Source organism: Capricornis sumatraensis, chromosome 5, assembly GCF_032405125.1.
Source record: "Capricornis sumatraensis isolate serow.1 chromosome 5, serow.2, whole genome shotgun sequence".
NCBI classification, from domain to species: Eukaryota; Metazoa; Chordata; class Mammalia; order Artiodactyla; family Bovidae; genus Capricornis; species Capricornis sumatraensis.
In genome coordinates this window covers 55,610,256-55,860,794 of record NC_091073.1, presented here as the reverse complement: position 1 = coordinate 55,860,794, position 250,539 = coordinate 55,610,256, and the positions used below count along the sequence as shown (strand labels likewise).

Genomic DNA, 250,539 nt, shown 5'->3' with positions numbered 1-250,539 from the left:
TGCATTCAAAATTTATTGTGAATTAGAATCAGTAGGATTTGGTGACTGTATATGAGGGACAAAGGGACAGAGGAGTCAAAGATACTGTGACAAGAGCTTTAGAAGAGGAAAACATTTTGAGGGAACAGAGATAAGTTTTGTTTTGCATGAAGTCTGAAATGTCTGAGGAGCATCCACGTCCAGATAAGGTGGAAAATTCCCAGAGAGTCCTGAGCTATCAGTTCAGCTTTACAAACCATCTTCCTAAGAGGTGATAATGAATATATTAAAGGAATGATACTGCCACTCTTGCCAAAAAGTGAGGTGGGTCCGGCTGCTTGCCGCTGAAAAGACATTAAAAAGGCCAGGTTGGTGGAAAGGAAGGTTTACTTTATTCTAGATGCCAGCGACTGGTGGGGGTGGGGGGAGGGCACATCTGTCCAAAGGCTGACTCCCCCCAGCTGGCAACCAGTGGAGCAAGAATCTTTACAGACAGAAGGAGGGGGCTACATGCAGAAATAGCAGTCATCTCTAACAGTCATCTTCAAATTGGTCACAGATGGTCTGACCAGTGTCATCTTGATTGTTTTAGGTACTGTTAATCTTCTGTTCCAGGGTCGGTTTGCTTCATTTCTTTGAGGCCAGTTCTCAGAATTGTGGCTGCTCATGTCCTGGGTACGCTCTGGTCCTCATGTAGTTAACTTCTCCACCTGGGGTTTCAGTATCTATAAGATAGCTTACAGAATATGGCTCAGAATATTATCTATAGCCCTCGAGAAAGAACTTAAGGTCCTTGACTTGGCTTAATGACTATATTATTATTATTTAGTTGCCTTTCACTGTTTTCCTTTGTTTCCACATTTCTCATTTCTCTAATTAAATTTATTCTTTGACTGAAGTTTTCCAAGGACAAAAGATAGTCAGAGGACATGGGGTTGAGGGTGGGGGCAAGGACCCTAGAGTCCTGCTCCATTTTACCATGGAAAATGGATAGGCTGACGAGATCAGTTGGCCAATAATACAGCCTTGTGGAATGACTGTTCTTTTAGAAAGCCACCAAAAAAGGAAGCAATCAAGTGGCCTGAGAAATAATGATCAAAGAAGCAGGAGACTTGGAAGGGATCAATGTCTCAAAAATCTTCCACGGAATTATAACCTAAGATAATAGTAAGAGCAATAATAATGAAACTAAATTCATTTTATAGTACTTCCTATATGCCAGTCAATTTTTCAGAAGAGGAAATGGAGACACAGAAAGTAAAGTCACCTGCTCAAAGTCACCTACCTTGGCAGGGCTTGAATTCAAATGCTGGAAACAGCTCTGAAATTCATGCTTTTAGTCATTACGTTCTAACACTTATGTAGAAGTTTCCTGTGCCCTGACACTTTTCTAAGTACCTTACATCCATGAATTTCACGTACGCCCCACTATAACTTTTTGAGCTAAGTACTATTGTCTCCATTTTACAGGTGAGGAAACTGAAGTACAGAAAGATTAGGTAAACAGTCCAAGATTATACAACCACTAGATGGGTGGTCAGAATTCACAGCAGACTCTCTGGCTCTGGAATGGGGCTCGGGTTTAACTCAGGGAAGTGTGACACCCACAAAAGCACTCATTCCCTAGAGGGATACTTGTTTCTCCCGTGTGTTTCACACTGTCACCCACCTCTAAAGAACTCTGTTGCAAAGCAGATTTCATCTTCCGATTAGTAAACCAGACTCAGAATAAACCTCGATTCATTTTTACAGGTTAATCACAAGCTTCACTTCATTCCTGTCCAGATAAGAAATGGGTCATTTGATTTTGTCTGAAAAGATTTGGGAATTCCCCCAGGGTGACTTCCTGGAGTGGGTCAGAAAGCCACCTACCTTCTTTGTTAATGACCACAGTGTTCTGCTTGGTTCACTGATGACAGGAGGCTGGTAAAACAAAGAGGGCAGGAAACCAGCAGTATCCGAGAAATAAATATTGCTCAAATTTAGGCTCCCCTTAGTTCCTGGGTGGTTTTTTTTTCATTTGTTTTGCTTTGCTTTGTTTTAACTTTTAAGCTTTGATTCAGATGTTAGTGATGATTAACTAATACAGTTTATTTTACCAGTACCTTGGATGATGCTATATTTGTGGGGAACTTGTTTTAAATTTAATGTTATCACATCATTATAATTCTAGCTTATTTTCTATAGTATAATATTGGGCTGGCCAAAAAGTTCCTTTGGCTTTTAAGTAAAAATAAAAGACACATTTTTCATTTTCACCAAGAATTTTATTGAACAACATAGTCATCATTTTGTTCCACTACCTTCTGCCATTTTCCAGGCAACTTCATAATTCCATCTTCCCAAAACTTTCATCTTTTTGAACAAAGAGCTGTGGCAGGTTTCTTTTATGGTATTCCAAGGTATTGAAATTTTTTCCATTAAGAGAATTGTGTAAAAACCGAAATAAACAGATATCCCTAAGTGCAATGTCTGGTGAATACAGCCGATGAATCAGAACTTCCCAGCCAAGCTGTAACTGTTTTTTACCTGGTCATCAAAGAAACATGCAGTCTTGCATTATCTTGATGGAAGATAATGCATTTTCTGTGACTAATTCTGGATACTTTTCATTGAGTGCTGCTTTCAGTTGGTCAAATTGGGAACACTACTTACTAGAATTAATCATTTGGTTCTCCAGAAGGAGCTCATAATAAAGGATTCCTTTCCAGTCCCATCATATACACAACATATCTTTGGATGAAGACTGGCCTAGTAGTGGTTAGATGTCTTTATCTTCATTCAAAACAGTTTTTTAGATTGTATTGTGACAGCTATCATTTCAGCATGCATTAAAAGACTTATCAAAACTGATGAATTTTTACATAGCCATTTTAATATTGAAGATGGAATAAAAAAGTAACATTTTGGCATGTTACACTTTATTATTTCAAGAAAGGAAAAGCACAGCTGAAACACAAAGAAAAATTTATGCAGTGTGTGGAGAAGGTGTTGTGACTGATGGAACGTGTCCAAAGTGGTGTTTTTCCTTTCTTGAAATAATAAAGCATAATATGCTGAAAATGTTGCCTTTTTCTTCCATCTTTGATATTAAAATGGCTATGTAAAAATTCATCAGTTTTTATGTTTTTTTTAAAATGCACACTGATATGACAGCTGTCACAATGCAATCTAAATAAACTGTTTTGAATGAAGTTAAAGGCAACTAAGCACTGCTAGAGCCATCTTATGGAAAAAAGCAAACATTTTGTCCAACCCAATATATATAGTATACTATACTTTGGACTGCAAGGAGATCCAACCAATCCATCCTAAAGTAGATCAGTCCTGGGTGTTCACTGGAAGGACTGATGTTGAAGCTGAAACTCCAATACTTTGGCCACCTTATGTGAAGAGCTGACTCATTTGAAAGGACCCTGATGCTGGGAAAGATTGAGGGCAGAAGGAGAAGGGGACAACAGAGGATGAGATGGTTGGATGGCATCACCAACCATATGGACATGGGTTTGGGTAGACTCCGGCAGTTGGTGATGGACAGGGAGGCCTGGTGTGCTGTGGTTCATGGGGTCACAAAGAGTCAGACACGACGGAGCAACTGAACTGAATGCTTTCTAGACACGGAGGATGTAAGAAAAACAGGCAAGATTCTTGACCTCAGGGTGTTTATAGTCTAGTAAGAAAAAGAAACAAATACATAATTATATATTAGGTAATAATTAATTCTATAAGGAAAATTTAACTAGGTGAAAGGAAGAGACATTAGTGGAAGGAAATGGGAATTTGAAATAGGGATTTCAAAGAAGGACTCTCTGAAGTGTTATTCATAGTGTTATAAGGAGTTACAAGGAGTTGACTTCCCATTTTCAAAGGTCATTCTGGCTAAAAGGAGAAAAGACTATATGTAGGGGAGAAAGAGGAGAATCAGAAGCTCCAATTAAGAATCTGCCACAATAGTCTGGTTTCTCTGTGTATTAGTGTCCTCTGGAGATGATTCTAGCCAGTCCCAGTCTAAACCAATTATATAAAAATCCCTGGGAGTTGATATTTCTCAAGGCTCCTATGGTGATTTTAACATGTAGCCAGGGTTACATAAGGTTGTACAAGAAAGAGGCCAGGCTAGCTCTAGGCTAGCTAGTGCCCCAGGCTAGCTCTAGAGCACTTATCATTGTCCAGTGGGAGAGTATAAAAATCCATAATGATGAGGTTAAACTATTAATACAGGAATGGATTCTTATTTGGACTTGTTTTCTTCCTTAATGAATATGATTAGACCAGAGAACTAAACCAATCCTTAAACAAAGAGTTAAAAATCATCAGGAAATGATGGAAATGGGTATTTGTCAAAAGAAGCATTAACCAATATAATACAAGGAAGTAATGGTTAATGAAAATGTTTGTGTCATGTTTATTTCTTCAAATATTATAATATATTACCTAGGTTTGAAAATGATTATAGAGGATAGGTCAAGAGGAGTTATCTTTGGAGGTGGCTAGATGCCAGAGGCAGGGTATATATGTGTTTTGTGGAGATAGCAGATAAGAACTGCTAATATGACATCCAAGTTTTAAGCCTGAAATATTAGGTAAATGGTGGCTAAATTTACTCCAGTGAAGGAAAATGCATGGAGAAGCAGGGATGTATCTGTATATGTGGAGGTTTATGTGTCAAGGAATATTGAAATCAAGAGTATTGGTTTACTCTTCTTAATGTAAGGAGTGTCAATAAACTCTAAAATAGAATGTTCTGCAGAGTTGGATACACGTTCGCAACCGAATGGTTCCCTGGAATAATTTTCTTTGACTTGATATCTGTTTTTTGTTTGCTTTAACTAAAAAATTTACTTAGCTTATAAAGTAAGTTTTAGAACTCGTAGATTTTTAAATTGCTCTTATATTTTTATTTTTTCTTCCTACATTTTTAGTGTATATCTATAAAGCTACTGTATTTCAGATAGGCATGGTGGAAGAAAGTATCGTAAGAGTAGCTAACCCTTACTCAAAAAGAACATTATATTTGTATACTACTAGGAGACTTAGCAGCAGCAGCAGGAGAAGGCGATGGCGACCCACTCTAGTACTCTTGCCTGGAAAATCCCATGGACAGAGGAGCCTGATAGGCTGCAGTCCATGGGGTCGCAAAGAGTCGGACACGACTGAGTGACTTCACTTTCACTTTTCATTTTCATGCATTGGAGAAAGAAATGGCTACCCACTCCAGTGTTCTTGCCTGGAGAATCCCAGGGACGGGGGAGCCTGGTGGGCTGCTGTCTATGGGGTCACACAGAATCAGACATGACTGAAATGACAGCAGTAGCAGCAGCAGGAAATCGTGAAGCTCATAAGTGCCTGAGTATTTTTATGTTAAAAAATGTTACAAAAAACAGAAGTTCTAAAGCAATGGATGAAAAGGTAGCAAATGGTGAAGTTCCAGAGCATCTTTTCCAAAAATTTTAAGTTAGTAACATATTAATGAACAGCAAGAAGATCTCAACAGATATAATGGGCTCTTGAATCAAAGTAGATAGCAAAAAATGGCCATTTAGACAGATTAATTGCTATAAGATGATTAAATTTATCATGTGTTTAAAATACAGTGAATTTAAAATAATATTTAAATAATATTTTACTCTATGTTGAAATTATAAGACAAGGTACATAAACCACACAAATACATATCACATATTCAGTTCAGTAGCTCAGTCGTGTCCAACTCTTTGCAACCCCATGAACCGCAGCATGCCAGGCCTCCCTGTCCATCACCAACTCCCGGAGTTTACCCAAACTCATTTCCGTTGAGTCGGTGATGCCATCCAACCATCTCATCCTCTCCTCATCCGACCATTGTCCCCTTGTCCTCCCACTTTCAATCTTTCCCAACATCAGGGTCTTTTCAAATGAGTCAGCTCTTCATGTCAGATGGCCAAAATATTGGAGTTTCAGCTTCAACATCAGTCCTTCCAATGAACACCCAGGACTGATTTCCTTTAGGATGGACTGGTTGGATCTCCTTGCAGTCCAAGGGACTCTCAAGAGTCTTCTCCAACACCACAGTTCAAAAGCATCAGTTCTTCGGCACTCAGCTTTCTTTGTAGTCCAACTCTCACATCCATACATGACTACTGGAAAAACCATAGCCTTAATGAATATCAAATTGATGACATACAACAAATGATCAACTGGAAAATAATACAGTTAAAATATATTAAGCATTAATCATGGCGAAGAACTATTCAAAGCATTCCACATGTTTATACATGTGGATACATACTGTGTATTTTAGGAATAGTTTTAGCTTCAAATAACAATATTCAATGTCAGTCAGTTAAAAATTTACAGTTCATTTTTTCATATTAACAGCATTCTGGCAAATGGCATTGAATCAGTGATAAAATTGTTTCTAACAGCATCCCATACCCTTGACCTTGTTTTCATATTTGTAAGATGTCTCTCCCAGCAGTGTGTTTGTGTTGAAGGCAAGAAAAAGGACAGAGAGGGTGGTTTCAGCTACATCTGTCTCCTTTCATCAAGGCAGGCAAAGCTTTCCTAGAAGTTCCAACAGATTTGTGCTTTTGTTTCCTTTGCTCCCACATTGCAGGCAGATTCTTTACTGTCTGAATCACCAGGGAAGACCAGTGGTAAAGAACCCACCTGCCAATGCAGGAGATGCGGGTTTGATCCTTTGGCTGGGAAGATCCCCTGGAATAGGAAATGGCAACGAGCTCCAGTATTCTTGCCTGGAGAATCCCACAGACAGAGGAGCCTGGTAAGGTAGGCTGCAGTCTGTGGGGTCCCAAAGTGTCAGACATGCCTGAGCAACAGATCACATACATACTATATACATTTATATTCTTATGAATATGGGAAGCCCAAGTGGCACAGCAGTAAAGAATCTGCCTGCCAATTCTAGAGACACAAGAGACACAGGTTCAGTCCCTGGGTCGGGAAGATCCCCTGGAGTAGGAAATGGCAACCCACTGCAGTATTCTTTCCTGGAAAATTCCATGGACAGTGGAGCCTGGCAGGTCCACGGGGTGGCAAAGAGTCAGACATGACTGAGCACTATCCACATGCACTTATTCTTTATCCATTTATCTGTTAATAGTCACTTAGGTTGCTTCCATATCTTAGCTATTATAAATAATGCCACTGTGAACACTGGGGCACATGTATATTTTTAATTAATGATTTATTTTCTTCAGATATACCTAGGAGTAGACTTGCCGGATTATATGGTAGTTCTGTTTTCACTGTTTTGAGGAACCTCCATACTGATTTCATAGTGACAGCAACACTTTACATTCCCCCAAGAGTGTACTAGGCTTCCATTTTTCCCACATCCTCACTACCACTTGTTATTTGTAGACTTAAAAATATTTTTTTTTATTTAGTGTTTGTCAGTGCTAGGTCTTTGTTGCTGTGCAAGAGCTTTCTCTGGTTGTGGCGAGCAGGAGCTGCTCCTCATCACAGTACGTGGGCTTCTCACGTGGCTTCCCTTGTATAGCGGAGATTCTAGGTGTATGGGCTTCAGCAGCTGTAGCATGGGGGCTCAACAGATGCGGCACATGGGCTTAGTTGCTCCACGGCATGTGGAATCCTCCCAGACCAGAGGTTCAACCAGTGTCCCCTGCATTGGCAGGCAGACTCTTATCCACTGTGCCACCAGGAAAGTTCTTATTTGTAGACTTTTTGATGATAGCCATTTTGACAGATGTAAAAGTGAGAAAGCGTTAGTCACTCAGTCGGATTCAACTCTTTGTGACCCCATGGACTGTAGCCCACCAGGCTCCTCTGTTCACGTAATTCTACAGGCAAGAACACTGCAATGAGTTGCTATTCCTTTCTCCAGGGAATTTTCCTGACCCAGGGATGGAATCCAGGTCTCCCACATTGCAGGAAGTCTCTTTGCCAACTGAGCCACCAGACAGATGTGAGGTGATATCTAATTATGGCTTTGATTTGCATTTCTCTGATGATTCGTGTTGTGGCTGTTGGCCGTCTGTATATCTTCTTTGGAAAAACTGTCTGTTCAATTCTCCTACCCATTTTTAAATTGGGTTCTTCATTTCATAATATTGAGTTGTGTAAGCTGTTTATATATTTTGGATATTAACATGTCATATCATTTGCAAATATTTTCTCCCATGCAGTAAGTTGGATGGTTTCTTTTGCTGTGCAGAAGCTTTTTAGGTTTGATTAGGTTTCATTTGTTTATTTTTGTTTAAATATCCTTTGCTTTAGGACACAGATCCAAAAACTACTGCTGTAATTTATGTCAAAGAGTATTCTGCATAGGTTGTCTTCTAGGAGTTTTATGGTTTCAGCACTATGTTTCATAAATAACCAGTACTGAGAAGATTATTTCCTTTTAATAGACTTCTTGGTTTTGTATTATCATATTAAATAGCTTTCCTATCAATTTAATTCTAGATGGATTTATACAGCCATTGCCGCCATAGAATACTAATAAAAGTTTTTATGAACTTGAAGAAAATGATTTCTTGCACATATATTTTTTATTTAAAAATTTGATGTTTTTATTTATAAATATACAGTAATTTAAGCTAATTATAACCTGCATGTATTTGGTTTAAAACTATGAAATTGTCACATCAAATAAACCAGTAATATAGATGGAAATTTTTTAGCTTGCAAGAAAATTTTCAGAAACTTGCCTCTCATAATTTGTTATTTGGATAACAAACAGATCTTAAAATGGGCTATTTAAATGGTATTTACTATGTTTTGGAAGAGAGAAGCAGCTTTCTCCTTGCTCTGACCTGACTTTAGGGCCATTGCTTATCTTAAGTTCTTATAGAATCCAGAATGACCAGACCTATCTGAATTTTTAGTATGCAATGAATAGATCTTCAGAAGTTTCATAGATTTATGCTGAATGTTATGAGCAAGATAAATGGAAGGAAAGGAATAACACAAAGAGGGAAACATATTTAAGGTAGAAATGGAATTACCATTGAGCACCTACCTACCTACCTACCTACCTACCTACCTATCTCTATGTGAGAACTTTTTCATGCTATTTTATTTGAGTCTGAAAGTCACCCTGAGAATTACGTGTCAGCCTTGTTTTTCTGCTGGTAAAGAATCTGCCTGCAATGCAGGAGACCTGGGTTTGATCCCTGGGTTGGGAAGATCCCCTGGAGAAGGGAAAGGCTACCCACTGCAGTCTTCTGGCCTGGAGAATTCCATAGACTACAGTCCATGAGGTTGCAAAGAGTCGGGCATGACTGAGCTACTTTCAGTTCACTTTTGCTTGTTTTTCAGTCGAGAAAACTGAAGCTCAGAAAGTTTAATTACCTTGACCAGAATCACTAAGTCTGAACTTGGATTTGAACCCAAGTCTCTTTTCTTCCAGATCTCTCCAAATATTGGTGACACCAAAAGAGGCTTTGGGAAACAAGAGAAGGAATATTTACTATTATGTTGTAAATGTTTTTTAAAGTGTTAATCACTCAGTCATCCTGTCTGACTCTTTGCGACCCCATGGACTGTAGCCCTTCAGGCTGCTCTATCCATGGAAGTCTGCAGGCAAGAATACTGGAGTGGTTTGCCATGCCTTCTCCAGGGGATCTTCCCAATCCAGGGATCAAACCTAACTTTCCCGCATTGCAGGCAGATTCTTTACCATCTGAGTCACCAGAGAAGCCCTTTATTGTAAATGTATTTACTACTTTAAAAATTCATGTTGGACTACAGTCATTTCATCAAATTCTCCAGTTTTAGTTAGCAAAGGTGGCTGTTATTGCTGATTGAAGGTACAAATAAAAGCCCTCTTTCACTCACTTACGTTTTAATGGGAGTAGGCTCAAAAATCAGATTGCAGGATCCAGTCAATAACATGGTGAAGAATGCAAGAGGAAAAGACGCTTGAACCAAAATAGCATAGAGGTGAGGCGATGGTGGCAGAGTCATGAGTTAGGAAGGCTAAGGAGGAAAATGTCCTAGTCGTAGGAAAATCTCAAGGTCACAGACTTGAGAAGGAGTTAGCACTAGGGGAGGAAAAAGGGTGGTGAGTTTAATCCAGTAGGCAAAAGGCTAGTGCAGATAAGAGATGATACTCAACAGCAGAACATGGTGGTGGTGGCTTTTTCTAATCTGGCAGGTATGTCCCCACAAAAGAGAGGATCAGTGACAACCCTGTAAATTGTCTCTCCACTTTGAATCCCCTGCTGCACTTGTTACTCTTTCTTCTTACCTGGTGACCTCCTTTCCTATCACTCGCTTCCTTGCTTATTCCTCTTGTGGTTTTCCTTAGACTCACTAGTCTCTCCTGACTTAACGTTCTTTGCTGTAGCTGTTTCTTCCATCTGAAATGCTCTCCCAAGAGATCTACTAAACTAATACTTTCACTTCCTTTATGTCTTTGCTCAAAATTTAACCCTCTCCCTAAGGCTTATCATGACCAACCTGTATTTCTTAAAATTGAGATATGATTGACATTTAACTTTGTGTTAGTTTTAGATGTATAACATATGGTTATATATATACTAAGAAATGATTACCACAGTAAGTTCAGTTCACATCCCTCAACACACATGCACAATTACATTTGTGTTCTTATGATAGAACTTTTAAGATCTGCTCTCTTAGCAACTTTCAAATATATAACACAGTATTATTAACTGTATCCCATGTTGTCTATTACATGATCACCCTATTTAATACTCCTACTCCTTCACCCTCTGACATGCCTTGCTAAGTCACTTCAGTCGTGTCCGACTCTGTGCGACCCCATAGATGGCAGCCCACCAGGTTCCCCCGTCCCTGGGATTCTCCAGGCAAGAACACTGGAGTGGGTTGCCATTTCCTTCTCCAGTGCATGAAAGTGAAAATTGAAAGTGAAATCACTCAGTCGTGTCCAACTCTTAGTGACCCCATGGACTGCAGCCTACCAGGCTCCTCCATCCATGGGATTTTCCAGGCAAGAGTACTGGAGTGGGTTGCCATTGCCTTCTCAGCTGACATGCCTTATCCTACTCCATATTTGTTGTTCCATACCAGTTACCACCTTCTAACATACTACAGTATGTGTTATTTGCTTACTTATTATGTTTATTCCCTGCTAGACTACAAACTCCAATAGCATGCATCTGTGTTTTATTCCCCATGATGTAGCGTAAAACCCTAGAATGTTGCTCCAGGCAAGCCTAATGTGGTTGATGCCGATCACAGATATTTTCCCTGACCCTGAATCTGTAAGCTAGTCAAACATGTCCTACATCAATAAATATGACAGAGCAGTGGCCCCTTGGGATCTAGTGCTATTCTTTGGTTAACTCTTAACATCACCAACCTTGCTACTGTAGGATCAGAGTCTTGTGCCAGATTCCCCCTCCATCCTGTGCCTCTTATGTCCTGACTAACAAGTTTGGTCAGCTAGGGCATAGGTTCAACCACTTTTCCTTCCTGTTCTATTTCCTTTCTGCTGAATGTTGCAACTTCTGCTGATTATTCTGTGTCTACCAAGCCAGGCAGTTGCTCTCATGAGAATCACATCACTCACCCCACAACTTCAGCTCTTTCACTGACCACTACCACTGAGTCACTGGAGACTTGGTGATTGATTACAGAAACATCTGTGAAAACAGGCAAGAATAGCTTCACTCTATAATGCTCTGTTGGAAGGGCACCCCAAAATATTTTCCAAAATTTGTAGAGCTGACTGAGTATAATATCCATTTGAAAGAAACTGTGCTATTCTTTCAGTCACTCTGGCCTTCTAGCTGTTTAGCATTTTTAAAAGCATTTGTTTATTGAGCACTTTGATCAATACCATCCCGAGTACTATATATACATTTAAAATTTTTTCCATTTTTTTGGGGTGAAATGTCCTGTAGATATCAATTAGGTCTAACTGGTCTATTGTATCATTTAAAGTTTCTGTTTCCTTGTTAATTTTCTGTTTAGTTGCTCTGTCCATAGGTGTGAGTGGGGTATTAAAGTCTCCCACTATTATTGTGTTATTGTTAATTTACCCTTTCATACCTGTTAGCATTTATCTTACATATTGCAGTGTTCCTATGTTGGGTGCATATATATTTATAATTGTCATATCTTCTTCTTGGATTGATCCTTTGATCATTATGTACTGTCCTTCTTTGTCTCTTTTCACAGCCTTTGTTTTAAAGTCTATTTTATCTGATATGAGTATTGCTACTCCTGCTTTCTTTTGGTCTCTATTTGCACAGAAAATCTTTTTCCAGCCCTTCACTTTCAGTCTGTATGTGTCCCCTGTTTTGAGGTGGGTCTCTTGTAGACAACATATATAGGGGTCTTGTTTTTGTATCCATTCAGCCAGTCTTTGTCTTTTGGTTGGGGCATTCAACCCATTTACGTTTAAGGTAATTATTGATAAGTATGATCCCATTGCCATTTACTTCATTGTTTTGGATTCAAGTTTATACATCCTTTTTGTGTTTCCTGTCTAGAGAATATCCTTTAGCATTTGTTGGAGAGCTGGTTTGGTGGTGCTGAATTCTCTCAGCTTTTGCTTGTCTGTAAAGTTTTTGATTTCTCCTTCATATTTGAATGAGATCCTTGCTGGGTACAGTAATCTGGGCTGTAGGTTATTTTCTATCATCACTCTAAGTATGTCTTGCCATTCTCTCCTGGCCTGAAGAGTTTCTATTGAAAGATCAGCTGTTATCCTTATGGGAATCCCCTTGTGTGTTATTTGTTGTTTTTCCCTTGCTGCTTTTAATATTTGTTCTTTGTGTTCGATCTTTGTTAATTTGATTAATATGTGTCTTGGCGTGTTTCACCTTGGGTTTCTGCTGTCTGGGACTCTCTGGGTTTCTTGGACATGGGTGATTATTTCCTTCCCCATTTTAGGGAAGTTTTCAACGATTATCTCCTCAAGTATTTTCTCATGGTCTTTCTTTTTGTCTTCTTCTTCTGGGACTTCTATGCTTTGAATGTTGGGGCGTTTAACATGGTCCTGGAGGTCTCTGAGATTGTCCTCATTTCTTTTAATTCGTTTTTTTTTTCCCCTCTCTGATTCATTTATTTCTACCATTCTATCTTCTAACTCACTAATCCTATCTTCTGCCTCTGTTATTCTACTATTTGTTGCCTCCAGAGTGTTTTTGATCTCATTTATTGCATTATTCATTATATATTGACGCTTTTTTATTTCTTCTAGGTCCTTGTTAAACCTTTCTTGCATCTTCTCAGTCCTTGTCTCCAGACTATTTATCTGTGATGCCATTTTGATTTCAAGATTTTGGATCATTTTGACTATCATTATTCGGAATTCTTTACCAGATAGATTCCCTATCTCTTCCTCTTTTGTTTGGTTTGGTGGGCATTTATCCTGTTCCTTTACCTGCTGGGTATTCCTGTCTCTTCATCTTGTTTATATTGCTGAGTTTGGGGTGTCCTTTCTGTATTCTGGCAGTTTGTGGAGTTCTCTTTATTGTGGAGTTTCCTCACTGTGGGTGGGGTGGTATGGGTAGCTTGTCAAGGTTTCTTGGTTACGGAAGCTTGTGTCGGTGTTCTGGTGGGTGGAGCTGGATTTCTTCTCTCTGGATTGCAATGAAGTGTCCAGTAATGAGTTATGAGATGTCAATGGTTTTGGAGTAACTTTGGGTAGCCTGTATATTGGAGCTCAGGGCTGTGTTCCTGTGTTGCTGGAGAATTTGCATGGTATGTCTTGCTCTGGAACTTGTTGGCCCTTGGGTGGTATTTGGTTTCAGTGTAGGTATGGAGGCGTTTGATGAGCTCCTGTCAATTAATGTTCCCTGGAGTCAAGACACACCGAGGAAACCAGAATTGAAAGAGACACATGTACCCCAATGTTCATCACAGCACTGTTTATAATAGCCAGGACATGGAAGCAACCTAGATGTCCATCAGCAAATGAATGGATAAAAAAGCTGTGATACATATACACAGTGGAGTATTATGCAGCCATTAAAAAGAATACATTTGAATCAGTTCTAATGAGGTGGATGAAACTGGAGCCTATTATACAGAGTGAAGTAAAAGAGGCAAAAATGTATAGAACAGTCTTTTGGACTCTGTAGGAGAGGGAGAAGGTGGGATGATTTGGGAGAGTGGCATTGAAACATGTATAATATCATATATGAAACGAAAAAAAGAAACAGGCTAATTATTGGCAGTATAAAAACTGAAGCCTGTATATTGAATCAAAAAAGTTTTTTTTTTTTTCCCAAACAACCTTGAGAGAGAAGTGTTATTCTCCCCAATTTTATAGATAAAGTACCCAAGGTCAGATAGCCCAAATAGTTTCCAAGCATTGTATGGTGGTGGTTTAGTTGTTAAGTCATGTCTGACTCTTTGCGACCCCATGGACTGTAGCCTGCCAAGCTCCCCTGAGAATCCTCCATGGGATTCTCCAGGCGAGGATACTGGAATGGGTTGCCATTTCCTTCTCTAGGGGACCTTCCCAACCCAGAGCACAAAGCCAAGTCTCCTGCATTACAGGAGGGTTCTCTACTGACTGAGCCATCTGTGGTGGGACTCAAAACCTGACCAGTTGGGCCCTGCAGTAGAGGTTGATGCTGCAGCTGGATCCACTTTACTCTGCTGGCCACCCCATCCTCAGCTAACATGACTGTGGGCTGCTAACTCAGTGAGTCACTCTCTCCTGGAGACTGATTCCTCATGTCCCTCCCAATAGCTCTTGACCAATGACTAGATTATCAGGGTTACAAAGGACTGACCTCTTGCCTCAAGGTGAGGATAATTCTATGGTGCAATTTGTGCTCCAGAGCTTTCCTATGGGGTCTCACTGAATCTCATCTATATCTGAGCCCCTTTCTTGCTTCCCCGATCTAGCCTATCCTTCAGTTTTAAGAGTACATACCAATAAATTCATCTAAGGCCCTTGTAGGAACCTACAACCTCTAATCCCATTTTCTAATCACCTCAATACACTGCCTTTTTTTTTTTTTTTTCGGTACCAGGAGAGTTTAATCAGTTCTCTCTTTCCTTAAATTATCTCCTATAAGGTTCATGTAAGATGTAAGGGATGGGACAATAGATTGAATCCCTGTGATGAATGACTCCTGTAATCAGGTGCTGTTACTCTTGCACTGTGTTCTTTTTACTGAGAGTATTTTAAAGCTGGACATAGCTAAATTTTTGTGTTCTCTCATGTGAGCTGCTAGCCCAAGGATGTCCAGTAGAAATTTGAGAATGTAATACTCTGGCTAAAATTAGGTGTTATATTTTGCATATTTTCTGTTAATGGAATCTACATCACTAAAAGCAAAATTGGAGTATTTTCTGATATCATAAAACTAGGTTTTGTGGAGGAGCATAATTTTTTCTATCCCAAAGTGTTACAAGTTTTTGCCTCTAATTTTTTAGATACCTCTTGAGTACTAGTAGTAATATATAGTTTTTGTGGAGCAGATTACATGCACATCCAGGATTTTAAAATGTATATATAATAATAATATATATTCTATCTGACTAAGAATAGGAAATAATAACAAGATTAAGAAATAAAATAATTTAGCTAGGTGGCACTTATGAAGGAATTCTTTTTTCCTAGTCTATTAATATTAGCTGACTATGGAGTAGGAAATGGCAACCAGCTCCAGGATTCTTTCCTGGAAAATCCCACGGACAGAGGAGCCTGGCAGGCTGGCAAAGAGTCAGGCATGACTGAGTGACTGAACACACGTGAGCTGACTAAGTGTATATCTTATCATTACAAATGACTGCTGTGTAATCGATCCACACAAAGCATTCCAGTGGGGGTCCTTTTTGATTACAAATTGCTTACTTTTACTTCAAGGTCAGGAAAGCTGGTAGAATTTTTAATGAATGGTATAATTGTTGAACATTTAACCAAACACAATCTATTTGCAGATGAACAGTATGATTTACGTAATGGGAAGTCATGCCAGCCAATCAAGTTGAGTTCAGTGGAATGATAAAGACCTATCAGAAAAAAGAGGAACAAACAGATATAACTTATTAACATTAGAAAAAATAACTTTGACAAAGTCTTCATTCTCCTTTCTATGCTCCCCTAGTCCACATACACACGCAGACATAGACACACATGCACCCACCAGAAACTGTTTCTTAAGACATACACTATAGGGTTGCTATAGGGTTGGAAGAAAAGCTTTGCTCTATTTAGAAACTGACTTAGAGACCAGTAATAAAGTGTCAGAACAGTTACTTATTCAAAAAGAAAAGTTTAGTAGTTGACTCTCTGCATAATAAGTGCTGATATTAATTTAAGAATTTTATAGATGAGGTTCTTAAATTAAATGTCTAAGTTCACAATCATATAATAAATGCTTCATAGATGCAGAAAAAAATTAAAGAGATTTTAAAAGTCTGGAATGATGGGAAGGAGGACAGAAAGAAGAGAGCTAAACTTCAGTTGTTGTTCAATCGCCCAGTCATGTCTGACTCTCTGCAGCCCCATGGTATAAGATAATGTCTAAACCTGGCAAGAATCCAAATGATCAGTGTAGGGACATGATCTTAGGGTCACCATGGACCTTTCTTAGAGATTCTGGGAAGTTAAAAATGATGGCTCATTAAAAATTTTTAATTATTTTTTTCTGGTAAAACATAAAATGTACCATTTAAATTATTTTAATGATGTAATTCAGTGGCACTAAGTATAGCATATTGAAAAGCAGAGACATTACTTTGCCAACAAAGGTCTGTCTAGTCAAGGCTATGGTTTTTCCAGTGGTCATGTATGGATATGAGAGTTGAACTGTGAAGAAAGCTGAGTGCTGAAGAATTGATGCTTTTGAACTGTGGTGTTGGAGAAGACTCTTGAGAGTCCCTTGGACTGCAAGGAGATCAAACCAGTCCATTCTAAAGGAGATCAGTCCTGGGATTTCTTTGGAAGGACTGATGCTAAAGCTGAAACTCCAGTACTTTGGCCACCTCATGCAAAGAGTTGACTCATTGGAAAAGACTTTGATGCTGGGAGGGATCAGGAGCAGGAGGAGAAGGGGACGACAGAGGATGAGATGGCTGGATGGCATCACTGACTCGATGAACATGAGTCTGAGTGAACTCCAGGAGTTGGTGATGGACAGGGAGGCCTGGCATGCTGCGATTCATGGGGTTGCAAAGAGTCAGACACGACTGAGCGACTGAACTGAACTGAACTGAAGTACATTCACAATGTTATGCAACCATCCTGATTATCCACTTCCACAAATTTTTATTATCCCGAATAGAAACTCTGTCCATTAAACAGTAACTCCCAATTCTCTGTCACCCAGCCCCTGCTAACCTTTATTCTACAGTACTTTCTGTTTCTAGGAATTTGCCTATTCCAGACACCTCCTGTAAATGGAATCATACGATACTGATCATTTTGTGTCTGATTTATTTCATTTAGCATAATGTTTTCAAGGTTCATCCAAGTTGTAGCATGTATTGGAGTCATTCTTTTAACAATTGAATAATATTCCATTATGTGTCCTTTGGACTATAAAGAAAGCTGAGTGCCCAAGAATTTATGCTTTTGAACTATGGTGTTGGAGAGGACTTTTGAGAGTACCTTGGACTGCAAGGAGATCCAACTAGTCCATCCTAAAAGAAAGCAGTCCTGAGTGTTCATTGGAAGGACTCTTATTGAAGCTGAAACTCCAATACCTGATGTGAAGAGCTGACTCATTGAAGAAGACCCTGATGCTAGGAAAGATTGAAAGCGGGAGGAGAAGGGGATGACAGAGGATGAGATGGTTGGATGGTATCACTGAATCAATGGAGATGAGTTTGGGTAAACTCTAGGAGTCTATGATAGACCGGGAGGCCTGGCATGAGGCAGTCCATGGGGTCGCAAAGAGTCATACACAACTGAGTGACTGAACTCAACTGTGTGTACTTTTTTTCCAAAGGAAAGAGTATGCTATCAGTCATGCACTATGTTGAATTTTATGGGCAATATCTCATTTAATCCTCAAGAACAAACAATGAGGTAGGTAATATTATTATCTCGAGAACACTGGAGCCTAGAAAGTTTAAGTAACATGGTTTAGAATATGATAGAGATGGAATTTGGATTAGGTTCATCTATCTCTAGGGTTCTATCGCTTAAGCAAACAGTAACTGCTACCTCAGTAGTATATTCTCTTTATAATATTTATCTATTTTTGATACTGAACTTCAAGGAATACATAGAACTATTGAATGTTTAGAGAATATGTTGGAGAATGCATTTTAGAATAAACAGACTTGAAGGACATTTACTGCCATGTTAGCAGTTAGCAGAAAATTTTTTTCTTCTGGATAGATGTAGATAGAAAGGGAAAAGGACCGGAGTTAAACTTTGGAGCCTCTTCTTAGGATAAATAGAATTTTATTAGACAAATCTTGGAATATTAGAGGTGTAGATTTTTGCTTAAAAACTCTCCACATGGAAATTTAAAGTGAAGGGAATTACTATACTCATGTAAAAGTGGAGGTCATAGAGACTGAAAATATAAATAGTTGCAAGTATGAATTTGCAAAGATTTGTGGATTCTATTAGGGAAAAAATAACGATATTATACAAGTCCATCCCTAATTTCTTTAAGCTAGTGGTGTTAAGGGCAACTATTCTGTTCTACATTAGATACTATAACCACTTTCTTATTAAAGCCTAATGGATTGGCTTAAAGGTTATCTATTACTGTGTATGTTTCCAGAGAACTATACGTCAGTCTGTACTGAGACACTTCCAGTAACAGGAAGAAAGTACAATCTCTGTTCATTATTGGGCTAGTCAGATGTATGATTTTATGTTGATAACTTTCCATCTTATTTCTTTCATGGCACTATGCAGAGGCAAACCTAAAGTTTTAATCCCTATGATAACCCTTCAAATATTTGAAGACAATGTCGTGTTTCCTACCCTTTCCTTCTCTGCTTAATATGATTAGCAGTTAGGACTTGATAGGCAAAAATACTTGGAGAAGTAAACCTGGCTTTTGCCCAAACAACTCTGGTATATTTCTAATGGGATACAAAAGTACTCAACAAAAAGGGAAAGATTAATAATTGGACTTCATTAAACTTAGGCACTTCATTCATTTGATGATATCATTAAGACAGTGAAAGGTAAACTAACTGAAGGGAAGAAGATATTTGCAGTATGTTATATCAGATGTGGAGAAGGCAATGGCTCCCCACTCCAATACTCTTACCTGGAAAATCCCATGGACGGAGGAGGCTGGTGGGCTGCAGTCCATGGGGTCACAAAGAGTCGAATACAACTGAGTAACTTCCCTTTCAATTTTCACTTTCATGCATTGGAGAAGGAAATGGCAACTCACTTCAGTGCTCTTGCCTGGAGAATCCCAGGGATGGGGGAGCCTGGTGGGCTGCCATCTATGGGGTCACACAGAGTCGGACACAACTGAAGTGACTTAGCAGCAGCAGCAGCAGCATATCAGATGTAGGATTTATATCCAGATATATGAAGAACTCCTAAAAATCAACCGGGAGAGAGAGAACTCATAATCTATTGAAAAAGATGAGCAGATGAGTTGAACAAGTGTTTCTCAAGCAAACGCATTCAGTTGGCCAATAAACATATAAAAATGTACTCAAATTCATACATCAAAACCCATAAGATGCCACTATTCACCAAAATGATTAAAATTAAAGAAGGAAAAAAACCTGGTTATGCCAAGTGTTGTCTTAAATCTGGGAAAACTGAAACTCCCATATGCTGTTGGTAGTGTATAAATTATGATTTGATACTAATTACCAACATCTGCTGGATCATTGAAAAAGCAAAAGAGTTCTGAAAAAAACATCTTTTTCTGCTTTATTGACTATGCCAAAGCCTTTGACTGTGTGGATCACAATAAACTGTGGAAAATTCTGAAAGAGACGGGAATACCAGACCACCTGACCTGCCTCTTGAGAAACCTGTACGCACGTCAGGAAGCGATAGTTAGAACTGGACATGGAACGACAGACTGGGTCCAAATAGGAAAAGGAATGCGTCAAGGCTGTATATTGTCACCCTGCTTCTTTAACTTATATGCAGAGTATATCATGAGAAACGTTGGGCTGGAAGAAGCACAAGTTGGAATCAAGATTGCCAGGAGAAATATCAATAACCTCAGATATGCAGATGATACCACACTTATGGCGGAGAAGGTGATGGCACTCCACTCCAGTACTCTTGCCTGGAAAATCCCATGGACGGAGGAGCCTGGTAGGCTATAGTCCATGGGGTTGCTAAGAGTCGGGCACGACTGAGCGACTTCACTTTCACTTACCATTTTCATGCATTGGAGAAGGAAATGACAACCCACTCCAGTGTTCTTGCCTGGAGAATCCCAGGGACAGGGGAGCCTGGTGGGCTGCCTGCCATCTATGGGGTCTCACAGAGTCGGACACGACTGAAGCGACTTAGCAGCAGCAGCACCACCATACTTATGGCAGAAAGTGAAGAGGAACTAAAAAGCCTCTAGATGAAAGTGAAGGAGGAGAGTGAAAAAGTTGGCTTAAAGCTCAACATTCAGAAAACTAAGATCATGGCATCTGGTCCCATCACTTCATGGAAAATAGATGGGGAAACAGTGGAAACAGTGTCAGACTTTATTTTGGGGGGCTCCAAAATCACTGCAGATGGTGACTGCAGCCATGAAATTAAAAGACACTTACTCCTTGGAAGAAAAGTTATGACCAACCTAGATAGTATATTCAAAAGCAGAGATATTACTTTACCAACAAAGGTCCGTCTAGTTAAGGCTATGGTTTTTCCAGTAGTCATGTATGGATGTGAGAGTTGAACTGTGAAGAAAGCTGAGTGCCTAAGAATTGATGCTTTTGAACTGTGGTGTTGGAGAAGACTCTTGAGAGTCCCTTGGACTGCAAGGAGATCCAACCAGTGCATTCTAAAGGAGATCAACCCTGGGTGTTCATTGGAAGGACTGATGCTGAAGCTGAAACTCCAATTCGGCCACCTCATGTGAAGAGTTGACTCATTGGAAAAGACCCTGATGCTGAGAGGGATTGGGGGCAGGAGGAGAAGGGGACGACAGAGAGTGAGATGGCTCGATGGCATCACCGACTCGATGGACTTGAGTTTGAGTGAACTGCGGGAGATGGTGATGGACAGGGAGGCCTGGCATGCTGTGATTCATGGGGTTGCAGGGAGTCGGACACGACTGAGTGACTGAACTGAACTGAAAATACAGGGCTATCATATTGTACCATTAATGAGTCTGAATTTTCATGATAAGCACAAGAGTAAAGAGATTGGAACTTTCTGTTGCATACTACAAAATTAATTTTGTATTGAGAAAGTTTGAAAATATCAAGAAACTGTCATTTCATGATCCTCCTTCCCCAATAAAAGAGTACTAGCTCTCTCTCTCTAATCTCTTCTTTTTTTTTTTTTTTTTTGGTAAACAATAGCTGGGCAATAAAAAGGAGTCAATCACAAACCCAAATTTGCATTATCATTCTGGGATTTTATGAAATATGTGATGAAATTAATGTAGACCTGGCACACCGCAAGCACTCAATAAAAACACATTAACTTTTGGGGGGAAACTTGCATCACACTGAAGACTTATTTTGACTTCACTAATATCTAAAATGTGCATGTCTCTTTTACAAATGGTACCACTGTGAATTTCATGTTTTTGCAACTTGTGTGCCAATGTAGTAATTTCTGTTTTACTGTGGTGAAATCGGTGTAGTGTCCAGTCTGTTGAGATCTTTATAGATTAGAATTTACTGTTCTTCATTTCAACATAATGGGTATGTTTTTCAGGAAGGATTACAGAAAAGCCCTGCAGAGCATCCTCATTAGCCTCTGTCCTGGCTCACAGTGATTCAGTTGTCAGACCTTTTTGGACATCGTCATTCAAACAGTCATGAGTGCTGCTAATGAAACTCACCCAGTCCATGTTTAGTTTGTCAGTAAGGATATAAAGATATAAATGACATAAAGTATCGCTCATTCTGACATGTTTATATATTTATATTCTTATTTAAATATGGTCATTTATCTGAATTATGTTAAATAGTGAACTATTTCCAAGTCCTATTTTTTTACATTCCAATCTTAGCTCATATATGTGTGGTGAGATAATATGATGGCAAATTAATCTTATGGAAAATTGTATAACTCTATATTTCTTGGGCTTCCCTGGTGGCTCAGTGGTAAAGAATCCACTTGCAAATGCGGAGACATGGGTTTGATCCTTGGGTTGGGAAGATCCCCTGGAGAAGGAAATGGCAACTCACTCCCGTACTCTTGCCTGGGAAATTCCATGGATAGAAGAGCCCGGTGGGCTACAGTCCATGAGGTCGCAAAGAGTTGGACACAACTTAGCGACTAAACAGCAACAACATACATTTTTTTGTTTAAAAATGTATTTTTCAGTATTTTTGTGAGGCTTCTTTACTACAGTTTTCTCTCTTTTTTTTGCCAGCAGAGGGCAGGAGAGGAAGAGAGAAGAAAATAAAGATTTCCTGGTCTTGATTCAAACTATTTAAACACTTTTCTGAAATATTTACAAAGAATGCCATTTGGTTTATTTGATTATTCTATTTTGAAAGTGATTTAAGTATAGCTTTTACTTTTTACAGGTATATTTGGCTTAATGAATTTCAAATGAAATTAGTACTTTGAATTTTTATGCTTATTAATCAGTGATTATATTGAAAAGTATGAATTAATTTGTATTTTGAGGTTATATGTCTAAAATGCTTTTTCTTATTTTGGGTAATAATGATAGTTAGCTCTCTTTTATATTGATTTTCTAATTCAGTTATGGATATGCTTATGTGTCTATTTTACATACGTATCTTAATACAATTATTTGGTCATACTTCAATATGCAGGGTTGTTAAGCATAGTTTGCAGTTTTATTAATCAACTAATGTGTCTTTTAAAACAAAATGGAAGGAAACTCAAGTGCAGTGCAATAGAGCTTTTATTTTTCTTTTTTTCTTGTAGTAGTGTACCTCATGGGAATGTTTGAATATAGGTTTTGTAGGTATATTAAGATGTTTTATCTTGCAGCTTTAGATTTGTTTAACCAATAATAAAGCATCCTTTTCAAAACATTAGATGATACGATAAACTATGTAACTTAACAGCTCAGGACAACTTCCATATAACCTTTGTTAAATCAAAAGTCAAGTGGCAACTTGGATTTTTGCCGTCTCTTCTTGAATAGCACCATTGTTCTGGAAGTACAGGAGCAAGGAGAAACTGAATAAGTTCTGCCATTAAGAAGAGAAGTCTCCATGCTTCCTATTTTAAGTGCTAGGAACTCCTTCTTTCCTCTTCTATGAACCTCATATGTAAGAATCTTTTTTTTTTTTTCCAAAACTGTCAGGTAAAGTTACATATAGTGCTTAGAACACTACAGGCACATAGTGAGTGCTTTGTAAGTGTTAGCTATAATTATAAAGTCATAGATTTACTCTAAATTTAGCCTTGAGGATCATGTATAGTTGAAAAAAATTGATTCTTCAATAAAAAGGAAAACAAGAAACATAGTCTCATTATCAGAAGGGACAATTTTATTCTGCATTTATTCAATGAAAGAAAAACTTTGACTTGAGTGATGCTTATCGTTAACTTTATCGAGCAAATGGGAGCAGTAATGTTTGTCACTTAGTTGTCTTGGACTAAATGCTTCCTGGTGTTGTGAATTGGTATTAAATTTTCTAACTATGTGTAATAAATATATGATAGGATAAGATCTAGTTCTTTTAAAGGAACCAAGCTAGATGAGGAATAAAAGTCTTTTGATGAGAAATCCCCCTGGTCTTAATAAGGAGTGTTTCAAATCACTGAACAAAAGAGAACTTCTGATCACCCTTGAACCTAAGCTTATAGTTTAAATACAGGGAAAATAAACAAGAAAGGGTCTTCAGGACTGAGGGAAAAGGAAATTCTTCTGGTAAGGCAAAGAGCAATGAATCTTTGGCTCAGGGTCGCATGACAACCGCCTCACTGATTTCCCATACTCTCTCTTCCTGCTCCATTAGGCCACTGTGTAAATTATTCCAGTTTTATCTTCCTAAAAGGCAACATGATGTTACTTCCTTGCTTAAAACCCCATACTCACATTCTTTTGCCAATGAGAATCGGAGTGGACTCCTTATCCTGCCATTTGCGACTCTGAACTACATGGCCCCAGTCTGTCATTCTACGTATGCTTCCTCTTCCGCTTTTTACACACCAGCCAAATGGTGCTGTTCTAAACATGTCTCTTCATTCATGTCTTTCTCATTCATCTCTGACTGTCACTACCTCCGTGTTTTCAAAGATCCATCTTCAGTGGCACCTCCTCTTAAAGATATTCTAATTCTTAACTGGAAAGGATCTTTAGTGCCTTTGAATCTCATAGCTTTTGGCATCTCTACAATGGCCCCTAATAGGTAATGTTTGTATTTGATTCTTTTTTTCTACTGACAGTAAGCTTGTTGAGGGTAAGAACTATTAGAGAATAGCACGGTGCCTTGCAGCTCAAAGAACCTGTTAGATATTCAGAGAGGCTAGCGCCATTTGCATTTTTGAGGCACTCAGTATATTAAAAATGGAAGAAATGCCAGGGTTACAAAATTGTGGTGTATTTAAAATGTTACATTTATCCATTGATAAGTGGATCTAACTAAAGCATATACATATCCACAGTAATCCCCAAAGTAATTGCACTGTTCATGAAATTTTTGAAACAATTAATTCACACTATACTTCAGTTGTGGGGAAGGAAATGACAACCCACTCCAGTATTCTTGCCTGGAGAATCCCATGGAAGAGGAGCCTGGCAGGCTACAGTCCATGGGGTCACAAGAGTTGGACACAACTTAGTGACTAAACCACCACCACCATACTTCAGTTGATGTGGTCTAGTAACTGAATGTGAATTTAACCTTGTAGTGACTGTCTTCTTTCAGTCTTGTCAGGTTATCTCTGGGACTCCACAATCTTGAGGCCTGTGCCAGAGGACCCTCTGACTTTCTGTGTGAGGGGCCCTGATAAATATTTACTGAAGTGAGTTAAATTTAATTATATGCCAAAAAGGTGCTGAATATACATATATTGCATTAATTCCTATTTTTTAATTTGATTAGAATATTATTCAGATATAAATTGAAAGCTAATACTAACTGCTAACTTAATGCCTATAATTTAACTTTTAGTTGTTTTATACTTGTTACTAGGCACTAGGAGGGAGAAAAAGTACTCATTCTTACCGATTGAGTGACTCAGTGCATATTTTACTGTGCTTTTAGACACAAAGAGAACTGTGTCTCTGACTCTCTTGATTTAGCATCAAAAATCAACATGATGAGAATTAGCATAATTTATTACTTGAAACTAGGCTAGGGATGGAAAATAATGATTCCAAAAATATTTGGAATTCATTGCCATGTGAGTTAACGTTGATATCAGTAGTAAATCATTCTCTACTATTATTAGACAATATAGCTTAAATTTGCCCAGTTAGAAATATCCCCACTCTGAGGTGCATAAATGTTGATACATGAACCTTTCTCTATAATTCTCCTTCCAATACACTGCATAGAAATCAGGCCTAACTGGGAGCATGGACTCATTATTAGAATTATCATTGTTTTTTGAAGTATATGCATTTAGATATTCTTTTCTAATATATCATTTTCCTAGACTAGTGAGTAGAATGATGTGTTTCAAGCCCTCTTTGTGAAATTAATATGAACCCAACCTTTTCTAGAAAATTATTGTATAATGAAAAAGAAAAGAAATGCCAAGGACCCAGTTGGTTGTGATAATTCAGTAGTAAGAAAGAAAATTTGGTGCTTCAAGCATTAGGTGTCATTTTATTCTACTCCCATGTATTTGATTTATTTGATATATACCCTGGTGGCTCAGCAGTAAAGAATCTACCTGCAATGTAGGACACCTGGGTTTGAAACCTGGGTTGAGAAAAGCTCCTGGAGAAGGAAATGGGTACCCACTTCAGTGTTCTTGCCTGGAGAATTCCATGAACAGAAGAAGCAGACTGGTGGGCTACAGTCCATGGATTTGCAGCAGTTAGATACGACTGAGAGATTAACACTTTCATTTTCATAAATATCAGGGACCAAGGAGTGGTGAAGTTAGAATTAATTAATTTATATTAAATGAAGAGATTCTCATATGTCCTCAAGAATCATTCCTGAGATAGAGAATTAAATACATGAAAACTTGAAAGATAAACTTATTTGTCAAGTTTATTGATTAATTTATTTTAAATATATTAACTTACACTTATTTAAACTTGATTATGCAGTAAAAAGCATTTACAAATCTATAATAACACTAAAGGTTTTTTAATGACTAGAAGTAAATTACAATATGAATATAACCCTTACCTGTACATCTCTCATATTATCATTTTTTAACCTATAAATCTTAAAATTTACCAAAAGTTAAGAGCATTTTGATAACCTACAATTTGTTTTTAAGCATAGAACATGAAGACATTTAAAATAATTACCAATATAACTTAAACTTAGGAAAAATAGTAATATGCATTGTTATCAGTGTAGATTTTATGGGAAAAGAGTACAGATAGCTTTTTAAAGACCAAGGAAAATTATCGGGAGGACAGTTTGCACACATAAAGATATATCTGAAGGATAGCTCTCATAATGACCTAATGACCAGCACTTTCCAGTTGAATAGGAATATATACATGGCCAACGGGTATCTGAAAACACACATTTATTTGTGTGCAAAACTCTCAGTTATGAGGTTGTGAAACACACGGTGTAGTCCCAACTATATCAAAAGATCCAACAAGAATTTAGAATTTGTCTCATAAAAAAAAACCCTGTATTTCTGTTCAATGTTACAAAACAAAACTCAGTTATGTATCCTTATTTACAGACACATACAGACTGTCTTTATTTACAGTCCTTATTTATTCCATAATCACATGGAATTCCAACTTCAAGGGCAACAAAACTTTCATTACTCTACAAACATGTAATTTAATCTTAACCCTTTCTGCCAGCCACAGACTCTGAGCAGCCACAGGTTTGAGCTCTGGCCTAAATTGTTGAATGAAGAGATGTCCCATCAACTGGGCTTCTTCTGAGTGGGGGACGTGTAAGAAGAGAGTATTGCCTCATAATTCTTTCCCTCCTCACCCTTTGCTCTGTAAGTTGGACCTCTTGATACTCAGGGGAACAGCCAACATCTCCCCTTCCAAATGCCAAAAATCCCTATGATGTTAAGAAACTAGTTGAATTTTCCAATACAAATTATTTTGCTGATATTACACAGTACAAACTTATTTTTTTATTTTTTTTTATAATTAATGAAGGTCTTGTATTAAAAAACATATTGGGAATTAATTCAACAATATCCTATTCCCAATGATTTTAGTTCACTGAATGACATTTTACCCTATAACAGTATAGTCAGAGAGTAGTCTTGGGATGAAATCCAGGGCTACCTCTACTAGATAAAAGGCTATAGATACCGTATATTAAGTATTATTTTGAATCATATTTTTCTCGAGAGTAAAATTCTATGATAATAATCATCTCATAAGGATATTGAGAAAATTAAGTAGTGGGGGGTACATTAGGAACTCAATAAAAATTAATTTCCTGCATTTCATTTATCCTGGGTACATTGTAGGTTTAATTCAGATTGGAAAGTGAGACAAGATCAAGTGAGGAATAAAGATGCATGTTTTATGCCTCAATGTCTTAAAATAGTAGTTGTTCCACAAAGAGAAATATTTTATTTTCAAAGCATGCTTTATTACACATTTTCCAAAATACTCTTTTTTTTTGAGTAAAATGTGACAACTCTGTTAATTCACAGCAATCTTACACAAAATTTAAAGCTGAAAGTCAGCAATGTTAACTATAGAAGAATGAGAGAACAGTGCATGTGAAGAGGTGGAATCACACAGATGGGATATAATTATTTCAGTAGTGTGTTTTCTTAGAGAAAATAAACAATAGGACCTTAAAGTTGAATCCAGTATTTTTCTAGAATCCAAATGTTTTTTACACAATACAATGGGAATAGAAATTTATCACCACTCTGTGGCCAAATCACTTTTATTTTCAAGTCACACAAACTTCATAGTTAGTAGTTAATATGACCTTGAAACTTTGGCATGAATGATGACTTCCATTTTCTTAATAATTTATTAATAATAGCAACAGATCACTGAATAATTGCAGGCCAGTTTGATGGCTCTGAGTTGACAAAAGGACATGAAGACTATTTTTCTTGTGAGTTTTTTGGAATCAAGAAATTTATCAGTATTTTTGAAATTAGTTTTTAAGACATATTCATTGACTATTATTTTTTACATGATTTATTTCCTGCTGGGAGTAGAAAGTTTTTTTAGGTCATTGAGTAACCCAATTTCAAGCCAATTTTCCAGACTTGTGTAGCTCATACTGTAAGTCCTAGATCCTATGCTCACCCTTGCAAGAGAAATAATTAATAAAAAATTTGGGGTTGCATGGAAAATGTGCCAAAAATCAATCATTTTTTCATTATTTTTAAAATAAAATTTTATTTTAAAGGAGTTTTAGGTTTATAGAAATATTGTGAAGATACTACGGAGAGGTTCCATACATTACACACTCAGTTTTCCCTACTATTAATATTGTATATTCATAGGGTACATTTGTCATAATTAATGAATCAATATTGATACATTATTAAGTGAAGTCCCTACCTTAGTCAGAATTCTCCAGTTTTGACTGAATGATCTTTTTCACTTTTAAGATCTCATCCTGGTTAATACACTGTATTTAGTCCTGGTGCTTTATTAGGCTTCTCTTGACTGTAACAACTCAGATTTTCCTTATTTTTGGTGACGTTGACAGGCTGGGGTTTGTCTGGTTCCTTTTTTTTTTTTCACAGTAAGGCTAGGGTTATGAGTTTTAGGGAGAAGGCCACAGAGGTGAAGTGCCATCTTCATCATATTATATCAAGTGAAGTGAAATCGCTCAGTCGTGTCCGACTCTTTGCGACCCCATGGACTGTAGCCTATCAGGCTCCTCTGTCCATGGGATTTTCCTATCATCATGACCTGTCATTGTTGATGCTGGCCTTGATCACCTAGCTGAAATAGTAGTTCTCAGGTTCTTTTTCTACGAAGTTACTCTTTTCTGCCCTCAATACTGTACCTTTGGGAAGGAAGTCATCATGCACAGCCCACACTTGAGTGGGGAGTTGAGCTCTGCTTCCTTAAAAGTGAAATATCTGCATAAACTATGTGAAATTTTTCTGTGCAGGAAATTGTCTATTCTCTACCATTAATTTATTCAATCATTTATTTCTGCTGCTATGGACTTGTAGATTTTTGTTTTATACTTGGGTTATGATTCAACTAGGTTATAATTATTTTATTGCTCAAAATTTTCCAGCTTTGACCATTAGTGTGCTCTTTTACCTGACTCTTAGATATTCTTTGAAATACCCCGAATTTTATTTTTGTTTTGTTTTAGCACTTTACTTTCTGGCCCTACAAGATTTTCCAGGCTCATTTTAATGCTTTCTGCCCCAGTCCTAAAAGGAATACTGGTTCCTTTTATTGAGGAATAGCATTTAATACCAAGATCTGGATGTTAGGGTATAAGACTACTATTAAGGTATCATAGTTTCTAGGCTATCTCATTTGACAAAGCAAGAAAATATGTGTATGCTAACTAGTATATGCAAACATCTATGTTGTTGTTGTTGTTCAGTCGCCAAGTTGTGTCTGACTCTTTGCAACCCCATGAACTGCAGCACACTGGGCTTCCCGTCTCCTGGAGCTTGTTCAAACTCATATCCATTGAGTCAGTGATGTTATCCAATCATCTCATCCTCTGTCGCCCCCTTCTCCTCCTGCCCTCAGTCTTTCCCAGCATCAGGGTCTTTTCCAATAAGTTGGCTCTTTCCATGAGGTGCCCAAAGTATTGGAGCTTCAGTTTCAGCATCGGTCCTTCCAGTGAATATTCGGGGTTCATTTCCTTTAGGATTGACTGGTTTGATCTCCTTGCTGTCCAAGGGACTCTCAAGAATCTTTTTCAGTGCCACAGTTTGAAAGCCTCAGTTCTTCAGTGCTCTGCTTTCTTTTTGGTCTAACTCTCACATCCATATATAACTATTGGAAAAACCATAGCTTTGACTATACAGACCTTTGTCAGCAAAGTGATGTCTCTCCTTTTTAATATGCTGTCTAGGTTTGTCATAGCTTTTCTTTCAAGCAGCAAGCGTCTTTTAATTTTGTGGCTGTAGTCACCATTCGCAATGATTTTGGAGCCCAAGAAAATAAAATCTGTCACTGTTCCATTTTTTCCCTATCTATTTGCCATGGACTAAATGCCATGATCTTAGTTTTAAGTCAGCTTTTTTCACTCTCCTCTTTCACCTTCATCAAGAGTCTGTTTAGTTCCTCTTTGCTTTTTGCCAGACATGTCTATAAATCTAAATATAACCATCTATATCTTTATTAAACTAATAATGAGTTAATATTGGTGTCTCTCTTTCTAATCAATTACCACATGGATCACTCTAATCTCTTCCCCTTGCTTATCTGTAGCTTCCCACTCTAACAGTGAGAAACCTGACTTCCACTATCCATTATCTATTTACTTGATTGTTCATTTCCAGTATACACGTATAGTTGTTTCAGAATTATTCATCCCTGTGGAATAAACTTTATCAACTAGAGGAGTGCTTATATAGACTCTTTTACCTTCAGTTTTAGACTCCATTACTTCCAAGTTACTTAGACACCTCACACCTCTCCTCCCCCCATTCCCTTCAGTGAGGTTGTTTCATATATCTGTAACATAGTTAGATTCTTTCGTCATATTCTATGTTCCATCCTAGGAATCTGCTCATTCTGATCACCTAAATGATTCTTTTAATCACTGCAGTATTATAATAAATAGTTTCACTACCTTAAAAATTATTTCTTATGCCTCAGTAATTTAACATTCTTCTCCTCCAAACTCCTGGCAACAAGTGATCTGCATAATATCTCTGTATAGTTGTACCTTATAATTGGAATAAAACAGTGTGACTTTCCACACTGGCTTCTTTCACTAGCACTGAAGTTAAGATTCATCCATGCCTTTTTGTGGCTTAATAGTTCATTCTTTTTAAATTTCTGAGTAGTATTCCATTATTTAGATGTACCACAATTTGTTTATCCACTTGCCAATTGAAATAAACCTTGTTTACTTCAGGTTTTGGCTATTATGAATAAAATGACTACACATATCGCATGCAGATTCTGTGTGAATATGTCTTTAAATCAGTTGGATAAATACCTAGAAATATGATTGCTAGGTTGTCTAGTAAAAGTGTATTTAGCTTTGTAACAAACTGTCAAATTGTATTCCAAGGTGGCTGTACTCTTTTGCACTACCACCAGCAATCCTCATCAAGATATAGTATTGTCAGGTTTTTGGATTTCAGCCACACTAGAAGGTGAGCAGCGGTATTTCCTGGTTGTTTCCATTTGCAATTCCCTAATGACAAATGATGATGAGCATCTTTTCATATGCTTAGTTGCCATCTGTATATCTTTTTTGGTGCAGTGTCCGTTCAGATATTTGGCTTGCTTTTTAAATTGGGTTGTTTTCTTATTGTTGAGTTTTATTTTCCCTTACTTTTGAAGGAAGTAAATAAAAACAAAACCTGGTGAGAAGATGTACATTAAAAGAACTATCCCATGCCCATTACATTCTTTCATGTAAAAAAAAAAAAGGAAAAAAAAAAAAACGTGGAAAGACCACTTCAGCTTTCAGAGAATCACTGATGTAAGGATATGAAATTTGAAACACTCAAACACACTATTTTGAGTTTACCTTATGTCAGGCAATGTTTTACATTTTTTGCTTGTATCGATTCATTTAATTCTCACTACAACCCTGTGTAATAAAAGGTCTTGTTTCCGCCATTTTACAAATGAGGAAATCTCAGATCCCAGTGGAAAAGCTCTGAACCCCTACGCCATGGTCTCTGATAGACAGCAATCTTTAAAGTGAGATGATCTAAAGTTTATTACACAGGAAAATGCAAATATATTTTAAATTTAATTATCAGTGAACATAGAGATTCCAGAAAAAATTCCATTTTTCTTGAATAATCCAGATTGTTACAAGCGTCAGATTTGTTTGGATTTGTGTGAGAACATATTCAGGTGATTAAATCGCTATTCAGTTCACATTTTTTTTTCCCCCAGACCTCTAAGTCTGTTTTTTATCATTCTTTTAATCTTCACTTTCTTGAAAGTGAGCAGGGTACAATGTAACCTCGTTTTGGAACAGACAAATAATTTCCAAGAGTCATTTGCTTTGTTATTCGATAGGTGTTAAGGAAAAGAATTCCTAAAGACAATTAGAATCATGACCAAATTGGGCCTTGAAAAACAGCAGTGCAATCGCAGCTGGCGGCGGGCTCTGAGCTGGCCAGCAGCCTGCAGCGTGGGACTGGGTGTTCCACTAGGCTTGGCTCCCCTCCAGGGAGCTGTCAGTTGCTGGGTTCCCACAGTGCCAAGCACTCGACAGGTGCAGAAAGGTTCAAGGTTTCTGTTCCTCAGTAGTGCTGAGGGCATGCAAGTCATCTGACAGGAAACAGGAGGAGTACCCCTCAGCCCAGGCGCAAGGGGAGTGGAGCTCCTGCTTTGGTTTGGGGAGAGCACTGTGTTGACAGGGCTGTGAGAACTGCTGCTCCTCCAGGGTCTTCCTTTGCCTGGCCTCTGTGAGCAGTGGAGAGTTTGCAGGGTCCTCTGGAGAAACAGGACTGAGACACTTCCATTTTGGAGGCTTCTAGTGTTGGAGTTTTTTGTTTTGGTTCTTTTAAAGAAAAAAAATGTCAAATTAGAGTTTTAGAAATTATATTTTATCTTTCATTTCTACATTTAAAAAATATTGCTTTTAATCTGCAAAAAATTAAATGCTGTATAACTGTGGCACTTGCCTAAGGTACATAACATTTACAGGATTTATTTAAGAATATTAAATTCTAATGAACTAACTAGTGGCAGAGGAAGCTGATTATGGATGAAATGTTTAAAATTACCTGATGGAAATTATTTTTTGGCTGCTCCTGACAGGGCATCTTTGTAACTATATCCTAAAACTGGGAATGAGGGAACAACACAGGCCTGGGGTAGGGGCAAAACAAAGATTGCTGAAGAAGATTTAGGGAATTGCTGTGATTTTGCGGAATCCAGAATAAATGAAAGAGAGACATGGACACTGGTCATTTCCTCTTGGCCCAGGCAACTAATGCTTTGTTTTGTCAGTTTAAGTAACAACCCTTTGAAACCCTTTGAAAGTTGCAGGAGAATTCTACAACTTTTTCCCCTTCCTGGCATAGAGCTGAAATGCTATAGGCTTTCCAAAATCATTTGTGCAGTGGAGTCAGAAAGTCACTCTAGTTTACAGTACGTGTTTCTTCCTTCACCGCCAACTGTCCAAGAAGCCCAGGGTTTATGTCATCCAAAGGGGTCATTTCTGTTTCCAAAGACAGAAAGATGGAGAATATGGAGGACGTGACCAGTATACTGTCACATGCCTCACTCATTTTCTGCTGTAGCAGCCTCAGTCACCACCACATTGTGTTACTAGAGCAAAAGGACCTCCCACAGGGTCTGATGCATCCTGGTACACTGCTGCAATCATCACCCTGTCGGAATAGGTCTCTGCTCAGGTCATGGCAAGTCCCAGAAGAAGATGAAGCTCACTCCTTGGTCTTGGCGGATAGGGCATTACAGTTGGATTTCCAACATTTCTCCAGTAGTTGCCAAGACCTGCCCAGCATCCTATGATGAGCAGGAAAAGACTACCTTCCAGTTTCAGCTGCAAAGTGGCCTGTCTCCCACCCAGAAGAAGATATTGACATTGGACTTTTCCTCTCATAGTGTGTCTGGTTCTCCATTGGGACCATTTGTGCCATATTTGAGCATTTCAACTGGGGTCATCTTGATTCATCAAATAGATTCTAACTATGCTGAATCTCAAATAAAAAAGTAAAAGATTTTGTTCTCTCCTTTCTCTCCATGGATACCGACTTAGTTTATAATCCTACAATGAAGAGACCACTCAACAGATTCTGAAGAAATGAAGATAAAGAAGAAACAGGTTCTTTGTAATAAGCCCCAGTTTTCACCTAAACAGAGAAGCAACTGGATAAATTATAAAAAATAGCTCCCATTAAACAAACAAAATCGTTCTGTATGGTCCAGTTACACATAGAGCACCACGATTAAAAGGTCTGGAACCAAATCACTAGGTTTGTTCAAATTCTAGCTCTATTTCTTGAATTAATTTGGGCATGGCCTTTAACCTTCTGTACCTCAATTTCTTCATATGGGGAATGGAACAACAGTGAAAATAAAATATACCAATTTTATAGGATTTTTCTGAGATGCATCATATTGTTTATGCTACAAGTAAGTATATACAGCATACACTTTTTCTTGTAAAACAGGATCATAAAAAAAAACAGGATCATGGTAAACTTAATTTGTTATTATAAAAATTTCAATTAGCTTTAGGTAAAACTTTGTGACTGTCAGATTTGTTTAGATGAAAATTCTGATACATACTTGTCAATTTGATATGTTTTAGTTAGCATGATATACACTTTATTGCAAAATGCTGGACTGGATGAACCATAAGCTGGAACAAAAATTGCTGGGAGAAATATAAAAAACCTTGGACATGTAGATGATACCACTCTAATGGCAGAAAGCAAAGAGGAACTAAAGAGTCTCTTGATGAGGGTGAAAGAGGAGAGTGAAAAAGCTGGCTTAAAACTCAATATTCAGAAAACTAAGATCATGGCATCTTGTCCCATCGTTTCTTGGCAAATAAAAGGGGAAGAAGTGTTAGCAATGACAGGTTTTATTTTCTTGGGCTCCAAAATCACTGAGGACAGTGCCTGTTGCCAGGGAAATAAAAAGATGCTTGCTCCTTGGAAGGAAAGCTATGACAAACCTAGAGACTGCGTTAACAGGCAGAGACATCACTTTGCCGACAGAGGTCTATATAGTCAAAGCTATGGTTTTTCCAAGAGTTATGTACAAATGTGAGAGTTGTACCATAAAGAAGGCTGAGCACCGAAGAACTTTTATGCTTTTGAATTATGGTGCTGAAGAAGACTCTTGAGAGTCTCTTGGATTGCAAGGAGATCAAACCAGTCAATCTTAAAGGAAATCAACCCTGAATATTCATTGGAAGGACTGATGCTGATGCTGAAGCTCCAATACTTTAGATACCTCATGCAAAGAGCTGATTCATTGGAAAAACCCTGATGCTGGGAAAGACTGAGGGCAGGAGGAGAAGAAGGGAGCAACAGAAGATGAGATGGTTGGATAGCATCATTGACACCATGGACATGATTTTGGATAAACTCTGGGAGATAGCAAAGGACAGGGAAGCCTGGCATACTGCAGTTCATGGGGTCCCAAAAAGGTCAGACACAGCTGAGTAACTGAATAACAACACTTTATTCCCGAAAGGATTTAGATGATTTTCATATACATTACTAAATGTAATTTTTGAGCAATAAGAATTCCAAAGTGTTTTGCATCATTTCATCAGTGCTGCGTCTCCACAGCTTTTGAAGTAAGCAGGTTCCAGTCACTCTAGGAGATACAGGGATGTAGGCTAAGGGATGCAGGCTACAGAGGCCAGTGAGCCAGAGTCACTGAACTAGGTATTGGTTGTCCTTTTGACCATACAGATTAATCACCATAGTTTCACCAATCACATTGAACCTGTGGATCAATAAGTAGCTATCATGGTGTCTTAAACAACAAGATCTCATAGACTCTGTCTATATAGGGTAAATTAAAACGAAACAGAAAGGAAACTCTACACCTGGGAATTCTTCTATTTTAGTTTCCCAGGCTGAACAGCCTCCCTTGAGTAACTTGTGTTGTGTCCTAACTCATGTTGTGTCCTAACTCATGTTGTGTCCCTGAGTAACTCATGTGAACTCATGTTGTGTCCTTGGCTTTAATTATGAATTGATATAAGAGTGAGTGAGTGATAGTTGCTCAGTTGTGTCTGACTCTTTGCAACCCCATGAACTGGAGCCCACCAGGCTCCTCTGTCCATGGAATTCTCCAGGCAAGAATACTGGAGTGGGTTGCCATTTCCTTCTCCAAACTGATATAAGAAATGACCATCAAATAGATAGTTTGGAAAAAATTATAGCTGAAAATAATGACCATGATGTCATTCAGTAATAATTCTGTGAGCCCTTGAATGAGAAACTCTTCCAAGACCGGGGTGGAAGGAGGATTTTTTCCCCCAGGTAAACTTGGATGTTGACTTCTGTCAAATATCAGACTTTAAGAATAAATAACCTTTTAGACTTTGACAGCCAATATATTCTGAACTGCTTTTAGTTCCCAGATACAATAACAAATTCCCACCTACTCTCTCTTCTATTTTTTCTATTTCAAACATTCTCTTGATTTACAGATTTTAAACTATTGTGGGGGAAATAGTTACAAATAAGTAGATAACTTACTGTTCTACTTACTGCACTCTATTCCCTTTCTAAATGGAACTCTTTTATGTAGTACATATATTGGTATAGACTTCATCTGAAGAAAATTTTTCTTAGGGTTCAAATATACTAAACCACAGTTTTAATTCTACAGAGAACATCTGGCTTTCAGGATATCATCAATGAAAATTTAATCTGGTGTTATAAATTCTCTTGTTTCTAAAAAGGCTTCAGCAGGAAAAATGTGAAAGCACCTAAAAAATAACTAAAAAATAATGAGTTTTTATAAATATCAATTTTAGAAAATCCCAGATTCATTGGCTTTCACATTCCTGACAGTTATATTTTGAATATTAATCATAATTGTTCCAGTTCATTAGTGGCATTAATAAGCTCCTGCTTTGTACAGATTGAGGATCCTTAAGGCTTCGATTTGGAGAAGGAAATAGCAAACTACTCCAGTATGTTTACCTGGAGAATTCCATGGACAGAGGAGCCTGGCAGGCTACAGTCCATTGGGTCGCAAAGAGTCGGCCATGACTGAGTGACACACACACACACAAGGCTTCCCTTAAAAGTACGAGGAAGTACTTTTAAGTCACGGAAGAGCCTTCAGGGTGCCAGACTCCAGCTGGATACAGTTATTAAGAATATACCGCTAGTGATGAGCTGAAAATGAGAAGGACTGAAAAACTGAGCTTTCAGATGTCATTTCAGTGCAAAAGGAGTAAGAATGGTTTCACAACATAAAAACAGAGTTCTGCCTCTAAATTAAAATTAGCTTACAATTGGAAGGGTATCTCAATTTCCCACTTTTATCTAATCTGAATATAAGCAAATAACTTCAGAGGGAATAAGAGAACTCAAGAGTTCCTGGGAATTCTGAAAGCCTTTAGGCAATTCTGTTTTTTGTAGCAGTCTATTATGCACTGCTACACTGATTTCTGATTTATCACTACTGATATGTAACAATCAACTGTAAAGTTTATGGACTCCTAATAAGGTTCTAAGCCCTCTATGTCTACTGTATGCATCCCCTTCAATTAATTTCATCCAGCAACTCTCAGTGGGGGTAATTTTGGCCCCCAGAGAGTATTGGGCAATCTCTGGAGACACTTTTGGTTGTCATTACTTGGGGGAAGGGTAGATATTGGCATTTAAGGTGTAGAAGAAGCTAGTGATGCTACTAATCCTCCTCCAATGGATAGGACAGTCCCCCACATCAAAGAGTTATTCAGTCCCAAATGTGCTGAGGTAGAAAGACCATCACTGAAGACATTCAACAACCCTTGGAGGTAGGTATTATTAACCTCATTTTCAGAAAAGGGAACTGAGACACAGAAAGGTTAAGTAACTTACCCAAGGCCACACAGCTAAGAAAGCAGTGGTACCAAGGTTGAAAAACTAGCTCTTTATTGCCTCAAAGTCCAAACTCTTTCCACTATACTCTGTTGCTCTCTCTTCAGGAAATTTTGATGACCACGTGTAGATTCTGAGTTTTAGAGGGTGGAGATCCTTTTTAATTCCATATCCCTGCCTTAGCATTGAGCGCTTGCTTGCTGACAGATCAATGGCAATGATTAATCTCTTGACCATCTTCAGATTTCCCCTTTAGAATGACATTTCAACTATTAGGTCAGTAACCCCTAGAGAAAATTGTTTGATTGTATACAGTATTACTAAATAAGAGATAAGTTGAAAGGAAAACAGAAGACACAATTAGTGTGTCCAAGGAGGTTGTGGGGAAGAAAGGCTATATATGGATATGAACAGAAGTATTGGTTCATGTGCGTTTATAAACATGATTTTCAGACCAAACAGAATGTTAGAAGTGGTAACAAATAAATGATAATCTGGCTTAGTCATGTACCAAGACACCTCTCTCTGGGTCTGAAACATCTTTGTGAGATTCAGTGTGTGTTGGCATCACTTCCTGAGGGGCACAGGAAGAGCCTCAGTTGCTCTTACTCTTCTAGGTTAGATACATTTATAAACAGAGCCAGTCTATGCATGTGAAGCTGACAAGACTTGCCCCTGTCTTGTTTTGCAACTTTGTCCTTCTACTTTTTCAGGTCTTAGTATCCTCACAGTCATGCTCTGCTTATCACTATTAAAGCTTGTTCTCAGGGAAGAATCTGAGGAACACACTCAAATGAAATTGAACATAATGGATAACTGTAGTGCACTTTCACTCTGGTGATATCTAATGATGGAACTTCAGCCATCATGTGATGGCAGAGTGAATAATGTAGAAAAGGAACATGAGATGAAGGGTACCTCATGAACTTTCATATCTTAAGATCATTTAAGGAAGCACATGGCACACTGCTGAACATTAGTAGGTACTAAGTAAATGTTGACTTCCTTTCCTTCTCCTCCTTTTCTTCTTGCTTCTTTTTAATATATCTTGAAAATGATGCTGCACTATTATACCCATGTTCACAGCATTTTTCACAATAGCTAAGACCCATCCATCAAAAAATGAATGGATAAGCCAAATGTGATGTATATGTACAATGCCATATTATTCAGCCTTAAAAAGGAAAGAAATCCTGGACCATGGTACAACATGGAAAAACCTTGAGGACATTATGCTAAGTGAAATAAGCCAGCCACAAAAAGACAAATACTGTATGATTCCACTTATATGAAGTACTTAGAGTCAAAAATCATAAAAATAAGAAAGTATACCGGTGGTTGCTGGGGCTAGGGGGAAGGGAGAATGGGAGTTATTGTGTAACGGGTGTAGAGCTTCAGTTTCATGAGATAAAAAGGGTTACTGTGATGGTGGTGGCTGTTGCACAACAATGTGAATGTGTGACCGAACTGTATGTATACTTAAGAATGGTTCAAGATAGCAAATTTCATGCTGTATGTATTTAACAATAAAGAAATCATACAAATGATCACCTAATCTCTACCGAAGATCAATTCTGCTTGAAATGTCAGGAAATTCTGTGGGGAAAGTATATGTAGTGGTTACATGGTTGGTCTCAGACAGTAGTCGGTTTAGGTTGAAATCTCAGTTTTCTCTGTTACTATTTACTGTGACACTTGCTTGGGAAAATTTCTAAACTTTTTGTACCCCAGTTTCTTCACCTATAATAAATAGATAATGACAAACGTAATATCTCATGAAGGTGTTTTAAGGATTAAAAAAGGCAAAGCATTCTGTGTATTTAGCATGGCACCTTATGTATATGGTAAGTGCTTAACAAATGTAAGCTATTATAACATTAAATACAATTTTGCAAGCTGATATTTGAGCAGCTTGGAGATAAGAGCTTCACTATTTCTTACTACCAATTCTTGACATCTCAAAGACACAGTTAGGAATTCAGTCATGACTTTCAGCCATATTTGAACAATTTCCTGGTACATAAATCTACATTCCCACATTAGATATGTACCTGGATGCAAGCCTTAAAAGTCATCTCAGTTCATTTGTTCATGTCAGCTAACCATGCTAATGTTCTGAACAGTGGTGATGTCTTACTGATGCCAAGAACAAATTTGGGAGGTAAGCTTTTATGATAAATATCTAGGGTCTTCCAATGTACATGTGTGTACACATACTTAAAATGGAATATTATAGTTAGATGTCATTTATTAAAAGTGTGTAAGTCCAGTAGCTACTTGGTTTTCAGCTTTCTGCTTTCTTGTCTCATTCTTAAACAGGTCTAGCAATTATGATTGCATGAAACTAATGTGAGAAGAAAGACTGGTTATACCAATGTAAGTGATAGTAAATAAATACATGAGGGATGATTCGATTAGCAGCAGTATTACCCACTGATAGAAGTGATGGTTTGAAATCAGACATGAGTTTAAATGTTAGCTCTACCATTACAGGCATTTACTTCTCTTTTCTGTTTCCTCTACTGAAAATTGGGGAGAATAACACCTATTTACATGGTTGTGGTAAGATTTCCACGAGATGATGTCTAGCAAACAGTAAGAAATCAAGAAATAGTCGCTAAGTTATTTATTCTTTCTAGAGGAATGAGATTGACAAATATTTGGGGTCTCTGAGGCATAATACTTGGTCAGCTTCTATGATCTTATTTGGAATTTAATTCTTAATCTTTATATTGTCACTTGTTCTTTGAGAACAAAGAGGAACTGACTACCGCTTCATTTCAAAATGTGTGTATTACATTTGATGGGTTACATTAGTAATTATAAAGCAAACAGTAGAGTGGGAGGTGGGGAAGTGGATGAAGTGAGTTCAATCACATACCTGGGAAAAGTCAATAATGAAGGCAGAGCCTGAATTTGTATGCCATACTGAAGAGAGAAAAACACAGGTGCAGGATATGAAGCAGGGATTATGAATTAGAAATTGCTTTCTCCTGGTGTTTATGCAGTTTGCCTATCTCTGGTGTTATTTTATCTACTGTTAAAATTTAGGATAACAGAATTTAAATGTTTATAAAACCACTTTAAGATTTAAAACATGGTGACATGGAAATGCAAAGGGGAGCTATAAAGACCGGATGAACCCATTTATTAATTTAAACACGTGTTCCTGTCTGTTATTAAGAAGTGCACAATTTCATTTGTTCTGTGGGTGACCACAAATCAGCAATAACCAATTCATAAGTAAATGCCCTTGCTTTAGATGTAGAGGCATTAACTGTAATCAGACCAACATTTTCATTTCCTTTTGAATTTTTCAATTTAAACTCGTTGTGCCCTTGCTTTTACACAACAGGATTCAGGAATTAAAGGTTTGGCTCTTTAAAAGCCATCAAACAGGCACACGGTCCACGAAGCAAAAACTCGGGGAAGTTCGTGCGCCCACACCTGGGAAAGCTGAGATGCCCTTCAAGAGTTGAAGATGGCGTTTCCGTGAGTCAGGTCAGAGTTAACGCGCTACCTTCGCTTCAAAGACTGGATTTTTTCAGTGTATTAGTCATGATGTTTTGCTGACCGAGAGTTGGAACTCTGTATGAGGGCGGGTGAGTTTACATTCTGTCCGCTCGTCATCCTCGTAGTTGCTAACACGCACAAAAGACTTCTTAAAAAACGCAAACTGAACTGAAAAAACTTAGGGCAAACAAGGAGCAAATCCTGGGCGGGTAGTGTACAAAGCGGTAATTCCTCTCACCTTACAGGAATTGCCTCCACCTGTAGTAAGTACGTCTCCTAAGGAACCACACTTGGCACTCACCTAAGCCTGAGACTAACAAGCTTGGTTCTTCCCTCTGACTCGCAAAGGAAGCTCTAAGGTGAACACAGCTGCCGCTGTCGCGGAAACGTCCAGCTCTCTGAGGCTGCCTTTTGATAACCGGAGGAACAGATTTTCGTTCCCCTTTTGAAAATGCACCTTGCAAACGCAACACGAACGCGGCTAGGATCTCGGGAAAAGGGAGGTGGCAGATGGCTCGGGGGAGTTGGCCTCGGCGTGCCGCGGGTCCCGCGGAGCCCGGCGCGCAGGAGGCTCCCCGGGGCACTGACTGCTGCTCCTGCCGGTGGCTCCTTCTGTCCTCGCGCGCCCGAGTCTGGACCTGGAGAGCGGCCGCGACGGTGTCCCCCACCTGCGGGCTGGGCTCGGCCGGATGGTAGGGACGCCGACCTGGAAGGAGCGCGCGCGCGAGGGAGGGAGGCGCGGGGAAAGCGAGCGAGGGAAGGGAGGCAAGAAGCAAGGAGCGGTCGGGGTGGAGAAAGCCGCTAGAGCGGATTTGAGGCCCGGCCGGGCAGCGCCCGGCTTTTAACCTGGGCAGTGGAGGCGGGGGAAAGGAGCGAAAAAAAAGGGGAGGTGTGTGCGGTAGGGGTGGGTGGGGGGAGTTGGAAGCAAGTGACATCACAGCAGGTCAGAGAAAAAGGGGCGAGCGGCAGGCAGAGAAGAGTAGGGCTTTTGGCACTAGGAGCTCTTGTCCGGCCTGCCCCGGCAGGGACCTCGGTGCCCCCAGAGACCATGCAGAGGTCGCCTCTGGAAAAGGCCAGCGTCGTCTCCAAACTTTTTTTCAGGTGAGAGGGTGTCCAGGAAAGCACACGTGCCCAGGAAAGAGGAGGACGCGTGTATGGGTTGGGTTTTGGGGAAAGAGGATTAGTTTTTTTTTTTTTTTTAAAAGGTGCCGTATCATTCATTGTTATGGAGGAGAAGGAGGATTTTGGGGAGTAAGACAGAAACATTAGGAAGAGATAATAAACTGAAGCTCATTGTTTTATAGAGTCTTAGCTTAACTCTGAAGTTTTAACTACTGGCAACTGAAAATCATCCTCTCAAGACCCAAATGTGCTACTGTGCACTTGTTTTCCTGGATTTTTCTAGGAAATTTGTGAATTATAAACTTGTTAGTAACAAATACTTAAGTTTGGCCCTTATTTTCCCCCTCTTCATGCTTGGAAACTTAGAAATCTTGGTTCACCTACAGATGCCATGCTTGCATGAGATAGGTGCTCAGTTGAGTGAATTTTAAACGTTTTTATGGGAGAAGTATAAAGTGGGTAGTATGTACTTAAAGTTTTTATTGTTCTGATACTGAATATATCTAACAAGTATTTGCCACAATTCCATTATTCTTTAAGAATGAGAGCAAATCCTTTGAAATACCTTAAAAAAAAAAAAAGCGCCAATTCTACAAGCTACACATTTTAAAAGAGGGGTCAGAATTACCATGGAAATATGAAACCTTGGGAATAGATACTGAAGTTAAACCCACTGACATTTAATCAATTGTCCTTTTAGCCTACTTTGCCTGTGATGAGCCATAAAACACAAGTTCATCTTGCGGACTGCATTTAATGAGAATTTAAAAGTTCAGAGTCTTAGGTAAAGTGTAATTAGATGTAGCATTTCATATTTGAAGTGTTCTTTGGATACTGTACCTACTTTATTCCTGTTATACATGTATGAATGAATGAATAGGTATATTCATATCTCATGGGCTATTACTTAATTCATAAGTAGCCAATGAATCAGCATACTTAGGTATCAGAAAAGCCAAATACATAATAAATATGCCCATATGTGTATGTGGGGAAGGAACTTGGCTTTCACATCTTTCTAATATTTTATTCTCTAAATGGGCAACAAGTGCTGAACTCAGGTGCTAAGGAGAGGGCCTAGGCCATTGAAGGAGAGCTCCTCCCTGTGGATGGGAGAGAAGGTCTTTACTCTTTGGAAATGCCTTTGGGGTTGGTGTTTTCAGCGCCTTTTGTTATGTTACTCCATCTATACAAGTGGGATTATCTGTTCTGTTTTCCTGTAATTTATGAAATCAGAATGTTAATTGGCATACATTGTAGCTATTTTAGTAGAGCACTTGGAAGAATCTAAAAGCCATTCTGTCTAAAAAATGCAGTTTAAAAAAAAGAGTTTTCAGAAGAGTGCATACCTCATGGCTATGTCTAAGTTCTAAGGAACTTTTAGCTCATTGTTGATTTAAGTTAGATCATTGTTGGTCTATCAAAGTATTTTCTGTTTTTAAAACAGATCACCCTATACAGTTTAGTTTTAAAAATGCTCTCAGGTGAATTTGTTAAAAGGTGAATATTATAAAGGCTACTAAATTTGTTAAGAGAATACTCAGTCCTGTTCTTCAAACTACTTTATAATAAGTTGCTCTAAGAATAGGTATATTTGAAAAAGTTTAGGTCCTACTATTTATAGGAACTGACAATCACCTAAAGCACCAGTGATTATAAACTTCCTTCTGGGTGGTTATTCTGGAAGGGTAAGAAACTTGTTTTCTGTGTTGGATTATACAATACTGGAAGGCTTTGGATTCATTTTTTTTTTCATTCAGATCCCCAACCTGCTACTTAGTAGCTCTGTGACCGGAGGCCAAGTCCCTTAACATCTCTGTTTTGTGTTACTTGACCTTGAAAACTTGGAGACTAATAGGACTGATGTCTTAAGTGTGTGAAAGTCCCTTAGTCGTGTCTGACTCTTTGCGATCCAATGAACTGTAGCCTGCCAGGCTCCTCTGTCCATAGAATTCTCTCGAAAAGAATACTGGAGTGGGTAGCTGTTCCCTTCTCCAGGGGATCTTCCCAACCCAGGGATTGAACCCAGGTCTCCTGCATTGCAGGTGGATTCTTAACAATCTGAGTCACCAGGGAAGGTTAATTTATTGAGAAAATGCATGCAAAGTAGTTAGCCTAGTAAGTGTTTACTGCTGTTATTACTCTTATTAACTACCATATTTTTTACATTCTTTACTGTGTACCTTGTTTATATAAATATTCAATTAATCTTTCTTGAAATAAGTTTATGACAATCCACCTGCATATGCAATGAATGGCCTAGATGAGAATTTAGGTAAAATCTCATCTAACATGGCCTTACCAGATACACAGGGAAAAAGTCATATGCTTGTGTAATATGTTGTTAAATGTCTTGGAATTTAACTTTTTGAGTATGATCCAGTCAGTTTCAGAGTCATAAAAGAGTACAGCTGTTATGGGCTGTGTTATAGATTATATTAAGTATCTCTTTTATTGTCTGGATTTTGTTATTGGAAAGACTAATAAAGTTTAGGAAAAATTTAAAATACTTTTCTTAATTTTGCTTGAGTTTTACATCAAGTATGACATTTGAAAGACACCCGAAGGATCATAATGCATAAAATAATAATAATGTTATAATGTCAGTATTATAAACATAATCCAAAAGATAATTTCACTGCAAAAAATTCAAATTATTTGTATCTCAGAGACCAAGTTACATTAATGAAAGCTTTTATGAAATACAAAGGGTTTTTAAACTAGAGGTGATAATACTTGCATAGAATTTATAATTTATATACCAGTGCAATTGATTTACAGATGTTTTCCAAGAGAGATTATGTTTTTCATTTTTGAGCAATTTGTTGTTTACACTTTCTAGCACTATGTTATTCTGTCCCTTCTCCTATGCCCTGATTTTCCCATATTCTTTTTAGATGTTATTGTGTATCAAGCCATGTGTCAGATGACACAGCTTGAATTTTGATCCTGGTTTTTATACCAGAAGTCTAGATCTATACTTGAGGAATATACCTGCAGAATCCATGTATACAATGCCACAAATTACTTACAAGACTGGATTTAGGGGCCCCAATAAATTCCACAGATGAATGTCAAATAAGACCAAAAAGTAAACAATGTTAGACTCAAAAAAGTATAAAGATGTATAATCATAACTTGTTAACAGTCAAGGGCTACTTAAGTTTAGGTATTATTTAAAAAATGTATGGCAAACTTTAAAGACATTTCTTAATGAAGAGAAACATAAGTGCTTTGAGCAACAGAAGATGATTATAATAAATATTTAATCAAAGACCCGTAAAGATAAGTTTTGAAGAGGACCACACCTATTTGCTTATATGAGTTACAGTATATGCTGAAAAAAATCCATCACAATCACCTTATATTTACTTTCTGCAAGGCAAGAGGAAATCTGAAATTATAGCAGAATCATCAGTATTTTTGCAGTTCGTCAGGGGAATTTATAGAAATTTTGCCAAAGGAGACTAGTTGTCCACTCAAACAAGGGCCTGTTCCTGTCTTGTTCAATACACATATAGTATCTCAGGTTTGCCTCTCAGACAAGGCTTAGACTATCCAAATGTAAATAAACAGCTGCATGAAACAGAAGGCCAATATGAGATGCGCAATTCATATTGAGATGGACAGCTGCTAAGGGACACTTAATACCACAAGTTCATTTAGTCAATCAGTGGGCAAGCACCATCCAGTGAAGACAGCCCAGGGTTCCTATACATTCTCTTGACTTTGTCTCTTGTAGGAATACCACTCTGGGGACAGGGGCCCCTCCCTCTTGAACTGTGTTGCCTGAACACTGACAAATGTTGACTCCTTACACCAGTCCTTTAAAATTCCTTTCTATCCATCTGTGTTTTGCTAATCATGTTCTTATGATACAGATTTTTAACTTGGGATATGTGTCAATTTTGATTGATTCAACTCTCAAGAGTTCTTGAAGTACCTCTTTTGCATGACATTCTAAAATTATATATGTTTTATTATATAAAATGTATGTGTATATATATGTATATATATAATTTTCTTTTAGTTCATTTTGCAAGTTTAAAAAATTCATCCTTGGTTATGAAGTGTATTCCAATAGTTTTTATATGTTAGTTCAAATTATTATTTAATTAACTCTCTGGAAAACTCATAACACATAACATACAGTGTAACTAATTTTCTATTCCTCGTTAAAGTGAGAAGTGGAATCAGTTTTCTTAACTGTTTCATCAATATTTTATGTTTGATGTGACGGTCAAAATATCCTCTAGAGACAACTGATACACTGGGGAAATCATGGTTTTTCCCTTTTGTTTCATAGGAAGAAGTAGAACTTAGTGTGATAATATTCAATGAATAAATGTTAAAACTTGTTTAAAAGGCCCTTAAATGATCCTGACTATAAAATGTTGTTATTGTCAGTGTCGCTTCACAGGAACCTGTAATTTCAGTGATAGAGCTACAATATAAATATAGGATTGCAAAACCATCAGGGAAGGGTGTTAACCATTTAGCATGCCGCTGTGTGTTGTTCTGCAAAACTTTGAAAACACCTCTGACTCAGTAGCAATTTTGGCAATTTTGATTCCACTGATTCCAGACGCATCTTTGTAGGGCTCTTCCCTGGAGCAAAATCCCTGCAATGCAATGAGATCAAGAAGGGAAAACAGATTATGAGAGATGTCTGGTTGTTTGGGGACCCAGACAGAAGGCTTACTTTATAAATATGTTAAGTGGGTTATCACGAAGCAAAACATTACTATTTCAGGTGATTCTCATCAGCTCCTAAGATTTTACCTTGTGGCTGTTTGAAAGTAAAAATAGCCTTGCAAAGTGGCTTTGCTATTGAGCCTGAGAGTTTAGGCTTCTTGTAGCAAGAAAACTGTAGAAATTCAATTAACTTGTTTGATGTAAATAATGAATATATTCTTACAGGGTCCTAAACTATCTGTTTTCACTGCTGTATCCAAGTTACAAGACTTGTCTAGTTGCTATTCTTTGTGCAACTCTGTTAGCCTATTACTATCTTTTAACATCAATGAGTGTTTCATATTGTAAAGTCCTGGATGTCAGGGCCTTCTATGACTTGTTTAGTAGAGTATTCAGAACATTTCAAGACTCCTGCATGTAGTGGTTCAGTAAATATTTGTGATGATGATAATTCCATGGTGATCTGTGGAAACTTACAGGTATTCTAGATTGCTGACATTCAACAGTCCTGTAATGGAACATTATTCTGAAAAAGATATCAAAGCAAAGCCAGCAGAACCCTGGACAGATTTTTAAAAATACTTAGACTAATCTATGAAATATTTCTTACCTCCCTCTGTAACCAAGCCTTTGCCTTGTGTGAAGACCTGCTTGCTAATACCTTGCTAATGGGATCAAGAAATAGATTTGAACATTTTTGCTAAGTCCTTGTGGTTAGGATTCTTAGCTCTCAAAGTGGACAACTGGGCTCCGTTATAATTAGAGAATTCTCCCTTATGTTGCTTCAGAGGACTTAGTCAGAGCAATACTTTCTCTGTAGGTTATGATTCAGGTCAGCTTGGAGGATGCCTTATTTCATGAATTCACCACCTTTTGTATTCTCTGCGAGGAAGTATGAATGTTGAGGTGGACAAGGAAGAAATTGGTGCTGTCTTCATGGAATGAGTTCTCTCAAAGCCAGATTTTCTATGGCATATAGCAGCTGTCCCCTGAACGTTCAGTCCAGTCTTAGACTGGTTAAGGAAGCCTTGCTGCAGGAGTGACTAAGTTGACACCTAAAGGAGATCATCCAGATAAAAAGGGTTGGGATGGGTCAGGAAAGATGTGGAAACTGGAGCAGCAGACTCTGTGTAAGACTGACAGCAAGACTGAGCATGCACCTTCAGAGGAGTCAGAGAAGTTCCCTGTAACAGGAGTCTAAGATGTGTGATAGAGGTTTGTGGGGGTTGGGTCTGAAACTGTGGCAAGGGCCAGATCTAAGGGGCTTGGTGAGCTTTGTCTGGGCTTGATCGTATTGGAAGTGAAAAGCTGCAGATTTCAAGCAAGGAAGTGACGTGTCCAGTTCAAAGCTGTTGCAAGTTTGCAAAAGAAATCAATTGGGATAGAGAAAAAGAGATGGATTTGAATGACATTAGGAGGTAAAATCAACAGGTTTGGCAATTGGTTAGATGTGGAAAGTGAAAGAGAAGAATCAAGGATACTGCCTAGATTTGCTGACTTGGTAGCAGTGGGTGATGGTGCTGCTTGCTGAGTGAGGAGATACAGTTGGAGGAGGTGACTCAGAGTGGAGGTGAAGGTCTATGCAGACTCTCAGCTTTCTCTTGAAGATAAAAAAGGAAATGATGCATTTGGCTCAAGGCCAGGTAATGTGATTCTGTGAAAACACTGAAGTGATCTAGAGCTTTAGGTAAGAGATATTCGGATATCTGAGATGATAGTAAGTGTTGTAAATACTTCCTTCACATTGTTTGGTGAAGTCCAGGGTGGTACCTAGGGAAGAAGTTTAAGTGCCCACTTTTTTGGCTTCATTGTGATATGGAGTCACCTGAAAGTGTGTCAGAAACAAGCAGCTGTATGCTAGGGACGGCACCGGTTAAATTCTGCCTAGAGTTCTCCCACTACCTTACCTTACAAACCCACCCACTCATGTATGAAGTGCCCTCACCTCACCCTAACTGTACACCTTTAAATAGTGGTTTTTACGCAGCTGATTTCTGTGATCATAGACATTTAAGAAGGTATAAAAATCTGGGACTTTAGGTATTGTCTGCAGTGATTGAGTAAATAAGAGCACATCTACTATCATGAACTCGTTTTTTTTGGTGTGTTAAAGAAAAACAGTTTTCTGGAATATAATCTGAAAAAAAAAAAAAACTGAAAAAGGTAATACACTGATCATTACCCCAAAAAAGTATTTCAAAATTACAGAAATATATAATGTAGAATGTGAAAGCCCATGGGTAACCCTGTGGCTCCAATATATATTTTAAAGTCTAGTTTGAGGCATAATAACATTATTAAATTTTATTAACCTGAAAAAAAAGATTCTCATACAATAATGTACCATTGTTTTATGTTAAAACTTTGAGCTGTTAAAGCATGTAGTTTTCTTTCTTAGTGTTGTCTACAGAGGTACAGCTGCCTTCTGCCTAACTTCACATCCAGCCCCAACACCTAGTGAAATTTTTAACTGAAGTTCATAACTTCAAAAGGGATCTAAGGGTTTTTCATCTATTACCAGTCAGACCATTCTGTGAAAATTAGGCTTAATAAGCAAAATCCTTGGAGAAGGAAATGGCAACCCACTCCAGTGTTCTTGCCTGGAGAATCCCAGGGATGGCGGAGCCTGGTGGGCTGCCGTCTATGGGGTCACACAGAGTTGGACATGACTGAAGCGACTTAGCAGTAGCAGCAGCAGCAGCAAGCAAAGTCCTAGAGGTGCTGACAGCTGGGTTTCCAGAAGATTCAAGGCTAGACATTGAAGCCCAGTATTGGTTATGGGAGAAACAAGAAAATGAAGCCTCTGCTGACCGGAATTAGCAATCCTTGTTTTAGAGGCAGCATATTGGAGAAACTTCATATTAAGTGTTCTTTGTGTATTTTATTTATTTTAAGCATCTCTATGAATTCTGGAAAATAGAGCAACAACAACAAAGCTGTACTTTTTTCCAGCCAGAATCTATTGTTATACTTTCAATCAGGGATTGGCAAACTTTTTTTGTAAAGGGCCAGATAGCGTATAAATATTTTCAACATTGACCATGGGCTACATGGTCCCTGCCGTTGTGGGAAAGCAGCCATAGACAGGATGCAAACAAATGGTCATGGCTGTGTTCCAACAGAACTTTATGGACCCTGAAATTTGAGTTTCATATAATTTTCACACATAAGATTTTTTTCTTTAAAAAATTCTTTTGCAATAAGCTTCAAATTTTGTAGCTTTAAAATTAGTTTAAAATAAAGATCTAGAAAAAATTTCAAGGCTCATTTGTAATTAACATTAGTGTATTCAATAATTGAGTAATTTAAAAAGTGAAAAATTTAGGCATGCAAAATGGACTTCTCAGAAGAGAGAAATAATAGTTTAACATTAGATATTATTAGATAATTTCTCAGAATAGTTTTGTCATGTAGGAACCTAGTGAGCATTTCTTCTTTACCTCTCTTTTGCTTATGCTTTTTATGATGTATCCTTTAATGTATAGGCTCTACCTTATCCATCTTTTGGTACCCAGCACCTATCTGACTCCCTGTTGAATAGTAGGTTCTTTAAAATATACTTGTTGAATGGGTAAAACTTGACTAATTCAGTTTATTGTGCTTCTAAAATGTAATTTTTGATGGAAATGTAGAAATTGACTTATATATATGAAATTTTTAAAAACTTCCCATTTGGGTTTTCTGAAGATAAAATGTCTAAATTCTTTATTGATTTAGAAAATTACTAAATAAGGATCATCTCACATAAACTTTTCTAAAGTCAACAACTTAATTCCTTGACAGCAAAACTTGTTTGATGTATTTAAAAAATACTTCTTATGAAATGTAAATATAAGATCATTACATTTAGAAATGTGTATTGAATTTAGTCTTTGAACACAGTCTTTGGATCCATTGAGGTGTTAACTTGTAACTTGACAGCCTTTTTGAGCTCTCATATGAGATTTTGCTGATTCAGTAGTTTCTGTTGCTGCCAAGGGCAACAACATAACTCTTGTCTTTCCTGAGTCACAGTCTGTCACTCCAGCCACCCTTAATGCTGAGTACAGTCCGATTCAGATTCTGGGATTAGTAGACATGTATGTTATTGTTAAAAAAGCAAGGAGCCACCAAATCTGCTATTAATGAAACTTTGGTCAAAGTTTAGCTAGTCAGTTGAGAAAGAAGTCTAACTAGAAACAGGATTAAGAAATTCTTAAAAAAAAAAAAAAATTCTGTAGGTAAATACTTATGCTCTTAAAATTAGAACCCTTTCATAAATATCAGTACTTTCCATAGCTTTAGATAAGTGTGTCTCAAATTGCCAGTCACCTGTTCAAAAATATATTAAGATCTACCTATAAATAATACATTTTACATTAAATATGCAGATTCCTAGGTACCACTCCATACCAACTAAATCCAGAATCTTCAGGAGAGGTCAACTATAGTTTCTCCCCGCCCCCATTTCAGGTGATTGTTTGTGTACTAAAAACAGTGTTGTACCAATCTTTGCTATATAGCAAAGTGACTCAGGTATATACATATATACATTCTTTATTTTTGTATTATTTTCCATTACTGTTTATCACAGGATTTGAGTGTAGTTGCCTGTGCCGCACATTAGGACCTTGCTGTTTATCCATTCTAAATGTCGTAGTTTGCATCTCCCAACTCCAAACTCCCAGTTGGTCCCTCTCCTTCCCTTCTCCCTCTTGGCAACCACAAGTCTGCTGTCTGTGTCTGTGAGTCTGTTTCTGTTTTGTAGATAGCTTCATTTGTGTCATAGTTTAGATTCCACATATAAGTGATATGGTGTTTGTCTTTTTCTTTCTGACTTACCTTACTTTCTGACTAACTTATCATACTGATAATCTTTAGTTGCGTCCTAACATTCTTCTTTTGTAACCATAGGGTCCAAGGAGGAGAATTTTGAAAGTTCACAGTTTTTTGGAAGTTAACAAGAGATATTATTCAACTTGGTGCAGAATTCAAAGTCTTCTCTTAAATAGTTCTTAAAATCTTTGAATTTTGCCATTGGCTTACTAAGTACTTTCTTTATGCCAGAGATTATATGTATTATCTCAATGAAATCTTCAAACAGTGTTAAAAATATGTAGTTTACAAAGATGAGAGTGTTTTATAAACGGTAACCTAGCTAGTTACTGCGAAGTCAAGCCATGAGCTTAGATCTCTAGAACTCTGCTTTTAACTAGTTTATTTGTTGTTATTGTTGTTTAGTCACCAAGTCATGTCTGACTCTTTTGTGACCAGTATTTTATACTATCCAAAAATCTCGAATGAAATTGTTAAATTATATCATTCACTTAGTTTTTTTCCTTAATTTTCTTTTCTCTGAAATTTATTTTTATACATACATTATAAATAATATTATTTAAATAAGGCATTAGACTCAGTTCTTGGAAGCATGCCCTCACTGTGTTTTGCAGGGGTCTGTGTGACAAACTACTGGAGGAGGATAGCGATGAAGAGAGGAGGGAAGGGTATTGTTGCAGGTTAATGAGGTTTTAAAAATTCTAAATATCCAGTTGAAGAGTGAAAGATGTGGTCAGCCAAAAGCATGCAGCAGCCAACCATTGTTCCACGGAAACAGCTCAGTTTTATAAAACTGACCCAGACTGTACTTTTTATCTTGATTTGTTCCATGCAAGTACTAATCATCTCACTTCATCTTTTTCATGTTCCAAATCTAGCTTCTTGTCTTCTTCCACTGTGTCAAACACAGGCTTTCTGCTGAGTTTTTGTATCTACTCTTCTTACCTTACCAACTTAACCCCCTCTGCTGAGTTCCAGGTTCAATTACTTCAGTGTTCCTCTCACCACCACCCATTCTCTTTGGTGCCATCACCAATCCCTGGTTGTCCATCATTCCTGTCATCTGTTTCTTGATGTTTACTCTTGCTCTATTTCCTGGGGCTGAAGGAAAAGGCAGAGGCACCTGTCAGATGGTTCTTCAACTTGATATTTGACATTTTGTATATATAAACCTTGGAGTTTTCTAGTCCAGTGGGAAACTTCTTTTTTAGTTTTTTTGTCTAAATACATTTAATCAGTGAATCCACACTTCAGATGAACTCTTCCATGGAGCTGCAATGTATGCAAATAAAAATGACAATAAAAGACAGTAAACCCTCCATAAATACAAAGATATAGTTAACCTCCTGAGCCCAAATGAGGGCTGAAGTGATTATGTAACATTTGTGTGCTCTTTTCTTAGTCATGTATGCTTACTGCTTTTCACATTATACTTCTGAAACTGAGATGCCTCTTGTAACTGCTGTCAAAAGAAACCTGTCAGCCATCAGGCCTAGAAATAACTTGTAGTTATTAACTTAGCAATTCATGGAGGATAGGGCTGGCTCATTGGAAAAGACTCTGATGCTGGGAAAGAATGAAGGCAAAAGGAGAAGGGGCAGCAGAGGATGAGATGATTAGATAGTATCACCGACTTCAGTGGACATGAATTTGAGCAAACTCTGAGAGATGGTGAAGGACAGTGGAGCCTGGTGTGCTGTAGTCCATGGGGTCGCGAAGAGTCAGACACAACTTAATGACTGAACAACAATATCTGTAACCTCAGCTGATTATTTGCATTGCTTGTACCCCACAAGGTTGACTTTGAACTTAAATTTAGTTTCTTGCTTGAAATTTCTTGAGAAAGATTACTCTGTGATCGGATTTTTTTTTAAAATTTATTATTTTTTTAAAATTTTATTTTTACTTTATTTTACTTTACAATACTGTATTGGTTTTGCCATACATTGACATGAATCCACCACGGGTGTACATGCGCTCCCAAACATGAACCCCTCTCCCACCTCCCTCCCCATAACATCTCTCTGGGTCATCCCCGTGCACCAGCCCCAAGCATGCTGTATCCTGCATCGGACATAGACTGGCGATTCAATTCTTACATGATAGTATACATGTTTCAATGCCATTCTCTCAAATCATCCTACCCTCTCCCTCTCCCTGTGATCTTATTTTAAAAGAACAGTTTGTCTGGCATACCAAGGATAGTAATTAAAGCAGAAGTTGCCCAAGCTGAGCACATCACTATACTTCGAGATTATACTGCCTGTGGGCTTTCCAGATAGCTCAGTGGTTAAAGAATCTGCCTGCAGTGCAGGAGATGCAGACAGATGCGAGTTCAGTCCCCGGGTCAGGAAAGTCCCCTTGAGGAGGGCATGGCAACCCCCTCCAGTGTTCCTGCCTGGAGAATTCCATGGGCAGAGGAGCCTGGTGGGCCCCAGTCCATAAGGTCGCAAAGAGTCGGACATGACTGAAGCGACCGAACACACACACATCCTGCTGGTGAAGGTGTTGTGAATGCAATTGTCACTGTAAGTTTATTTATAACTTTAAATAGTCAAGAGTAATTCAAAAGAATATTTTTTATCTGAATGTGAAGAAGGCTTAGAAGAAAACCTTATGATACTGAAGAAAGTGGTATGTAATAGTGTGAATAAGTATATAATATTGAAAAAATTTAAACTGTATATTTAATGTAGGTTTTTTTTTGAAAGGCTATTACTACAATGATGATGAGTCTTGTAATTAATCAATGTCACCTTATTGTTGAGTAAGCATGGTAAAGTATTGTAAAACCAAGATAATATCAAATGCTTTTTGTTATCTTTCCCTTGGTATTGCACAACTCTCTGTTATGCTGAGATGAAGCCTTGTGTGAGCAGGTATGCCAGAGATAGGATGGGCTGTAACTAAGCTTGGCTCACGTGTCTGCTCACTGATGCAGTGTGGATATACCCAGTGACAGATTGTAATATGTTTCAGTTCAGTTCAGTCGCTCAGTCATGTCTGACTCTTTAAGACCCCATGAATCGCAGCACGCCAGGCCTCCCTGTCCATCACCAACTCCCAGAGTTCACTCAGACTCATGTCCATCAAGTCAGTGATGCCATCCACCCATCCCCTTCTCGATCATCCCCTTCTCCTCCTGCCCCCAATCCCTCCCAGCATCAGAGTCTTTTCCAATGAGTCAGCTCTTCGCATGAGGTGGCCAAAGTACTGGAGTTTCAGCTTTAGCATCATTCCTTCCAAAGAAATCCCAGGGCTGATCTCCTTCAGAGTGGACTGGTTGGAACTCCTTGCAGTCCAAGGGACTCTCAAGAGTTTTCTCCAACACCACAGTTCAAAAGCATCAATTCTTCGGTGCTCAGCCTTCTTCACAGTCCAACTCTCACATCATAGATGACCACAGGAAAAACCAGAGCCTTGACTAGATGGACCTTAGTCGGCAAAGCAACGTCTCTCTTTTGACTATGCTATCTAGGTTGGTCATAACTTTTCTTCCAAGGAGTAAGCGTCTTTTAATTTCATGGCTGCAATCACCATCAGCAGTGATTTTGGAGCCCCCAAATATAAAGTCTGACACTGTTTCCACATCTATTTCCCATGAAGTGATGGGACCGGATGCCATGATCTTCGTTTTCTGAATGTTGAGCTGTAATATGTTTAAATAGGTTCAAAGAGATGTCAGGGGAAGCTTTCCTACATAGTGGACACAAAATTGAATTAGCCTTGAACTCTAGGATGATGATTGGGTGGATCCAGTGTGATAAAATTTTCATATAATACATTTGGGAATGTATAATGTTTTCTGTTCTTATTTTTAAAATAATAAAACATAGTTTTAAATATTGATATTTCAAACCCAAAGTTGGTGAACTTCAGGAAGTATCACAGAGAAACACTAGGTGTTAGGGTCCATTGTTTGAAAACCACTGATATAGTTTTCCTCTCATATTGGTTGTCCTCCTTTCACCTATCCTATACTCATAGAAAATGATCTCACATTTATTTTGTCTCTATCTTCACTGTCAACTCTTAGTAGCAGTGTATAAGGGAACAAAGAAGTACTTTGGAATCAAGGAGAACCTGCTGGAATCCTTGCTCTGTGACTTAACCATCTTACCGTCATACTCTTTTAAGCCAGTGTATTAGTTTGCTATGGCTGCTCTAGCAAAGTACCCAAAACTGACTGGATTTGACAACAGAAATGCAGTGTCTCACAGTTGTGAAGGCTAGATGTCTGATACCAAATTGTCAGTGTGTGTGGTTTCCTCTGGGGCTGTGAGAGACTCTTTCATGCTCTCCCCAGCTTCTGGTCATTTGCTGGCACTCTGACTGGTAGGCGCCTCACTTTGCTCCCTGCCTTCATCTTCACGTGGCGTTCTCCCTGTGTGCCTGTCTCTGTGTTCACATTTCCTTTTTATTTCCAGGGACACCAGTCATATAGGGTTAGGGCCCACTCTAAGGAACTCATTTTAACTTGTTCACCTCTGTAAAGATCACAGTATGAAGTACTGGGGGTTAGGATTCAACTCTTAACAGTAACAGTCTTCAGGAACAGAAAGAGACATGGAAGCAATCTGAAGGTGTAAAGTGTAATACATGTAGAGGGTTATATTAATTTATAAAATTTTTCATCTGTGGTGGAACACAAGTAACATAGGAACAGTGCAGAGTATGTCAAGTGATATGATATGAGAACTGTCAAGAAGGGTCAGAATAAAAGGGACTGATTGCTCTTGAGTAGACTGAAGAATGACTTTCCATTTATGAAGTTTTGATACATCTCCACTGAGAATAAATAGAACAAAAGCCAGACCAGACATTAGAATGTTTTGGTAATGAAGAGTGTTAAAAATGAAAACATTTTTAGAGCAGAATTCAGTAATTTTGGCTGGAAGTTTTAAGATTGTTGGCTTTAAGTAATGACTCAGAAAGGGGGCATAACTGTTATTAAAAGAATGGCCGGTAGAAAACTATTGACACCCTCATGTTTGCATTGCTTTTATCATCGACTTGAAACAAATTTTCACTTTTTTTTCATTTTTAATACATTTGACCAGGAGTAATGACTGGGCAACACCAATTTGCAGTCATATCAGTGTCCTAACATGGGCTATAAATATCAGGTTTGAGTAATTAGTTAACACATTAATTCATTCAGCTTTTGTAATCACTGCCTTAGGCACTGGATAAGACAATGAAGATATAAAAATATATATGACATGTACATTAATGTGGTAACATAAATTTAACAATTAAAAAATAATTGAGTGACAGTTATGTGCATACTTTGTAGTAGGTACAGGGTATATAGCAGTAAAAAAAAAAATCTCTTCAAGGTGTTTGCCCTTGGGGAGTTTACAATCTAGTGAGTTTGAAGACATGATAGATTGGCAGACAAGAAAATAGACAGTAACAGCTCAGGTGGAGGAAGTATGGAGGCAAATGGAGCACGTGGGAGGAAAATTAAATGAACTATATATGTGAGCCACTCCTATACACAGTTCACGTGAAATTATTTCAATACATTTGAGATTTTTGGGAAATAGAGGTTGGGTTTTATTTTGAGATAGTTGTTAATTTTTCTTCAGTGTCACCTGTTGTTTGGTTGGTGGTGGAATAAAACAAAAAAAAATACTGTTTCAAATTATGGAAATAGGAGAGTCCTTTAAAAAATTAAGAGCCACCTTATTATCAATGGCTTCATCCACTGGGAGCTCCTGCAGAGTTCAAAAAGAAAAGAATTTGACTTGATGTTTATTTTAAAGTTCTTTTCCCTAAAATGTGTCTGCAAGCAAAAGATTATGACATTTTGAAGTCACAATAATTCTTAAATGCCTATAAAATGATTTTCACTAAACTATCAACATTTGTGTTATGATTTCTATTTTTAAGGACCTGTTTGCAAAGGTGACTGTTTTGAACTGTTAAATTGTTTATTAGGTTCAGTTACTGATACAGTCATCCATTATCCTGCTTTTTGCTGTTGGGGGGAAAAAGTAGTAGGATATTTGGGGGGTCTTTATTTCCTTAGATAAATGAAGGAAAGATAGAAAGATTAAGTGAAGGGGATTTAAGGTAAGGCTCTTGCAGTAAAGTCTTATTTCCATGATAAACCTAGAACTAGTGGCTGTCTCTGTTCTCAGCTTTTGTCTGGCTTCTTTTTTTCTGAGGTTCACGGTTGGGATGAGTGAGGGTTCAGCCACAACTGTTCTCTCCTTACACTTCTTAGGAATTTTACTGTCAGTGCTCCTTTCCTCTAAGTAATATCAAGGCTCTAGCAAATAAAAAATAACATTAGCATTGCTCCACAACCTCAGCAACAGGATCTGAAACTTAAATCCTGAGTCATATAGTGTGTCTACAACACTCCCCACCTCACCAAAGCAGGGAGAAATGAAGATGCTAAATTTATCTTTCAATGTGTAATTTGCGATTAGTTTTTTAGAGGGTGAAATAATAACAGTGGAAGATAATAAAGGGTTAAAATGCCACCAATGACCAAATTTCATATGTAGTTTGAAGACGGGAAATCATCTGCAGCGGGGACGTCTGTATACAATGCCATATGGCTCTTTGAATCCTTCTAAAAGTAACAGGAGGATAACAGTATAGCAGAGCATACAGTTTAAACAAATTAGAGTGAAGAGAAGGTTAAGATAAATGAGAAAAATTCTATAATTTGACCAAGCATTTATCTGGCTAGGGAATTCCAAGTGGAACCTGAGAGACCAGCTTCATCATGATTAGATTAAAAATCATCAGCTTTGTCTTCCTCGTGTTTGAATATTACCCTTGGAGGATTACATCTTAACCACCTTCATCTTAAAACATTTCTGAGGTTGCCACCAAGCTCCATTTCACCATTCCATCTATCAAGTGAAATAAAGAAGTAAACATCCTCAAGCTATGTTGGGTGGAATTATAGTGCATTTAAAATATTTTTGGGAAAAAGGTTGCTTTGAGGTAGTAATTGGCAAGCAGATGTCACAGAGGATTTAATAAGTAGTGATTTTTTTTTTTTGTACACATGGTAAGGGATCATTAAGTAATTTGGAGGTAGAAGGTCGTGAATCTAGCACGTGATTTGCCTATAGCGGCTCATACCAAACAGATCCCTGACTCCACATCCCAGAGCCTCTCAGGATTTCTGTCTCCAAGAGAGGAAAGTCATTTCCATACTGTGAGAAAGACTTTAGCGGAGAAGTATCAAGTTGCCTTGACTCCAGATGTTGAATTAATTCTAGAATGACAAGCGTGCCTCCAAAAGATGTAGGTTTTTAGTTGCTGAAGGATGGAGAAGCCTGTTAGAGAGTGTTTACTTTGGGTCCTAGTGATGGTATCTGAACAAACTAGGTAAACAAAGAAGTTCAGTAAGGGATTCAGAGTTCTAGAAAAAAGGAGGGAATATCAAATAAGTGGGATAATTATTAATATAAAGCAAATACCAGTTAAATCAATATATCATGTGTATGATATATATATATATCTTCAATATATCAATATATCAGTTGGTAAGTCATGTCCTATTCTTTGCCACCCCATGGACTGCAGCATGGCAGGCTTCCCCGTCCTTCACTATTTCCCAGAGTTTGCTCAAGTTCATGTCCATTGAATCGGTGATGCCATCCAATCATCTCATCTTCTATTGCCCCCTTCTTCTGCCCTCAATCTTTCCCGGTATCAGGGTCTTTTCCAGTGAGTTGGCTCTTCGCATCACGTGGCCAAAGTATTGGAGCTTCGGCATCAGTCCTTCCAGTGAATTCAGTATTGATTTCCTTTAGGATTGACTGGTTTGATCTCCTTGTTGTCCAAGGAACTCTCAAGAGTCTTCTCTAGCACCACAATTCGAAAGCATCAATTCTTCAGCACTCAGCCTTCTTTGTGATCTGACTCTCACATCTGTACATGACTACTGGAGAAAACATAGCTTTGACTATACAGAACTTTGTCAGTAAATAGATGTCTCTGCTTTTTAATACTGTTTAGATTTGTCATAGCTTTTCTTCTCAAGAGTAGGTATCTTTTAATTTTGTGTCTGCAGTCACCATCTACAGTGATTTTGGTAGCTTAAGAAAATATGTCACTGCTTCCACATTTTCCCCATCTATTTGCCATGAAGTGATGGGACCAGATGCCATGATCTTCATTTTTTGAATGTTGAATTTTATGTGAAGTGTAGTGAAGTGAAGTATATTTTGTTCCTACCTTAGAAAATGATGTAGAACTCATTTTCCTTCTTTCCCAGTTACTACTGGGGCATGCTTGAAATTGCCTCCCTGCTCTGTTTTCTAGCATAGAATTGTCTAAAACAACAGTAATACTGGTGAAGTTCTGATAGTTGCACAAGTTTCTCTGTAATTTTTACGAATGCCAGCTAGTAATCCAGTGGCATTTCTACCGTAAAATCCGAAGACCAGTCCATTTCCCTTCTTCCTTATTATCTTGGTTTCAAATATATTTCTTTTTGCCAATGGAAATAAAAATTGGAAATCAGAGAGCAATGTTATCACTTGTCTGTCTTGGTTAGTAAAGGGCTCCTGAAAGTGAACTCATAGGAGATGCCGCAATTTTATAGGACAGTTAATCATCCTATCTTCCTAGCCAGTTGTTGTAGCTACAGTCAATTCTGGGTCTTTTATTTTTGGCTTCATGCCAAGATAGAATAAAAAACTAAAATCATGAAACAATACTCTGAGGCTGCTTTTCTGAGCCAATACAGTCTTGGCTATTTTTTTTTGGTAGCATTGCTTATTATCTCTCAGTTGCTTGAGTCCCTGAAATCCAGCACTTGTGAATGAATTAAGTATAGTTGTTACATGTGGTCTTTTTATGCCAATGCTACTCATTCCTCAGTTTCTTCAGTGTACTATCATCATTCTCACTTTTTCTGTATTCATAGTATTATAGTTGCAGCAATTAATTGCTTTGCTTCTGGGACCCAGGCAATAATTTATATGTTTCATGTTGCTTGTTGCCAATCCTTGGATCCATTTATGGGCTTTGCATAGTCTTAATCACTTGTAGCGGCTACCCAGGCACTGACATATGAAATGGTTTAGAATGTCAAAGTCACCATAATAAATTTTTGCATTTTACCAATTTGAGGAGTGAAAATCAAACATTTGGGAAAACTTTCCAAAATCCACACTGACAATTGATTTCTTTATACCAGCTTTGTTTGTCTTAATACCAGCTTTTTTGAGTATAATTCACATGCCAAAAAATTAACTCAAAGTATACAAGTCAATGTTTATTGAAGAGAGGTATAACTATCACTGTAGCTAATTTTAGAATGCAGGGTATGAGGGCTCTCATTTTTCCACATCTTTGTCAGTACTTAACCGTTACCTGTCTTTTAGATTATAGCCATTCTGATGGTTATGAAATAGAATCTCATTTTGGTTTTGACTTGCATTTCTCTAATGGCTAATGAAGTTGAACATCTTTTCACACGCTTTTGGGTGTTCCTATATCTCTTTTGGAGAAATGTCCATTCAGATCCTTTGCCCGTTTATAAATTGGGTTGTCTTTTTATGATTGAGTTATGAGTTCCTTATATATTCTACATACAGATCTCTTATTGGATATATGATCTGCAAAAAATTTCTCCCATTGTTTGGATTATTTTTTCTACTTCCTTGATGGTCTGCTTTGAGGCATAAAACTTTTATAATTTGATGATGTCTAATCTGTTGATTTTTTTTCTGTTGTTGCTTATGCTTTTCATATTATACCTAAGGGTATATTATTTTTATTTTCCTAAAATTAGTCCTAATATGGCAAATTTGGTACAAGTGTAGGCTTTGGTATCACAGTCCTGTTTTGAAATTCTAACTCTGCCCTGGATAAATGATTTAAGCTCCTTCACCCTGTTATTCATCTGTAAAATGAAGATAATACTAGGACTTAACTGTTGAATCATTGTGGGGATCAGATGAAATAATGAATGTGAAATACTTAGAATTTTACAGCACTACAGTAATAGTCTACTAATGTTAGCTATTACTTTTGTTATAGTCCCAATAATAAACTCTAGTGCTCTGAAAATTAAAGCCATGTAGATTCTATGAAGAAGCAATATAATAATGTACAGCTATAATATTTTATGAACAACATTGAATCTGACCCCCATGAAAACCAAGTAGTCATAGTTGTTATTTCTGGCAGGAGCTGCAGATAAGAGATCTCAAGAGTTTTTTCAAGGTCACATGACTGGGAAATAATAGAGTTAAAACTTAAAATTTTCCTCTTAAAATCACTAATTCAGTTTTTACAGAACAGATTTGTAGTAGAAATTAAGTGGAGTTTTTTAGTCTTCATGATAGTTTTACCTCAGACAGTTATATCAGGAAAGAAATGAAAGTAATTTTATGGGAATTAAAATTGATAGTGAAAATTATATGAAAATCATGGAGTTAAGGCATATTTGACTAGAAAGTTTATTTGCATAGATAGCCATAGCGAGTACTAATTATATATGCCGCCTTCTTTAATTAAAAAGAACTTCTTTCTTATTTCAAGTTATACATACTTACCATTAGACATTACTGAATATAGATAAGCAAAAAGAAAGTATTTTTTCTAGATGTTGTCTTAATACGCTTGCATTCCTGATACATTTATATTTAGAAGCATCTTATAAAATGGGCCTATCAATTTTCTATTTAAGTTTAGGTTCATTCGGCATGAAGTTAAATTGATTTGTATCATGGCTTTAAATTCTAGGCCTCTGGAAGATTTTTCAGATTGGTTTGTAGGCTTTTGTTGAGCAGCAAATAATCATCTTTCCAAATCTTCTAAAATTCATTGACTACATTTATTTACTGTTAACTCATCTACAGAAAGAAAAAGAATTTCTACAATTCTATTGGTAAGGTAAGAGCCTCATGAGAAGTTAACTCTCAAACACAAAAATAGCTTGTTTAGCAAGCAAGAAGGCAAACACTTTAATTACCTTGTGGAATCAGAGGACAGAGACTCACTGACTTGACCTGCACCCCAGTGCTGCAGCTGTGAGGTACATTCTTGAAACCTACAAGTTTTATATAGGACTTTTGAGAGCTAGATGCCATTACTTTCTCAAAGTTTATCTTTACTAAAAGTCACTGAGGAAAAACACATCTGACACAAATAACCCTGGATCTAAGTTGGTTAAACAGTTGTGACATTTGAAGTGTTGTTTACATGAATTGAAAACAATATCATTGTAGAGATGAAATGACTTTTGGTCGGAAACCAATTCTTCCCATCATAGCCATTTTTCAAAAAGCTAAAGCAAACTGGCAGAATGTGCTGCAGAAATTTGAGATTTATTGTCACAGTCTGTTCAAATGATTCCCTTTTTTTCCTCTTCCTAAACTTCAGCATTTTCTTTAGTTAGGACTTTCTAACTTATTTGAGAGATTTCAAACCATGGTAAATACACTGGATGAGGAGAAAACCTCTAGTGTATTTAAATTTGTCTATACTAAGCAGTTTACAGTAATTTCTATTAGTTCTTCAAGTATTATTTCATGCAGAAAGGAAAAAGTCTTCATCATTTGAGTTTATCAGTTTGTCAGTATTTGGGAGATGTGTCATGCAACCATGGATTTGAATTTGCTGTTTATTTCACTTGGCTATATAAATCAAAAGTAATGTTACATAATGTAGAGACATGATTGTTTTATACAAACAAAATCATCTTAAACTGAAAAGATCTGATACTTGACCTTCATCTTAAATTATAGCAGATGAAAATGTCAGTTGCCTCTGGTGGATTAATAAAGCCAAATGTCAAATGGGAAGGTGATTATAAGCTTTAATTATGTGGTTTTCAGGGATAGGTTTCTTGAAAAAATCAAGGCTTTAATAGTGTCTATAATTGGAAAATCCTTTTCATCACTCTACATCTGTGCAAAAATCAAATTTTATTCTAAGAAATGAAACTAAATACAGTTTCATTGTGTGTGTGTATATATATTTTTAAATCAAGTGATTGTTTTTTCCCATAATAAAATCTGAAGTCTCTTATTAAATGTGCAATGGGTCTGGGTGCTAGACTTTTATTTTTTATGTTGATCTATGCTCAGAATTCTCCAAGCCAGGCTTCAGCAATACGTACAACTTCCAGATGTACAAGCTGGTTTTAGAAAAGGCAGAGGAACCAGAGATCATATTGCCAGCATCCGCTGGATCATGGAAAAAGCAAGAGAATTCCAGAAAAACTTCTATTTCTGCTTTATTGACTATGCCAAAGCCTTTGACTGTGTGGATCACAGTAAACTGTGGAAAACTCTGAGAGAGATGGGAATACCAGACCACCTGACCTGGCTCTTGAGAAACCTATATGCAGGTCAGGAAGCAACAGTTAGAACTGGATATGGAACAACAGACTGGTTCCAAATAGGAAAAGGAGTACATCAAGGCTGTATATGGTCACCCTGCTTATTTAGCTTATATGCAGAGTACATCATGAGAGATGCTGGACTGGAAGAAGCACAAGCTGGAATCAAGATTGCTGGGAGGAATATCAATAATCTCAGATACGTAGATGACACCACCCTTATGGCAGAAAGTGAAGAGGAACTAAAGAGCCTCTTGATGAAAGTGAAAGTGGAGAGTGAAAAAGTTGGCTTAAAGCTGAGCATTGAGGAAATGAAGATCATGGCATCTGGTCCCATCACTTCATGGGAAATAGATGGGGAAAAAGTGAAGACAGTGTCAGACTTTATTTTTTTGGGCTCCAAAATCACTGCAGATGGTGATTGCAGCCATGAAATTAAGACACTCCTTGAAAGGAAAGTTATGACCAACCTAGATAGCATATTAAAAAGCAGAGATATTACTTTGCCAACAAAGGTCCGTCTAGTCAAGGCTATGGTTTTTCCAGTAGTCATGTATGGATGTGAGAGTTGGACTGTGAAGAGAGCTGAGCACTGAAGAATTGTTGCTTTTGAACTGTGGTGTTGAAGAAGACTCTTGAGAGTCCCTTGGACTGCAAGGAGATCCAACCAGTCCATTCTAAAGGAGATCAGTCCTGGGTGTTCATTGGAAGGACTGATGCTAAAGGTGAAACTCCAATACTTTGGCTGCCTCATGCGAAAAGTTGACTCATTGGAAAAGACTCTGATGCTGGGAGGGATTGGGGGAAGGAGGAAGAGGGGATGACAAAGGATGAGATGGCTGGATGGCATCACCGACTCGATGGACATGAGTTTGAGTGAACTCCGGGAGTTGTGATGGACAGGGAGGCCTGGCGTGCTGCCATTCACGGGGTCGCAAAGAGTCGGACATGACTGAGCAACTGAACTGAAAACTTTAGGATATAAAGAACTGTATACCTTAAGAATCTCTGCTACCCTGTAATTAATGATTAGTGAGTTTCTGTTAGAAATGGTGAAAACTGTGGAAACTGTCACAGTTTCTAAGTTCAATTTATAAATCCATTTTCAATATGCAGTTACAGGTTATGAATAAAAAAGGATAAGATCAGTTAGAGGCGAGGGGAAGGGATGGTGAGAGCAAGTTTGAAGAAGATGAGGAAGAACAGGGTTTATTGCTTTTGGTTATTGCAGATGTACCTGCCTTGCTATTATGAAACACTTGCATGCTCATTCATGTTTTAATGGAAGAAATATTGAAGTAGGTATCCTGAGTTGCCATCCTAAATTCTATCCAAGTATGTTGAACATACTCAAGGTCATTCAAGAGAAACCGTGGCTGGAGTTTTACAGTATCTAATATTTCATTGAGTGTCTAGATATAGATAGCTGGGACTTTTTGTTTGCTTGTTTTTATTTTTATTTCTAGGATTGGTCTGAGGTAGTAGTCAGGGAGACCTCCATGATGGAGCAGAGATTTTGTTCAGTTGTTTTTGGCTTAATCTCACAAAATAAATTCTTTCAGTTAACTGGTGATTGATTACCAGGCAGCCTAAGGTTAATTGATTTTAGGTTTCATAAATAACCTTAAGTTTCTGTTTCAGATTATGAATATAGGTTTACTGTAATGAATCTGTCAGAAACACTAAACTGTATTAATCATTATTAATGGCTAACTCTTAATACTACTGAATATGTTTGATTTGATGGTGCTGGGCTTTGGAGCTCTTTATAATCAAGACTAGAGGTCATGTTATAATATATGTATTAAAATGAGCACAGATAACACAAGGAAGCTTTTTATAAACGTAGCCCTCAAATTGTTTTACATTCAAATTACTTTAAAATGAGCTAGAAACTCATTTATGGAATTGGTGATCAGGTCTTAGATATGGACTAAAAGATGTATGTTTATTAGTTTTTAAAAGAAAAAATTTGTTTTTAAACTTCCTGCAAATGTCTATGGTATTATAGTATTTACATTTAGTGAGATTCTCTTTATTTGTAAATTTAGTTTCATATTTTAACAATTTTAAACATACTGAAAATGAAAGTTTTAGCAATAGAGGGAGTATGTTTTTCTCTTCTAAATTTTCCATTTTTTGCTGTTGTTGTTTAGTCACTCAATCTATCCAACTCTTTTGCGACCTCATGGACTGCAGCCCACCAGGCTCCTCTGTCCCCCGGGGTTTTCCGGGTAAGATTAGACGAGTGGGTTGCCATTTCCTTCTCCACGGGATCTTCCTGACCCAGAGATTGAACCCGTGAGGTCAAGTTGGCCCTTTTCTGGTTGAGCTGATTGTTAAATTTTCAGGAACTTCATGAGCTGGTTGTTAAGCAAAACTAGTATTAAAAATTAATTGAAATAAATTATGTTAAATAAAGATAATAAAACCTCAAAAGTTATTGCTGCCTATTCATTATTATCTATGCTACTGAGGTTGATTGTATCTGAATGGTAATCATACTATATTATGATATGCAACGTGTATCTCTTCCCAACTTGGTGTTCAGTGACTTCACATTTGATGGTTTTAAACTGGTCATGATGGGAGTATTTACAACACAGAAACTGGCTAATGCCTAAGTCACCTTTTGTTTTTCTGAGGAAGGCATGTGTAAAGACATGCTAGCACACCATATCATTGCCTGCAGTTTGCTAGCTTTTGATTTCCCTGCTGCTAGACCCTCCTTCCAGTACTTTGTCCAGAATAACCCACCAAGCTTAATTTTCCTAGACAATAAAAGCTGAACATGGTAAAGGAAGGGATGATGTCAGAAGAATGTGGTAAAATATAGTTTTTGCCATTTACTAACAAACAAATTTAGCATCTTTGAGCCTCCATTCCTTTATGCTTAAGGTAAGGCAGTCATCTCTTTTTGTTCTGCCTACCTATCAAGACTTTCAAATTAAAATGACAATATGCTAGTGTTTGTGAAAGTGCTGTACACACATAATTTTTCTTATTAGTGGTAAAACACTTGCTTCATCTTTTCACTTATTGACTTTAGTTTACAGAATAGAGTTTATATCCTAAAATTGCTGCCCCAGATTTTTCACACTCTCACTGACCCCTGTATCAGCAAATGTGGCTCCAGTGCTTATGTTGGCTACTAGATGGCAAGCGCCAGGTGGTTGTGCCAACACTCTCTCAGACAATGCCCACTGTAGATGCTATATGATCATGAGACTTATTTACTGTGTTCAGACTGTCCTCAATATTTTCGTTCTTGTTCTCTTTGAAAAACTGCCAATGGATCACAATGGGCAATAAAGATGAACCTTGCTATCATCCTTTGTTGAGATTTGAAGGCTCTTGTTAAGATGCAAACATTGCAAGTAAAAAGGAAAAAAACTTGACATATTAAGCCATTGTCTCTTGATAGCTTGGTCAGAAATGTTTGGTAAAACTCCCGAGCCTTTGAGCTGGGTTGTAATTCAGTTGAATTTTAAGGAAGGACAGGTTGTAGATATGCTGGGAACACAGGGAAGGGGTGAAGACCGGGGAAGTGTAAACAAGAGTCTGAACCCGCTGGGTGGGAGTGGTGAAGGTAGGCAAGAGAGCCTTTTGCAGTTTTGCCCTGAAACAATGTCAAAATGTTTGCGTTTGGCATAGCATTTCCTCTTTTTATGCAGAATGGCTTTGCTAGAATACTTTTCTGTCATGAATTTATTTGGCCTCTCAGATACTGCTGAAACACTCTTTTGATTTTTGGTGGGTGACATGCCTTGATATATTACCAAATTCTCAGTGACACCAAACTTTAGAACTCTTTGAAGAAGGATAGTAAGAGTAAAAACATATGCTGAGAATCACTAATTCCCACTTCAGTTCATTTTGTTAATAAATACATGACATTTCACATGAGAAAGGTCTCATTTGCTCAACAACTTTCATTTAGAAGTCTCTTTTTGTACATAATTTCTTTAACAGTTCTCCTGCCTCGCCCTCCTTCCTCTTTGTTTTCCCTTTGATTTGTATTTAGATTTTCTCGCCTCTGTGAAGATTGTTGTTGTTGTTTATTTGCTAGGTTGTGTCTGACTCTTTGCAACCCCGTGGACTGTAGCCCATCAGGCTCCTCTGTCCATTGGGTTCCTCAGACAAGGAGAGTGGAGTGAGTTTCCATTTCCTTCTCCAGGGAATCTGCACCCAGGGATTAAACCCACATCTGCATTGGCAGGCAGATTCTTTACCACTGAGCCACCTGGAAAGCCTCTCTGTGAAGATTATTTTGCCTTATTCACAATAGTTAGAAACAATGTATTTGAAAATAACTTTGGTATCCTGCCTAATCATTTACCAGGCCAGCTTCCATCATAAATTGTTATTTATTAGATATGTAGCAGGCCGAAGTGCGTAACTGTTGTGAGATGAGGAGACAAAACACAAGAAAATTATGATCCCCACCCTCATTCAGGGGTGATGATTAAGTCAACAAATTGACACACACTACTCATTAGCCCTCCAGCTATAGTTAGTTCATTCCACAAACAGCACACTGCTGAGGATTGTGTACTATGATATGTTGGGTGTTGTTTGAGGGTCTGTCTTATCATTCATAGATCATTTTGTAGAGGCTGGACTTCAGCAAACTATAAACTTTTAATATCTGGTTATTTTAGGGAAATTTCTTCCCACCTCTCTCCTTCCCACCCTTCCTTTTATATTTTTATACTTTTAGTATAGAATGTTTAGTAGTTTTCTTTTTTTCCTCTCTGGGAAAGTTTCTACCACAATTCCTAATTCTTTTAGAAAAAGCTATAGTCATGTCAGTTCAGAGGTGTTGATGTTTTATACAGTTGAGTTCTGTGAGATATGAATCTCTGATATTCATAGAAGATGCCTTACTTTATTCACATATTTATGCGCTGCTCTTTTCCACATGCTATAAAATTTGAAACTTTATCTGATTTCAAGTCTACATTGGAGATCAAGTTAACAGTTATATCTGTTTCTCCTCTCTTTATTTCAGCTGGACCAGACCAATTTTGAAGAAAGGATACAGACAGCGCTTGGAATTGTCAGACATATACCATATCTCTTCTTCTGATTCTGCTGACAATCTATCTGAAAAATTGGAAAGGTATGTCCATGGACATTGTTTATTAGTTGAAGAGAGAAATTAGTATTATTAGAGACTAGAGAACTACTATTGGAGGGCCTAATTCTTAAAATGGAGTATTTATAATAGGAACATCCTATTTTCTTGATGAAGTCTTGATCAATTAAGAATTAACCATAGAAGGGATGAAAGAAAACCATTTCCCTGAGAAAATATCTTTTTTTTTTTTTTTAAAATACGTATTTGAATTCTGAGAAGCTATCACTTAAAGAACATTAAGTGGATTTTGTGAAGACTAGAATAATATCTTTATGAAGCAAGTTGTGTATATTTGTCTCTAGAATCTTAAATCATGAACACAGATATGCATACTCGGAAATCTTAGGGTAAAGGCAGTTGGATGTCAAGGATATGTAGAAGTTTCATATTTTTGAGCACATATTGAATGCCAGGTATGGTATCTCCTCTCAGCCTCTCTGGAAGGAAAGTATCATTATCTCTATCTTATAGGAGAGCAAATTGAGGCTCAGAGAGAGAATTTTCCAGCGAATAAATGGCTGAGCTCTGGTTCAAACTCAGGTCCATACTCCCAGCTTCCCCAAAAATAGTGTTTCGCATTGTAAAGAAGTCTTCTTTTTAAAGAGTATTGGTTACAATCCTTTTGATTGCCAGTGATAGGAATCCAATCAAGTAGCTTAAGTAAATAAAAAGAGGAAATGTATTGACTCATGTAGTCCATCTGTGTAAAAGCTTAGGGAGAAAACTGCCGTTAGGGACTCATTGGAACCAGGAACTGGTTTTATTGTCTCAGATCGGCTTCCTCCATGCAGTGGGTCCTCAGAACGCTTTGCTCATGTCTTTACAGACCACTGAGGAAAGAGTCTTTTCTCCAAAAGTGAAAAATCCCAGAAACTTTCGAGTCACATGCTTACTTCTTGGACCAACAACAATCTGTGAATGAGCTGGACAGGGTCTTGTGCCAGCAGTACAGGATCTGATACCAGATGAGGGGGAAAGAGAAGAGGGAGTTGGCAAAAAAGAAAGAGAAGCAACTACTTTTTAACAGCACCAAAATAAACGAGTAGACTTATATTTGTTTACTTTATTTTCATTAAACTCATCGAATTTCTTTTGAAGTTTCAAGGCAGATAAGGTGTTTAGCCTTTATTCTTTCTTGGTTTTATTCAAAGAATTAGGATAGTGGAAGTAGCAGATTCACATTCCCAAGATCAAGCACCAGCTTCTATTATTGAGCACTTAGTGTATGTAAGTGTCATTAAGGCAGTATTACTTTTGTTTTTTGTTTTTGTTTGGTTTGTTCTGGTTATGATAAATAAACAGAATAAAGTCTAGAACAGAGTCTGGTATATATAGCTGTCCCTTGGTAGATCCCCTTTGGATACCAAACTTTATGGATGCTCAAGTCCCTTATATCAAATGTTATATTATTTGCATATAACCTACATATATTCACTTTAAATATTTTAAATATCTCTAGATTACTTATAATGCCTAATACAATGTGAATGTTATGTAATAGTTGCCAGCACACGAAAAATTCAAGTTTTGCTCTTTGGAACTTTCTGAAAATGTTTTTTTGGTGAATATTTTCCTTCCCCAATTGGTTGAATCTAGAGATGTGGAACCTGAAGACATGAAAGGCCAGTTTTAGTAGGTGCTCAATGAATGTTTGTTGAATGAATAAATGATGTTTGAATGTGAAATGGCTGACATTATGCAAAAACCTGTAACACTGCTGCAGGGATAAAATATATAAACATAATACATTGTAGTGGTGTCAGCAAGTTCAAAATAATCTAGTAGATAGTGAATATCTAAGTTCTAAATGGATGCTGAACAAAAGATTAATCACAGTAGGATTAGGCTACTCAAAACCTGTTATACCTGAATTTGTAGTATTATCTGGTCTAACACTTTTTTCTCCTCAGTTTTCATGTCTCCATATCAAATGTAGCCACTTTGTTCCAATTCAACAGCTGTGTGCCAGCATAAGTCCATAAACTCTATTAATATTTTTGTCTTTGACGGGTATTTCTTCTTGCTTCTCTTATTTCTTTTCTAAAAAATAAAAGTTGTTATTTAGAGTTTATTCAAACATTCGGAAGAGTGACATACACTTACGGTACTTTGTACCTTTCAGTTCAGTTCAGTCGTTCAGTCATGTCCGACTCTTTGTGATCCCATGAACCGCAGCACACCAGGCCTCCCTGTCCATCACCAGCTCCCAGAGTTCACTCAAACTCACGTCCATTGAGTCGGTGATACCATCCAGCCATCTCATCCTCTGTTGTCTCCTCCTCCTACCCCCAATCCCTCCCAGCGTCAGGGTCTTTTCCAATGAGTCAGCTCTTCGCATCAGGTGGCCAAAATATTGGAGTTTCAGCTTCAACATCAGTCCTTCCAATGAACACCCAGGACTGATTTCCTTTAGGATAGGCTGGTTGGATCTGGCAATCCAAGGGACCCTCAAGAGTCTTCTCCAACACCACAGTCCAAAAGCATCAATTCTTTGGCGCTCAGCTTTCTTCACAGTCCAACTCTCACATCCATACGTGACCATTGGGAAAACCATAGCCTTGACTAGACAGACCTTTGTTGACAAAGTAATGTCTCTGCTTTTAATATGCTATCTAGGTTGGTCATAACTTTCCTTCCAAGTAGTAAGTGTCTTAATTTCATGGCTGCAATCACCATCTGCAGTTATTTTGGAGCCCCCCAAAATAAAGTCAACTACTGGTTCCACTACACTCTTGGAAAGTGACCCTGCCTCATATTTCAGAAACTGATTTGTGACAAAGGCCCTCAGGCAGTTACCCTGCCGTTGAAGTACATTGGTCCATCTGGCTCAGTTTGTGACCTTGGATTTGAACTCTGTGTGTCCCTCCTGTGTGCAAACCACACATCCATTTCATGATTATAACTCAGCTATGTACTTGCTAAGTATAGAATTTCTTCTCTTGTGATTCAGCTCTTGGTGTTCAGAATGCTTACTGGGTTTATTGTGGTGCCGTGGGCACCACAGCATCTACCTTCACTGCCAGTTCCTTCAGGTTCCAGTAGTACAAGTCCCATCCACTAAAAAAAATTCTCCAGCTTGGTTCCCCCCCTCAGATCACTACCCCATTCTTTTTTTTTCTTTTTTTAAATTTTTTTCATTGTTAATGTTTCTCTGCTTTCCCGGTTTCTCCACTTCTTCTCCTTTCCTTTACATCCCAGCTCCCTGACTATGGTTTTTGTGTTTACCATGTTATTAAAATGATGTTGACCATGTTCACCAGAGGTCTCTTAATATCAAATATAATGACATCTTTCTACCATGACTTCAGGGTTGACCACTTCTTCCCACCTTGAAACCGTTTCTTTGGTTTATGTACCACCTCCCTTCCTGGTTTTCTCATCTGACTCATTATTCCTTTGAAAGAGGCAGATTCCGCCTCCATATTTCACTTCTTACCCTGTTGTGAATCACTGCATGACATGGAAGGGAGGCAAGTAGTGTGTGTGAGTAAAGAGTTAAAGAGTGTGAGCAGATAGATAGATGGCATAGGGTCTAGGTATGATAGATAGTAAGCTTCTCAGGAAAGCCAATGTCCATGTACAATGCCCATGATTGCCAAATCTGCCTTCATCTCTCAGATGTGTGAGCTTCCTTTGGAATAACTTAGAACACCTCTAATAACGGTAGATGGATAGTAATGAGAATTTGTTGTTCAGTTGCATCTGACTCTTTTGCAACCCCATGGATTGTAACGCACCAGGCTTCTCTGTCCATGGGATTTCCCAGGCAAGAATACTGGAGTGAATTGCCATTTCCTTGCCCAGGGGTTATTCCCAACCCAGGGATTGAACTCGAGTCTCCAACTTTGGTGGGCAGGTTCTCTACCATTGAGCTGCTAGAGAAAGCCAGTGATGAGAATAGCTGTTGAAAAAAATGCAGAATCATTATATAGTTCTTTCCTTTGAAACTTCTCATCTCTGTACAATATAAAAGGGAAGATGAAGGGTAACATTGAGGGATATACTTTATCCACTTGGAAAGAAGAAGGTTTTTATTAACAGAAAGTAATGGCAAAACCTTAAATATAAGCAGGTTATGGATATATAGTATTTAAAGAAAAAGCAACATTTATTTAATACCAACCGCTTTTCATACTTTTAAATTTCTGTTCTACCAAAAAATACAGAATTTGATTCTATCCCAATTTTCCAAAGACTTTTATTTGAAAGTGACATTTGATGATATTTGTTCCATACTCCTACGTTTAAAAACAAAGTCCAAATAGTAAGTTTTTCTAATGTTAAATTACAGAAAAATCCACCTGACTTTTAATTTTGTTTTTGGTTTTACAGCTAAATTTTGTACAATCCACTACAGTTACAAATAAAGAATAAGACATGAAGGAAAAAATTAAGTATTTATTTTTCACCTTGTTCCAAGCACAGTTATGTGTATTCATAAGAGTTGTATTTTATTTATCCAACTCTCGCATTCACTGATTTTTTAGAACCCCAGAACATTTCTTTAGCATATATAATGTGAACTTGTCATGAAGTCAATTCCTTGAAAATTGGTGTATGGTGGAGCACTGAATTCAGCCAAATATCTGCCTGAGATAGTGTTGGAAGCTCCCCACAAGGTTTTTGTCTCTCTGGTCACTTGGGTTAATCTCCGTGGATGTACTTGTGTGAATAAAACTATGTTAAGGGAAATAGAGAATTCTAATATTAGCACATGCAACTTACTGGTCCCACTTTTTATTCTTTTGCAGAGAATGGGACAGAGAACTGGCTTCAAAGAAAAATCCCAAACTCATTAATGCCCTTCGACGATGCTTTTTCTGGAGATTTATGTTCTATGGAATCATATTATATTTAGGGGTAAGGCTTTTATTTGTAAACTCACTGTGGGTAAAGTAATTACATTCATTTTTAAGATTGTAAAAGGAATAGGGTAATCTGGTACACAGGAAAAAGGACCAATCTAACTCCAAATACAAAGAAACCACTAAAACTTTAGTGGAGACAAGTAAAAAGTGCTTAAAATGGGTTCAGTAGAATAAATTTCTTAAAAAAGAATCATTTCTGTTATTGCAAATCACATTATCGTACTGGAATATGAGATTGCGGGTGATTTTATTTTCCTGCATTCTACATAAGAAGGTCAGGAGACAGTATCAGGAGAATTAGGTAAAATTCAGCTAATTTCATAGATGAGCATTTGAAATATTTTGAAATCATATCTGCATGCTGAATTGTTTTAAATAGCAAAAATGAAAAGTATGGCAGTGAGGCACTCCTGCAGTATGTTTTCTCTGTCTTCTGTGTCACCTTCATTGTGAAGAGATCTCCATGTGTGAGGACTCCAGGCTTTATGGTGCTCAAGTGCATTCTGTGATGTTCCCTAGCTGCTGTCAAATGTGACTCTATAATCTATTACTTTTTACATCACCAGAGCATCATGTTGTATCCTTGATTGTAACCTGTAGAAGTGATGGCAAGTTGAAAAGTTACTGTACAATATTTACTTTGGGAGGTTAGGTACCAACTGGATGGGTTTGTGTTGTAATTATATTGGTCTTCATGCCTCTGGGAGTGAGGCGTGCAGTAGTGCTCCCCAAGAGGTGCCCAGCAAGTTGCATTGCTTTAAGAACTTGTGCTTAACACATACCAAATAAGTATGTTTCCACATTTGTTTTGACAAGGATGATCACATGTTTTATAGTGCTCTTGATGACCTCCTGGAAGACATTCTTCTGCCTTTTGAAATTATCTGTTTGTCCATCTCTACGGAAATGTGCAGTAGTTTGGGGGTGATGCTATTTTATTTGTAAATATGAATAAGGTAGCTGAGGAATTAATTATCTTTTAAGATATTTTTGAGATGATTTTTCTTAATGAGAGCACCCAGACTTTGGGAAACAGCTTTATCTATTTAAAAACATGTGTTGTTTGCCTTGCTGACTACAAACTCTGCCTTTGAATCAGAGTATTAAAAGTATAGTTCTCTCTGGCCATAACATATAATGGTTATCCTTGGATCAAAGTGACTACTTCAGACAATTGTTATGCCATTACTAAGGCCGTGGTAAAACTCATTTTCTTTATGTTCTTCATCACATGCTGCTTCCATTGATTAACATAAACACGACTGAGTAGAAGCTGGGAGAAAGGCTGACTTATTAAGTCCTTTTTATGCCCTGCCTGACTTGTTTGTTCCTCTAGATTCTACCAGGATAGAAGTTTTATGTGAACAAAAGCACTCATCTAAACGTGGAAATTTAGATGATCCATGAACATATTTATAAACTTTATATTTGGTCTGATATATACAGATCAAAATATAATTTAATATTTATTGAGTATCTTAGCTATTCCAGGTTCAGCATTAAGCCCTTTATAAAGATTATTGTATTTAATTCTCATAGTAATTCTATGAAGCAGTCATTAGTGTCTCTAACATATAGAAAAGAAAATTGAGATGCAGGAAATTAAGTAACTTTTCCAAAGTTATGCATATGGCAGATTTGGTGATAGCCAGGTCTCTTTGATTCCAAAGCCTGTGACCCTTCCATTAGATCAGATTGTAATTGCTCTGTAACTGTATAATGATTGTATGTCAGTACTAAATAGAATGGTGGCTGTAGTAAGCAGTCTTGGGCCTGCTGATCTACTCTGCATCTTCTCAGGAGATACAGGTTAAAAGTTTGAAGGTTGAGGATTCTTCTAGGGTCACCTCAGGGACAAATCTGAAGAAAATTCGATTTTGGTGGCAGGACAGGGGAACCAACTGGAATGTTTTGTGTGAAATCCACCCAAGAGCCAGAAGTGCTAAGGGTCAAAGATATAGAAAATACTAAGTGGTAGAAGAATGAAGTGAATGTGGGAAAGACTAGCTTATTCTTAAATGTCTCAAGCCTAAAAATATCCCAGCAAAAGGAATGTTAAAACCTTTCTAGGTGTATTAATTAACTACCCAGAGGTGGGAGTGAGGAGTGATGGATGCTCCTGAGCTAAGCTGGGCCCAAAGCCCCTGGACTGGAACTTACAGCATGTTTAAAGGGCAAAGTTGATTTCCATCAGCTCAACTTCCTCTGATAACCAGCAGAATATGGGCGAGGAAAAGGACTGATGGGGAAAGCAATTGACATGGGTATGGTGGGAAGGCAGGGAGAGAATATTTATTGGCACAGGTGTGGTAAGGCTGTGGGTTTCTCAGCCTTGTCACAGAGTAAAGGCTTCATGGCCTCACTGTGCAGTTTTAAGCAGTGAAAATGTTGAAAACTGTTAAGTCTTTAAGAATTTATATAGTGGTCATTAAGACAAGTATAGCTTCTCAGGGCATCTGATCTCTCTACTCCATTCTTTTTATCTGTTACAGGAAGAAAAGAAGGAGAGAACATTTCACTATTCCAATAAGACCTCTCTCCTATAAACAACTTATACCAAATGCCTTGGTATTTATTGTATTCTTTCTGGGCATTACTTCTTTCCTGTGTGTGTGTCATTCTGGTAATTTTTGTTTCATTAAATGAGCAGGGATTCTCGAACCTGCTATAACATTACTCTTGGTAAAAGATGTACATACTTTCAAGATGTCTTGTGTATTCTTAGTCCCTCTAAACCAGGATAATTATGGTGTAAAGAAGGTTTGATTGGTTTCAGGACTGACAGAAAAAGTACTATAAAATTTGCTGTTGACTGTGAAAGGTTAAGAAAAAAAAAGGAAATGCCATCACAAAAGAGTTTGTCTCTCTGCAATAGTGATGTAATTTTAAGTCATATTAGCTATGGCCTCTACTCATTAACTATGTACTTGTTTTCTTTTTCTTTTCTGCGTTTGACTCAGCAGCCAGATACAAAATTGCCTTTAACATCTAAGACTCTAAGCATAGAAGGAAAACTGACTGTTGAAAAATTAACTATGGGAGTCAATTAAGGACAGTTAGAGGGAGTCAAGAGAAGGGAGTTCTATAAGCAGATTGCTTAGAGAATATGGTTATCATGATACCTTTATTATGATAAGAAATTCACAAGTGCGTGCTCAAATATATTTTTGACTGCTAGGCAGCTCTGGGCATATCATCAAATTGAGATACACATCAGTAAAACTTGGGTCAAACTACTTTTTTCATTTAAATCTCTTAAGCCCCAGAAGTTTAAGGGGCATAAAGATGTCTTGGGACTTGTGCTGCTAGAGTTCTCAAGTCCCACAGTCTGTGTTGCAAAAGAAGATCTTTGTCGTCATGTTTGGACAAAGACATTAGGTAGGTGTTTGAGTTCAGGCATACTGCTAATGAAGAGAGTGTTTGGGGAAATTCTACACGTGAGTAGTCTCTGGTTTAGGCACTATGACTTATGTTCCTTTTCATTGTTGCTGTTGTTCAGTCACTAAGTCGTGACTCTGACTCTTTGCAACCCCACGGACTGCAGCGCGCCAGGCTTCCCTGTCCTTCACTATATCCCTGAGTTTGCTCAAACTAATGTCCATTGAGTTGGTGATGCTATCTAACCATCTCATCCTCTGCCACCTTCTTATCCTTTTGCTTTCAATCTTTCCTAGCATCAGGGTTTTTTCCACTGAGTCAGCTTTTTGCATCAGGTGGCCAAAGCATTGGAACTTCATCATCAGTCTTTCCAATGAATATTCAGGGTTGATTTCTTTTAGAATTGACTGGTTTGATCTCCTTGCAGTCCAAGGGACTCTTAAAAGTCTTCTCCAGCACCACAGTATGAAAGCATAAGTTCTTTAGTTCTAAACCTTCTTTATGATTCACTTCTTTCATCTTTACATAACTACCATATGGAAAAACCATAGCTTTGACTATACAGACCTTTATTGACAAGGTGATATCTCTGCTTTTTAATACGCTATCTAGGTTTGTCATGCCTTTCCTTCCAAGGAGCAAGTGTCTGATTTTCATGGTTATAGTCACCATCCGAAGTGATTTTGGGGCCCAAGAAACTAAAATCTGTCACTGCTTCCACTTTTTCCCCTTCTATTTGCCATGAAGTGATGGGACCAGATGCCATGATCTTAGGTTTTTGAATGCTGAGTTTCGAGCCAACGTTTTCACTCTTCTCTTTCACTCTCATCACAAGGCTCTTTAGTTCCTCTTCACATTCTGCCATTAGAGTGATATTATCTGCATATCTGAGGTTGATATTTCTCCCAAAAATCTTGACTGCAGCTTGTGAATCATCCAGCCTGGCATTTCACATGATGTACTCTGCATGTAAGTTAAATAAGCAAGATGACATTACAGCCTTGATGTACTTCTTTGCCAGTTTGGAACCAGTCTATTGTTCCATATCCAGTTCTAATTGTTGCTTCTTGACCTGCATATGAGTTTGTAAGTTGCTTCTTGACCTGCATAAAGGTAAAGGTGGTCTAGTACTCCCATCTCTTTAAGAATTTTCCAGAGTTGCTTGTGCTTGTAAGGCTTTAGTATAGTCAATAAAGCAGAAGTAGATATTTTTCTGGAATTCCCTTGCTTTCTCTATGATCCAGGGAATGTTTGCTATTTGATCTCTGGTCGCTCTGCCTTTTCTAAACCCAGCTTGTACATTTGGAAGTTCTTGGTTCCCATACTGCTGTAGCCTGGCTTGAAGAGTTTTGACTATAAGTTTTACTAGCATGTCCCTTTTACCTAAGTTTAGCTGAAAGTGAAAGTCAAAAAGAAAGTGAGGTTGCTCAGTTGTGTCCAACTCTGTGACGCCATGGACTGTAGCCTACCATTGCTCCTCCGTCCATGGGACTTTCCAGGCAAGAGTACTGGAGTGAGTTGCCATTTTCTTCTCCAGAGGATTGAACCTGGGTCTCCCCCATTGTAGGCAGATGCTTTACCATTTGAGCCTAGGGAAGTGGGGAAGTGGGCTTCCCTGGTGGCTCAGATGGTAAAGGTCAGCTACCTCCAGCAAATCTAGATGCCTGTCATGGAGGACTCTTCTCAGCTTCCTCTCCCATCCCCCTCTATCTAACTTCCTCTCTCACCCCACTGGGGTCTTGAATGCTATACTGCCTACACTTACCCTGTATCCTGGATATTCCCATCCTCTACTAGAACCCCCGTTCCTAAGACATGGCTGCACTTTCTTGTGCAGCCCATAGTGTACTATCCAGTTCCTGTGACAAGGTTTGGAAAATCATATGATTTAGATTTCTTTGAAACAGGTAATGTTTAGTTTAGTGTAACCAGTCCGACCCTACATAAAGTGGTTTATTTGGTCTGAGATGGACTCTGGAATAAAATTCCCCCAGTGATTCTGATTGAGGTAGACTGGCGTGAACATTTTCATTGAATGCACCTGACTTTCGTTAGAATCTAAGGTGAGGATATGGGGGGTGGGGGTGGTACTCTTGGAACTTTTTAGTTGAATTTTTTAAATGATGATATCAAAAAATTTTAAACATAGAAATAATTATTAGCTCCCTTAATGACAGAAGGACAATGTTTCTCAAACTTTTATATACATACTAGGCAGCAGCTCCTCCCACCTGGCTAAAATATAGATTCTGACTCAGAAGTTTCTGAGTTGAACCTAAGATTCTGCATCTCTAAAATAAAGGGCTTCCCTGATGGCTCAGACAGTATAGCCATCTGCCTGCAATGCGGGATACCCAGGTTCAGTCCCTGGGTTGGGAAGATTCCCTGGAGAAGGAAATGGCAACTCACTCCAGTACTCTTGCCTGGAAAATTCCATGGGCTGAGGCGCCTGGTAGGCTACAGTCCATGGGTTTGCAAAGAGTCAGACATGACTGAGCGACTTCATTTCACTTCACAAGAAAGTAACACTATAATATAAATCAACTCTATACCAATAAAAATTAAAAAAAGAAAAACAAAAGCTCCCAGGTGAAGATGCTCTTTTCCTAGCACTGTACTTTGAGTAGCAGGGACTTGCAGGGTCATAGAAGAAGAGAAAGGCTAGTTAGAAGTTACAGTTGTGAGAAAAGAACTAAGTGGACTTATCATGGCCAAGGAGTCCCTGAGTGAAAGGGACAGGAATCCCACTGAGGTTAAATGTGGCTAAGGGTTTGTTTCAAAGTCCCAATGTTAACTATTAACTTTCTGTGTCTTACTCTGGTACTCTCTCTCAAGACTCTGCTGGAGAGTAGATGACAGTGCATGGAAAGGGCAAAGGTATGGCTAGGAGGGACTCTCAAGATTGCGTGGAGAGATGATCCAATCTCTTTCTGTTAAAAACAATATTATGTGGGTTGGTTAGGCTTTTACAGTACTATTGAACACAAAGTTGCTGCACAAGCATTTAGCATTGCATGTGCTTTTAAAGGCGAATTTAGGAATCCAACACCATGTCTCATAGGATATTGTCTCTGGGGCAGAATGCATCTGTTCTCACATGTGAATCTTTAGAATAAAGTTGATTTATAAATGAGGAATTGTCCGTGATCATGTATTGTACTTACAGCTTAAACTGCATGTTTACTGTTGTTTAGTTACTAAGTCATGTCCAACTCTTTTGGGACTGGTGGCCCAGTTTCCTCATTCTTGCTGTGAGCTTGGGGCCTCTTTATGTCTTCTAGTTAACCAGTATCCAGTGGTGACTCATGAGTCTGATGTGGTGATCGTGTACAGTTTCTATGATTCCTTTTAACTTTTAAATTATGTGTCTATCATATGGGGCCTAGAAAAATGGTACTTATTTTAAATTGCAGTGATATTACCATAAGTTGATTTGGTAGTTTGATGTTGAACAAATCACAATGCTTGTACTGATGATCAACTTGGGGAAAACCAGGTCATGTTACAACAGTTTTCATTTTGATATAAAGTTATAAATAAGAGCTGAAGCTCTGTTACCAAACTGGTTTGAATCCTAGTTTTAACCACTTGCTAGCTGTCTGACACTGGACAAGTTATTTAGACTGTTTGTCTCAGTTTTTTAAAATTGTAAATGGAGACAATAATAGCTCCTACTTCATAGAACTATTGTGAAAATTAAAGTTAAGCATGTAGAGTAGATCTTGGTACAAGGAAAGGGCTTCATAAGTGTTACCTATTACTGTATCATTAAATATAGTCTATACCAACCTTTACAAATACTCCTATTATTTGCATTTACTTATTTTTCTATACTCTAGAAGCAAGTCTTAGAGTACCAATTTCATATTTCTAGAGCATAGAAAAATACCTAGAATCTAGCTATTACTTCAGAAATTATATTTTAACATATCTTCTAGTATTCCATTTTCTGAATTAAGCCTACTCTTGCTACTATATCAGCAAGTCCAGGAACATGTTCTTATAGAACATGAAGAACAAAGCTTAGATTTCTAGTAAAGACATTGCTAGTAATAGTTATTAAATCAATAAACACTCAAAGGAAAATACCAAAAGCAAAACATTTTCAATTAGGCGTTGAATCTAAAAACATGATTCAGGGTAGACAGATACTATGATGATACTTTTGAATTCTGTTCTTGGTGTGGTGTGCATACATTTTTGCAAAAACTGAATAGTTGGGACAATGGGTAGGTTTTATTTTCTATGTCAAATATGTAAAATTTTGTTTAGCAATTAGTATAAAGTCAAAAATTTCCATCAGACTGTAGTGTATCAAGATAAATAAAAATCTAACACTTTTGTTTACTCTCTCAAATCATAAGCCTTTCCTTTGGTATGTAAGCCAGTACTGTTTGTATTTTATGGTAAAATCTGGGTGTATCCCTGCCTGTGTGTTTACGCTTCCATTTTTTTTTGTATGTGTGTTTTCTTTTTATCACTTACTATCATAAATTATATACAACTTTCTATCTAAAGTTTATTAATTTTGAATGTTTTTATGATTAAGAAAATGATCAGATAATTATTGATAAACTTGATGCTTATCATTCCAACTTTTTCCCATGAGAGTATATATGCTTAATGAAGGGATGTGAATCATTACTTTAAATAATGTATTATAAATTTACCTCTCTTAATGAATTATGAATGCCTTTTCATACCATTAGATACTTTTCTACCAAGTCATTTTAATGCTTAGTGACTCATGTGGCTGTACCATAATTTATCAGTTCCTCATCATTGAATATTTAGATTGCCTCCAATTTTTCACTGTTATAAATAATCTTTCAATGCACATCTCTTTAAAAGCTAAATTTTAGTAGATTTTCCAATTGCCTTCCAGAAAAGATATATTAATTTACTTTCCTTATACTAAAGTGTGAAAATTCAGTCCTAACAATAGGTATTATAATTTTAAAAACATTTCCAAATTGTAAAAGAGTGTATTATCATTTTAATTTGAATTATTTTTGTCTCCTAGTGTGTTTAAACAGTTTTTATGGACAGAGGAGCCTGGCAGGTTATAGGCCATGGGGTCTCAAAGAGTCAGACATGACTGTAATGACTTAACATGCATGCACATGTATTAAGCATTTATATATACATGCTTTTGAGGGGTATACATTGCCTTTTAATGTTCTTTGTTTATTTTTATTTTCTTATTGCTTTTTGAAAGGCTATTTTCCTTAGCCTGTTATTTGTTTCTAGTGAGTTTTGTTAATTTTATATTTTCTTAATGATCAGAAGTTTAGTTTTTAAAAATTTGCTGCCCATACCTGTACTTTTTGTTTTAGGTTTGTTTTCTGTCTTTGGCATTTGACATTTAAAAAATCTTCTCTACCCAAAGTAGTAAGTGCATATTTCTTTTTTTTTTTTAAATTTTCATCTTTTATGTGTAATTATTGAATCCATTTGAACTTATTTGGATGTATGTATGAAATGAAGGTGAAAGTGCTAGTTGCTCAGTTGTGTCTGACTCTTTGTGATCCCATGGACTATAGCCTGCCAGGCTCCGCTGTCCATGGAATCCTTCAGGCAAGAATGCTAGAGTGATAGCCATTCCCTTCTCCAGGGCATCTTCCTGATCCAGGAATTGAACCTGGGACTGCAGCATTGCAGGCAGATTCTTTATTGTCTGAGCCACCAGAGAAGCCCATGTCTGAGATAGAAATCTAATTTAAAAAAAATGAGTATGAGTGTCTCCATCGTTTATTGCACTTTCTGCACTGAAATAAAATGACATTTTATTACATATAAAATTGCTGTCTGTACTTGGACCTTTTCTTGAACATTCCAGACAAATCAGTCTATTTCTTTGTCATTCCGCAAACTATTCAGTTCAGTTCAGTTCAGTCGCTCAGTCGTGTCCGACTCTTTGCGACCCCATAAATCGCAGCAACCCAGGCCTCCCTGTCCACCACCAACTCCCGGAGTTCACTCAGACTCATGTTCATCGAGTCAGTGATGCCATCTAGCCATCTCATCCTCTGTTGTCCCCTTCTCCTCCTGCCCTCAATCCCTCCCAGCATCAGAGTCTTTTCCAATGAGTCAACTCTTCGCATGAGGTGGCCAAAGTACTGGAGTTTCAGCTTTAGCATCATTCCTTCCAAAGAAATCCCAGGGCTGATCTCCTTCAGAATGGACTGGTTGGATCTCCTTGCAGTCTAGAGCTGTATAATATAATTTAATACCCAGTAATGTAGATCTTCTCACACATTATTCTTATTCCCCAAATGTTTTTGGTTAGTCTCTTGTTTTTTTCCAAATAAAATTTTGAATCATTTTATCCATTGATTCAAGTATTTGTTGAATGGATATTCTGTGCTAGGTATGGTGCATGATGTTGGGACTCTCGGAAAAGCTGACAGTCCCTGCTCTTATGGTTCATGCCCAAATATCCACTAGGAATTCTGATGAAGATTGTATTAATCTTATACAATAACTTGAAAGAGAATGTTAGCTTTGTAATATTCATTTTTTCTTTTTAGAAAGTTTACAGCCTCTCCTTTTGTTTAAGACTTTAAAAATATGTCTTAGTAATGTTTTTTAGAATATATTTTAAGATATGTATATATTAATTATTGGTATTTGCAATGTATCATTTATTGTATTGTTACTAGAAATGGGATGCTTACTTAATTATTACTCTTGGTATCTGGGAATCTATTTTCTTATTTTGTATAATTTCTGTTTTTTTATTTCTACATTTCTGGGATTAAGATACATAAAATATCTATAAAGCAAGTTGAGATGATAATGATTTTACTGACTGCACACTATAGAAAACAATGTAACCTTAGAGGTTTTTCAACTGATTCCTCTGGTATTAGAAACTATGCTTTGGATTTGCAATTATAATTTTTAAAGTAATCTTTGGATTAATTAATTTAATATAATTGCAATCATGAACCAAGTTTTCTATTTTCACCTGAACTTTCTTTCTTGGTTTAACTATCCAGCAGACATTTGTATCTCTAGAAACATCTGACGCTGTCCTAGGTATGCAGATAGAACAAAATGGTTAAAGGATTCAGACTCAACTACAGTTCATTTAAGCTGAGGTCTAGAGGATCCCAGGAAAGACCAGATGTATTTCCCAGGAGGTATTTTCAGGCTTCCTAATTTTTTCTTGGGAGGCTAATCTAAATATATTCCCAGCAGGAAGGTAGTCACTTGTGCCGTTCTCTAACTTGACTCCCCTCTGCCCAGATGGTCTTCTGAACTCACACTATTTAGACCTGCATCCCTCTGAGTAGAAAACACACATAGCAATGTCAGGATGTGTGCTAGACAATTGTCCAGGGAATCCTCAGCCTCTGCCATGGGATTCCCTGGACTCAGGTCATATAATCTGAGATATTCGCTCTGGAGGGGATCTTTAAGATAAGCTTGCTCCACCACTTAGTTTATGAGTGAGGAAAGTGTCAAGAGGAGGGAAGTGACTAAGGTGACACAGAGTGTAGGTAACATGCTGGGATACGAACTTGGATTTCATGACTCTCACATCAGTGTTTATTGCCTTGTCATGCTGACTTAAAGATTGGTATCAGGCTTCTTCCATTATCTAAGTGAACTCTTAATTTCATCTTGATTTGTGTCTGATTAAAAATAAAATATTTTATCAAATTTTAAATAAATTTGCATTCTACCTCGTTACATTTAAGCCTCAATTGGCTTGCACTATTTTATATGGTGGCAAATTGGGACTTTTCTTGTGTAATGAAAATAGTCTGGCAACAGGGTTCACACAGCTTTCACAAAGTAAGAGAACAGAGGACTGTGTTTCTCCCAGTCATTACCAGGATGGTTTTTTAAAGGACTGCACACATAGATTAAGCCTAGGTATCAGTTACCATTGTTTTCCCTTCCAAATAATAAAAGCAGGTGATGCCTGTAAGTGCTTTCATTATAAATATTAGAGAACATGCTGCTTAAAACAGAGCATGGAGAACTATAGGAGGAGGGGTCTGGAGTGCTGATTTTGTCCTTGAATGTTGATGGGTTCCATGTTGCAGTGAAGTTTGTTTTGCTGTTGGCAGATGGTCCAATTATTAAAATTTTCTCTACCAAAATTTTTCTGCATTTTTCTTTTCTTTTTTCTGTGAACATGTACCCTTCCAGATTAATGCTACCAATGTCATTGTGGAATAGCCACTGTTCAAAGGATGAATATATTCTCTTTTTGTTTGAGGCAAGGTGACAGCTAATTAATTCAGTCATACAGCCTGCAGAATAGGTATCTGAATCAGATTAACAAAGTCTTATTTAAGTTGCAACTGAATTCCAATTCTGCAAATAGTTCTGTTGTGAGGTGACAGGTTATGGAAAAATATAATGGTGATAACAGTGGCAGGGACTTTAGTTCAGATTACTCAGTAGGAGAAAACTTACGTAAACCCTTATATTTCTAACTAAAAATTCTATGTACAGCTCAATTACTAAAATATTTCTCTTTTCCCTCAGAATATTCTTTTTTAGCATTCCATAGATAAGAGTCACTCCTTAGAAATATGCATTGTGGTTTTTATCAGTAGTTCTATATTTGATAATAGTGTCTACTAGTCCTGGAAAAAGGAGGAAAGTTATTATGCTAATTATGATACAAGCAGCTGGATTCATGAAAAGTTGTCACACATCATAGTCTTCTGGCTAAAGTCTTATAGTGAACAGTAATTTTATCTGGTATGTCTGGTAACGTTCCCAACTTATTCTCTGCTTCATGGCCACACACAGTATATCCAACATGGGTGGCACATATGAGTTCAGTCCTCTTGACTGCAATCAAGAGAGCATTTTAACCAAATGCAAACCTAATATTAATGGAAAAATAAATCAGTATAGATGTGGCATTGACATTTGTCTATGAAAACATAGATATAATATGGAAAAATTCTAGGATAAAATATTGATGTAAAATTAAGTTTGAGGATGAAATAGTGCCACTATAAGCATACTATGAAAATTATATTTGTATTGTGGATATATTTATCCATGTAGTTTCAAATCTAAGGTTCATGTTGACTGTACATTTTCATAGTTTAAGGAATTATTTTGAAATAAATGATCTATTCTAGAGAAAGTTTGAAATGAATCTATAGAACTTAATAGAAACAGCCAGGGCAGCACTTGCACAGATTTAATAGTTTAGGAATGGGAACAGCCCATCTTCCCCAGCATAGGTAATGGGGCAGTTATCCTGATTTATTCACAGGATGTCATGTGAACAGCACTTATAATAAATGAGGTAGATATACAAGTATCATTGGGACTACATGTCAGAAACACAACTGTGTCTAAAAAGTTAAAAGAAAGTTGCAAGCAGCACAATATGATACCATTTACATAAAGCTACAGCCTCAGAAACAATTCTATATATTGTGAAAATGAATATACGTGTAACAAAAGTACAAAGCATGTATAAAATGGTACATGCCAACAAGCAGTAATTTCTGCACTGATTTACTTTTTAGAAAAAAGGTACTCTTCTGTATGCATGTGCGCTCAGTTGCTAAGTCCTGTCTCTTTTGTGACCCCAAGGACTGCAGCCCACCAGGCTCCTCTGTCCATGGGATTTCCCAGGCAAGAATACTGGAGTGGGCTGCATTTCCTTCTCCAGGGGATCTTCTCGACGTCTCTTATGCCTCCTGTGTTGGCAGGTGGCTTCTTTACCACTGAGCCACCTGGGAAGATAAATAGACTCTTCAGTAGATATGGCCAACTATTTACCTGGTTTATCTGGGTAGGTTGTTAGCATGTTTGGTTGTTTATTTTTTTTAGTACCTGTCTGTTTGGTACAATTCAAACTTATATTAAAATGTGGCTATATGAGATGAGAGAACTCTAATAGTCCATGTTTGTGATTAGTTTGGAAACTTTTTTAAAAAGTATGAACCTTTTCTTACATTCAGAACCTTGGTCTACATAGTTAATTTGAAATGTGGTACTGAATACCAAGTATTGAATGAGTAGCTACACAAAGCCTGTAGTCAGTCAATGATGGCACTGTGGCTTATAGCTTGTGGGGGTGACGTGGTTATAGAAAAGCACTTTACCTATTGAGAAGAAGAGGGCTGATGGGGTTGGGCACTGAGGTTTAGAAAAGACAATGTAGAAGACGGGGGTGGGTGGAGCAAATTATGGGCTGAGGGAGAGTAATGCTAGGCAAAATGGGGGGAGGGGCTGTCTGGTTGAAAATATACATTTGAAATGGACTCAATTAGCATAACATTATTTCCAGGCAAGATTTAGCCTCAGATCACCGTTTCTCTAAACCACCATGAAACAGGGATTATGTCTTTCTTTTGAAGGCAATTTAGCAAGATGGTTAAGACTTAGACCGTCTGGATTCAAATCCATGTGTTCAAATCTGTTCTTACATATCCAGGCAAAGTGGTAATGATTTGATGAAGAGTTTGATTCAGTGGTTCAGTTGAGGGTCAGATGAAGTGAATTTGGAAACACAGCTTTGGTCTTCCCTTGTTAAGTCATCCTGTGCTTCCCTGGTGGCTCAGAGGATAAAGCGTCTGCCTGCAATGCGGGAGACCCAGATTGTATCCCTGGGTTGGGAAGATCCCTGGAGAAGGAAATGGCAACCCACTCCAGTATTCTTGCCTGGAGAATCCCATGGACAGAGGAGCCTGGTGGGCTACAGTCCAATGGGGTCGCAAAGAGTCGGACACGACTGAGAGACTTCACTTTCTTTTCTTTCTTGTTAACTCACAGACCTTTGAGCCCTTGATGAATTGTTGGAAACTGGCCTGAGGCTGCAATTTTTTGACACACTTCTTCCTTAAAGTCACCACCTATCCCAGACTGGGAAGGATACAACATTGGACTGTAAATAGCACCAGTGCCTTTTTGTTCCTCCCTCCTGTTGCCAGCTCCCCTTTATGTGGTTGTCTCAAGAAGCTGTTTATTCTGGTGTTCATTCTATCACTCAAAGTGCTTTTGAGAGTTCTATTTTGAAATTACGTCAATCACTTGGTCTATTTGGCTTCAATTTTTTCATCTGCACTGTGAAACTAATAATGCCTACTTTGATTCCTGAAGTTGTCATAAAAATCAAATGAAAAATATTTTATAAATTGTTAAGTGCAATGTAGATGTTACCAATTAATACTCTATTTCAGAAATTTCACCTTTACTTTATGGCTGCTATATACTTTTAGTAAAAAAAAAAAAAGAAAACACCTCATACGTAAATGTTTCCAAATGATTTTTGCTAAAACCTAAATAAAGTCTCATTTCATAGTGTAAAGATATTACAAAGGACATCAAGAGTTTCGCGTATGGCATGGCCTGCTGTGTAAGCCCATTTTAAATCCTCCTGTAAAGATGAAACTGCTTGTGTTGAAATTGTGAGGACATTTTATGAAAGAAAAATAAAATTTCATTTTTCTGTTTTCCATCTTCTGCAGGAAGTCACCAAAGCAGTCCAGCCTCTCTTACTGGGAAGAATCATAGCTTCCTATGACCCAGATAACAAGGTGGAACGCTCCATTGCCATTTACTTAGGCATAGGCCTATGCCTTCTCTTTATCGTGAGGACGCTGCTCCTGCACCCAGCCATTTTTGGTCTCCATCACATTGGAATGCAGATGAGAATAGCTATGTTTAGTTTGATTTATAAGAAGGTAATACTTCCTTGCACAGTCTTTATGCTACTTGTTAGTAGCATCGTGTTTTAAATGCTACACTAGTACAAGTAAGGGATAAATGCTAAAATCAGTTTTGTAGGGCTGTGAAGTAAATGGCAGCAATAATGAATATTTCTAATTTTTCCTTGATACTTCCCTTCAACTAGTAATTATTGAGTAATTCTGTAAACTGTCTGTATTTTAGACTTCAGTTTTGTTTTTTCCATATCATCAGTTTTTGGAATCCATGGCTCCCTGTTGAAATGATTCTTGCTGTGTGCATAAAAGTCATTGATAAAATATCATCTTATGGTAAAATGCTATGTGTCTTTATGTGCAATAACAAGAATATAGTGTGTAATTGTTATTGATAAAGCAAGCAATTGATATTTCTACCTTAACTTGTTATGGGGGCTTCCTCCATAGCTCAGTCAGTTAAGCATCTACCTGCAATGAGGGAGACATGGGTTCAATTCCTGGTTTGGGAAGTTCCCATGAAGAAGGGAATGGCAACCCAATCCAGTATTCTTGCCTGGAGAATCCCATTGACAGAGGAGCCTGGCAGGCTATAGTTCATGGGATCACAAGAGTTGGACATGACTTAGCTCTATTTTTAACTAGTTATGACACAATGATAGTATCCACTGCCTTATTCTGAGTTAGATTTTTGTCATCCTAAGTCTTGGAAATTAAAAATTTTGGAATAACACATACATGGCAACCATAAGGACCTTTTCTACTTTTCCGTATGCATTGTCAAGTCAAAAGCTCAAGTTGCTAAACCATACTTTGGATGGATTCAAATTAAGACTGTCTTACCAGGCCTTCCCTGGTGATCCAGTGGTTAAGATTCTGCACTTCCACTGCGTGGGGCCCGGGTTTGATCCCTGGTTGAGGAACTGAGACCCTGCATGCCATGCATCACAGTGGGAAAAAAAAAGGACTTTCTTACCTTACAAACACATTTTAAGGTCATCTTAGTGACACAATGACATGTGCTTTCACCAACCTGATTTATGTGTGACTCTTTGATTTACCAAGATTAAAGATTTCTTTTTTTTTTAATAGATAGTTGTTGGTTATTTTGGTTATTTTCTTTACCCTTCTTCTCTTTCTTCTTCCCCAAATATAAAAACTTTATATATTTGCCTTATAAGAGCTGTGGGCCTGACATTCCCTCTACAAATAACCCATTAACATTTCCATAATATACATGCAAGGTCAGTGGTGTTGTAAAATCTTGATAGTTATATATTAGTGTTTAAAAAGCCCAAGTGAAAAACCGAGTCCACAGTTTAACCAAATCACCCCAACTGCAATCTCATCAGTTCACAAGTACCAGGAAAGCATGGGTGATAAATCAATAAAAATCTTATCTCGATCCAGAAATTTTATGTAAGTGAATAAATTATTAGGTATCATTTAGAAGATAGAATTTAGACAAGATACATATTAAAGAAAGTTGAATCCAGTTTAAAAGTATTTATAAAAGCAATTATTATAATGATAACTGATGTTCATGACAAACTTCTAAGTGATTTAGGTATATCATTTCATTTGATCCTCCTCAAAACTCTATATGGTCGAAACTATTATTCCTATTTTATAAATAAAATATTTTGATAAACTAAAGGCCTAAAAAGTATTGAACACTGTGCAAGAACTGCTTCAAAATTTCTAAACTGGAAAAGTCACAATCCTTAAAGTCATGTCCAACCCCATTGGCCTGCCAGACTCCACTGTCCATGGAGTTTTCCAGGCAAGAATACTGAAGTGGGTTGCCATTTCCTATCTAGGGGATCTTCCCAACCCAGGGATCAAGCCCACATCTCATGTCTTCTTCATTGGCAGGCAGATTCTTTACAACTGCGCCACCTGGGCTTCCCCCTTGAAGTTAAGGGTTTTCCAATTACTAGAGAACATAAGCACTGAAATAATGTTGCAAGTCAAATTGGGTTACATAGAAAGAGAGACATGAAGCACTGGGGGCTAAAGAGGAAGGGAGGGCAAAGAGTTGTTGAGTTTGTGGATTAGTTCTTATATTATGTTTAGCACAAATACAGCAATATATGTTCCTTCAAACCCAGGATGCATTAATGAAAAGTTGGAAGCTATGTCTGTCCTTTCTGAACATTGTTTATATGTGTTCTTACCTAGTTTGCTTTACCCCTCTAGCCATACCTACTGACCTGCATTGACATCATCATCTAAGAATACAATTGCATCTCCATGCAGCTGTGGTTTGGTCACTAACGTTAACTAGTGCCTTATCTGACCAGTTTCACCCATGTGGCAGGCAGCCACTGATTCTTCCCAGATTATTATAGATTTTGTCATAGAGCATCATCTTCTTTGTTCCAAACTCTGCAACATGATACATTCAAATTAGATTTTAAATAATGAATCTAAATGCAAACTAGGTTGAACTTTGCCTGTGAATTTTGAGAAAGATAACTATATAATGAATAGATATTCACTGAGTATTGTGCATGTACATTCCATGTTAAGCACTATAGAATTCAGGTCGCCTGAGACTGAGTATGTTACTAAATCATGTATCATCTAGCTCAATGGACCCTGCCCCCCACATACTACTGTAACAGCATTTGGAGTTCACTGCTTTATTCTTTCTTCATCTGTGCTTATCTAAACACTATCTATTATTCCACACCATCTTAAATTCTCCCTCAGTGAAATATTTACAGATTTTTATAACCAGATATGTGAACTTGCTCTAACCACCCTGTTATATTCCACTCCCTTTAACTAGTTTATCATATTTAGTTATGTATTTGTTAGGTGTCTTGAGGTAGTAATTTTGTTTAATAACTAATAATAATCCCTGAAACCCTGGATACAGTGATTTGTATCTAAGTGCTCAATACATGTGTGAGAGAGTCAGTTGAAGCAAATGTCAAATGGGTACTCTTCAGTCAAAGCCAATTCTTATTAAATTTTGTAGGTGAAGTGTGCCTGTGATCTCTCATAATAATAATTAGTTTATCTGCTTAATAATCCTGTTTTGTCTATATGGATGTATTTTTCGTTGTAAAATTTAAGAATTTTTTGTTGTTAATGTAATCTTTCAAGCAATTATTAATAATTATTTATAATATACTTGTATTGACTTTAACTGTAATTTTATTCAATAGTCACCATAGAGTACATGAAAAATTTAAGGCCAAGATTTTATTTTTAAAAATTTTATTGAATATATTGGCTTATATTATTATGTTGGTTTCAGGAATACAGCAAAGTGATGCAGATATATATATATATATCTTTTTTCTTCCTGATTCTTTTCCACTATAGGTTATTACAAGATATTGAATATAATTCCCCATGAGACCAAGGTTTTAATCTCAAATTTCACTTGCCTTTAGTTCCATCTGTAATAAAACAAAAACAAAAATAAAAAAACAACAAGCAAACCTCTGCAGTATATAAATGAATATATAAGTACAATATTTTTCCCATTTTGGACTAGAAACAATTGTTAACCCTCTCTAGCTACTGTTAAATAATGTAAGTAGAGGCATGCCATTATAATATTAGTTGTAAAGAGAAACATTTATAAATCTGAGAAGATACTAAATTAAATGAACATAAGATAATTTTATTAGGTTTACTTAAAAAAGGCATGCATAGTTACCCAATTCCTCAGCTGTATTATAACATGCTTATAAATATGTCTACTGTGCAGTAACATCATTTAAGTTCCCATTTCCTTTTAGACTTTGAAGCTATCAAGCCGTGTTCTGGATAAAATAAGTATTGGACAACTTGTTAGTCTCCTTTCGAACAACCTGAACAAATTTGATGAAGTATGTACCTACTGATTCACTCTTTTATGCACCTTTGTTATAAATCATACAACCCCAGAGATTTTCTGGGTCAGATAACTAATGAGTGGTTACATCATAAGCATTCCTAGCTTCCCTATTTCTGAAAACCGAGAAGGCTAAGTTGTGTAGCAGAGTGCCATTTTGGTATCTCACAGAACTAGACAACTCAAGGGCACCTCTGCTGGCTTTTTATTTGGTGTGGTTTTTCAAAATTAAATCCTTATCAGATCTTGTTTCATTTTAATGCTTTAAGTCAGTTATTTACTTTGGCTGAGTATGATACTCTGAAAAATTCTTGTTTAGGGCTGTCTTCTGTCACAATAAAATTCAGGGTCCTTGAGGACAGATTATGTATTTTATACATAATGTATTTGTCTTTGCATTTCTAGTATTTAGCATGCTATCGAACTCTCAGCAGGTGCTAAGCAATTTACTGTGAATTGAGTGTGCATGATGTTTTCTGAGTATTTGGTCGGATAATAGGGGTGTGCAATGGTATAGACTGAAATTCAGCAGAGTCTTGTCTTTCATGTTCTATGTCATGGCTCTTGCTTTAGTCACAGAGGAATAAGTTACTTAAAGAATTCCAGACATGGTACTTAAGATAGCCAATCACCACACATATCCACTGGAAAAAATCACAGTGACTTGCAGTTAGTTTTGGGGGAAATCCTAGTCTCTGTGGAGAATGTTTAAGCACATTGCTGTGTGCTCCATATAATGAATACCTAGATTTTAGTGCATTCAGAACCATGATTGTATGAGCTCACTGTGCTTGATTTCTTTCTTCTATTCTTGATTTTCTCTTTGTTTTGGGGTGGAGGATAACATGTCCATGGTTTTCACTGTGATTTTATTTTTCAGGGACTTGCACTGGCACATTTTGTGTGGATTGCTCCTCTGCAAGTGACACTGCTGATGGGGCTGCTCTGGGACTTGTTGCAGGCCTTCACCTTCTGTGGGCTTGCTTTCCTCGTAGTCCTTGCCCTTCTTCAAGCCGGGTTAGGGAAAATGATGATGAAGTACAGGTAGAAACTCTTTAAATAGTGTGAAACACAGATTGCATTCTTACTAGTTATATGACCTATGTCAAGCTGCTTCTGCCACTGTTTCTGGTTTTTTCATCTTTGAAATGAAATAATCATTTCCCTTACGCTGTCAGGAGGATAAGTCAGAGTGTATGACATACTAGCCCACCAGAACTTCTCTATGTACTGAACCATGATTTTCTTACTAGGTGTCACAAAAAGGCATATTTTCATAATGTTATCAGCGGTCCCCAACCATTTTGGCACCAGAGACTGGTTTCGTGGAAGACAATTTTTCCATGGACTGGGGGAGGGGATGGTTTCAGGATGATTCAAGCACATTACATTTATTGTGTACTTCATTTCTGTTATTATTGTATCAGCTCCACCTCAGATCATCAGACATTAGATCCCGGAGTTTGGGGACCTTGATATAAATAATACTTTCTATATCAATGGTACATTTTTTAGCTTGCCAGTCTATAGAATTTCTTTATAAGTATGTTACCATCCATTTTGCTTTTTTGCACATCAGAGATTTAGGTACAATGGATAAAACAGTTATGTGAATGGGAGGGAAAGCATACATTTTAGGTAAAGTTCATAAGCTTTTTCTACTCTGATTCATGAATCATCACAGCACAGCCTTAGTGGCTTTTTATTACTGAATGATTCAGTGATACCAATCACTGCTTATGAAAGAGGACTTCTGGAGTTTGCCAGCTAGAGTATGATAGAAAGTGTTCAAATTTTGGAGTCAAATAGTTCTTAGTTTGAATCCCACTTTGCACCTTACTAGACATACGACCTGTGTCAAGCTGCTTCAACCTTTGTGTTTCTGGTTTTTTCAGTTTTTAAAATGAAATAATCACCTCCCTCAGAGGATTAGGCATAGTATATGACATGCATCTAATACATGTGTCTGCACATGGGAGGCATTTACTGATTGATACTTACTATTTTTGTTACTGTGTATTTGATAATAAAATAAACATCCATCTGTTTAATAAAAGAAATGTGGCTTTTCTTAAAAGCTTGGGCAGTTCTTAGTGGGCAGTTTGACTTATTTTTACTAAGTATTTGATTTGTGGATGAAATAATTTACAGAGATCAGAGAGCTGGAAAGATCAATGAAAGACTGGTGATAACGTCAGAAATGATTGAAAATATCCAATCGGTTAAGGCATACTGCTGGGAAGAAGCAATGGAAAAAATAATTGAAAACCTAAGACAGTAAGTCATTCCAAAAATGTTAATGTCAGTTAAATTAGTCAATTAAGGTTTAATAAATTTAAAATGAGTATGTCACAGTGGACTTCAGCTCATATTTGAAATTTTTGACAACCAAATAATTGTGTTAAGTTATATCAATATTCATGTGTTAGTGGTGTAATGTCATTTTCATGGGACTGTCATTTTACATAGGTGAGCTATTTTTGCACTACACAGATATCTTACAAAAGAACTGCCTATTTGTGTTTACAGCTGCTTAATAGACTAAACTAATGATCATGATGCTAGAGACTGAAACCTAAAATAGAACTGCTCGAGTAAAAATAATACAACTCTGAACCAAATAAATGATTCGCTAGTATTACAACTTCCTTAATTTATATGTTATGGCTCATGAAAAGCAAACCAAAAAACCCCCTTCTGTTTGTTTAAAATATGTTTGTTCTTCCTTTACTTAAGAGCAATGCCAGGGTAATATCTATAAATTGTGTTCTATAAACCCTCCACTTGAAAAATCAAAAGCCGCCACCTGAAGTAGAATCAGTACTTGGCACCCATTTTGATCTCTGATTTTGTTTTGCCTCAGATAACCTTTCTTTCACTGGTTAGTAAAGATTATAGCCAGCAAAAAATACAGCACAGACTGGGACACTGTTGCTGAGAAAATTTTGGACATGATATAAACCAAGGTATTTCTGTAGCTCTAAGACCATTTTTCTTTAGTCAAGTTCCATGTTCTACAAATTGCAATTTAAAAAAGGGTTCTAGGAGACTCAGTGGGCATAGATCTTCTGTTAAAGGGCAAATAATTTCAGAATGAATTAGCTCATGAGAGTTTCATAGGAAGAAAAGATACTAAAAAGAAGAGTTCCATTTTAGATGATATGAGTGTGATTATCAGGGATTCAGGCTGCGGAGTCCAGTAGACAGTGGTAACTGAGCTGCAGGTGTGTGATTGGAACAACAAAAAAGATGCTGAAATGGTAAGTCCTTTGCCATGTAAATAGAAAGAGTAAAAGACTATTTATTGCCCAAACATGATTGGTCACCTGTTTTTATTATGCCTTTCAAGACGAATCCAGGAAAGGAATTATGTTTTCTTTCCGGAAACATCCATAAAGATCCTGCTTAGTTGGTTGAAATTTTTCTCTTTAACAACTGAGTTAGCTCTCAAGGGTCACTGATGAACTGGGTAAAAGGCTATGCAGTGCTCCCTGAAAATCTACTTCTTTACTGCTCTCTGGTAATAAAGCCACTTTCAGGTTTTTTTTAAATCATAATAAGATAAAATGTTTTTATGACTCAAAGTGTTAGTGTTGTTATTATGGGGAGTAAGGCAATGGCAACCCACTCCAGTACTCTTGCTTGGAAAATCCCATGGGTGGAGGAGCCTGGTAGGCTGCAGTCCATGGGGTCGCGAAGAGTTGGACATGACTAAAGCGACTTAGCAGCAGCTTTCTGGGTGATTCTTCTATCTATACATGTTCTTGAGCCTGTTATTCTTTTCTTGTAGTATCATTCCTTCATTTTCCTCAACTGTTTATAATATACAATGACAGTTTGACAAATTTATTAACATTTTGGTAATCAGTGTTTTCTAGCATTAAGAAAATATAAGCCTAGCCAACAGTATTCTTCTTTCAGTTGAAGATTAGAGAGACACATAAGTTCTAAGTGCAAGTTCCTGTGTTGTCATTTATTGTGGCGACAACTCCACAAGGGAGATGTAACATTTCTCTTCTGTAGATGTGGATTCTGTAGGAACAGAGGGAAGAGCAACTTGCTTAAGATGGCATAGCTATAACCAGCAGAGCTGAGTCACACCCCAGTTAGATTCCAAAATCATAATCTGCCTTTAATGCCAAATAATTAAAATAGGTAAGCTAAACCACATTAGACTGGGAATCACAGTGTAGGTTGGGAGCACTGAACTTCATTTTCTTCATCAGAGTGCTGAGGATTACATTTTTTTTCAGCCTTGAAAAAAAAATTTCATCTGCATTCTACCACTTGAGAATGAGAACTCTTCTGAGTTGTACAAGCATGTGGAACTAGCACCCAAATGCCAGGCACAGCTAGCGCTCCCTCCCACCAGCATGCTCTACTTGTCTGTCTCATCTCTGCTCTTTCCCTCACAAGAGCTGAACAGAAGGATCACAAGTGATTCCAGTTTTGATGATCTTGTGAGAGTGGGATGAAGGTTGAAGGAAGCATTGTCCTCTGTTCTTGCCAGCTCTGCACTCCCTTGCTTTCTGCCTGTTGGTGCATTTAAACCTCTTCTGTTTGTGTTGAAAAAATAGTTCACATTTTCAGTTCAGACTAAAACAAAGTATGATTGCAAATAATTATTCTGAAAGGAGAGAGGGTGGATGCAATATCTATTCTCTTGTAATTTTCCAAGATTTACTGGCAGCAATCTTTTTTAAAAAGCAGATTCTGGAGGACTACTGCAGACTCAGTATCTCTGAATGGTGATCTTGATACACTGCATTTTAAAAAGTTTCTCAGGTGATTTTTACTTGTGCTAAGCCTTGAGAACCACTCCTCTTTGGCTCATATGTTATTTTCAAGGTTCTCCAAAGCCAATCCAGAACTTCTAAAATGCTGACAATCCATTAGGGAATCCCAGAATTGCCTTTTCCTTCTATAAGTCTTTCAATATTATTCTCATATCTGTACTTAAATACTTAAAACACCAATCAATAAAAAATTACTAGTTTCATTAATCTATAAATTAATAATGATGTAAATGAAGATATAAAAGCAATCTAATTATTGAGATTATTTAAAAATAATATTTATAGGTATTTTATGCTGGTATATTCATTGTCATCCACCCCTCTTTTAGAAAAGATAACTGAGGCCGAGAGAGGCTAAATAACTTGCTCAATATCACACAGCTCATCTAGGGTAGAACCAGAATCAGAAAGCAGAGAGAAAGCTTTTGAGAGTGTATGTGCAGATTTTTTATTCCAAGATGCCTGATATTTTGGAAAGTATATAAGCACCCCAAATCTTACTATTTGTTTTTTTTGTTTTTGTTTTTTTTTTTTTTAGAACAGAACTGAAACTTACCCGGAAGGCAGCCTATGTGAGATACCTCAATAGCTCAGCCTTCTTCTTCTCAGGGTTCTTTGTGGTATTTTTATCTGTGCTTCCTTATGCACTGCTCAAAGGAATCATCCTTCGAAAAATATTCACAACCATCTCATTCTGCATCGTTTTGCGCATGGCAGTTACTCGGCAGTTCCCCTGGGCAGTACAAACTTGGTATGATTCTCTTGGAGCAATAAACAAAATACAGGTAGTGTACCAAAATGGGTCTTCTGACTCAATGAATTTAGAACAGTTTAGAACTTTTGTCATGAGCAAACTCTCTAGAGATGAATTCTTGGCCTTGGACCTGTTTGATGCACAGTATTTCCTCTCTTGATGTCTATATGTGGTCCAACGAGCCTTGTAAAGCCTAGTGAAATAAAATGAAAGCCCATGAGATTTTAGAGAAATTGAAGAAAATATTGTTACTGTTTTCTGGAGATTATTATTCAAGTAATCAATCAGTAGTTCTAATGAACTTGGCAAATGTGCAAAATCATGGTGGCAGGTTCATCAGGAAGTTATAAAATTTTCTAGCTAATGCTAGGAATGTTTACCTTAAACTTTTCCAAGTATTTTTCTGAACAGTATGATGGATGAGAATGACATTGTATGCCACAATAATTACCTTAAAATCTCAGCATGCTGACGTAGCTGTTAATTTTGAAGAGAAGTTCTAAAGTCCTTAAGGGAATTAGACTCAATTTATGCCAAGCTAACAGAATCACCACCAGGAACTTGGATGTGGTTATAATTTTTAGAATTAATACACAATTCAAAATGTTTTATTATGCTGTTTTGATATATATTTAAGTATTTAATCCAGAAAATAAATCACTGTGTCATAAGTTTAAAAAAATGAGGGTGAAGGGTGAGCCACTTTAAGGTAGTTCTGCCATTATTTAACACAGGCCAGAGTTTGACTTCCCTGGTACCTCGGTAAAGAATCTGCCTGCAGTGCAGGAGACCCGGGCTTGATCGCAGGGTCAGGAAGACTCCCCTGGTGAAGGAAATGGCAAACTATTCCAGAATTCTTGCCTGGAAAATCCCATGGACAGAGGAGCCTGGCAGGCTACAGTCCATGGGGTCGCAAGAGTGGGACAAGACCTAGCAACTAAACCGCTATCAGAGTCTGTCAATGGTGGACCATGGACCTAATAAAAGGAGGATGCTATAAAGATGAAAATACTAGGTTTCTCTCTCTCAGTGTTGAATTGAGGCAGTCAGTAGTTCAGGTGTGCTTTATAAACTCATTACTAAGGTTAACATGTCATCTAGTACAAGGATGAGTCAGTGGTATGTTAAAAGTTAATGTATAAATAAGTTCTATAAAATGTCACATATTTAAAGAATGCATTTATAATAAATCCTAGTACTTGACAATTAACTTTAGAACACATATAAAATTATTTTTTAGGAAAAATTTCTAATATAATTCATAAAATAGAAAATGTAGCACTTATTAGAGTTTAAAAAGATGTAATAATGTATTAACACTATCCTAGTTCTATAATATGTTTTTGCTTTCTTTTATAAACAGGATTTCTTACAAAAGCAAGAATATAAGACATTGGAATATAACTTGACAACTACAGATGTAGTGATGGAGAATGTAACAGCCTTCTGGGAGGAGGTCAGAATTTTTTGTTTGTTCTAAATATTTAAGCTTTTCTTATTCGTGATTCTGGTTTTCATCTTAATGGGCAATAAACTTAGAATGATGACAGAATTGTTAGAACTGAAAGAGGAATCACTCCACTTATTTTGTAGTTTAAGAGGTAGAGGCCCAGGAATATTAAATATGACAGACAGGCCTCTTCATGTTTTTCCAAGTCATGTAATTTGTTTCATATAATAAATTAGGAAGTAATGCAGTGCTCATAGGTTTTGGAGCCAAATTGAGCTGGAATTGAGTACTGGTTCTACCATTTACTTCTAGTGCAAGTTACTAAATTTTGTGGAACCTCTGGTTCTTCATCTGTAAAGTGGGAATATTAACATATACCTTGCAAGGTTGTTGTGAAGATTGACTGAGATAACTGATGGGAAGTATTCAGCATAGTACCATACACATAATAGTTCCTCAGTAAATGCTGTGCTCTGTGATCTCAAGTTCTAGTCCAACGTGGTTTGCAGATACCAATAAACATAAAGATGTATATGGGATAGACCTATGGATTGTTTTCTACTATTTTCACTTATTTTAATTCACTATTAAAAATTCTCATTTCTCATGGTCAGAAAAAATGTTATTAATGATTTTTCAGCTTCTAAAGGACTAATATTTGATTATAGAGAATACCAGTGGAGTTCCTCTTTCCTTATCACTTTTTTTCTGTTGAGTAAACATAGGCATTATGAAAGCAATGTCCTATTTCCACATATTTCGCAATATCTTAAACTGGTTTTATTTATATAAGTAAGTTGACCCTAAGGGCGTCACTGTAATTCTTTTTTTAAGATAGAGGTAAGAGAATAATTCTTTATCTGCCTAGAAAAATTATGGGGAAGTGTGTGGATTAGATTGATTTTACTTATTTGATTTTAGGAATTTCAAATGCCCTTCTAGACATAAAGAAAAGCAAGAATTTTGGTGATACAGACAATTGTTTTTCTAATCTCCATCTCATTCTCCTTTCATCTAATAAAATAGATACCATGCTTGAGCCCTTACTATGTGCCAGGTACTAGATAAGCACTTCACATGTTTTGTCTTATTTCTTACAACATTCCTATGATGTAATCTTAATATTTCCATTTTGCTGATACGGGAATGGAGGCTTAGGAAGGTTATAGGACCTGGCTTAGCTCATGTACCAGGCAAGGGATGAAGCTAGGTTTTGGACCACATGTCATGGTCTACAACCCTTTCACTGAACCATTGCCTTTCATCTGGCTGTATCCTCATCCTCTAGACTCTCACCGTCACCTAGCAAATTCTGGACACTCCTTGATGATATTTACCCAGGACAGTGGTGCTGGTTAAACCTCTCTCATTGTGTCTAAGACTTCAGCACTCACATGAGAAATCCTTCCAATATTGTCCTCAGAACTTCTATTTACAGTTACTTCTTCAGAAGCTTCCTCTCATGCTCATATGCTGAGCTTGGTGAGTGCCGAGACTTACTCCACTTTGGAAATGTCCTGCTCTGGAATCTCTTTCTCAGTTTAGAATTTCCTAATCCTAGCTCTCTCAGTCTCTCAATCCCACCTTTACTGCCTTCCAATTTCATGAAGATTTCTAGTCTCCTTAGTTCTCCCTTTTGGACTCCTCCTGGTTTAACTTCCATCAGTCACTTCAGTCGTTCCTACAGCAGCACCCTCAATCTCCTTTTCTATTTTTTAGATTTTATTTTATTATTATTATTGCTATTTTTTTTTTTACTTTACAATATTGTATTGGTTTTGCCATACATCAACACGAATCCGCCATAGGTGTAAAGATGTTCTCAATCCTGAACCCCCCTCCCACCTCCATACCATCCCCATACCCATACCATCCCTCTGGGTCATCCCAGTGCACCAGCCCCGAGCATCCTGTATCCTGCATCGAACCTGGACTGGCGATTTGTTTCTTATATGATGTTATATATGTTTCAGTGCCATTCTCCCAAATCATTCCACCCTCTCCCTCTCCCACAGAGTCCAAAAGACTGTTCTATACATGTGTGTCTTTTTTGCTGTCTCGCATACAGGGTTATTGTTACCATCTTTCTAAATTCCATATATATGCATTAGTATACTGTATTGGTGTTTTTCTTTCTGGCTTACTTCACTCTGTATAATCGGTTCCAGTTTTATCCACCTCATTAGAACTGATTCAAATGTATTCTTTTTAATGGCTGAGTAATACTCCATTGTGTATATGTACCACAGCTTTCTTATCCATTCATCTGCTGATGGACATCTAGGTTGCTTCCATGTCCTGGCTATTATAAACAGTGCTGCGATGAACATTGGGGTACATGTGTCTCTTTCAATTCTGGTTTCCTTGGTGTGTATGCCCAGCAGTGGGATTGCTGGGTCATAAGGCAGTTCTATTTCCAGTTTTTTAAGGAATCTCCACACTGTTCTCCATAGTTGCTGTAGCAGAAAAAGAAATAAAAGGAATCCAAATTGGAAAAGAAGAAGTAAAACTCTCACTGTTTGCAGATGACATGATCCTCTACATAGAAAACCCTAAAGAATCCCCTTTTCTTTTCACTGAATCGTTTGCTATAAGGCATTCACTTGACAGCTTTGATGAAGGGAATGCTATCTGGGAAAATAAAATACTCTAGTCAGTTATAAGTTTTATACAGTTACTGTTTCAACTTCAAATGGGCCTGTAAACTTTCTTGGGAAATGTTTTTGTCTTTACTTAATTTTATTTACTATTTCCCTAAAAGCTATTCCAGATTTTTACCAGTTCCCTGAAACTCCCAATCTCTCCCAGGATCTGCTCACCCCCAGCAGATGGCCTTGACTTCTGTAATATAGAGAGAAAATATATAGATGCTATAAAATATAGAGCATCACGTATGAATGTTTACAGCTTCTTTCTTCACGCTTGAGATTATTATTTTCTCCTATCTTGTCTAAGAGAAGGATGTATGCTTCCCCCTGCCCTTAACTGAACTGTTGTTATCTTGCTTCATCTTCTCAGGACATGGGGCCGGCAATTATTCTCTCTCTAGAAGCTCAATTCCTTTTTTTTTCAACTGACTTCTTTTAATATCTGAATATTTTCAAGTTAAAGAAATTTCTTCTCTGACTTTTGCCCCCCCTGAACCCCATCATCCAAGCCTTATCATTCTCCTTCCCTTTGCTATTAAAACTGTTCTTACTTCCTCATCTTTTGACTTTTGCCTTCTGCAATCTGGATTCTGTCTTTACCAATGCATTAAAAACTGTTCTTTTGAAATATTTATTTAACTTAGCTTTAGTGAGCCACTCTTTCCATGTAATCTTATATTCCAGCCATGACTTCTCAGTCTTGGCTGCCTGCCTCTTAAGAGGCGGTCGGCCACAGGGTCCCCACCGCCTCCTGGTATTTCATGGTCTCTGTGGGTGACTCACCCAGGCTCAACTGACGTCTATGTGCTGATGACTCTCAAAGGCAAGTCTTCAGCCCCAGTTCCTTTCCTGAACTTCATACATTATTTCCAAATTCCCTGCAAGGTCCTCAAACACTTCACATTCATCACTTCCCAAGCTTCATAAACCCACTTCTTCCAGTGTCTTCTCTGCTTCATTTGATGATTTCACCATTCACCAGTGACTCAAGAGGCATGTCCCTGATAAATTATATATGACTCCTCCCTCACTTCGCACCTGTGAGTAGGAACAATTTCTATTTATATATCAGGAAGCTGAGCTTTAGGGAATTTAAGTAACTAGAACAAGATTATACAACTGGTTAGGACATAAAGTCAGCCTAGGCGTCTGACTCTAAATGTTTTTTCTACTCACTCTCCTGTGTCTAATGAAAAAAAATGGACTACTGCTTTACTGTATACAAGATACTTTCATCTATATTATTTCACTTAAGATCCTCAACAGTCCAGGAGCCTAAAGCTCAGAATGTCATAATTTATGTGGCTCAGATGGTAAAGCATCTGCCTACAATGCAGGAGACCCAGGTTCAATCCCTGGGTTGGGAAGCTTTCCTGGAGAAGGAAATGGCAACCCACTCCAGTACTCTTGCCTGGAAAATCCCATGGACGTAGAAGCCTGGTAGGCTACAGTCCATGGGGTCGCAAAGAGACACGACTGAGCGACTTCACTTTACATGCAGCTAGTTGAGAAGATGAGACAGATACTGAAATAAAGATAAAGGATACCGTAATCATTTCTCTCACAACTACAGGGAACTTATAAACACAGAAAGTGTTCAGCTATAGTAGGGATCAAATAAATAAGAATAAGATCAATACTGAGATTCCATTTTCACTTATAAAACATGAAAAAATAGAACAAAACAAAATAAATCCCAAATCAGAAATCAACATTGTTGATGATGGTTCCTGGAATCTAGCACTCTCATACCTTGATGGAAGAGAATTTGAAACTGCTTTTCCAAAGACTTGGAATGTTTGCTGTACCTTTGCTCTGGAAATTTCCCTTGTAGAAATTTATACTAAAAAAACCAGAGGTTTGTTCCAAGATTTATAGCAAAGTACACACATCACAGAATTATTAAGTTAAAAAGAAAGTCATATAACATAAAAAATGAGAACTATTAATATTTATAGTTTATCCATTCTCTTCAATACTATCCTGCAACTTCAAATTATATTAAAAAGAGTGTTTAATGGTATGTGAAAATATTTATGATTTATATTGTAAGTCAGAAAAAGAGGATCACAAAGCTCATGTATTATTTTTCCTTAATGCTGTAAAATTATATATGATTTTACATATATGCAAAGGAGTGGAGGGATCTCACTGAAATGTTAAACATGATTTCTTCTCAGTGTTAAGGCTACAGCTGATTTCTCTTTTCTTCTTGCTACTTTTATCTGTTTTCCAAATTTTCTGAAGTAAGTTTTGACTTCTGTAATCAGGAGTTAAAATTAAGGTAAATTAAAGTAAAAGCAACCTTCCATTGGTCCAAGTGTTTATTGGATAAAAGTCCTATTTCTAAGCATGGAACATGAGCCCCTTAACAGTCTGCACTGCCCAGTTTATCGAGGATATCCTTTGTCATCTTACTATATACATTCACCTAGTCACTCACCGCTCCTGAGGTGTATGTTGTCCTTTCAAGGCTAAATCATCATGCATGCAGGTCCTTCTTCCTGGAATGCCTATACTATTTCTTGGTTTTGTGAAATACCACCTATATCCTTCATAGACTAATACTGGGTGAATTAATTGGACAAGCTCCAGACTGAGTAACTTGCTTTATGTAATGTGCTCCTATAGGACTTAGTGTGAGTTTTCCATTGTAGCACTAAACACGTTGCAATATTAATATCTGCCCATTTGTTATCCTCCTATGTAAGACTTTTGAAGTGGTCTTTAATATAGAGGTGATGCTCAATAAATATCTATTAGATAAATAAGTTAATAATAGAATAAAAAATGCCTTTGTCTCATTTGAAGAATTTCCATTGCCTACTTCTTAAAACTTTGCTTTTAGTTATTTGATGACTGAAAGAGATGTTAGCCATCCATCTCATAAGAATTCAAGCAGTAGTCTTAAACCTTAATTGCTTATGTATGCCCTAAAGTTTTGATAGTACTGAAAATCTGTATACCTTTGATACATTTTAAGTTGACTTATGAATTTTCAACATAGGTTTAAGTGGTGGTAAAGAATGTCTATTGTATAGTGTCTTCATATGTTAAATGGATTTTTGTCAAAACTTGGGAGCTGCCATTTCAGTACTTTCAATTTCATGGCAAATAAATGAATTTATAGTCAGGTCTCATTGCTAAGTCAATCAGATAAATATTACTTGCTTTATATCAGGAAAATGTAACTTTAAAATGCAGATAATAATTTGTATTAATTTATTAAATTACTAAAATTAGATAAATAATAAGTTAATTAAAATAACTTGTCCTTCAATTCATCTCTTAAGTCTGATTCTGAGATGACAGGACACATAGATGCCATCACTTTGAAACCTGGTGAAACACGATGTTACCTCCTTCAGTATTTCTGGCTTTGCTTTTATGGGATCCCCTCTCAGGAGAAAATCATTCTCTTATGGTCCCCATGTTCATTTCATGGAGCTTTTTACACTCTGGAAAGGGCAGCCTAGCTAAACTTAGGACTAGTGAGAAGGCTGCCTCTTCTCTGAGGGGAGAAGCAGAAATTAGGAAAGAGAAGTGACAAAGAGCAAGCAAATTCTCAGATGATTAACTTTAGGAAGGAGTACTTCGGGATGTTGAGGTTGTGAAAATGCATTCTCTTAAAACTCTGTGAACTATTACCTTCCTCCTGATCACCTGCAGTGCTATTAACTGTGATTTGAACACTGCTCAGATGGTAAAGAATCTGCCTGCAATGCAGGAGACCTGGGTTTGATCCTTGGGTTGGGAAGATCCCCTGGAGAAGGTAATGACTACCCAGTGCAGTATTCTTGCCTGGTGAATCCCATGGACAGAGGAGCCTGGTGGGCTGCGGTCCATGGTGTCACAAACGGGTTGGACACGACTGAGTGACTAAGCGCATGCACACACTCTAACGCATCCCAGAGGGCAGTCCAGAAGCAGGGAGCTTTCAGAAAAGAACTCCTTCTCCCAGCACTTCTGCAAAAATGGAATTCATTCAAATCAAATGGTAGTATCATCACATTTATGCTTAGTAATACCTACTAAAATACTTTGAGCTTCTTAGAGCAAGGTGCCAGCGTGATAGAGTTAGAAGATTTGGGTTGTAATTCCACTCAGGCCTACTACTTAAATGACTTCAGTTACTTAACTTCTCTGAGTCAAAGTCTACAACTTTCAATGAAAGAGTTTATAAAGTCTACCTCATATATTGTTACTCTGCTGAAGATTGAATGATTACGTGTATGTGTTCAGCCTATGGGAGAGGAGATAGATACCTTTGTATATATAGCTAGATATCTTTAATTAAATTTGATGGTGAGCAACAATCAGCAATTGAAATTATAATTTTGAAATATTTTGGATCATGTGCTCTAGAAATCATGTAACTTGTGTGCTATAAAGTATGGACCATGTGCCATGTACTTTTCAAACTAATAATACATAATGTAAATAGCTATTGAAAATATTGGGCTTCCCTGGTGGCTCAGCTGGTAAAGAACCTGCCTGCCAATGTAGAAGACACAAGGGATGCAGGTTCGATCCCCGGGCAGGAAGATCTCCTGGAGAAGGACATGGCAGCCTGCTGCAGTATTCTTGCCTGGAAAAATTATATGTACAGAGGAGCCTGACAGGCTGGAGTCTACTGGGTTGTAAAGAATCGGACACAACTGCACCTGCACACACACACTGAAAATATCTGAGAAACATACCTTCTTATTTACTGTGTTTTTTTCTTTTTTACAGGGATTTAGTAAATTATTTGAGAAAGCAAAAGAAAATAATAATGATAGAAAAATTTCTAATGGTGATACCAGCCTCTTCTTCAGTAACTTACTTCTCGGTACTCCTGTCCTGAAAGATATCAGTTTCAAGATAGAAAGAGGACAGTTGTTGGCAGTTGCTGGATCTACGGGAGCAGGCAAGGTAGTCTGTTTTATACCTCACCATGAAGATGTTAACCTGACATGCTTTTCTCCTTTCTTCTTCTAGTTTGTAAAAGGAGAATATTTGGATACTGTGTATAATTATTCCACTGATAGCATCCTCTAGCCTTTCATTTCTTTCTGATATCTTCAGTAACTTTTTCTTTTATATATTTATATTTTGGGCATCACTCAGTACAGTGTCATGCACGTACATGGTGAGCATTTAATAACTTTGTTGAACAAGTAAAGCATCCATTTTTGCCAATCTGTGGAAAAGACATTTTCTCAGAGCTGGTCCAGGAAAGTCATGGCTTACATTTCACTTTAGTAACCACATGGGCAAAAGATCCCCATTTTGTTGACACAAAATTTTTTTGGAGAATGGACTCAGGCTTGCGTATGATTTATTATGAGGGAAAATTATTGAGTGGGATAGTTGTTTGATGGCAATACATAGGAGTGTTTATTCTGTGCTGATCAGCCTTCCACCCTACCTCATTTAATTATAAACCATGGATATTTGGAGATACATCTGACAAAAATTAAGAGGTTAAAAAACTAAAGGGTCAAATTTCATTGTCAGGAGAAGACTTTATGTTAGTATTGAATGATTTGAGCTATTGTTCAGATAATGATAAACATTTGTTCTCTTTATCTGGGAAATACATTCAAAGGGCATGAAGGAATAGAATCAGAGATAAACAAGGGTCTCTTGGCTTTGAAATAGACTACTTAAGGATAATAGATATTTGCTTTGGAAGTCTATTGAAAGGAGGTTCTTATTCCCACTTGACTATAATTTTAGCTACAATACTTTCTAGGAAAATTAAAAAAGGTTCAGTTCAGTCGCTCAGTTGTGTCTGACTCTTTGCAACCCCATAAATTGCCTTTGCGACCCCATAAATTGCAGCATGCTAGGCCTCCCTGTCCATCAAAAAAAAGTTTAGTGTCCTATTAAAACTCTTCAGAATACTTTGATGAAAGAAAAGGAAGAAGGAAGGAAGGAGCAGTGCCACTGTTAAGATAAAAATGTAAATATAAACAGAAATGAAATACCCCTGAAAAATAGTTATTTATTAATGTCTACTTAAGGAAGAATCACATTTTAAAGAATTTAGTCTGAGACTTGGGAAACAAAATACTATAGAAAATTTCTAGTCATTGAATTTGGTGTTCATAATTGTAGCAATATACAATTTGCTTTTTTCTCTCTCTGTATGTGTTTTCCCACATGTGAAATAGCCCTTTCAATAAAGCAGCTATAGTGCGTTTTCTTCTTCGAAAAAATGTATTTCTTCTTAAAGTGCTACTTTTCCCTTCTCTTTCTTATATAACTAGATATTTTCACTATTAAAAGAAAATGATACCATAGGATTTGCTAATAAACAGATCACAGATGACTCGACCGAGAATGATTGCTTATGAGAAGATAATAATTGTGTTTCACTGAATTTTTAAAAATTAATTTTATTTGTTTAAAATTACTTCTTTGAAAGGTGTAAACAAACAGCTTTGGAATTACAAATTATGGGACTTAACCAGCAATTAAATTTCAGGCAACTCTGTTAAGAATTGATGAGCAGATCATTGCTGGCTGGAGTTACATCTTCTGAGAAGTAGATATGAAGACAGAGTCAGATGGAGGCAGTTGTTCCTTAGGAATAATTAAACCCCTCTGAGAAATAGAGCTTGGCAACTAAGTCTAGGAGGATGTCCTTTCATTGCAGTAAGAATGGAGCATTTTATACTCTTATTAGATAACAGATCTAGCTAAAATATAAGGTAGAATAATTGCAAATACTCACATTTCAAGATAAATACTGAACCACTCAGTTTGGTAATTTGTGTATTAAAAGCCTTAAAAATAACCAATTAACAATTCTATTTGTATGACTTACCCTAGTATGTTTGCAGAGATTTTTATATAAAGATATTCATCATGTTGTTTCAATAGCCGCAAATTGGGAGAACTCCTAAATATCTAATAATGGGGGATTGATTAGGTAAATTTTGGTATAGTTATATAATGGCATGTTATTCAGTCAGTATACATATGTATGTGTATGCATACTTAGTCATGTCCGACTCTTTTGTGACCCCCATGGACTGTAGCCCACCAGGCTCCTCTGTCCGTGGAATTTTTCAGCAAGACAATTGGAACAGGTTGCCATTTCCTACTTCAGGGGATGTTCCTGACCCAGGGAACAAACCAGGGTCTTATCAGTATTTGGCATTTTATATATATTAATTCAGTTTAACTTTGCATCTCTCAAAAACCAAAATATTGATAAATATTATATATTTATATGTTTATATAGATAAATACTGTTAAATATATATTTAACCTTTGTGTTTGATATAGATCCAACCTTATATAGATCCAAACCTGTATATTGTGCATACATATATATATATATGTTGTGTATACATATATGTATGTGTGTATATATATATACATGTAATATGTGTGTATATATTTATATGTAATCAGATCCATTCCATTGTTGGGGTTTAAAAATCTGCTCTATATGAAAATAATACTTACAGTTTCAATTATACAGAAAAATTATATGTAGAAGTAAGGAATTTGACGATGGACAGGGAAGCCTGGTGTGCTGCAGTCCATGGGGTCTCAAAGAGTCAGACACGACTGAGCACCTGAACTGAAGGAATTTTGGATATTTTCCATATACAATAAGAATTTTAAAATTTACTGAAATAAGGTATCACAAAAGTGCCTATCTCTTCATCCTTCTTTCTTCCTAATATATTTTAGGTGGTATTACTATTTGTTAAAATTAAAATTTTAAATGCATAAAAATTTGAAAAATTTTCTCTCACTTCTCTTTCTCCTCTGCTTATTTTCCACTTTTCACCATTCTTTCTCCCAATTCAGGCAGATACTCTTGTTAGTTTTTTGAATGTATATACTTCTACACATGGTATTTCATTGTTTGGATGGATGTTTGTAATGTAATGAATCACCTATTGATTGACAGTTGGGTTATTGCCAGTATTTTGCTAATATGAAGAATGACACTATGAATAATATTGCATATATGTCATTTAGCACATCTACTAGTGTTTCTGTATATCTGTCAAACTTTCTTTCCTGAAGGCTGCATCAATTTGTGCATGTGTGTTACAGTCCATGTAGATTGTAGGTTTATTTCCCCACAGCATCCCCAGCATATGTTATCTAACATTTGAATTTTTTCCAGTCTTGTTGGGTAAAGTCATATGTCAGTGTTTTTTTAATTTGCATTTCTCTTATTAGGAATAAAGTAAAAACTATCATATGTTTAAAGGTCACCTCTATTTTAATTTTTGGTGAAATATCTGTATAGTTTGTACTGTTTTCTAGTGAGTCATTATTATTTTTCTTTTTTGACTTTAATATCACTCAAGAGGTAAATTATTCATTTGTGTCACATAACTTGCAAACATTTACTTCAGTTTGACGTTTTTTCCTTTTGTTTTCTGTGCCCAAGTCTTTTTTTTTCTTTATAATGTGATTTATTTTTTTTTATTTTATGACTTCTGGATTTTGATTGATATAGAAAAGATTTCTTACACAGTGGTAGTTGTTTTTCTTTTTTTTTGGACATCCTTCAGTGTTTTCTTTAAGAATTCTTACAGTCTTATTTTTGTACTTATTCTCTGACCTATTTGAAATTCATCATGTGTTGGGTGTGGCATACGGCTAGTTTTTTGTCTGCCCTCCACATGGCTGTTCAGTTGTCCCACAACATATACTGAATAATCTATTTTTCTCCACTCATTTTAGGTGCCATCTTTATCAGATACTAGTTCTTTTATGCATTTAGACCTACTTTTGTAGCTTTAATTCTAGTCCATTGATTTGTCTGTTTATGTACCAGTAGTTTACTTTTTAAAGTTATTGAGCCCTTATTTAATAATGTATATTACAGTGTATAATGCTGCAAAGAGTCGGACATGACTAATCAACAAACAATAATGTCATTATATTATTGAGTAAAATGTTTATATATATATGTATATATATATAATGTCATATGATAATAGAAGTTTTGAAGATAAAACAGAAAGAAAGATTGATGATAGGGGTGCAATTTTAAGCAGTGGAGGCCTCATTGAAAGGTAACATTTGAGAAAAGATCTGAAGGAGGCGAGAGGTTAGGTCATATGGTCATCTGGGGAAGAGTCTTCCAGGTAGGGGGTGGAGCAAACCCTTGAAATGGGACCGTCCATCTGGTTCACAGAGCAGCAGGGAGGTCAATGGGGTTGGCTCAGAGTGAGCCATGGAGAGTAGAGCTGTCAGAGAAATAAGGGGGCGAGACCATTACATAAGGGCCCTGCGAGTCTCATAAAGGGCTTTTTTTCTGAGAAGCCATTGGAGGGCTTTAGCAGAAAAGTAACATGATCTGACTTACATTTTGACAGGGCCACTTTGAGAATAGACTGCAGGAAGACAAGGGTGGAGCACGGAGTTAGAAAGCTATTCTATTTATTCTGGCGAGAGATGATATTAGCTTAATTTGGATAGTAATGGAAGTAGCAGTCAGATTCTGCACGTGTTTCCAAGAAAGGTACAACAGAATTAGACTGAACAAGGCATGTGAGAAAACAAATGAGCACTCCATAAATGTCAGTTATTAACTCATCTTTCCCTGACCTCTTCCAGCCCCATCCCAACAACCTGAACTCAGCACCCCATCTCTGTGAGCCTCTAGTGTAGCATTTATCACATTCTGTTATAATTGTCTCTTGTCTCCCTTTGTATCTTTTGTGCATAGCAGCATACCCAAAATAGGAAGTGCTTCATAAATTTTGAATTGAATCAATTAACACAGAATCTTTAAAAATTAGGGTACCTATGCTTAGGATGACAGTTGGTGGCACCTGCATTCTGAGAATGATTTGATCAAATGATTTGACTTAATAACACTGGTTTTATCTCCAGACTTCACTTCTCATGATGATTATGGGAGAATTGGAACCTTCAGAGGGTAAAATTAAGCACAGTGGAAGAATTTCATTCTGCTCTCAGTATTCCTGGATCATGCCTGGAACCATTAAAGATAATATCATCTTTGGTGTTTCCTATGATGAATATAGATATAGGAGTGTCATCAAAGCATGCCAACTAGAAGAGGTAAGTAACTATGTGAAAAACTTCTGGTTATGCATATGGAACCTTCAAACTACCTAAATTATATATTTAATGTTTTAATAAGTCTACATATATTAATCACATTTCCACTATGAGTAAACTACTGTGAGTAATTGATAAAATATATGACCCCTGCTATAAGAAGCCTGCAGAAACATAAAGATACAATTCATTTTTTAATGAATTTAATATACACTTCATTTTTTAAATGGTGGGCTGGTTTGGTTACGTAAAAACTCTAAGAAAGGGCAAGAATTTTGTTCACTTATTAGTGAGACAAATGCCCTCAATGGGCATTTGTATAGGATGCATTTTTTAAAGGTACTTCAGAATTATGTAAGAGAATTTTAATTATTTTAATAACACCATAGCCTAAACAAACAAACATTGACCTGCCAATAGGGAATCTAAGATAAAGTTGTGATTATATCTCATCCTTTGACCTTGGACATGTAACTATATAACCTTTAGTGTCTGTAATCCACTGAAACAGTGGCAAAATTATGATGAATCACTTCATAACAATATTGAGGACTGACTTCATCATCTAGAAATACAGAAAGTATTCCAAATAAAGCCAATATATGGATCTTGTACTATTCAGCATATAAATTGTATGATAAAGGGTTGACACCCTGATGGCTCAGTTGGTAAAGAATCCACCTGCAATTCAGGAGACCCTGGTTTGATTCCTGGGTCAGGAAGATCCCCTGGAGAAGGGATAGGCTACCCACTCCAGTATTCTGGCCTGGAGAATTCCATGATAGTCCATGGGGTCACAAAAGTTGGACAGGACCGAGCAACTTTTACTTTTACTTTTCACCCTGGTAGCTCAGACAGTAAAGAATCTGCCTGCACTGTAGGAGACTTGGGTTTGATCCCTGGGTTGGGAAGATCCCCTGGATCTTAATGGTAGGGAAAGTGTCATTATGATGTTAATGGTAGGGAAAGTATCATCATGAGTTTTATCAGCAGAGAAAATACCACATTATGAGGTTTGTCAGTGGTATTGCCTGAATACTGATCTTGATTCAAAATCACTCCCCTTGATAGATGGCATTTGATACTAGTAGATCTCTTTAAATCAACTTCTATGAAAAAAATTGCACTGGGAATAAAATGAAGCTTAAAATACAGTGTATGGAAAATGGGGGGAGGGGAGGCTGATTGTAGATTAGATAGAAACTACAGTCCTTACAAAAGAGAGCTACATGCTTGAACAAATGACTCTTTATACAGACTCATTCAACAGTAGCTTTTAAAGGCTTCTTTTTCTTATTTTCATGTACTTTGAAAGCATAATGAAAATAAAAGCTATTCTGAAAAATATTTGATTTACCTTGAAGAAAATATTCTTCATTCCTCAAAAGCTCTTCTTCCAAGAATAGTATTTCACAACCTGGAGGTTAGAACACTCATTAAATCTGTTATAAAAAAATTCTGCGTATTTCTAGAGAACATAGGTATTTGTCTATGAGGGGCTAAGCCGTAGGAGTGATACTCAGCGTCCTGCAAGATAAAGCATGAGCTCTGTTTGTTTATTAGTGCAAAGGTGTTGGAAAGTTTCTGGTGCCTTTATTTATTTATTGCTTTTAAATATATCTTTTCTCATAGAAATAGTTTTATAAATGCTGTCCTGATTCCCCCAAGTAAACCTATAAAAGTATATTTAATTTAAATATGGTGAAACTATAGGCTTTTCAGGTATCACTAGTGGTAAGAAGAACCCACCTGCCAATGCAGGAGACATAACAGATGTAGTTTTGATCCCTGGGTCAGGAAGATCCCCTGGAGGAGGGTATGGCAACCCACTCCAGTGATCTTGCCTGGACTGAGGAATCTGGGAGGCTATAGCCCAAACAGAGTCAGACATGACTGAAGTGACTTAGCATGCATGCATGCAGGCATGCATGGCATAGCTCTATTAGTAGTAGTAAATTCAGAGGTATAGGTACCTAATTCATAGAATGAACATTTACTATCTTCTGAATACTGTGCTAGGTTCTGAGAATGCCAGGGTGAATAGGGTGTGGTCTGTTTTCTAAAGAGTGCATAATAAAGTGACCTGTCTTTTAATGAATGGTTGTATAGTATGTGAATTGTATCGTGATAAAACTGTTAAAATAATGAGAGAAACAGGGTAAGAGTAAAATCATTTTATTTTTTTCTGATTCCATGACTAGTCTTAAAATTATTTTTAAAGTGTATAATTCATTGTAGTTTTTATTTTCATATGCTCAAGGTTGTATAACCATCACATTTTCAATTCCTCTAAAAGAAACCTCGGTTAGCAATCAATTTACATTCTCTCATCCCTAACCCCCCTACATAATTGTAAGCAAACTTTTGTCTCTAAAATATTCCTATTCTAGATATTTCACATAAATGTAATCATATAACATAATTTTCTGTGCCTAATTAAGCTTTTAAACTAGAAGAAAGTAGGGAGTATTAATTTTGAAAACATTTATTGAGACATTTTATGAAAATATGAATAGAACAAAATATATATACTTTGGAAGTTCATGGGCCAATAGGAAAAGATATCAATAAAGAATGTAAGGTTACTCAAACAGGGAGAAAAAGAGGCATTTCTAAAGGAGTAAAAAGAGAAATCTGGGTCTGCTAATGATGAAATAACCTTCAGAGGGGGCAGAAGGCCATTCTTTGATGGAATGATTCCCTGTGGAATTCTAATGGTGACAAGAATGGCACTTATGGTGTTGGAGGAATTTTTTTTTATTAAGAACATTGGAGTTGCCAGTAAAATAGAGAGAAGGCTAGGTATATGAGAAGTGAAGATTGATGAGTGATAGTCAATGGATTGTTGAGAAAATTAAATGAGATAAATAGAAAATGCCTAACACAGCATTTGGTGCATATTTGCCACTCAGTGAACTGAAGCTAATTTCTGTTTCCTTGGGAGGTAGAAGATACTGCTAGAGAGCATGACACAAGGCATGTGTCTCGAAGCCAGTTCTTGTTAGTGAGTGCTGTGGAAATAAGGTGGGTTTTGGCATAATTGAATAGAACCATGAATCAGAATCATGAAAAAAGTCATCAGTATGAATTTTGATGTTGACAAAAGTAGTTCTGAGAGAAAACTTTAAAAGTGGTCCTCTATAGTTGGTCTGCATGACCAAAGTAACAGAAGTTGGAGTATTCTCTGGAAGAAAACAGTTGGCATACAATCCTGAAGGTTTGGAGCATTGGCCCATTGGTTCCATGCTCCAGAAATGGCCATGGGATTGGGAGGTGATTCCAGTTTCTCTTTCCCTTTCGGATCTCACAGCATGACTTCTGTGATTACCAGACTCTGTTCACTGTGGTGGAGGCTGGGTAGGTGCAGAATGAAAACTTGATTATTCTTTCACTCAAAGAGCTTATAGGCTGATTGGTGAAAAACATACGCCAAGAGACCATTTCAGTATAATATAGCAAGTGTTGGGATAGAAGCTCTCTCAGCACTACAGAAGCCCAGTTGAGGGCTTTCAGTTCAGGGAGGCTTTCTCTAAAAACAAACACTTTGAAGGATAAGTAGAAGGAATTAAGGAAATGTTAATGGAAAATTGAAAATTTCCATTTCCATTAAGAATAATGGAAAAGATATTCTGGACAGAGAAAACTATGAGCAAAAATACCAGACATGAAACCATTTGGTTAGTGTAGGGAACCACAAGCATTTTGACAGAATGAGGGTGTAACTGGGGGACAGTGAGTAGGGAGGAATGAAACTGGAAGGCCATGTCTTGGGAGCTTGTGTACAAGTCTCAGGAATTTGGTCTTGGAGAGGTTTAATCAGGGGAGTGATGTAATCAGCTTTGCAATTTAGATATATCTCTTTGACTATGAAATGTGAAGCAGAATTAAGGTGGATATGATTCGAACTTTTTTGGGGTAGCAGAAGGAAAAGAGATTTTGAAATCTATCAGGGTGGGTTGCTGATGAATGTTACTTAACCTTGCTATATACTGAGTTTTATCCTCTGCAATATGAAGATATTATTACCTAATTTGTACAGTTTCGTGGATTCTTCTAGCACATAGAAAGCACTAAATAAATCAGTGATTATTATTAATAGTAGTAGTTGTAGTACTGTTTGTTATTCTGACTAGAAGGGGGAAGACTAATAGGAAGCTATATCAATAATCCAGCTAATGTCAACGAGGGACAAGAAGAGATAAAAGTAGCCGAGGAATTGTGAGAAGATAGGGATCTCTTTGCATCCTTACAAACGGCATCAGGAAAAATGAGCCTCTGAGAAAGAGTGAATTTTTTTTTTTCCTCAAGAAATTAAGAGAGAAGAGTAGTTGGTTTAGGATTAAGGATTTCTTCTATAACAGGAACTGGAAAGAAGGACAGGTAGAAATGCCATGGGTTTAGAAAGGAAGGGTGTGGAGATCACTTACATAGAACTGAGATATCTGATCAAGCAGAGGGACCACTGGTCTTGCTAACAGAGTACCAGTGGGGGACACCACTAGATCAGCTTTAGTAACAATGGTGACCACCATTTAATTCATTCTTCATCCTCTTTGCTTTAAAATATCAAATGAAACAGCTTTTTATTCTCGATAGTCCCCGAGTCCCAGCTCCTTACTGTTCTGCTGGCTTTTGCAACTGATTTAGATCTTCCTAGTTGTCTTATGCTAGGCAAAAACATCCAGCATCTCCTAAATTCCTGTACTTTAAGCTGACAAATGCAGTGAGTACTGTGAGTACATTAGTATATGACTGTCTCCTCCTGAATGTTTCCTGTATGTTGTTATCTATCCAACTACATGGTAAATTTCTTGATATTGGTGATTCTAAAAATTTTATTTTGGGATACTACACCAAGCACATTGATAGGCATAAGGATAAGTTCTTATTGGTTGACTGTTTCAGAGATAAGTTTTGAAGTAGGCATGTCAGTTGCAAGAATTTTACTCAGAAAATGTTCTTTTCTGAGCTTCTCAGTCTCAGAGTTTGAGGAGATGATTATACAAGAGCAAGTTGTTGCTGTGAGGGACAAATAAAAATAATTAAAAGTGCTAGACTATCCTCACAGTCAAAATGAAAATTTTTTCCTATTTTCAGTGACTTCAGAGTTTCCAAGTTTTGTTATTGTTAAGCAAGTATTCACACCTTTGAAAAAGGCCAGTGAGAATCTCCAAAATTGAAGGTTTTATATTTTTAAGCAAGGAGGAATTTTGAGCACAGGAACACAAAATACCTACAGAGTCCTTGAGGGTTAGCAGCTGGAATCAGCTAATGACTTCCTCTGTGTACTGTCTGTAGCCCCATCTGCAAATACAAACATACATGATCCAATATGTTTTCACTTTGACTGCCAAAGCTGTTCTGTTTCTTAATGTACCACATCTAGATTTGGAACTGGAGATGAGGCGGAATGTTTTCTTCCTCATTTTTGTGTTTCTTCTCAGCTTTAATACCCACAAAGTACTTGCGTGTGTAATGATGCTTGGTGTCATAGGATTAGGCAGGTATGTGTAAATTTTCTTGGATAGGAAGAAGCACGCACAGCATAGTTCACATAGTTTTCTGATTTCAGTCTGTGGTTGAAAATATTCAGTCAGTGGAGTTGCATGAAGACTTTATCACAGAGAAGGGCATGGAGACAGGGCTATGCTGATAGAAAAGTTGTAACGAGCAGACACGAGTGAGCAAGTTCTGCTCAGATTCTTTACCCTGAGATCTCCTCTTTCAGGAACCTCTCCAAGTCTTGCTTATATGCCATACTTCGAATCTTAATTATAGTAAAAGGATTTTTAGACAAAGTAATAGTTCTTTTAAAATACCATTGTGTATCCTTGTGTCCATTGACTTATCCTCCCATTGCTTTCTTTCCATGTATCAAACTTCCCTTAAAATCCTCCTATATATTTGTAACTTCTGTAACCAGCACAGAAGATTTTGCTAGCTCAGAAAGAGGAATTAATGTAATTGGCCCCACGTTAACTTACTTATCCATTAAGGAGAGTTTAGTCGTATTTCATACTGTAAGAGTGATATCTCACTATTCTTCTTACCTTTTTAAATTTCCAGAATACCAACCATTTGCAGTTCTCCAATACCTTATTCTATAGCAACAGATTCTAGGCAGGCCAGCATTTGGATACCAACTAATTGGACCATCTTTATTTAGTGACTCACTCTCATGTAAAAGTACCTGGTTTGGAGCAGTAATTGGCTATATATTGTGTGTGGCGCAAGGTGGGGTGGGGGTATGAGAAGAGATCAGAGGTTTAGTATATCTAATTGGTTTCCACAAAGTTGTTGCAATCATTTTGCAACCACAAAATGGTCTTCATTAGGTAAATATTTGTCAAGACAGCCATTACATACACATTGTAATAAAAAGTATTTACTATGTAAGTTTAAGATGTAAAATCTGTTTGTGTTTTCCCTTCTACTACACAGTCTTCATGTTTAAGGCACTAGAAGAAAAAAAATGGGAGGGAAGTTGGCAAGAAGTTATTAAGAGGAAAAAAAAACTTGGGAGGGAAATTGGCAAGAAATATGAAAAACTTGGGAGGGAAGTAAGCAAAGAAATGAGTTAACTCTTCTGGAAAATAAATTCCATCTTACAGATACCACAAGACTAATTAAATTTGAATTTGACCCCCGGATCTTCAGATCTGGCCAAAACTAACCTGCATTAAACAGAGGCTTAACTTTTGGGTGGTCAATCCACAATTGTAGGAGAATTCAGGAATGTTCACTTGGGAGATGTGTAAATAAAAAGATACCATACAAATTAACATTTGCATTCAGTAGTAGCCAAGATATAATAAACATTGAAAACAGATATTTGAAACACACTGAACTATGTTCCCTAAACCAGAATAAACCACACTAAGTGACTGTACCTTGAACCACCTGTCATTTTCTACTAATAGGTAATTAAGTTTGAAAGCACTGCCATTTACTTATTGTAATATGAAGCAAATACCTTTATTTTATAATACTATGGAACCAGGACCAAGCAGGAACACCATAGTGTTTCTTGAACTGACTGTTATTTCACATCATTTGAACCCTGGAACTTAAAAAATAAATACTAGCTAACATCCATTGGGAGGGCACAAGTCAGTAGTGCTGTGCTGAGTGTTTTGCACACATTGGTCCTTTGAATTGTCACTTTCTAGTTTTCTAGTGACAGCTTTCTGTAGAGCTTGCAATCGAGATGAGCCCGTGCTAAATTCTAAAAGTATGAACTAACTTTTAGGAATTAAGATTACGATTCTGGAACTAATTATTAACTTAAATGACAGTTCTGACATCTGTAAATCCAGAATAACCTGAAGACTGCCCTTCTTCCTAAGAGGTGGGCAAATCCACAGAACAGTAGTATAAAAATTTAATTATAACTGTGTGGGATCAAGCTAGCTCATGAATAGATAATGAAATTCAGAAAGTTAAGCCAGGCTTTCATATTAAAAAAAAAAATTAGCTAAGTTTTCCAAAGGTCAAAGCCATGCTATATCTTATAGATAAGCCTGATGTTTCATCCTCTTGAAGAATTAGTATTCTGGACCCCACACCCTTAGAGTTTTCTGTTTTGTTGCAATGACTAATTAGACAAGATTGAGAGAAGATTTTACACTTATATTTAAGAGAACTTTAGACTTTACTATAAACTTAGAACTTGGTAATAATATTCATAAAGGCCTTTCCAGGAAGGGAAACTTAGTTTTTCTAAAAATTGAGTGTAAGTATTCTCTAGACAAAAATAACCTTTGAAACGGCAATTGTATTATCAAGAACATATTTGAGACCGAATCTGTAATACCTAATTTTTATTTAGAAGGTTTAAGTATTCATGATTCAAATTTCATAAATTAAAAATTTGATCTCAATAAATATTTATTGAGTTTCCACTGTGGACACAGTATATATTAGGCACTCTGAATACTGCCTGCAAGTATAACAAGGATCCTGTTTGTTATGAGTTTTTGACTTTTACAGTATTTGGGGGGAGAAATTATATACACATACACACACACACACACACACACACACATTCACTTGCGTAGTAAATATCTGTGAGTGCAATCATTGAACAAAGGGCATCAAACTGGGGATTATTGGTGAATAGGAGCAATCCCTGTCCTCAAGGGTCTTTCATTCTGATGAAGATAAGCAAGTAAAGCCAGTGCAGTTTGTTAAGTTCTAGGATATTGGTTAATGTAAGATTCTCATGTGGTATATGGAAGCAGCGCTTTATCTGGTCTTAGATGAGTAGATGAGATTTCCTTGAATGAAGTGACAGCTAAAGTGAGAGATGATGGGTGAGTAAGAATCATCTGAATGAAGAACAGGAGAACATTCCAGAAAGAGGACAGAATGTACAAGACCTGGAGCCAGCAGAGAACGTTTGTTGAACCTTTGTACCTAGAGTCAGTTTGGCGTGGCTGGGGTATAGGGTGAAATGGGCTGGAGTCGAGCAAAAACAGTGCATTTTGAGGGGAACTCTAGGCAGTGCAGCAAGGGTAGAGTCTGGAAAAGAAGGGGTATATGGTGAGAGCTGAACTGGGAGAAAACAGTCAGATCATGATTTCTGTCTCTGCACTTGCCAGCGATTAAACCAAATAGCTAAAAAAGGCAGAAAGGCAGAGTCCTCCACACTTGACTTTCATATTACATATACCTGGGGCAATCCAATTCTCACGCAACACTTCAACTGCAAAGGATTCTGCGAAACGTGGTGCTTAGTGGGAGCACAGGTAGGAACCCTGGGTGGGGAGCAGGTGGTCCACGGTATCTTCCAGGTGACTTCCCTCACTGGTGGGAGTGCCATAAAAAAAACTGTTTTAGGAAGATGTATCCAATGTAACACACAAACTGGAGGGAGATAATGGAGATGTGGTTAGACATTTATGAAATATTGTTATTCACATTTTAAAGTGTAAGAAGTGAAAATTGAAGAGACTTATTGGAGATCATATGTCTCATAATTGATGGGACCAGTGAGAGAATCCAGATCTTCTGACTTACCTTTTTTGCTATGCTTGATTAGGATTGTGTATTAGAAACTGATAGACACTAATGCCTTCTGCATTGAACACTGCAGATTTTGAATTAGAACTTCAGACTGGTTAATCTCACTATGATTGTAACAGTATTATTAAACCATTGAGATTGTAAGGCTGCCTTTGTGAAAGAGGAGGTTATGACTTGTTTTCCTATAAATGACATATCAAGCTACCATATTCCTAAAATCTGTACTCCCGGATCTTGGGAAAATCACCTATACTAACACACTTGAAATGTATTTTAAATTTTTTCCTTAATATATATACATATGTATTATTGAAGTATAGTTGACACAGTTTTTCAAGGGCACAGCAAGGTGATTCAGTTATACATGTACACATATATTATTTTTGAGATTATTTTCCTTTGTAAATTATTATAAAATATTGACTATAGTTCACTGTGCTATACAGTAAACCCTTGTTGCCTGATGCATATCTTCTTTTTTAAATAGAAATCTAGCATTCTAGATTCTAGATTTCTAAATAGAATCTAGCGTTCTATTCATATTAAGTCAAGCAAGTGGAATCAAAATGTCATAAGTTTTTTAGTTAGGCAAAAATTTGTAAGTTTTCTAAAATATACATTATATTATTTATATATGTGTATACAAAAGCTTTTCTACTACACTTGATAAAGGCTTGAGAAAGAACATAAAAAAAACCCACTTGAAATTTAAAGGTCAGGAAAACTTTTTTCATCTCCCAAGTAAACTTGTTTCTTCTTGCCTTGGGGCAGAATCTTTTCTTCATGCCTCATGACCTCAAATTTAAAATATGGTAGGTGGCCAGGTAGGTGGGCAGTCAGCTCAGGGGAGGAAGCCTGATCAGGGCAAGTTGAACAGCTGGGTCTCCAATGTCACCTGTAGAAACAGTAAGGATTTTCATGGGATTTCTCCAGAGGTGATGGGCGAGGTAGTAGGCAAGCTCAGCTCCTGAGGAGTCCTAGTTTCTAGAGACCTGTGAGGAACTCCAGAGCAGGATCAACTGCAAGGCAGCACAGTCATGTGCCAGTGAAGTTCTAAGAAATGACTACTTTTCACAGATTGGATTTGTCCCAGCATCTTGAGTGCGTAGACCTAGAAGGGATAGTTAAGGAATGAGTAGATTCTTAAATGCCAATTCTTAGACCGGCTGAATCAAAATCATGTAGAGAGCTTTTCAAAAATAGGTTGTCAAGGATCATTCCAGAGAATCTGAAATCTGGAGTTCAGAAATCTGTAGTTAAATGAGTCTAATGTAGAGCTAGAATACAATAAATAAAATTATTTGTCTCAAGTATCTCTTCTAACTTTAATTCCTTGGAAACACTTACCCTGAAGTACCTTAAAGCCCTGCATTTCAAAGGTCTTCCTGTAAAAATGCTTACATTATTAGTTTTCAAATACAAATATAGGCCTACACACATACAGAAATAAACATCAAAAGGCATAGAGATATTAACAGAATTATGTATATACTTTCAAGTTCATGTATAAAACCATGTATGTGTTTATATATATATATATATATATATCTGAGTATTAAACAATAGTTTAATACTGGTGACAAAGACTGTAACATCTATTATGATAGTGCTTTTTGTACTTATGTTGGGTCCAATAACAAATATATTGGAATTTCAGTTTATTTCAGTTTTCTGCTATGACTTAGTACCAAAGCCCAGTGAAAGAAGAGCTTTTATTTTTCAAGTTGATAAAAAGTTCTCACTGCCTACGCTTTCTGATAAGGACTAATCTCTAGCCAATATTTGTATGCACAGTTATTTGTAATCAAGTTTGACTTGGGCCAACAGGCTATCATTCCTAATAAACAGAACTCCAATTTTTACTTTATGAATTTGTCCGTGTACATTTCCTGCTGGAGAAGTTAACTTCCTTCTGTTGATACATACCATGCAGAGCTACATGCACGTTTACAGCAGCTATGTGCAAAAATGGTTAGTTCATTCTTTTTCTCTTTACAGTGTGCTCTTGGGCTTTCTCAAATTCTCTTCCTCTCCTTTCCCTTCCCCTTTCTCTGTTCCTCCAATACTTCTTCTCCTTCCTCCTCTTTGTCTAGTGTCCTTGTACATAAAGCACAATGCAAGTGCTTAATAATTCAGTTCAGTTCAGTCACTCAGTCGTGTCCGACTCCTTGCGACCCCATGAATTGCAGCACTCCAGGCCTCCCTGTCCATCACCAACTCCCGGAGTTCACTCAGACTCACGTCCATCGAGTCAGCGATGCCACCCAGCCATCTCATCCTCTGTCGTCCCCTTCTCCTCCTGCCCCTAATCCCTCCCAGCATCAGGGTCTTTTCCAGTGAGTCAACTCTTCGCATGAGGTGGCCAATTAAATATTAATAACAATGGCCTTAACTGTCTAAAGATTGATGGTTACAAACATTCCTTATTAAATAGCATTGCTTCTAAAGTTCATGTTCTCTCAACCCAAGCTTCTTACCACAAGCAGCTGTATTGTCAAGGTTGTTCTGAAGAGTGATAATACAGGTATAAAACAAGGTTTATGGTATTTTCCTATCTACAAAGTCACAGGAAGCTCGAATGTACTCAGCAAATATTGCATAATTACACAGGGCCAGTTAATGTAACACTCCACCCTTTTTTAAAAGTTCTTTCTCTCTCAATATAATACCCTCTACTGTTTCTCTGATATGTTCAAGACGGAGTTAATGAGCTTTGTATTAGCAGTTCCTCTTTTAATAGCTTCTGATTTGTCTGGCTCAGTTGAATAATATCAGGTGATGAAATTTAGATGCACTAAAAAAAATAAAGTGGTACACATTTGTGTAAAAAGTATGTCTATAACATGGGGTATGTTATGTACTTCTAAATAATAAAATAAGTTAATCTTTATTGGACTTTTATTATAATATTACTTTGACCCTCTCTGGTACTCTTTATTGAAGTATTTTCAAGTGCTTTACAATCTCAAACAGACTTAATATATTATGTGCACAGAATCCTTTGAAGTTGACATTTGCTTTTCTGACCAGCATGCTGTAAAGGAAGTTAGCCAAAAGAACAGGTTCAAGCAGGCATAAAAATCACAGGTTAAAATGCAGATTCCTGCACTCTGGTCTGTTTCTTCTGAGTAAGAATAGGTGCAGCAGTTTTTACAAGCTCCCTAGGTGATTCTGAAATAATTGATCTGAAATAATTCTGAAAATAATTGGTCAAAATAAATAACTTTGAAAACCAATGATCCAGATATTTGATTTTATTTTTAGGTAAACTGCTGAGAAATTTATTAAAATGGCAGTGTAGGGTGGTTACAAAGAAATATTTTTCAAGGTCTCCTTTAACGAGAAAACTAATTGATCACACTTTTTAAAAGTTTATATTTGATTTATTTTGACTTAGGTTAAAAAATCTCAATAATTAATTTTTGTATAAGAAATCATATCATGTCCTCTAGCTTGTGTGTGTATGTGGGTGCTCAGTTGTGTCTGACTCTTTGCGACCCCATGGACTGTAGCCCACCAGGTTCCTCTGGTTCATGGGATTCTCCAGGCAAGAATACTGTAGTGGGTTGCCATGCCCTTCTCCAGGAGATCTTCCCAACCCAGGGATCGAACCCTGGTCTCCTGCATTGCAGGCAGATTCTTTACCATTCTAGCTACCTGGGAAGCCCAGCCCTGTACTTTAATTCCAATCAATGATTTCCTCCAACAGTTTTTATGGGTAACTCCAAGAGAACTCCAGAGAAGTTGCAGGTAAAGAGAAATCGTTTGTCTCTGAGTTCAAAGCTTCTCTGAGCAGCTCATGCTCTGTACTGCTTTTTAAACTCATAATAGCACCAAGGCTGAAAACCAACACCCTTAAGATAAATATAGCACCAGATTGGAGTGCCTTTAGTAATCAGCAAAGATAAATGTTTAACAGTGTATTCAAAACAAAGTGTTTTATGTTAAATCAAATAGAAGCTAAATACTAATAAAGAACTCTACAAATGAACAATAAATTAATCAGAATAAGTACTCACATTAGCAGGATATTGATGTTATTAATGTATTTGATCTTAAAGTACTAGGCTTATTCACAATTCTCTTCAGTCTACCCCTACTATTTTGTTTCAATCTGAACAGCTTTCTATTAATTATAAACTTTGAGATACTTATTAAATTATCCACATTGATGCATTTTTCTTCAAAAACGATTTCATTCCAGAAAAGAAAGTCAAATGTGTTGGCTCAGAACATCAAATCTTTTTCAGATGCAGGAATCTTTAGTTTCATGTTTTACAATGTCATCTGTATCACTAGCTTCTGTTCTAGATTTGGAAACATCCATTTGACAATATCCCTGTTTTCTTTATTGTTAGAGCTCTGGAAGAATTTTAAGAACATTTCACTAAATCCTCAACATCATTCTTCATACACCCCAAGCTTCAAGTAGTCATTATTACAAATGTGATACATACCCTTCCAATCCATTTAAATGAATTAACACTATATATATATTTATCTATAAATGATACTTAATAGTTTTTTGTGGCTTCAAAATTTGTGTAAATAGTATAATTTGTACACATCATTCTTCAACTTGCTTTCTTTGCTCCTATTACCTTTTTGAGGTCTAGCTTTACTACTTAGATGTAGAAATTCTATTTCATTCTTTTCATTTGCTATATGGTGCTTATGTGTAACATTTTATTTATTCACCCTGTTATTGACATGCATTTAGGTTGTTCTAATATTTTCCTCAGCCAGTTCAGTTGCTCAGTCATGTCTGACTCTTTGCAACCCCATGGACTGCAGCACACCAGGCTTTTCTGTCCATCACCAACTCCTGGATCTTACTCAGACTCATGTCCATCGAGTCAGTGATGCCATCCAACCATCTCATCTTCTTTCGTCCCCTTCTCCTCTTGCCTTCAATCTTTCCCAGCATCAGGGTCTTTTCCAATGAGTCAGTTCTTTGCATCAGGTGGCCACAGTATTGGAGTTTCGGCTTCAGCATCAGTCCTTCCAATGAATATTCAGGACTGCAGTCCAAGTGACTCTCAAGAGGCTTTTCCAACACCAAAGTTCAAAAGCATCAGTTCTTTGGCACTCAGCTTTCTTTATATTCCAACTCTCATATCCATACATGACTACTGGAAAAACCATAGCTTTGACTAGATGGACCTTTGTTGGCAAAGTAATGTCTCTGCTTTGCAATATCACTAGATACTGCCAAATTGCACTTTAAAGCAGCTGTTCTGGTTTATACTACCACTAGCCATTTATGAGTGTTCCTATTTCCTCAGTCTTTGAAAACGCTTCTTACTAACAGAGGCTTGAAGTTTTACCATTCTAAGTTGTAAAAAGTCGTATTTCTTTTTTCCACTTTTATGTACTTTTGACTGTACTGGGTCTTCGTTACTGCATGGAGGCTTCCTCTAGTTGGGGAGATTGGGAGCTATGTTCTAGTTGGGGGTACATGGGCTTCTCATTGGAGTGGCTTCTCTTATTGCAGAGCACAGGCTCTAGGCACATGGGCTTCAGTAGCTGTGGCACGTGGGCTCAGTAGCTGCCGATTGCTGACTCCAGGGCATGTGGTGTCAGTAGTTGCTTTATGGGGCTCATTGGTTGTGACTTGCAGGCCTTAAAGCATTCAGGCTTCAGTAGCTGTGGTGCGTGGGCTCAGCAGTTGTGGTGCATGAGCTTTAGTTGCTGCGTGGTATATGGAATCTTCCCGGACCAGGGATTGGATCTGTGTTCCCTGCATTGGCAGGCAGATTCTTATCCACTGTGCCACCAGGGAAGTCCCCGTATTTCTTTACTGTTCTGATTTGCAATTCCCTGACTGCTTGTGAGGTTATATTTGTTAGCTGTTTGACTTCATATCCTGTGTCAATTGTTTTGCTAAGTTTGTGGTAGCTGAGAGATGTGCCTTATGCACCACTGTTGTGGTGTATACCACTGTTGTAGGGAATGTAATTGAATGAGGGTCCATCGCTGTGAGTTGAATCATTCATTTTCAGAGTTTGTTTTGAGACTACTCCTTCCACAGGCTGCTTTCCATTATTGATCAAGTATGGCATGGATACTGAAGCAGATCTTGTGTCTGAAAGACATGGGACTTATTTATTTACAGATTTTGGCTCAGAGACTTCTAGATGACTCTGTCAAACTTTGCTTAGATTGTGCAGTGTTTTAGTGTCTTTCTATTCAATCTTCTGTCCTTTTCTCCTTCACTTGGGAGTTGAAACTGCATTGAGGTCTGACAGCTCTCCCAGCCTTCCTTGCCTCCCTTCCTATTTTCTTTTATACAAGTATTTCCCATGATAAGATAATATCATGTTTAATAGTTTCTTGGTATCCTCAGCTTGGAAGGACTGGACTAAGACAGTTAAATACATTGCATTACTATCCTTTATGGAAGGGAGGTGATGCAATGTATATTTTGCTCTAAGATCTTTTGTTAAATAGACTTTTGATTTTCATCTAACAAATTGTATCTGTGCATTTCTTTATAGTTTGTTCTTTATCTTTTCTTTAAGATATTCTAGCACAAATGATAAAAATATATATTTTATATAGTCTTAGTATTTTTAGCTTCATTTTTTACATCTAGGGCTAAAAACTGCTGGAATTGATTTTTGTATTTGTTGTGAGCTAGGGGTCTAATTTTATCTTCCATAGAGAGATCCATTTGTCCCAGGATCATTTTTTGAGCAGTTTCTCCTTTCCCTATAAATTATCATTCTAACACTTTTATGCTAGGTTCTGATCTACATGTTTGTTTGTGAAATATTTATTCTGTTCCATTCATCTATCTGTTTAATCTCACATCACAATCTACTTTTTAAATGACAGTATTTATTGTCATTGTTCAGGTGCTAAGTCATGCCTGAATGTTTGTAACCACATGGACTGTAGCACGCCAAGTTCTTATGTCCTGCACCATCTCCTGGAGTTTGCTCAAGTTCGTGTTCATTGAGTTGGTGATGCTATCTAACCATCTCATCCTCTGTCGTCCCCTTCTCCCTTTGTCTTCAGTCTTTCCCAGCATCAGGGTCTTTTCCATTGAGTTGGCTTTTTACATCAGATGGCCAAAGTGTTGGAGCTTCAGTAGCAGTCCTTCCAATGAATATTCAGGGTTGAGAGTTAATGAATGTGTTCTGGTGTCTTATTACAGTTTGTCAACCTGGCCAGAGAGGTAAGTTGGGGGCAGACTTGGTAAAGTTGGATGAGGAAGACACTAAGTTCTCAGGCATGGAGCCACATCTTAACTCAAAATCCAGGTTTTTCATTAAGTTGTCCCTGGTAGGCTGCAGATTGTAAGCTCCTGAAGGCAGAGGATTAATCTTAACTATCTCTAAGTTGCCTAAAACACTTTACTCACTGTTTGGAACATATGCCTATAATATCTTAAACCTGTCCTGGCTCCCAAAGCATAGAACAAATTATAACTCTGCCTTTGTCCTTGAGAAGCTCACAGTCTTTGAGGATAAAGATAATGTAAACAGACAATAAGAAAAGAGATGAAAGCTCTTACATAGGAACATAAACAGCTCTTAAAACCCATAGGAACATGCCTTTTAACGTAATGGAAGACTTTATGGAGGATATTAAATTTTTATTGACCTTAAAGGAATTTGCCAGATTAAGAAGCAGAGGAAAGTTATCCAGATAGAGGGACCAGAAGGTGCAATTGGTGAAAGATACGGTTAATTTGGAGCACAATAAAACTTCAGTGTGGTTAGGGGTCAAGATGTATTTGGAAGAGTGCTGGGAGGTGAGGATGAAGAAGTGAGCTGGGAAAAGTTTTGTATGCCATCTTTTGAAGGATCCAGTATATGTTTTTGTTTGTTTGTTTTGTGATGTTTTAAACAGGGGTGTGACATGATCAGTTGGATTGAATGAACTTGAATTGTTTAGAGTGTTCTTTGGTCCAGCTGTCCCCTATCAAGTGAGAAAAAATTAGACTTTTCTGTATTTTAGGGTCATGGGATACAATGAGCCTTCTCGGTCAGTCTGCTTTCATGTTATATCAACAGGACTGAAGAGGATAAACCTTTGGAAAGTGAGACAACTTGTTTGTTAAGGACTCCATTATCTTTCACATATTTTTAACTTTTTTTTTGATAAGAGAAATAGTAATCTAATTCATAAAATAATAATCCTCTTTTCCTTATTGCAGACTTCTCTTTTCTTAGCACCATAATAGTGGATGATAGAGATCAAGCTGAATAAACACCTGCATATTTGTATGCATGCCACACACAGTCACATATGTATTATATGTGCACATATATGTACATGTATATGCACATATATACAGATGTGTAAAATGCAATCTGTATGTGTTTGTGTGTATATTCAAATGTATGTGTATGTCTATACTCCAGTCATTATAATGAATATTTTAAATAGCGGTTGTAATAACTTCTGTTTAGATATACTAATAAATGAAGATATTTTATATACCATTAAAATATTATTGAGGAAAGTAGTGCTAGAGGATAAAGTCTTATCTAATACTTAAAACAACTTCAGTTTGCTAAAACAACAAACAACACCTTTATATTTCATATCAGATTAGATCTTTTTAAAATACATTTGAAGATCTCTCCTCTTAAGCTAAATTTAGCCCAGGCCCCAATTTTTTAAGTTTTGCTATTGAAGATCTGTAAAAATCCATTAAAATTTTAGGAAATACATGTAAGACCTTCTAATATTACTCTTCTTCCACTCAAACTTTTTTCTTTTTCTCTTTTTTTTTATAGTTGCTTAGCTTCTTCTTAAGTCATAGGTTCTAATGAGAATGACAAAACATGTTAGTTATGCTTGCTAAAAATTACATTTATTTAGATATAATACTGAAGCAACTTAGCAGCAGCAGTAGCAGCAGCAAGCCAGGTAAGTTGAAAACAAATACTTGGAAAGGTAAAATCTCCTGACTGGCTATAAATTATTTGAAACCTAGAATGCTTCATATAACAATCTGTAGAACATAACTACACTCAGTAGAAGATTTTTAGCTCTAAATACCTTTATTATTAAGAAACAAGGCTAAAAATACACAAAATTTATATTTTTCTTGAGAATTTTAAAGAAGGAACTAAATAAAAAGTTAAAACTTAGGGAGTAAGTGATGATCAAAATTTAATTTAATGAAGGAGAAAACCAACAGAGAATTGAAAGACTTAATATAATTCCTAAAGCCAGTTATTTGAAAAGACCAATAAAATTGTTGAATCTACCCTTATTTGTAGTAAAGAAAAGACTTACAGTATTAGGAATAACAAGGAACCTTAAGCAAAAATATGAGCAAGATTAAAATTATTATTAAAAGTTAATGCAATTCTGTTGACACAGATTTAAAACTTAGAGGAACTGGATGATTAAGGAAATACAAATGATCAAAATTGAAGAAAGAAACAAAAAAACCTTGACTAGACAGATTATCACTGTAAAGATAGTTCAGTGTGTATTACTTAAAAAGACACTATCAGTAGATAATTGCATAGCTGGATTGTATTTCACCTTTAATAGCATAACTTCCTATATTATTTAAACTATACCAAATTATAGACAAAAATGAAAAACTCTTCATTTTCTTAAGTGAGAATATTTGTATCAAAATCTGAAAAGTTATATAAAAAAGACTAGTTAATCATACTTAGAAATATAGATATTTAAATAAAATACTATTAAATAAAGTATTAATAAATAGAATTCAGCATAGTATGAAAAGATGATCAAGCAAGATTCATGAATAGAAATATGAGTGGATCAAAATAAACAATCTATAAATATGATATATTAATAAATTGTATATTGACAATGAAGAAAACCATGTAACAAGGTCAGTGGATGCTAAAAGAGTCTTACATAAATTTAGCAGTGATTTGTAATAAAAATTCAAAGTAAGAATAGAAGAAAACTTCATTTTAAAAAACTTCATAACTTTTTTTAACCAAACATTCCAAAGTAAGCATTATTTTAAATGGTAAAATTTAATTGTTTGTCTTAAAAAAAGAACATTACATGTTTCTGAAAAAAAAATGTTCACCTAAAAAACCCCCAAGAGATTCTAACAAAAGCAGAGAGCAAAACTCTGCAAGAATTGATAAAGGAATATGATAAGATGGCTGAATAGTAGATAAGCATATAAAAATAATTAGCTCTTCTCTATGTTAGCAGCAACAATCTCGAAATGGAAATAAAAAGCTCTTCAATTCACACTAGTAGAAAATGATAAAATACTTAAGCATAAATTTAATAGGAAATTTACAGAACATGTATATAGAAGATCAGAAGATCTTATTGAAAGATCTAAAACAAGAACTGAATTAATCAAAAGATCATGATTTTTAATAAGAGGTAGCATCCTAAGAGGGTCTTCCCAGATGGTGCTAGTGGTGAGGAACCCCGCCGACAGTGCAGGAGACAGGAGAGCTGTGGGTTCGATCCCTGGGTTGGGAAGATCCCTTGGAGGAGTGAGTGCATGGCAACCCACTCCACTGTTCTTGCCTGGAGACTCCCACAGACAGATGAACCTGGTGGGCTCCGGTGCATAGGTCACACAGAGTCAGACACGACTGCAGCGAGTGAGTAGCACCAGCAGCATCCTAAGATGCAAATTGCACTCAAACTTATGTGTATATTTAATGAAATTGCAAATACATCTGAATAAGATTATTTTCAGGATTTTACTAAAGTATATTTCATGTGGGAGGAAATACCAAAAGGAGTTTAGAGTCCACACTTTATAGACAAATTACCTTAGTTTGAATCCTGACTCTGTTGTTTTTTGGGTGTGTTATCTTTGGAATGACATTTACCTTTACTAACTTGGAATTTTCTCATATTTTTAAGGGGGATAGGATTGTGATGAGCATTAAAAAAGTTAATACTCATAAAGGACTTAAAATAGTACCTGATACCTGGTAAACATTCAATATACATTAGCTGTTATTAGCATTCTTACTTACATTGTTATTATTGTTAATACTATTATATAGGAGACTGAGCAAAAAGAGACCACAATTTATGAAGAAGGATTGTGCTTTGTCACGTATTAAATCTTACTTAAAGCCATTAAAAAACCTAAACACCAAAAACTCAGCAGAATATTATTATAGAAATAGAAGGAACCAAATAGTCCTGAAGTAGATCTTTGGAAATGTGAGATGATTATAGATGATATGTAAAGTAATTGGAAACATCATTTATTTAATAAATCATGTTTACTATAATAGTAAAAGAAAATAAGACTAGATTCTTATCTCATACCTTGTATAAACATAATAGCTATTGTAGGTGATGATTGGAGGCAAAGGGTACTCAGATCTTGCTGGGGAAACTGTAACTTTGGAAGTATAACATTTAGATGTTGTTTTGTAAAGGATTCTGGCAATAGCCTCTCTTAAAAAGAAAGAAGAGGTACCTATGGCCAAGCTATCCTACTCATGAGAATATATCTTATAGAAATAAAATCACAAAATCTCAATGATTTATGTACAATGGTTTTATCAGGTTTTTTTTTTTTTTTTGGTATCAAAAGCCAGGAAAGGTCATGGAACACTTGATAGAACTATATAATTTGAAATACAAAATCTTACACTTCCAGTCCAGTCTAGTCCAGATTGCAAAAAAATTTGGACAAGTGAATTCGAGCTGCTTTCCTTGAAAGCAGCTTATGTCCATCTATTTTCTTATAGAATTCTGATGTTGACTCATGAAGAAGGTTACTGTAGTGTTGATTGCTAAAGTATTTGTCTAACTAGGTGTTCTTCATTTAGTAGTATCTTAGTTAATTAGCAGAAAAATGTGGGGGCTTAAAAATAGTCGTCTTGTTTATTTGTACTGCTAAAAACATATGATAGTGGAAATTGCAAATCAGATACTACAGAATCATCCTAAAAGTGTGAAAACATTTCTTGGAAAAGAGGAGGTAAAGAATTGACCTTCCCTAGGCCCCCCTTGATTATTTTATATTGAGGAGATAATAAGATGAATAAAACTATCATAGCACAGTATAGCATGGATAGATCCCCTGGAGAAGGAAATGACAACCTGCTCCAGTATTCTTGCCTGAGAAATCCCATGGACAGAAGGGCCTGGCAGACCATATAGTCCATAGGGTCGTGAGAGAATGGGACATAGCGACTAAGCAACAACAAAATGTTAAGTAAAATTAAACAGCCTTCTTCAAAGTGGTGGCATTTGGAAAGTATCTAGATCTAATCTGGTGTCACTCTTAAGAATATGGTGTCACTCTTAAGAACCTTGAACTTTAAGTTTCAAAATATGTGACCGTGTACATAGCAACCTCAACAAAAGTACACTTGGTGAAGACATACAAAGTTAGGACTTGAACATAGGACTTCCAATTCTCAGTCCAGTTCTTTTCCCCTGCATTATCCCTTGTACATTTTTATGATAATATGAATAAAGGCTATATTTTCAGACTAATTAGAATTTGCTTTTCCTTTAGTAGGAGAGTGGGGTATAGTATTACATCAGGTGAACATTTTATTCAAGACCAAATGGAAATGAATGATGTATACAAATCATTGGTAAACATCTCATTCTAAAACTGTACATCACCAGTGTTTGAGTGTGATTTATGGACCAAGCTCTTTGTGTTAAATTACTTCAAATTTTTGAACCTGTTAAGGGAAGGTACTATTATCCCCTTGTATAGATGGAGAACTGAAGGACAGAAGAGACTTGCCCAAAGCTACTTAATCTAGTTATTAATGGAAACAGCTGGAAAATAGGTCACTGTGTTCTGTGATCAATGTTGCTATTCATATTTTCTGTTTTGTTTTAAGCTTTGTTTTAGAATTAAAAATATTCCACTTAGATTGGCACATTTCATCTCTTTTATTTATATTTATTGAATTTCTTTGTACATGCCATATTTCTAATTCTCATGCTGAGCACTTTTATAAAAGATGGGCTATATTTGCACCCAGGTTATGGTTAGGGGAATTAAATTACAAAGCTGTTAAGTAACTGAGATTTCACAATAGTTTATAGACCAGGGTTCAAATCCTGAATCCCATGCCATCCAGTTGAGTATTCCAGCTTTGTTCCTTATTGAACAGTCACCTCTAGCATGGTTTACATGACATCCTAACTGCTTTCTAAATGGGCACCACAAACATCATTCAGATTTCAGCTCACCAGTGACCTGGGGGCAAGGATGCTTCATTTCTTCATGGCATTTTCCAAGAATGCAGCCAGCCTGGAAATTCTCCCAAGTATGAGTGTAAGTTTCACACTGAGAAATCCCATTCTGTCTAAGCCAGACTAAAGAAGGTGACTGACTCACCAGGCATCATTCCAGGCAGGCCTGGGCATCCCAGGGATGCAGGCATGGCTTACTGACAGAGTGCTGAGCATCCCAGGCACAGGGCAGAGTTCACTGTCATAGGAGCTTAAAATTTGATACTGTTCTGAAAATAAAAAGGAAACAGTAGCTTGTATTATAATTGAAATAGATTAACTTGATACCAAGAAACCATTTAAGCAGTTCCTTCCTTAAATCTTAATGCATTTACTTTCCTTTCTTAATGCATTTACTCCTTTCCCTGGACCAGCTCCAAGTCAGGATTTGAGGAGTGGTACTCAAAGAAAGTGCTAGTTCTGGTCTTTTTTGGAGGAATTTGATGATATTCCATTCAGTCTGAGTGTGAAAAGCTTGAGCTCACTTGAGGATCTTCTGATTTCTTTCTCTAGTGTTCTGTTTCAGCCTGTTCATGTAGGAAAGAAGGAAGAGATTTTTCAGTTTCCTTCTCCCTCCTATTTCCTTGGCTTGTTGAAAGGATGAGTATTACAGGCTCCTGTGAGAGATATTTGGCTGAAACAATCTCTTATATATTGTCTTAAGAAAATTATTGTAATAAATTGCATTTGTATTCTTTGGACATTCGAATTCACCAGGGATATTTGCTAAAGTGTCAGCTATGGTTCCTTGTCTTCTATCATTTCCTATCTTCCCCTTCATTTTTCTTGTCTTTATGCTGCCACTATCTTCCCGCTTTGTCCTATTGATACCTGCTTCTTCTGACAATTATTCTTTTCCCCATTTTCTTTCTTTCCCTGTACACCTTCATTTTCTTTTTCTTATATTTACCTCTTTGTAGCTTAATATGTGTTTACCTTCCCTTCCTCCATTCACTCGTCTTTCCTTCCTTCATGCCACAAATCTTTGTTAAATTTTTGCACTGGGCTAGGATTCTGCACCCTCCAAATCTATAATTGTGTTACAATCATACCATCAAGATAACTACTGATATCTCTAAATTTTAAAAATTATAAATTTTATCTGATTTAACTAAAACTGTATTATTCAAATTTGGAAAAAATAAATAAGCTCCAATAATTTTGGCAACCTCTGGCTTTTTCAGATTGTGTTAGAAAATGTGCCTCCTTTACAAAAGCCTACACTCAATTTATTCATATATGAAAAAGTACTCATTTTTTTCCCCTAAAAGATTTAATTTTCTAAAAGGGAATGGAATACGGGTAAGGGAAAGATGGTACAGTAGAGAAGAAATACACCTGTGAGTTGTTTCACCAATTGCTCTAGATCGAGGGCTGAGGATGTGCTGCGTAGAACAGCTTAGGTAAGGCTTCAAGGTCGAGGTGCTCCTGGGTGTGCTCCTTCAGCAAGACTGACTTAAAACAGGGGTGTGGAATGTAGCTGCAATCCTTGTAATTTGGATGGAATCATAGGTATGTGGTCTGGTTCATAAGTTGAACCAAAAAAATTTGGTCCAGTAGAAAGAAATGAAGCACTTGTTTTCCTGGGTCTTCTAACTATGGAAGGTCCTGCTCACTGCAGTGCTATATGGGTCTCAGTGGTCTCCTCCAGTGCCCGAGTAGCCAGCACCCCTGGGTCCTGCTGTATCTTCTCTTACATGTCAGTGTTTTTTTTTTAACCACATTAAAAAAAAAAAAATCATGTCTGGTCCTCTTAGGTCAAGAGTATTGACAACAGCAGTTCCTTGGAGGCAGTGGCTGGCATGATTTCAGCCTACAGGAGCTGCAAGCTAGTTCATAATATAAATGATTATTTATGAATTTACCAGCTATAAATTTATAGTTTTGTATATGAAGTTTTATTTAACTTTCATGTGGTAGATAACAGAAACAATAAAAGTAAACATTTTGGCAGTTTAAATATAGATAATGTTAGTGTCAGATCAAGGAGAACAGATGAACTACTTTTGGGTTGTGAAAGAAAAAAGACTTGGAGAGTATTTTTAAGAGAGAAGAAGGTAGTGACAAAAGAAAAGAGAAATTATATGGGGATGAGAAAAGAAAAGGCAAAGACCTTGTTTTGAGCTAAAGTCAGAATTGTTGTTGGTTAGGTGCGAAGTCGTGTTCAACTCTTTTGCAGCCCTGGACTGTAGCCTGCCAGGCTCCTCTGTCCATGGGATTTCCCAGGCAAGGATACTGGAGTGGATTACCATTTTCTTCTTTACGGGATCTTCCCAATCCGGGATTGAATTTGTGTCTCTTGTATTGGCAAGCAGATTCTTTACCACTGAGCACCTGAATACTATTCACCTGACTCTTCTCATTCTCAAGCCTCAGGGCAAACTTCATCTGTTCCGGAAAGCCTTCTAGCATTTTCTCCCTACTTTATAATACTTCTATATTCAGAAGAATTAATTTGCCAATTAACTGTGTATTGTTTTAGCTTAAAAAGGTTAATTGATTCTTTGGGATGTTTTCTAGCTTTCTTCAGAATTATGGCTTATCTTCTGAGTTAGGCTTACAATGCCAGCAATTTGAACACAGTTTCTTATAAATTCTTATCTTTTAGAATGTCTAGCATGGTTGTTGCTGCAGAAAATCTGATGAACTGAAGAAAGGACACATGCGGCAGGGAGGTGACAGGAGAGGCAGAGTAGATGGGGAGAGGACAGAAGGATGAGGTGGGAGGTTGGATGAGGAAGAGAGCTGTGTTGTTTCAGGGGGGAGTAGGTGAGAGAAATGTGGAAAGGAGATGCCTTGTACTCATGGTCATCCACTGAGTATGCTTAGATACTGCAGGGAGATGTAAATGATATTCTTTTTGTTTCCTTATTAGGAGGTTTATTCATCTTCGGGGATTTCCTTTTAAAAGAGTGGATTTAGATTGGAAGGAAGTGCATGTTAGCATGTTAATAGCACTGGGTTTTTGCAATGGTCAGTGGATGGCACACCTTTACATATCAGATTTGCATATGCTTTACTTTTTATATTTTCCAGTTCTTATTTAATGATCATAAATAGCAATTGGAAAATTGAAGAAAAACTTATTTATGAAATTTCAGCAATTTTTTAACCAATTGAAATGCATTTGAAATAGCTGAGATGTGGTGTTCACAGTTTCTGCTGTGGTTAAAATGGAAGTCTGATATATGGTTACATTTGAAGGAAAATGTACCTTTTAAATTCAGATCTGACACACTGACAAGTCTAACTTTCTATTTTTTTCTTTTTTCCTAACTTTCTATTTTTGATAATAGGACATCTCCAAGTTTTCAGAGAAAGACAACATAGTTCTTGGAGAAGGTGGAATCACACTGAGTGGAGGTCAGCGAGCAAGAATTTCTTTAGCAAGGTAAATTTCTGCTTATTGGTCCAGCAAGCATTTGTTGTATAAATGAGTGTAAAACATTATAGATAGTTCTCTGTTTCTTTATATCCTGTTTCTGTAACTGAAAAAATACCCAGGATCTTATAACTAGCGGGTTAAGACTAACCTTTCAGAACTATAGATAGTGATATAGTATTTATATCTGATAAAGCTCATGGCTTTTTAAAGATGCATACCCTTTTGTTAGCGTGTATATGTTTGTTTGCCTTATGATTCCCTACAAATGGAAAACCCTAATATTCTGCCTAGCACAGGGAAGAGAAGATGCATACTTTTATTTAGTCCTTCAGACAGTTCCCTGCTCACCGTATCCCCAAATGTACACACCTGCTCCAGGCTGCTGGTTTTGTTTCTTGGTGTCAGTTCAGTTCAGTTCAGTTGCTCAGTTGTGTCCGACTCTTTGTGACCCCACGAACCACAGCACACCAGGCCTCCCTGTCCATCACCAACTCCCGGAGTCCACCCAAACCCACGTCCATTGAGTGTGTGATGTCATCCAACCATCTCATCCTCTGTTGTCCCCTTCTCCTCCTGCCCTCAATCTTTCCCAAGATCAGGGTCTTTTCAAATGAGTCAACTCTTTGCATGAGGTGGCCAAAGTACTGGAGTTTCAGCTTCAACATCAGTCCTTCCAATGAACACCCAGGACTGATCTCCTTTAGAATAAACTGGTTGGATCTCCTAGCAGTCCAAGGGACTCTAAAGGGTACTCTCCAACACCACAGTTCAAAAGCATTAATTCTTTGGCACTTAGCTTTCTTTATAGTCCAACTCTTACATCCATACATGACCACTGGAAAAACCATAGCCTTGACTAGATGGACCTTTGTTGACAAAGTAATGTCTCTGCTTTTTAATATGCTATCTAGGTTGGTCATAACTTTCCTTCCAAGGAGTAAGCGTCTTTTAATTTCATGGCTGCAATCACCATCTGCAGTGATTTTGGAGCCCAGAAAAATAAAGTCTGACACTGTTTCCACTGTTTCCCCATCTTAGATAAACATAAATTTTCAAAATTTTCAATATAACTAATTAATCTCACAACAGAAATAGCAGGGCAGATGATGTACTTAAGCTTAAAGTGTGTAATCTTCAAAGAAAAATAAATGGGACAAGCATATCTAATATTGTGCAGGGTATGGTGGTCTCTTAGTAGAGACATTCTTGGTCTAAGCATTTTGAGCTGTCAAAGAGAAGTGTGTGTGTGTGTGTATTTATATATATATATCTATATATATAAGTTAATTTGTGGTTAAAATATAACATTCAGTTTAAAAAATATTGATGATGTGGAATATTAAATGTTTCTCCAGGTTTATTTGAATAAAATTCTTCTTACTGTGTCGCTGAAGTTATTAACAAGAAATCACAATGACTTACTGATATTTTGGCCTCTCTCCCCCTTATTTTCTCATGTTTCCAAAAGCTGGGACAGGAAACTCACTCACTGAGCACCTACAATTGCCTAGTACTATTCTGGGTGGGGTGTGCGTGAGTACATGTGTAATTTTACTTAATCCGCATATTACTCTGCCAAAAAAGAATTGTTCTCTCCACTTTTTATGGAAGAGATCATTAGGTAATTGAGGTGGTTAGATCTTAACTTGCCAAAAGCCACACTGCGAAATGGTAGAGTTACAGTTTGAATCAGGTCATCTTGACTTTACATTAAACCACGACTCGACTTTGGGATTACAACGTCAAGTAATAAATCAGTGATGTGTAGTTGCAATGATGTGTCCAACTCTTTTGCAACCCCGTGGACTGTAGCCCACCAGACTCTTCTGTCCATGGGATTCTCCATGTAGGAATGCTGGAGAGAGTTGCCATTTACTCCTCCAGGGGATCTTTCCCATCCAGGGGTTGAACCAGTGTCTCCTGCATTGGCAGGTAGATTCTTTACTGACTGAGCCACCAGGCAAGCCCAATATATCTATGTAGCCCTTATATAGATATGAGTGATTCACAGACAAAATAATGGCTTCTAAGTAAAGGAAAGTTGATTAATCTGTGAGCCAAAGTAAGACTGTGTTAAACATTTCATTTCAAATTTAGGAAAACATGCTATATGGCTTCAAACTTTAGCATAGAATTGAGTCTGTATTTACCAGTTGAAGATTCAGTTTTATTATAAAATACAGTTTGCAGCATTAAAGAAAATAGTTGTTTATTGCTCTTCTGATCTGAATGTGTCATGTATTGACCAGTTTTGGATGATGCGTATGTTATTTCTAACCTCTTAAGAAACTGTGGTCATAAATGGGGCTTCCCTGGTGGCTCAGCAGATAAAGAATATGCTTGCAATGCAGGAGACTCAGGAGACCTGTGTTTGATCCCTGGGTTGGGAATATTCCCTGGAGAAGGAGATGGCAACCACTCCAGTATTCTTGCCTGGAGAATCCCATGGACAGAGAAGCCTGGCAGGCTGAGGTCCATGGGGGTCACAAAGAGTTGGACACGACTGAAGTGACTGAGCACCTGGTTGTAAATGTGAAGGAGAGAGAGAGAAGAATTGAGTATGGGAAGAAAGCTCTTGAGGGTACATTTTGTTGGGGGTCTTTTATCTAGTTCCTGAATGTTGTTTTCAAAAGTAATTTGCATTGCCAATGTCCTTCTAGATTTTGCTTTGACTTTTTGCCATTTCTGTTTTTAATTATTTTATTTCTCTTAGTTACCTGCTGACTAAACATAGTTTCTTTTTTTCAGAATTACATGTAAAGACTGAATTGTATGTGGTTGGTATAGGTATAGGATTACTCACAACCACAGTTGAGAAATTTAGACGTTATGAAGAAATTACCTCATTTCCATTCATATAGGAACATATCTTCATTTTATTACTGCCCTAAGGTGAACTTAATGAAGATTTTACTTGCTCATAAAATTTTATTTTTTAAGTTAGGATATAAAATAATGTGGGTATACATTGTTATTACAAATTTTGCATCCTGCACTTTTGTGGAACTTTTATGAGTATGGTCCATAAATTAGGACTATAAGGAGCAAAGAGCAATATCAATCATACTGTTGTCACAGTACTGCTATCGGTTTATTGGTAACAGTCAACAGTGAAAAAAATAAAAAAAATAATTTCACTTACGTGCTGAGATTTAGTTGCTGTCTCTGACACTTGACAGGATTGAAACATTCTCTTTTCTTTGTTTCCCCACCAAAATGCAAGATTGCTGAGAACAGGGCTTGTGCAATTGTTACCATTTTATTCCCAGCATATAGCATAGTGCTTGCTGTAAATAGGTACTATTGTTGAAAGGTTTTCTTTCTTCCTTTTTCTTTTTTAAGGCTATATTTAAAATTGTATGTATGGTGTGATTTAGTTTGTAACTTTTGCAAGTGTATGTCACTTAACACTTAGCAAAACGACCTGAGAAGTTTTTGGAGTATTGTGCAAAATTATAAAAATCCTATGTGACTTATCTTTTTAAATTTACTTAAAATCATCTACACCAAATGAAATGGTAAATATTGAAGGAATCTAATTTAATTTTCATTTTCTATTTTAGAGCAGTATACAAAGATGCTGATTTGTACCTATTAGACTCCCCTTTTGGATATCTAGATGTTTTAACAGAGAAAGAAATATTTGAAAGGTATGTTCTTGAATACTTTATAATACTCATTCTAAGAGACAAGAAAGAATGACTATACCACCATAGGCTACATATTATTCCTTGAGAAATAAGGTCCACCACTGTGACTCAGTGTGGCATTATGTAATTTAGCTGCTTAAGTCTGATCTTCCCTCCATGGTCAAGATCACTTCACTTTTCTGTCCACCTTATGCTGAACCAATTTTTCCCATTGCTGGTACTTTAACTGTCACTGTCTATGGAGTTTTGATAGTATTACTGTCTTGTGACATAGCTTATATTATTTTAGTTGATTGTTATACTCAAATTTTTTATTTACTTTTTTGTGTATTTTACTCCTTAGATAGTAAACGTCTTAAGGAACCAAGAAATTGAATGTTTTGATGTTTTAATATAGGTGAAGGCTCTAAGTATTCGTCTACCTCAATCCCTCCTTCAGAACCTCTTTCTTAGTCACACAGAGCTTGGGGTGTACATTTTCTTGGAGCTCCCATTAGGGCTCAATGTATGTGAAGTTTCTAAGAGAAGCAGTTGGTTATATGAGTTGATTTTAAGGTACCAAAATGATTTTATAGACTATGAAGTAGTTTAAAATAATCAGTAAGGATGTAGATGTATGTATGTATTAAATTACCACATTATTCCTAGAAGCACCTTTCCTAGAATTTGGTTATATTTAATACCTGTGATACCATTTTTACAATCCTGTAATTATAAATACCTTCTTACCAATATGGAGAAGGAAACGGCAATCCACTCCAGCACTCTTTCCTAGAAAATCCCAAGGACAGAGGGGCCTGATAGGCTACAGTCCGTGGGGTCGCAAAGAGTTGGACATGACTGAGCGACTTCACTTCACTTTCTTACCAATATAAACTTTGCTGGTTGTATCAGTATGTTAAAGTGTAGTCTAGAATTATGGCTCTTTCTATAAAATATATAATGTTTTAATGCCTTAAAGAAATTTGTCTTCCTTAGATGGTTCTAGTCAGGATTTAATTCTACACAAGAGGGAAATTTTGTTGGAGGAAGTTGAGATTTCTTATACAATTCTCCAGTTATTGTTGTGTTCTTAACAAGCAAATTAGTCTTAAGGTGTTTAAAATTAACTTTTTATTGGCATATGGTTACTTTCTGATGTGTTAGGTCCTGCTGTACGGTATAAACTTTGAAGACTAAATTAGTGGTCAACGTAAAATATAAAAGAAAATGAGCAGAAAATTTAGAGAACAAGAAAGTTCTGACATTTTAGAAGACATGTAGAAATATAGCCTCTAAGGAATCTTAAAGGTCATCTGATTCTCTCATTTTCTAGATGAATCAACCACAGCCCAAAGGGTAACTAGTTTGTTCAAAGTCAAATGTTTATTTAATGTCAGGTATTTAATTTCATTTTAGGTCCATTAACACTCAACTTTGTGGTATAGCATACTATAATAATTAAATAACACAGTATTTCATGACATAATTAATCAAGAAGTACCAACTTAATTACTATTGAATATTTACTTTTAGAATTATTTAAGTGTAATAATAACATTTTATAATAGAAGTTATATATAGGAGTACATTAATAAAGTGTTAAAATATAATACATATACTATTGTAATAAAATGTTTATAAAATTAATATTTATATATTTTTATATTCTTAAAGCTGTGTCTGTAAATTGATGGCTAACAAAACTAGGATTTTGGTCACTTCTAAAATGGAACACTTAAAGAAAGCTGACAAAATATTAATTTTACATGAAGGTAGCATCTATTTCTATGGTACATTTTCTGAATTACAAAATCAGCGGCCTGACTTCAGCTCGAAGCTCATGGGATGTGACACTTTCGACCAGTTTACTGCAGAACGAAGAAACTCAATCATAACCGAGACTTTACGGCGTTTCTCATTAGAAGGAGATACTTCTGTGTCCTGGAATGAAACAAAAAAGCCTTCTTTTAAACAGACTGGAGAGTTTGGTGAAAAAAGGAAGAACTCCATTCTCAATTCAATCAACTCTATAAGGAAATTTTCAGTTGTACAAAAGACTTCATTACAAATGAATGGTATCGATGGAGCTTCTGATGAGCCTTTAGAGAGAAGACTATCCTTAGTTCCCCATTCTGAACCTGGAGAGGGGATCCTGCCTCAGAGCAATGCAGTCAACAGTGGCCCCACATTTCTGGGAGGGAGGAGGCAGTCAGTTCTGAACCTTATGACCTGCTCCTCAGTGAACCAAGGTCAAAGCATTCATCGAAAGACAGCAACATCCACACGAAAAATGTCACTGGCTCCTCAGGCAAGCTTAGCCGAAATAGATATATATTCAAGACGGTTATCTCAAGATACTGGCTTGGAAATAAGTGAAGAAATTAATGAAGAAGATTTAAGGGTGTGTATAAATTATCAGTGTGGTGTTTGGTTTTTTCTTTTGGCCACAGAGTGGAATGAAATACAGAGTAAAGAGCAAAAGTTACTTAAATTTGAGTTTAGGATGAGGTTTATTTTTAAGATCCCCAAAGTCCAAAGTATGTGTATTATGTAAGCAACTTCAAAATGTAGAAGAATCAACCATTTCCTTTTGGGATTTCCTTTTGTCTCTTACCATAAGATGTATTGTTAAGTCAAAGCAAGGGCTATTATTGGTTCCTTTTCTAAGCAGTAATAATCATTATTATCAATTAGAAAAATTGTGAATTATTATAAATTTGTTTCATTACCCCCTTAAAATCTCTGTAGGAAGAGGTGGAGTGAAAATAAATACATAAACAAATAGTAGCTTCAGTTATTGAGAGCCTGAAAATGTTTCTGTATGCAGGTAGCCTCTCTAAGGCATGTATACATCTAGGCTCTCAGCAGCACTAATTTTCTGGTTTATACGTCAGTCTTGCCTGAACTTAGTTAAACCTGAGCTTTTTCATCTTTTAAATTGGCTTTATACATAGGATTTCTGGGCAGGTTTCTTTTAAAGAAGGTTTGTGAAATTCAACATATACTACTGCCAACTTTCAGGTAGAAAGTATTTTATATGAAGTTCTAAAGAATAAAATGCTTTCTTTCTTACAATAGGAAGCAGTAGGAAAGAGGAAGTTTTCATTTTCTAGTTTTACTAGAAAAGTTTCTTCAGTGCCTTGGATGAAATAGTGTTATAATCAATTGATATGTTTAATAGCTTAGATCAATTAAGAGTAGTGTGAACTTTGGCAAGTCGCATGTCATTTAATGTCTCAGGGCCAAAGTTTTCTTCTTTGTTAAATGAGGGAACAGAATAGGTGATCTCTAAAGTACCTACTTTGTGTTTCTATATTTTGAAAAAGGTTTCCTGAAAGATAATTTATCTATATGGTTGTAATTATCAATCTGAATGAATTTCTCAAACTGGATTCTATAAATTGAATGGTAAAGATGATCACTTTGACTGATAATAGTATTTGTTGATCGCTTCTAGTGCCATGAACATAGAATAGAAGGGATCTGTCATTAGCCTCATTTACAGATAAGAAAACTAAATTTTAGGAAAGTTTAGCTGCCTGAATTCAAGCACCTCCTAGGAGGGCAATGGTAGAGTCCAGTATCAAAACCAGGTTTATTTGACTTTAGAAATCTTTATACCTAACCAGTGTGCCATATTCTGATTTCATAGGGTTCTTTTCTCTGAGGTTCTAGCACTTCTTCTGTGAATTTTGTTGGTAATAAAAAAGCTATCCTTTCTGTTTGAAATATCTGGAATTTCTCTCTTTCAAATTATTGAACTATAGCTCTCAAATAACAGATGAAGACTGAGGGTTAGATTTATATAACTTAAGTCATAGTTCGGAAAGAGAATCCTAGCTACTACAAAATGTAAAAGCATCAGGCAGGCTTCAGGTCTATTGTAAGACCGCTAGAGCTGGCAAAATTCCAAACTGTATTCCATGGACCCCACCCCCTCCCCCCAAAGGAAAGAGTTAAGTCAGGGGGATTCTGGGAAGCTTCAATTCACTAGTACCATTTATTGATAAAATATGTGACACTGTTAAGCATTAAAATAGTAAAATTGTCCAAAAACAATACAGTTGTATTGTCAGTGATACTATGTTCACAGTTTAAAGAATTGCAGTGTTTCTTATTTTTGCAGAAAGCTATCTTGCTCCAGTTTTACTGGCTGTGAAGTGACATAGCATGTGTCATTCATAATGGTTTATATTCATTGAAATTCACTTAGTTTTAGATAGTAATATTTCTTTATTTCCTCACATTCAAAATAAGACCACAATTGTTGTTTGAAATTATATTGTCTCATTATAATAACCAGGATTTTTTTTTTTATAGGATTGCTTTTTTGATGATGTGGAGAACATACCAGCAGTGACTACCTGGAACACATACCTTCGATATATTACCGTCCACAAGAGCTTAATGTTTGTGCTAATTTGGTGCTTAGTTGTGTTTCTGGTTGAGGTAAGAATTTTCTGTTATAACATATTAATGTGATTTAAAGTTAATTGGGAATAGTTTGGGAGGACATATATATGTACACACATGTATACTTATGTATACTTGTATGTGTGCATGCGTGCTAAGTTGATTTAATTGTGTCTGACTTTTTGCAACCCTATGGACTGTAGCCTGCAAAGCTTCTCTGGCCATGGGTTTCCCAGGCAAGACTACTGGAGTGGGTTGCCAATTCCTTCTCCATACATATACATAAATATGTGTATATGTATATATGTAATTTTATATTATAAAATTATTTTGTTACTTCATACATAGTATATAAAATATACTTAAGCACATATTTTCTATATGAAGAGTTTTTAATGGAGTGATTCAAAACCTCAAAGTAGAATATTCTGTATGAATTGAAATTAACAAAGAAAATTATTTGTACTAAATTTTAAACTCATTTGATTCTAATATTATTAAATATGCTGATGATGAATCACCACCTTTAAAATACTACTTCCTCACAAAATTAAATAAATATGTATTAGTGGCTTTGCAACCATTTTAAACAAGCCTTTCAACGATTCAGATCACCCATTTGCTTCAGAATTCTTTTGTTTTCACGCCACCGTTGTGATCTCTTTACCGTGCCCCTGGAAAAGAGATACATCAAATCACCAGGTTAAAATAAAAGAGGGGGTAGTACATTGCCAGTTCAGCACCAGGTAAGAGGTTTCTGAATCTAGTTGATAGATGAGGTTTTTCTCTAGGTCAGGAGGAGCTACTTAAATGTTAAAAGAGGCTTGGCAGAGGATGTCTACGGTAAAGTGGCTTTGAGGCAGGATGGAGAATACCCTTTGATTGTCTAAAGGAGGCAATTGTAACTCAAAACCAGCCAATGGCTTTCCATAAGGAAATCTGGGATCAGTTTCACTCAAACTTATTTAATAACATAAGATGAAGATACAGATTTCTTTTTTTCCTGTAAACATTTTCTGCTTTTTTAATGTGGGTTGTTGGTTAAAGTAAAACAAGCAAATGAACACTATGTGGGTACTGGAAAACACATCTGGATTGGATTCAGCCTTGTATGACCACACTAGGTAAATCTCAGAGGATACTGCTGGTTGTCTCCCACTGTAGAGCCTGAGTCCAACATAAAGACCCAGGTTGCCTTCAGGGGAGATATGACCTGGGTGAAGTATTGCCTCTCCTGAGCGCATATAGTTCTATGCATACACAAAACCAAAGCTTAAAACTCCGTCATTGTCTTCTTGTTTAGTCACTAAGTCGTGTCCAACTCTTTTGCGACCCCATGGACTGGAGCCCGCCAGGCTTCCCTGTCTATGGGATTTCCCAGGCAAGTATACTAGAGTGGGTTGTCATCTCCTCCTTGAAGGGATCTTTTTGACTCCGGGATTGAACCCGCATCTCCTGCATTGGCAGGCAGAATCTTTACCACTGAGCCACCAGAGAAGTTCCTGTTGCCTTATTAGGTTGTTTCTAACCTCAATTAAGAAGTCTACATAAAATGTTATCACCCTTCCCTGACCAAGTAGTGGAAAATATCTAAAGGTATATACCAAAAGTTTTATATACCACTTTACCTATCAGCCCTGGGATTTCTTTGGAAGGAATAATGCTAAAGCTGAAACTCCAGTACTTTGGCCACCTCATGTGAAGAGTTGACTCATTGGAAAAGACTCTGATGCTGGGAGGGATTGGGGGGGGGGAGGAGAAGGGGCCGACAGAGGATGAGATGGCTGGATGGCATCACTGACTCGATGGACGTGAGTCTGAGTGAACTCCGGGAGTTGGTGATGGACAGGGAGGCCCTGCGTGCTGTGATTCATGGGGTTGCAAAGAGTCAGACACGACTGAGAGACTGAACTGAACTGAACTTACCTATAAAGTGTTGGTTTCCATTTGATCTTTGAGTTTTGGTGATATCTTATCTTTTGCTCTCCTATTATTTTTACATTAATAAAACAAATGGAGGCTGGATGTGAGGTACAATACAGCAGAGTGCCACCTCTGGAATCAGACTGACCTGGCTGTGAATTTTAATTCTGTGTTTTTAACACTATTAACACTGAACAAGTTAGATAACCTCTCTTGAGCCTCAGTTTCCTCATCTATAAAATGGAGGTTGTAATAGTACCCGCTTCATAGGTCATTTCTGTGAGTGAAGAGATGATTATAAAGCACTTACTGTAGGGCTTGGCACAGTGAGAAATGTTAGTTGCTATTCTGACTAATATCCTTAACATCTATCATCATTATGAAGCTCAAGCTAATTTGAAGCGAACAAGTCCACAGCAGAGATATAATAAAATTTTCATTAATTCCTTTTATGCTTTAATGAAAATATGGGGCTGAGTAACTTGACACTCTCACATGAGTAACAAATTTCATTGAAATGTATTTTTAATTTACCTCATTAATCTCTGCCAGTTATGCCAAATGACCAGCATTAATGTGAATGAAACTCATTCCTGTGTCACATTTAATCTCAAACTAGCCCTTTGTTAATAATTTGAACCTTTTCATTGAAGATCAACATTGCTTGAATGTCTTTAGTTTTATGAGAAAAAATGGTTCTGTGAATGTGGTAGTGATTTATATTCACTTACAAGACCCTTGCCCATGCAAAGCTATAGAGCTGAACTTATACACCTTTCAAAACAGTATATAGTTAATTAATTAGTGACTGAGCATTGAGCACTGAGCACATGTACAATATTATTAGCTCACTTACTCAAGATGACAGTGGTCCTTTGTCTTCAGGCTGGAATCCAAACTATAACACAGGATGTAAATGTGGTGTGCTGCTGCTGCTGCTGCGTCGCTTCAGTCGTGTCCGACTCTGTGCGACCTCAGAGACAGCAGCCCACCAGGCTCCCCCGTCCCTGGGATTCTCCAGGCAAGAACACTGGAATGGGTTGCCATTTCCTTCTCCAATGCATGAAAGTGAAAAGTGAAAGTGAAGTTGCTCAGTCGTGTCCGTCTCTTAGTGACCCCATGGACTGCAGCCCACCAGACTCCTTCGTCCATGGGATTTCCAGGCAAGAGTACTGGAGTGGGGTGCCATTGCTTTAGACTTCCCATTATTAATTGAACTCTCACAATTATTGCAAAAATTTGTCTTTTTGTAGGAAAAAAAATGATAATGTAATTTTCTAGGCAAGATAGAATATGATAAATGATGATTCTTTTTGGGTCAATGTCCTGAAGCATTTCCAATTAACTGACTCTCAAAATTTTGAATAACAAAAACTTAGTGATAGTAGACAAATAGTGACCATTTTCATTATGTGCATAGTTATACAGCTAAACAAATCATTCAGATGTTCACAGTTCCCTCATATTCTTTTAATCAAAATTTACATAATTTTTCTTTTAGACTAAGCTCCTTTCTTGATACCAGTGGGCCCTTTCTCACTACCATTGAAATATTTCATGTGTGCTTTGCATCATAGTACAGGTACTAATCCAGGAAGATAGTTTAGATCTTTTAAACATTGTTTAATAGAGCTTCATACTCAACATGATCAGAGACCCAAAGAAAAGTTAAGATCCACTTCTTCCCTTGTGAAAGTGATGTATCCATTTTTAGTTTTCACAGGGGCCATACTTTGATGTAGATTTGTAGTATATATAATTATAATTTTGATTATATAGAATTATAATTTTATAGAATGGGTTTTTGCAGAGGTTTTATTTTTTTCATGTATTTATTTTTAACTGAAGGATAATTTCTTTACAATATTGTGTTGGTTTCTGCTATACATAAACATGAATCAGCCATAGGTATACTAGGGAACATTTCATGCACAGTAAAGGACAGAAATGGTATGGACCTAACAGAAGCAGAAGGTATTAAGAAGAGGTGGCAAGAATACACAGACAAACTATACAAAAAAGATCTTCATGACCCAGATAATCATGATGGTATGATTGCTCACCTGGAGCCAGACATCCTGGAAATGTGAAGTCAAGTGGGTCTTCTGTGCATTCTTGCCACCTCTTCTTAATATCTTCTGCTTCTGTTAGGTCCATTTAGTTTCTGTCCTTTATTGTTTCCATCTTTGCATGAAGTGTTCCCTTGGTGTCTCTAATTTTCTTGAAGAGATCTCTAGTCTTTCCCATTCTGTTGTTTTCCTCTGCTTCTTTGCCTTGTTCACTTAAAGGGCTTTCTTTTCTCACCTTGCTATTCTCTGGAACTCTGCATCCAAATGGGCATATACTTCCTTTTCTCCTTTGCCTTTAGTTTCTCTTCTTTTCTCAGCTATTTGTCAGGCCTCCTCAGACAACCATTTTGCCTTATTGCATTTCTTTTTCTTGAGGATGGTTTTGATCACAGCCTCCCGTACAGTGTTACAAACCTCTGTCCATAGTTCTTCAGGCATTCTGTCAGGTCTAATCCCTTGAATCTATTTGTCACTTCCACTGTATAGTCACAAGGGATTTGATTTAGGTTATACCTGAATGGTGTAGTGGTTTTCCCTATGTTGTTCAATTTAAGTCTTAATTTTGCAAAAAGGCGTTCATGATCTAAGCCACAGTTAGCTCCTGGTCTTGTTTTTGCTGACTGTACAGAGCTTCTCCATCTTTGGCTGCAAAGTCTCATTTCGGTATTGACCATCTGGTGATGTCCGTGTGCAGAGACAGGTCTTGTGTTGTTGGAAGAGGGTGTTTTTTTTATGACCAGCATGTTCTTTGGCAAAACTGTTAGCCTTAGCTCTTCTTCATTTTGTACTCCAAGGCCAAACAAACCTAGACAGAATATTAAAAAGCAGAGATATCACTTTGCCAACAAAGGTCTGTGTAGTCCAAGCTATGGTTTTTCCAGTAGTCATGTATGAATATGAGAGTTGCCAAGAAGGCTGAGCACCGAAGAACTGATGCTTTTAAATTGTTGTGCTGGAGAAGATTCTTGAGATTCCCTTGGATAGCAAGGAGATCAAATCAGTTGATCCTAAAGGAAATGAAACCTGAATATTCTTTGTAATGATTGGTGCTGAACCTGAAGCTCCAAAATACTTTTGCTACCTACTACAATTAGACAGCTCACTGGAAAAGACTGATGCTGGGAAAGATTGAGGGCAAGAAGGGAGAAGAGGGAGACAGGATGAGATGGTTGAATGACATTACTCACTGAATGGACGTGTTTGAACAAACCCCAGCAGATAGTGAAGGACAGGGAAGCCTGGCGTGCTGCAGTTCATGAGGTTGCAGTCAGACATGACTTAGCTACTGAACAACAATAATTTATCAATAGTGTGTTAACTTATTAAGTGAATCAGTATACCTTTATATTTTTGTGCTGTTTTCTTTATGATAGGATAGTATCTTCTGTTAAGTTCTTAGATATTAGAACCAAGGATACAGGGTTTAAAATTTCTATTATGTTGGTCTCTCTAGTGCTCCTATTTGGCAGTGCATCATTGACTAGATAGAAAAGAAATGCAAATAATAAAGTAGGAGGCAGTGCCCACCTTTTCTTTTTGCAACAACCAGAGGATATTATTGTTGCCTCGAATAACTGAAGATCATGTTTAGTCCTTTTATTCCTGTGTTTTAAGAAATATGTTAGAGAACAGCTATGTACTATTCTTATATGACTTCCTCTCTGTTTCATTTTTTAAAGTATTTTATTTTTATTTTTTACAATTTATTTTTTTAATTTTTGGCTGTTCTGCATCTTCACTGTTGTGCAGGCTTTTTTGGTGTGGAGCTGTGGTGAGTGGGGTCTGTCTCTAAGTTGCAGTGTATGGGCTTCTCATTGCAGTGGTTTTTCTTGTTGCTGATTGCAGGCTCTAGGGCACATGGAACTTGGTAGTTGTAGCTCCCGGGTTTTGAAGCACAGGCTTAGTAGGGGCTTCTCTGGTGGCTTGGTGGTAAAGAATCTGCCTGGTGATGTAGGAGACAGGAGTTTAATCCCTGCTCTGGGAAGAACCTGTGTGCTGTGCAGCAGCAAAGTCTGTCCTCTTTGTATCTTAATGAGGAATCCCTCAATATAGAATATGCTCCCATAATACCTTAATGATAGTTATACCTTTTTGATAGTAATACTTTCAAGGCAGTATTGCTTAGCAAGGGTCTATGTTTTAGGGCATGATTTAACCTGCAAAGCACTGAAATCTGTGATTAAGTCTTGACAAGGTGTCACTTTACTCTTACTGCCTCTTACTGTTTACTCATTCATTCAGCCACTTACTCATTCAACACGTATTTTTCAAGTTCTTTCAATATGCCAAGCGTGATTCTATATGCTCTGTTTACAGTGAAGAACAAAACAGAACATATCAATGGATTACACCAATGTACTTATGTTTACAGTGTAAACAGAATTCATAATGCTGTATTCCTTTGGTGAAAGCTCAAAATGCCAATACTGTTTTAATAGGTCTTCATTTATACATAGATCTTGTGTGGCTTGGAAGGTAGCTCTGAATTCTGTATATGTACAGAACTTATGAATTGGTTCCGGTTCTTTATACTACATAAAATGTCATCTGCATTTTAAAATGTTTTCTATGTGATTAGTATATAATTTCTTTCTGTTTAAATAATTTTATTTATAATTATATAATTATAAATAAAATTATATAATTTCCATTTTGTATTTAAATGTTTTAAAATGAAAAACATTTGTGTTTTTTAAGTATCTTCTTATTCATCCCTTCCTTTGTTTATTAAGGATAGATTTACTGAATGCCTACTGTCTCTTGAATACTGTCATAGACACTAAGCTAAGCATGCAATGGGAAAGAGGACAGATGGCTCCTCCTTGATCTTATGAAGCACTTACTGAGGGAGAAGATGGATGGTAAAAAAATTTTGATGGAAATAATCACAGAATGTAGAGAGTTCCAGAAAGAGATAAATAGTGGGCTAAAATAAAGCTGGGCAAAGAGGACATGAAGGTTCCTAAATAAATGACATTTAGTTGACACCTGAAAGATAAAAAGTACTCAGACATGCAGAAACTGGGGCAAGTGCAAAGGACTTGGAAAAGTTCAGTGAATTGTGGAAACTGAGCAAAGGCCAGCACATTTGGAGGAATGGGAGAAAGTGGTGAGTGGCATATCGTGTGGGGACATTGAAAAAGTAAATCAAAGCCAGGTCTGCAGAAGCATTTGCTGAAGAACTTCAGTTTTATTTTAAGTGCAATAGGAAACCTTTGAAAGCCTTCTTTCAAGGTATGATATGATTTTTTTTATGTTTAAAAAAGATCACTGTGGTATATGGAAAATGGGTTGGATGGGGACATGAGGGAAGGTGGGGACATCTGTGTTCAGACCCTTAAGGCATATTTAAAAGTCTGCAGATATTTCAGTAAAACATTTAAGAGTATCTACTTTGAAGCTCATTGAAGTTCTTCATGATGGACCACCAGACCACCTTACCTGCCTCCTGAGAAATCTGTATGCAGGTCAAGAAGAAACAGTTAGTACTGGACATGGAACAACAGACTGGTTCCAAATTGGGAAAGAAGTATGTCAAGGCTGTTTATTGTCGCCCTGCTTATTTAACTTATATGCAGAGTACATCATGTGAAAGGGCATGCTGGATGACACACCAGCTGGAATCAAGATTACCAGAGGAAATATTAATAACCTCAGATATGCAGATGACACCACCCTTACGGCAGAAAGTGAAGAGGAACTAAAGAGCCTCTTGATGAAGGTAAAAGAGGAGAGTGAAAAAGCTGGCTTAAAGCTCAACATTCAGAAAACTATGATCATGGCTTCTGGTCCCATCACCTTGTGGCAAATAGATGGGGAAACAGTGGAAGTCTAACAGTGTTAGACTTTATTTTCTTGGGCTCCAAAATCAGTGCAGATGGTGACTGCAGCCAAGAAATTAAAAGATGCTGGCATGACAAACCTAGACAGTGTATTAAAAAGCATCGACATCACTTTGCCAACAAAGGTCACTTTGCCAACAAAGGTCACTTTGCCAAACGTGGTTTTTCCAGTAGTCATGTATGGATGTGAGAGTTGGACTATAAAGAAAACTGAGTGTTGAAGAATTGATGCTTTTGAACTGTGGTGTTGGAGAAGACTCTTGAGAGTCCCTTTGCAAGGACATCCAACCAATCCATCCCAAAGGAAATCAGTCCTTAATATTCTTTGGAAGGACTGACGCTGAAGCTGAAACTCCAATACTTTGGCCACCAGATGCGAAGAACTGACTCCTAAGAAAAGACCCTGATGCTGGGAAAGATTGAAGGTGGGAGGTGAAGGGGACAGCAGAAGATGAGATGGTTGAATGGCATCACCAACTCAGTGGACATACATTTGAACAAGTTCTGTTAGTTGGTGATGGACAGGGAAGCCTGGCATGCTGCAGTCCATGTAGTCTGAAAGAGTTGGACATGACTGACTGACTGAACTGAACTGAAGTTCTTCATGATAGAATGTTGGATCGTTATACCTCTTTTGGTTATATTCACATTTTGAACCTTTTCTATGCCTGATCTTGGCAGTGTTCTCTTTTCATGCCTATTTTCTTTTGTGGTGAGTGTCAGACTTGTACTGGCCCGGTTATGTAATAGTAGGTTCCTCCTATGTCTTGAATATATTCTTGCTCTAGTTCTCCATCACATCTTGTTTTTGAAACCATACTGTTGGAGTTTTACTACATACATGATCAACCTTTATCTATCACATCTCCAGGGATGTTTACTAGTTCATTTATCATAATAAGTCTTTCAGATATAGGCACTTGGCTTCTCTTTGACTATGTATATGCTATGGTCCTCTAGTCCCAACATGCCATTATTTTTTAAATCATACAGACATATCTTCTATATAATTTAAATCATGATTTAGCTTCTAAATACTGGCTACTAGTTTTTCATTTGCGGTCATTTGCAAAGTCTGTGAGTTGTCATGTTGACTGTTCAGGGATCTGTCCTTAGAGAACACTGTCATCCGGCTCCTGATGAATTATACAAGTATAGATTAAGTGTATGCAGGTGGTGAGCACGTGCACGCTTAGTGTGTCCAACTCTTTGCGACCCCATGGACTGCAGCCCACCAGCCTCCTCTGTTCATGGAATTTTCCAGGCAAACATACCGGAGTGGGTTGCCATTTCCTCCTCCAGGGGATCGTCCCAACCCAGGGATCAAACCCACATCTCTCATGTTGCAGGCAGATTATTTACCACTGAGCCACCTGGGAATAAGTACTCTGGCTAAAACCCTACAGAGCTAATAGGCTTAGTTTATCCATGCACTGTCCAGTACAGTATCTACCTGCTATGTATGACAATGTAAATTAAGTTATTTAAAATGAAACAAAATATAACATTCAGTTCCCCAATCACCCACACTGGCCACATTTCAAGGGATCAAGTGCCACTTGTAGTAACTGGTAATGACACCGAACAGTGCAGATATTGAACGTTTCTATTTTTGTGGAAGTTTCTGTTGGATATTGCTGATCTAGACTATACCCTTTTCAACATGATAAAGAATGCTTCTTCAAATCCTAACAAAGCTGAAAATAATGACCTTTTAACTTTTGTTCTTTAGCTTTTCAGGACTTGTCATTCTATCATAAACGGCATGAACTTTATAACCTCAGACATTTTAGAAATTAAATGCTAGAACTTGCCTGCTCAATTGTTTATACGTGCCCCAGACATTTTTATTAAAGTTATTATGTCAAGTCCTTGGAAATGTTTGTGTTCTAGTCATTAAAAGTGGTTTGGGTTGGTAGTTCCATAAGTGGTCTCTGTTGACAAGAGCCATGAAATACCTTTATTTTGCACAGATTAGACCAGGGTCTTTGAACAACTACTTTGGTTGTTCCCTAGTAAATATTATAGAATATTTATTTCTTGGATTTACTCACATTCAGAGAAGTTGGAATGCCAACATTGTTGACACTTCTTTCATTGGAACAAAGAGGGACTGTAATAACCAAAGAGTAACTGAGAAATACACCCTTTGATTTGATTAGTAATTTGATTAGTATTGGGAAATCAGAAAACATTTGTACTGGAACAGAGACTTTTGAAGTAGCAAGATTATTGCTCAATTTCTTATCATTTTGAATTCACTTGAATTTCAAGGAGACAAAGGTACTTTTTGTCAATAGGTACATGGAGGCCATGTGTAATGAAAAAAAGTAGGAAATTGTGAATGATGCCAGTCAGTTCAGTTCAGTTCAGTTGCTTAGTCATGTCTGACTCTTTGCGACCCCATGAATCGCAGCATGCCAGGCCTCCCTGTCCATCACCAACTCCTGGAGTTCATTCAGACTCACATTCATTGAGTCGTGATGCCATCCAGCCATCTCATCTTCTGTCGTCCCCTTCTCCTCCTGCCCCCAATCCATCCCAGCATCAGAGTCTTTTCCAATGAGTCAACTCTTCGCATGAGGTGACCAAAGTACTGGAGCTTCAGCTTTAGCATCATTCCTTCCAAAGAAATCCCAGGGCTGATCTCCTTCAGAATGGACTGGTTGGATCTCCCTGCAGTCCAAGGGACTCTCAAGAGTCTTCTCCAACACCACAGTTCAAAAGCATCAATTCTTCTGTGCTCGGCCTTCTTCACAGTCCAACTCTCACATCCATACATGACCACTGGAAAAACCATAGCCTTGACTAGACAGACCTTAGTCAGCAAAGTAATGTCTCTGCTTTTGAATATGCTATCTAGGTTGGTCATAACTTTTCTTCCAAGGAGTAAGCGTCTTTTAATTTCATGGCTGCAGTCACCATCTGCAGTGATTTTGGAGCCCAAAAAAATAAAGTCTGACACTGTTTCTACTGTTTACCCATCTATTTCCCATGAAGTGATGGGACCAGATGCCATGATTTAGCTTTTTCATTATGATATTCCAATCTGATAGGCAAATTTACCTGAAGTGGGGCTTCCCTTGTAGCTCAGTCAGTAAAGAATCTACCTGCAATGCAGGAGACATGGGTACATTTCCTGGGTCTGGAAGATCTCCTCGCGAAGGAAATGATAACCCACTCCACTTCTTCTTCCCTGGAGAATCCCATGGACTGAGGAGCCTGGCAGGCTACTGTCCATGGGGTTGCAAAGAGTCAGACACGACTTAATGACTAAACCACCACTATATACTATTTAGACTTTAAGACTTCATAATGTAATTTCTTAATTACTGCTAACTGTTCTCCATAATTTTTATATGGTATTGTTAAATGCTTAAGTTGATTATGAAATAATACATAGATTTCTTATAGCAAGCATATTTGTTTCTCCCCTATTTATTTTTGGTCTGTGTTCATTTTCAAATTTTTTAATTTTACTTACTCCTATTTTTCTATTTGATTCTTTGTTAAAGTTATTATTGGCCTAATTGCATACTATATCATAATTGTGTAAATATTTCTAGTATTATGATTGTGTTGGTATCATCACAAGATTGTTTCCCCACAGTGTTTAGGAAATTGGAATGCCAAATTGAAATAGAACAGAGTTCAGAAAATAAATCATAGTTGTTCATTTTTTAAAATTATGACATAGAATATATGTTCCTCAGCCCCAAACTTCCACCATGAGAAATAGTGGTGTCAGTACTATGTGGTGTTCCACATAGTGTCAGTAGTATATGTTTTAATGTGAATGTACCTTATCTTTATTAAAAAACTGTGAATTTTTGCACTTTTGAAATGTTAACCAAGTTTCCTGAATATATATCTCATCCTTTCTCATAACTAATTGGCCTTATAGTTATGAGTCCCTCATAATCATTGTATGACAAATGAAATTATTTATAGCCACCAACGAGATCAATTATCTGCCAGCAGGCTGAGAATAATCTCTTCATAAGAAACAAACTTTATTAGTTAAAACATTTAACTGCAGTGTTAGCTCTTCTGTGAAGTTCAATGAATAGTTCCTGTTGAATGAAGGAGAGAAATAAATAAGTATTTTATTCGGTGAAATTTGAATTCCATTAGCTTAACATGTTCTCACCTCAAATAGTAGTTCCTAGAACAATTATTGCAGCTTTTGGACCCAGGAAAGTAAAGCCAAGGAAAATAAAATTGTGTGTATTTTGATATCGGTCCTGATGGAATTAGAGGTGGATTGGAGAAGGAAGTGGCAACCCACTCCAGTGTTCTTGCTTAGAGAATCCCAGGGATGGAAGAGTCTGGTGGGCTGCCATCTATGGGGTCGCACAGAGTCGGACACGACTGAAGTGACTTAGTAGTAGTGGGAAAAATAGGAAAAGATGATGGAAAAGAGTCAAGTGTGTATTGTTCCCTTCCAGGTGGCTGCTTCTTTGGTTGTGTTGTGCCTGTTTCCGAAGTGAGTATTCCATGTTCTGTTGTGGATTGTATTTTGTTTCTGTTGATTATTTGGGTTTTATTAAACCTTGTAATTTCTACTCTGCTTCATTTCCCCACAGTAATATAGTAGAGAATTGAGTTCTTTTGTTTAAAATTGTGTGTGCAGTTTTTGTAGCTCATTATCAATTTTTAAAAGATTTAGTTGTGTTTAGTTTCCATAAAATGCAATAACAATGTTTAAGATGACCTTGCACAGTTAGTATTTTCTCTGAGTATTTGAATTTTTATCTATTTCAGTGGTGGAAAGCTTAGTCTGCTTTCTTGCAGTAGTAAGTCCTTCAGGGTAAAGACGTAAACTCTGCCAATGAAATATGTTATATTTCTTTGGACTCAAATTCAGCATCATTTACACGTATTGGTAATTCATTGGAAAAGTTTGATTGTCAAATAATAATTTCCTTTTGCTTTACAGAATACTTTTTCAAGACAAAGGAAATGGTACTAAGAGTGGAAATAACAGTTATGCAGTGATCATCACCAGCACCAGCTCGTATTATATTTTTTACATTTATGTGGGAGTAGCTGACACTTTGCTTGCCCTAGGACTCTTCAGAGGTTTACCACTGGTGCATACTCTAATCACAGTGTCGAAAACTTTACACCACAAAATGCTACAGTCTGTTCTTCAAGCCCCTATGTCAACCCTCAACACGTTGAAAACAGGTACTTAACTAGATGTACAAGATGAAGCTGCTGCTCCTCCACAAAGAGGGCCTATAAGTTGGTTGATTTTGTAGTGATAACACTGGCTTTGCATGGAGGCATTTACCCTTTGTTCAGCTTCCTTATATTGGGCGTGGACCTGTCTCTGGCATTATAGGCTCTCAGGTACTGTCGCTCTTCGTATTTCTGTTTACTAGAGTAGCACAGTTTGTTAGCATATGATGCTGATGGGACTATAGCAGCAGAAGCAGGCCCTTCTGAGTCAGATATCCTTCTCTCTTCAGATATTAGAGCTAGCTCCCTTCTAGGCATCTTGTTGTCCGTGTATAGTGCTGTTTAAAAGGGGAGATGATTTGAAGAGATCCAAAAAGCAAAATTCTTTTACTAATGAAAGTATTTTGATAAGATGGAGTAATCTAGTTTCATATAACTGTTCAAAGATAATCCCATAAATTCATTCCAGGTTTTATTTTAAATGGGTGGGGGTATCCCAGATATATTTTGAAAATACTTTTGACACTATCATAGAGGTTGGTAAAGGAGTACAAGCTTTTAGTTATAAGATCAGTAAGGTCTGAAGATCTAATGTATAATGTGGTGGCCATAATTGATAAGAACTGGAATATTTGATTTGTAAAGGAAAAAATAATTTCCAAGTCTGAGTTTTAGAGTGATATGTATCTAAAAATCTCAAGATAAGAATTAACCATCATTTGTTTTCTGGGTAATAACATTTCATTGTTAATATTCAAGAGGATCTTCCTTATATTTATTCTGAAGCCCTCGTGAGTCACTGAAGTCTTGCTTCATTTGGATATACTCATCACCATGGTTCCGTTTCAGAGCTAAGATGTTTTAGACCTAAAAGGGAATGTCCAATTACCTTCATCCAGTGATTTCATTTTTTTCAATGGGAGAGCTGAGCTCCAGAGAAGGTAGGGGTTTTACCCAAGATTCTAGCAGTGAGAAACAGGCAATGAGATATAATGGAAGGAGCATGGACATTGTTTGAGGTCTGTCTTGTTCTCTTAAGAGTGATGATCATGGGCAAATTACTCTTCTGAGACTTGCATCCACATCTATAAAATGAGAAAAGGAATATTTATCTCAAAAGACCATTGTGAAATGAAACAAGGTCATCACCTACTGGCCGTCAACATAGCCAACATCAGGTCAATTCCAATTACCCACTCTTATTCCCTTTCTATTTTTTCCCATCTGAAATATACTAAGCACCAGAATGATGTTTTTCTTTTCTTTTTTTACCAAAGTGACTTTCATTTTCTACACAAAATGAATACCGTAGGCTACTCCCCCCATAATTTTGTACTTATTTATGAAAAGGTATACAAATATGATTGATTAAATATGCTTAATAATATATCATTAGTAAGGACTAGGAGATAGTGACAAAAAATAAGCATTGGATAATTCCTACATAAAGGTTTTTGCTGAGGGCTCAGATTGACACAAAATAAATGTGACATGGTCCCAGTGACCTCTAGAAATTTGCAATCTAGAAAAAAAGAGATAGAACATGTGTACAAGCAACTATACAACATGTATATAATTATTATAACACAGAAGTGCTGACAAGATATATCAGAGGTATTCAGTGTGCCCAGAGGAGGAAGGGATTAATTTGAACTGGTGCAAACATTGATGTGTCCTTGCCAGAGAGGTATTTGAATAGGGCCAGGAAGGAGACAATATTTTTTAGCAAGTGGAGATGAGGGGAAAGGGTTTTCAGGCAGAGGGAACCACATGGGAAGTGTGAAGAAATAGGAGAGAGTAAAGAGTGAATCTTCCCTGGTGGCTCAGATGGTAAAGCGTCTGCCTGCAATGCAGGAAACCTGGGTTTGATCCCTGGGTTGGGAAGATCTCCTGGGGAAGGAAACGGCAACCCACTCCAGTACTCTTGCCTGGAAAATCCCACGGATGGAGGAGCCTGGTAGGCTACAGTCCATGGGGTCGCAAAGAGTCCGACACGACTGAGAGACTTCACAAAGAGTGTTTAAAGAATAAACCAGATTGATTGAAATAGAATGTTTGAAAAGAGGAAGCTTGTTCCTCGGGTGGCTTAAGGTCAAAATCATGGAAGTTATTAAGTATTAAACTAAGAAATTACGACTTTATCCTGGAGTTCATGGGGGAGGGTAAATGATAAGATTCAATCTTATCAAAAACAACTTGTACAGTATTATGTTATACTTTAATTGTATGTGTAACTCACCCCTAGGCAATGAATTCCTTAAGGGCAAAGAGCATTGGCTGATCCATGTCTGTTATCTCAGTGCCTAGCATTGTGCCCAGTGCCCTCTAGACATTCCATGTGTGATATTTTTTTCACCGAAGGAAAAAATGATCAGACTTACAAATGTGAGTCTGTAATTTAGAAGACATGCTGAAGTTAAATTGTCAGTGAAGATGGTAGAAAAGGAGAACAAGGCCAGAGAGGGCCACACGGTGGGCAGAGAGGGTTTGAGAACAGCCACAGGTTGTGCTGAGGTGTGTCAGAAAGATGTGGAAGTTGAAAATTAGGGAGGCTCTACATTACGAAATAAGGGAATGATGAAAGCACAGCCAGAAAATTATCACAAAACTCAGGCTTGTAAGTGTGGGATTAGAGTAGTAGGAGGGTGCCTAGTCCTGACGTAGTTTGTGATAGGGCTCTGTTAGAGACGTTGGGGTTTGCGTGAATCTTACAGCAATCTATATTTCATAAAAGTTTACAAATAGAGACAATAACTTGGACACAGAGTTATTTAGAATCTTTGTACCAAAAGTTTCTTAGAATCCTTGTTGTTCGTTGTCATTCAGTCACTAAATCATGTCTGACTCTTTGTGACTCCACAGACTGCAGTGCTCCAGGTTCCCATCCTTCACTGTCTCCCAGAGGTAACACAAACTCGTGTCCATTGAGTCTGTGTTACCGTTCAACCATCTTCTCATCCTCTGTTGCCTCTCCTCCTCCTGCCCTCAGTCTTTCCCAGCATCAGAGAATCCTTGTAGAACACTGAAATTGTCTATAGCCTTATATATCTGATTATATGTTCATTTATATTTGAGTTCTGAATGCTTCTGCTATGATCCAAGTTTATCAAATTTTGGTATATCTTTTTTTTTAAAATCTTTTTAAGATTACTAGTTTTTGAAGAATTTTTCTTTACCTTGCAGGTGGGATTCTTAATAGATTCTCCAAAGATATAGCAGTTTTGGATGATCTTCTGCCTCTTACCATATTTGACTTCATTCAGGTTTGTAAAAATAAGTATTATTAAGTGACTTCACTTGGTTGCACTTTTTAAAAGTATTTAGAAAAATTATAAAGAGTAAATTAATTCTTGCTTTGTTTTTCGTTTGGTTAAGAGTTTGAACCGTGTCTAGTATATGAATCTTTTCAATATTAAAAAAATCTTCAAGATAGTCATAAATTTAGTAAATTTGATAATAAGTCAAAACTGTTTACCTTACCAATGTGTGCTGTTGTGCTAAGTTGCTTCAGTCATGTCCAGCTCTTTGCAACCCCATGGCCTGTAGCCCACCAGGCTCCTCTTCCATGGGATTCTCCAGGCAAGAACACTGGAGTGGGCTGCCATGCCCTCCTCCAGGGGATCTTCCCGACCCAGGGATTGAACCGAAGTTTCTTCTGTCCTGCTTTGGCAGGTGTGTTCTTTACCTCTGGTGCCACCTGGGAAGCCCTGACTTGACCAGAACCTAAGGCAATTCCTCATTTAGACACAATAGCTCTCTACTTGGAAGTGGTTTAAGACTTATAACAGACCACTTTCCCCCAAATCACTGTCCATGAAGTGTGACATTTTTGACATTGGCATCACCTTTGATAGAAGTCACCTACCTTCAGATGGCCTGGGTTACAATGACAACCAGTTGGTTTCCTGGTGAACTATAATTTCACCCAATCTCATCCATGAACAACTTTGGCCCAGATGGCTAGTTAGCAGTCTCGCAGTAAGGACCATAATGCTAGGACCGAAATATAGGTAAGTTTTCAGGCAGGTGAGAGAGGAAGGAAAAATTCAGGATTAGTGAGGATTATCCCTGGGTTATAGACCTGAAGGCATCTCTAGGGCAGGCTGACTCTGAGCATGTGTCCTGGGATGGGGAGATGGTGAAATGGAGCAGAGAAGATGAAGGTAACCTAGGGGTAACCACATTACAATTCCATTAAGTGATAGAACTTGAGTGTTGTGAGTTAATAACCTTGGCTATTGAACCAGGTTTGAAAGCAGATTCCTGGCTGGCTTGGGTTGAGCCTCAGGAAGTAAATGACAATGCAGTCTCAGTGACCTCCTTGGAGACAGTTGGAATAGGATGCTGCCCATCTCGGGATGAGTTGCCCCTTTCTCCTCATCCGCCACCCCTTCTCCCAGTCCCACCACTGAGAACCTGTGAAATAAAATAAAGGCTGCCACTTTTGTGTGTATACACAATGATGTTGGCAGGTGCACACAAATCAGATTGCCAGTTTGCCTCATCTGAAATGATTGGCACAGCCAAACAATGTTAACCATTCCAAGTGAACTTTAGTATTTTGGGTTTCCTTCAGTTACTCTGTTTAGGGATATAACTCAGCAGCTGCTGCTGGAATTCATTAAAAAAATGCTCTGAGTTCATCATGTAAAGAAGTGTTGCCCATGTCTTTAATTTCTGGACATTTCTTCCTTGTTCTATGCTTATAAATAACTGGACTGAAATATAATATTAAATCAGTTAAAAAATGGAACATGGACATCTTGACATGATTGCAAAAGGATTCGTGAATGTTAGCCCTTGCTAATTTTTTCTTTAAAAACTTTTGTAGCCTGCTGAGTATTTTCTGAATCAGTGTAAGATTCATTTCAGAAATCCTTTGGGAGAGTTTCTTTTTGAACATGTATTTTATGAATTAGCACTTTTGGACACATGTGATGGTCTCATTCTTTCTCTTACAGTAATTTGAATAGTTTCTGCTCAACTTCTAGTGTTTTGGGGTTCACTAGTCATTGCCTCATAAGTGATTGGGCAGGGTTCCTCTATGTTGATTTCCCTATTTTGTTTAGAAGAGGGTCTCACATTATGGAAGCATGATACAGCAATCAAATACAATAAAAATCTGAATAATTTTGATTTTATTAAAAAATGCATGTATTAGAGAGATCCTTTAAATTGTGAGCTCTGTTGGTTACACTTATGTTCAGGTTAATGAAATTCCTTTCTAGTCACATTTCAGAAACAGTTTTTTCACAGAATAGGCACACCTATGAATTTCTCTTTTCAAAAAAAGTATAATTTATACTAACTCTAGTTCTTAACATTTGATAATATTCTGGGAAATTTGCTTTCTGGCTTGGGCATTGTATAGTGAAAATGAAAGATCCAGATTCTGTTTTGCAAATAACACTATTTATTTTACCTTGAGTAAGACACTTAATCTCTAAGGATCTCAGGTTTCTAAAATGAGGGAGATGTCTGATGATGATCACTTTCGGTACTAAAGTCATATGCTTCAGATTGTCATACTGGAAATGGACCATAATGTGACAAATTTGAACTTGAAGCCACACAGAAAAATAAAATGTATCCTAGCATCCTACTTATCTCTGTGAGCTTCCCAGGGGGCTCAGTGGGTAAAGAATTCACCTGCAATGCAGGAGATGTGTGTTTGATCCCTGGGTTGGGAAGATCCTCTGGAGGAGGGCATGGCAACACACTCCCACAGTATTCTTACCTGGAGAATCCCCATGGACAGAGGAGCCTGGTAGGCCACAGTCCATAGGGTCACAAAGAGTCGGACACAACTGAGCACACGTAGAATTTATCTCTATGTTTGAGTGCCAGATTTTTTTTCATGAAACAGAAGCCTGTACATCTTGAAATGTGCAAATCTTCTGTTTTCAACCTCAAAACCTTTAGGTTTTTTTGTTTCTTCTGTCTTAATACAGTGAGCCCTTCTACTTTGATCTCTGCTGTCTTTTACATCTCCCCCCCCGCCCTTATTCATTCTACTAATTCCATTAATCTGTTACTTAAAAATTCTCAAGAGCTATCAATTATGAACTAAATTTCAGATCTGGTGTTCATTGCCTGGTTTTGAATAGATATTTATCAATCAGTCAGTGACTTAATGCACCTTCTAAATGATTTCGAAGTGATCCTTCATTCTTATTTGCTCCAGTTACACAGGCAACACTATGTGCCCTTCTGTGTCAGGAATACTTTGAAGCTGTTTTGGGGGGATGAAAATGGTGCCTTACAGGTTTTATTGTCTGTTGATACTTTTTCCCCTAGAATGTTGGGACTTTGATAAGCTCGAATGGGAATTAAGATCTGTATTCATATTTTCATCTTGTATTTAAGTCTATTTATTTATTTTGCTGTCCTCTCTTTAATACACCTGGTCTGGTATGATTTGTTTCTTATTCACTATGGATTAAAAGCTAGGACAGAATTTGAAGTTTGTGTAATTATAATACCAAGCGTATTAAACCAGTGCCCTTAGTTTTGCATAAGTGCTAAATTGTTACCTTCTGACCTCAGAGCCTAAGGATGACTCCGTACAGAGCAGATTGAGTTGTTTTCCTCAAAGCTTAGACTTAGTTTTTCACTTCTGAGGGATATATTACAAATGATTATAATCAATGGAAGTCTGCCTTGTGACTGTTTCATCACTTCCAGTTGTTCCCACCTTCTCCATTAGTCTCAAACCTTCTGTTGTATTGGTTGGGTCGGCTACACAATTCTTCCTGTTGTATTATAACACAGTTACAATTTCATTCCTAAGGATATCAATCATATCAGCAATAATTAAAAAAACAATGGTCACTTTCCCCACCCATTGTTATAATACAAGAGCTCTGGATTGGAATTATACGGTAAAAATAGCAGAAGACAAATGAACATAGTGCCCTTTACAATTGTCAACAGCAAACAGATGAACAAACTGATTCTAGTGAAATAGCTGAATGTTTCCATGCTGCAAATGCAACAGTATTTATCTTTCAGACATACTGGTATTTAATACAATGGCCCATTTACATTAAATTGTGGTTCCTAGTAAATAATGCTTGGAAGCTAATTTTTCTTTTTTTTCCCTAAGACTCTCTTTCTGAGAAATGAGTATCCTCAGTTAAAAAACTGAGTCCTTTGGATTGGTGAAGTCTTGTCGTGTAGTAACTTGGGTGATTGAGGCTTTCTCATTGTACTGGTGGCTCTTGTAGGGCAAGAGCAGAATAGAGAGGACTTTCCTTAAATTGGCTTCCCTGATAGCTCAGTTGGTAAATAATCCGCCTGCAATGCAAGAGACCACGGTTCGATCCCTGGGCTGGGAAGATCCCCTGGAGAAGGGAAAGGCTACTCATTCCTGTATTCTGGCCTGGAGAATTCCATGGACTGTACAGTCCATTGGGTCGCAAAGAGTCAGACATGACTGTGTGATTTTCACTTTTACTTTCCTTAAATTATTGTCATCATATGTAGTTAGTGCAGGGTCTGGCACAGCAAAGATTTTTCTGAGTATCTGTTGAACAAAAATGAGTGATGGGCTGGTACTGTAGAATTTGATGATGGACACATTAGAGGTAGAGGTATTTTCTCTATTAAACCTGTCGTTGAGATATGATAATTTGAGGCTTTAGATGACAACAGCAACCCATTCAAAGAAGATTTATGCAGATGTTACATCCTCATTCATGTTTCCATCTGCCCAAATGTTCTGTATTTCTGCATCAGTTGGAAAGTGTATGTGTCACCCATGGCAGCTGGTAGAGAACTGGATTGCTGATTATCAGATAGATGTTATGATAGGTTTATTTTTCAACCCTTGTAGTAACAGTTACTTTATACTTTATTCACATGGGTTATTAGGGAGCAAATGCTGGCAGATTTTTTTTTTTACTTTTTTATACATATGGTTTTAGTGTAAATTGGAAATATAGAATTTAAGCCTTTAACTTGATCTGAAGAATACCAGTGTAATCAACTTGTTTCTGAGACTGCTCACATGGCTTCACTTTGGGGGTGGATAATGTGAAGAACTATCTCTAATGATGGGCTTGACTTAAACACAAAATTCATTTGATAACACATAAGAGAAAAAATGATCTGATTTCAAATTAAATCAGCCCTACCCCCAAAATCTTCCGTTTTTTTTTTTTTTTTTTTTGAGCATCAAGGTTATCTCAAGTTGTTTTAAGGGCCAAAAACAAAGGGGAGTAAAATTCAAGTATAATTTTTTTTCAATCTTAAATGTTAATCATCTAGATTCAGAGAAATCAAGTAGCTTACCTATATGACCATTCATACTAAAATTATTTAAAAATAAAAAGTTTATTTTAAAAGAAGCCCAGCCTAGAAAAAATTACATTCATTTAAAATTTGTCATACAACACTTTAAAGGTATAGGAAGTGAAAATATACTAAGATATAAGAATACCATGTTTTCTAAACTTCAAAATGTTATTATGAGCAACCTAAGTAATTTTTGGAATTTTGATAGAACTTAAGAAAAATGTGCTTTAATGTGATCACCTTCCCAGTAGGAAGATACCTTCCCTGTATTTAAAACGGAACAGAGCGTGAAAACCTTGTTTAGAAAACAGTAACATACCTTGTCCACTCTGCAACAAGGAATATTTACTTATCACTGTGTTTTCTTTGATCCTACAGTTGTTATTAATTGTGATTGGAGCTGTGGTGGTCGTCTCCGTTTTACAACCCTACATCTTCCTAGCTACAGTGCCAGTGATAGCGGCTTTTATTCTCTTGAGAGCCTACTTCCTCCACACCTCCCAGCAACTCAAGCAGCTGGAATCTGAAGGTATGGTACAGCTTGTGACACGCCCACCAGAGCTAGCTGTGGATATTTATCTGCAATTCATCTAGTTTTTCAAAATGTTTTTCCTGTTTTTAAACTCTTGCATGATATGACAATGAGTTTTAAAAATGTATATTTCAACTTTGATTCAGGGCCATTTCTGTACATTCTCATCATATATACCTCTCCTGGTTCTTATATTTGTTAATAAATAATTTTTATTATAACAAGTAACAAATTTTATTTATTAATTAACAAATAGCAAATTTATTAATAGTGAATTTATTAACAAAATTATTATTAAATATTATTTTTGAGAATTTGACCATTGCCTTCTTTCAGATTTAGAATGTAGTATTAAACCACAAACTCTGCAAAAAAAACTATATGAAAGGAAACAGTAAATTATAAAACACATGTAGATTATTTTTATGAGTTAATGACTATGTGACTTCATTTTGAATTTAAAACAAGTATATGGAGTCTTAGGAGGCTGGATGTATATGATATCTGTTCTTAATTATATAAATTAAAAATTGAAACGATAGTGCAACTGTTTCTAAAGGTTTGTGTTCCTAAATGAGACTGGACAAAGTTCTTTACAGACACCTTTGCTTTCTCTCCAGGGGTCTGCCTTTTGGTGTACCCCCCCGAACACTGATTGAGCTCTTTGGAAAGCTCATTGTTCAATAACAGCCTTTATTTAGGTGCATTTTCAGGGGATATATTTCCAGTGTGCTTCTACATTGAAGGTTATTTGTTAAATGAAGTCACGCAGACTTTCTTAATTGAGGCATCGAATGAAATGTCTCAAAAGAAAAAACATTTTCAGCAGTGATTAATTTAGGATTAGTCAGATAAACAATACCCAGTGGTAGCCAAGGAATATGAATTAATAATGGCAACGATTTTATAATAAGTTTCCATCCACGGTAACCAAGTTAAAAAGGAGGGTAACTCATTAAAAAAATAACAGATTGCATCTATTCAAAGTTTGAGCCACAATGAAAAGCCTTTCTATCCAATGACGTCCATTGTTTGATTACTTGTTTGATTACTCTTTAAGTTACCCTTTCTAAAGAAAGAATTTGCATTATGTATTCACATGACTTGCATTGTTCTCTATGGAAATATTTCACAGGCAGGAGTCCAATTTTCACTCATCTTGTTACAAGCTTAAAAGGACTATGGACACTTCGTGCCTTTGGACGGCAGCCTTACTTTGAAACTTTATTCCACAAAGCTCTGAATTTACATACTGCCAACTGGTTTTTATATCTGTCAACACTGCGCTGGTTCCAAATGAGAATAGAAATGATTTTTGTCATTTTCTTCATTGCTGTTACCTTCATTTCCATTTTAACAACAGGTACTATGAACTCCTTAACTGTTTAGCTAAGCATTTAATTTAAAGCTTTGTCAGGCAGTAAAATGCTGCGTTCATGTAAGTTAAAATTTTTAGGTATGATTAAATATATTTTTTAGTTTATTAATCAAAAATTTGTTAATTGTTGAATGAATGATTTCTTTGACTTAGAGCTGTATGCAGTTGAAAAACTGAGATAGATATATTTCATCACAAGTAAAATGAAAACCTATATAGACAAGTGAGCTCTTCTAATGAAAAAAGTTGAATTACTGAGCTATAAGAAGTGTTGAGGTATATATGTTACAGTGGATGAAGATTCCGAGGGACTGGCAAATTTGATGGGTTGGTTAGTTGTAAGAATAGAATTCTGTTCAAACAAAATGAAGCAGATGTTGGAGAGTTCCAGGAGGGCCTTGTGGGCAGAAGGCACACTGCACCTCCACGGGAAATGGAACAGTCATGGAGAGTCATACTCAGAGCTTCCCATCTCTGGAGGCCAGATGCCGGCCATGCGCCTTCTTTTCTGTGGCCACTTCACTCATTTCTCTTTCCCTAAAGACTGGTTTGGCTAATGTGCCAGAGCTGTGCAACAGGGATCTAGTATGGCCTTTCCAGTCAGGGCCCTTGAGTGAACAGCTGAGTTCCTCTGTCCAGTTACCAAGTATTGACAAGAACAGCAAACAGGTTTATATTGGCTCCGAGGTCCACCTGCAGTCCCGCAGGTGCTGAGAGAGTAGTGGATTCCTCACCTTCATTGTTCTCTCAGCCCAAGGCTTTGGGAAATGCCTCTGCAAAAGGGATTCAAGGGGGCAGGCAAATGAAGTAAATCCTTAGCAGTACAACAGTTTGGGGCAACCTTAAAACAAAATAGTTTCTTTTGTGGTTCAGAATGAAACAATTTTTTTTCTTTAATTAAGTTATTTGAAACAGGATCCAAGAGGGCTGAATGAATAAGGATTTGTTAACAGTGAAATCACACCAATATATCATGTGCTCTAATGTAATGATTAAGGATCTGATTGAGTCCTGGCTTATTAGGCATGATAGAGCATTCAAGAATCAATATTGCCCAGGACCTATCCATGAAATCAGATGCCCAGCCGGAGTGAATGTTAGCCACACAGCTAGTATCAACCCTGCCTCTGCTAGTCTTCAGCTGTGGTGACTTGTACACTTTAGTCGACTACTCTAAAGCCCTGATTTTCCTCATGTGTAAATAAATACAATAGTGCCTATTTCATAAGTTTGTGGTGAGTATTAAATGTAATAATTTGTGCAAAGCACTTAGTATAGTGCCTAGTCCATAATAGGTACCCAAAAATCTTATGTTACTTGTTATTATTTTTAAAATTTTAATCTTACTCTCATCTTAATATTCAGAATGAGTAATGTATTGGGCCCTGGATAAATTTTACCTGTTTAAAATAAGTGATTTAGTACTAAAACCACATACCTGCTGTCTATGGTTTTTTCTTCTATTAGAATAATTATGGAAGCAAAAATTTCAATTCATAATAATGGGATGACTTATTTCTCCCAATTTTAGAGCCCTAAAATTTTTTTATCATGCATTACAGCTGTGAGGATTGACTCTCAATTAAGATTTGATAACATAAATTTATAACAATTTAAGGACATTCTTATTAGAAAAACTTTAGGGCCATGAATACAGAGTATTTGTAAATTTTAATTAGTGGTCCCCTTTAGCCCTTAACAACTAACTACTCTAATTAAGCATTTGAGTATTGTTCTTCCTATCTGAACTAATCAATTTTTTAACTCAAAGGGCAGTCTTCTCTTTTTCCAAATGGCAGACCCATGAGTTCTGACTTCTCCATGAAACTCTAAGTTCTTTCTTCCCAACAGTATCTGATTGACAGAGAAAAGTCCTCCTTACAAAGACATGAAGCACATCTAAACGTCTTCTGGATGCTGCTCACACACCTCTCTCCTGCTTTTGACTTCTTTGTAGAGGAGCTTATTCAGACACAGAAAGTCTTCCCATTGTCCTTTGTAGTCTTTGAAGATATTATTACTTACAGAGTAATAGGAGAAGAGATAAAAATTATATTACCCAACTCCAACATCCCTTTCAATATCTGAAGCATTTAAAAAAGGGCAACTCTTTACTAATACGCACTCACTCTTTGATTTAAAACATGGGTTGAATACTAACAGGGCATATTATCACTAGTGATGCATGCTGTGGGGAACAGAGATGAAAAATGGTTTAAACTGGCACAAAATCTAAATGTAAGTTTAACATATGCTGTCTTCTAGGTATACATAAAGCGGTTCACAGACAAGAGAAGTAGCCTAAAGTCTGTTTATATATTTTTTCCACCTATAGGTGAAGGAGAAGGAAGAGTTGGGATTATTCTAACTTTAGCCATGAATATCATGGGTACATTGCAGTGGGCTGTAAACTCTAGCATAGATGTGGATAGCTTGGTAAGTATTTTTTTTTAACTTGTATGAAAAAAATTCAGACAAACCAAAAAGTATAGATAATAGCATAAGGGATGACTATATACCCAGCCCCAGCTTAAGAAATAAAACACTGCAAATGGGTCAAAGTTCACTGTTTGTATCTCTTATTAAACCCATATCTCTTCTTTCTTCCGTATAAATAGCCACAGTCAAGATCTAGTGCTACTATGAACGTTCTTTCAGTTCTTTGCCTAGGATTTTTCTAGGATAGCCACCCAGGAGTGGTATTGCTGGGTCATAGAATTCACCCATGTTCAACTTTGCTAGATGGTGCCAAATGGTTCTAAGATCCCTTGTACCAGATTATACTCCCATCAAAAGAGTATAAGAGGGTGGTACAGTGGCTAAGATTCCACGCCCCCAGTGCAGTGGGGCCTGGATTTGATCCCTGGTCAGAGAACTGGATCCCACATGCTACAACTAAGACCCTGTACAGCCAAATAAATAAGTATTCTTTTAAAAAAAGAGAGAGAGAGTAAGAATTCTCAGAGGGCCATAGGTATTATATACAACACTTGATAATGTCAGACTTAAAAAAAATGGAAGTATAGTTGATTTACAATATTGTGTTAGTTTTATGTGTATACCAAAGTGATTCAATGATGTGTATTTTTTCAGATTGTTTTCAATTATTAGTTATTATAAAATATTGAACATAGTTCCCTATAGATACTTTGTTGCTCTGTTGCTTATCTATTTTATATATAGTTGTTTGTATCTGCTAATCCCAAGCTCCTTTATTTCTCCCCCATTCCTTCCCTTTCGGTAACTGTAACTGTTTTCTGTATCTATGAATCATTTCTCTTTTGTATATAGATTCAGTTGTATTGCTTTTTAGATTCCACATATGGAATATATATATATATATATATATATATATGTTATATAGCATTTGTATTTCTCTACTGACTTACTTAGTATGCTGTTCTCTAGGTCCATCCATGTTCCTGGAAATTGCATTATTTCTTTCTTTTTTATGGCTGTAGTATTTTACTATATGTATGAATCACATCTTCTTTATCCATTCATCTGTCCATGAACACTTAGGTTGCTTCCATGTCTTGGCTATGGTAAATAGTGCTACTGTGAACATCAGGGTACATGTATCTTTTTAAATTAGTTTTTATCTTTTCCAGACATATGCCCAGGAGCAGGATTGCTACATCAAATGGTAGCTCTATTTTTAATTTAAGAAAGCTCCATACTGTTTTCCATAGTGGGTGCACAAATTTACATTCCCAGTAATAGGAGGGTGTAGGAGGGTTCACTTTTCTCCACAGCCTCCCCATCATATATTACCCTTTTGGTTTAGGTTCTTTCTTGACCTTTTGGTTTATGGGCTTTTTCTTTTTCCCTGAGACAGTTGACATGTTCTCAAAATGCACATATTCACTCAGTTGTTGAAATGTGTATAATCAATTCCTGTCAGAATAAATATAATTATAAAATATACCTCTAGGGAAAAACCAAATTTTTTCACGCCCTCTTCTTGCCCTTGTGACAATATTTTATTTAACAAAAGCATTTTAATAATTCATTGAAATGTTATTTAACAATATGATTTATAGCAGAGTTTCATTTTAGTTTGACCAGCTCTTTTTAGTGACTCTATTTCGGAGAAGGCGATGGCACCCTACTCCAGTACTCTTGCCTGGAAAATCCCATGGATGGTGGAGCCTGGTAGGCTGCAGTCCATGCTAAGGGTCGGACATGACTGAGTGACTTCCCTTTCACTTTTCATTTTCATGTATTGGAGAAGGAAATGGCAACCCACTCCAGTGTTCTTGCCTGGAGAATCCCAGGGACGGGGGAGCCTGGTGGGTTGCCGTCTGTGGGGGTCGCACAGAGTCGGACACAACTGAAGTGACTTAACAGCAGCAGCAGTGACTCTATTTATCTCCTCACTTAGCTCGTATACTTTTGGAGTTGAGTCTTGTAAATGTACTTTAAAATGTTTCTGTTGGAAAATAGCAGGAGAATACTAAGTAAATATTATACTGGCATCTATTTAATTCTTTGTTCAAACTTTCCTCAACTTTGACATTACAGTTAAAATCCTCATGTACTTCTTTTTCTTTATCTGGAAGCATTTGTTCACCTTGTACATGCACAATTCTTTTCTCTCTATTGTATTAATTTCCTTGGTTTATGTAACAGCCTCTACAGCCTCTCTTTGTTTGGTGCCTGTCTGTTTTGCATGTCTAATCTCTATTAATGTTTCTTTCAAGCTTTTTTATTTAGCTAGTTTTTCACATGGTCATCCTGCACTTTGTGACCTGTGCTTTGACTTTGTTTCTTTCATCTCTTGGCATAACAGGATCTTCGCAATAAAGTATTATGTTATAATACAGTCTGTGAAAAGTATCAATATTTGGAGTTCATCATATTTTTAAAAGTTATATTCTTTTGTTTGAATATCAAAGTGATAATGTTGGTTTGTGTTTTGCTGCCAAATAGCGCAAATGGTCTTGCCTGAGTCTTTGTTGGCATTTATCTAGTTATTAATTCCATCTTACTGCTTCCACCCCTGCAACTGCTACAGCAGTCCAGTAATTCGTTAGTTTTCACCTAGCATATGTTGAAAGTAGGAGGGGAGAGAGCTGTAACCTCAAATTTCATGTTTACATATATGTTAACACTAAAGTTCCTTGTAACCTTGAAGTAAAAACTCATTTTACTTTATTGAGTTCTGAAATGAATTTAGACCTCAGGTAGGTGTTTTTTTGTTTTTTTGTTTTTTTTTTTTGCCACATCTTGCAGCATGTAGGATCTTAGTTCCATGACCAGGGAATGAACCTGTACCCCTCCATTGGAACCATGGAGTCTTAACCACTGGACCCAGGGACATCCCTCCACCTGAGTTTAAAATTCAATAAACAGGGTGTTTTGTTTGACACTTTTAGTTTTTTAATACACAGGTACCAGGAAAAAAATATATTTATACTTGGAAAGAATATTTCATTTACCCATCTGGCTGGGTTTAGGCATGACCATCAAATGTCAATGTGAATATGAAGTTAAAAGAATATGACTTTCCTTTTATGGCTCATCCATTCATTTACTCGGGTGCCCAGACTTCCTTAGCTTTCAGCCAGTGAAGATATTAATAATATTTGGATGATAACACTTCCTCATCACAACCTCAGGTAGCTTTGTATTTATGACTAACTACGCATCTCAAAGGTTGGCACTCAAAACTGGTCAACAAATCTTTTAATACATTTTCCTGATAAGTTCTCTCTGTTTTATTCCCTAAGATTGCTCTTTATCACCTTCTTGTCTCTTCTCAGGTACTCTAATAATTGTACGCATTGCATTTTCAGTCAATGATCTTGCTATATATGTCATAGGGAAAAAAAGGTGGAGCCAGAAAGAATTTCTTCCTTTCTTTCCGCTAGTTGTAACACCGTTCTGCGCCACTGCTCATATGTTCCAGGTCCCTCTGTGTCTTTGCTCCTATGTAATGCAATTAACTCCTCTTTGTGGTACCTTTCTTCCTAGTATAAAAATACCATCCCTTGATCTAACACCCCTTTTCTTTGACCTATTTTCAGCAGAAATTCTTGAAACAGTGCTTTACTCCATGTCATCCTCCCAGTCCTTTCCATCAGTCAGTTCAGTCACTGAGTTGTTTCCAAATCTTTGTGACCCCATGGACTGCAGCACGCCAGGCTTCCCTGTCCATCACCAACTCTCAGAGCTTGCTTAAACTCATGTCCATCGAGTTGGTGATGCCATACAACCATCTCATCCTCTGTCATACCCTTCTCCTTCTGCCTTCAATCTTTCCCAGCATCAGGGTCTTTTCCAATGAGTCAGTTCTTCACATCAGGTGGCCAAAGTATTGGAGTTTCATCAGTCTTTCCAATGAACATTCAGGACTGGTTTCCTTTAAGATGGACTGGTTGGATCTCCTTTCAGTCCAAGAGACTCTCAAGAGTCTCCTCCAACACAACAGTTCAAAAGCATCAATCCTTTGGCACTCAGCTTTCTTTGTATATGTCAACTCTCACATCCATGCATGACTACTGGAAAAACTGTAGCTTTGACTAGGTGGACCTTTGCTGACCTCTGGTCTCTGCTTTTTAATATGCTGTCTAGGTTGTCATAGCTTTTCTTCCAAGGAGCAAGCATCTTTTAATTTCATGGCTGCAGTCACCATCTGTAGTGATTTTGGAGCTCAAGAAAATAAAGTCTCTCACTGTTTCCCCATCTATTATGCCATGGAGTGATGAACCAGATGCCATGATCTTTGTTTTCTGAATGTTGAGCTTTAAGCCAACTTTTTCACTCTCCTCTTTCACTTTCATCAAGAGGCTCTTTAGTTCCTCTTCACTTTCTGCCATAAGGGTGGTGTTATCTGCATATATGAGGTTATTGATATTTCTCCTGACAGTCTTGGCAGGATGTATTCTGCATATAAGTTAATTAAGCAGGGTGACATATTGTCACATATTGTCACAGCCTTTACCGATTTGGAACCAGTCTGTTGTTCCAAGTCTGGTTCTAACTGTTGGCTCTTGACCAGCATACAGATTTCTCAGGAGGCAGGTAAGGAGGTCTGGTATTCCCACTTTGTGAAGAATTTTCCACAGTTTGTTGTGATCCACACCATCAACACCATCAAAATCTACACCATTTGGTGTAATCAATGAAATAGAAGTAGATGTTTTTCTGGAACTCTCTTGCTTTTTTGATGATCCAACAGATGTTGAATTTAATCTCTGGTTCCTCTGCCTTTTCTAAATCCAGCTTGAACATCTGGAAGTTCATGGTTCACATACTGTTGAAGCCTGGCTTGGAGAATTTTGAGCATTACTTTGCTAGCATGTGAAATGAGTGCAATTGTGTGGTAGTTTGAATGTTGTTTGGCATTGCCTTTCTTTAAGATTGGAATGAAAACTGACCTTTTCCAGTCCTGTGGCCACTGCTGAGTTTTCCAAATTTGCTAGCAATTTGAGTGAAGCACTTTAACAGCATATCTTTTAGGATTTGAAATAAGGAAATTTTTTCCATACCCTACTTCATTTCATTTCCATCATCCCTCAGACTCATGACCAATATCTTTCCAGAGCCAGCATCTTTATATCTCTCAATCTCTCAGTAGTACTTGAAAGGTTGTTGTTGAATCATGATGCCAGGATTCTTGGCCCCCGGAGGAGAAGAATTCAATCTGGGGCCAGAGACGACGCTTGATCTCTCTGAGCTTTTGTGTAATAAAATTTTATTAAAGTATAAAGGAGATAGAGAAAGCTTCTGACATAGGCATCAGAAGGGGGCAGAAAGAGTACCCCGCTGCTAGTCTTTAGCCAGATGTTATATAGTCACTAGCAGTCTGTTAATGAAAGAAAGGAATGTCTTAAAACTCAAAATGGCACCAGGCCCCTCACCTATAAGATGCATTTTGGGGTAATCTTGGCACCAAATGATTCATCTTGGGTCATAAAATGATTAACTTGAATCTTGAAGAAGGGCAGATCACCATACAAATAGTGTCGTTTACACAGATTAGAGGAACAGTATCTGAGTATAACACACTGGTTTATCAAGTAGGTTCTGAGCCAAAAGGCGAACCGACTTGAAGACAGAGTTTGGGGTAAATGCATAGTACATTAGCATAGCGTAAGATAAACATTTCATAAGAAAAAGGCATTGGTTAACTTCAGGTGAAACCAGGTGTCACTATGGCAACACAGAATTTTAAGAGAAACCTCCTTTTAAAATTGTATAGATAAGGAAAAAATATCGCTAGCTTGTTTCCTCCTGCCACTTAAGAGAGGTAAAAATGTCTGACACTTGCAAGCTATTTCCTCCGTTTGGAGACCCCTGGCCTTCCTGCCTGTTACCCTCTCAGTACTCATGCCATGGACACATCCTTCTTGTTATCCTTTCTTCTTTCACTAGGGTGATGTTATTCACACTCGGTTTTCCTGCTGCCTCCCTGGTTCCTCCTTAGTTCTCTTTGCTGACCCCTTATCTTCTTTAAGATCACTAAACACCAGCTAGCCCTCTTCTGTCTACACTTTCTCTAGCTGTTATAATCTAACTCCATGTTTCTGAAAACATCTCTCAGTGAATCACACATTCATATCTCCAGTTAAGACCACTCCTCTGCTCTCTCTCTCTATATATATTCAACTACTAACTTGACACCTCCATGTATTTATAAAACACAGTGCTAAACTGTCTTCCAGTAGACTTGACATTTGAGTTCTTAAATTCTTGTTTGGAATCTCCTGGAAATATGCTTGTGGTATCAAGAGACCATTAAAAGGGAACAAAACTTCTATTCTGCCTACTAGTTTGTCTAGCTTTAAGGAGTTTGGGAAAAAATTCATCTGTCACCTTATGAACAGTGTAGTATAATAGGTCATGTATAATCCCAGAGATTTTTAAAATAGTAAAATTATCAGAGTCCAACTTAATTCCCATTTAAACTCCCATGTTAGGGGATTTCCAGTTATTTCAGTTGATACCACAGTGTTTTAAAAACTGTTACTTCTAATTCTCTCTTAATTTTAACATAAATTATGTGTATATCTGGCTTCCCTGATACCTCAGCTGATAACGAATCCTCTTGCAATGCAGGAGACCCTGGTTTGATTCTTGGGTTGGGAAGAGCCCCTGGAGAAGGGATAGGCCACCCACACCAGTATCCATGAGTTTCCCTGGTGGCTCAGATGGTAAAGAATCCGCTTGCACTGAGGGAGACCTGGGTTTGATCCCTGGGTTGGGGAGATCCCCTGGAGGAAGGCATGGCAACCCATTCCAGTATTCTTGCCTGGAGAATCCCCACAGACAGAGGAGCCTAGGACGCTACAGACCATGGGGTCACAGAGAGTCGGACACGGCTGAACAACTAAGCGTAGCACAGCACATGTGTATGTCTCTCTGTTCATTTCATTTGCAAAGCTTATACTATTCTGTAGATGGGATGAAAAGAGAAGTATTAATTCTTTTTAGCTCCATTCTTCAAGTACTATATGGATTAAAGTAAATTCAATCTTAAAAAATGTTGTGTTATTAATTAACAAAGTTATGTACTTATTGTATTTGAATTCATAAGATACCTGCCATTTTTAACAACATAAAGTTTCTCTGTCTCCTGTTGTTAACTATTTAAACTTCATATATCTTAAATGGGCTTCCTTGGTGGCTCAGCTGGTTAAGAATCCACCCGCATTGTGGGAGACCTGGGTTCAGTCCCTGGGTTGGGAAGGTCCCCTGGAGAATGGCTACCCACTCCAGTATCCTAACCTGGTGAATTCCATGGACTGTATAGTCCATGGGGTCGCAAGGAATCAGACACGACTGAGAGACTTTCACTTCACTGTCTTAAATAGTTGATGTATACCTAGATTTTTGCCTCCATGAATGAGTAAAAATTGAATAAATGAGAGCTAGAAAGGATGCAAAGGTAGTGTTTCAGACTTAGTTGTATCAACCCATCTGGTGACTGGTGACTTGCTCACACTAAGAGTGTCATTGTTTGAATGAGACAGTTGACAGTTCATCTATTTTCAGGACTGTCTGCATCCTGGTGAGCAAAACTAAAATATCTGAGTGTATGACTAGTACCCACTTTCTTAATTCTCCAATCGTAGCAGCCAATAAACCATCCCTGTTGCATAGTGTGTTCTTAGTAACACAAGAGGGTGGAAGCCTCCAGGATGAGTAAGGAAGACTGTACCTCTGTAGGCTTCACATTTAGATTCCAGTTAATGAGTTTCCAGAAAGTTCTTACAAGATTGATGTAATCTGAGAAGAGTTTTCTGTCAATAGAAACTCCCTCTGTTTCTCCTTTGTCCTTTTATTGCCTGTGTTTATTTTGGGTTCCAGTAAAGATCAAGTGACTGATTGTACAGTGACCAATGAGAAACCTGATGCAATGAGAAGTGGGGAACCTGGCTTTTCTTCAATTCTGAGTTCTCCTGATGGCCAATTCTCATGGATTGAAAATAGTTTCTGGCCTGAGAATCTGAGGGGAGGATTCATTTCTTATATTTTTTTAACCTCCTTTTAATGGCATCTTGATAATACCTTTCTTTGTTTTTCTGTTCTCATGAGTCTTTGAGGGTGTATTTTCCACTTATGATGTCTGTTCCAAGACTTTGTACCACCCAGCCTTTCTATTTCCATCCTATAAAGTGGCTTTCTATGCCATGTTCCACTCTAGCCTTACCACCAAGAAGTTGTGCAGCCTTAGGCAAATAAGTCATAACCTACGTGAGGGCATTTTCCTCCTTTGTAAATGAAACAGTTTGGTTGGAAATTTTTTAAGGTTCTGTTAGTTCTGACATTCTCTTCTGAATCTCTGAGATATCTCAAGTCCTCATTGGCACATATACAGGCACTGTTCTGGGTGCTCTTGGGAGTCACAGGGGTCTGCCACTGCCCTGAAGGCTCGGGTCCAGTGATTAGGTCACTCACCACTGCAGTTGTCAGAGCTGATCAAAGAACTCTCAACCAGTGTGTTACTGGAACCAACAAAGACAAAGAAAGCTTCATTAAGATGTTGTTGAGTCTTGAATTGGTAGGAGAGTCTTATGAGAACCTGATGGGATTGTGCGAGTGTAGGAAAGTTAGGGAAATTTGTGGAGCTTTGTGCTTAACACTTAAACTTCCTGGATTTAAAGAAGGAATGGATTAGATCAGAGGTTCTCAACCTGACAGTACACGTGGAATCTTTATAAAAAGAGAGATTACTCAGGGTCCTCTGAGACTAATTAAAGCAGTTCTCTTGGTTGAGGGCAAAGTGACCAGGCATGATGTCTATCTTTTAAAAAGTGTTCCAGGTTATTCTGGTATATATAGACTTGTGATTCACTGGATTTGAGGGTCTCTAAGGTTAATTTTTACCCCAGTTTTCCCTGAGTCATGGCAGGGAGCCAGCAAAGTTTTCCTGTAAAGGGTTAGGCAGTACCTTTTTCAACATTGTGAGCTAGGTGGTCTTTATGCAGTTATTCAGCTAAGCTTGTGTGTGTGTGTGCACACGTACACACACTCAGTCCTGTTCGACTCTTTGTGATGCCATGGGTGTAGGCTCTCTGTAAGCCCACCAGGCTCCTCTGTCTATGGGATTTCCCAAACAAGAGTACTGGAGTGGATTGCCATTTCCTTCTCCAGGGGATCTTCCCAACCCAGGGTTTGAACCTGCATCTCCTGTAGCTCCAGCATTGGCAGGTAGATTTTTTTTTTACCACGGAGCCACCTGGGAAACCTAAGCTTTTGTAGGGCAAAGCTAATGTAAACAGATGGATATGGCGTGATTTGGCCATTGGGTCATAGTTTTGCTTACTTCTGGTCTATGAGATAGAATTTACTTTGGAACTGATGGACTATCAGGAAATTATTTTTATCCTGTATATCAACCAGTGATGAATATAAACCTGAAAGATATGTGAAGAATGGTGCTTAATGATAGAGAACTTGTGAAAGTTGTACTGTTTCAAAGTTAAGATGCTTAGAAAAACTCTTAGTAAAACAGTCAAAACCTTGGGAAAATATTTTAATCTGTTGTTTTATTTTTATTTGTCTAGTAAATCTCCTCTTCTTGAGATTTCCTTTGAAATATGTTTAATGGACACCTCATAGGCCCAATTGTATTCACCAACCACTTACTGATAGCCTATCATATGCTTTTAGAAAATAGTAACTCCAGAATCATCTAAGTTCAAGTTTGAGTAGTAGATATAATAAGTGATATCAGACCTTTTCAGATAGATAAATCAGAGTCCTCCTTTGCCTATTGGCACTTGGTACTGTAATTATTGAAGCTCTTAATTGTTGAAAATAGGCACCAATGTATTTTATATCTCTGTGTTTATTTAAGATATGCCTTTTTGACATTAGTTGTGTGTTTTTTTTTTTGCACATCCTGCAGTCAGAAAAAAGTCAAATTAACTTGCCACATAATTCACCACAGATTAGGTAGTAAGTTATAATAATTTCTAAAGGGTTAGAATCTATAGTATCGGAGACGGCAATGGCAACCCACTCCAGTACTCTTGCCTGGCAAATTCCATGGACTGAGGAGCCTGGTGGGCTGCCGTCTCTGGGTTCGCACAGAGTTGGACACGACTGAAATGACTTAGCAGCAGAATCTATAGTATACCAAAAGTAACTCGCTTAAGCTGTTAATAATTTACAGCAATACAGTCCTGACTGACTTGTTAAGGGCTCTAGGAGCATAAGTAATTGGTGCAGAAAGATAGATCAGAGTTTCAAGAATATGTTTTGGGTAGAGAGTCTATTTCCATAATAACCATTATCTCTGAAGTCTATATCCATGGCCTAAAGATTATGCTAATCCCTCTAACATGGCCTTGGGTCTCAGGTCCCTGTCAGTTGACTCTAGTCAGTTGCTTGCTGAAAAGCATCTAGTCTGGGCCTACCAGGAAGAATCTAAGATTTAAAACACGTTAATCCTCCCTTTTATGTACTTGACGTTTTGAAAGTTTCTCTTGCAAAATGTGTGATGTTTTTCACGTGGTGTCAGCTTTCTGTTAATAGATGATTGTCTTCACGTTTATTTATTGTGATCTTCCTGTAACCACCAGCTATGAGCACTCTGTACAGCACTGCCAGCCAGATCTCAGGCTTTTGCAATATATATTCCATTGTCATGGCTTAGTGAGTGTTACATGTAGTTTAGGTGTTACTGAACAAATCTGATGGCCTGGTTTCCAAACAACCAAAAGGATGAAAGGAAATAGAACAAATATTTTGTGCAGGGAAAAGAGTCTAGTTTTCTGACTTGCCCAAAAAGAGGCCTTTAAGCCTTTTCTTGCCTCTTTGTTAACAGAAGGTGAGAAGGAAAGTCAGGAATCGTTTTCTCTTTCGCTAAGTATATCTGTTACAAAGTGAAGTTGCGATGAGGCTATGGAGCAGTCTTTCCCCAAAAGACTTGGTTCTCCTGATGCTTAGATAAGTAATTCAGACATTATCATAAAGATAATGAGATTCATTTTTAAAGATGGGCTCAGGAGAATTTTTGAGTATAATACATGATATAAATAATCATGCCAAAAATTTAAATGAGATGCTTCTCAAGCAAAAACCCCACTTCATTTTGACTAAGCTCCAATTTTGTGGAAAGCCTATGCAAATTATGTGAAGTTTTCCTCTTCACGTGAGGAAAACTTGATGATTTGATTGATGATTTGATGTTTCAGTGCCTGAGTCTCATTTTGGCTTCATCATTTACTTCTTAAAATCTAAGACATGTGCTCCTACCTAAGCTGGTAATGGCTACATTGAGACTTTGCTATCAGTGAGCTAGACAGCAATACCTCCTCATTCCTCTATAGGAAATACTTTTCTATGCACAGAAGCAGAAGCTTCAGGTTAAAGAGTTTGCCCAACTCCATCTACAGAACTCTGAAAATGGTCAAATCTGAATTTCCATCCAGTTCCACCTACATAGCTAGACAATGGCACAGCAGTTTTTATAAATCACCTTAAAATATTTAGACATCCCAAATTAGACATAGGATTCAGTTAGGTTAAAAAGATTAATGAAAACAAGTAGATGAGACTAAAAATAATTTGATATGTTAAAACGTCCTTCTGATCCAAATAGTAATGTATATTTTTAGGGTGAGAGCTGAGGCTACAACTGTAGCCTGGATTTCCTACTAAGTTATGGCACTGCCATTCTCCCTGCTCGGAAACTGCTTTCTGCATGTGAGGTGGAACAATGGGTTAATTCATTATGAACAGAGATTTATTAAGGGACTGCATGATGCTAAACATTTGGTGGGGAAGATATTTAAACAGTGCTTGAGTAAGTTTACTGTAATAGGCACAGTGGATCTAACTGAAGCCCCTTAGATGTAAGTTCACTTTCTGCCACTTGCATGGAACCTTTTGAAGGTCCTATACTTAATTTTCTATGCAGAATTTTATTTCTTTTTCTTTCTTCTCTTTTTTTTGGAATATTGTTCCCTGTGTTATACAGTAAATCCTTGTTGCTTATTCTTTTTATATATAGTAGTGTGTATCTGTTAATCCCATGCTCCTAATTTATCCCCCACTTTAGTAACCATAAGTTTGTTTTCTGTATCTGTGAGTCTGTTTTTGTTTTGTAAATGGATTCATTAGTATAATTTTTTTAGAATTCACATACAAGTGATATGATATAATATTTATCTTTCTCTGTCTGATTTCACTTAGTATCATAATCTCTGTGTTCATCAGTGTTGCAAATGACAATATTTCATGTTTCATCCTTTTTGTGGCTGAATAATATTTCATTGTATTGATATTGTATTGATGTCTTCTTAAGACCTTCTCTTAAGAAGAATCTCCCACATTATTACGTCTCTGTTTCCACACCTGGATCCATCCCTGACTACAGATATGAATCTTCGGTTGTTAAATCAAGTGTAGAAGATATATGACTACTTGTGCTATAGTCATATTTATTTTCTATTTGAGCATGCCTTCCACCGAGTAGAAGAAACCTCGGCAAATTCAGAGATCTTGCTAGAAGTGACTCTATACAATTGTGAGCAGAGTTTACAGGATACCAAGACACCGAGGGAGGGGGTGTCTGGCCCTAGGTTGTCCCTTGTGCTCAGTGGCTCCAGGGCTGTCTCTGACCTAGAGGTGTACAGTCCAGGTACTTTGGGTCTTCCTTCTGGTCCTGACTATTAGCTCTCCCTTGGTGAGCCTGCACTCTCTCAGCTGCTTCCACGTCCCTGAGGAATGGAAGACCCCGAGGGGGTCAAAGTATTGGGATTATTTGGCTCCCCCTCATCATCATTCTGGAAATACAAGAAAATCCAAAGCTATGTCAAGTTATCTGTGTCTCAACATGCCATGCAGGCATGTCCACTCTTATGCTCCTATGCCATACAGGCACTGGAGGCTTCTCTAAGCCCTGCCCCATTCCTGTATCCACCTTCGAACTGAGGCACAGGCCTCCGAAGTTCTGAGATCACTCAAATCTACTTGAGGAGAGAACCAGAGTTCAGTTGCAAGGCAGAGCTTCTTTTTAGAGGAACTTGTGCCTCAGCCCATTTGTGAGTCAGATTGTGGGGTGAGGAGAGAAGCTGTTTCTCATCCATCAGATCATACTTGACTACTGGTTTTTACATAAACCCTGTCCTTCAGGCTTGTGTCCTTCAGGCTTTGGTTTTTGAATCTTAACAGGCAATATTCTTGTGGCTCAAAATTTTTGAATTATCAATCTCTGACTACAAAGGCGTTTTTTTGCAACTTGCAAGACCAGAAACGATTTTCTGTGCACTGGTCTATGTCCCTTGTCCTTTGAGAGGCAGTGGAAGTAATGTGCGAGTTGGAGAGCCTGTGAGGCATGGGGAGTGAGTAATTCATAATATTATCTGGCCACATCGTCTGTTCACTATTTCAGTGGCTGAAAACCTAACCATAATGCAAGTGTCTGCATTGGCCACCTTTCCTTCCTGTCAGAAAATACTTTAACCCATTCAGTTGAGTGAATGTTCACGGGCTGTAGATGAGTGCCTGTTGTTATGGTGAACTTGTTCTTAGGGATATTTGACCATGCTGTGGATAACTATAATAAACTGTCTTGGGGTAACTTTAAGCAACTAGATTATATGAAAGGTGATCAGTTGAAAATTGTATTTTCTCACTTTGATAGGTGCATTCTGTATACCATAGCTGACATTAGAAATTCTGAATTCAAAAAATAAAACAACAATAAAAGAAGTCCTGGGTTAACCGTTGCCAATGAAGACTATAATTTGCTGTACTCAGACAAATGCTTACAAAGAAAAATTGTGCATGACATTTTAGTGCTGTCAAAGTAGTAGTTTTGATGTCATTTTCTAATAATAACAACACATGCAATTTTGAGTAGTTTTGTAGCAATATTTAAATGTTTTTTGATGCTTGAAAGTGTTAAAATAGGATGGATTTTTGTTATACAGTTCCTTACTTGACGTGCTAAAGCACTTACAAAGACTAGTATAGAATTCTTCACAGCACTGACATGCAGAAATGTCAACAGTGTATTTCAATTCAAATTTAATAAAAAAACTGAGTCAGGATTTAATAAACTCTGAAAATCACCCATAATTTGGAAATTAAAATATTATGTCAGAGGAATAATTATAATATGCCATTTATTTCCTCCTGAGTTATTTTTGATGGACATCGGCTTTGGATATTTTTCACTTTCATTTCTAGTGGGTTTTGGCTTAAAAGGATTCTCTTTTTGAATCTTGAATAATTATTGAAGATAATTTGAAGATATATTCAAGATGAGGGAAATTGAAGCACACAATTCCTAGATAGAATAAAGCTCTTTATAAATATTAGTCTTGATCAGTGCATGTGAAAACGGGCAATACTATTAAGATTTTCTAAAATGAAGCTTTAAATGTTCAATTAAGGATAAATATCTGAACTTCTCTGATTCATCTATGAGTCATTTCATACTAAAATTGAAGAATTCTTCCCATTTTACCTTTTCATAATGAAAAATAAAAATAATAGAAATGAATGCCCACATCATTTCATCTCACCTTTTTTTTTTTGCTGAAAGAATTATTTCTTATTAATATCTTAATAACTAAGATGATAATAAATTAACATTGTAAACAAGAAGGTTAAATTCTCAACTGGCTAAAAGCAGAATCAGCAATTACTTTTAAGACAAAAAATTTCTGTCTAGTAAGCTGTTAATGGGCTACCTGGTGGCTCAGGGGTAAAGAATCCGCCTGCCAATGCAGGAGATGCAGGTTCGATCCCTGGGTCAGGAAGATCCCTTAGAGAAGGAAATGGCAACCCACTCCAGTATTCTGGCTTAGGAAATCCGATGGACAGAGGACCCTGCTTGGCTACAGTCCGTGGGGACACACAGAGCTGGTCACAACTGAGCACACAGTTGCACTTACTTTAAATATTTTCAATTATGTACTGGATACCTATTATATGCCAGGCTATTTAAAAATCACTTTCCAAATTTTTTAAATTATAATTGTTCAGAGAAATAGGCTGTCATTAAAGAATTTAAGCACTCGTGCAAAATAGTTGAATTTTATAATGCCATTAGCAGCAACATGGGTGCAACTAGAGATGATCTCACTAAGCAAAGTACGTCAGAAAGAGAAAGACAAACACCATATGATATCATATGTGGAATCTAAAATATGACAGAAGTGAACTTATCTACAAAACAGAAACAGACTCACAGACACAGAGAATGGATTTATGGTTGCCAGGGGGGAGTGATGGATTAGGAGATTGGGGTTAGCAGATGCAAACTATTATATACAGAATGGACAAACCGCAAGGTCCTATTGTTGCAAAGGGAACTATATTCAATATCCTGTAATAAACTGTAATGGAAAAGAATATGAAAAAGAATTTGTATACATTTGAATAATTGAATCACTTTGTTGAATACCAGAAACTAATAACATTGTAAATCAACTGTACGTCAATAAAATAAAATTTTAAAAATAAGTTAATTTTAAAAATGGTTGAATTTCAAATACAGCACTTATACACAGTCACATTTGCTTAGCAGTGGACATTGATCTTTAAGAAATTTAGATCAACAGTGTAATATTTAACTACAGATATATGCCAGTGATTTCAAATTTGTTTGAAGATTATTGTGAAGTTATTAAAAATTTACTGAGCCTCAGGAGTCCACTTACCACCCAGCTGACAGAATTGTTGATAGTTATCAATGCACTGTAAGAATAAGGAAAGCCTTTTATATAGTGATTTTGAAGTTTGAAACATTTTATTATAACTTACCAGTTGTAGAACATTGTACTACACAATGGTGAGAAACGTTTCCCCTTGACATCATCTATTCCATTGAGTAAAGTCTGGCTATTTATGTGTGGCTTGCATAACTGAGAGTTAAGTGATCACAAAAATAAACAGGTTTATAAAGAACCCATTTATGGAAATCCTAGTTAATTCTCTTGGTTAAGCTTTTAGTTCTATCCAATTATTTCCTGTTACTTCATTCAGAAACCTAACAATAACCAACTGACAAGTAGCTAGTATCACATCCTACAGTTATATTTTAGGAAACATTAAACTAATTTTGACATTCTCTGCAACTCTTATAAAATATTATTTTTATTTCAGATGCGATCTGTGAGCCGAGTTTTTAAGTTTATTGATATGCCAACAGAAGATGGTAAACCTAACAATTCATTCAGACCATCCAAAGATAGTCAACCCTCAAAAGTTATGATCATCGAGAATCAACATGTGAAGAAAGATGACATCTGGCCCTCAGGGGGCCAAATGACTGTCAAAGACCTCACAGCAAAGTACATAGATGGAGGGAATGCCATACTAGAGAACATATCCTTCTCAATAAGTCCCGGCCAGAGGGTAAGATTTAAACATTGCTTGCTTTGTTAAGGCAGTGGCACCCCACTCCAGTACCCTTGCCTGGAAAATCCCATGGACGGAGGAGCCTGGTAGGCTGCAGTTCGTGGGGTCACGAAGAGTCGGACACGACTGAGCAACTTCACTTCACTTTGCTTTGTTAAACCTGTGTTCAGTAAGTGAATCTCAGTAGCCTAAAGCAGTGTGTGGGCAGAATCCATTTGTAATTCTTATTGTTGACTAGGACCAGTGTTGAACACAAATATTTTATGGAGTCAGTATTGTTTCATGTGAAATTTATTTTGCAGAGTGCTGAATCTGTATAATGGAACCATCTTACTTATTTTTTTAATTGGATTATGCTGCTGCTGCTAAGTTGCTTCAGTCGTGTCCGACTCTGTACCACTCCATAGATGGCAGCCCAGCAGGCTCCTCTGTCCCTGGGATTCTCCAGGCAAGAACACTGGAGTGGGTTGCCATTTCCTTCTCCAAGTTATTGCAGTATAGTTGCCGTATAATGTTGTGTTAGTTTCTGTTGTACACCTAAGTGAATTAGTTGCATGTATACACTTCCCTGGTGGCTCAGATGGTAAAGCGTCTTTCTACAATGCGGGAGACCTGGGTTCGATCCCTGGGTCGGGAAGATCCCCTGGAGAAGCAAATGGCAATCCACTCCAGTACTATTGCCTGGAAAATCCCATGGACAGAGGAGCCTGGTAGGCTACCGTCCACAGGGTCGGAAAGAGTCAGACACAACTTCACTTTCACTTTCACTTTCTTTCATACACATATCCAACTTTTTTTAGATTCCCTTCCCATTTAGGTCACCACAGAGCACAGAGTAAAGTTCCCTGTGCTATACAGTAGATTCTCACTAGCTGTCTGTTTTATACAGTAGTGTATATATATCAGTCTCCATCCACCAGTTCATCCCATCTCCCCTTGGTAACCCTAAGTTTCTTTGCTGCATCTGTGACTCTATTTTTGCTTTGCAAGTAAGTTCATCTGTACCCTTTTTCAAGATTTCACATTTAAGAGATATTATAAAATATTTATCTTTCTCTTTCTGACTCATTTCACTCTGTATGATAATCTCTAGATCCATCCATGTTGCCACAGATTGCGTTATTTTATTCCTTTTTAAGGGCTGATTAAAATTCCATATATATTTGTGACACATCTTCTTTATTCATTCCTCTGTTGATGGATATTTAGGTTTTTTCCATTTCCTAGCTAGTGTAAATAGTGCTACAGTGACATCGAGGTGCATGCATCCTTTCAAACTATGGTTTTCTATATAGAAGGATAAAATTAGAACACTCCCTAACTACATACACAAAAATAAACTCAAAATGGATTAAAGACCTTAATGTAAGGCCATATACTATAAATCAGAAAAAATATAGGCCGACTATTCTTTGACATAAATTGGAGTAAGATTTTTTTTGATCCACCCCTTCAGTTCAGTTCAGTCGCTCAGTCGCGTCCGACTCTTTGCGACCCCATGAACTGCAGCACGCCAGGCCTACCTGTCCATCACCAACTCCCGGAGTTCACTCAAACTCACATCCATCGAGTCAGTGATGCCATCCAGCCACCTCATCCTCTGTTGTCCCCTTTTCCTCCTGCCCCCAATCCCTCCCAGCATCAGAGTCTTTTCCAATGAGTCACCTCTTCGCATGAGGTGGCCAAAATACTGGAGTTTCAGCTTTAGCATCATTCCTTCCAAAGAACACCCAGGACTGAGCTCCTTTAGAATGGACTGGTTGGATCTCCTTGCAGTCCAAGGGACTCTCAAGAGTCTTCTCCAACACCACAGTTCAAAAGCATCAATTCTTTGGCACTCAGCTTTCTTCACAGTACAACTCTCACATCCATACATGACTATTGGAAAAACCATAGCCTTGACTGTCCGGACCTTTGTTGGCAAAGTAATGTCTGTGCTTTTGAATATGCTGTCTAGGTTGGTCATAACTTTCCTTCCCAGGAGTAAGCGTCTTTTAATTTCGTGGCTGCAGTCACCATCAGCAGTGATTTTGGAGCCCCCCAAAATAAAGTCTAACACTGTTTCTCCATCTGTTTCCCATGAAGTGATGGGACCAGATGCCACGATCTTCGTTTCTGAATGTTTTGCCTTTTAATACATGTTGTAATTTTTTGTTGACAAATGGCACTATGTTCTAGGTAAAAGAAACTCAAATAATTAGGCCTTCGACACTGTCAGGTTTGGGGTAAAGGGAAGTGTTCTACTGGTCTATAATCATGTCTTAGTCTTTTACTGAGACTGTGCCCTTGGGCTGCACAAGTGCTTCTCAGATTTTTCTTCCCCTTTAGGTGCAGTAGTACACTTGTGTGGGCTGGTGCTGAGTATTTTCCTTTCTTTGATCAGTTAGGTTCTAATTGGGAAAAAAAAAAAAACCCAGTAGGTTCAGTTCTGGTAAAATACTTTCTCTTGAAGGAGCCTTTGTTAAGAAAAACAGGATGTTCTGGAAGATTATAAATTGTTGTTTCTCACCTCTTCCTGAGGATATCAGAAAATATTTCTGCGTACTTACTTCACTGTGAGATTAACTGTTGGTGGTGGGCTCTTGGAGGTAATACTTACAAAAGGGTGTGCATCTTCCCTATGAATGGCTCCCTGGGAGTTTTTTACTCTCAGACTTTACCACACAGAGCCTCCAGCGGTTTGTTTAGGTTTCCCTAGGGCTTCCCAGGTGGCACCAGTGGTAAAGAACCTATGTGCCTGGGAGGGAAGTTCCGGAGGGTAGGGACATGGATTCACCTATGGCTGATTCTAGGGATTATATTCAATAGATTCAAGGGATTAGATCCAATAGACAAACTGCCTGAAGAGCTATGGATGGAGGTTTGTGACATTGTATGGGAGGCAGTGATCCAGACCATCCCCAAGAAAAAGAAATGCAAAAAGGCAAAATGATTGTCTGAGGAGGCCTTACAAATAGCTGAGAAAAGAAGAGAAACAAAAGACAAAGGAGAAAAGGAAAGATACTCGTATTTGAATGCAGAGTTCCAAAGAATAGCAGGGAGAGATAAAAAAACTTCCTCAGTGATCAATGGAAGGAAATAGAGGAAAACAATAGAAAGGGAAAGACTAGAGATCTCTTCAAGAAAAATGGATACCAAGGGAACATTTTATGCAAAGATGGGCACAATGAAGGTCAGAAATGGTGTGACCTAACAAAAGCAGAAGATATTAAGAAGAAGTGACAGGAATACACAGAACTGTACAAAAAAGATCTTCATGACCCAGATCATTGTGATGGTGTGATCACTCACCTAGAGCCAGACATTCTGGAATGTGAAGTCAAGTGGGCCTTAGAAAGCATCACTACAAACAAAGCTAGTGGAGGTGATGGAATTCCAATTGAGCTATTTGAAATCCTGAAAGATGATGCTGTGAAAGTGCTGCACTCAATATGCCAGCAAATGTGGAGAACTCAGCAGTGGCCACAGGACTGGAAAAGGTCAGTTTTCATTCCAGTCCCAAAGAAAGGCAATGCCAAAGAATGCTCAAACTGCACAATTGCAGTTATCTCACATACTAGCAAAGTATTGCTCAAAATTCTCCAAACTAGGCTTCAAAAGTACATGAACCGTGAACTTCCAGATGTTCAAACTGGATTTATAAAGGCAGAGGAAACAGATCAAATTGCCAACATCCGTTGGATCATCAAATAAGCAAGAGAGTTCCAGAAAAATGTCTGCTTCTGCTTTCTTGACTACACCAAAGCCTTTGATTGTGTGGATCACCACAAACTGTGGAAAAGTCTTTAAGAGATGGGAATACCATACCTTCTTACCTGCTTCCTGAGAAATCTGTATGCACATCAAGAAGCAAGAGTTAGAACTGGAAATGAAACAGCAGACTGGTTCCAAATCAGAAAAATAGTACGTCAAGGCTGTATATTGTCACCCTGCTTATTTAACTTATATGCAGAGTGCATCATGAGAAAAGCTGGGCTGGATGAAGCAGAAGCTGGAATCCAGATTGCCAGGAGAAATATCAATAACCTCAGATATGCAGATGACACCACCCTTATAGCAGAAAGCAAAGAAGAACTAAAGAGCCTCTTGAGGAAAGTGAAAGAGGAGAGTGAAAAATTGGCTTCAAACTCAACATTCAGAAAACGAAGATGGTGGCATCCAGTCCTATTACTTCATGGCAAATAGATGGGGAAACAATGGAAATAGTGAGAGACTTTATTTTCTGTGGCTCCAAAATCATGCAGATGGTGATTGCAGCCATGAAATTAAAAGACACTTCCTCCTTGGAAGAAAAGCTGTCACACCAACCTATATAGCATATTAAAAAGCAGAGACATTACTTTGCCAACAAAGATCCATCTAGTCAAAGCTATGGTTTTTCCAATTGTCATGTATGGATGTGACAGTTGGACTATAAAGAAAGCTGAGCACCAAAGAATTGATGCTTTTGAACTGTGATGCTGGAGAAGACTCTTGAGAATCCCTTGGACTGCAGAGAGATCCAAACAGTCCATCCTAAAGGAAATCAGTCCTGAATATCCATTGAAAGGACTGAATTTGAAGCTGAAACTCCAATATTCTGGCCACCTGATGTGAAGAACCAACTCATTGGAAAAGACCCTAATTCTGGGAAAGATTGAAGGTGATGACAGAGGATGAGATGGTTGGATGGCACCATCAACGTGATGAACATGAGTTTGAGCAGGCTCCGGGAGTTGGTGATGGACAGTAAGCCTGGTGCGCTGCAGTCCATGAGGTCCCAAAGAGTCAGACATGACTTAAGTGACTGAACTGAACTTGACTGAATCCCATCATGAAGGCTCCACTCTTGTGACCGAATCACCTCCCAGCCACCCTACCTCTACTAGTGTCACATTGAGGGGTTAGGATTTCAATACATGAATTTAGGAGAGACACAAATATTCAGCCCATTACATGGCAAAAAGACAAAATAATATTTTGTGCAGAAAAATAGTTCAATCTTCTTATTAAAGCACTTTGTCCATAGAAATTACTTTAGTGTTGAGAAATCCTTTTACTCTTTGGGCTCTTAATTTAGTCTTTTACTTCACAGAATCTGTACTTTAAATTTTATTTTCAGTGCATGAGTAATGTAGCAAATATTTCACAAGTTTAACTTAAAAAGAGTAACTTTAAAAAAGAAAACTTATTTTTCCTTTGAGTCTCAAATAGTTTTTTCTTAAAAGCTTTTGATTTTTGCCTAAATTTTTAACGTCATTTTCCCCTAACTAGTATCTCTCTTTTCTTTTTCCTTTTCTTTTTCATCTCAAAGTATAGGCTAGGATTTTAATTTAGAGGTAGGTCATTCATGATAAACCTAGACTTATCAAAATGCCTCAGATGACATATTGTATATATTACAGTACTGGGTAGTCCTCTGATTAAATATATTTAATCAGACTTCAAGACCTAATCTGGGTGAGCTTATCTGCTTTCTCCATTTGTAGTCTCTCTAAAATACTGAGATGCTAGAAACAATTCAAATAATATCAAGGGCTCAGATCATAGGAGCATAGGCACCTAGTATCTATTTGATTTTTTTAAACACATATGACATTCTGACTTGATAAAAACTGATGTGAAGTATTTGAATCATTCAGTTACTTATACCAGTTTTGTGAAGAGTAGAGTCTCAAGAACTTACTGCATTATAAATTATGTTTTATTAATAATAAACAGATCAATCAATGTATAAAATTACAGTTATTGTAACTTTAGAGATCTAAATTTCATTTGATTTGACATTTGATTTATAGAGACCACAGGAAGATAAATGATAAACTGTTATAACAGTTTTCAATCTATTGCAGTATTGAAATGGTGAATAAGACTCTCTGGGAAGAAGGTACTGAAACTGTTCTATTCATGGTACAACGAAATTACAACCAGCACCAAATTCAACACTGTTTAACTCTCGACATAACATTGTGATTTATCTTGATCCAAAATTATCAAAGAGGAGGTACACTGAAGTTACTAGAAAACATTGACTTAGAATTAGCATCTGTCTTAAAGGCTTATTTGCAGGAAGTAGTCTGGCCTTATTCAATAGATCACTGAGAAGCCTTAAAACAAATCCCGGAAAAGAGTTATTAGGTGCCAAGTATATAAACAACAGAAGACTTTGTTAGGTATGAATCAATTAGACATGCTGTTGAAAGCGATGTCTGACTCAATGCAATGCCAGCAGTTCAGCAATATAAGGAAACCAGAGAGATAGCTAAAACTTTATAGAAGTAAAAATTTACAAATTGCCTTAATCCAATTTTATCTTGGTATAAAACCTGGGTTTTCTAAACATTTAAATATTTGCTTCTTAAGGAAAAAGAATGTCATCATGTACCCTAATCATTAGAATCCTGGCTAATGATTTAAGAGTCTGAAGCTCAAGGAACTTATCATCAAAAGTTCTTGATATGACTTTAGAGCAGGTCACTTCCTGCTCTTGAATTTCCCTTCCCTACTTTTGTTCATGCCTCGCTATACAAGGCATACACAGATTGCTTTCTTGGAAGATCATCAAGTATGGTGAATGTGTTTGTACAAAATGGGCTGATTCAGAAGTAGAAGTGTGCATATGAAATTCAACAAGATTTTTAAATTGAGTTAACCAAAATTGACTATATCCATTTGTTTAGATTTACTAAATAAGTTTATAATAAGTTTATTCATATTCTGCTAAATACATTTATTCATTCTACCCTTCCCTCCTCTTTTCCTCCTTCCTTTATTTCCTCTTTCTCCCTCCTTCCCTCCCTTCTTTCATTTCTTCCATTTATCTGCCACCTACTCACCACCAATTTGTCCATCCATCTATTCATCCTTTCATCTGACTGTCTCTCAGTCAGTCCAAATAAGTTTTTTATTTAGCACTTATGTAAACCAACCACTATGCCAGGTGCTGAGAATTCAATAGAAAACAAGATAGATTACCCTGCCCTGTTGAACTTATATTCTTGGGGTGAACACAAGCAATAATCAAGAAAAGAATAAATAAAATAATTACCAATTGTGATCCATAGTGTGAAGAACCTCAACGCGGTGTTAATGTGTAACATTTTGTTTATCTGATTTCTGTTGTCTCAGAAAATCGGCATGTGTGCAGGTCCCATTATAGGGCTCTTATAATGGACAGAAAGACAGTTGTATCACAATTGTTTATTGGCTTACCCCAAAGACCTAGTTTACTTTCTAGGCCTTTCTGATTGGTATTTAATATGTTAAAGGCTCCTAATTGGTATTCAGTGTTATTACTGTTGTTGATTTGTGTATGTTCTCAAGCATTTATTGCAGTCCCTAATTAGTTCTGATTTAGAAACTGTTACTAGGCTGTAATGAGATAAATATAGAAACTGAGAGTAAGAATTCAGAAAATCATGTTTTATTTTATACTTAGCTATGGATTAGAAAGTAAAACACCAAACATAATGAAAGTGTTTACCACAAATAGTGTAAAATGCATGATTCTACAAGACTGTTCAGCTCTTTTGTAAAAAGGCCAAATTAGAAAAAAGAAATAGCAATAATGCAAGGGGAAAGAAAGAACTGTTCAGTGCCACTAAATGCTGAGCAGTTTATTCAGGGTTTCATTAATGACCTTGCTCAGACCATCTTCCTCTAAGTGCTGGGTCTGAGCTGGCATCAGAAGAGTCAGCTCCCTGTGGGCCATCTGAAGCACCTGTTGTCACCTTGCAGTGCACGGCCTTCTCAGTTCCGCGCTGTGTTCTTAGAGTCTATAACTAACAGGAATATTTTTTTTTCTTTCCCTTAATGTCCCTTTTGCTTCCTAAAATTCTGTTCTTGCCAATCAGAATGGATGGAAGAAGTTGATTTGACAACTGTCCAGGCACTTATCCACTGAGAAGTGGCAAGGCCCAGCCTGTCTTTTGTGATAATGTGTAGCTCACTGAATTTATTCCCTCTTGTCAGGCCTGAACTTGGCATTCACTTATTTTATTATGGACAGTATATGAATGTTAGAACCCTTGTGGATTTATTCATCGTCAAACATGTATTCACATTTGACTAGATCAAGCTGTAGGTCTCTGCTTCTGGCTTGAGCCCATTCTCAAAAATTATGTGCTTTAAGACACTCTTTGTTTTCTTCGATGTGAAATGGACCTTATTTTAACCTTTTTGCCATTAGTAAAAATCAGAGATAAATGAACTCAGCATCAGGGATCCTGTCCCTTATGGCCAGTTTCTATATTGTCTTCCAGAGTTGCTGTGCTCCAAATCAGTTTTAATCAGAATTGGAAGTATGCACAAAGCTTTGAATGAATAAGTGAGACTTCTTGGGTGATGATTAAAAAAAAATGTTTTCCATGGGTTTTTAAAATTCATGTATAATATCAGATTGCATTTATGGTAGTGTATCTATGTGTCACAGGAGTAATTCCATCACTCTAATATTCTAGGTGGGCCTCTTGGGAAGAACTGGATCAGGGAAGAGCACTTTGTTACTGGCTTTTTTGAGACTGCTGAATACCAAAGGAGAAATCCAAATAGATGGTGTGTCTTGGGATTCAATTACTTTGCAACAATGGAGGAAGGCCTTTGGAGTCATACCACAGGTAAGCAATACAGAAAGACTTAACTAGTAAAAAAGTAACTAAGTACATTTTTCCCATTATTTGACACTTGAACTCAATAAATTCACATTTCCCTGCAAAACATAATCCCTTTGTATTGCTGTCTCTTTTTTTCTGTTATGCAGTCTTTTTATAGAGAGTAAAAGTATTTCTAGAAGTTTGGAATTCTCTGACATACAGTTTTTGAAATATTAATAACTGATAGCTTTTTCCAGAAGATATAAGCCAGAGCAGGAACATGGAGCTTTCGTACTTAGCAACTTTTTTTATTGCTGCCTCAGTGGTCTCCAAGTTAGCAATCATAGCAGACTGAGAAATGTTTTGCAAGACGTAAAGTATGCTGCCGAAATAACAAACTCTTGGAAGCATTATATAGTGCAATTGAAAATAGAAAGTGTAATGATTGTTGTTTGTTCTTTGAATAGAATGTCAGATTAATCTGTAGCTTTTTTTCAAAAATGTCACTCTTTGATCTGGGTTACAAAGGGTCTTCAGCCTCCTGAATGGTTTAGTATCATTCTATCTGTGTTATTATGCAAAAGGGCTTTTTAATTATGCAAGAAATAGCAATAGTTCCATTTTTCAATGACCTTAATGGAAACCAAGAAATGTCTTTACTGGGACCAAGTCTGAAAGGCATGAACTGTATATCTACTAGTATTTGTTCTCATCTCTATGGATATAGTCTCTGTTTTGTGATCTCTTTGTACTAATGGGCACCAAGTCCATTCCACTACCATGGTTCTAACAATTCTCTGCTTTTAACACAAAATTAAAATGCCAGGAGCATCTCCTGGGTAGATGGACTACAAATCTAACCCGAGAAAATGGCTTGTATTTCCTGATAGATTACCTCTATGGAACATTTGCCCCTTTCATCTAATGAGACACTAAATATTGTAACTGCTAGACAGATGCTTTTAATTCATTTGTCTAGACTTTGTCATGGTGCAGAAGCTTTATCCTGGTTGAACTTTTGAAAAACAGTATTGTTTCTTCAGGAAAAAAAGAGGGATTGTTAGTGGGTGTGAAGATAAAGAAACACTGGGAATGCAAGTATCCCGTGGTGACAGCATTAGGCAAGATAACAGTGTTGAAGAGCTGGGGATAGAATCTGGTTGTCTAAGAAGCACTGCCATTCAATTGACTCTCTGTTTCCTGATCCCATTTTAAACTACCATAGTGAAGCTTTTGTTCTTTTTTGTTGTTCTTGTTTATACAGATCTGCTCGTTACAGTAACCAAAGCTCTAAGAAATAATTTCAGTTTCATTGGGAATCCTTTTGTTTGTCTTACTTGTGATAGAGAGATTTTTGTTTTATTGTATGTTCTATTTAGGGCTTCCCAGGTGGTGCAGTAGTAAAGAAACCACGTGCCAGTGCAGGGGTCGAAAGTGATGCAAGTTCCATCCCCAGGCTGGGAGGATCCCCTAGAGAAGGAAATAACAACCCACTCCAGTTTTCTTGCCTAGGAAATCCCATGGACAGAGGAGCCTGGCAGGCCCCTGTTCATGGGATTGCAAAGAGTTGGGCATGACTGAGTTACTGAGCACGCACGTGTTCTATTTAGGAACCCAAATATGTAAAGCATGGAGGAAAACCAAGTAGGCTAGAGTTATGAAAATTTTTTATTTTGACTTTCTGTCAACATGAATCTTCCAAACTTCCTTTTCCCCTCTTCCATGGCATCAAGTTTTATTATAAACTAAACAAGAAATACTTTAAGCTATGCCTTTATAAAAGTGTGATCATGCTAATAATAAACGTTTCTCATTATACGTGTTTACAACCGTGGATTCTGGGACAGTCTTCCAGTATCACAAGGATGTCTGTAAGACAGAAAGTATTATTTCTTCTATAGTGACATCTTGAGAATGATAAATGAATGCCTAAGAGAGAAAGAGGGCAAACGCCTCAGACCTTTTTAAGATCCAAATCAAGAGATGCTTTTATTTTCCCAACTTTCCTTTAAACGTTCAGATTAAGTAATTTTTTCTTTCCTAGAGTTTGATCTTTAAAAAGTGGCAAGAAGATATTAAAAATCCAGAAAGTGTTTTTTTTTTTTTTTTGCTTTTCCATCTTTTTTTTTTCCTTCTGTCTTCCTGACCTTGCAAAGCCATAGTTCCCCAAGACCTCTGACACTTGAGATATCAGAGACCTCTAGGTCAGTTAGTCACTTGTTTCCAGGTACATGAAACAGGAAACTTTGAACAGGAAACTTTCCTCTCCCTCAAAGTGATCCTGAGACATCAGCTGTGGAATCACAAGATGTCTTTAGTTTTGGCAAGTTCTTACACAGTGTGTGTGTGTGTGTGTGTGTGTGTGTGTGTGTGTGTGTGTGTGTTCTTTCTTTCCTCCTGTAGCTAGAAATCTTAGAAAAGGTACCAACGTAGAAAACAGTACATTGTGTACATTTTGAGGTGGCACCTTTTTGAATTTGTTCTGCTTCACCTCTAAGCTCTGAGAGCATGAAGAGGAGACAATGAGGCCGATTGTCAGAGCCCCATTGATTTAGCCAATTGAACACCAAGACTTAAGATTGTTCATTCACCTTGAACCTTGTTAATCACTTAATTCAAGAAAAGCAGAAAAATGTTTATTTTTAGAGCTTCAAATACAAATTTGAAAGGCTGCAAACTATTATTAGGGGATGACTCAGCCTATTCCTGCAGTGAGACTCTTTGATCTGAAAATAATCTGTACCGACACAGTGTAGTAACTTTTGCTATGAGGGCTATCAGATAGGGTCAAATCATGTATCTGTAGAGCTGAACAATGCTATTGTATGTGCAGCACTTCTCTTTTAGTTTCACAGTAATTAACAATTTAATACTTAGTTATTAAACTACTTCCACATGCTTTAAATGATAATAAGTACCATGGGTTCTGTACTTAAGGTATAAGATACTGAGGTCTCAGTCCAGCCCATGAGCATTCAGTGAGAACTCATTGCTTTAAGTCAGGGACCAGAGGAAGAAGCCAAAATGATAAATAGAGGTAATTAAGTGCAGTGGTGGACAATGAGAGAGAATCATTCACATGAGGAGAGAGAGTCCAGCTCCAAGCTCTGTCGTGGCTGCTTCCACCACAAACTGTATCCTTCCATCTTTTGCTCCCGCTGCTGTGCTTTCCTCATCTTCTTAAACTCTCTGTTGCACACAAAGTAAACATTTTACAGCACCATTCCAGCTCTGTGCTTTGTCAAGTCAAAAACCTTCTAGGACACCCCTTTCTTCATGAACAATGTTCAGATCTTTCCATTTGTGGTTTAGGTCCCTGATAATCTGGTTTCAACGGGCTTTCTAGTCAGACCCACCACTCTTCACACCTGGCACTTTTAAGTGTCAGTCAATCTGGGCTTGCTGAGCCACGGGAGATACCTCAGTCTTCTCGCTCATTCCTCTGTCCCTGCATTTCCTCTGTCTGAGATGATCTTTCCTTAGCTGAGTCACTTTGGCATCTCAGAGGTTAACTCTGCCAGGTAGCCTTTTCTAACTCCTTCCCTTCTCCCTTTAAACCTGACTTTAACCCCAACTCTCCACTCCCACGTCCCAGTCCCAAGTGGGATCGAGAACTTTGTTTATAAATCTCTCCTGTCACTTCTCTATGTCTTATATTGGAATTATTTATGTATTTATTTAATTTCCACCCAGTATTGTAAACACTTTGTAGACATGCTAGTTAAGGAAACAGATTTAAACACAAAGTCATCAATAATGAGAAGATTAGCAAGAAGGCTGTAGTAGAAATGCAAAATAAAACATAGATTTTTTTTTTCCTCTTACTGTTTTTTCTGTCTCTTATATAGCACATACAATAGCTTGCATGGTAGGAATTCATTACCCATATTTTTTGGCTGAGTCATGAAATGCTTGCTGTCATTTCCAACAGGTTGTGGTTCTGCCAGTATCTGTATTTTACTAGTATTATAATATTTGGCAAGTTATTTAATTTCTCTGAGCCTCAATTTCCTTGTCTGTAAAATGGGTATAATGGTAGTAACTACTTTATTGGGGGATTATGAGGATTAAATGAGTAAAGGAACTTCAACTTACTTAAACTACTTCCTGGCATGTGTTAAGTATAATACAATACACTCTGTTGTTCTAGTTACTTTTATTTATAGTTCCTTGAGAATAGGGATCATGTCTCTTTCATTTATGTATTGGAAAGGAAATGAATGAATGAGTATTGACAGTTTCACAGAGAAGATGATGATGAAAGTGGGCCTTAAAGGGTCATAAAACGTCTTGGTTTTAGAAAGGTTTGGGGCAGAGAGTTGTGGAAAGGATATTCTAGGATCCCAGAGAGGTATATTATAAGCCACTACAGAGATGACAACTAGAATAAGAGTTGGAGGGCAGTGGGCAGAGATGACCATCTGTTAGGAAACAGGAGAAAGAGGGAGACTGGATTCATACTAAAGTGGTCTAGTTGAGGAGTGGGTTGAGTCTTCTTGAGCTGGGAGGTAGGTGGTAAAGGGCAGCAGAAGAGTATGTCCCAGCCTGTGGACAGTGGGATTCAGTAGGCAGGACAGGGAGCAGGGAGATGGGCTCAGAAACTCCCTAGCTGTGATGTGTAAGAACCTGAACTAAAGTGAATAGGACATAGGGCGTTGGGCGTTGAGTGCCGCATTTAAGGGAGAAAAGGAAAATGACTAGTGTGGGTATTAGTACAACACACTTGCACTGTTTCTGAGCCTAAAAGTTGGAAATTCGTGGTAATTTGGTCAGATCTGGAAATTATGTTTTGATGTTATTTTTGAAAGTGTGTATTAAAACACTGTAGTGTAAAATTTTGTGAAAAATGACTTTTCAGAAACATAATTTGAACATAAGTAGTCATTATATACAAATAAATGGTTTGTAATTAAATTATAATTATTTTTATCAACCTTAAACACTTTTGGCTAATATAATTCGCCTACTGCTTGTTACTCGATGTTCCTGAAAGCAAAGCAGCATTTATTTTTAGACATTCTGTAATGCCACCTTAGGATCTTGATTTGTTCATATTGGATGGATTTTAATTGCACAAATTAACTTATAATGGAGTGTTGCAGACATTGCCAAAAGGTGAGATCACAGACACTGTGGTGCTTATAAGAATTTGGATCACATTTTAATAAAGCTATATATAGTCTTTGTACATATGTATATATATATACACACATATATGTATGTATGAAGGTATGTATATATACTATATATAACATTTTATATATTAAAATATATATAGGCTTCACAGTTTTGTGCTAGTGGTAAAGAGCCTGCCTGTCAGTTTAGGAAATGTAAGAGTCTTGGGTTTGATCCCTAGATCAAAGGTTCCCTGGAGGAGGGCATGTCAACCCACTCCAGTATTCTTGCCTGGAGAATCCCTTGGATAGAGGAGTCTGGTGAGCTGTAGTCCATAGGGTCACATAGAGTCAGACATGGCTGAAGTGACTTCACGTGCTATACATATACATATTTCCCTTCTGAGCCAAAACAAAACAATACTATATTCTTAAAGATAAGTCATTCCTCCCACTTATTTAATTTATCCTACATTTAGTAACCACAGAAGCCAAATCCTTTTTTGTTTTTCATCTGACATCCAAGACTAAAGCATGATGCCTGTTGCTGTGATGTGTGACCAGCTCTGAGCATTCCACCCAGGCTTGCCATCTCTAGTTGAGTGGTTGAGGAGTGAGCTTCAGGGAAGAGATAAGTCAGGTGGTGAACGATGGTGCTGTCTTTGTTCTTCCTTGAGTCCCAAGTATTGTTCTTTGTACTGTACATCAGTTCAATTCAGTCGCTCAGTCGTGTCCGACTCTTTGAGACCCCATGGCTCGCAGCACACCAGGCCTCCCTGTCCATCACCATCTCCCAGGGTTTGCTCAAACTCCTGTCCATCGAGTTGGTAATGCCATCCAGCCATCTCATCCTCTGTCGTCCTCTTCTCCTCTTGCCCCCAATCCCTCCTAGCATCAGGGTCTTTTCCAATGAGTCAGCTCTTCGCATGAGGTGGCCAAAGTGTACATACATGACATTAAATAAACATCAAATATCTGTACATTCTGATTTTCCTACTGCTGAACACTTTCTTGAAAGAGAGGTAGCAGATCATTGTGATTTATAGTTTCAGGTTTTTTTTTTTTGGCTGCACAATCAGACTGTGCCACCTTGGTCAAACCATATAACTTCTCAGGACTCTGGCTGTTTCATTCATACACTAGGGAAAGGACATAAGTGACCTCCAAGGACATCTCACCTTTAGAGATGAGTTTGTAGAAACACAAATTTCAGTAGTATAGAAAACAATAAGACACCCACTGGCATCCCTCAGAAACAAGTGAGTGCCAGACGCTATAAGACGAGAGTGGCATGTTTGATTAACTGTATGAAATTGAATTCCGACTGAACTACTTTAATTTTTCTTTAAAGTTAAAATGAAAGCATTGATACTATTTTAGTGCTAGACTGTAAACTGTAAACAAAAGACCTATAAAATTTGTCATGCCACATCACGTTTAGTCGCTTTAGTCGTGTCTGACTCTTTGCGATTCTATGGACAGTAGCCCGTCAGGCTCATCTGTCCATGGGATTCTCCAGGCAAGAATCCTGGTGTGGGTTGCCATGCCCTCCTCCTCCTCCAGGGATCGAATCCAGGTCCCTCATTGCATGCAGATTCTTTACCATCTGAGTCACTAGGGAAGCATGGTATCAATTCCACTACGTCTAAAATTTTTGGATGTCCGAAATTGAAAAGTTAAAGTGTTAGTCACTCAGTTGTGTCTGACTCTAGTAGCCCACCAGTCTCTTCTGTCCATGGCATTCTCCAGGCAAGAATACTGGAGTCGGAAGTCTTTCCCTTCTTCAGGGATTCTTCCTGACCCAGGGATAAAACCCAGGTCCTCTGCATTGCAAGCAGATTCTTGACCAACTGAGCCACCAAGGCTTAGTCTAGCTTCAACAAATAACTTTCTTCCTTCATAATTTTGAGTATGTATCTATTTTGCATAAAATTAATTAATATGTAACATGTCACCATATGTTTGATAAAGATTACATGTAAAAAATATCAGGCTACTGTGAAGAAGGTGTACCTTTTCTCCAGCTGTTACAAAGAAACATTAAAGCTTTAATGGGCTGTTATTATTATTCATTTAAAGACACTAGGTTTTGTTAGCTATTTTTCCATAAGGAAGAAAAATAATATTTGCTGAACTCTATCGATATTTTCATAGCTTTACTTATGTTCCCAACAGCCCATTTATTTATTCAGACAATATTTACTGAGCATACACCATGTAAAACCTGTGTGCTAATGACAGGTTACACAGCAGTTATGGTCTAGGAGAAGAGTAAGACATTAAAAACAAAATGCTCCTAATGCATATTTAATTTTATTAATAATATTCACTGTAAGCTGTGAAAGTAAAGTATGGATATTATATCTTATATTGAGGCACCTTATTTGGTTTTAAGAATCAAGAGAGATTCTCTGAGGAAGTGACATTGAACTTGAGACCTGAAAAATACAGTTGGCCATAGGAAGAAGACAGGAGATGAGATTCCCATGCAGGAAGGATAGAACGTCTGAAGTGAACTGAGGAACTGAAAGAAAGCCAGGTGTCTGGAGTGAAAAAGGGAGTGAAGTGGACAAGGACACTAGATGAGCCAGACAAAGTGAAAGAGGTTGCCCAAGGGTGGATCTGTAGGTCATCTAAAGGGTTTTACATTTTGCCCTGAATGTAATGGAAAACCATTGAAGGTTGTTGTTTTTTTTTTTTAATTAAAAACAATAGTTTACTTTTGACCCTGTTGGATCTTCATTATTGCATTCAGGCTTTCTCTAGTTGCAGCGAGTGGAGGCTGCTCTCTAGTTGCTGTTCATGGGCTTCTCATTGAGGTGGCTTCTCTTGCTGCAGAGCGCAGGAGCTAGGGAATGCAGGCTTCATAGTTCCAGTATGTGGGCTCAGTAGTTGTAGTGCACAGGCTTATTTTCCCTGAGGGATCTTCCTGGACCAGGGATCGAACCCATGTCCCCTGCACTAGCAGACAGATTCTTAACCACTGGACTCCCAGAGAAGTCCCCACTGAAGGTTTTTTTAAAAGGTTAATGACATGATCCAATTTATATTGATGGTGATTTCTTTGGTTTCTAAAGCAAGGAAATAGGAGGTTCTTACAGTGTTCAGAGAAAGATGCTGGTGGCTTGAACGATTTGGTAGCTAAAGTGATAGAGAAATAAATGGCTTTGAGATATATTGGGTAAACAATCCACAGAACTGATGATTAATTCCTTTTGGGATGATCAGAGAGAAAGATAAGTCATGCATAACTCTGAATTTTGTAGATTGATAAAATGAAGGGCTTCCGTGATGACTCAAATTGCTAAAACCACATGAAATGTGGGAGATCCGAGTTCTGTCCCTGAGTTGGGAAAATCCCATGGAGAAGGGACCAGCTACCCAATCCAGTATTCTGGCATGGAGAATTCCATGGACAGAGGAGCCTAGAGGGCTACAGTCTGGTTCAGTTCAGTTCAATTCCTGAGTTATGTCTGGCTCTTTGCAACCCATGGATGCCAGGCCTCCCTGTCCAACTCCTGGAGTTTACTCAAACTCATGTCCATTGAGTCGGTGATACTATTCAACAATCTCATCCTCTATCATCCCCTTCTCCACCCGCCTTCAATCTTTCCCAGCATCAGGGTCTTTTCCAATGAGTCTTTTCCAATTTCTTCACATCAGGTGGTCAAACTATTGGAGTTTCAGCTTCAGCATCAGTCCTTCCAATGAATATTCAAGACTGATTTCCTTTAGGATGGACTGGTTGGATCTCTTTGCAGTCCAAGGGACTCTCAAGAGTCTTCTCCAATACCACACTTCAAAAGCACCAATTCTTTGGTGCTCAGCTTTCTTCACAGTCCAACTCTCACATCCATACATGACTACTGGAAAAACCATAGCTTTGACTAGATGGACTTTTGTTGGCAAAGTAATGACTCTGCTTTTTAATATACTATCTAGGTTGGTCATAATTTTTCTTCCAAGGAGCAAGCATCTTTTAATTTCATGGCTGCAAGTCACCATCTGCAGTGATTTTGGAACTCAAAAAAATAGTCTCTCATTGTTTCCCATCTATTTGCCATGAAGTGCAATGATCTTCATTTTCTGAATGTTGAGTTTTAAGCCAACTTTTTCACTCTCCTCCTTCACTTTCATCAAGAGACTCTTTCGTTCTTCTTTTCTTTTTGCCATAAGTGTGGTATCATCTGCATATCTGAGGTTATTGATATTTCTCCTGGCAATCTTGATTCCAGCTTGTGCTTCATCCAATCCAGCGTTTCTCATGATGTACTCTGCATATAAGTTAAATACACAGGATGACAGTATACAGCCTTGATGTACTCCTTTTCCTATTTGGAACCAGTCTGTTGTTCCATGTCCAGTACTAACTGTTGTTTCCTGACCTGCCTACAGATTTCTCAAGAGGCAGGTCAGGTGCTCTGGTTTTCCCATCTCTTGAAGAATTTTCCACAGTTTATTGTGATCCACACAGTCGAAGGCTTTGGCATAGTCAGTAAAGCAGAAGTAGATGTTTTTCTGGAGCTCTCTTGCTTTTTTGATGATCCAGCAGATGTTGGCAATTTGATGTCCGGTTCCTCTGTGTTTTCTAAATCCAGCTTGATCATCTGGAAGTTCATGGTTCACATATTGTTGAAGCCTGGCTTGGAGAATTTTGAGCATTACTTTGCCAGCATGTGAGATAACTCCAACTGTGTGGTAGTTTGAACATTCTTTGGCATTGCCTTTCTTTGGGATTGGAATGCAAACTGACCTTTCCAGTCCTGTGGCCACTGCTGAGTTTTCCAAATTTGCTGACATATTGAGTGCAGCACTTTCACATCATCATCTTTTAAGATTTGAAATCGCTCGACTGGAATTCCATCACCTCCACTAGCTTTGTTCATAGTGATGCTTCCTAAGGCCTACTTGACTTCACATTCAAGGATGTCTGGCTCTGGTTGAGTGATCACACCATCATGATTATCTGGGTCGTGAAGGTCTTTTTTGTATAGTTCTTCTGCGTATTCTTGCCACTTCTTGCTATCTTCTGCTTCTGTTAGGTCCATCCCATTTCTGTCCTTTACTGTGCCCATCTTTGCATGAAATGTTTGCTTGGTATCTCTGATTTTCTTCAAGAGATCTCTTGTCTTTCCCATTCTATTGTTTTCCTCTATTTCTTTGCATTGATCACTGTTCTATAGTCCACGGGTTCACAAAGAGTCGGACATGACTGAGTGACTTTCATTTTCAAAATAAAGGTCCTATCTGTCAAAATGGAAAAGCCCAGGGGTAGAGTAGATTTTAGAAAATCAAAAAATATGACATCTCCCCCATTTTGCAGTAACACTGAAACTTAAAAAGACTGGATTCTTGTTCATAGGTACACTTTCCGGGCAAGAGCTACACTGTCACAGCATCTGCACAAGACACCTTGCCCTTAACAAACGTCTGTGTTTGCTCTGATCTTATAATACCTTCAGCCTCTACCTGTGGTCCTCCAGAATGTTGGTATTTTTCCATTTGGCCAAAGTAAAATTTCATATTGTGCTGTTCCATTGGATACGTAAGTCCCCGTGAAAGTTACAAGGACCCTGTAGCCCAAATAAAATCCTTTGAATCAGGTCCTGCATAGGAAGAGAAAGCTAAACTCTCAATTCACAGTGTAGGTACTGAGCCTGTGGCTTGAGGGATGGATAGCAGTGCTTGAATCAACAACTGTGCTGCTGAGTGTGAATGGGCTCTTTATGGACCCACTGGGCTGCTTCTGCCCAACCTTTAATCTTTCCTAAGCTCCAGATCAGGAATCCAACTGGTCTGCCCAGGACTTGAGGCATTTTGCTATGAATCTGAGGAGCACTCTAAAGGTTTGAATGCCAACTCTACAACTACTAACTCAATAACCTTGGGCAAGTCACTTAACTTCTCCCAAGTGTGATTTCTTCATGAACAGCAGTAAGATCTGTCTCATTAAATTTATATGAAGATAAAAAAAGACAACACATGTAAAGAGTCTTATCTGGCTCATGGTAAGCTGGCCATAGACTCTGTTGTAGCCTCTGAATTCCTGGTAGAGATAACTTTAGTGAAGTGATGCATTGTCTGATGCTTCGTAAACCCTTACAGTTGTTATTTCACATCTTTCTCAATAATGGTAGAAGCTTTCATATAAAGAAAATATTAAAAGAAAGTATGTGAAACACAGTAAATGGCAAAATTCCATTGGCAAGCCTTTGAACTTTAGATACTAAATAAACCTGATTGCTTTAGTAATAAATTGACTGGCATTCTCAGAGCCACTTCTTATTTAATTCTCTTTACTTTATCAGAATCTCTCAATAGCATACATTGTCTGTTCTCTTTAGTTTATTTGGACATTACGTTCATTTACTTGGGAGCTTGGAGGAGGATGTACCAAAAAATATATCCATCACCTCTTACGAGCTCATGAGTCATATATTGTCTATGTTCACTTCTGTAAAGCAATGGAAGCATCCCTTAGGAACTGATTTGATGCAAATTAAGAAATACCAGCATAATTTTGCTGCCTTCTGCAGAGGGTACCTGAGATATTTGGCAACAACCTTGTTTCTTAAGCCATAAATTATGCCCCAGGGAATGAGGTCTCCAATAGGACTATCCTTGAACTTGACTGCAATGGCAAGGCACAGACACCATTCATCTGGGGCCAACTTACCTTCTGTAGTTCCTCACAGATCAGATGGGTGCTGAGCATTCTCTCTCAGTCTAAGGCAGCTAGTGAAAATTAAATATTCAAAAAATTTAGTTAGCAGCTCTCTTGACTGTGTTATTAACCAAAGGCAAAAGAAAAAAGGTAAAGAAAAAAAATTTTCTGAATGTTAACATCAAAAGTATTTTTCAGTTCACCCATATATACAGAGAGAGACCTAAATATTATTATAGTTGTTGCATTTCCCAATGAGACAGTAATTTTCTTAAACTTTTTTTTTTTTAATTTATACAGGCAGACTTAAGTAGACAGTGATGTAGCAAGCAAGGGTGAGAGCTGTGCAGTGTTCCTTAACAGGAAATTAGATTGTCAATTTGCCACCTCAGCACGATCCATCTTGTCTGCCCCCCTTCCCTCTGTGACATGCAGTCAGTTACACAAATATTTGATTTTCATTCTTTCACTGATTTCTAAGTTGTAACCCTTTCCTGTGCCTGTCTAGTTACACATGTGCCTTGGTTTATAGACCATATGAACATATGTGTTTGAGTGTCTGTAAATTCATACAGTTTCAAAATCCCTTAGGAAGGTAGGATTATAAAAGAAATCCAAGGAAAATACCAGTACAAAATTAGAATTTTGTTGTAACAAGTTCATTATAACTCATAAACATAATTTTTTTTTTTGGCCTCACTGCACTGTATGTGGAATATCCCTGACCAGGAATGAGACTCGTGTCCCCTGCTGTGGAAATACGAAGTCTTAACCACTGAACCACCAGGGAAATCCTCATAAGCATAATTTTTAACTGTTTAATTTTATATTATATTTGCTTATAATAATATTGCTCTGAATAAAACATTTTAATTTCCCACAACTTAAAATGATCTCAATTTCTTTATCCTAAGGACATGGAAGTTAGATAAGTATTCACAAGGGGTTTCAGATGTAGCTGTAATATTTTAGTATTACTCAGCCGTTAAAAAGAATACATTTGAATCAGTTCTGATGAGATGGATGAAACTGGAGCCGATTATACAGAGTGAAGTAAGCCAGAAAGAAAAACACCAATACAGTATACTAACACATATATATGGAATTTAGAAAGATGGCAATGATGACCCTGTATGCAAGACAGCAAAAGAGACACAGATGTGTGTAGCGGACTTTTGGACTCAGAGGGAGAGGGAGAGGGTGGGATGATTTGGAAGAATGGCATTGAAACATGTATACTATCATGTAAGAAACGAATCGCCAGTCTATGTCCAATGCAGGATCCAGCATGCTTGGGGCTGGTGCATGGTGATGACCCAGAGAGATGTTATGGGGAGGGAGGTGGGAGGGGGGTTCATGTTTGGGAAAGCATGTACACCCGTGGTGGATTCATGTCAATGTATGGCAAAACCAATACAGTACTGTAAAGTAAAATAAAGTAAAACTTAAAAAAAAAAGATACCAAGCAAATATAAAAATTAAAAAAATTAAAACTGAGTGGTAAGTACATGAATGTTTTATTATTTTAAAATATTTTTTCTGTTTTGAATATTTCACAATAAAATAAGGGAAATATACAAACATGTTTAGGTTATTCATGCTTTCCTCTTTTTTTTGTTACTATAGAAAGTATTCATCTTTTCTGGAACATTTAGAAAAAACTTGGATCCCTATGAACAGTGGAGTGATCAAGAAATATGGAAAGTTGCAGATGAGGTAAGGATGCTAACTGAAGTAATTTTGGAAAGGGTTGCTCATATACACACAAGATTGGTTATCATAGCTGAGATCATTTTTTATATTTACCTTTGTGCATGTCGGTACATGTGTGTGTATAAATTTAAAATGGAAAACTCTAATACTGCTGGAACACCCACCTCTTTGGGTTAGACTTTTTCTCAGTGGTCAGACTCCAGGGCGAGCATTACTTTAGCCTTCCTCCAGAATGTGCATCACTGAGACATGAACTAGGAGAGACCGAGACACCTACAGCACGCCAGGATTATTCACAGTCCAGAGAAGCTTCCGTCCGTACCTTCTTATCTATTCCCCATCTGGGTTCTGAAGGTTTCCCAGCACAAGAACAAAGCTTTGGTTTAATATGATACACTTCTCTGGAAAGCACAGGTTTAGCGAAAGGGTGATGATAATTTTAGAGGACCAACTGGTGGATACAGTCTTCTCTGGAAGTCACCAGGAGTCAGCTGCCTTCGGGAGCGTTTGTCATGAGCATCTCCATGCGAAATATGATACTAAATGACCTAGATATGGCAAGCTATATTCTTTGAGATCAGTACACTATAGGAAATACATGGTTTGAAATGGAATCTAAGTTCCTGAATAACAGCCTGTTTATAAGAAACAAGTGGTTCTTTATAATTGAAGGTATTATACAGAGGAATTTAGAGTTGGTGGAGAGCATAAGTGGAAATCTTGGCTTGCTTAATAGACACTCTAGCTGTTAACTAATAATTCTTGAAATACAGACATCATATTTAAGAAAGGAGAACATAAGTTGTTCTAGTTTATTAAACTTGAGGTTTATGTCCAAAGATCTGAATGGTGCCTGACTACAATTATGGGACTTAAGATCGTTAGATGCAAAGGCCTTCTTAGAGAACAACTTTATCCCACTGTTTCCAACATATTTGGAAATCTTTTTATTCCAAATTTTCATTCCTTGTCTGCCTCCCTTCAGAGTGGATCTTGCCAGGAGCTTTGAAATGCCCATGAGTTTAAACACTTACCCATTGAATGTCTAACCTTAACATGCCCCTAATAAAATGCACTTAGATTAACCGTCTTCATTATCAAAGTTTCCTTATTACTGAACAAACAGGGTTTTTAAAGAAAACATTAACTAAATTGCAAGTGACACATTTTAATGTCTTTGATGTGACTTCAGAGAATGAACTATAGGAACACAATGTGGTGGGAGAGAAACTTTGAAAGGAAGACAGAAGACTTTATAAAATCTGCAAGTATTGCCAAGTTACAATAAAATTTACAGGAAATCAGGGTCATAAAAATAATCTAAAGTTTTAGAAGACATGGTTAAGATTTTTTTTTATCATTACAATTCTTCTTTTAATGACATATATTTCAGACATTCAAATTATGTTACAATCTCTAACATATTTTCTTCTTTATGAATTTGAGAACAGTAATAGGTAAAATCCCATCAGCAAGTTTTATCATTTCAAAAGTTTTACATATTCAAATTTTGATTGTCATTGCCAAACTGCTACATAAAATAAGATATACTAATGATACTTCTAACAAATTTTCATTATTTACATTATAGGCAACTGAGAATACTCCTGACATTGGTTACTGATTATAATATACAAATTTAACTACCCACCAGAAAATTTTCAAAAGCTCTCAGGAAAACAATACTCCAAATCACAGAAATTCTGTTCTCACAGAAGTATATATGGAAACATTAAAAAAAATACATAGCCACTTAAACATTTTATATAAAAATTAACATTCATTTAGATATAAATGAAGCAGGTTTCTACATTTAAGCTTATAACTGCAATTCCATTTCCATATTTTTTTCAAAAAGAAAAAATGTAAAGCAATGAATATATTTTTAAAAAGAAATTATCCTATCTATATCCCTAAAACTAATTTTACATATGTATGTGTATATACATTTACAATATGTTTGTATATGCATATAAATTTTCAGCCAGTACATTTATATAGTATAGCGAAATAATCATAACTCTAAGTTAGCTATGAAAATAACTATGACTTAAATGACAATTCCCTTTTAATCTCTTCCTTTCTTCCTAAAGATAAAAATAAAATCCTTTGGGCATTTTTCTTTGTTAAAAATATACAATCTAATCTTTTTCTATGAGAATCTAACAATCTGAAACATGGAGACAATCTATGTATCCTCATGCCCCAAAACTCACTGCATAAACACCCAACTGTAATGATAGACCCAAGAAGGCAGAGTAGAAGGTCAGGGGCTCATCTTCTCCTGTGAACTCCAAAATTACAACTTGCTGCTGAACAACCATTGACAGGAGAATGAAGGATCCCACCAAAAAAGGATACCCCTCATCCAGCAAGATGGCTGGAGGGGCAAAATTACCTTTAGAGTCAAACCCCATACCCGCCAGAGATGCTTAGAGGGCTCAAACAAAACCTTGGGCTCAGCAGGGGATACCACGGAGTCTGCCCCAGACCTGCCTTTGAGTTAGAGTGTCTCCTGTGGAGGTATGGATCAGCAGCGGCCTGCTGCTAGGGCAGAGGCTCTGGATGCAGCAGGCCTGGGTGTAGCATAAGCACTTTAAATGCCAGTATAATGCCAAAATTTTACCTGTTTAGATTTTTATTTGATCAGCTCATATTTAGGTATATCTTTTTACTGGTCTTTTTAAAATAATTGGTTGTTCATAAAGTTACTGCTGCTGTCCTTGTATTAATGTCATGTATTTGAAGAGTAGTGATAAATTTTTGTTGAAGTAACCTGAGAATAGAGCACAGACAAGGCAGCAAAAGCCCAGAGAAGCAGAAAATACATTGGCTTACAAGTTATGGGGTCTGGGTTTAATCCTATATGGTTGATCATACACTTTGCCCAAATAGGACCATTCAGGGATGTGTCCATTACTTACCTGGACAGAAGACTGGGACGAAAGATGACAACCAGGACTGGCCAGGGTAAACTGGGATTGAATGTCACCTCGTCTGGTCCTCTCTGTGACCTTAGTGTGACTTGTTTCTCTAGAGGGAAATGAAGTGAGTTATAGCAGAGAGTTAAACACTTGAATCTTATCCCAAGAGCACCTTCTTTGTAATTTCCCTTTCCCTGAAAGGGAAATCAAAAGAGCTTATGAAGACAATGTCAAGCCAAGAAATACTCTATTCCTACCTTGGATTTGGCCCTACGCTACATTGTGGAACCTTTGCATAGCTGGACTGGATCATGTGAAGCCGTGAGGAACATGCCTAGTTACAAGCTCTAAGACTTGGGAGCAAAGCTGGCGGCCAAAGCAGCTCTTTCACCCTTTGTGCCCTAGGCCCAGACCTTCATCCTGGCATTTCACGCCTTATCATTCAATGGATGAATTTAAAGCAAGTCCAAGGGAGAGAAAGAGTTTTTGTCAATGACCTGGAACTATGAAAGTCTAAATTTCCCAACCCTAAGCCACTGAGGACCAGATAGCTTCTACCTAGGAGCCCTGAATACCAGCTGTGTAGACCAAGAGAAGTTGAAAGGAGGCTGAGTCTTGAGGGAGAAAAACAAAGTAGACCCCTAACATTGTGGACTAATAAATTGGTAGGATTGCTATCAGTTTTCAAGCTAGTATGTATAAGAGGCCCAGCCTAGGGCCTGGCAAGTAACAGTCAGTGAACATTAGCTGTTATAGTCATGCTTTCATGTGGTCTTTACCTGGTCGTCTTTTATATGTTGCTGTTAAACAGAATCCTATTTGTTGTCTTACTCTTCCTGGAAAATATCATGCATCTTCATAGCTCTAACTAACTCCTCTGTGCTGCTGACTCCCAAATCTGCCTGTGTCCAGAGCTCCCTCACTGATGTTTCAGCATGGACAGGCATCTTCTGTCCATAAGTGAGTTTCTTAGCTGCACCAGCCACACAGTTGTCCTGCGTTTCCAGTCTCGGTGAATGGCATCACCAGCTTCTTGTTGCCCAAAGCCAAGATCTGGGGCTCATCCTTGACTCCCAATTTCTCCACCTGTCTCCACCTATTCCGTTCTGTCAAGGGTGTTTCCTGCAAATATCTAGAATATATTCATTTTTCTCTGTCCCCATCTCACACCACTCTTAATTGTTGTGTGAATTTTTGAAATAAACCCCTTTCCAGTTTCTCTCTTACTGGCTCCTTACAGTTCATTCTGCCCTTGGCAGCCTTGCATCTGATTGCTCGTTTCTCACCTTCTTATGGCTCCTTATTGCCTTTTAGACAAAGTCCACACTGCTCATGGTTGATGTGATTTGTCTCTGCCTCTCCCTGAACTCCCTCCCCAATTGCCCCTGCTTACCACAATCCAACTACACTGAATTTATTTGGTTCCTCTAAGGCACCTTGTGCTCTCTGTTCTGCAGAGGATTTTTCACATGCTCTGTGGCTGGGACACCCTGCTAGCCCTTCACTAGCTGCCCCTCCTCATGATTCAGGCCTCTACTTACACCTCAGTTCTTCCCAGAAACCTGCCCTGATGCTCCAGATAAGAGGAGCCCCTCCTAGCTGTCTCCAGTACCTCCACACCTGTCACGGCTTTCTCCACACAAGAGAGAGATTCGCCTCTTAACTTGTGCACTTCCCCCATGGGCTTGTAAGCACCTCGAGGGCAGGGATGAGTCTCTGTGGTGTTTCCAGTGCCTAGAACAGTGTGGGGCATGTGGATGGTGTTCAGTGAATATGGACTGAATGAATGAATGCATGATTTGATTCATTTATTTAAATGAAAAAAATAAATTGCTCATGTGTAATGGGTCGTGAAGGCAGCCTTGTGATCCACACGGGTGTCACTGTTTGTCATGAGCACGCTGGGGCTTGGCTGGGATGGGTGGTGGGAGCAGCTCCCTCCCTTGGTTTCTGGTTCACAGACTCTTTCCCCACAGTGAGGTGCCCTGATGTTGTCTATCCTCTCAAGCTCCTTCACCCCAGTCTGTTACTCAGTGTTATCCAAACTGATAGAATGGTTTTGGAATGGAGACTTTTTGGTAATTGTTTACTCCTTAGATTGCTTATAAAATAGTTTCTTTCTCTACACATCAATAGTCAGGTAAGCTATTTTAGAGAGCAAGCTAGATAGTAGTGGCCTTTTAAGTTGAAAGTTTGTCCTGGAAAACCTGTAGAGTAGCAAAAGAAATGTCTGAAGGAGTTTACAGAGTCTATCTTTGTAACGACCTACCAAGGGACTTCCCAGTCCAACTACACTTCACTTTCCTTATTATTCTTTTTTTTTTCATGTTTCCTTGTCACAAGAACAGACTCTTGCTCTATAATAACATTTCAGAGTGCAACAATTGCAAAAGTCAATACTTTGAAGAAAATCCCTGTTCCTTTTCAGACCGTAACACAATTTTTAGTTTGATATGTCACAAAATAAAATTTGTTCTTTGTAAATAGCAGTTTGGAAGTATGTATGATTTATCAGTTCAACCACAGAAAGCTGGCAAATGCTTTTTTCCCTAAAGTTCTTTATATCCACAGACTGTGGATGCTTTAAGTTATTTGCAATGCTAAGTTGGAATGAAAATAATTAGAAATGTTGAGATTCCATACATTTAAAATTCACCTTAGTTTGGACAGACTAAGATAAAGTTTATATTTGTTTTTAATCTATTGAAAAATGGTTTGTGGCAATAGTGCAAATAACATAGTCAGAATAGACACACACACACACACACGCATATATATGTGCATATGCATGTATGTAAGTGTAGGTATTTATTTTTAAAGAATTCTGCTGTTAAAGATTACTAAATTATATGATTTCTGTAGCAAGTTCCCTTTCAGTCTTTTTTTTCTTTCTTTTACAATAGCACTTTTCTCTTTGAGCAGTAATTTCCCATTTGTTAGTTTTTTCTCCATCTGAATCATGAGTTCCTTAAGGGCAGAGCCTGGTGTTATTCATCTTTGAATTCCCAGGTCTGCCATAATACCTAGAATTTAATAAACTCCTATTAAGAGTCTATTAAGGAATCTCTTACTAAGCACACACACAAAAAAAATCATGAGGTTAATTTAAGCCATTCTTACTGGCATGTGGAGTTGGTAATAAGAGCTTTGTATCTTTTCAAAACTAATTACTAGTCTGTCTTGCTTCCTATTTTCTCTCTAAAGCCTATCACCATATCAAGCAGGAAATAGGTAATTAATATGTTAAATATTCACTGACTTCAAATTTTAAGTTTTACTAACTTATGTTCACCTTTCTCTAGTGAATATGGTTTTAAAAGATTTTTACTCTACTTGGTCGGGAGTTAATCAGTGAGATAGAAATGTGGGAAAATGCACCCTAGAATGGTCTGCCTCTCCGTCACTCATTGCATAGTTTTGTTCTCTAAATATTAACAGTGCTATATATTTAGGTACTTGTTCACTGTGTTAAGTTCCATGTGGGTTAAAACTACAGACTTTGTTCAGCTTTTTATCACAGGAAAGTACAGAGTATAACTCACTAAAGTAGCTTTCCCATTGTGGCCTTAATAGACGAGGGTGTGAATGATGTGAATCTAAAAGGGGAGACTACATACTGCAAAACATTCTTAGCAAAATCTTAACCCTGTTACTAGGGGCATGATGTAAATCATTAGTATTGTAATACTTCCTGTTAACTTGCGTTCTACGGTAACTTACAACGGGGAAATCTTACAAATCTTGCTGTCATACCTGTGAAGTGTTTCAGTGACCAGGCCTATGACTCAGAATTCCCCAGGTTCTAACAATACTAATAGTTAGGGTGGATTAGGTGCTTACCCTGTGCTACACTCTGTGGCAAGATCTTTCCACAAATTATCTCATTTAATCCCCATTATAATCCTCACTGTAGTCTATCCTATTATTTTCCCCATATCTTCCCCATGAGCTAGGTGAGACTTCCAGTAACACCCTCGACATCATCAGCAAAGGAGTGGTGAAGTGCAGACTGAAAGCTACTTGTGTGTGACTTCCAAGCTCTAGTGTTTTATCAGTAGTTTTCTTGATGCTTAATTTGACTTTTAAAAAATTCCCCAATATTTCTGATTCATCTGAAGGAAATACTGACTTAAAGTGTTAAAAAACTTCTTATTTTATCCTTTTTAAAAAGAGGTTTTATAGAATCTTAAAAATGAGAAAACGGAGGTATGCAGATGAAGTGACTGGTCTTGGTCATGGTCTCTACTGGCAGAGCTAAACCTGGCACCATTTACCATTTGTAATTCATCTTTAAATTTGTATTTAAAAAATCATTCGTCAAAGCTGCATCTGTCTTGTTTGGTCAGCATTCTGGGGCTCAGTGCACATTGTTGAACAAATGGATGGATGTGTTGAGGCTGGCAATGAGTCCAGCAAGGGCACTGAGCGCATGTCTTTATGCTCAGGAAGCTGACAGTCGAACAAGGGAACTCGCACCCCTGCTTCTGGGACTGTGTGCCTGACTGACCTAGAAGCTGATCAGGAGTATTGGGAAGGGTACTCCTTGCTAAGCTATGGCACAGACCTGAGAAGGTCAAGGTGTAGAGGGAGCTATAAGCTGTGTGTTTAGTGCTACTGGAAGTGAAGGTAGAGAGGGCTGGGTTCTGAGTGCCTTATCTGCCATGTGAGAGAGCTCAGTTATTCTGTCAGAACAGCCACTGTATGTTTTAAAACAGAGAAACGATAGGGTCAAACCTCTATTTCAGAAGGGTTCTTGTGGGGTTTTGGGGTGACAAATCAACCTGAGATCTATAGTATGAAGTTTAAGAGATAATAATGGCCTGGATTCAGTTGTTATTCAGTTTGGGGCTAGTGAGAATGAACAAGATTAAGAAGTATTTGAAAGAGGCCTGGGGCTGGAGATAAAGGTGAAAAATCATTCGTTTATCAGTGGTAGTCGAGACCTTAAGAATGAATGAGCTCTTGGAAGTACTGGAGAGCTGGCAATGAGGAAGACTAATATTCAAGGGACAGGAAGAGAGAGAGTTACCTACACATGATAAAGGGAAGGAATGGTTGTGGTTTCTCATAAGCCAAGGACTAGATGTTTGAAGGGGGGAAAAATGTTCTGTGGTCTCAGGCAGTAGAGACAATAGATGCACACTCCTTGTTTAAGATTTCTAGACGACAAAAGGGTAAATATTAAATAATAGCTAAAGGGAAAGCTGGAGGCAGGTGAGGGGTTTGTTTTTGTTCTAAGAAGGGAGAGATGTAGCAGGTTCACAGGCTGAAGCCAATGAAAAGTGCAAGCTGAGGAGAGAAAGAACACAAGTCCTCCAGCTCCTCACTTGAGAGCCCTCGTTCACATTCTCAGCTATTCAGATCCCAAATTAGCTTTATGTTTGAGTCTTTCAGAATACCTCAGACTAGTCCCCTTTGTCTAATTAATGTGTTTACATTCCCTGCCATCTCAGAAACTTGTGAAACATTGATGAATTCTCACAGAGTGAGGCTGCTTTAATGAGAAATCCAGTCAAGGAATATTGTCTATAATACATATCATGGGCACACAGTTAATATTTACTGAACAAGCACAGTGATGTGGGCCATCTCTGACTTCATCACTGAACTCATGAGAGTCTGTCTTAGGTCATTATCTCTTTCTGCCTATATTACAGGTAGGTGGGAGCAAATCTCACCTTCCAGTACTAAATCTCAGACTTCCCAAGGGCAGGATATAATAGTTTATGAATCTCTTTAACTCTCAAACACTCAGCAACACTTGGCAAAAATATGTATGCCAGTTCACATTTATTTTAATAAGTGACATGATGAGGCAAGATTTCATTTTTGTTTTATTTTGAAAGAATGGGTTTCTGAATCTCATTTGTACTTTCAATCTATTTTTTTTTTCTATCTAGCTTTAAAAAAAGTCATTGACCCTAACAGAATTCTCATATTCTATCCTAATATCTAGGCACCTTTAAATCTCCAGTTTAAAAAAAACTGCTAGTTTTTTTTTTTTTTTTTTTTTTGCGGAAGGGGAGAGCTATACTGTGCAGTAGAAGGTTGGTTTCCTAACCACTGGACACCAGTGAATTCCCAATATATCACTATTTTACATCCACTAACTTTTACTTCATAGTTTGATCACTTTCTTAATGTCAGTTTTAAAAAATTAATTAATTTATTTTAATTGGAATCTAATTACTTTACAATATTGTAGTGGTATTTGCAATACATTGACATGAATCAGCCATGGGTGTACATGTGTCCCCCATCCTGAACCCCCCTCCCACCTCCCTCCCCATCCCATCCCTCAATGGCTTGCCGATTTTTTTAGTGCTACATTTCATTTTCTGTTATGGCAGAGCAGAGAATGGAAGGTGGCGTCAAAGACTCTGTTAGGATAGAGTAACTGCATTCTATATATATTATCTTTTCTTTATCTATTGTTATATTATCGTGTCTTCAACTGTGTTATCTGTGATATCTTTATAAACCCTGAACTTTGCCAGTCATCATCTCTTTAAACCCTATTGCAGGACCTGACACAGAATAGGAGCTCATTGAAAATCTCATGAAAGACAAAGTACAGAACTGAAATATTCTGTAGACCAGTGATTTAGAACTGCCAGGATTATACAGTCTTTTGTTCAATTAAAGCCAAGTAGCAAGAATGGTGGTGGTGGAGGGGAGTTGGTATGAAATTTAAACTTTTAGAACTCCTGTGTGTCTTTTCAGATTGTCAGCCTCTTAAGTGTTTTTAAGACTGTAGTACATGAACTATCCCTCCTAAGCACAGCGTTTTTCCTCTTTTCTGCAGGTCGGACTCAGATCTGTGATAGAGCAGTTTCCTGGGAAGCTTGATTTTGTCCTTGTGGATGGGGGTTGTGTTCTAAGCCACGGCCACAAGCAGTTGATGTGCTTGGCCAGATCTGTTCTCAGTAAAGCAAAGATCTTGCTGCTTGATGAACCCAGTGCTCATTTGGATCCAATGTGAGTTTCAGAATTCCTGTCATTTACTAATACAGGGAGGAGAAAGAATCATTGAGACCTATTTCATATTGATTTCCATCAGGCTGTCATGTCTGCAAGCAGACCACCCTCTAGATTTAAAATAATTGCCCAATAGAAAAAGTACTACTTAACATGAGTACAGGTACTTATTTCCCAGTATAAGAGCTGTGTTTTCTAAGTATAATTTTAGATTTCATACAAACTCTTCCCCCTTATCATCACATGGTGAAATATTTACACAGGTGTAACTGAATCCTTATGGTTTTCCTTACTATCCCATTTATACCATAGGAAATATTTATAGCACAAAACAAAGAAATACTAGTGATTATACATAATTAAAAGCATATTTATTTGGGAAATTTTTTTCAAACTTTGTGAAATTTTTTCCCAAATATCTGTCCTATTTATTTATGAAAACTTAGAATCTATGCCATGGTTGGAAACTTGATTGTAGCTGACTCTGTCTCTCAACATTATGTTAAAAGGATTCAATAAAACAGAAGTAAGTTAAAGAATTAAATTGATAGAACAATAGGTCTGTTATCAAGGATGGAGGCAGATTATTAATGTTCTGTGGTGTTATATATATATGTTTTTTCTAGAACATACCAGATCATTCGAAGAACCCTAAAACAAGCATTTGCTGATTGCACAGTAATCCTCTCTGAACACAGGATAGAAGCAATGTTGGAATGTCAACGATTTTTGGTGAGTGTTTGTAATTTACCTTAGATTTCATCTCTCCTTTGATTCTTGATAACAATCTTCAATGTGATCATTCCTGCAAGTCATAGCAATGTACAAACTCTTCCTTATAACACATGTCACACAACCATCCAGCTTTACTCAAAATACCTACCTGCCCAAGTTTCTCACTTTGATCTGAGCGACAAGTTGAGGTTGGAATTCAGCAAATCTAAAATAACAGCTTATCACTAAGTTACATTAATAAATTAGAATATCTATACTTATTGAGTCTTTTATTTGGGAATTAAGTCATAAAAAAGACTAAGTCCCAATGCTTTCAGAAACTAAATCTCCCTTGGATGTGATCCAGGCCAGGCCTGGATTGTCTTGCAATCTGATGTATGATTTCAATGCAGTTGGCAAAAGGTTTATTTCATTTTTTAGCCATTATGTGGAGCTCATCTTTGTGCCTCTCCCAACCACCTTCTCTTTGTGCTTTCTAAACTGCCACAGATTCTTTCAAGTGATGTGTACAAATTCCTTTGGGCTTAGTCAGAAGGAAACTCTGGGGATGATGTATCGCATCATTTCTATTAAGAATTTTGAGGCTCCTTGAAGTAAATGCTTTTCTTAATGAAGGATAGTTATTACCATCATTATTACTAAGCTTCAAGTGACAAATTAGGGGGCCAACTCGCAGCCTCTTGCCCGGCTGTGATCAGGTTCAGCTTGAACATGTGAAGGAGGCTCACTAAACTCATGCATGTGTGAGTGCCTAAGTCATGTCTGACTCTTTGCGACCCTATGTGCTGTAGCCCACCAGGCTACTCTGTCCATGGAATTTCTCAGGCAAGCATACTAGAGTGGGCTGCCATTTCCTTCTCCAGGTTATTTTCCTGACCCAGGGATCAAAGCTGGGTCTCCTTAGAGCAGGTGGGCTCCTGAATTGCAGGTGAACTCTTTCCTGACTGAGCCACCCGGGAAGCCCAGACTGGGGCATACCGTGACCAATTCCAAATTATTAAGCTTTAAATCCACTGTTGAAGACATCCAACTCGTTATGGTGCTGTGGACTTATACTCATTTTTAAGGTTAATACATAAGGGATCTAACAAAAATAATACTCGATTTCAAAGCCCACTTAGTTCCTCGAAAGTTCCCTGAAGAAGCACATTGTTTAGTACCGTACCAATTAAAAAAAAAAAACTCTTGCAGCTTCTAAGTAGAAAATTACATCTAATATCACAAATGGTAGAAGCTCTATAAACCGAAAGGATTCAGCAGTGAAAGGAACAGTCCCTGGCTGTTCAAACTATGAGCCTCTGGATGCTGTGTTCTTCTGGCTTTCCTCCTGCTCTGAGCTGGCGCCGCTCTTGCCTTACTGTGGCCCGCCCTGCCTCCTTGTCCAAGATCTCACTAATGGCCACTTCCCTAGGTCATAGAGGAGAACAAGGTGCGGCAGTATGATTCCATCCAGAGGATGCTGAGCGAGAAGAGCCTCTTCCGGCAGGCCATCAGCCCCGCAGACCGCCTGAAGCTCTTGCCCCACCGGAACTCGAGCAGGCAGAGGTCTCGGGCCAACATCGCCGCTCTGAAGGAGGAGACAGAGGAAGAGGTGCAGGAAACAAAGCTGTAGAGAGCGGAGCAAGTGTTTGCCCGGGACGTCCACACGTGGAAGCTGAAGGAAAAAGTTTCTGCCTCAGAAAACAAGGAGGAATGGTTTTTTTTTTTTTGAAAAAAGAAGGAAAAATTGGGGTAAGAGGAATTAAGGACACTCCTGTGGGTCCGGATCCATGGCTTCCTGGCAGTGGTCAAATTGTGTGACAGGTACTTCAAATCCTTGAAGATTTACCACTTGTGTCCGCCAGTCAGCCTTCCCTGAAAACTTTTTCCTTTGGTGGTCACTGAAAAAGTGGCTGTAAATGTCAGCCAGATTAATTCTTCAGCTTCCTGTTTAGTCAGACTTTCTCATTTGTAATAGTAGAGAAGAACTGTAATTATACTATTTAGGGATACAATTAAGTAGTGCTAACTGGAACTTGAGTGGCTTGTATCAGTTTATGTACCTTCTTCTCTACTCTCTCCATGATATTTAAAAACACAGCTATATTGCCTATTAAGGATTCAGACAGTCCTATTTCCAAGCAAGGAATGGAATGCTGTGAGAGGCTCAAGACAGCACATCAAATATGTACCATGCAACATCTAAGTGTCAGGAGACACTAAGATCTGTCAGGAGACAGAACTTCCCAGTCCTGGAAATCAGGCTTAGTACCATTCAGCAATACCCAAATCCAAATAATTTAGACAATCAGAAAACATCCCTTGACTGGGATATGGGCTGTTATAGTCCCATGCAGGGAACAAAGATATAACTCTCTTGATTTGGCAGTGAACGGTTCTGCTTCCAGAAAGTAGCAAACTTACAAGATGTCTGAACTGAAGGATGGCTGGAAAAATGCTTTAATGCATATTGGTACAGGAAAACCCTTCATAACATAGAAGTTCCAGGTACAGAGTGTGCAGGCAGAAAGACTGTGGGCACTGCATGTAGATGTACATGAAATTCAAAGATCTAGGTATAGAGAGGGCGATGTGTGTTTTCAGGCTACCTATGTGCACTTCATGCTGTACGTACTGAGCAGGAGAAATAATGGGCACACTGAACACTGAAGAGTCAATCGTGAATTAGTTTTATATTCTTCTGTTTTATAGTTTTATGATGCAAATGAAATTTTCTCTAGGAAATATTTATTTTAATAATGTTTCAAACTCATAAATGGTTGTATTTTAAGAATGATTATATTATGAATTATATTTGTATAAAAGAATTTTTATATTTGAAATGTTGACTTTTTATGGCACTAGCTATTTTTATGATACATTATGTTAAACCTGGGATGGGAGGAAACCTTGGGGGAATATTGAGGGGCTATTGACCAGGGTCTATGTATTATGTTGTTGCACACACCTGTGTGATTCCCAGCCCACATGCTGGTTCCATCTTAGATGCAGTTCCAAAAAAATGGTACCACAAAATCTGACCACCCCTATCAAGAATACACAGCCTTCTCAACTCCAAACTAACCATTAAGATTGCATTCTACTTATTATGGTAAGGGAATATCATGTGTCAATAAAATCCATATATTTGTGTGAAACTTGGCTGTTTTCAGATGTGTTCATTAGTCATGTCTCATTGATCTCTTACTTCAGTCTCTAAGGATCATGGAACACAGAATAATTATCTTTCTTTTAGATACAGCTTCTTGAGAATCCCAAGTCCAGTAAGATAGTCTAAAACATTATATCTGTTTTTAAATTGTGGCGAAATATACATAACCTAAAGTTTACTATTTTAAAACCATTTCTCAATGTACAGTTCAGTAACTAAGTATGTTCACATTGTTGGAAATCATCATCATGAGCTATTCACAGAAATGTTTTCATTTTGCAAAACTGAAGCTCTGTAACCGTCAAACCTAACTCTCTATTTATCCTTTCCCTCAGCTCCTGGCAGCCACCATTCTGTCTTTGGTCTCTCTGAATTTTACTCTGAGTACTTCGTATGAGTGGAACCATTAGTATTTGTCATTTTATGACTGGGTTATTTCACGTAAGTGTCTTCAGGAGGGTTTGTCATGTTGTAGCGTATGTCAGAATTTTAAAGGCTGATTAATAGGCTACTGGGTTGGCCAAAAAGAAAAAAACCTTCTTCAGTTTTAAGTAAAAATAAGACACATTTTTTCATTTTCATCAAGAACTTTATTGAACAGTGTATTCACTGTTCCATTACCTTCTGCCATTTTTCAGGCAACTTCATTATTCCGTCTTCCCAAAACATTTTATCTTTTTGAGCAAAGAACTATTCCAGGTGCCTTTTACAGTCTTCCAGGGAATTAAAATTTTTTTCCATTAAGAGAATTTTATGAAGACCAAAATAAATGGAAATCTGAAGATACAATGTCTGATGAATACAGTGGATGAATACAGATTCCCCATTAAGCTGTAACAGTTTTTGTCTGGTTGTCAAAGAAACATGCAGTCTAGCATTATCCTAGTAGAAGAGTGTGTGTTTTCTGTTGACTAATTCCAGATGCTTTACGTTGAATGCTGCTTTCAGTTTGTCTAATTGGGAGCAGCACCTGTTGGAGTTAATAATTTTGTTTTCCAAAGGAACTCATTATAGAAGAGTCCCTTCCAATCCCTTCATTGGGATCACCTTCTTTGGATGAAGACTGGCCTTTGTTGTGTTTGGTGGTGGTTCATTTTGCCCCATGATCTCTACTGTTCCACATTATTGTACAGTATCCATTTTTCATCCCCCATCACAGATTGTTTTTAAAAGGAATCTTTTGTTACATTTAAGTGGAGAATAGCGTATGGAAATATGGGCGAGAAGGTTTTTTCGCTTAACTTATGTGGGACCCAAACATCAAAGTGATGAACATAACCAAGCTGGTGCACAAGGTTTTCATTGCTTGATTTGGGTATTTTGAGTGTGTTGGCTATCTCCTGTGTGGCATAGCGTTGGTCTCACTGCCTCAATTTGATCACTGTCAGCTTCAGCTGGTCTACTCAACTGTGGAGCGTCACCCAACAAGAAATCTCCAGCACGAAACTTCACAAACTACTTCAGCTGCGTTTGACCAGTCACGGCACCGTCTCCATAGACTGCACTAATCTTTCTTTGTGTTTTTTACCTTTCTTGAAATAATAAAGCATAATATGCTAAAAAATATTGCTTTTTTCTTCCATCTTCAATATCAAAATGGTTACTCAAAAGTTCACCAATTATAGTAATTTTTTTTTTTTAATGCACATTGATAGGACAGCTGAAGCAATACAATCTTAACATTTTTTCAAATGAAGTTAAGGACAACTAAGCATTACTAGAGAGCCAATTTATAGAAAAACCCAAACAAACTTTTTGACCAACCCAATGCACATATATGACATTTTGCTTCTCCATACATTTGTCAATGGACGCTTAGGTTGTTTCCATCTTTTGACTATGTTGGATGATGCTTTTATGAACATGGTTGTACAAATATCTACTTAACGTCCCCACTTTCATGAATGAGGACACTTTTTAGCTTATTTCTGTTTTAAAGTGTAGGCTTATAGAATAAAAATTATATATAATATATATATATATTCCATAAGAGTTCATTTATTTCTTTGAAAGCTTATTCAATAAGCAGTAGTTATTTTTACTACTCTCTTAACACATGAGCAAATCTCATCAAAGAAATAGCAATTTCTACACTAGAACCTAGGTGGCTTTCTTTGTCCAAATCCCTGTTGTTCACTGACGAGACTTCTTGGGGCCCCTTTTCTTCTTTGCAGAGTTTCATTATGAAAGATGCAGGTGCCGTTATGGGGTAGATGGGCTGTAGATCCCTACTGAGTGCTGCAGCCTCCAACTCTGTTTTCTTACTGGGAAAAAAAAATTTATTTTCACATGTGACCCCAAGAACGCAGTGTCAGAGCATGCTCTATTCTAGTTTTTCAAGTTCAGGTATTTAAATTAATAAACTTTGTTTTTTAGTACAGTGTTAAGTTCACAGCAAAATTGAGAAGAAAGTACAGAGAGTTCCTGTAACAGCCCCCACCTTCCCTAGCCTCCCCCATTCTCAACATACTATACCAGAGTGGTACATTTGTTACAATCAGTACATCATTATCACCCAAAATCCAGTGTTTACATTAAGTTTCATTCTTGGTGAACCCTTATTTCTTCCTTCCTCCTTACTAAGCTCTGGTAACCACTGATCTTTTTATTGTTTCCATAGTTTTGCCTTTTCTTGAATGGCACATAACTGGGATCATACAGTATGTAGCCTTTTCAGATTGACTTCTCTTACTTAGTAATTGTATTTGTTTTCTCCTTCAGATATAAAAGCCATATCTTCTCATGGCTTGATATTTCATTTGGTAGAGAATAATATTCTATTGTCTAGATCTGCCACCGTTTACTTATCCATTCACCTAATGAAGGATGTCTTGGTTGAGTCCAACTTCTGGCAATTATGAATAAGCATTCCTGCGCAGCTTTTTGTGTGGAAAGAACTTTTTAAAAGTCTTTTGGGCAAATACCAAGGATCTTGTGGTAAGAGTATATTTTATTCTGTGAGAAACCTTTAAACTGTTTTCCAAAATGGCTGTACCATTTTGCATTCCCACCAGTAATGAATAGGAATTCTTGTGTGTCTGAATCCTCACCAGCATTTGACACTGTCAATGTTTGGAAATTTGGCCATTCTAATATATGTATACTTCTATCTTGTTGTTCTAATTTGTATTTTCCTGATGACATATGACTTTGAAAGTTTTTCATATGCTTATTTGCCATCTGTATATCTTCTTTGGTATGTCATCTGTTCAGCTCTTTTGCACATTTTTAAGTTGGGTTGTTCATGGGCTCATTGGTGAGTTTTAAGAGTTTTTTGTATACTATGGATAACAGTCCTTTATCAGATGTGTCTTTGCAAATGTTTACCTTTATTTATTCATTCTCTGATGGTCTTCCTTTTTTCATGTAGATCTGAGTTTCTGGCGTGAGTTTCTGAAGAACTTCTTTTAAAGTTTCTTTCAAGGTAGGTCTACTGGCAATGAATCCCTCAGTTTTTGTTTGTATCACACTGTTTTCATTTCTCCTTTATTTTTGTATGTTAATTTTGCAGGGTACTGAATGCTAGGTTTGTTTTTTTTTTTTTTTGTCAATACTTTATATTATAATATTTCACCCGGCTCTTCTTGCCTGCATGGTTTCTGAGCAGTAATTCTTATTCTGAGCACATGTAATTCTTATCTTTTCTCCTTGTAGGTATAGTGTATTTTCCTCTTCTTTCAAGTTGTTTACTCCGTGTTCAATTTTCTGCAGTTTGAATATGATGCATAGGTGTAGGGTTTTGCGGGGGCATCAATACTGCTTGGTGTTCACTGAGCTTCCTGGATCTGTCGTTTGGTGTCTGACATTAATTTGGGGGAATTTTTCTGTTGTTACTGCTTCATATGTTTCTTTTGTTTATTTCTCTTTTTTCTCCTGGTATTCCTACTACAGATATATTATACCTTATGTAGTTGTCTCGAAATTCTTGAATATTCAAAGGTGTTTTCTCCTCTGTGTTTTTCAGTTTGGGAGGTTTGTATTGTATTGTCAAGCTGAGAGATCTTATCTCAGCCACATTCAGTCCATCAATGGCATTGTTCATTTCTATTATATTGTTTTTTATTTCTGCATTTCCTTTTAATTGTTTCTTAGAATCTCTACCTTTTTGGTTACATTATCTAATGTTTTTATTCATTCCTGGTCTGATAATTCCTAGCATATCTGACTCTATTTCTAATACTTGTTCAGTCTCTTTAACTGTTTTTTTTTTTTTTTTTTTTTCGCTTTTTTGTATGCTTTGTGGTTTTTTGGGATATACTGGGGAAATGCTGAACATGATGTCCTGGGGAAAAGGAGCTGTGGTAAATAGGCTGTTAGATATACAACAGTAATATATAGGGGAAAACAGGAGTTCTGTAGTCCTATGGTTTGGTTTCAGCCTTTTGATGATCCTGTACCCCTGGCCAGTGAACTTCACCAGTGCTTCTTAGCTTTTTGTCCCATCTCTAGTGGAGCAGGATTGCTAGAGTGGGTTGGCATTGGGTATTTTTCTTCTCCAGATAGGGGTTTCCAACTCAGTGGTAAAGAATCTGCCTGCCAATGCAGGAGCTACAGGTTCAAACCCTGGGTGAGGAAGATCTCTTTGAGTAGGAAATAGCAACCCCTTCCAATTTTCCTGCTGGTATAATCCCATGGATGCAGGGGCCTGGCAGGCTGCAGTCCTTGGGGTCACAAAGAGTTGGACACGAAGGAGTGACTGAGCATGCTGCTGCTGCTGCTGCTGCTGCTGCTGCTGCTGCTGCTGCGTCACTTCAGTCGTGTCCAACTCTGTGTGACCCCATCCATAGACGGCAGCCCACCAGGCTCCTCCATCCCTGGGATTCTCCAGGCAAGAACACTGGAATGGGTTGCCATTTCCTTCTCCAATGACTGAGCATGCACGTTTCCCCAGATAGGTTAAGACTCTGGTACAGTAGGTTCTTCTGAGGGCACGTCTTGATAAGAAAAACAAAATTCTCTAGTATTTTTCAAAATGATTACCTTCCTCTTCCCCCTGCTGGAAGCAAAAGGGAATGTTCATCTGTCTGTATTGTGGGACCCTGTTAATGAGTTTTGGAAGGTAAAACTCATGAAAATGTGGGTCTCTCTCCTCTGATGACTGAGTCTCCTTGAAGATTTTCTCTCTCAGGCTTTCCTACAATAAGCCTCTAGAAACTCATCAGTTACAGGTCAGGTTTTCCTATCTCAGCGCTGACTCCTAAGGAAATTTCTGCTTGGTAGTTTCTACTTAGGTAAATTGTGATCCTCTGTATATACCTGTGTGTCTCCAATTTTTTTAAGCTGCTTATACAAGTTTGTTGTTGTTGTTATTGTTAAGTTGCTAAGTCATGTACAGCTTTTTTTTGCAACCCCGTTGACTATAGCCCTCCAGGCTTGTCTGCCCATGAGATTTCCGAGACAAAAGTACTGGAGTGGGTTGCCATTTCCTTCTCCAGGGATCTTCTCAACCCAGGGATCAAACCCACATCTCCTACACTGGCAGGCAGATTCTTTACCACTGGGAAGAATAACTGGGCTACCAGGGAAGCCTTTATACAAGTTTAATCGATGTCAAATGTAGTTTACAAAGGTAAAGGACAGTACCTTTGTATGGACTATACAGACACAGCATCATGCCATGGGGCCCAAAAGGCTCAGAGAGACAGCACCTTTCCCTGAGAACAGAAGCTCTAATCCCAGGACAGTTTCTTGGCAGAAGGCTGAGCAACTAGGGTCACCCTCATTCGCCCTAGACTCAGCCCCTGCTTCAGCAGCAGGTTGTCCTGTGACCTTACTTCTCTGACAGATCTAAGAGGAGTTGCTGATCTTTCAGTTTGCTCAAATCTTTCTTTTTGTTAGGTTGGAGTTATTGTTGTTCAGTCTTTCAGTCATGTCCAACTCCTTGCAACCCCATGGACTGCAGCACACCAGGCTTCCCAGCTCTTCACTGTCTCCCAGAGTTTGCTCAAACTCATGTTCATTGAGTTGGTGATGCCATCCAACCGTCTTATCCTCTGTTGTCCCCTTCTCCTCCTGCCCTCAGTCTTTCCCAGCACTGGGGAAACAGTGAGTTAGCTCTTTACGTCAGCATCAGTCCTTCCAATGAATATTCAGGGTTGATTTCCTTTAGGTTTAACTGGTTTGATCTCCTTGCTGTCCAAGGAACTCTTAAGAGTCTTCTCTAACACCACAGTTTGAAAACATCAGTTCTTCATTGGAGTAGCAACTTCTAAGTTCCTTACATACCAGATCTGAAACCAGAAGTCTTTCTAGTTCATTCTGAGTGAAAAACAAACAAAACTTTGCAAAGGTAGAAGCAGTCAAATACAAACAAATGTGACAAAAGAAGCCCTAATTCGGAAGGCCCACTTTAAGAGAAAAACACTGAAACAAGGAAAATGAGTGTTGTTCACCCACGCTCTGTCATAACACTTGGCTTTTTCTCTTCTGTTTCATTCTCAAATTATTTAAAAAATTATTTTGGCCACAGATGACCTACTTTTATCTATTTGTTTTCTATATGTAAGTCTGGAGTTTAGGCTTTTGGTTGTCCAAACCTACACCCACTCCCATCTGACTTATACTTTTAAAATTTATTTCTCAGACCTTTCACTTTGTTATTCCTCCTTATGAGAAAAAAACTAAGGCTTGAAACAAGTGCATTTCCTTCCAACAACTGAAGACCTTCCAGGATTGGGTAACTGCAATGTATTAGAGTGAAAGGCTAATAAAACCCCCAATGTAAATATTTTAGTAGTTTGCTAAAGAAAAAATCCTCAAGTATTATGTAGAAGACAGTTTAGAATGAGGTTTAAAAAGCTCCATATAAAAACCTGTTTGACCTGTTAAAACAGGTGCAGACAATCACAATTCCTTATTAAAAGATACAATGAAAAAACCCGGTAAGTTCAAGACAAATGCATTGGCCATGAGAACTCCAAATCAATAGATGGTGAATTGTTAGCTGCTTCTAGTGTTCAGAGCCAAACAGACCCCAGTCACTTTCTGTCAGTTGTCAGGATACTGGGGAATCAGTATCTATGTACCTTCCCAGGGAAGGGAGACTTCTTGGCAGAAGTTTAGGGTTTATCCTTAATCCATTATAGTTGGAACACTCATTTGCTTTTTGAGATATCACTTCCATTAATTGTAAAATGATGTAGTGCATTAAGAAATATAGCTAAAATCTTTTAAGTAAATATGCTAATATTGGCCTTTAATTTCATGTAGCAAAATGAATTAATATAGCAATAATGCTAAATAATTACTTGAATCAAAAGTTAAGACACAGTTTACATCTTCCTTTCATCAAAGTACAGAATCAATACAGTAAGTACAGATTAACCTTCCACTAGTATTCCCTTGTAGAGATTTGGTTCTATTGTTAGGATAACTGCTTTTCCTCAAAAAACCACAAATTCCAATTATTGAAATGAACACAGACTCACACGCTTATTTATTTACATAAATATGTATTCTTTTTCAAATTATATTCCCAATTTGGTTGTTCCAGAATATTGAGCAGGTTCTCTGTACTACATTAGGTCCCTGTTGGCTATCCATTTTAAATGTAGTGGTCACACACTAATTTAAATGAATCTCCAAGACATTTTCTCCTAAAGACATCATGGATATTGGAATTTAAGCCTTAACAATTTTGGTGTATAAACAATCCTTCAACTATGTTCTTCCCCATTCACCTTTGACACTGATGGAATAATAGAATGAATGATCTTCAACAGCAATGACAGATGTGCTGATAAACAGAACTAGAGCTGAATTGTATTTTGATTGGCAAATATTGGCACAAATGCTAAAAAAAACAAAAACAGAAATCTATCTTGCAATTAACCCCTATGAAATTAAAGTTGTAATTTACAAAAAGTTATAAAGAGTAGGCTTTATCTGTTTTATTAAAAAAAAAATAATACGGCGTAGAATGGTGGTTACCAGGGGCCAAGATAAATACAGACATGTCAGTCAAAGGATGCAAACTTCCAATAATAAGATGAATAAGTCTGGAGGTGTGATGTACAGCATGTGAATACAGTTAACAATACCGTGTTATATCGGAGAAGGCAATGGCACCCCACTCCAGCACTCTTGCCTGGAAAATCCCACGGATGGAGGAGCCTGGTGGGCCACAGTCCATGGGGTCACTAAGAGTCAGACACGACTGAGCAACTTCACTTTCACTTTTCACTTTCATGCATTGGAGAAGGAAATGGCAACCTACTCCAGTGTTCTTGCCTGGAGAATCCCAGGGACGGGGGAGCCTGGTGGGCTGCCGTCTATGGGGTCGCAAAGAGTCGGACACGACTGAAGCGATTTAGCAGCAGCAGCAACTGTGTTATATACTTGAAAGTTGCTAGGAGAATATATCTTATATATTCTCACCACATAAAAGAGGTAGTAATTTTGTGATGTGCTAAAAGTATTACTAACGCTATGATGGTCATCGTTTTGTAATACATAAGTATATCAAATCAACATCTTAAATTTACACAGTGCTTTATGGCAATTATATCTCAATAAAGCTGGAAATTAGATTAAGTGGTTAAAAAAAAATAGTTGGCCACAGTAGATTGCCTGACTATCATGTTTGTTGGAGTTTTGTAAGCTAACAAAAACAAGACGATTTTCAAAACAACCATCTCTTTTCCCTTCTTCGATGACAGCAGATACTAGGGGCTTATTAATATTATACGGGAAAAGTTGTATAAATCAACTTGTGTTCAAAAGTAATCCTCTTGTGGAGAAGAAAATTTTTTTTCTTCTTGTCTCATTTAGGGTGGATGCTCCGCTGTCCTTGGGGGGACCAAAAAAGCAATAGGGTGTCCTTGTACAGACTAAGCTTCTTTCCTACTAAGGAGACCTCACCAGGCATTGCATTTATACTTAGCAGTGTTGCCTGACTGTTCTGTGGCCATGGAGAGAGAGTAAAATTAAACATCCTAAGTAAACACATGATGATGATTTTACATTATCTCATCAATAAGATTTTTATAAATTTTTATAAATTTTAAATATCTATAAATGTAGGCATTTGTTGTTGTTCAGTTGCTCAGTCGTGTCTGACTGTTTACGACACCCTGGGCTGCAGCACACCAGGCTTCCCTGTCCTTCACCCTCTACCTGAACTTGCTCAAACTCATGTCCATTGAGTCGATGATGCAATCCAACCATCTCATTCTCTGTCATCCCCTTTTCCTCCTGCCTGCAGTGTTTCCCAGCATTAAGGTCTTTTCTAAGGAGTCGGCTCTTTGCATCAGGTGGCTGAAATATTGGAACTTCAGTTTCAGCATCAGTCCTTCTGATGAATATTCAGGTTTAATTTCCTTTAGGATTGACTGGTTTGATCTCCTTGCAGTCCACAGGACTCTTAAGAGTCTTCTCAAATACTACAGTTCAAGACCATCAGTTCTTCAGCATTCAGCCTTCTTTATGGTCCAGCTCTCACATATATACATAACTACTGGAAAAACCATAGCTTTGACTATACAGACCTTTGTCGGGAAAGTAATGTCTCTGCTTTTTAATATGCTGTCCAGGTTTGTTATAGCTTTCCTTCCAAGGAGCAAGCGTCTTTTAATTTCATGGCTGCAGTCACCATCTCAGTGATGTTAGAGCCCAAGAAAATAAAGTCTGTCACTGTTTCCATTGATTCTGCATCTATTTGCCATGAAGTGATGGGACCAGATGCCATGATTTTCATTTTTTGAATGTTGAAGCCAGCTTTTTCACTTTCCTCTTTCACTTTCATCAAGAGGTTCTTTAATTCCTCTTCCCTTTCTGCCATAAGGGTGGTGTCATCTGCATATCTGAGGTTATCAATATTTCTCCCAGCAATCTTAATTCCAGCTTGTGCTTCATCCATCCGGGCATTTCTCATGATGTACTCTGCATATAAGTTCAATAAGCAGAGTGGCAATATACTGCCTTGACGTATTCTTTTCCCAATTTGGAACCAGTCCATTGTTCCATATTCACTTCTAACTGTTGTTTCTTGACCTGCATGCAGGTTTTGCAGGAGACAGGTCAGGTGGTCTGGTATTCCCATCTTTTTAAGAATTTTCCACAATTTGTTGTGATCCACACAGTCAAAAGCTTTAGCATAGTCAGTGAAGCAGAAGTACGTGTTTTTCTTTTGCTTTTTCTATGATCCAACAGATGTTGGCAGTTTGATCTCTGGTTCCTCTGCCTTTTCTAAATCCAGCTTGAACATTTGGGACTTCTCAGTTCTGTACTATTTAAGCCTAGCTTGAAGAATTTTGAACATTACTTTGTTAGCATGTGAAACGAGTGCAGTTATGCAGTAGTTTGAACATTCAGCATTGCCCTTCTGTGAACTGGAATGAAAACTGACCTTTTCTAGTCCTGTGGCCACTGCTGAGTTTTCCAAATTTGCTGACATATTGAATGCAGCACTTTAACAGCATCATCTTTTCAGATTTGAAGTAGCTCAGCTGGAATTCCATCACCTCTGCTAACTCTGATTGTAGTGATGCTTCCTAAGGCCCACTTGACTTCACACTCTAAGATGTCTGGCTCTAAGTGAGTGATCACACCATCGTATTATCTGGGTCATGAAGATCTTTTTTGTATAGTTCTTCTGTGTATTCTTGCCATCTCTTCTTAATATCTTCTGTTTCTGTGAGGTTTATATCATTTCTTTCCTTTATTGTGCCATCTTTGCATGAAATGTTCCCTTGGTATCTCTAATTTTCTTAAAGAGATCTCCAGTCTTTCCCATTCTATTGTTTTCCTCTATTTCTTTGCATTGTTCACTTAGGAATACTTTCTTATCTCTCCTTGCTATTTTTTGGAACTCTGCATTCAGACGGGTATATATATTTCCTTTTCTCCTTTGCTTTTTCTTCTCTTATTTTCTCAGCTATTTGTAAGGCCTTCTCAGAGAACCATTTTGCCTTTTTGCATATCTTTTCCTTGGAGATGGTTTTGATCACCACCTCCTATACAGTGTTATAAACCTCCATTCATAATTCTTCAGGCACTCAGTTTATCAGATCTACTCCCTTGAGTCTATGTCATTTCCACTGTATAATCATAAGGGATTTGATTTAGGTCATATCTGAATGGCCTAGAGGTTTTCCCTACATTCTTCAGTTTAAGTCTGAATTTTGCAATAAGGAGTTCGTGAACTGAGCCAGTCAGCTCCAGGTCTCATTTTTGCTGACTGTATAGGGCTTCTTCATCTTTGGCCACAAAGAATATAATCCATCTGATTTCGTTGTTGACCATCTGGTGATGTCCATGTGCAGAGTTTTCTCTTGTGTTGTTGGAAGAGGGTGTTTGCTATGATCAGTGCATTCTCTTGGCAAAGCTCTGTTAGCCTTTGTCTGGCTTCATTCTGTACTTCAAGGCAAACTAGCCTGTTATTCCAGGTGTTTCTTGACTTCTTACTTTTGCATTCCAGTCCCCTATAATGAAAAAGACATCTTTTTTTGTTGTCAATTCTACAAGGTTTTGTAGGTCTTTATAGAACCATTCAACCTCAGCTTCTTCAGCATTAGTGTTGAGACATAGACTTGGATTACTGTGACATTGAATGGTTTGTCTTGGAAATGAGCAGAAATCATTTGGGGTTTTTTTTGAGATTGCACCCAAACACTGCATTTTGGACTTTTGTTGACTATGAGGGCTACTTCATGTCTTCTAAGGGATTCTTGCCCACAATAGTAGATATAATGGTCATCTGAATTAAATTCACCCATTCCTTTCTATTTTAGTTCACTGATTCCTAAAATGTCATTGTTTACTCTTGGCATCTCCTATTTGACCACTTCCAATTGACCTTGATTCATGTACCCAGCATTCCGGGTTCCTATGCAGTACTGTTCTTAATAGCATCAGACTTTACTTTCAGCAGCAGACATATCCACAACTGGGCATTGTTTCCACTTTGGCTCAGTTTCTTCATTCCTTCTGTAGCTGTTTCTCCACCCTTCTGGGCACCTACCAACCTGAGGAATTCATCTTTCAGTGTCATTTATTTTTGCCTTTTCATACTGTTCATGAGGTTCTCAAGACAAGAATACTGAAGTGGTTTGCCATTCCATTCTCCAGTGTACCACATTTTGTCAGAACTCTCCACCATGACCCATTCGTCTTGGGTGTCCCTACACGGCATGGCTCATAGTTTCATCTGAGTTAGATAAGACTGTGATCAATGTAGTCAGTTTGGTTAGTTTCCTGTGATTATGGTTTTCATTCTTTCTGCTCTCTGATAAATAAGGATAAGAGGCTTGTAGAAGCTTCCTGATGGGAGGGACTGGCTCTCAGGAAAAGTGGGTCTTGCTCTGGTGGGCAATGCCATGCTCAGTAAATCTTTAACCCAATTTTCTGCTGTGGGGCTGTGTTCCCTCCCTGTAGTTTGGTATATAATATAGTAAACTTCACATCCCTGTCACTGAGCTTCAATATATATCAACTCATTGCCAATCTTATTTTATCTATTCTCCCTTGAATTTCCCTCCTACATAATTTTAAGCAAAGCGTAGACATCATACAACTTGAACTGTATCTATGTCTAAAAGGCAAGAATTTCCTCTCTCATTCTTTTTTTTTTTTAATAAACATATCTCAATACCATTGCAACAGCTAAAAAGAATAAAGTCCTTAGTATCCTCAAATATCCTGTCAATGTGCATCATTCTCATTTTTGTCCACATAGGTATTCCTCACTTTGCACAATAGTGTGGGAAAGTTAAAGTGACCATACAAAAATATTTTAAATAATTAATGTGAAAAATATGATTGTTCCATGACCTTTATAAATATTAAACATTGAACATTAAAAACTCAAACTGCTGATTATAAATAAATAAGGAAATGAAATATATAGTAAAACTAATATTCATGTGGTACAATGTAATTTAAAATGTTAGGAACATTGAGAATTAAAGTATTTTATTTCTTTATAAATGCTTATCAAGAATAGTTTGAGCAATACTTGTCTTCTTCTGGACATGTAACTTAGGATGTGAGGAGCCCATGTCTTAGCAAGTTGTCATACTTCATTCTCTTTGGATCAGTTTTGGACATTTTATACTCAGTGCCTCCAATGTTGTGAAATACCTGCAAGAGAGTGCTTAATGTAAAGGATTTTGCTGATATCACTTCCTCTGGGACGTCTTTGTCTTTTTGTCACAAACACTTTCCTCATCTGTGTGACCAAGTTTGCCCTCAGCAAGTCCTTCTGGCTGCATCGAGAATCTCTTAAGTGGCTGCTCGACATTCCCATGGTCAGCTGTTTCTTCCATAACCCTATTTACAAGGTATTTAAATTTCACTTCCACATTATCACTTTTTGTTGCTGCTACATTTTTCTCTTTTTTGGCCAATTCCCTCTTCCATTTTTGTAAAGTAGTATGTGGGTTTACCCCTGAGAAACCAGGAGGCACACCACCACACACTCCACACCTTACTTTTTCAAGTGTACTGAGTAAGAGTTGCACAGAGGCCTGTCACCAACAGACTTTAAAAGAAGGGGAGTGATTGGTCACTGAGCATGATGCAAATCTGCAGCTGTGGAGGGCTGACTGAATTCACTGTACTGCGCCATTTTGCCATTTTGTCTTAAGGGACATGAGCAGCCATGGATTTTGGTATCCACAGGGGCTCTTGGAATGGATCCCTATAGATACTGAGGGATGACTCAAGAGTTGTAGATAGAAGAGCTAGTAGTGATGTTTGTATTTTATGCAGTTATTCACCATCAATATACTTTGTCAACTGATATTTGAACCATGCTGCTAAGGGACTGTTATTATTGAACTAGACTCTTGTGAAGGAAATTTATTTGTGTCTGAATGATATAAAAAAGACTGCCGATAGTTTGTTTGAGTGAAGATCCAATTAAGGTTTACTTATTGTAATTGGTTCGTGTATCTTATAAGCTCCTTTTTAGATTCTCTCTCCATTTTCTTTTCTTTTCTTTTTTTTCATGCTATTTGCTGGTTGGAGAAACCAGGTTGTTTATCCTTTGCAGTTTTCCAGAGTCTGGATTTTGCTGTATTCTTCTCTATAGAGTTGTTTGACAAGTTTCTGTACTCCTCATTTCATGTAAACTAGCAGTTAGATCAACAAAGGCATTAGGCTGGCTCCTAAGCCCTTTTGAAAAACTGTAATAGATTTGATTTAAGTCATACCTGAATGGCCTAGTGGTTTTCCCTACTTTCTTCAATTTAAGTCTGAATTTTCCAATAAGGAGCTCATGATATGAGCCACAGTCAGCTCCAGGTCTCATTTTTGCTGACTGTACATAGCTTCTCCATCTTTGGCTGCAAAGAATATAATCAATCTGATTTTGGTATTGACCGTCTGATGATGTCCATGTGTAGAGTCATCTCTTGTGTTGTAAGAGGGTATTTGCTATGACCAGTGCTTTGCCTGCCTTGTTTTGTACTCCAAGGCCAAACTAGCCTGTTACCCCTGGTATCTCTTGACTTCCTACTTTTGCATTCCAATTCCCTATGATGAAGAGGATATCTTTTTGGTATTAGTTCTAGGCCTTGTAGGCCTTCATTAGAGCCTTTCAACTTCAGCTTCTTTGGCATTAGTGGTCGGGGCATAGACTTGGATTACTGTGATGTTGAATGGTTTGCCTTGGAAACGAACAGAGATCATTGTCATTTTGAGATTGCACGCAAGCACTGTGTTTCAGACTCTTGTTGACTGTGAGTGCAACTCCATTTTTTCTAAGGGATTCTTGTCCACAATAGTAGATATAATGGTCATCAGAATGAAGTTTGCCCATTCCTATCCACTTTAGTTCACTGATTCCTAAAATGTTGATGTTCACTCTTGCCATCTCCTGCTTGACCACATGCAATTTACTTTGATTCATGAACCTAACATTCCAGGTTCCTATAAATATTGTTTTTAATAGCACTAGACTTTACTTTCATCACGAGACACATCCACAGCTGAGAGACCTTTCCACTTTGGCCTAGCCTCTTCATTCTTTCTGAAGCTATTTTGCCTCTCTTCCCCAGTAGCATATTGGACATCTTCCTACCTGGGAGGCTCATCTTTTGGTGCCATAACTTTTTGTATTTTATACTGTTCATGAGGTTTTTGAGGGAAGAATACTGAAGTAGTTTGCCATTCCCTTGTCCAGTGGACCACATTTTGTCAGACTCTCCAACACGACCCACTGATCTTGGGTCCCCTGCACAGCATGGCTCATACCTTCCTTAAGTTAAACAAAGCTGTGATCCATGTGATCAGTTTGGTTAGCTTTCTGTGATTGTGTTTTTCCTTTTGGAGGCTGTGGGATTATGGATCTTGCTTCTTGATGGGAGAGACTGGCTGTGGGAAAAATTGGTTCTTGCTCTGCGGCTGTGAGGAGATACCCCTTGTCCAAGGTAAGGAGCAGTGGCTGCGCTTTACTGGAGCAGCCATGAAGAGATACCCCATGCCCAAGGTAAGAGAAACCCAAGTAAGATGGTAGGTGTTGCTAGAGGCATCAGAGGGCAGACACACAAACCATAATCACAGAAAACTAGTCAACCTAATGACATGGACCACAGCCTTGTCTAATTCAGTGAAACTAAGCCATGCTGTGTGGGGCCACTCAAGACAGGTGGGTCATGGTGGAGAGGTCTGACAGAATGTGGTCCACTGGAGAAGGGAATGGCAAACAACTTTGGTATCCTTGCCTTGAGAACCCCATGAAGAGTATGAAAATGCAAAATGATAGGATACTGAAAGAGGAACTACCTGGGTCGGTTGGTGCCCAATATGCTACTGGAGATCAGTGGAGAAACAGCTCCAGAAAGAATGAAGGAATGGAGCCAAAGCAAAAACAATACCCAGCTGTGGATGTGACTGGTGATAGAAACAAGGTCCGATGCTATAAAGAGCAATAATGCATAGGAACCTGGAATGTCAGGTCCATGAATCAAGGCAAATTGGAAGTAGTTGAATAGGAGATGACAAGAGTGAACATCAACATTCTAGGAATCAGCAAACTAAAATGGACTGGAATGGGTGAATTTAACTCAGATGACCATTATATCTACTACTGTGGGCAGGAATCCCTTAGAAGAAATGGAGTAGCCATCATGGTCAACAAAAGAGTCCGAAATGCAGTACTTGGATGCCATCTCAAAAACGACAGAATGATCTCTTGTTTGTTTCCAAGGCAAACCATTCAATGTCACAGTAATCCAAGTCTATGCCCCAACCAGTAACCCTGAAGAAGCTGAAGTTGAACGGTTCTATGGAGACCTACAAGACTTTTAGAACTAACACCCAAAAAAGATGTCCTTTTCATTATAGGGGACTGGAATGCAAAAGTAGGAAGTCAAGAAACACCTGGGTTAACAGGCAAATTTGGCCTTGGAATACAGAATGAAGCAGTGCAAAGGCTAATAGAGTTTTACCAAGAGAACTCACTGGTCATAGCAAACACCCTCTTTCCAACAGCACAAGAGAAGACTACACATGAACATCACCAGATGGTCAACACCGAAATCAGAATGATTGTATTCTTTGCAGCCAAAGATGGAGAAGCTCTATACAGTTAGCAAAAACAAGACCAGGAGCTGACTGTGGCTCAGATCATGAACTCCTTATTGCCAAATTCAGACTTAAATTGAAGAAAGTAGGGAAAACCACTAGACCATTCAGGTATGACCTAAATCAAATTCCTTATGATTATACAGTGGACATGAGAAATAGATTTAAGGGACTAGATCTGATAGACAGAGTGCCTGATGAACTATGGACAGAGGTTTGTGACACTGTACAGGAGACAGGGATCAAGACCATCCCCATGGAAAAGAAATGCAATAAAGCAAAATGGCTGTCTGGGGAGGCCTTACAAATAGCTGTGAAAAGAAGAGAAGTGAAAAGCAAAGGAGAAAAGGAAAGATATAAGCATCTGAATGCAGAGTTCCAAAGAATAGCAAGGAGAGATAAGAAAGCCTTCCTCATGGATCAATGAAAAGAAATAGAGGAAAACAACAGAATGGGAAAGACTAGAGATCTCTTCAAGAAAATTAGAGATACCAAGGAAACATTGGGGCTTTAACATTTCATGCAAAGGGCACAATAAAGGACAGAAATGGTATGGACCTAACAGAAGCAGAAGATATTAAGAAGAGGTGGCAAAATACACAGAAGAACTGTACAAAAAAGATCTTCATGACCAAGATAATCATGATGGTGTGATCATTCACCTAAAGGCAGACATCCTGGAATGTGAAGTCAAGTGGGCCTTAGAAAGCATCACTACGAACAAAGCTAGTGGAGATGATGGAATTCCAGTGGAGCTATTTCAAATCCTGAAAGATGATGCTTGAAAGTGCTGCACTCAATATGCCAGCAAATTTGGAAAACTCAGCAGTGGCCACAGGACTGGAAAAGGTCATTTTCATTCCAATCCCAAAGAAAGGCAATGCCAAAGAATGCTCTAACTACTGCAAAATTGCACTCCTCTCACATGCTAGTAAAACAATACTCAAAATTCTCCAAGCCAGGTTTCAGCAATATGTGAACTGTGAACTTCCAGATGTTCAAGCTGGTTTTAGAAAAGGCAGAGGAACCAGAGATCAAATTGCCAACATCCACTGGATCATGGAAAAAGCAAGAGAGTTCCAGAAAAACATGTATTTCTGCTTTATTGATTATGCCAAAGCCTTTAACTGTGTGGATCACAATAAACTATGGAACATTCTTCAAGAGATGGGAATACCACCTGGTCTGCCTCTTGAGAAACCTATATGTAGGCCAGGAAGCAACAGTTAGAACTGGACATGGAACAACAGACTGGTTCCAAATACGAAAAGGAGTACGTCAAGGCTGTATATTATCACCCTGCTTATTTAATTTCTATGCAGAGTACATCATGAGAAACGCTTGGCTGGAAGAAGCACAAGCTGGAATCCACATTGCCGGGAGAAATATCAATAACCTCAGATATGCAGATGACACCATCCTTATGGCAGAAAGTGAAGAGGAACTAAAAAGGCTCTTGATGAAAGTGAAAGAGGAGAGTGAAAAAGTTGGCTTAAAGCTCAACACTCAGAAAACGAAGATCATGGCATCTGGTCCCATCACTTCATGGGAAATAGATGGGGAAACAGAGGAAACAGTGTCAGACTTTATTTTGGGGGGCTCCAAAATCACTGACTCCAAAATCATGGACTTCCCTGGTGGCTCAGACAGTTAAGCGTCTGTCTATAATGTGGGAGACCCAGGTTCAATCCCTGGGTCGGGAATATCCCCTGGAGAAGGAAATGGCAATCCACTCCAGTACTATTGCCTGGACAATCCCATGGGCCGAGGAGCCTGGGTAGGCTACAGTCCGTGGGGTCGCAAAGAGTCGGACACGACTGAGTGACTTCACTTCACTTCAAAATCACTGCAGATGGTGACTGCAGCCATGAAATAAAAGACACTTACTCCTTGGAAGAAAAGTTATGACCAACCTAGATAGCATATTCAAAAGCAGAGACATTACTTTGCCAACAAAGGTCCATCTAGTCAAGGCTATGGTTTTTCCAGTGGTCATGTATGGATGTGAGAGTTGGACTGTGAAGAAGGCCGAGCGCCGAAGAATTGATGCTTGTGGTGTTGGAGAAGACTCTTGAGAGTCCCTTGGACTGCAAGGAGATCCAACCAGTCCATTCTCAAGCAGATCAGCCCTGGGAGTTCTTTGGAAGGAATGATGCTAAAGCTGAAACTCCAGTACTTTGGCCACCTCATGTGAAGAGTTGACTCATTGGAAAAGACTCTGATGCTGGGAGGGATTGGGGGCAGGAGGAGAAGGGGATGACCGAGGATGAGATGGTTGGATGGCATCACTGACTCGATGGACATGAATTTGAGTGAACTCTGGGAGTTGGTGATAGACAGGGAGGCCTGGCGTGCTGGGATTCATGGGGTCACAAAGAGTTGGACACGACTGAGTGACTGAACTGAACTGAACTGACCTACTATAACCCAGAGTCTTCAAAGGTACTAACAAGGTGCTTGGATGGACTGGTATCCGTAGTTTCTCAGTCTGTTTAAGGGGATGTTGTATGTGCGAATTCACTTCAGTAATATCTGACTTTTTGTGACCCTATGGAATTGGCCCACAAGTCTCCTCTGTCCATGGGATTCTCCAGGCAGGAATATTGGAATGGGTTGCCATGCCCTCCTCCTGGGGATCTTCCTGACCCAGGGATCGAACCCATGTCTTTTATGTCTCCTGCATTGGCAGGCAGGTTATTTAACACTAGTTATTTAAGGACTTAACAAAGCTTTTAACATGCAAAGGTGCATTTTCAATTAAGAGTAGAATATCATGTGCTATATTTCCCACTTTGGTTGGTTGTGCAGCCCCATTTCCTTGTGCCATTGACACTTTGAGGGAAGATTAGAAAGTGAAGTCACTCAGTCGTGTCCGACTCTTTGCGACCCCATGGACTGTAGCCTACCAGGCTCCTCCCTCCATGGGATTCTGCAGGCAAGAGTACTGGAGTGGCTTGCCATTTCCTTCTCCATGGGAAGGAGAGGGAAAGATTGGCCTAAAACATTTATTCAGTAAGAAAAGGCAATGAGAAATCCTTACCAATGGCTGGAAGATACTTGCATATCAACAGTATTTCCATCTGCCATCCTTAGAGTCTGCTTTGGATGATAGTACCTACTTTTTGTCTCAAAGGTAGAACATATGTGCAAATTTTGAGTTGCTCTAAGCAGGGGTATATCCACCTTCCTGTTGAAGCCTAATCTGCATTTCTGTGTGGAGAACTCTGAAATAACCTCCAGACTTCCTGTTGATCTTTGGAAGAAATGTAGAAAATCACTTTGGGGCTGGTAGTTAACTTTGCTATGGCAAGAACACCCTGTTCTATGTTTTAATGCCAAGCATGGGTGCATTATTCATAATAGAAATTTAATAAATACTTTAAATACCAAGTTAATGCACAGTTCAGAGTCTAGCTTCCCTTCCCAAACAGGGAAATCAGTTCTGAGGAGAGAGAATGAAAGAACATTTGCTGTTTGATCCCCACATGTGAGTGCCCAGTGGATCTGATCAGGATTGCAGAAAGTTCTGTCCTTCTGAGAGCTCCAAAACCCAGTCCCTGCAAGGCTACTGGAACTTTCTCCACAGAGATATTGTGGTTTAGCCACTAAGTTGTGTCTGACTGTTTGTGACCCCATGGACTATAGCCCACCAGGCTCCTCTGTCTGTGGGATTTCCCAGGCAAGAATATGGAGTGGGCTGCCATTTCCTTCTCCGGGGTATCTTCCAGACCCAGGGATCAAACCCAGGTCTCCTGTGCTACAGAGAGCCTCCTTTATTGCAGGCAGATTCTTCACAGACTGAACCATCAGGGAAGCCCCCATTCCTTCACGAGATGGTAACCTGAAAGAGCTAGACCACTGTTTTTCAGAATGTGGTCCGGAGGCCCGTAGCATCACGCATTAACTATAAGCTTGTTAGAAATTCATGTTCCACTTCCCCAACCTACTGAATTAGAATCACTGGCCCAGGAAACTATTTTAACAAATCCTTCAGGTGACTCTTATTCACATTAGAGTTTAAAAAACACTATCCTTTAAGGTCAAAATGATTGCTATGATCTGAATGTTTGTGTCCCCATAAATTCATATGTTGCAACTCTAATCTCAATGTGATGCTATTAGGAGGTGGAGCCTTTGGGAGGTGATGAGGTCATGAGGGTGGAGCCTTCATGAAGAGACTTAGTTTCCGTATAAACGAGATCCCAGAATGCTCTCTGGTCCTTTTCTGATGAGGATGCAGTGAGAAGAGGGCTCTGTATGGACCAGAAGGCAGCTCTTACCAGACACCAGATCTGCCGGCACCTTGATCTTAGACTTCCTAGCCTCTAGAAATGTAAGAAATAAATTTCTGTTGTGGTATTTTTTGTATAGCCTGAACTAAGAGAATGATAATTATCAGAATGGTGGTTGTGAAAACTGGATGAACATGAAAAAAAAAAATCTGGAGAATTTGAGGAAACACTGAGACAAAGCCCTGTTTCAAACCAGTTGAAGAATCTTGGGAGAATGGAGTTAGGTTGTTGATAGCGCAAAGGCTCCTCAAGTGATTCTAATGTGCAGCCAACTGAAAATCATTGACCTTGTAGCCTGGGTGGTCAAGGAAGCAGAAGAGCTAGGATTCTCAGGAGACCAGTGGAACACCACAGCAGTGACTAGGGAGACTGAGCTTGTCAACCAAGTGACATTAGATAACCTGTAGCTGCAGCTACAGAATTTTCTACCCAAGCAATTGCAGGTTATGTCATGTCACTTATCAGATAATGTATTTTTTTCCATAGACAAAATATTTTCTTGTACTCTAGCTGAGAAAACTGCTTGGCCTTCCCTTAACCCTTTCTTGAAAATTTCCTCAAAATTATCAATTCCAGAAATGAGAAATGAATCTTATCTAATTCCCTGCCTTAACTCATTCTAGAAAAGTGATAATCCATTTTCTTTAAGACTCTACTTAAGGCCTCTTTACTGAGTCTCCCTTCTGATTTGAACACTTAGCAGCCCTCATTGCATCTTAGTGTTACACATGAGGACAGGAGTCTCTGCTCTGTAGGTGAGGGTGGGTCTATGCCAGTGTATGTGACAGTGTGTGTTGCCAGGGTGGGAGAGGTGGTGTCATAAATGCCTTAGATCATATCTCTGGACTTTCATGGTATTTCTGATTCCTGTGACCTGGTGACTTTGGTTGTGACTCATCTTGACTAATACTCTTTTCAAAAACACTGCGCTGAAGGACAGCTCAAAAACTCTAGGAGTCTGTCCAAGTTTTAATTGAGGAACAATTCCCCACCCTCAGAGGCTTTCATTGAGCAACTTTTGTTAGCACTTGTTTTTCGAGTTCCCAGATTACTCGTTTTGCAGTTCAACTACCCAGAAACTTTCTTCTAATCCCACAATGAGAATCAAACAATAAAGACAATCAGTATCAAGGAAAAGGGCCAGCATGTGGAGTGGTCCCATCTTAGCTGTGATGCTATGGGAAAGCAATGGGAGGAGAGAAGCCAGCCTTCTAGCAGGCAATTGAGGAATCCTATTGGGGCATCCCAGCCCCCTCTGAGTAGGTGTATTAGTTGGGCATTTCAAGGTCAGAAGAAGGAATGCTATACGTAGCATATCACCTTCAGTAATGAGATTTTATGGTCAGAATATGTGAGAACTTAGGGGAAGATGAGAAATTTCCTCATCAGCTTACACAGTTCCTCCTGGTCCCAGGGCCTCAGTGCTGGAATGAGGAAGCACAATAGACTTCTTTCCTATAATCAACGGGCAGAGAGGTAATTTGTCTTGTCTTCACTTTTGCACAATACAATAAGTCAGCTTTCAGCTTCTCACTGGGAAGTTCCCCAACTAGAACTGGTTCCCCACCTTTCACTTCTTTGGTCAGTTTCTTCAGTAGCAGGGATTTTGACCTGAGGCTTTGGGGATCCACAAACCCTCTGGAATTATATGCCAAAATGAAAGTCCATCCCTATGTGCATTTTCTTGGGAAATGATAATCCATTTCCAAAGGGCCCTTAATCCTTGCTTCAGTTAACTGTGGCTAGTGGAACAGATTTGGACTTTATGCATGGCACATGACAATGTAGGCAGGAATGAGTTCATTGGAATCCTTACCATCAATAGGGGTCCATGACATGGCAGCAACCAGAGGCTTCAGACCTCTCCTGTAGCTGGCCGCAGAACCATATGCTTTGTGAGGTAATTCTCTCACCGCTCCAATCCGGATTCTGATTTCTCCTCTGGTCTGTTAGTCAAAGGAATTCCCCCTTCTGATACACTACCCCTGACTCAATAAACAAACGTAGAAAACTTTTCTTCTATGGTTCTAACAGTTCAGTTCAGTCACTCAGTTGTGTCCAACTCTTAGCGACCCCATGGACTGCAGCACGCCAGGTCTCCCTGTCCATCACCAACACCCAGAGTTTACTCAAATTCATCTCCATTGAGTTGGTGTCATCCAACAATTTCATCCTCTGTCATCCCCTTCTCCTCCCATCTTCAATCTTTTCCAGCATCAGGGTCTTTTCAAACCACTCAGTTCTTTCCATCAGGTGGCCGAAGTATTGGAATTTCAGTTTCAGCATCAGCATCAGTCCTTCCAATGAATATGCAGGACTGATCTCCTTTAGGATGGACTGGTTTGATCTCCCTGCAGTCCATGGGACTCTCAAGAGTCTTCTCCAACACCACAGTTCAAAAGCATCAATTCTTTGGTGCTCAGCTTTCTTTAGAGTCCAACTCTCACATCCATACATGACTATTGGATAAACCATAGCTTTGACTAGACGGACCTTTGTTGGCAAAGTAATGTCCCTGCTTTTTAATATGCTGTCTAGGTTGGTCATAACTTTTCTTCTAAGGAGCAGGCATCTTTTAATTTGATGGTTGCAATCACCATCTGCAGTGATTTTGTAGCCTAAGAAATAAAGTCTCTCACTGTTTTCACTGTTTCCCCATCTATTTGCCATGAAGTAATAGGACTGTATAATCATAAGGGATTTGATTTAGGTGTACCTGAATGGTCTAGTGGTTTTCCCTACTTTCTTCAATTTAAGTCTGAATTTGGCAATAAGGAGTTCATGATCTGAGCCACAGTCAGCTCCCAGTCTTCTTTTGCTGACTCTATAGAGCTGCTCCATCTTTGGAGGCAAAGAATATAATCAGTCTGATTTCGGTGTTGACCATCTGGTGATGTTCATGTGTAGAGTCTTCTCTTGTGTTGTTGGAAGAGGGTGTTTGCTATGACCAGTGTGTCCTCTTGGCAAAACTCTATTAGCCTTTGCCCTGCTTCATTCCTTATTCCAAGGCCAAATTTGCCTGCTACCCCAGGTGTTTCTTGACTTCCTACTTTTGCATTCTAGTCCCCTATAATGAAAAGAACATCTCTTTTGGGTGTTAGTTCTAAAAGGTCTTATAGGTCTCCATAGAACCGTTCAACTTCAGCTTTTTCAGGGTTACTGGTTGGGGCATATACTTGGATTACTGTGATATTGAATGGTTTGCCTTGGAAATGAATAGAGATCATTCTGTCATTTTTGAGATAGCATCCAAGTACTGCATTTCAGACTCTTTTGTTGACCGTGATGGCTACTCCATTTCAAATCCCTTATGATTATACAGTGGAAGTGAGAAATAGATTTAAGGGACTAGATCTGATAGACAGAGTGCCTGATGAACTATGGACAGAGGTTCATGACATTGTACAGGAGACAGGGATCAAGACCATCCCCATGGAAAAGAAATGCAACAAAGCAAAATGGCTGTCTGGGAAGGCCTTACAAATAGCTGTGAAGAGAAGAGAAAAGCAAAGGAGAAAAGGAAAGATAAAAGCATCTGAATGCAGAGTTCCAAAGAATAGCAAGGAGAGATAAAGCCTTCCTCAGCAATCAATGCAAAGAAATAGAGGAAAACAACAGAATGGGAAAGACTAGAGATCTCGTCAACAAAATTAGAGATACCAAGGGAATATTTCATGCAAAGATGGGCTTGATAAAGGACAGAAATAGTATGGACCTAAAAGAAGCAAAAGATATTAAGAAGAGGTGGCAAGAACACATAGAAGAATCGTACAGAAAAGATCTTCACGACCCAGATAATCATGATGGTGTGATCACTCATCTAAAGCCAGACATCCTGGAATGTGAAGTCAAGTCGGCCTTAGAAAGCATCACTACAAACAAAGCTAGTGGAGGTGATGGAATTCCAGTGGAGCTGTTTCAAATCCTGAAAGATGATGCTGTGAAAGTGCTGCACTCAATATGCCAGCAAATTTCGAAAACTCAGCAGTGGCCACAGGACTGGAAAAGGTCAGTTTTGATTCCAATCCCAAAGAAAGGCAATGCCAAAGAATGCTCAAACTACTGTACAATTGCACTCATCTCACATGCTGGTAAAATAATACTCAAAATTCTCCAAGCCAGGCTTCAGCAATACATAAACCGTGAACTTTCACATGTTCAAGCTGGTTTTAGAAAAGGCAGAGGAACCAGAGATCAAATTGCCAACATCCACTGGATCATCGAAAAAGCAAGAGAGTTCCAGAAAAACATGTGTTTCTGCTTTATTGACTATGCCAAAGCCTTTGACTGTGTGGATCACAATAAACTGTGGAACATTCTGAAAGAGATGGGAATACTAGACCCCCTGACCTGCCTCTTGAGAAATGTATATGCAAGTCAGGAAGCAACAGTTAGAACTGGACATGGAACAACAGACTGGTTCCAAATAGGAAAAGGAGAACATCAAGGCTGTATATTGTCACCCTGCTCATTTAACTTCTATGCAGAGTACATCATGAGAAATGCTGGGCTGGAAGAAGCACAAGCTGGAATCAAGATTACCAAGAGAAATATCAATAACCTCAGAATTGCAGATGACACCACCCTTATGGCAGAAAGTGAAGAGGAACTAAAAAGCCTCTTGATGAAAGTGAAAGAGGAGAGTGAAAAAGTTGGCTTAAAGCTCAACATTCAGAAAACGAAGATCATGGCATCTGGTCCCATCACTTCATGGGAAATAGATGGGGAAACAGTGGAAACAGTGTCAGACTTTATTTTTTGGGGCTCCAAAATCACTGCAGATGGTGACTGCAGCCATGAAATTAAAAGATGCTTACTCCTTGAAAGAAAAGTTATGACCAACCTAAATAGCATATTGAAAAGCAGAGACATTACTTTGCCAACAAAGGTCCATTTAGTCAAGGCTGTGGATTTTCCAGTGGTCATGTATGGATGTGCGAGAGTTGGACTGTGAAGAAAGCTGAGTGCCGAAGAATTGATGCGTTTGAACTGTGGTGTTGGAGAAGACTCTTGAGAGTCCCTTGGACTGCAAGGAGATCCAACCAGTCCATTCTGAGGGAGATCAGCCCTGGGATTTCTTTGGAGGGAATGATGCTAAAGCTAAAACTCCAGTACTTTGGCCACCTGATGCAAAGAGTTGACTCATTGGAAAAGACTCTGATGTTGGGAGGGCTTGGGGGCAGGAGGAGAAGGGGATGACAGAGAATGAGATGGCTGGGTGGCATCACTGACTCGATGGATGTGCGTCTGAGTAAACTCCAGGAGTTGGTGATGGACAGGGAGGCCTGGCGTGCTGCG

At 37.7% G+C, this 250,539-nt stretch overlaps 1 protein-coding gene across 1 annotated transcript; it reads left to right on the top strand.

Annotated features, from left to right (window-relative positions):
• The first annotated feature begins 42,362 nt into the window (after positions 1-42,362).
• Positions 42,363-223,385, top strand: CFTR (CF transmembrane conductance regulator). The gene is made up of 28 exons (XM_068972401.1): positions 42,363-42,415; positions 42,720-42,844; positions 69,231-69,396; positions 74,166-74,274; positions 89,120-89,335; positions 93,073-93,162; positions 94,048-94,211; positions 95,319-95,444; positions 98,502-98,748; positions 100,081-100,173; positions 107,550-107,729; positions 112,677-112,868; positions 138,392-138,486; positions 142,044-142,130; positions 143,787-144,513; positions 146,433-146,561; positions 158,808-158,845; positions 159,299-159,549; positions 162,727-162,806; positions 168,217-168,367; positions 169,506-169,733; positions 172,084-172,184; positions 188,322-188,573; positions 197,015-197,170; positions 210,551-210,640; positions 220,367-220,539; positions 221,166-221,271; positions 222,686-223,385. Exons 1-28 carry the CDS (start codon positions 42,363-42,365, stop codon positions 222,884-222,886), a joined length of 4,626 nt encoding a protein of 1,541 aa, XP_068828502.1. The 3' UTR covers positions 222,887-223,385.
• The last annotated feature ends 27,154 nt before the right edge of the window (positions 223,386-250,539 follow it).

Coding starts and splice junctions, on each gene's coding strand:
- CFTR (XM_068972401.1), top strand. CDS start 42,363: ATGCAGAGGTCGCCTCTGGAAAAGGCCAGCGTCGTCTCCAAACTTTTT. Junction 42,416..42,719: donor GTCTCCAAACTTTTTTTCAG/GTGAGAGGGTGT, acceptor GGATTTTTCTAG/GAAATTTGTGAATTATAAAC. Junction 188,574..197,014: donor CAATAAGTCCCGGCCAGAGG/GTAAGATTTAAA, acceptor CTAATATTCTAG/GTGGGCCTCTTGGGAAGAAC.